At 45.5% G+C, this 288,358-nt stretch overlaps 2 protein-coding genes across 5 annotated transcripts; both read left to right on the plus strand.

The window, feature by feature from the left end:
- Window positions 1-27,676: 27,676 nt before the first annotated feature.
- FMRFa (FMRFamide related propeptide) lies at window positions 27,677-186,204 on the plus strand. Of its 4 annotated transcripts, none has more exons than XM_089562192.1 (5): window positions 27,677-28,338; window positions 175,160-175,254; window positions 176,755-177,013; window positions 180,906-181,124; window positions 181,988-186,204. In XM_089562192.1, the coding sequence occupies exons 2-5, from the start codon at window positions 175,185-175,187 to the stop codon at window positions 183,606-183,608; spliced, it is 2,169 nt and encodes a 722-aa protein (XP_089418318.1). In that variant the 5' UTR covers window positions 27,677-28,338; window positions 175,160-175,184; the 3' UTR covers window positions 183,609-186,204. The 4 variants fall into 4 exon arrangements, with proteins under 4 accessions (XP_089418318.1, XP_089418319.1, XP_089418316.1 ...); XM_089562190.1 differs by lacking the exon at window positions 27,677-28,338 and adding an exon at window positions 99,664-100,163; XM_089562191.1 differs by lacking the exon at window positions 27,677-28,338 and adding an exon at window positions 172,744-173,081.
- Window positions 186,205-257,601: 71,397 nt separating this feature from the next.
- Window positions 257,602-266,192, plus strand: LOC149328538 (uncharacterized). Its single transcript, XM_089560894.1, has 2 exons — window positions 257,602-257,952; window positions 264,425-266,192. Exons 1-2 carry the CDS (start codon window positions 257,602-257,604, stop codon window positions 264,731-264,733), a joined length of 660 nt encoding a protein of 219 aa, XP_089417020.1. The 3' UTR covers window positions 264,734-266,192.
- The last annotated feature ends 22,166 nt before the right edge of the window (window positions 266,193-288,358 follow it).

Here is a 288,358-nt window from a genome sequence, read left to right on the forward strand (position 1 = left end):
AGAGCTACCTTTCTAAACTCTTAAACCCTTCAGAGGGCCGTCATTTTTCCTGTAACAAGAATCAGTAATCGCTTCTCAAATTCTGAATTTAGTGAGCTGTATTAACATCGACATGTTTCAGCATGAATTTCAAGAACTATTGTTCGATATCAGTAAAGCAATGGGCACTCTTTCTATGAAACCCAAAATGAACTTCAGAAAGGATTTTTTTATATCAAGCTTCACATGAAAAAAAAAAGAGGTGTCAAGCAAATTTTAAGCACTCACTGTATTATTTGCTGTGCAGTTGGTCCGCTCTTTAAATAGAAACCCCCTGTTCCCTCACGTTTTCGCGAAAAAGAAAGTAAAACGCCTGAACAGGCTCAGCCGTGCAGCGAAACGTGACATGGATAGAAAGGGGTAAGACCATTTATTATCCTTAAATTATTAACACTTTACAAATGCCCATAGAAATCTAAGGCGAAGCAAAGATTGCAGTCAACTTCTAATGGTGAAACTGAGGAGCAACGGAGAGACTGAAACGTACTTCTGGTTATAGGTGACGGTAGCTTACTTTCTATTCGAAAGGTTCAAGCTATCAGCAACCGAAGTTCCCTGTGAAAGGCAGCGATCCGGTGCCGACGGGGCAAAGTCATTAATCACCTTTGGTTCCGCGTTCTCGAAAAGGTTGCCCGAAGTGGGCTCAGCATTCTTCAGGCGACGTCATTTCTTGTGGCATTGCGCTGAAACTCGGTATATTTTGGCTTGTATTTTTAAAATGCCCTGTTATTTGCCCTTGCTTTTGTATGCGAAGTAGAGCACTATTCGAGTCGTTAGTGGTTCCTACAAGAAAGCTATATTCTGGGTTCGCGTCATTCGCAACGAAAAAGAATTTTCTTGCTCCTGTTGTGTCCTTGATAATTTCTGCACTGAATTGAGTTAGAGAGCTTTAAGTGCCGAAGCAACATGGCAGCGGATTCTCACACGCAGTATTGGAGGCATGCGCAATACTTTACAACAGCTGTAGTTACATTAACGTGCGCGAAAACAGGACTAATGGGATTAGCGCGTAACAGTATTTCATCTAGTTTGAAGAGACGATAAATCATCTTGTGCACCCGCAGGGACAGCGATCATTACTTTGCATAATTGCGTGGAGACTTATCTGAATGAATGATGGAAAGCAGTTGAAATTTTCTTAGTGCCGTATTTTGCCGTTCTTGTTTTCTATAAGTCTCCACAAAAGAAAATCCATGTACCAGCTTCCGCATATGGTCACGCTTATTGCCCACCTTTCAAATATTTTCCGATTACTGAGCTCAACCACAGGCTCAAAGCCTGCCCCAGACCTCAGGCCAACCACTAAAGACGGACACAGACGCATTTTCAGAGCGCGTCAACAAAGTAACCTTAAGTGCGATTCTCAGAAAGAGAATACACATAATCTTTGAGCAATGACGTCATTCAGTTTTCGGTTACCAGACACATGTCGCCTCTGCACGCAGGATCAAAGACCATAAGTGAAGAATAACTTCTAACTTTTTAAATCGGCAAGAAAGGCAGATATAGAATAAACGTTTATTTTTCGGAAAAGTTTGTTGATGTTCTTTGCGTAGAACCCTAGGTTGGGGGCCCCACTGGCGGTCGCCACCTAGCGCCAGCGACATCAGCTTCCGTTGAGTTTCCAGAGAACTTCCAGTCCGCTCCGCCTCCCACCAAGCATGGGTGGGTTTGGAGATCTTGCGGTTCACATCTTTTGTTTATTTGGAAAAAAGAACGCATGTTGGAATTATTAGGCGCTGGACAGGGCATCGAGGTCTCTAGTAAAAGTGCATTGCAAGTGGGAAGCGATCACCGCTTCATCTTTCCTTCTATTCGGCGGCTTCGAATCTGCGCTCATGCTCATGGGCTCAAGGCGTGAACAATACAACATCAGTTTTTGAGTACACTGTTACGAAATTTCATTGTGACTCGACCGTTCTAACGCAGTTTCGTTCTGTTTTAGGCAGGTTTAGAGTAGGCTTGCCTGAGTGAATGTTTAATTGCTCTGCGAGCCCAGCATACACATGGAAACAAAGCAACACTTAGGACTCCATTATTTTTTTATACCTGCTAAGATGGCTCACGGGCTTTGTATCAGCGGGTGACCACGGAGTTCCGAGGTCGAATCCGTGCTTCGGCGGCCGCAAGTCGATGGCGGTGAAATGCACGTACCCCACGCCCAAATACATACGACAATGTTTTCCTGAATGTATTATAAAGCAGTCTTGTTTACGCATGAATTGATCTATACACTTTACTGGGTGCATACCTGACGCGTTATGTCACCTGAGGCATTAAACAAATATACCTTGGAAAGAAGCGTAGTTTACAGTGCTAATGCACGCTATGAAAGCGCACATACCAGTAATAAAATAGGTCATATATTCAAGACGTACTTGCGCACTCAGAAGCATGGACAGCCCTGGACGGTACCATCAATTCGTGCAACATAAAATCAGACGGCAAAAAGCAACCATGCACTCCCTGCGTCGCCCAGGATCCTACTTTATTAGTCTTTCACCACGCACTCCACCAACAGCTCAATTAATAATCAGAAACGCCAAGTTTACCGTCCACGGACGTCGGTTGCCTTGCCATCTACAGGGCTGGCGACGCGAGAAGCATGTAGCTTACACACGTCGGAAAATCTAACGCACCGTTAGAGCCCGCTTCCTCTACAGCGAAGTCCTATGAGGCATATCGTCGTCTCTGTCTACCTAAATACTTAAAGGTCTTCGTGCATATTATCTCGCATGACGGCTCTCAGTACGAGCCAGAATGTGAGCGTGCTGTCTTCGAGGACTCTGAATTTCTTATTGCTCTGACCGTTCCATAAAGCGATCGTTGCAAGAACCGTTGACTTGTGCCGGCTGCCTCGCTCACGCGTTCTTGGCCCGCACTGGACGATAGCAATGCCCCGGCTAATCGGACACCGCCGGCGAGCGCTTTCACGGCAAGGAATTCCTGCCACGAACGCCCGCTGTTTTGCTCGAGTGCGTAGCTATTTAGACTACCTTTGGCTTCATATTTAAAAAGCGAGCCTTGCGTAAAAACTAAGCGTAAAATATTGCAAGTTCGACAATATGACGAGCGGCCATATTGTTCAGGCTGAGAATACGGAAAAACCTGAAATGACTTATGTTTAAGGGGTTACAAGACTGAAACACACTAGTTTTGTTTGTTTGAGAGACTACATATTCATAATATATCTGCAGTAACCCAGTATCACCAGTAACAACCTGGAAACGACTGTAGACGAGCTCGTGCATACTTTCCACGAGGGAATGGGCATAAGCTGTGGCGGACAATGGAAGCAGATTTATGGCAGCTATAATCTTCTCCTGTTTCCTTAAGAGAGCTGAAATGATATCTACAGTGCCGCAAGGTATACTCGGCGCAAATCTGCATCGTCGAATTCATGAAACTGCATGTAACAAAAAAAAAACTATTCGGGAAAGAGTGTACCAAACAGTAGTTGAACACGGATGCTGACTACAATCTTTTGGCCTAACCACATTAGCTACGCTAAACAAAGTTCCTGCCTTGGTGTATGCATTCTTTTCGCTTTCTACGTCACCCCCGTCGTTGTCTATCGATTCCTCATTTTCATTTCAACAATATCTGTTTTAAAATGGTTTTCAACAATCACCCGCCATCTTCCTAGGCCTAGATTCGTCCGCTTGGAGATTTCCCCTAAGTTCTTGTTTCATATGAGCATATCAGTCATAGTAGTAAGGACAAGCCCACTTGAGCAAAAGGCAGAATCGGTGAAATTCAGAACCAGCGACTCAGCGGAAGTACAAAATGATGAAAGCTGCACTGCCATCACATCCGCCAAGCACTCGTACACCCAGGTTGCAACGCCTCTCTGCGACATCGTCACGCATGTATTCTTCCGCCGCATCTCGCCATACCAGTGTTGACGAAGGAAAAGAAAGAGCGCGTTTTCTCTTTTTTTTTTCCGGCGACAGAAATAGAGACAAGCGGTCTCACCACAGCGAAACCAAACTTATTGACAAACGGTGAACCTTAAGTACAAAGACGAAAAATTCGGTCAGCATTCGCCAACACCTGCGAGTGTGTTGATAGTGCTATTGGCCAGACATTTTAATGTGACCAGGAAGGGGCGCCGTATTTTGTGTCAGAAAAAATGTACAGTGTAATGACAGATATAAAATTAGCATACCGCAATGAGTTAAGTTCAGTTAATTTGCTTGAAGGTTGTTTTAAAGAAGCATTGAAAAATTGAAGGCAGGTACTTCAGTCTCCTTACGTGCGTTAATACGAAAGCATTTACAGTACCGCACGTGTCGGCTTCGAAGAACGAACTCACAGGGAGCGACGCAACTTCTTCTCCTGGCATGTTTTTTGTCTTTTTTTTGTACTTTGTGACGTCAACAACTCAATTACTTTTTGTTTAGACTTGTCCTTATCACGCGACTAGTTGGGTTCCATCACGTTACTGGTTGGTGACGTCTCTATCACCTTTACTTCCACTGACTATTGCTGTCAGAAACTATTACTTCCAGAAACTATTACGGTCTCTATTTGTATATTAATTACCTGTTATTTTAGTTCCTTCATTATTCCGGGTTGCATTTCATAAACTATTACCTGTTAATTATTTGATTTTCGTTACTTAACCTCCTTTTTATCGTCGTTATCACGTGTACACATCTTGTGATCATGCCATTCGTGAGTTAAGCAATGCGTTCACATTAATAAATGGTGGGTCTATGTACAAGCACAGCATAAATTGTGAGTAACCTGCGAAACAAATACAGAGTTAGAAATCGTAAAAACGAAAATATACCACTCGCAGCACCAATTTCGAGCGTGGCGAAGGCCTTTGCAGCCTATTGCGGTTCGGAAGAAGTAGGCGATGCAAATGACATAGAGGGCACGCGACAGCGGCACTTTAAAGGGTCAGTCTACTCACCGAGATGAGTGTATAAATAATGGCATATTCTGGTAGTTGGCACCCTATAACATCAATAACGAGGGAACTGCCCCTGGTTTAGGCAGGAATTTATATTTTATTTCGACGTTAAAAGTCGCGTAAAAATGCATGGTGGCGACCCCAAAGGTTCATTTTGTTCAAGAAGGTGGTAGTCTTTTTTTTTATAGAAGCAAAAGTGAATATACTACGTACCATTTCTATGCCCAATGTCGGAGAAACGCACGTTTTGTTCTAGTAAACTGTAGAAGGCGTACCGCTCGCTTTTTCTGTAAATCACATGAATATTTATAGTTACACGTACCCAAAACGCAGGCACATTCCCACTTTTAGTTCAGCGTATGCTAGCAGAGACGCAAAATAAACTCAGCCTATAGTGGCGCCATCTGGTCGTCAGGACGGGAACCATTGCTGTAAACAAACCGACTCTCCACTTAAGCCTAGGAGCGGCAGAATCGTCCCTCTAATTATTAAAATAAAGCAAATTTATCTCTTATATGTTTCCTTATAGGCGAGGTGAGACGAAGCGAAAGACAGGCGCCCCATTTATGGCCAGTGAACGCACTGAAAAAGGCAGCAACAACGAGAATTCAGTCCGAAGTGAGTTTTCTAGTTCACTATAGTCCGAAGCGAGAGGTCCGGCTTCGACGGGCGCCGCCATGTTTGTCGCCGCGCGGCGGAAATCCAGATGGTTGCCAGATGAGACTACCATCTCATACAGATGTGTTCCCACATTAATAAATTCTATTTTAAAATGTTCTACCGCACTCCCTGGCACCACAGCTGGCTAAACGGTAATTTGAGTAAAGAGCTATCGGTTGCCGCAAAGAAAATATGGTCGATAAATTCAGTAGACTGACCCTTTAAGCGGGTGGCTGATGCGGTGAGGTAAGTGTGCTTCTCTTGAGATGATGGCTTTTGATGGAGGGAAGAAGAGGAACTTGTAATTCAGTGGAAGGCTGGCAAAGCTGCGTCGACATGAAAGCGCTCATAAGCCAGATTCGATTCCAGAGATGAAAGCCTGAGCTCATAGGCGTTTGCAGAGTGGATTAAACAAGTAGCGCGATTTCGCAAGCATCCAAATGAGTAGATGAGATATACTTGACAGCAGCTAGAGGTGAGTTGACACTTACAAGAATGTACATAAAAAAATGGCAATACAGAGATAAGTTTGCACGTAGTAGGGCATTGCACAGATTAAGTCCCAGATTAGAGATTACGTTGCAGGGTCGTACGCGCAAATGCTCATGTGTAATAACTTCGCACCAAGTACTGCCGCTTGCACGAAATTACAGTTCCAGGTTGTTCAGAGAATATGCTTCCAGGAAACTGAGCTTTAGTTTTCTGGCACTTAAAAAGTTATACGTGAACCATACAGATCGTATCACAGAATTTTTTCCGAAAAAAAAAAAAACTGCTTTCAAGGCAGCAACTTGGTTTTATTTGTTCGCCGATATGGTGAAGCGCGATATATCACAAGCTGGTTGTTATTCCACCTCGCCCCAATATTTCTGTCTTTTTAGTTCTTCCTTGCTGCTTTCCAGTTCCCATACTGGTCGCTTGCGCAAAATGTCGCTCGCATCACGATTCTGCGGAGACGCCCACTCCTCAAACTAAAAATAAAACAAAATCGCCAGTAAGGAACCCCGGCACGACACTTGGGCGGAATACATCGCAAGCAGCTGTTCTCGATCGAGGCGAAACGCTAGAAAAAGAAATAATGCTTGTGCTTTGGTTTCTTTTTATTCAGTCTCAGTATCATGCCCGCCCATGCCAAAGCAATGTCCGACTTCGATCGGTGGGATATCCACCCAGAAATTTGCGTCACACGTCCCAGAGCATTATTCGTGACAGGGGCGTGCTCGAGTGTTCAAAGCAAAAGCTGGCTCGCTGCGCCGTGGCCTTTTGTGTAGTGCATAACTGGGCGCTGCTTCTAAATAATTCTGTGTGGTCATGGTGACCGTGCCGTTTGGCCACGGTCATTCCATCTCTAAAGGAAAAGAAGCGATCAGTTTCTTCCCACAAAACCTCTCCTCTATAGACTACACAACCAAGGAGCAAGGGTATTTCAGTAGGTAGAGCCTTTGTTAAATGTATACAGCCCCGGAAGTCTGCTTCTGAGCCCTGCGGCGCGGCTCCTGTTGCCTACTCAGGGCCCCTAATCTCACAAAAGCAGGAGGAACTCGAGTCCTCACCCTTCCAATGCTTATTGTCAAAAGAGCCCCGCTATAAGGCTTGGAATCAAACCCCTTGGGCTGTATATTTTTGGCAAAAACTGCAAATTTATCGGCAGAAGTATATGGGATGCGGATAAGGGCTTAAAGAAATGATTTCGTCACAATGTATTTCCATTTATCATGCATTGGTTACGGGCAGCGTAAGTACCCAACGTCTAAGACGAAAGTATTTTGAGGCTTTAACATTAGGAGGCGCCGATTTCAATTTCGACATGGATGTGTACCACAGCGTCGGTGACGACACAGCTGAATTTCGATTGTAGCAAAGAAATAGAGTGCAGGGTTACGGTGTAATACAAACTTACATGTTTTAGAGGAAAGCTGTATTTAACGCAGTGTACGGCACAAAAAATTACGTGTTGATCAGACATGTCATGCGACAATTGTGCGAAAGCTCTTGGAATCAGGATCTCTGATGGCTTGGATGCTTGCAATCTACTAAATGTTTATTGTGTTATGCAAGGCTTTACGCACGGCACAGAAATTTTTCTGGACGCTAAAGATAAGTGGGGCTGGCTCGAGGGTGGCGGTTGTTATACGTGGCAGGCCCCTAGCTAAGTTGGTTTTGGTGTGGAGGTGTCTGGAGGGAGGAAGGTGCTTCTTTAGGGCAGCTGACTGTGCCGCGCCTTCTGCGAATTATATTTCGCGGTTCCTTCTTTGCTCCGGCAATGGTGCAGGCCTGCGTGTGAAGGTGTGGATGAAGGTCTTGTGGAAGGTGTGGACAGGTGGGTGGGGGCTAGGAGTCGTTTTTGTAGGGTACAGTGCAGGGTAGGGTGAAACGATGGGTTGAAGTGGGTGGTGGGTGGGTTTGACTACTCTCTACCTTGAGTGCGGGGAGGGTCAGGCCAGAAACAGGAGAATTTGGGGGAGCGGGGCCGGGGGGGGGGGGGGGGGGGTGGAGGAGGGGAGGGGAGGATGGTAGAAGTGGAGAATGCACATTCCTCGCTTCGGGTGAAATCTTCACTCAAGTCCAATTGAAGTCAGGCAGTTGGAATCGCCACAGATTCGCACGGTTCAGAAATATTTTTGTGGCACCGCTGGGGTGAGGTGTGTCCGGCCACTCGCGGTGGTGTGCGTGGCGTTAATAATGCGCATTTTGCTACAAGGTCAGCTAACCACGGAAAACTGAATGAAACCGCAGCGCTATTTTCTCTTGTGACACCGTAACTTCCGCTCATGAGTCTGCAGCCGCACACATTTAATGGCGAATTCAATTTGGTTTTGCGATCTTTCATAAGCACATCTCGAACTGCATAATTCTTAATACAACTTTGAAGTAGGATATATTGAATAGTTTAGCTTGGCCAATGTTAAATAACGAAGTATAGCCCTTATTACGGTCGTTGTTGCCGAACGCGTAAAAGGTATATACGACATGTACGCATAAGAATGGACACAGAGCGCGGTGAACTATCATTTTATCGGCCAAAATACACATTTGTAAGTGTGCTTGTGTGTGTGCTTCGTATGTGAGGATCATTTGTACATGTGTGCAAAGGCGGTGGCGTTTGGAAGGCGTAATTATAGCACAGCAGTCATGCAGCCCCCTTTGTCTCATGAATAAGCTATATTCACGCCGATGAATTTTATATTCCAAAGTACCTGAAAGCACCATGTTCTCGTCGTACAACAATAAAAAAAAAATAAATCGTGCTACTAATCACGCAGACGACGAAGAATTCATCACTATAGCCAAACGGGCGGGTTAATGGTACATATTGAAGGCCAACAGCGCAACGACGCAGACAAAGTAGAAGAAAACACAGCACAAGCGCTGCTGAATTCATGACAAGTCGATAACACCTTGCGGTTCGGAAGTGGCGCGTCTGCCTAGTCCGCTACAGTAAAAATGATGGCATCGAGCCGGTGGCAGTAGTAAAATACGCCTGGACCTACATCTAATACAGGCGTATCTACCTAAAACAGTGAAGGCTGCTCCGTAATAAGTATTTGTCCGCAAGTTCATTTGAATCCAAGCGAAGGTGTTTTGATTGCTTTTGTTCTAGGGGTTTTACGTCTCAATGCGACTCAGGCTATGAGAGACGCCATAGTGAAGAGCTTCGAAAATTTCAACCACCTGGGGTTCTTTAACAAGCACTGACATTGCAGAATACACGGGCCTCTAGAATTTCACCTCGACCGAAATATAACCGCCGCGGCCGGGACCGAAGCCGCGTCTTTCGGGTCAGCAGCCGAGCACCATAACCACAGAGCCACCGCGGCGGCGTGGTTTGAAACCGTTATTGCGGAATATACGGGAGTTCTCTCTTGGAGGCTTTGCTAGACCAGTGTTTCTTTTCCTAGCTTCCTTTACGAAATTCTTAACACGATTAGCGTAGAACTAGTTCACGTTCTACTACTTCGCGTGGTCTGACCTGCTTGTAGTGAGTGCGCGAAAGTGCATTTTTGATACGTGGGGAATCTACATGCACTGTTGAAAGCAATGTGTACTTGAATAAAGAATGCCATTCATACAGAAAGTGTTAGGAAGCTGCGCCGCCGCTAAGCAAAGCACGGTACATTGCTGCTTCGCCCACTCGCTGCTGAGCTGCCCCAAGAGAGTAAAGAACGCGCACGTGAGGTGACTACTGAGCAAATCAAGTCGAAGCGCGGCGTTCGAGCAGTACGCGACAAAAAGCTTCAATAACCTAGCAAGCAGCAGGAAGGGTGATAGAGATCTGCGAGCCTCGGAGCCAGACACGCGCCTTCGTATTGTATTGTATTGGCTTGCGACTATGCGCGCTGCTCGGGTGACTCTGTTTCCGGAATCAGTGCACTTTCATATTTAATTTTATTTTTCTTTATTTCATAGGCACTAACTTTATAGGCACAACTTATGACTTTTCCTCTATTGCGGGTTACAAAAATAGATTAAAATCATAAAAAAGTGTGGTAATACTCGTGGTTAGTATGTCAAAATATTTCAGCAATCTGTCTGTTCGCCACCAACGAAACGGACGGCACTGAAAACTGCGGCGCTATTCCGACTTCACTAGCTGTATAGGAATTTCAACAGACTGCTGAAATCCTTAGCTGTGGCCTTCATAGTAGGCAGGCCGTATTCATAAAAGGCAAATATAATCATACACTTGATTTCAGTGCACTTTTCTGGTACCTAAGCGGCTGCCGCCGAGATGAATCGAGGCAATATTCGTATACGAAATGGAAATGAAAGCTTACCCCTATTTACTGACGCAAGGGAGTGTGGTAGAAAAGTTGAAACACGTAGAAAGAGGAATTATTTTTTTACTTCAGGAAATATGCTGGTTCTAGCGTTAGAATTGAAACATACTTGGCAGTGTTGACCTTCCCTCATCACGGAGAAATTACGCAAGCTTACCAACCAAGAACGTTGTCACAAAACGTGCACTTTATTCTTAATTGCCCTCTCAATTCGGTGAGGATACCTTCCATTTGATTATGTGTGTGTCACTGTCAATAAACGTTTTGTCTCACATTCTCCGTGTCGTTGTAAAAATGATTTTAAATAGGGATGCGGGAAAGGAACTCAAAATATGGCGAAAATATTCAACTTCATCCTTCGTAAACCTGCGGTCTTCTTCTTCCCCAGGATCAAATAATATAGCAAATTATTAAGCCTAAATTTATAAAATCGCGCTTTTTATTTCTATATTGGGCGAAAATTTAGAATGATTGGCACTTCTGGTGACCTCGGCGCCTCTTTGATTCTGCGCGTTTTGGAGGATTGAGCCCCGAGATATGAAGATCAGAAGTTCCACTAGTTGCAATGTTGCATTTCCTTGAACAAAAGCAAAAGTATGCGATCCAATTAACAGTGAAAATGCCGCAATAAACATTAGGGTTGAACGTCTAACATTCTCCGGCAAATATTTTGAAAAATTAGGAATTTGTAAGATACTATAATAGAAATATTGAACGAAATGGCCTATTCTTTTGATATGTAGCAAAATCTTTCGATCGAAGTGTTTCTATTGATCGCATCCAACAGTAAAGACTGGCATAGAAAACCAATGGGGGAAGGCTTTTGAAGATGCGGAAACGTTAAAAAATATACAAGACTGCCATCGGGTTATCCGGGAATGCACTGACTTTTATTGTGAAATCTGCCGTTATATGAAAAAATTACTTCCATGAAAGGTTGCCCGATCAAAAATACTTTTTGCCCAGAATTGTTGGGTATTTTTTCTCAGCTTGCACTTTTTTTCCTGCGATTGCTAATGCTCATCATATCGGCAATATTCTCTAATGACAGTAAAATCAGTGCTTGTTGCAGATTGATCTCAGACATTTAAAAATACAATAAAGCCGTTATTTTGCAATGTACACCTGTAAGAGTTAGGGAAACGTATATATCGAAAAGCGCACTTATGCTTACTATAAATATTTATTTGCATGAGTGCAGGAATCTCAAAAAATTATTAATATGACACAGAGCAGGCCTTTGTGAAGTGTCGGACACAAAAGTGCCGTGAACCTTATTTTTTATTCCATCACGCCCGGAGAATGACTTTATGAGAGTATTAATATTATTACTAAGCAACTGTAAAGCTACAATACATAAAATGTAGACCTCAGATTAGCATGAAAAGTTACATAGCTGTGCCAAATACAGTTAAATGTGATGCATAAATAACGAAAATAGTTTTGATTGCTTCGTTCCCCATTAAAATTAAATGACACGTCTGCAGACACCGCATGCAAGAGAAAAATCGCACTGTTCTTAGCTTCAGCCTCTTTCGTCTATATTAATTGCAGCATCATGCAGTCGCCATGAGTTCTTGAATATTGATATATTGGTTGTGTAAGAACATCGCTATTTCAGATGAGGGCTAAAAAAAGCATAAGCCCAATTCTACTCAGTATACTGATTATACTGCTCTGTTTACAGGCGTTGTAGCTGATTATGTTTCTTATTTTGCTCACTGACCGGTCTTTAATAAAAGCTAAGCACGCAGCTTACGCTCTGGCACGTGATGAAAACGGCTTACAAATTCGTTTTTCGAACCAACAAAATTCGATAGAAGCGCTATTAAGATTTTCTAGGTAGTTGGCAGGGTGTCGTTCACTATTTTACCTATGAACCTACACTCTCTGATCGCACTGGAATGCGAACACGCGTATGCTGCACGTTTTAGACTGTGCAGCCACACATTTCTTTGAAGTAGGTTTATAAAAATATGCTTAGCTGTACACTAGACACAAAAAATTGTATCACGCTTCGTATAAATGGACCGAAAGCGGAAAGAAAACACAATGTTTTTTGTTCTAAGGCGCTGCTCGCATTTGATTCCTATCTCATAGTACGCAGCTGAAATAGGACAATCGATTGCAATAAAATTGAGAGGTATATAATACTGAAAACGTGCACTAGTTATAATTTTTTTTGCGCCCATGTGAAAAACGATCAATAATAGAATTCACGAAGCGCTCTTAAAAAAACGGCAGTTCTTGGTCGCAGTACTGATCGAGATGAACACGGATTCACTCATCATGCACAAGCAGGTGTATCGAATTTTGATTAGGAGATACGAAGCTAGAAATCATTCGTCGTCTGACTTTCAGACAGTGCTAGATTTCCTTCGCACAAGGCCATTTTTAGTTATTTTTATGCGGCATCCCACGCCGTGGATTAGAAGCAAGCCATACAGGGCTTCTATTAAGTTGTGCCGCAAAGGAAGAGACGGACTACTAAACAGCGCCTAACACTTCCTACGACATGACGTCGCGTTGTTCGGGTCTTCATATTTCTTATTGGTCTAATCAAAGGATTGCAGTGTGACAGATACCAAATTTATAAGAGAGCACTCTGCTCAGACCCGCCGCGGTGGCTCAGTGATTAAGCTGCTCGTCTACCGATCCGGAGTACCCGGACTCGAACCCGACCGCGGCGGCCGCGTTTCGATGTAGGCGAAACGCAAGAGGCGCCCGTGTGCTGTGCGATGTCAGTGCACGTTAAAGATCCCCAGGTGGTCGAAATTATTCCGGAGACCTCCACTACGGCACCTCTTTCTCTCTTTCTTCTTACACTCCTACCTTCCTCCCTTCCCTTATGGCGTGGTTCAGGTGTCCGCCGAGATATGTGAGCCAGATACTGCGCCATTTCCTTTCCTTAAAAAGCAATTTACCCATTTATTCTGCTCAGCGCAGCATTCGCACAACAGTAATCTAATGATGGCTCCGGGATGCAAGGGTTCAGGCAAGCAAACCGAGGAAACACACCTGATAGCATCTGCGCGAAGCTACCTATAGAGAACAGTTTGTTAACACATTCCGTAATCTACTGTAGAAAGGAGTAACGTGTCGGCATGCTCGCACTCTGAGCTCGACTTTTCCTTAATGATAAAATACGCGTTCTGCAGTTCGTTTGTCATCATGAACACGGCAAGCTCTGCTTCACAAAACGCTACTCCAAGTCAACACGCGCAGAATCTAGAATGATTAGTGGGATCTCTCGGATGACTCGTCTTACACAAAAGCTGCCTGTTTGTCCCCTCCTTCGAAAATATAATATGTGAGGGAACTCCTAGGTATTCCTACTAAGAGAAGCCCAAATAACAGATTCTTAGAGCTCCTACACCCCAGTTACATTGTTAATATGCTGCCAACATATGTAAACACCACAATCTTCAAAAGCAGGAGAGCACGAGTGTTCTCAGTTATCCATGTGCCGGCAATGCCTACGTTATTTTTCAGGTAAAAAGAGTGCGAAACTGTAGTCGGATGCAACTTCAGCGCTGTGTATCGTCCTTTCTTGTCCTCTGGCCTTGTGCGGTTGCGCTGTTTCACAAGAATTCAGTCGGCAGGGAAGCTGCTCCTTCAGTAAGAACCACAACACATAATTCATTCACGACCAAACAGTAGTCCGCCGTCAAAACTCCTCTTTTAACTTAAACCAGAAGCTAAAGACAAGATAACATTAATAATGTCTGGAGTTTTGATGCCTGGCGTCTGTATTAAAGACAAGTATTAAAGAGTCTAACTTATTAACTTTTGTGATTGGCAAGCGGAGCAATACACGACGCCACGCACCACGCCTATCTTACGAACTGCTGTATTTTTTTTTTTTAAGCTGTATTGAACTTTAGCTTCAAAACGAAAACCTATCGCGCTTCCTGAGCACTAAACTCAAGCAGGCGATTACGTCAATAGTGGTGTCTCTCTTCCACTAAACTTTGCGACGTCGTAAAGCAGAACTTTCCGGAGCCGTCCAGGTAGGTACTTGACTCTGGGTCGCATACGTTCCGCGACCGTCATGTTCAAATCGGTTGCTAGGCCGCGTAGGCGACCACGACAGGTGAACAGAGTGACCCGAGGGAGTGAGTTCCTCGTGTCTGCCCTTTGGGACAGCGGTCTCAATTTGACTTTGTAAAGAGTCGTTACTGCAGGCATGTTTCGCTGTTGGAGCGGCTGCACATTAATCACGGCATCCGCCGAACCTACTAACTTCGAAGAAGCCATGCGGGCAGCCAGAAGGATCACTGCAGAGCACAGCACCGCCTCTACTTCTTCGTGGCTGTGCCATCGGCAGCTGACTGGACATTGGGCGTAATTATTCCGACAGTGCGCAGCTCACGTACCTTGGGGCAGAGTTCGGTGTTTTTTTTTCTCGCTGTCTCCAAGGGCGGAATAACATTGCGCATAGCAACGGGAAGAGTGTGTGAGTAAGAGGGAGGGGATAAAGAGCGCCGGAAGGAAGCTGGAAAGGAGGTTGATCGTCAGCAGATGTGCTTGGTTTTCGATACGTTGTTTTTTTTTTCGTTTTCCCCTTGGTTTTATATAGGGCTCTTGGGGCGAAGCCCGTCTGATATGATCATTTTTGTTTTCAAAGAACGAAGCAAGTCGGCTCATTGCATTTCATGCGGAAGCCCTTGCACTTCCGGTTAAGACGGTTAATGCAGGATTCCTTGAGAAATATATTGGGAGCTTCGGACATAGACTGCGCCATGGGCCATGCTACAGCTTCCTTTTCTTATTAGGGGAACTTCAATAACTCGGCTTGATGAATCTCTTATAAACTTATGGGTTTGGTAGTATTAACGATTCGAAGGCATTTCAAACTGTGAGATGGATCAGCAATTTTTTTCCTGAGTGGTTTCTAGTCTTCAGTGCAAATTTTGCTGTCCCGTGCTTGATGTTTTATTTTGATGAATTTCATTGAAGCCTCAATCTGGTTGCCTGCACTGGGAAGCCAAACATCCTGCAATAAAAATGACACAACAAAACCGGCGTGATTAGGATACTTCCCTGTAAATGTTATAGCAACCACAGAGGCGTACTTCGCCACGTGCGTTATCACTACACAGAGACGAGGTAACGCAACGCGCGCGCACACACACACACACTCACACACAAACGCGCGCGCGCACACACGCACAAACACACAAGCACGCACGCGCGTGCGCATGCACGGACATAAACACGTGCAAAAACACAATGATTCATTTTAAATTAATGCAGTTATTATTTCCGAAAGTTTTGCAGTTTCAACTTCAGACATTGAGTCCATGCGAACTTTAAAAGACGAACCAAGCAATACTTTGTATTCCTGAACATCGGAAATTCCCGCTGATCTTTCTTTCCCGCTGAAAAGTATTTTTAAGAGCTTAACAACTGCGATTCAGCGGCTTTCACTGTGCGTCTGTTGGGTTTCAGGTACAATAAACCTATAAGTTCCGAAGCCTGCCGTTTCATTAACTAAAATGACTATTTCATTTGTATTCATTAGTTTAAAGGTTTGTTTTCAACGGCACCTTCGAAATCTGTAGTTAGTGTAGAGTAAAAACAGTTCACAGGGGTTTTGAAGAGCCAGCTGCTTTGAAAAGTAGGTACCAAGAATTTTTAGCCTCCACCCAGATAATTTGAAAAACTAGATGCACGAAGATCACCCTAAATAGCTTTTGGGACTTCAGACCATGACAGTGCTGCCGCGGCGGCAGACCACTTTGTCTCGCATTTGACGAGACGCTTAGTTTTCATTTCGCACCTGTCTTTTTTTTTTTTTTAAGAGAGATGAGTAACACCTGCACTGATCGCTATGAAAGAATCAATTGTGTGCTGTGAAGGAAAGCACTCCCAGGAAATAATAGTATGCTTACTGGAACCACCCGAACATACTTCCGTTAATAACCTCGTCCGAGAAGCAAGCATGTTGTTATCGTTATTCTTCCCATGAAGTAAGACTGTGAAATAATTAATTAAATCACACGTGATCTGGCTTCAACCTCTAATCATGGTTTACCTTACTAAACTCTAGAGCTGAGAAGCGACAAAACAAGGAAAAATGTTTTATAGCGGGTGTACTTTTAAATTTTGGAAACGAAGTAGCCTCGACATAATGACCTTCAAGAGAACAAATACTGCAACATCGACCAAGCATCCGGGAATTAAAATATATTCGCATTTTAGTGTCTGCGAACAACTGCAAAATAATATAACAACTGACATTGATTCCCGCGGAGTTCAATAAAAAAAAACAGAAAACCCGCGACTCTCGTAGCCTTAGCGCTTTTTGTGTAGAAAGCATGCTGCCAGTAGGAAGGATTATTTTCTGTTGACATGTAGGGCCAAAGCGAAAAACAAGCACTGAGATTCCAAATAATACTGAAATTTTCGCTTACTTCAGCATCGAACTTAAATGGACAATGTTGCTATCACGTGGTTGGGTGGCTGTTGAGCACAAAACACGCACATAAAAGATATAAAGCTTTGCATTCAGACCTATAGCGGAATCCTTGACTGCATATTAATGATGAGTTATTTTTTAGACTGCTTTTTAACGACGGATATGGCACTCAGAACTATGCATCGTCGCGGAGCTCGAAGAGAGATAAAATTCATAGTGTAATTCCCGCTGGCATTCAATGTTTTGACAGAAGTAGGTTATAATACCTGCTATACACAGCTAGATACCCACTTCTAATCCTTGTCGTTGCACATACATGGCGAGGCAAACAAAAAATTTAGAGATTATGGAATATCGTGCAGTAGCACAGCAGTGTAAAAACGTCCTTTTGACATGATTATGCTTGTTGTGTCTCGTGATAAAATATAGACTTGGCTGTTCCCAAACAACGTTGATACCGAACTCCGTTGCGCACAGAGCACGAAAATCCAAACGCGTTTTCCACAAACTCTCGGCTAATGATTTTCCTCGCTGAGGCATTTCCAACGAGATGTTATTACGATTGTACGAGCGGCCATCGCATCCAATCGCAGCTGCCATTCTTCCTCGGTTTCTCGCTCACGTCTTCTCTGCACATACTACCTGTGTGCGTCAAATGCTTTCTCTCTCTATTAGCCACGACATCGGGCTTAGTTGATTCCTTATGATGCTGCCGTCTTGCTCTTTGTTGTTCTGGTCGTCCCACATAATGATACTCTTCGACTTTACACCCGGACGGCCGCGGTTAGCCTCCATGCTAACCGGAGCCTCCATGCTTCCGCGTCATGACGGAAGGTGTTCAAACACGCCTAGCTCGAATGCGGAGCGAGGCTAGACGCTTCCTCTGTTGCTACGGGATATTCCACGGGTTCCCTTCTACCCCAGGCGCGGCAGCTGCGGCGGAGCAGCCTGTGACGTCACCTGTGGGGCGACCGCTTTCTTTTTGGCTGAGCCGCCTGTGATCTCAAGTATGGGGCGCACCTGTCATTGGTTCCTCCGTGCCGCAGCTATGCTCGTCTTCCTCCTGTCTCCTGTGGGCGCCCGCAAAGGTCGGCTCCAGGCATCGAGTTTTTGTCAGAACATGCGTATTAGTGCTACTGCACCAAATATTTTAGATGCGAATTTTCAGCCACTGGGATAGTTTATTGATCGCTTGTCTGGGTACCAAATATTTCATTAACACGCTTACAAGGAACATCATCAAGACTTCCCTTTTCCGCTGTTCTTTCCCACAGTCGCCGCGCTCCGGATGGCCCTGCGGAAATTTACGGTGAAAGGAATCTCATCAAAATTCGGTCCCGTTCCTAATCATTATACTAAAACGCCTTCACATGCATTTGAAAAGCGTTATAAAATGAAATATTTCGGTCACATGGGAAGTTTACCTTTAATCCCGCATCTAACACAGATTTGCTTTTGAAATAGCAGATGGAGAAAAGTGTACTTTATTTCCCGCTTCCTGGCTGTAGCAATAAGAAACATTATTCTTCGACTTCATCTCTGCGACGCCACCAGTCCACAGGTGTTGCAGACAGAAACGTCAACGGCACGCAAACGCCCTTTCGCGGCAACAAACGGGGTGCTTTTCCTGCACTGCAGGTCATACATTTCATAACTGACCTCTGCGAACACATTACAGTGACGGCGCGTTCCAAAAATCGCCTGTTTACTGCGCATTTCGGGCGGGTTTAAATGACACTGAGGTGTTGGAAAAAACCTCCGTGCACTTCCACCTGTCGATAATGGCCCGTGCGGGCCGGGCGCTGTTATTTTTATTCCTTTTACTCGCCCATCCTAATTTTTGTCGATAAAGGCCGCGGGTTGCGAGTAGCCACACTCCCTTCATGCCTTTTTACTTGGCACGAACGTTCTGCGTATATATAGGGTTCTTTAGGTCGCCAGACCTGACCGCTTCATAGCGCTACATTCGTTGGGAAGCCGGTCTGAGGCCTAACGAGGGATCATCCCCCCCCCCCTCCCCCCCGTTCTTACACATTAATGCTTAAGTTACCTTGTAGAATGTTTTTACGGTATTGTTACTTGTTGTATAAGAGTGGAAGCGGTAGGGCAGCCCGCGTTAGGCTAGAATAGCCGTTTTTGTACATGGTAGAGAGGGGGTGCGGTAGATGGTCCTTGGCGATCACAAAATGAACAAGGGAGGGGAAAACCTCAGTTTGCTTGAGCCAACGTTTCGACAAGGGGAGTTGTCTTCGTCTGGGCAAAGCGTTCATCATTGGCAGGGATTAAATAGGGCCTTCACTCCGAGGAGGAAGGCCCCGGGTGGGGGAAGGAAAGTGGTGTGAGAGGGGATGCATGTCAGGAAGGGGAGGGAGGTGAATCTTGATTCTTTAAGCTGCTATAGTGGAAAAAGTTATATCCGGGGGGTGTCTAATGAACAAAGGCTTTGAAGGGGCTGCGACCGGGGGGAGGCGCTGGGTGGACCTGTAAAACTCAGATAAGATGATTAGTCAGCGTGGCACAGGGAAATAGGCTGGCACAGGAAGGATAAATAAAGGGGGGGCATTTCCAAGGAAGGACAAGGCAGGGGGGGTGGGGAAAGGCTCGAGTTCAGAGAAAGCCAAAAGGTGGGGGCGGAGGGGGTAACAGGAATGTAATTGTTTCCGAGAACTGATAGTAGTGGATTAGGAGAAAAGAAAAAAAAAAAGGGTGAACAAAGGAAGAGGGTGAGAAGGCCGGAAATGTGGTGGAAGATTGCAAAGAGCGATGATATACTTATGCGAGGTTCTAGGAAATGGTCTGACCACGTGCAAGACATTTGTTAATTTAAAATTATGCTAACCCCGGAAAGTACCTGAGAGACTGCAGGTTTCCTGTGGACATCTTAATCCCTGTTGGTAGCAGTGTTTTAAATTTGTGGATTAGGTATGTTTCTCTGTATTTTCTGTCCCTAGTCGATTTGAAGCCTGACTGAAGAATAAACAATTTGAGTTCGTCGAATTTGTGATGGCGTTGATTAAAATGGGTCGACGCTGCCTTCTGTTCATTCCGTGTTGTGTCAGCCCGGTGTCCGTTTAATCTGGCAGTCATTGTTTGCCCGGTTTCTCCGATATATTGTTTCTGGCAGAAGGAGCACTGGAGCATGTAGATAATATTGGACGATGTGCAGTCAAAACTGGTCGTTATATCGAAACTGAAATTGCTTGCCGTACTTTTAACCGTAGTGTCCCTATGTAAATGTTTGCATGTCTTGCATCTAGGTCGAGAGCATGAAGTTACTGTCGGTGGTGGTTTCTTACCGAGCCTAGCATGCACCAGAATGTCCTTCAGGTTTGTGTTGCGTCTGTATGTTACCCTTGGTGCGTCGGGAAATATTTTCTTGAGACGGTCGTTACCAGTTAAAATGGGGTGGTATTTCCGCAGAATATTGTTTGTGTTTGGAAGCGCGTTTGAGTATTTCGTTCTAAGTGCCGGAGGTCGTTCACTGTTAGCTTTTGTTCGTTTCTGAAGAACTACATCTCGTTTCAAAGTGGTTGCTCGTTGGAACGCATTATTAAGGGTTGTCTGTGGATGGTGTCTGGTGATTAGTGTATTTTTTAGCGAGTGGAGGTGTTTCAGGTAGTGGTCGTCGTCGCTACATATTCTTCTTAGTCTCGTTGCCTGTCCTACGAATACACCTTGTTTGCAGTGTCTTGGATGATGGCTAGTGAAATCTAAGTATTGCTGTCGGCCAGTAGGCTTCCTGTAAAGTGCGGTTTTGAGCTTGCTATTTTCTAAATGGACAGTGGTGGCAAAGAAATTGACTTGCGTTTTCGAGGAGTTGAAGGTGAATTTAATGCTGGAGTGTCATGAATTGAAATGTGTTGAAATGAAATGTGTTGAAATGAAATGTTTCTGTACATTTCAAATATGTTCATTCCCCAAGGGTACGTCTTGTATGAACAGTGTTGTATATATCTGTCTGTTTGCTCAAATAAACATATCTTTTTGTGGGATCATAAACCTTCGCGTCAGCGGTATAATGTACCACAACGCTTCTGATGCCTTCTGATCAGAACGCTCCAAATGACCAACGTTAATAATGCGAAAGTATTAAATGGCTCGTCGAGAAGAAAACCCGACATCGCTCAAAAAGTGCCGGCGTCAGAAAAATCTCTACTGGTAGGAACGGTGTGCATACCCCACAATTTTGGACACAAGCATTTTTGAACGGGAAACGGTTGTTGAACGCAATTTTTTCATATAATGGAAGGGTTTACTATAACAATCAATATATCTGCAGACCACCCGACGGCAGTCTTGCATTTTTGTTTCTATGAATATTTGTGGTATCGTCAAAAGCGTTGCCCATTGATTTTCTGTGGCAAACTTAACTGTTCGATGCGATCGATGGAAGCACTATAGAAGAAAGATTTTGTTACATATCAGACGAATGAACCATTACTTTCAATATTTCCACAAGAATAGCTTACAATTTTCTAATTTTCAAAATTTCTTGTCGATACCGTTGGAGATGACTTCATCAAAGGCGGGAAAAGGGGAAATGTTAGCCAAAAGATTTGTAAGAGAATTTGATTACAATTAAAAAACAACTTTTATGAATTCGAATAGAATTTGAGTAACATTGCATTGAATTTTGAAGAGAAATGGAATAAAATTGCAATGCTTTAGCATTGCACGCACATAAGTTACATGAGCGCCCGCCGGTAATTGTTGCGTAAGTATTCAGCAGCTTCGACGAAACTCCACATACACCACAGCGGTGACCTACTGGCTTGAGCATGCGACTTGCATGTGGGAGGTGCGTGGTCGATTGGCAGTGCCACCGGGTAACCACCGGTAATACAATAGGCACAAGCGTTCCTCAGGCTAGGTGTTCGGATTCCTTAGGGTGATTTTTGGGAACTCGGATTTGACGCCACTTCTAGATGGCGAAAAACATCTTGTGTCATGGCGCTCTTTAGCCCCAGATGCCCTTGCACCATAGAACTTCACAACCATCATCGAACCCCACATCTCGCAATCGTCCAAAGACCCAGGGCAGGTTAACTATGCTGGTATAGTGGTGGGATACGCTACCAATTCTTAAATAGCCAGCGCAAAAGAGTAGAGTTTTTTTCACGAATCAGAGAGAAAGACCTAGGACAAGCACTTGTCCTATGTGTTTTTCTATCCTTCGTCCACCACTCTCCCCCCCCCCCCTCCCCTCCCAAAAAAACTCAAAATGTCGTGCCAACCCCCAAAAAATTGGTATGTCATGGTACTGTAAAGGTCAGCGCTGAGACGGCGGCCAGTCCGCGGCGGCAAAACACAGTCCTTTGTCCGACAGGGTCAGAAGGCTCTAACTCGGAGCCATGGAAGTGCGGTTAGGCTGATGCCCTTATCCTTCTTCACAATGGCCCCGGGGAGAAAAGAATCCATCCTGGTGACTCATGGTGCCGGCAACACAACTGGGTCGCAGTACGGCTTGAGGCATTGGGCATGCACACTCTCAGCCATTTTGGCGGAGATCAGAAAACGGTGTCAGGGGCTCAGTAATGTAGTTGAGGGAGGGTGTGCGTCCCAGGACGTGGTAGGGGCTATGGTATTTCGAAAGAAGTTTCTTGGAGACGCCTGGCGCACTGGAGGCGATCCACAGACAGACGAGCAAACCGTGGGAAACACTTGTTAAGCTGACCTTCATCAAGGAGTATTTTGGCGCCCCTGAGTGTTTGTCATGAGCAACCGTGCAATGTTGTGGCAGTCGTCTGCGTGCTGGGAAGCTTCAGAAACCGTTGTTCACTCAAATGATACAAAACGGTAGAGGAGAACTGTGTCGATGGGAGCGGATGGATGCCTACCGTAAAGCAGAAAAAATTGGGAGAAACCGGTCGTAGAAGGGGTAGCAGCGCTGTAGGCATATGTAATATAGTGTAGAACGAGATCCCAGCTCGTGTGGTTGTTAGCAACGTACATGGCCAGCATGTCAGTCAGCCAGATTGCCATCGAACCGTTCGGTTAGGCCATTTGTTGGCGGGTACAAGCCCGCTTGTATACAAGCGGGTACAAGCGGGTACAAGGGTAACGGCTGTACAAGCCCGATGAAGCAGTCGGCGATTAGAGCCTTAACGATGTCAGACAAGAAGACGCCTCCTCTGTCACTATGGGTTCACGAGAAATACCGTGGCGAAGTATGAAGCGCTGCAAACTGAAGGACGCCACATCACGAGCGGTAGCAGCCGAGAGCGCGGCGGTTTCAGCATACCGGGTCAGGTGATCAATGGCAACAATGACCTAGCTGTTGCCACCAGCGGTGCGCGGCATAGGGCCGTATAAATCGATGCCAACACGGCCGAAGGGGCGAGGCGGAATAGGTAGTAGCTGCAACTCACCAGCAGCGTCATGAGATAGACCAGATGTAAAGGGGGCTTAGGTCAGCGCTAAGGCGCCGGCGAAACCACGACGGGGAAACAAAGTCTCTGGTCTAACAGGGTCGGCAGGCTCTCGATCTGAGTTGTTGTTGTTAGCCTTTGAAAAGATGGCACATAACCACACTCGGGGATCGGCCGAGAATCGGAAGGTAAAGGTTGCTATTGACCTGTGCATACTAAAGGCAAAAAAAAAGCACGTGGGAGAGCAACACCGGGGGAGTCTACTACAAGGAGGGCAGGGAATGAAAAGAGATAACAGTTTGGATTGAAGAAAGAGAGAGAAAGAAAAAAAGAAATAGGTGAATGATTCAAAATGTAATAAAGCATAGAAAAGAAAATGTTGGAACATTTAGCAAGGCAGTCAATGAGATTCCAGCAAGAAATTTTCAACAGCGGTACAAACAGACCTGTGACTGAACCCAAGTGTGGTGGCGCCAAATGATAGCAAGAATGGGCTGCTCAAACTAAGGCCAAGATAATGTAAGGGAAACTCTAGCAGTCTTCTCAAAGAGGTGAAACGATGAAAATGGAGCCAAAAGTGATTGATAGATTCAGGCTCACAGAAAAATGCACAGAGGGGAGATAGCGCCAAACCATAACTGTGCCGATAAAAATTGAGAGGAGCGATACGCCAGCACAACCTTGTCAGAGATCTTCTAGTGATGGCAGAGCGGCTAGGCTAATCGACTTCTTCTTTTACTTTGGAGTACCAATCTGTAACCATAGCATCCTTAACACGGCACGTTTAGCCCCGTTCTCACCTTGAGTCATCCATCTCACAGTGTTTGATCTGTTTATTTAAATCGACGAATCTTAATTCCTTTTATTTATTTACTTATTATTATTAATATTGCTGTTGTTTCATTATTACCTTTACGAGCATTTTATCACTTTATTGCATTTTTTACGTTTTGAGCACTTGTCAGTCGCTGCCTGTGTCTTGGCCAATGCCCTGCAGTGGGTACGTGCCATTACCTTTTTGAGGACAACAACAAAAACAACAGCTACTTGACACTATGCCACATGCCAGGGCTCCTCGGGAGGAACTACAACACATGCTAAATATCATGAGTTTCCAACCACTTAAAGAATTACTAAAAGCCACTGCCTTTCGGCCCGCGGCCTGAGAGAGTGTTATCGGAAATCCCTTGCTGTGTAAGAAAACAAAGTTAGTTCATTGCTTGGGGATTCAAAACTGCTGGCAGCCGCTACCCACACCGCATGCGTGATGCAGCAACACCACCTGTCCACATGCAAAGCAGTGACGTTAACCATGAGCTTTCATTAGCTTTAGTTTCAGTTTTAGCCACTTTCCATTTTAACTGCGAAGCCTTAAAGGACGACATCGATCACAGCAGTGACTCTGCGGGCAGGCGACACTAAGGACAGGCGGCAGTGTAGAGGCACGCCGTCATTTGATATGAGAGTTCGATTTAGATTTCAATACAAGCAAAAACATAGAAAAGACCGTTGCCTAGCCATCGCACTGCAAGAGAAATGAAAATATAAGAAAACTCAACGTAAGCTGCCGTGCGCAGGTTGTCGCTTGAAATCGACCGCCAGCAAAAGAGCATTACGGAAATAGACGGATGAACCTTACAAGCTGCTGATTCTGAAAGACCCCTCACGCACTGTCTACATGCGTCGGGCAACGAAGTGGTCTTGCGTGACCAGCAGTTGAGGAATGTAGAACTAGGCTATATAACCTGCCTAGCGTTAGGCCAAATCGAAGTGCGCGTCTCGAGACTTCAGACTTCTTTTTCAACATTTGCCAAAATAAAGGTCAATACCGTTACACAAAACCAAAAAGTAATCCACCTGAAGCGGGTTGCATTTCATCGCACAGTGAAACACACACACAGATGTAGCAAAAAAAAAACAATAAAAAGTAGAGTAAGTCTCGATAACCTTTCAGTAACATACAGCAGAACGTTGGGCCAGTTGGTGTAGCGACATATTCAAGAAAACTTTGCGTCGAATAACACAAGACGGGAGGGCAACACGCGCACACACACACAGAAGAGCAATCTTTTTCTTTTCTTTCCTTTTTTCTCTTTTCTTTTTCTTTCCTTTTTTGCTTCTTTTTTCTTTCTTCTCTTTTTTTTCTTTTTTTGCGCTCCTGTGTGAGTGCCTGTCTCCCTCTCCCGTGCTGTGTTATTCTGTGCAAAGTATTCTTGCTCTCAGAAACGTTCGTCTAAAACCTGGCCGGTGTGGTTTGAGCGGTGTGTTAAACAAAAAATTCACCCAATTTGGTTGTGTTTTGCACTGTATGTGTCGCGTTGCTTCTGCGTATTTTAACGAATACAGTTGTCTGAGAAGAAAAACATAAAACACCAAAAGATTGCTGAGTAGGAAGGTTTTTTAAATATGATGTTGAAGACTGTTCCGCAGAAATTGGGAACTAGTTATGAAATAAATGAGCCGCTGCGCATAATAAAGATCCCCCGGGCTTACAAAGTGCATTGCTCAAAGCGTAATACTTGAACATTATGTGCAGGCATTTACCCCTTCTGCCGTATTCATATCCTAAATCTGCACAACAATACGAACACAAGCCGTAACTAAAAAACATGTTATTTTTGGCGCCTTTTAGCCTTTAGTGGCCCAGTTATCCCTCAAAATCATTCTCGCCATCATGTTCCTTGTGCAGGAGCCTCGTAGAGGTGAATCCTGGGGCATGATATTATTATCTGAAACAGCACAGAGCTAATGAAATCATGTGTGTATTCAGTCTACCTCTACAGCACACTTCGCTTGCGCACAGAAAGTTACACGTATCCAATTTCAAAAGTGTCTTCTGTGAGATAAAATCGCATGGTCTTGCATTTATTCTTGATGGAGGAGACAGCTTTACGAAAAATTAGTACCAAAGTTTGGAGTGAGCTCTTTCCCAGAGCGACGTCAATTTTTGTGATGGCCTCGGTCTCCAACGACGTGCTCTACCACCCCCGGTGGTGCATTCATCCTTGAATACAGTCTCCGGACGCTGAGAACTGCTCTCCTGCCTCGTGAATTTCAGAACTAGGAACTTGCGCCATCTCACGTCTCGCTGTTTTCTCGCTACAACAAAACATGAGAAGGCTACGAGTTTTGTTGGCGCCACTCGGTCATCGATAGAATCGGCCGTTGGTGTCATCAAACAGCAGATCCATCATTGCTGGACGGCAAGTGGTTCGTTTTGAATATTATGAGCCGTCGATAAGCGATCACTGCAATGCACTAATAGCCGCTATGTTTAAGGTTCCCTCCGGGCACGTTTGGGTGCGTCTAGGAGCTAAATCTCCTTTAGGAGCAGCGAAAAACACTTTGTTTAGCATAATAGGTCCTTTCATTTCAAAAACAACTGGGAAATGCACGAGAAAAGAAACCCAACGCTGAATAACTTGCGCGATTTATTGTATTGCTACACTCTGACTAGTACTCTATAATAAATGTGTTTATGGCAACGAGGATTATTTAGTCAAATGGAACAAGCAATTATTGAGAAAGAAAACCTAAGGCCCAATAACTTATGTTGTTTATTGTTCTCCAACACGCTGAATAATTTTGTTTTTTTTTATGTAAATGACAAAAGGTATAGACATTTGTTTATTGATTTTAAATCTTCACAAGAAACGCTGGAAGCCATTAACTTGACGACCAGGTACCAATACACACAAACTATAATTAGCGGGAACATGTTTTAACATTACCATTTAGTATTAACCGGGTTTACGGAAGCATGTAAGCACGAGCGGGCTTTCAAGTGGACTCAGAAATTGAATATGTTTTTCTCCAACAGGTCCCCTTCATTATGTCGCGACAAAGTTTCGCTGAATTCTGGCGAGAAATTAAATTTACCTCAATATTTTCCATCCAAAGACAGCGTTCAAAACACCCACGGATACAAGCCGTTGAAAATGGAGGGCCCCTCAATCAGCTCTGCCCACGGCGAGGCTAACACTGAAAATCCAGCAAGATCAACACTGGGACTAGGAGACGCACTGACATAGTTGGGCTTTAGCCGCAACTTCATTTTACAGTATGAGGGAGGGAGCAATACGAGTAAGGAAAGCCCAAAAAGCTTCACATTCGTGCTCAATTACCATACCCAGCCGAGAGAACGACGCGCTGCGCAGCGAAAACAGGAACCAAAGCGACGCAGCCCACGCCGCCGCCGGAGCGGCCCAGGCCCGTTTTTACACAACGCCGGGTGTCCTTAAACAAAAGCCTGGACGTACACGGAAAGGAAGCAGCATGAAGCTGAGCGCGCCCGAACGAAAGACCAAGGGGTCCCGGTGCTCCCTATACGCGGCCTACGATTGGGCCGCGGCGGCCCATCGACCAATGGCCGCTTCCCCATTAGGGAAGCCAAAACTCTTCCGATTGGTCGGTCGGCGAGGGAGAGAAGGCGCCCGCCGGTACAAAAGGGAAACGGCGCGCAAAAGGCGCGCTCGCGAGAACGTGACGCTTTTCGGCTTCTGGGGCTGCTTTGGAAAACAAGTGGGACGCCACCGCCGCCACAATCCGCCGCCACAGCGCGGGTTCTTTTTCGCTCTTCCCTCTTTCTCCCGAAGTGCTCGCGCGCCAAGCTTCACAGCACGTTCTATAGTCTCAGTTGCCTTTTGTTTACGTTGTCTTTGCTGAGGACAGCATAGTGGGAAGAGCTGGTGCCTTTGTTTCTTTCTTCGATTCAAGGGACTCTCTGCCTGATCCTGCCGTTCTTTCGCTTCGAGACAAGAAGGAAAGGAACTATCTCCACTGAAACTACCCGGCTGTCTGGTCTCCGTAAAGGGGAAACGTTTGCTGCACTGCTTGCCCTGACCCGAGTTTCTACAGGTGGTTGCCGGCTTTAGTGGAGAACTGAGATAGCGGTCAGTTTGGGGAAAGGACTTTCATTTCCTGCTTGACAGGAAGGTTTGAACGAGAGAAAAGAAAGGTGCGTGAGCCTGAGTGAAGAGCACGGGTGCCGTCGTCATTGAAAAGAACGTGCCCACCTGTTGTACACTCGAAGCGAAGCGCCGCGGCTTCTGCGCCTGGCTCTGAGGAGGCCAAGACAAGAACGGTGCGTTTCGTCTATCTTGGGGACCGACAACGCTGGACACGCCTTCCTAGTCCAGAAAACTACGAAAGGTAGGTCGCAACGTGTCTTTGCTTCCCTTCGTTGTTGTGACATCTTTGTTTTCAGGTGGGCGTAGATGAAGACGAAGAGAGCGTACGTATGAGTGGATGGAGTAATGTGACGCGCGAAGTTAGTGGGAAGTTTAGGAAAGTTATCTTGTTCGGAAAACGGATGCGGGAAAACTACAGCATACTACTGAACTATATAGTTGAAACAGCAATCTAAGAGAGGTGTTATTCGCCATCGACGCATGCTATATCAGCAGTGGCAGAGTAGTATCTCGTTTCCTCATATGGGAAGAAAACTTCAGCTACGCATTCACTCAAAGGCTTCCGTGCCATCTCCGCTTTGAAGTTGCATGTCGTGTTGCAAAATGCTATGCTAAATATGCTATTTCGATCATATCTGCTGATTTAAGAAAGTGAAGCACTGCACTGCAGTTTGATTGAAGAACCAGTTTTTCGGCGTGCCATATCAAGTAGTGCTGTTAAGAGATAAGATTCATATTCTTTATAATCGCTCTTTATCTTTTTTCCCATTAAGCGAACAGGTCGATAGAAGTTGCGATTCAGTGTTCTCCTGCAGTTAAAGAAATTTCAGCACTATGAATAGAGTACTGCTCAAAAACAAAAAGTTGATCCTAGTAATTAACAGTATATGATCATGTTCCACCAAAGCAAAGGTTGCCGTGTGCCGTTGAAAGAATTCATGAAATACTATTGTTAAAAATTCTTCTCCATTTGCTCTGGGGTATTTCTGGAAAGATAGGACGAGTAAAGCAATGGTTGGGAATTAGGAACACCAGCTCCAGAGAAGCGACTCTGATAAGCCTCCGCATTACAAGCCTTTTCCTGGCCGAAACAGCACGTACGAGCTAACATTCGTACTCTTTAGTACTGCGAAAATACAAAAGGAAGAGTGCTCACAAGAATGAAACCGTAGGCATCTGCTTCATTCAGCCACTCATGCACGTTTTTCATCTCCGTGAAGAAACATTATAGGCTGGAAGTGTACCAAATATGCAATGGTATTTGCTGAAATGCATGCAGTCATTAAAACTGCATTACTCAGCAGACTAATGTTGAAGACAAGAACAGCAGGTATATTGAATAAAGAGTAACTAACCTAATCACTACCAGTAGGACGCATAATGTCCTCATTAGTAAAGACCAGTAACCCATACGCTGGTGCTGTCAAGTCTGACGCTTCCGATTAATGCACCGAAGTCTGGATGACCTACTTTTTAAGTGTTAGACTTTGTTTAGGGCCGGGTAACGAAAATGTGTCACTGCATATTTTCGTTGCCTGCTTCTCATATGCGCATAACTTATGAAGGGAATTTTATGCCTTCGGAAATGCGTCATGTAGCTGCTCTGGAAATACTGTTCACAACATGTGGTCACTGTTAAAACATTTAACCTGAGAACAAAATCTATACCTCGAAGCTCCGATTTCATTGCATTCTAGAAACCATGTTTTTTTGGGTAAACGTTTCGCTAACCTAGATGTTGTACATGGCAATGTTATCCTTGTGACGGCAGGCCCATCACATTAGAAGCGGTAGAAACGGCTATATGCTCTTTTTCATGAAGCTAAGTTTTATACAATCTGAGACCACTGTGCAGCGTGTATTGTTCAACATATTTTTGACAGCAGCGCGGAAGGCACAGCTGTCAGAGATGTACAAATATTTCTAAATTTGCTCCATGATAGTCCTACTGGCTAACTACCCGATATTGCGACAGCCGCACTGTATCAGCCACACATACCAAAATGATTTTGAAAGTACTAGTGTTATAAGTTATGTGAGCGACTTTTTCCTTTCCCATTTTCCTTCCAGTTGAGAAATTAGCCTACTTTAGTAATGACACTTTTAGAGTAGTTTATTCCTGATATGTCTCTCATAAGCCTATAACAAAGAAATGTAAGAAGTTCTGAGTATTTTATTACAAGCAATTACAAGGTTCTTATATTAATTATATTGTCCTAGCTGTGCAAGCACTGATATAACTTTTTAGGACCAGCGCCAACTGAAACGGCATACAAACACAGTATTCAAGCGCTCTAACCACTTCGAAGTTACGAAAAGCTGTTAAATAGTCTGCGAAAAGTTTAACGAACAGTGCTACAGCTCTTGCTTATCCATAAATCGTATTGAAGAGGAGCTTTGCTCCCATGTGCGGCCAAGAACTGCAGAGGCCGCATTTGTAAAGAATATTTCCCCTTCCTAAAAATGCTTCTTTGCATAAGGCCATCAGCAGCCTTTATTCCTGATCTGGTGAATGATACTTCATCCTTGGTAACAACTCTGAAGTCGTTGATTGAAGCTGCCAATGAAGGAAAGGAAGAACGATGGAATGGTGAAATGAATAGCCGCAAAATAGTGCCTAAATAGGGTCAAGGATGCATTCGTGTTGTCTAAGAAAATCTGAGACAGTAAGACAAACCATTTTTGTCAGGTTTATTAGCAGTGACATGTCACAGCTCACAAGTGACATTAGCTCGGTCATACCATGCGTCAATTAGATATTGATGCCACGTACACCCGCAGATGTCCACTACATAACAGTAGCTGAGCAGAGACAGGTGGTGGCTCCAGTCTTATCAGTTAAAGCAGCTCGACTAAATCAAGCCCCGCAATTAACCCTCGTTTCGACGCACGCTGCGAGTTTCTGTTCGGGCTGTGTTCTCGTTTCCACATTATTTAGTTACTGATGTTTCGAGCCAGCCTTATATTCTTCACTACTTCCCATTTTCTCCCTCCAAAAACATACCCGAAGTGGTATAAATTTATCGAAGTCCTTCAACTAGGGCTTCCACCCTAGTTCTTATGCAGCTCCAGGACTTTAAAACTCCACGAAATGCGGCTGTCGAAGTGGCCCTGGGCTTGAAGCCCAGCCGGAGGACGTGAGCAGTACCCATGAGCACGTGCACCAACTCAACCAATCAGAAGTGCACAGACATTTGCATCTCAGTAGTTATGATCAAGCTCACGTGAAATCCCGAAGAAAGTTGCAAAATGGAGGAGGCCAGTGGTAGCGTCTTGCACATCGCAAAAAAAATGAACGTTGTCCTGACGGAAATAATTCACATGCGCGAGGACTGGTTGAGACAGAGCACAAGAAAGAACAAAGGTATTTCGCGTCTCATTGTTCAGTGCTTTGGAAATGCTAATAATTACAATGCTGCAACACCATTGAAAGCCTCCAGTTGTGTTTTTACTGCTTTTCCAAAGCCTCCCTTGTCGTATCTGGCTTCTACTGTGTCTCACGTGTAATGCAGTGAGACAAAAGTTGTTTACATTTCGAGAGCAACATTCTTAGCGCATTGCTCTGAGGCCAATTAGTGGCTAATGGGTTAATGGTCAGTCGCTCGCGGGGAACCCTCCGCTGCCACTTTGCGCTCTAAACAGAGTACATGGGCTAATTAATAATCAACCCTTGAAGTGTTATCGACCTTAGGCTGTTTTTCGTTGGCACTTGCATCATCATATAAAATCATGGGCGTTCCAATAGCACTCGCTTTTGCTCTTCCTGAATAGTGAGCGCATCACTTCTCAGTGCTTCCGAACACACGTGAGATATCCGTTTCAAACGCGTTAGAAGCAAAACAGTCGCGGTAATCCGAAATATAGAAAACAGAAGCGGGGGACGAAGCCATCGTCGGGAGCTGAACGTAATAGGATTTGTGCTTCACCAAAGCAATCTGGAGTGTGTCTTGAAAATGAACCTCTTTTAATCGGCGATTAAACCTAAAGAGAATGAAGAGAACTCTTCGACAGCGGACCTTGCGAAACACCTTTAAACCTCTTTCTTTCCGCTTTAATTTTAGGAAGTTAGCCTCGCATTCAGGATGAAACTATAATCCACTTGAGCCGCTCACAGAAAGCCAGTCAGCGCTTTGTCGTCTTCTAGGCAGGTTGAACTCCAACAATTAATTGGGTGCTTCTGGCGACTACACTGCTTTTGCTTAGCAGGCAGTATTCCATTGATGTCTATCTGTGGAACTGTTCTGTCTTTTTTGGTGGCCGTATAATGGTTCGGCTGACGCCCTAAGCGTGCCGAGGGGATAGAGCGGACGCCGAAGTGGAGGGCCCCTAATTTACTAAGATGACTTGGTCGTCTTTAAACTGGGCTAACATCGCAAAACGCAGTGGAGTTCTGGCATATTGCCTTCAGCCAAATGCAGTCACCGGCTTGGAGATTCAAAAAAGATATACATTCAGTAGAGATGATACAAAGAAAAGCAATCCGGTTCATTTTCAACAGTTATCATAGGAATGCTTCACCGTCCGCCAACATGTCTGTAAATAATATTCCATCCTTGGAAAAAAGAAGAGCACTCGCTAGGTTAAAATTTCTTTTTTCACTTTATCACCAACAGTTTAATTTCTCTTCCAAGGACTACCTGCGCCCACGCTTAACCCGGCATACTAGGAACGTTCATGACCAAAGCCTTACGCCGTACTTTGCCCGTACAAACCTCTTTAAAAACTCTTTTTTTGTTCGCACTATCGCTCAGTGGAACAGCTTGCCAGCTCTCGTCTTTTCCGCCCGTAATGTTCATGATTTTGAAGAACGCTTGTCCCCTCTCATCTGAGTCCTGTTTGGAATCCTACGTCTGGTGTTTTATAATATTTCTTCCTGTTTTTTTTTCTTTTTGACAAGGTTGTTCATACAGCAACCTTTTACCTCTGACTGCCTTTATGTTGATCATACAGGTGTTTTGTAGTGTTTGTCTGGTGTTTTTTTTTTGAAGTTTGGTGTGATCTTTGGCTGTTGTTATATTGCCCACTCTGCTTGGCCCTCGGGCTGCAGTATTTTGTAAATAAATAAATAAATAAATAAAATTACGCGACCTTGGGCTGAGAAGGCAAAAGTTAAGCAGAAACACACCACTAATTTTTTCTTCGTTTGTCAAAGACAACTCATTTTCTTTCTTACATAATTGATCTGTTCATTCCAGAAAACAGCATACTCATTACCCTCGATGTCCTGATCTTTTACACCAACCTACCCCACTCGGATGGGGTCAGGTGAGTCGTTAACGCTTACAGAGATTTTCAAGTTGAAAGCCGAGTTGACGGCAGACCATTTAAACACTGCTGCATTTGGTGCTGGAAATGAATAACTTTGAATTTGATGGCGACCACTGTGTTCAAATTAGTGGCATATCAATGGGCACAAAGGCAGGTCCTAATTACGCCAATATATTTAGGGGCATTATCGAAACCGGATACCTGGAGTGCTGCCTCTTCAGATCCCTTTTAAGCATGAAATGCTTTTAGCCCCCGTTGTCGGCAGTGTGGTGACGTCACGCCGAGACCGAGATCCACTCATCCGGGCATTGAAATCCACTCATCCGGGCATTGAAATCCACTCATCCGGGCACTGAATTCCAGTCATCCGGGCACTGAATTCCAGTCATCCGGGCACTGAAATCCAATCATCCGGGCACTGAAATCCACTCATCCGGGCACTGAATTCCAGTCATCCGGGCTCTGAAACGAGAACATCCGGGCACCGTACGAGACTTGACGAGATTTCACGAGACTCTGTAAGCCCTCCTACGCGACCGGCATGCAAGCGCCGGTTTGTCTCGAAAGGAGTCACAAAAAATAACTGCTGCCAGTGCCTTCTCAATGTTTATCAAGATATCAGTCGCTGTGCGTTTGATAATGCACGAAATTATAATTGCCGATTTCTAATAACGCGTGCAAAAAGCACATAAATGCCACGTTACACTTCGTTGTCATACGTGATCCGGGGGAGAAGCGCTGCGTTCAAAGGGCAAGGCATCGCGCCGAACGGGTGGTGGCGTTCCTCCCTTCCTTTACGGTGCGGTTCGGGTGTCCACCGAGATGACATTAGGCCCGTAAACATTTCATGCTTACTCTACTCTCGTTTACGGGAGAGGCAGAGATTTTTTTATAGTAGGTTTTTAGATGACATATTTCTTATATGGTGACATGGTGAAGAAGAACTACTCAAATTCATCGCTAACTTTAATTATGCTCACAGGAGCATCTCTTTTCCTCACACCTACTCAACCTCTACGATCAGCTTTCTGGATGTAAAACTTCAGATCTCGCAAAACCAGCTTGTCACCTCCGTGTTTAGGAAGCCAGCGGACAGGCACCAATACTTGCATTTTGAAAGTAGCCCCGTAAAACACTGCAGGAAAGGAATACCATACAGCCAGGATCTAAGATTTGAACGCATCTGCTCCCGTGAAAAATAACAATAACTCATGCGGCGGATATTCTGCCGCATAGAGCGAGAACTGTCCAAGTATTCATTGTCCAAAAGTACTGAATTGTGAAAATTATATTTGTAAACTTCACTTTAGATATAAGCCATTCCATTGTTTTTCTAGTTAGTTTTAAGGCTTAATTAATGTGAGGCAGCGTCTTTCTGACTCCAAAAGGCTGCTGTACCTTTCTTTCCCTGCTTATTAGTGTAGGTGCAATAGGGTTGGTTTAGAACAATCTTTGAACTAATAATTTAAAGGACAGCTATTCCGGCTTCGAATTCTCCTCGCAGATGACGAGATTTAGCGTGTCGGTTAAGACGTAGACTTGGCAGTGGTATTTAAATTCAAATTCAAAATTTCAAATATTTATTCCAACATTACACCATACAGATATAATGTCGAGAATGGCAGGCAAAAAGCCTCCTGGAGGCTTGACCGGTCCTGCATCCTGGTGTACACTTGGCAGAGCGCGGTGGCAGTCAGCTCATCAGAACACAAGAAGTGAATAAAGAAAGCCCAAAACAAAACATAGAAACATTCACAAATATGTATGAAGGAGAGACAGAGGTATTAGAGAAATAATAAAGACAAAAATATATTACATGTTATGCAGTATAGGAACGCATGAAGGCTTTAAAGTTTGACGGGTTCATGCTTAGAATGTCGATACCCATTTCAATTAGGGAATTTAACAACCTTGGTAAATTATTCTCAAGCATCTGTTTGCTATAATTAGTTCTGTATCTCGAAACATTCCATATTTCTGTGCGGCGTGTAGTGTAGGCAGGTGGATTCTGATGCAGGCTCGCGATTTTCACTAACGTAAAATTATGTTTCCTGCTGCTATAGTAAAAATCCCGTAGAAGTCTGTATGTGTAAATGTCGTGAATCTTTCTTATGTTATAATTCTCGAAGAGTGGTTCAGTGTGTTCCGTAAAGGATACATTGGCAATAATACGTAGAGCCCTTTTCTGCATGATATATATTATTAAGATTTGATTGTGTCGTTGTACCCTATACTAAATGACCATAATTAATGTGCGAGGCAAACAAGGCATTATACAAAAGTATTTTAACAAAAGTAGGAAAAATGTGTCGATTGCGACTTAGCATACCAACCGTACTGCTTAGCTTCTTGAGGACTGAATCTGCATGCTCGTCCCATTGTAGGCTGCTGGAGAAGGTTACACCAAGAATTTTAATTGAGTTAACAACCTCAATTTGCATATCGTGGCTTCCTGCTCAATGCTTAGCGCAACTCTCGGCCTGACCACACCTTTCATTCGTACAGGAATATGTCAGGATGCTTTCATGCTATGACGGCTAAACTCCGTTGTTGTATAAACGCCAAGCTGCCCCTCGCTCTTCCCCCCCCCCCCCCCCCCCACCAAAAAAAAAAAATAATTGCCGTACTGTTCCCCGCTTCGTGCCGTTTTGCTTCCCAAAAAACATTGGGCACTGCTTAGCGAACCCTGCGCACAAGCATCAGGTATAAACCTATTGTTAAAATTCACTTGAACTTTCCAGCGCTTGTGCAGTGATGGCTAACCCTAAGAAAAAAAAAACCTCAAACGTAGATCTCAAACTAGACGAGCATTTGAATATGGACAAAACATTTTTACTTTTCTCACAACAAACACGCTTGAAATACCGAGAACTTTTATCTCCGAGCTGCTCCCTTAGACTGGGTGGAAAACGCTTAGAACCGTGCTTGCAGCTTTCTAACATTCAAACATGTCCAGTCTTTTGGAACGCCTAGCCTTAAGAAATCAGCCCTGACAGCTTGAAGGAATCGGTCTGCATATCATCCGCCTGTATCTCAAGAAATGCCCTTGTCCATGTGACGTCGCATTAGCATTTATATAGCACTGCATTCCCGCTCCCCAGTGCTTCACCTCGAACCATTTACGGCCGGTTGATTGCCACCCCAATTCAGTGCAAGGCGACTAAGTGTCGTAGTTCTCGGTTCACCGTGATTGGGCCACGTGTTCTGCTGAGTGCTACATCTGTTAAATAATGTAGTTAAAGGTGCCTTACAGTTATTGTGTACCCATGCGAAAAAGTGGGATGTTTCCTTTCTACCGCGAATAATTGGACTTTACGGGATGGGAAATGTTGTCGGAGGTGTCTAAGAGGGTTCTGAAGTGATGAGCTTACGCGATTTGTGAAAATGAGACGGACGCCAGTGGCTATAACTAGAACATTTCTGGTATATTAAGGAAGGCTTTTACGTGAAGTGGAAGTGCTGATGTGGATCAAGACGCCTTTCAGGGGGATCCACACGGGAAGACGCAACTTTATGTTCCACGGAGCAATTTGGGATGATAAGAATTCTTTTAACAACCTATCTTTCAAACCGCAACACTTATCTAAATTGCATTTATTTCGTATCCTGTGTGAATACAATTCGACTTAGTTTCGGAGATCGTGCACGTTGTTTTCACAAATTTCCTCTGCCACGGCAGGCACCATCTCAAATACGGGACTCAGCAGTTCTTACAACACAAGAGAGTTGATTCAGTTTGCTAAAACAGAAGAATACCGATGTTAGTGGCGCTTGAAATCGTGTTTAACAAAACAGCGTACATCGAGAAATGGGATTAAAATTCGGTCCTTAATTCGATATTGGTAAAGTTGTCTCCGCTGTGTTGCTTAATGAGTCGATAACTTTAGGTTGGCGTTTTAACATCGCTTTCGCAACTAAAAATTCTAACAAATAAACCCACATTGCTCTTTATTGGCGCATATTTCCAAAGGGCGGCCGTCAGTTTGCTGTGGTAGACTCATCTGTCTTGTAATAGTTAGGGACTGCGACGAACTGCTCAGCCTGGCGGTAAAGAGTAATATATCCCGAGTCGAACCGTGTACTGCAAATATTTAACTGGAATTGTTAGGCTGCTTTGTTATTCGGAGCCGTAGATCGAGAGTGAACTGTGTGTCACGGTTCCCAACTCCTCAAATCCTCCTTTCGCGAACACTGCTCCGTGCTTTTTGGCCTTTTTTTAACCAAAAATTTGAAACAGACGCCCTAGATTTTACTTTTTCTTGTAAAGCGTTATTTATATCACCACACTAAGTGCCATTACGGTGCATTGAAATTTTCTCCGCTAAAGCAATGAACAAGGCAGGCTGGTACTGGGTGAGGCAATAAAACTGCTATTAAATTTGCGGACAGTTTTCCTCACGAAATGTTCACGAGTCACGCTAGGGAACAGGTGGCGAAGGGTGGAGGGGGTGTCCGTCTCTCAGTGGACTGCACAACTATGCCGGAAGGGATCGGGTGAAAGGCAGAGTGCAAAAAAAAGGCTTAAAAAAAGAGCGGCGCAGCGCAAGGCTCCAGAATAAAATCGACAACATGCGTTTCTTTAGCATGGACTAGCATCGCCGTGCAAACATGGGTGTCGCAATTTTGCTTTAAGAAAGTACGACTGCCATTTCAGTGATTCTCTTTAGCCTCGGACTTAGTCCCGTTAAGCCTTGATAAATAAACCTTGATAAACCTTAAGCCTTGATGCGGTGAGTGATGACGGGTTAGTAGTTTAAATTTCAAGGTGCTATTCATAGATCCCATTTAATGAGAAGTTTCTGTCAGCTTTCTGTGCTCGCAGCTAAATACAGGAAGACAAGAGTGCATTTTATAAAGCATCCACTACTATATCGCCACGCCAACACCGAAAGGTAGGCCAAATGTCCACATCAACCAAGTTTCGGTTAACCAGAATGGCAGCTGCATAATTCAAGAACATTTCTGCGTAAATTTAGTAAAACTTCCTCAAAGGACTGGGCAACTGTATTAAATAAGTAAAGACACCTGATTGTATAGAAAAGTTGAAAAGGCAATGATAAAAAGGCAAAAACGAAACTCCCCATGGTAATAAGAAACTTGAAACCTGCACGAGAATACAACCGCGAATGGCTAGAGGCTAACTCGAGAGTTTCTGCAAATATGTGTTTTATGAGAGATTGAATTTCAACGGTCATACCTTGGCAACTTTTCGCGTTAAAAGCCTGCGCTCGGGGCGACTTTGGCTGTACAAAGATAATCTGGACATTGCTTCACTGTGCTAACAATAATCTGCCCCACGTCTAGAAATATTGTTTTATGTAAGAACAGTTTTTGTTAAAATGCTGGAAGTATTAAAAAAAATAGCACCCGCGTCTCTCGCGCACACGAGATACGTAGTGACAGGGAAGCACTTATGTAATTTCAGTGATTACGCTGAGGGAACGATAAATTACGATAAGATATCACCATGTCAACTACAAGGAAACTCTGCCTGGCATGTTGATTCAATTCGAGTAGAGCCAGGAGAGTTGCGCATTAGGGCTGTTCACAAGACAGGCACTTTTGAGCCTGTTTCTGCGCCCCCCGTGTTCATGTGGTTCAATAATACTGCGGATGCATTTGTATGCAAGTGCGAATTAGTTACATTATGTTTAAAAGGATTAGTAACTGAGGGTCCGTCGAACACAGGATTAAAATTATTTTCATATTTCCCGATGCTGAACACGTGTGAGCCTGCATATACAGCTTGTGCACACATGCGCACCCAGACACAGAATCAGTAAATTCTTTTTATCGTGACGGCATTAAGATTAAGCTTAACCAAGAGGCCTTCGGCAAATACGTTTTCTCCTTGTGTAGAGCCTGCCAAGCATTCAGCATTAATTTGACGGCCCTTATCTTCCTTCTTACAAAAGAATAGAAATCAACTCTCGCTTGTATTGTTTCGTTTCCTAGGACAAAAGATCTACTGCTGGATCTCAAAGAGCAATACTTGGCAACACCGCTTCTGACATTTTCGATGAGGTAAAAGATATCGCAGTCAACTGGAAAATTTTGCGTTCAAATTCGGCAGGTTTTCGCGTTTAATTAGATAAGTATGCCAGTAACAATAGGTTAAAAAGGAGATATGACGATGTCTGGCAATGCAAATGAACAGGGTGCGCACTAGTTTCATCAAGAAACCTCAAAATGTGTCGATATAACGGTTGTCCATTGTCAACTTATAATAGTCCCATTAGCGGTTAAACCGTAAGTGGCTGCATCATCGCGGAAGCTATCTCACACAGAAGGCGTGGCACATGGGCTGAACTTTTGCCGGACGTCTGGAGATGTGTACTCATACTGCTTGCTCTCTGAAACCGACATGCTTCATGGCGGCCACCCTTTGGTTTGTCAGTTTTCACAAAAATTTATAAGCACAACATGTATAAGTCCACGCTTCCAGGGGTCAAGTGAATGGAATGCAGTGCACGTTTGTAAAGAAATGAGCACTCTTTATAGTTACGCAAGTAAACTTGGAGCAGGCGAAGAAGTCCTCCTAGGAAATGCAGGCGCTTAAGTTGCTCCTTAAGAACAAGGTGCGCACGACATACAATGCATCCCTGCATTAAAATTATCTTCACGGAGATTTTCAGTTATAGACTACCAAATAGGTGCTCAACACGTTCCTCTCGGTTAGACTGCGTGATTTCGTAGTCAAAGTTGCACAATCAAGTTTTTTCCTGTTTCAAACGAAGTCTTGCGTCGGCAATAAAGAAAATATCCATAGATTGTAAAATAGGCGCTACGCAACAGGATTGAATTTTTCGACTCGAGTAAACTAGGAATCGATAATAACTTGGGACCCCATTCAACGCTCAGCGAAGCTCTAACTCAGAAAATTAGCTCTCGCAGGGGAGTCCTTCCCAAGAGAGATCGGCCTTCGTAAACAAGCTTAATTCTTCGAGCTAGCCACTTGCGCAAAATTTCGGCCCAAGACTCACGCAGCTCCGTGAGGACGAGCAATTGCCAACCAGACTCGAATTTCCTGCCAATGCCACAAATAGGTCCAGTTCGCAGGATAGGAGCCCTTCCCTCTCTCTCGCTTCCACCTCGGAAATGCAAGAGATAACAGAAAACAGTTCGCATACGGGAAACCAATGAGCTCAAAGTGCTTGCTTCGATGAACAACAGTCGGCTAGCACTGGGGCGGAAATCGAAAACGCGCGTAGCCGGGCAGGCCTCTCGTCCCCGGTAATGGGAGTTGCGTTCTATTTATGCGCACGCGCGGAAACATAGACCAAACGAGAGAGGTGCAAACGGTTGCTGTAATTGGAGCAAATTGCTCGGCGCGAGCACAGTGCACGGAGTGCGGTATATCGGCAGCGAGTCGCTGCGACACCCTTCTCTGCCCTTCCCTCCCCCCCCTCCCCCTCGTCCCTACCCCAGCTCCTTTCTTCGTACTGAGCGGTGGACTTCATTTCCCGCGGCCAGCCCTGAGCGAAATGCGGCACACCTCCTGTGCATACGTGTGCGCCGACTGACGACACAGACAACAAGCAACAAAGAACATTTCCTGCTGTAGCAGCAAGGGCAACATGCGAGAAAGAACTAGTCCTGCAGGTATAGCACAAACAACAAGCAACAAACCACGGGTCTTGGTGATGCAACGCAAAGCAATAAGCAAGAAAACACTCGTATAGGTCGTACAGCGCATATAAACGCAACAACGCAAACTGTCGGACGTCAAGGAGTGTTTTTGTTTCTTGATCTTGACTGCTCTTCTCCTCTTTTTTTTTTTGTTGTTCCCACGCCACATTTTCCTCCTGGACGGAAGGCAATCGATGGGCAGTTTCTGATTTATGCATAGAGCCATCTCGTCGACCTCTCTGTGTGGTGCGGGAACAGGGTACCGCGTGGTCCTGAGCTCACCCCTGAGGCCCCAAGTACGATGCGGTGTCTATCAATTTCTTGGCCAGCTGCATCATTTTTCTCGTTAGTGTAATGGCGGCTTCTGCTCCTTCCTGTGTTGTTATTCTTTTCCTACCAACAACTCACCGCATGGTAAACAGAAGGTGCAGTGAGGATGAAAATGAGGCCCGAGAACAAGACGCCGTCTACTGGCTAACGCTCCAAACGAAGCCTTTGTGCAATCCTGGGATGTCAATCGTGAGAACTCCATCTAAAGATGCTGCTCGGTCTTTTATTGTTTGACGTGGAAATTGGTACCACGTTACCTCAAGCCGGGGTCTTGGGAGCAGGTGAGAGGCATGGCTTCCGATACTCATCACCGCTGGGTATTGCGGTGCTTACTTGGTATCTAGGCGAACGCGGATAACGTCTTCCAGGAAGTGCTTCGGTACGAATTCGTGCCTGGAGCGACAGGTTGGCAAGGAATGCCTGCTAAGGGTAGCGGCTGTTCATTTTGCGACTTACGACCGCATATGTTGTAAGTAGCGCCGAAGGGTAGTGCGGCATTTTGGAAGCCTATCAATGCCACGACTGTCATCTACTCCTGTTGAAGAAATTGTGCTCGAAATTTCACGTAGCACCTTGAAAGGATACGTTCCATAACATTGGAGTGCGCATTTTGGAAAATAACGTAGAATGGAGCAGTAATAAAAAAAACACAAATGACGACACACGTTGCCTTTAAAAGTTAATTTTTTTGTGAACTGTGGCAAAAAGCAATAATTATAATTTATAACGGCAGTACGAGTGAAATCCGCAATTCCCACTTTTATAAAGAAATTACTTGGCGGACATGGTTGTCATTGTTAGCCAGTTTACATACGCTACTGGACGAAGACCTCGTTCACTGATGAGTAATTAGCACTGCGTTGCGTACAGGGCGGCCAATCCTAATGTATCGTAAATTTCTGTCATCCTATCTCTCCACCCGACTCTAAAGCGCCACTCCTAGGTTTTTATCTCGAAATTGTTAGTAAAGAATTCGAGTTGACCGCCTTTGTGTGCAATCCGGGCCCAGCTGTCATTATTTTATCACTGAATACTGTTATTCCTTCTTTACAATTGCCGCTTGAATGACTACAAGAAAATACGAGAAAGTTGGTTTCCTACAGTTTGAGGCCACTACGTGCATCCGTGTAGCGCAGGGAAACTGTCCTGTCAGCAGAATCTAGACTGAAATGACTTTCATACGAAGAAGACCTTTAGTTCGGAGCAATAGCGCAAACAGGACAAGGGACCAAGAACGAGTAGACACAAACAGCGCTACTCGTTCTTAGTCCCTTGTCCTGTTTGCGCTATTGCTCCGAAGTATGAACCGACAAGCCCGAATTTCAACGTTGTTAAGACCTTTAGGTACCACGAGCCCCATGGTCTTAAGGAAAAGAACCTTGGCATTAAATGTTCTATGATTTCAAAGATATTTTACAAAAAATATGAGAACAAGAAGCAGATAAATGATAGATAGATCGTTTTTTTTTTCCTTTTAGAAAAGGGCAGAGAAAATGTCCAAGATGTTAACGAGGGTAATAAGGACAGAAACATGACAGCTATCAAATAATTTAACGCTGGCTGTTAACTCGAATCACGTTCATGGAATCATGATTGACTCGCTAGTAAGGATGCCCATGATTGGGCAATATTCCTGAATACTGCTATCAACAGCCTAATGGAATAGCGTGCACGTCAAAGCAATACGAAATCTTCGTTTCAAGAGTCGTAATACCACTGGGAGAGATCAGTGTATTACAGCTGCTTTTTTCCTTGCGACTAGTTTACTCAGGTGTTAGCCTGGTATCTTCTCAATTACGGACCGCGTTCAATACACAAAGAAAGATGGGAAAAATACAGAAATGAGGATACAAGGCAGTTTCATTCCTTTTCTGATCGGTATTCGTCTCTTCAGCGCGCACTTATCTCAAAGATCATAAACCAAAGAACATGCGACGAAAGTGTAATACTTCAACATATATTCTCGGATTCACCTCTCTTTCCGCTCATAATATCTGACGAGTATTGGGCATCTTTTCTGGTGCAAGTCACAGCGCATGAATACGAACCACTATACAAGGCTTAATAGCAATCCGGGCAATCTGGACGACGTCGTGAATTGGAAAGGTCAGGACGCTGCGTTGATACGAGAAACCTGAAAGAAAGGAAAAAAAAAGTTTGCAGAGACACTTAAAGCTGTTACGTGTGAGAAGTCGTCGGTACGCCCGCTCACTTTGTGAACGCAGTAGCCGGCAGTAGCTCGCAGTAGCTGGCGAAGAAGCCGCCGCCAAGGCGCCGCCGCACCTCTTCTGATCTGCGTGCTGATTCACCTTACGGGTATGATGCGATATGCGATTGGTTAATGCCCATATATGCAGAATTGCTCCTTCCCTACACAGCATTGGTACATCCCAAGGAGTTCTCATATTAATCCTGGCTAAGTGGTTCAGCGATCAAGCGGTGCGCCACTGCAATGGCATGGAAGGTGCTGCCATCGGTGGAATTTGTGCGATCCAGGTTGCTCTTCCCAAGCAAACTCGCTCGTTCAATTAGTTATTTAACCCTAACCGGCCAGGTTGAATGAGGACGCCATCTTTTATGACTGCCATCGAGTACTAACACACACACAAAGAGACGCGTTTTCGGTCTACGTATCAAGTAAGGCTTAGTCCTTCAAAAAAAAAACCCATGAGTGATACTGAGAAATATTGCAGGAAAGGAACATGTGTGCAAACAGTGTAGAAATGCGAATTTTCATCACCAGCTATCTTAAGGCAAAACGTTTTCTTGCGGCGACAACTAATACGTGACAATGCTGATGCAATTTCAGATGAAAACCCCTTTTCGAAATGAATTAACTTCACCATTGACCGCTGAATGAGCGTAGCTTTGCTTCGAAACTGTTTTAACAAATCGCTTACGGCATCGTGCTTTGTAAGGCAGGACGTCTTCGCTTGGGCTGCAAACACTAGTTTCTTTTAGGCTAAGGATATGACGTGAACCATGCAAAGGCGTGGGCGAGTTTGAAACGTGAACTGGGATAGTTTCTAGACAATGCACTGAAACTACCACAGCCCCTGGCATTATTTCAATGAAAAGGCTGTCTGGAACTTGGGGAGGTCACAGAAAGGGTGCGAGCTCTGTTACCTAAGAAGTGAAGCATTCTTCCGTCGCACTGAAATCTGACACGCCTTAAGGGCGGAAAGGATACGACGAGCATTTAAAACGCCGCAGGCGCTATCAGGTATAGGCAGGCTCCTAATAACGCCCAACTTATGGGACAGGTTCGGACATAAACTCTTCTCTCCTGCGTTATTTGCTAACTTTATCCCTCACTCTACTTTTCACCGTTTTAGTTTCTTCTCTTCTTTCATTTCCCTAATCCAGAGGAGCCAAGAAGATCTGGTTATCCTCCCTGCCTCTTCTTCTTGTCTCTCTCTGTTCTATCAAAGACAGCCATGAACCTGTTTCCTTTTTTAGCCGCGTCACGCAATTCAGGTCTCACTACCGGATGCAAGGAACACAGGAAATCTTCGGGGCGAAGGAACGCAGTGAGGGCGTAGGCGTAAGTGTGTTGGACGACGTCGCTGCCCTTTCTTGCCGCTGCTTAGGCAACTGGTAAGTCGCAGCCACGGTTTAGTCGCATCCCGATTTACGATTATTGCGCCTAGCTTAGCAGCCTTGATCAGTACTTGCTGAGAAATGCTTTTTCTTAGTGGCAGGTGTCCACAATGGTCACTACAAGACGAAAGTAAGACAGAAAAAAAGCCCAAAGCCTCACTGGATGCAATAAGGAAACAGAAATAAAAGACAAAAAGATCGATGACACAACACGGCCTCCTCAGAGCATCAAAGCTGTACCTGCCTCCTCTCGGACCACAATGTTAACGAGACAACCCATACCAATACCAGTTGCCGTGGGCAGTTCGGCAAAATGTTGCGCAGTTTAGTTAGGCTGTCGGTTCGCAGCTGTGAAATGAAAGAGCCTGCGCCGTCTTATGCTAACCGAGACGTGGGTCTTCTCACATAATCCTCGCAATGCCCTTTCTACGTTTTCACGATAGTTTTTACCATCCGGTTCTGTAAGCCACACTGCAGTTGAGTGGTGGTTGTGCATTTGGCCAATATAAAAATCCTACCTCCGTAGACAGGATCGCAAAAGCAGCATTGGGCTGAGCACCAGTCAGTCGTAGCTACTGAACCCTCGAATCCGCCAGTGTTGTACGCCTGGTATGAACGAACGAGTTGCCGTGTAAAGCGAGGCACAGAATGGATGCCACTCTGGATGGATAAATATCAGTGGCTTATGCAATGGCGTTAAGTCACTTCTTTTACTCTGAGGCAAGCCTTGCATGTAAAGTAGATTGAAAAGAAATATTTGCTATTAACTTCTACTTGGGCGTAGCCATATCGTTACAAATGAAAGCGGTTTAGTTGTAAATTAGCTTCTCTTTGGGTGAGCTGTGAATTTTTTCAAGCACGTTGCTTTTCTATTCTTGGCTTTTCTCTTTTTACCAGTCCCATATGCGTATTGCAATAAAATTTCACTACGTTCACGAAGGCCTTTGTCTAACAACTTGCTTTGAAGCCAGCTTGAACATATACACAAAATGGCATTGAATGGCATTGAAGAAATATGGAACACTCCTGACGTTTCCCACTCTACCCCATAAGTGAAGGGAAATACAACATGAGCTGCTTTTCGTCGGCAAAGTGTAGGATCACATAGTGGGCAGTCATCTTGGGCACTGTGGCAGCCGATTTTAATTTGAACCAACCACGCTTTGTCTACTTTGACAGTGGGTTTTTTTGCGCCATGGCCGAAACAGAGTTTGTGAACGTGTTTTCAAAAGATTTGGCTGCTGCCTTGCGAAGGCTTCACGGAGGTTCAACTCGCGCGGTCAAGCATACAATTCATACGATGTGCGACCACTGGGCACTAATAACTCTGCTCAATTTACACAGTATTTTTTGTGGCACTTAATTGATCCCGAGACAACAAATTGTTAACCGCTGCCCAGCGGCGCTTTAACAGTAAACTTCAAGCCAGAATAATCCACTAAGCCAGATATAGTTGTCATGCTGCCAGGATGTTGCTCGAATGGCTCATCAGCAACGAAACCCGACGTCCACGAAAAGTGGTCCACAAAACGTCCAATGACACCCTCAGTGAAGAAAAATAATTTTTCTCTGAAGACGCGGAGATTTCAACCAGGGTCTTTACTTGCTACGAATGCGAAAGGAACCTTTGACCTAACGGCCTTTGCCATAAAGCTCGGTGACATTAGGCCATTACCATAAAATAATTGAATCTAAACGTCTTTGAACTACAGGCTTTTCACCTAAAGGCTTTTATAGTGAAGCCTTTCAACCAAAAGCCTTACAAAGACATTAGAAAGGAAGGAAAAGGTACCAATTAAAAATTAATGCTTCCTCCTTGAAAGCACGCATGTAGTCTTAAGTGCTCGCCTTAATTTTTTTCGCTGCACAGCACTCGACACCAGCTAGACACCACTGGAGCAACTAGTCGTCACCAATTTCGGGGTTCACACCAGTTCTGTCATCTTCCATCAGCCTAAATCTCTTGGTCTATCTCTCTCAACGTCCGGTACAAAGTAGAAGGCTAGGGAAGTCTCCATCAACAAATACTTATTTGGTCTCATGGCTTAAACGTATTATTTCCGTCTGTGTACTGTTTTGCCCAGGAATTGTCAATCTGCTGCGGATTCAGAGTTTTACAAGCCGCCCAGTTCTGCTCTGAGGCCCATGGCAGTAACCGTCACCTGCTTCGTGGTGAGGTTACTTCGTGAATCCAATATCTGTAGAAGCTTCTCGGACAGATTTTCCTGCGCATGCATCATACCAATACAAGTCGAGAAGCGTGTTCAAGTGTTCTCTCTCTTCTTGCTTGCTAGTCTTTACAACCCCTAACGAAACGAGCGCTCGTCCTTTCGCGACAGTGCTGGTCAGGTGGCTGGGAAGGTTTATTCTTGAAGTAGCAAATCTTGACCATTAAAACAGTGCTCGGAAGTTCTGACTAGCGCTTTCTTTGAATATGTGAACCGTGTGGAACTTAAAATCTTGTGAGAAGCGGGGACGAACAAGGGTTTACCATTCGCCTGCTCGGATGCGCCGACTACATTGTTCACCACTCTTCGTGCCCCGGCAGCTATACATGAGAGCTCAGGTGCGCATTTCCAGCACTTCTGAATCTAAACGCAGAGAGGCCTAGTAAACAAGTTCCCCCGTTTACTACGGCAGACAGCGCATCGCAACTTATGGAATCGATATCTCCTCCGACGCAACAAACGCCCCTTTGTGCACCTGGGTCGACCCGTAGAGTGTATGAAAGCATAGGAATAGGCAGACTACTGGATAGTTGAGTTTTACTTTTCGCTTGTTTAAGAGGTCGCGCACCGAATACAACTTCGGCCGCTTCGGCAACAAAGTTCAGCGAATAAGGCGATAGAAGGAAAAAAAAAAAACGTTTGCTTGGCGCTTAGAATGTTTGGAGCTCGCAGAGGAGTGTACGTTGGACTATTGGAAACACAGTACACAAATGTTTTGTAAATATAGACAAGGGTCGTTCTCGCAAGTTGTTTATGCAAGTATCACCTGCAATATGTTCACATAAATGGCATGAAAGGTCGCCACGATGCACAGCCAAGAAGATTCTTTGAAATTTTTATGCCCCGGGAGATGAAAAAAATAGATTTTTTTTGGGAAGTAGGGCAAAAAGTCAATTAGGTTGAACAGGTGCTGGGGTCAGATAAGCGTTGAATTCTTCGTATAACATAAGCATTGATACTAAAAGCAAAATTAATAGGGGCAAAATGCATCGACAGCTCATAGAGCTGTCACTCAACCAACACGGCGGGTTGGTTGAGTGATTATGGCGCTGGGCTGCTGATCCGAAAGACGCGGGTTCGATCCCAGCCGCGGCGGTCGCATTTCATTGCAGGCGTAATGCTAGAGATTTATCCACTGCGCGATGTTAGCGCACGTGAAAGACCCCAGAGTGTTGAAATTACGTGGAATCCTCCACTACGGCGTCCCTCATAGCCCGAGATGCTTTGGAAAGTTAAACCCAATAAGCCAGCAAAAGCATATCAACAAATGAAGAGTGCGCGCACGCGCAGTGCTACTTTCCCTATTTTGCAGTTGTTTAAGATCATGTATGGTTCTTTAGCTGGCAGAAATGCTTTGCTCCCTTAATCGTCTGTTGTTTGTCACATGGAATACAAAACGTCGCAATATGTGATAGCCGCTGTAGCGTGATTACAGACTTCGTAAATTCGTTCCACACAACACTCAAGTCATGAGATGAAAATTTCATTTCATAACAAATGTGTCGTATAAGCACTGCACTGGAAAAGCTACTGCAAAAGAGATAAAGAAGATTCGACAATTAGGTAGAAGTTTGCGGTGCTTCCTTCTTTTGTCACGGTGTTTCAACCATGTGCTCATTAAGCATATTAGCTGCAACATCGTCACGAAGCAAACAAAATATATTTTCCCTGACTTGATGAATAGAAGGAGTATCACCAAACATATGAGATGCTGAAATGCAGGTATGCAATCCTATTTTGGAGTTCAACTGTTTTACCAAAAACTCGTAGCTTTTGCAGCTGCGGAACATTGCTAGCAAATGTTCCATTAAAGAATGGTGTGGCTATCTAAACACCTTCGATTTCCTCGCGGAACCAATCACTCAGATGCAAATGCGTTCATGTAATGCGTCTGGTATGTGAGATGGAATTCTTCGGCTCTCGACGCGCAAAGCTCTGACAGATAGCCCACTGATGCTTCAAGCGTTTCCCCTTGAGTCTGATACTGGTCAAGCATCTATTATCTAGTAGGCAAACGTAATGCTGCATTTGATGCCTTGCACACTCCTAAAGCGTAAGCCGGGATAATGTAAGGAATATAATAGAGTCTTATTGCCTTTTTTCTTTAATCTCCAGTGTTCTTTGTCAATGCCTCTATTGAAAACCACTCTTCTGCAGCGTAGTTATCAGCCGTTGGATAAACACCGTAAAGAATGGGCAAATGGGTCGTGATATTAGCCCATATTGACCCCGGTGCCAAATGCTACATATCTAAACACACATAAGTCGAGAAACATTCCTCTCATTAAACCTGCTTTACAGCGCTCTTAGTTGCAACTCTGGTTCCTGGTTCTCTACAGCAGAAGCTGTCACTTGCTGTTGTACACTGGCCCGATGGTACATTATGTTGTGTTTAGTGACGCGCACAGGACGTCCAGACGCAAACATGATTCATGAAAAGTTGAGGAATTACAGAAATACACGAATTGGCCGAATAAAGCCTCGAGAAGCGTCTTAATAAATTCGATTTTCTGCTTTGCATTGGAAATGACCCCCCACCCCCAAAATAGGAAAGCGATCAGTCTCGGCTGGCCACAAACGTAAACACTTTCTCAAGTCTAAAATTAGTTTTTCTAAAGTCTCTTGGGGACTTGATGGGACTTCTTTGTTCTGAACACCCTGCTTCACAGACGTGCTTCTAGTGACTGAAACTGGAAAAGCAGTCTAATTCCTGGGAATGCATTAAACGAGTGGAGTGTCATTTAAGTCCTTTTTGCTGTTTGTTGCTTCGGTTTTTATGCGTCTCTTTGCCGCTTCAGTTTATCATTTAATTTTATTTTTAAAATAAGGAAACTTGAAATTAGACCTGGCAATGAGTACCTGGTCTAGACACTGCATCTATTTAGATAACAAACGTAAAGTCCACAGTGTGTGCAGTATAAAAGAAGACAGATGGCAATAAACAAACAGCAATACGCTATACTCGACTACAACTGAATAAAGAAGCGGTTTTTCACTGTCAAAGGACGCCCTTCCAGCCAATGGCTTCGGGCGATTATCACGTCCCTTCTAGCGAGAAAAGGCAGGGACTGGCAGATGAACGGGATGGCCCCATTCTCCATGGTCGGGGATAGTCCATTGCCTGCATTGTCAACCCGCTGCCTCTATTGCCACGCTAGCACGGTCATGAGAATCGACCGAGGCCATTGGCTTGAAGGGAGTCCTTTGACGGGGAAAAGCAGAAACGTTTTTGCCGACTATAGGCAATGAACACACACAAGCATAATAGCAGTACTCCTAAACGATCACTACGACTTCCCGATTTCCGAGTTTCCAGTCCAAAAAAAATTGCATTTAAAATCGAGAAGATTGTTTCGCATTTTATGCTCATTAGTACCCGGAACGTGTGGTCTTGTTCAGCTTAATACACTAGGACCTCTTCGTATGCCTGTCTGCACTAAGAATGCGCATCACCTACATGCGAGGCCCATCACTTTGTGAGAAAAAAACTGAGAAAAGCAATTCTTAAAAAATACTTTGCCCACACGGTCGCCTTCCAGCACACGAAAGTAGGCACGCACGACTTTCATTTCCTTAACCGCGAAACAGAGCACCTGCTTCGTTTTGTGAGACTGGGAATCTCCTCTTCAGGAGATTGAAAGAGACAGCAGAGAAGGAAGGCTGGCAGAGTGGAAGTGCTGGCTTCCCTCTGATAAATGCGTATATTTTCTTCTCTCACGAAACGCCTTTCTTTCACTGACTGCCTGTCTTTTCTCGTTGGGGGCTTTTATTGAATATTTCAACCGCCAATCAGGCCAGCAGTATTGACGAAGACCGTTCCACTCTCCGCTTTTCGCAACTCTTGCCCCAGCAACATGTTCCTTCTAATCTCAGTTGGAGACCGAGATTTATAAGAAGGAAAAGCTGTCCAGCAAGTTGGATTGACTTTTCCCGCATAACTTCAGCTCAAGGAAGTGTAATCGCTGTTTCTTTTCCTCGTCGTCATATCTAAAGCAGTCTGTCTAGTATATTTCTCATTTCTTGTGAACGTACTTTTTTCGCGCTCAAATTATATGAGAGAAGGCAAAAAAGGCAATGCAGCGAATGCGTTTTCATGAAGAAGACTGCGTGTGCTGTTGAACAAGACTGTGCCTTGTGTGACGATCAGCCCAACGGCACGAAAAATGTTTTTCGCTGTGGCCCATGTACTTCAGGAACCTGGAACTAAACCATGGTTCTTAACTTCTTCGCAATTTGTGCCATATCGCTTTTAATAACTACACTAAGACCAGTTATACAGCCAAAGGCAAATTTTTGTCACAGATATACATGCATATTGTTTACATTAGCAGATGGAAGCAATGGTTTTACTATTTAGTCTCTGGTGTATTACCTGCTCCTTTGGAAGAATAGCCAAACCTACCCACCCTAGTATTCCGCTGCAGTGTACATTTACGCCTTTTCGGTTATAATGAGGTGACTAAAGTTGCTTTTGGACATGTTAGGGGCAAAAGAACCACCTGCGCTGCCTGGACAGTTGATCTTGCTTCCCGGCAATGCAACGGGATAGTAAAATTAGGGAATAGATGTTTCTGTATGACAAGGAAGATACATTATCACTGACTCAGTGACACCCGTGTGTCGTTTAGTGCATGCGCCAAAATTGGGAGCAAGTTCGTGCCTGGGGTTAGTCGCAACGGAAGGCTAAGTGTCTACTCTACAAATTAAGTTAGTCTACTTTTCACAGCTCTTCAAAACAATGTATGTGCACAGGAACGTTGTTTTTGTGACCTGCCATTTTTGCATTATCTGTAGTTATCGCAGTCTATGAATTTATTCTGAGGAAATAGAAAAATGCGAAGCTTAAAAGACATTGAAAAAGCTTTAAGAAATTTATCAATGCAAGCGCTGCAACGGACTTCGCGTGCATCCCGTTTTGGGTTTTTGTTATTTTGGAAAACGCATCTCCTGAATAACGCGCCAAACTGATCAGCGTGTAATGTATTTTTAGTTTCGGATGAGTGCTTTCAAGGCGCTGCATAATCTGATACACAATATTAAGTTCCTGAACGACGGAAGACAAATGAAATAAGGCCTCGTATAGGCTTGCTTTTTGAATGCAGTTTTGGTCGTTAATATTCTTTGGAAGAGCTGTCTGAATTGTGGCCAACAATCGCTAATCCATTTACTTCTTTTTGGCACTCATTTACCCTTTGAGCAGCATGCAGAATAATTGGCCGCCAAAAGACAACAGCAGACTAAGCAAGCCACTACGCTAGACGTATAGATCATTCGTCGGGAACACTACAAACGTTTACTTTTTTGGAGTAACGTCACTGCTTTGCTGAACAATATTGCAAACAAATTTGTCTAGTCCTTGCACGATCCCAGGCCCGTGCAATCGGAAGGGGTTGCGTAATTTTGATAAGGTGTGTTGGCCGAAGCTTCCCGGTATTCCAGAGGCACCACTTCCAAGCGTGAATGCAGTTAAGCCGATGGAAGGTTTCGGTTGTCGACTTGCTGCGACGACAGTTACACGCAGGCTCACTGCACAGAATGCGAGGCGAGAGTCTAACACCTCGCGGTCTCGTCTTTCGACCGTCTTCTGGCCTGTATTACACAAGCCAGCTACACAGAAAAGCGATGAACCAATCAAGGTCGGTGAAGTATATACAGTATGGTCGTCAATAGAGTGTTATAGCATATCGCTGCTGTGTTTACGTACCCGTGTGTTACCGGACGCCGGGCTTTCCGGTTAGGGCTGCTCATGCTATAACAAGTTTAAGCAAGCCGTCTTTTCCTCAGTAAGTTACCGGAAGGCGAAAATGACTGGTGATGATGGCAGATGCACCGGCACTTAGCACAAACAAAAATACACACGTATTGCAAGCATTTCTTTGCAGTGAGATGGCACATGCACTTTAGTAACCTTTTTCTCTGCATATAAAGATGTCAACACTACATTTCAGCTAACAGCCAGCTCAGCGGCTTTTCAAATGCACTCGTGAGACTAGGCTTTGCGTCTACCCTGGCCAGTAGGCAATTTTACTACACAGAACGCAGTAAGTTTGCGTACGCCGAGCTCTCTTCATTGTGAACGCCGCAAAGAGAGCACCTACGACACCTTCAGTCTGCCGTGCAGCAGCGTCGGTTCTTTGGATTTTTGAAAGCATGGTTGGATGTAAACACAGTGGCGCCATCTAGTGGCTCTAGGTCAAAGTGCTCCAATTATGGGCTGGCCAATTTTTTTTCTGCATTTAGTGATTAGTATGATAAAGGAATTCCCAGCCTGTTTATGTTTTTTTTTTTTTATGGAAGAGAACTATAAAAATAGAGTGAGATATAAAGATGGCAAAAAGCTCGAGAAGTGCCGTGTTGTCTTTGCTATTTCGGCTATGTACTTCGGTAGTGCACTATACACACAGCATGTGGTTAGGCTTAACGGCTCAATATCGCAAAATTATTTCGAACACATGGCCTAGTTCTCACTTAAACCTAGGCGTATGAGTGCGAGTATGTGTAATAAAAGCAAATTCTTTCATTTAGAGCGGGAACTTGCTCTTTAATACAGCGGTGATGCTGTATTTGGTACGAAGCAGCCGTGCAGTGCGCCGTCATGTTTGTTGACGAGCAAAGGCTAACTCTCCGCAACGCTAAAAGAGATTCCGGAAACTGCTAGCAGCCCGGCAATGACAGCGCATGCTCAGATGTCGCTTACCGAGCCCGGTAAACGGTAACGTAAGCACGGTAACGACATGACATGACTCTCTAAAAACACAACACAGCTACCGGAATACCTGATGTCCGTCGTCAGCCGCGCTTCTGTTTTACGCAACTTCCTAAGTTTTCAAGTTCTGTTTCCCGTAAAAATGCCGGCTACTATCCCGTGAGGCTAACCTATCAGTCTAGCTTAACTCAGCATTCACCTCTAATGACGCTTTACACGGAACGAAATATCCAGTGAGGGAGTTTTCGTTCATAGCATCGTCGAACGTCACGGACTATTTGCTGGCGGGTCGAAAGCATGCTTTTTTAAAAATGTTTTTCAGTACAGCACTAGGTCACCTAGCTATGGATACATGATTTTGTGGCAACCTTGATAAAAAGGAGGGTGGAGGGGACAGTTCGTACGGCCCTCCACAAGTGAAGCAAAACGACGCTTCTAGCTCGGGGTAGTTACGAGGCCTGAAAGTAATGGGGTGGAAAAAAAGGAGGACCATATAAAGAAGTCGTTTTGTGTGCATTCATGAGTGAAATAGGGTCACCGCGAAAACCTGTTTCATAAATGGGCCAGTGCTTGTGAAAGAATATGGCCTGAAGCCGAGCTTATATTTTTGTTGAGCGTCGCTATTAATAAACTGAATATATTGGTTCGGTTAACTTCTGTTGCAGCGACTTATAAGCAGCCGAGTGACATAACATTCTGCTGGCGCCACGGCAAGTATTGTACAACTTCGGATTGCATGAATATATTTTCAGGGACGCGATCATTTCAAGAAATTACTTCGTATGATGCTAGATGCTCGTCGTGGGAGAAACAAGGCTGAGGGTAGCAGTCCACAGGGTAGCAGCCAAAGCAGCAGTCAGAAACACACCTATGGCACGAATGTGGCGTACGCAAAGAGCAGACCACTGCGGCCGTAAGAACACACAGGGTATTACAGCAGTAGGACAGCCAGAGATAGCAGCATCATGCGGTATTTCAGTTCCGCTATGTACATGACAAAGAGAATGGGGTAGAAGGCGCTCCAGTAATCGACCATCCAGCCAACCTGCAGCCATTCTTTTAGACTATTGTTAGGAAGCTATTATACGCATCAGGCTTAAAGATTATACTATCTGGAAAAAGATTTTATTAGAAGCTGACCTCTGCACTTTTCATTTCATGAATGGGTTCTTTTTTTTTGTCAGTTTGTTCTAATGTACGTCCTTGTATACTAAGAAAATGCGACAAAAAGGTGCTTTTGACACGCGCTTACGGCCCGATATGTTTCCTGGAACAAGAAAATACACGTGTTGAACACACTGCATTCAATACAACTAAACTCCATATGCATCCCGAGAATTTCACGGCAATTTTAGTATGAAAAATGCAAATAGCAGGAAATATTTCATACTAGCAATAGGAACAGTACATGACAAAACTGCTCGCCTACTGTGCATACCATAGTATTGTGTTTCTTCCTTCCATTAAAGGAACGAACTCAAGGAACCGTCCGCATGGTGCTCGTTTCCTCGACTGCGTAGATGTGAAAGGCGATTTGTGTTTTCCGCTTTTATTACTCAGCTGGATTTTCTTCCGTAAGTTTTCAATTACCCAACGTCTACATAAAGAGGATGGTCTTTTGGGAACCGTAAGACATTCGCTTAACATTCGGTTAAAGAAATTCTTTCAATAACTCCAAAACAATTTTCTTTTTGCCCCTAAAATGATGATGTCGGTGTGGCGAGGGCCGCCTCTCACGGACAAAATTGTCAGTATGTTTCTCTGTGAACCGACCTATTACCCCCAAAAAGCGTGGTCAGTATCAAAAGAGCGAACCACCTAGTCGTGTGCATTAGATTTCACGCGTAGAAAATCAGAGGTTGCACCCTCTATCTTAATAGCAGAACGATACTTCGACTCCTATTTCTAATAGTATTCCGCGAAAACGTTACACTGTACCCAAGAGTACATCTCCACCTCAATTCTTCCGGAAGTCCACGACCACGCGCGCTACTAATAATCACCGAGCTGTGAAGCTCTTTTGCAGAAAAAAAAAAATATGAAAATGTAGAGACGAATTTTAAACGAGTTTTTTGCGCCGGTGAAATAAATCCCGGAAGTTAAGCGCTTTCAACCCGTGACGCAGCGTCACACCCTCAAGCATAGAATTCTTTGAAGCTGTCTACATAAGCGCGCGCTAACCGTGTCCACAGACTCTTCTGGGACCTCGCTCTCCTCTCAACCATCTGTCTGGCGCCAAACTCCATTGTAAGCCCCACGCACAGGAGTCAGCTGTTTTCCGTGTTCCCTACTGCGGAGCTCTATTGTTTGTCCTGTCGTTTATCCCTGGCTTCGACGGCGGCTTGCCACAGGCCCCTAATGGCGTGCTCTGGGCCAACGAGATCCCTTCGAAAGCAGCCCAAAGCCATTATTCAAAAAGCCCTCTCTCTACCCCCTTTCCTTTCCATCGTTGCCCACTTGACCCACTCTTCCCTGTAAAAGTGCGGCTGCCAGTCGATGCGTGCCATCCATTTCTGCTTGCAGCTAAACGCTCCAGGCCTGGTGTATAGCCTTCGGGGTTTGACCTGTTATGGTTTCAAGCTCAGCTCAGCGAACTTGTGCGCGCATACACACAAGCACAAACAGGGCAACACGCTCAGCGTTCAGTGCAAGCCAAAATGCGGTAGGATTGCGGGGGTAATTTTTCATGCGCGAAACCCGATTCGAATTGGAATCGGATGGACCGAGCCACTGAGGCGTAACGGATTCGGAGAAGAGGAAGCGACATTTAGGCCTTTATTTGGGGGGGGGGGGGGGGGGGGGGGCAGGGGCAGGAGAGGAAGGGAGCAGACAGAAGTCGTTGTGGGCGTAACTGCTTCAAATACGCTAACAAAAGAAGAGCTATGCCGCTCAAAGTGTTCGAAACTGATCGTGTAGTGTGTGCGTCACCTAATGACCTCTGTTATGACGCATGATTTCTACTCATGCTTCATCGGCAGATTCGGTATTACAGAAATAGTTGTACCCTTCTCCGCCTTCGTTACCAGTTGCACCGAGTGCAGGGAAAAAGCAGTAACTTTTGCTCAATATGTGTATTATGTAAACGTAGACTATATTTTTCTGATGGCAGTGTTCACATTACTATTTTAACTTTAACATAAGAACTGTCGTATAGTGTAGCCTTGTTGCTGACACGCTTGAAATGATCAATATTGCGTAGTTGTAGCCCACTCATAACATTCCTCGCTTCTAAGCAATAACGGCTGCGCCATGTGGCACATCAGAGTTCAATGCCTTCATTCCCTTCTTTGGCGCTGCTACCCTTAACAATGCATTACCAAATCGCCCCTTTAGCAACTGTGCTGGCCTTCGAAGAAACTGTCGTAACCGAAAGGCCCGATGACTGTTGTCTCATCAAGTTTTCACAAGGTTGCGAGCACCTTTGATGACATAACCCATGAAAATGTGACCTCACTGCATGGCCTCTCGCACGGGCTCAACGAAGTATTCGGTAGAGTTATTAAGGGGCCATCAAACGCTGCGCACGTTTTCGCCGTAGCAATAGACCTAGCTCAAAGCCGCAACACTCCTGACGCTCCAGGCGTCGTGATGCGTTGGGAATTTATTGGCACCACATCTTGGTGGACGTCAACCTACGAAACGTATTGTGTGATTGAAACAGGGCTGTTATAATAGTCGCTGTGTCTATCTTCTTGACGCCTTTGCTAATCCAAGCCAAGTTAAGTCACTGTTCAGCTGATTAAATTTATACAGTATTATGCAATTCCGTGTCAAAATGCATCCGAGGCACTATTGTAGCAAAAATCCGCCATTAGAAATAGAGCGCAGGCTCCTAAAACTAATTAATTACAGTGGATCATATAAAAAAGCATGAACCTTCGAGAAGAATTAGTAGAGGCACAAAACGATTGCCAGATTATTTTTGTCGAGTATTGAAAGTATGATATGACCGAATAACACCATTTCACAGCGGTCGCAATTGAAGGCTTCACGTAGTTGTCACAGCAGGCAAATCTTTCAGTAATGATTGTTCGCCACCTCGCCGCAAATTAAGCTAGAGCACTGCTTTTCAGGCGTTAAATTATTTCTGCGGCAGGAATACTCGGGTGTGCCCTACTAGTACTATTGTACTTCATTTCTTAAGCGCCGATAAATTGATAACGAATTTAGGACCTATGTACCGACACCAGCATCAGCTCAGGTGAAAAAAAAGAACGCCGTTGCAAAATGCGTTCCGTCTCAACCTTCCAATCAGGGAGGAACCCTTTAAAAGCTTCGCCTTGAGGCCGTTGAACTTGGGAACGCCGTTGCGCATATTGACGGTCCCGTAATGAGGACACCGTCGGGGCCTGGAATGTAAGCGCCATTTAAGCGTCGTTAATTGCGTCTGAGCTGGAATACCCTGAAGGGGTGGAATAATTGACACCGGTGACAAATTTGTTTTTACTTTCTGTCTGAAGAGCCCTTACGCCACATGCGTTTCTGAATACCTAAATTAAAATAAAAAAAACGACAAACCTTCGCACCTTAAGTCTCGCGAAAACGTGACCAATAGAGCGGTGTTGTAAATGAACCCGTTGAACATGAAAGCATGCGGTCATACAGCACGCTGAGTTGAGCGCGACCGCAATGAACCGTGTAATCATTGAAGCTTAGGTCCTAGAGCAGTATCTCTTCTTCGGCGAGAATGCTGAAAGCCGCGCTTTTTGGCTCCCAAAAAGGCATGTGCTTTCAAGGAGACTGCGTATTTTGGCGCTAGAAGTTTCCAGCGCTATTTTTCTCGAATTACTGCATTCCCTTATAAAAATGGCCTATAGACAGTCTATAGATTTCTTATTGACTCTATTGACTTCCTATAGATATTGTTTTTGTCTATTCCTAGTCTATAGACTGTCTATAGATTTCTTATTGACTCTATTGACTTCCTATATATATTGTTTTTTGTCTATTCCTAGTCTATAGACTGTCTATAGATAAAATTCTACTAATAGTGTATGGCCATAAATAAACAGATTGTCTATGACTGTCTGTTGCATTTGTACTGCCTATAGCTTGTTCTCTAGCAGTTGTCTATAGACAGTCTATAGGATTTATTGACAGAAGTCTATAGACACTCTATAGGCTCTCTAAAACTTTTTTTTTAAGGGTTTACTCCTTGCGTTCCATTTTCTTGTGACGGCATGCTCCATGCGCCTTCACTAAACTTTCGTGCCTCAATGAGCGCTGGGGCAATCGGGGAGGAAATCAACACCTTTATTCACCATTACGCGAGCCCATCCTTCCTTTGGCACGCTTTGGTGAGCAGTAAAGAGCAACTATGTGCTTCTTTGTTTATTCGCTCAATTTTGGCGATTTTCCTAGGCAGATTTGGAGTATTCCCGGTTTCACTTCGAGCTGTTGAACGATTCGCAACTGCACTCCAGTCTGCTAGCCGCTCTGGTCACCATGGTTCACAGAGTGGCTTCCTCGGACATGCGGTGGGTATAAAATCGACTATCAGATCAACACCTATTCTCCCACAACTACGAGGTTTCTGTAACTTTTAATGATTTGTTTTTTAGTCGCATGGTTTAGCTTTGTGTAGACACTGGTAGGCAGTTACTGGTCTAACTTGTGATCTAGGCGATAGGACTTCAGGGTTAGGTTGACGTATTTTATTGAGTGAATGTTGAATACGTAGTTGGAAACCTCAACAACTTCTTCTTGCATTCTGGCACTGCCTCGATGATTGCAGTAACCTTTGCAGCAGACCGACCTGATGGTATTGAGGAAAACTAGGAGGCTAAAGCAAAAATTATATGAAAGCACTGTCGCGCTATACACACGCACATGTTGCTATTATGAGGTGTTCAGATTGTCATTAGTTGGTGGGAGCCACTGAAAATTAACGCGTTTTCGCTCAAGTCACGCACGTCGCGTCAAACAAAAGTACGCGTACGATAATGTCTTCTAGAAAAAACAGCACAGATACATATGGTAAACGTTTCTGAGCTTTTATCTACTATGCTTCTTTTATTTAAATGAGCGCTCGCTTCCTGCATGCTAATATTAGTCATTCAAGGCGGCATTTATGCCAGCGACAACTCGACACGGCAGTTTCGCTCAGCCATGTTTCTTTCAAATAACATATAAACGTTTATTTAAATGGATTTGCTTTTGAAAAGTAATACACACCGCACACTGAACTCAACATGTTTTCATGCAGCGCTCTTCCAGCGTCTTAAATTCCAGGCAAGTATTCCAAGCACTGCACTTTCTCACTATCTTGTTAAAACGCGGGACGTTTCAAGAATCAGCATTCAAAGGAACGGCTGTGGTTGGTCTTTCCTTTCTTCTTATACAGCAGGACGCAGAAGCGCGAGAGATTTGAGCACGGCAAAGATGACGCCCCATTTTTTGCTTAAACCCACTGCCCAGAAATAACGGGTTACAACCCCCGCGAACTGCTCGGAAGCGGCAAAGCAAAACAAGCCGCAGCGCGAAGCGCTTTGTAGACGCAAAGTAAATGTCAGGAACACGCAGATGGCCCAGCGTACTGAGGGAAAAAGATTCCTGCGGTGAATCTTTCGCTTTCACGTCCCTTTGTCTTCGCCCTTTCTTATTTCGAGTTGAGCGTGACGCCCACACTTTAAGCTGGAAGAACAGGCTTCTTCACTCATTCCAAAGCGGTACAGAACAGTGCGTTTTCGGCGTTTGTTTCCCACTGGGGGCTTCCTAGGCGTATAAACGCTGGCGTAATCATAGCCGAGTCTTCCGAGGCACGTACTGCAGATGCGGACGGCATCCGCTGTTGCAACGTCCAATGGGTAGGTTGGCATTCTTTATAAAAAGGGCGGCTTATGCTTTGGTTTTATCTCCGGAATTTGAACCGCTTTTTACCTACAGAGCAGCTTTCAAGAGGAGGACTGCCAAGGCTGGAACTGTTTAAAGGAATCTCTGCTCATAAGACGGAGATTGTTTGCGGTATTATCGGCTTAAGGAAGTCTGTTGCAATCTTCCCTCAAAGCATTCATCTGTCCATGCACTCTTTGCGGCAGTGCAGAGGCGTCAGAGACCGCTTAATAGGAATAGATATTCTCTGCGGTAGAACATTCTGAGTGTATAGCATTGTGCTAGAAACGAAGGGTAATAATTCCCCTTATTGCCTAAATTATAAAGAAATGATCACTTTCGGAATACGCTAGATAACGACCCATGGCATAAATCTATTGTTAAAATTGGGTTAGCGCCTCTAAAACTGGGGAAATCGGCACTACGCCATATAGAGCCCACTACCGTTTTCACCATTGAGGTGCAGCTAATCTGAGTTTATGAAAGACGATATCGAAGGTCTCGGGCTAACTAGAAGGACTGGAGACATAATAATGTTTTATTTTCTATTTCTAGTTTCTATTTTCGCTTAAATGTTCGTCAGGGAATGGGAGACAAGGTGTTGTCTTACGCTGGATGGAATTTAGCATTTTGTCGGTAAACAAATGGCTGCTGGGAACGTGTTTACACCAAATATTGTATCTAAGTTCTATGTAGTAAAAAGTACATAGCGTGGAAACGGTGCGCAATGAATTCGCGACAGTGGCCAGAAAATGGTTGTACTAACACGCTGCAGTTTTTAAAACTCCCTCCATGTTGTTAGTGTCTTTTCTAAGAAGTTTCAATTATCTCTGTGGCCTCAAGTGCATAAGAAACCAAACAAAGGGGTAAAAATTACTAGAGCTGATAAGGGATGCACGCTTTGTTGAATGATACTTCTACGAAATGCACTATCGCCTTAGAAGTCTGATGAGCACCCCATACAGCAAAAGCATATCAGAAAAGCGACGCTTGCGCCGAAGGCGGCTGTCGCCGAATGTAATAGCAATCCGCTGGGGACTGCTCCATACTTTTCCAACTTGGCGGCATTGTAATCTGATCTCGCGGCGCTTCGGTGTAGAGGAGAAAAGTGTTCTTACTGCTAACTCTGGGCAACTGTAACGCACGCCCTCTATCTTAATTTCAAGCAGAATGGGCACCCATGCGCAACTTGCAGGAATCTGCTCCAGCGCGCAGATATTACATTTCCACGTGAAAGAGTCCAGGAAGAATTCGCAATAGGGAAAAGAATCAGGCAGAATAGATGAAAAAATGCGCTTCGTGCTCGAACGCTTCAAGTTTAATACGCTATGCCATATCCAACATCCAACAGCCCCAAATAAAAAAAAACGATGCAATGCATTCAAAATAACATGTTCCGTGTGTATATTATGAAACACTTTTTTTGATGAAAATATGCTTGTTCTGCTAAGGTCATTCAAGCCTGCATCACCACCAAAGAAAAAATAGGATGATAAAACAAAAAAAAAATTCAGGCTGCTGTTTCCGCCTCTCTCATAATCGGTAGCAGGTAGCGCTTGGCGTGATCGCGGTAGGCGTCCATACAAAGGCGGAGAAAAGCTTTTGCTCGATCGATATCTGCGCTATTGAGTTTTTTCACTCGCCGGAGTAGAGCCCGCTCGCTCCGCAGTTGCGAATGTGCCGTCTTGCATGGCATATTCGGGTGGTATTTACTCACGCACGTTCATACAGCCCAGTCGCAAAAAACGATAGAACCCTTTAAAAAATGCGACAAAATGATCTGTAGTTTTGTCGTAGCGATGAGATTTTTCTAATGTTGTGTGGTAACTTTCTGTAGAAGAGCAACTTTTTTTCTGTAGCACTCTTCTGTAGATCGTAGTTCTGCATACTGTATTGTAGTAACTACCGAAAACTACGCGGTTGCTACAAAAACTTTTGTTGCTACGACAAGTTCTTTGTCAAAAACGTTACAGAAAGTCTGCTGTGACGACAGAAATTTTTCTGTTGTGTTTTTCGGCTGGGAAAAAGCGTAAGAAGGGCCACACTTTAAGATATATTGATTTAAATATTCAAATTTTCTGAAAAGTACTAAATGTTATCTCGATAACTAATGCCTCAAAACAGCCAGCTGCACATCAATAACAACTTTCATGCTCTAGACGATGCTGGCGGCTCTCTTCGCCATTTTAATCTAGCCAGTTTACCCTGCACGATGAAATAAAACATAGCTTATACGCTACAAAGGCGGCTACATGTAAACTTTCATTTCGTTACCATTACGTGTGAAACAATGAGGTCGCATTTAATATAATGCTGGCAACAAAAACATATCACGCAAAAATCGTCGTAAGGCTTCCCAGATTCAAGCATTTGCGGAAGGACGTCAAACTACGCAGGCGCGATGGGCAAAGTATTCTCTTATTCGGCGGCAAAATCCAAAGCAAACATGCGATGTGATCACTTCCGAGGATTTTTATATTTTATGTTCCCAGTCAAAGCACTGCATCTCTATTTCTTCCTTTTCTTTTTGGGTACACTCTGCCGCTACGATGACGGACCAACTTCCGGAAGAATCTGTGACCTTTAAATTAAGGGAGGGATCCATAACTGTACGCTGCATTCAACAAAGTGCCTAAGATGACGGAGCTCCCTTCTTTAAAGGATGTGGACTTTCTCATACTACAATACTGCGTTCAAAGTAGTGTATACGTTTCTGTCTTTAACGAGCAGAAGGGCTTTTGTTGGTCTTTTTTTTTCAGTGGTGTCTGCGCAGTGAAAGAATATAGGGAAGAGGAAGGGAATCAAGGAAGGCTTGGTCAAGTTCGCAAGTCTTCCCAAAAGAGAATGCGTACAATGGGCGCGGCGTAGGGAGCCGAGAGGAAATCCGGTTTTCTCCACGTCGGCAGCCCAGTATTGCCAACGCAAAAGGGAAGAGTAGAGAAATGAGGTGAAAACATTGTTTTGCTGAAAGGGAAGCGAGAAGGAAGAGTGGAGCTCCATTAGGCCGCTCCCCCGGAAGAAGCGTCACCCGATGCAGGTTACCGACCGCCGCCTGGTGTCGGCACAGTAAAGTTCGAGAGGTGTCAGTTGCGCGCAGCATGTTGTGGCTCTCGTGCGCTGGGAGCGATACAGCTGTTCCGCTAGGTCAACACATTACGAGCCTGTATCAACTCACCGCCACTGCTGGATATTGTTTTTCCCAACGACCCTTTGACTCACCCTTGTTCGGCGTGTGTAGGACGCGTATTTACCAAAGCGTACCAACTGACAAAGGCCGATCAGCGTTTCATTTCTAGTAATAAAAGTGAACCTAAATAAAAAGCAAGAGTAATTGGTGTTTAGCCGCCTGGAGTTTATTAATAATGGATCACAAAACTTTTCACTTCAAATATCCTGGGAATACTTTAAACAGTCCGCGAGAAATAATTTTTATTCATTCATTGGTCCCTTCTGAAGCATCTTTTGTTCTTTTGAAAGCCTTCGATTGCAGGAAGCTTTCTATTATGTGAAAAAGAAAAGACAATGCAATGTACTCAAAGCTTTCCATTTCGAGATAAATTTTATTGTGTGGCCTTTAAAACTATGCAAGCAACTTTCTCTATTTTCTCGGTTACAACTACGCTCTGGAGAACAAGCGCTCGCGGAGAAAACCCGAAAATAGTATACATGGACCGCGGCTCCTTTTCGTTGAACCGCTGACATCTCTCGAGGTAAAAGCTGGCTAGTTTTGAGTGAAATAAGGCTCTATCTAGTAAATCATTGACTAAACTTTCGGTCCCGAGCCTAATTAAGTTTTTGCTTCATAACAACTTGAGACCTTTACCTCATCTCATGCCAGTCGTTTCTGGCAGTGCAGTAGAAGTGGTACCTGGTGCAATTTTCGCTTCTATTGGAAGTCTGCGCTGCTTAGCGTCCTACTGCAAAGCAACATAGCCTTCTCGTAGATTCAATATTTTTGTCTTCGTCTATATCAAGTTGGTCCGCATGGGTCCATTTTAATTCGGCACTTAAGCAGCGACAATAGCAATCCTTTATCTCGCACGTCTGGCTGCCATTGACATTAAAATGACTATAAAGAATGTATTGACAACGTTTTACAACCTACTCTCCGCGTCAAATGAAACGCGAACGAGACATTTGAAACACCCGCTTCAAAATGAGATCACCTAAAGCAGAAAATGCTCGTTTCTAGCTCAAATTAATTTGACATCGAAGGGTCGCAGATTGTACTTTACCAGTGTTAATCATCCGTATGAGTGTTTTCGCTCCACGAGATGAAACGTGTGCGCTCTACTGTTGGCATTTCCATTTTCTTTTTCGCGTTTCATTTAACACTGATAGTACCCACATATGGAAACTAATATATGCTGGAAAAGCGCTCAACATCCTAGTAGTTTTATTAATAAATTCATTCAACGGCTGTAATAAAAGCAGTACTTTCTTGCCAGTAATTGAACGATAGCACGTCCTCCGAGCCCACGCGTGTCCTGCAAATATGTGCAGCAGAAAGCGGAAGAAAAGATGGAATGCAGAACGCACGAAACTGTAAATGTTAAATCTGAAGCAGGCCCCTGCGTGCTGGAGTGGACGTGTGGTTTTTCTTTTACCTGGAAGCGCTGGCAGCGTTGCACGTAATTTGGTGGAGTCGCTGCACACGTACCGACCTCGGGGAGAAATAGTAGGCAGGCGTGAGAGCTCCTCGTTGCCCTTTAACCTGCTTTTACTCCGAAGGAACGTTATGTGTGCTTTTCTGTCTTCACTCACGCTCGTTCCTCTCATGTGTGGACTACTTCGCGTTCCTGTTCTTTCTTATTGGCTGGCCTTTTATTCACAGCCTGTTTTCGACATCATCAGAGTCTTCACACGTATTCTTCTTACGGCTCTTGCTTTTGTTAGGCCCGCTTTGATCTTGCGTTCAGCGCGCTTGATTAGGTCTTTTGTTCGTTGTTTTTTCGAAATTCTCTTTAGATTTTTGTCATACAGAAAACACTTCTACTTCTGTCAGCGAATAAAATTCGCAAATATATTGCCACCCATTAAAATACTTCTACCTTGATATTAATCTCTATTTAGCCTGATATAGCAGAATCTCAATGAAACATTTTTCCATGCGTGGGGCGGGCGGTCAGTGCTTTACTTATCAGCTTCATTACCAATCCGTCCCATGCTGGTCGTGACAAGGATGCCATAGAAAGCGTCGTTGTTTTAGTGCCACCAGATCTTTACCTTTCTGGACATACGTTTGGGTAACATGGTGAGCGTGATTTTTTATCCGAAAATGCTCGTACGTGGAGTACCCTTGCTTACAGCCAAAGGTTTTCATAATATGGTCATACATAACTGCGCTTTTGAAATGACAGGTACAGCACAGGAACGTCACAAACACTTGTGCACGAGGTAACTCCTGAGTTGTTCCTGTTGTTTCAAAAGCCCAATAATGTATGACCATCTTAACAACCAACTAGCCCAATCTGAAACCCTCTTAATTCCTCACAAGCTCCGCCTGGACTTCCAGACACTCTCGAAGAGATCCAGCATCCGTTATGAGACTCTGGAGCAGAGGTAAATTGTGCGCCCTTTATCACTGCAAGCATCAGACATTCGTCGTAAATAATCTGAGAAGCGTGTTGCTCAGTCAGATGTTATCCGTATTTTTTTAGTTTACTATGCTAAAAACAACAGAATGCAAACAAGGAAAAACAAACCGCACGCCGCGCATTTAAACACAAGGAGGCACGGAGAAGCTGGTGAATCTTGCTGATGTCAAATTGTACTTATTGGCACACCTCACACACTCGTGTACAACAGCCAGGCGTGAGGTGAAAGCATACACGTTTTCTCTCCTCCCGCCCCCGCCTCGATGTTCAACGCCTGACACTACGGACTCCTTTAGAGCGGGTGGGCACTGCAGTATCCGCACTCTGGAACGAAAATCTTAGAGCCTTCTCCACATCGATCAACGCCCGGGAAAGTGAGGGAGCTCTCCAGTTCTTCAGGTCTCTATAGCTTTAAGAGGCAGTGCTTAGACTGCTTGATTAATGTACATGGGTTTTTTTACGCAACCTTTATTTCCTTTCTACTCTTTTGTTCATACTTTGTCATGGGTTATCTCCATCTGAAGTGTAAGATAGGACATCATACTTTAGTTCGGTTAAAGTTTCTGCGTCTTCTTCTTTGGCTTAGGGCTACCTATATCTACTTGCAATAAATAAAATTGCATGTACATGCAAGGACAGCCCAATAAATGCGCACATATGAGAGCAGGAACCTCTTGCTACGTACAACACCGTCGTGGCAGAAACTCGTTCCAGAAAGCGATCTTCCTGAAGTGACATGATTTCGACGGCCAACATTTCGGGCTTTAAGCGCCAATCCGCATGGTCGTGGAAGGCCTGTTTGGTAAAAGCTTATAACTTGGCCTGCTATTTTTTTTTTGCCGGGGCGGGGGGGGGGGGGAGGGGGGGGGGGTGTTGCAGTTATGGTATCTACAGCTCGCTTCATCACAGTTGCGACCATTGTCGTGATTCGATGCACCGGAATCCTATGGAACCCAGTAATTTCCGCTTACAATTCAATGAATCATACAAGTCATATGTGTAGGCGGGGCGCTCCCTGCCGCTATCATGCTGATACGAGGATCACAGGAGGGCTTGGTAGCTGCAGTAATTGAATCAAGGGACCCGAGTGTGCTCTATCGTGGGCAGATATTCATTTTCTTCAAAGCATGCGCTTGCTTACAAAACTGACCTTCTTCTTGCTTCTGGTTTCGTTTTAATCCTTTCACTTAAAAAAAAAGAAAAGACTGGGGCCTTCCGCACCGCAGTTTTCGGTATCAACTTTTTACCACTGCTTAGGGGCTGACTGGTCCTTTGCATTTTATTTTGCGCGGTTGTTATTTTACGCTAGCAAACTTGATACCTTAAAGGGCACTGTTAAAGAAGCGAAGTAATCTGCATAGCGCAGAGATTTAAACTTTTGAAAGCCTGCGTGTTGTTAGAAAGCATTAAAAACAGAAGCCACAGTTCTCTGTTTTCAGAACATAAGTAGGCGTGCTTCAAAGAGGTCCTTCAGTGTTATTTTTCCGCAGCCGTTTTAAGCTACATACGAATCGCTCATTCTCAGTTTTAATGGTTCATAACTTTTGAGAAATAAAAACCGAAGTCCAAAATGATATTTTCTGGCAGTCTTTGGCGTTCATTTGCTCAGTCCAAGTTCACAGGACCGAAGTTAGGCCGCGTTTACGAATTTTTATTTTCAAATACAGCCGCAACAGTATTTTTATTGAGGCGCGATTAAAAAATGCCTGTCTCTTTTGCGCGACTTAAGTGCACGTTAATGAACACCACGTTATAAATAGAATTGCGGGTGATTTTACTACGCGGCGGCCCTCTCAGCTAACGAGTAGCCATGTGACTTTGAGCACCAAATATGGAAATTCTACTTCAGCGCGCTAAATCGACAGAAGCTGAAAAGAAGTGAGCGAAAGTGCTTTTATTGAGAGATCCAGTGCCTTTAGAGTTGCAGCCTTTAGTGTCCACCGATTCGATGCATCACAAATTCGCTAATGCAGTGTCGGGGTATATTGAACGTTACTTAATGGCCAACCCCGGGGATTTTGTTCTTTTTATATTTTGAGTTCATAGTCAGATAACATTCCTTCAAAGCATTCCTTCGATCACATTCGCTCCGGTACAAAGAACTGTGTTTCGAAACCCCATGCAGAAATAATTAAAACAGCGCTCGGCTGCTGACCCTGAAGACGCGGGTTCGATCCTGGCTTGCGATGGAGGCGAAATTCTAGAGGCCCGTGTACTGTGCGATGTCAGTGCACGTTAAAGAACCCCAAGTGGTCGAAATTTCTGGACCTCTACACTACGGTGTCTCTCATAGCCTGAGTTGCTTTGGGACGGTAAACCCCAATAAACCAACCAAAGCATAATTAAAACAAGCGAAAACTGGGAAACCGAAATCGGAACTGGGTTTATACTGAAATAGTGACATCGCGATAGGGAGTCCAATAACATGACGGATACTGTAACAAATTATATCGTGTGTGCGTTAATTGGCCAAGCTACCTACTATAAGTGAGTCTTTGGTCATTATTTGTCTGTAATTTCCTAAGGGCAGCTCAGAATTTTGTCCTTCAACAAATTCAGAGCAAATATAGATGGCAATGCGCCCAGTAATCTCACACACGCAAGGTTGCCCCTGGAATTAATTCCCCTCGACTAAGGCTTACATGTTCGAATTTTAAGATTCGTTTGCGCAGCAACGATACGCCGCTACACTGTAAAATTTGGCACAAATGACCAGAAAACTGCAACGAACGTGCTGTGAAATCTTCAGTAAAATCAGAAGAAAAAGAAAAATCACCAGAGTTGCCTTTAAATATAAGGAACATACTATCACCAAGGTATGAGTACCTCATCTAATTTACCCCTTGCTGCGTACTCACTCTTTCCTACGTTATATTTAGAGTGTCACTACCAGTGTGAGCACGCTTAGATATGGAGATACTTAATGCCGGCCATCGCCTGGTTTCATACACAGGCGATGGCCGGCATTAAGTATTTTCCGGTGTGTTGGTAACAAAATAGAATTTGTAACATTGGTAAGTGTATTTTAAGAAGCAAGCTAAAAACAAAGTTGAATTGTAAGCGATCCCTCTTCCACGCCTAGAAGCCACCCTTTTTTCCAGCGTATCATATTAGAAAAAATAAAGTTGCTAATAAAGAAGCAGCACTGTTGCAGACAAGTGAGCTTTAATTTTGTTTTTTTTTTGGGTATCGAGCGCCGTCCTTTGTGCTCTGGTTTTTTGCGCGGTAGCTGAGAAGATGGGCGCCAAGAAGATTCGGGGCAAAGTAGCCGCGTTAAAAGCCCTTTTATGAACCTGAACTTCCGGCCGAGGGTGTTGTCAGTGAACCGTCAGTAGGCACAGATGAGTATCTGCCATCATAACAATGAATTTGCGCCGAAAGGGTGTATATTGTTTTGCTCAGATGTTTGCTTATAGGGTCCTTAGATATTTATCGTTTTTCTTTTAAACACTAAAAGCTTAATGTGGGACATTCTAGGGGTGAGTCGGCGTCGCTAGCGCTGCCATAGGATATCTTATCTGGAAACTGTTTCCTCCCTACTGCCCAGAAGTAATGTTATCAATGGGTGAGGAGAAATGAGTGCGAAGCGTGATGGGGTCTGGGGGCCATAAGGCGTCGCCTTTCAGTTGCCTTATGGGAGCTTCATTTACTCTATACCGGTGTGGGCATGAAAACGCCCTTTGGAACGAAAACGCCCTTTGGAGCGATAACTGCAGCGGCCCTATCTCCTGCAATATTCCCACGCACATGTCAACCGATGTGCCCACTTTCAAGTCCACGCGCGCGTTTAACGACTCCATAACCGTCATTCTCCGTAAGGGAGCAGGTATAAGAGATGTCTCATGTCCACACCAAAGCCACGGCGGCAGCAAAGCATGCATTCCTATTACTGAGACCCACTAGCCCATCTTTCTACTTGAACAAGGCGCAAGTATGCACATGAACAAGGCGCACGTATGCACATAGGCTACGTGGGGCCTTAGTGCAAGACTTAGGATTATCTCCATCAACCGGAGTTGTTAAAGATACATTTACTGCTGACTCCTTCATTGCAAAGTAAAACTATATTTTCTCGGTATTTCTCCTCTAGACAGCTCTCACTGGCAAAACTCAAACTGTTTTTTTTAGCTTTTTTTTGCGTTCTGCCAGCACTGAAGTATTCTAACACACGTATCGTAGTGCTTTCCGAAAGCGTTGCGCCAGTGACGCTCCTCTGTCGCCTGCCTGGTACCCAGCGTTCGGTGATGGCATAAAGGGAACGAGCAGCGACAAAAGAGGATGCCAATATTCTTAATTGCCGCGGTTTTCCGTCGCCGCTCTTGCCGCCGACACGTCGTGTCCGTTTGCGTTGCACCATTCCGATGGGTCGAACAAGACGTGCCAGGGAACCCCTTTTGCGGCCGGATTAGATCGATTATTAACGCCAGCCCGTGCTTCCCTGACTCTGCCTTTTTTCTGCTTTCCTAAGAAAGAATACGTGTTTTCCAGCAATGTCGATGCTGCAGCGTCAAGAAGCACAAGGCTTCGCGAAGAGTTTCGCTTGATATCATGGGACAGGCAAGTTTACACTCCGGGCGATAAATATTCAATTCGACGTGAACGTGTCCTCTCGAAGAAGCTTTATCACTTGTCTTGGTTGCCTGGCTCATGTTCTGCTGCTTTTATCTTTTTTACCGTCGTCATGGACACCAGCGGGACACTTTCCAGGTACCACACTAGACTTTATCGCCACCGACAAGCGTCATTCGTCATCGTTGCTGTAAAAGCACCTCTTGATATCGGGACCGAGCGGGCTGCGCCGTCTTGGCTGGGCTGCGCTTGTCTTTGTGTTTGTTGTGCTTTTCAAATTTTGCGAAGAATCTAAACTATAGAGAAAATATGGTAAGTTTTTCTTCATATCTGCCGTCTCCGGTTTTCCATCTATGTGTCAATATACTACCCTACGCCACCTATAGATGGTGTTGCTTGATAGTAGTGGTACACGTTTGTTCTGTCACCGTGCTGTGCGGAGTTAGTTTGGGAGAAGTGGTATAAAAAAAAGCAAAGAGCCAAAGAAGAATCAATGCTGATGATAGCAGGAAAAAACGCTGCGTTACAGTGGAAGTTCTTCAGGCTGCTCTCTTTCGCTTTCAAGTTTGTTTCAAGAGCGCCCTAGATAAGATATGGGGATGCATCACTTTCTTAAGTACAACCGTTTTTCAAACTCCCTGTCCACAGCAAAGTACCACTCTCCGACAGCCTCACTGCGCGGTCGCTTTCCAGAGACGTCGCTCCCTGCCCTTTCGCCGCGTTGCTTTTCACTATTTTGTTTATATTGATTGCTCGCCTGCCCATTTCTGGAAAGCTTTCGCATCTTTGTAAGATGTACACGCATAAGCATTATGTTAAACCGAGGAGACGAGGTGGCTTTGCGTGAAGGGGAACGCTAGGCACTCAATGGATATCTTCCGCCTTTCAAAGGCTGGGACAAAAATGGCTTAGACCTTCAAGACGGAGTATGTGGTGGGAAGAAAAATTGTGGCTCCAATAATATATGCGGAAGGCACAGATCGAAAATAAGACAGCAACCCAAGATCATGTGAATTAAATATCATAGCACACTTATGCCTAGGTATATAACCATTTATTTAGAACTCTCTATAGAACTCTTTATCTGAGAGTCGGAGATAATAAAGAGGTACGAAATTTACATTTATTTAGGATTTCCAGTGAGATTTTTAGAAGCCATAAATCGTTATCCCAGTACCAAATATACCACATGCGGCATGTAAAGTTGCCATTACGGCCGGATTCAAACAAGCCAGCAGAAAAAATTTACTGTAAAAGAGCTTTGCCACGTCTCAGGGAATGTCGCCTTTTTACAAAGTCGATGCTGTCGCGGGTTCAATTTGGGCCGCGTTTTTCTGAATGCATAAAACATGCATTCGCTACGTGGGATCATGCTAATCAAATGCAGGAACTGCAGCTGAGGTTCCAATTAATATGATGTTGCAATTAAGCCACTTCTCGGGGTCTTCGAAAAAAAAAATTATAAGAACGGTGTTCTTAAGGATCCCAAAATTTAATGCTAGAAAATACAAAGAAAGTACTGGAACGATATCTTCGCGCTAAAAAAAAAACAGCATCATGAATTGCTTGCCAGAAAGAGTGCTAGCTTCATTTCAGTTGCCACAAATTAAAGCACGAATGACGTGTGCAGGAGGGTGTCGCACACCTAGCTGTGCATGCCGCGAGTAGTTACCGACGATTGGCTGAGAATAAGCAAACTACGCACGCCGATTTTTGATGCCATCTTTTACAGTGCTTGAACTGGAGGCACTCTGTCGCGGCAACTTTTTTTTTCGCTGTGACCTGAACCGCACGAAATTCCATCCTGCTTTACACGCCGTGCCAAAAAGTTGCGTTAGAGCAGAATAGAGAATATTTGGCTCTCCAATAATATATAAGATTCCGAATTCATTCAAACTGGCAGACAGCCGTGTCCATTTGTGCCACTATATAGTGCTCTAATGATTAACTAAATCTACGGTTCGACTGACATTCCAAGCAACTTTTCTTAAAACCACTGCCCACAAGCTGCCCGCGCTAAGTGATCTGACGAATATACGGCATAGTTCTGCTAGTTCGAAAGTTTTCAGGGTTTTTACAGGACAAAAGTAATTCAGACACGAGCACAGGAAAGAAAATTTTGTTGATAAATGCGCGTTTTTCTTTCCCGTTAATTATGTCGGATTTGCACGAAACGCGTCACGCCTGTGCACACGAAGAATGGGCTCGATCTTATATACCTCTGAATTTTTATGTGTTCCATAAATATTAGTCCGTTTCAGTCGGCTAGCCGCCATCATATCTGCATTCTCAATACGATGTCCTGAACGGCGCTTTCACTGCGCAATCCCTCCCAGTAGGGAGCATGCGGCCACTGCAATGTAAATTTATTGCTTCCATTCGTTTCCTACAAGTGGTTTGTTCACGTGGAAGAAACGCATGGAACCACGAGATCAGAACAACAACCTCATCGCCATTACAATGGGTCCACGGACTTGCCATTCGTCAAGTCGAAGAGCCATCGTCTCGTGGTTACTAATGGTTTTTCGAGTCTGTTGCACCGCAGCATCGTACCCAGTTACCAGCAATTGAAACGGTATATGTTCGCGATTCGATTATGCTTCCAGCGGATCGACTCCACTAGGTCCACTTCAGCTGCCAGCACGGGCGAAGCCTCTTCGGTTCTTTTTCGCCCAGCTCCTCATGTCGCTGCTTCGTCGGTGCTCTCGCGATAAAATATTAATGCTGCGCCAGCGTCGCTGGATAGTGATGGAAGGCATGGCATCTCTTTTGATTACCGCGGTCATTTATTGGCCCGTTCGAGCTACACAGCTAAACTGACGTGGCTGTCATGTCCTATATCGTTCCATCTCCACTAGCGCTTCAATAATGGCATAACTTTCTGATCAAGTCCAGCTAAGTGGGGGCAATGTTAATGGAAACATACAGCGGTGCATCAGAGAAAGCGTTGGATATGGTGTGTGCGATCGAAACGGTATACGCTTCGGAGATAATGCCAGCTAAAGGAATATTGAAGTGGAGTAGACGTCAAGTGTAGTTACACTTGAAATTCAAATTACTTCTTCCGTTGGCAGCGAGCATTCTGAAGACAGCATGGATCCGATATCGCAAGAAAAAATTAAGCTCAAAATGCTAGAATGTCAGAAGCAGGAGAGTTTCATTTATATAGTGTCGCTTCGTGTTGCACGTGTACTAGATATGATAAATGCTATAGTTTATAATGTTCACTTCACATGGTTAGCGCTCGGATGGTTTTTCAGTTCTCCGAAACCGCCATCTTTCTCACTATAAAGTTACAGCTTGGTGGGGTAGAGAAATGTACTTCTCATCATTTTATCGCATCAGTACTACAGAAGGGAAGAAGTTTTGTGTGACAAGAACGTTTCTTTCTTCATCAATTGCTGTGTTAATCTTAGAAATTGATAACTTTTCTTTGTCAAGAGGTAATAACTGTCACAGGCACCAAGCATTACGATGCCAATTGTTAAACGGAAACAATAGAAGGTAAGAGTTGAGGCAGTGCGAATATGCAATTCCGCCTTTTGATGACCAATGCGATCGCTCCCAGCGGAGGTTGGTTAAAGTGCATCTATTCATTAACAATGCTTCAGGAGAGCACGGAAGCACAAGGAGCTATAGTAGATAGTTTTTCATCTCCTGACTGAATCTAAAGCAACAACGCCAAGCAGAGCAGACCAGCAGGTTGCCGTTGTGGTTTGGAACGTCATGTGCTATGTAGTTCTCCGCAGTAACCAAGAGGTTTATGGGAGAGCGAAATGTCTTTAAGCTCAGCACCACCCGTACCACCTTTACAGAGTGCAGGTGCAATAGATTTTTGTCCTGTTAGAGAACCTGGAGCCGTAAGAAAAGGTTACAGACGGGTTGCTATTCGCGCTCAATGAGGTCGTAAATAAACGCCCGCAGGACAGCAAATATAGACCGCATATTTTTCGTTCAAAGTGCTACTGTCACCCATGAATGGAATGGAAGGAAATAATAAATATTTAAATTAATCTTAGCGCTATTACTTGAAGGCGTTGGGTTCACGGGTTATTGGTATTCAATGTTTTTTTTTTTTTGTATAATAACACAAATTCATCAACAGGCAGCATCAATAATAATTACTGCGGTGCATGCAGCAGTTACATGTTTTCATTTTGACAGGCTTTTAAGAAGACATAATTGGACTCTGCTGATTATGCAGGAGTATCAAACAGAGAGAATTTATCCGTGTGTAAACAGTTGTTTGCTGCATAGATTCAATGACCCTGTCGCCGCTTTTGCTACAAAATGGCGTACCTACACTAAAACCTTGCGGTACTAAATAAACTGAAAAGTCTGTGCATTGATCTTTTCGACACACCTTTGGTATTCTAATGCTGAAGCGCGGCACGAAGTGCGCAAATATGATGCGCGGATAATCAAGCCGGTTTAAGTGGTTAATAATGCAGTTATTATTTGGACTCCAGACAAATTCCAAATTGAAATTATTTGCCTGTAACGAATCGAATTCAAAGATTTTTCGTTCGTTTTTTTTTACCGAGATTTTAAAAGTTAATTTCTCTGCCTAGCAGTGCTGCAAAAAAAATAAAAATGTATTTGTGGCTGTCACTAAGGTCTGCTAGAACTCCTTTCAAAATTTTCGCCATTTGGGTCTACTTTCATGAGAAAAGCAACATCTCTTCGAATCGTAATACGAAGAGTTGGAACGAAAACTTTTGATGTCGCGTACTTGCGTTGTTAGCTGTCTTCGAAGGTGAAGTGAGCAAAAGTAAGCAATAGCTGTATTACAGAAATTGCGACCCGATTTAGCCAGAGATAATGTGCAAGTTAGACATTGTTCTTGCATTTGGCCTCGCTTTTATTCATTGGCACCAGAAATTGCGCGTCTTTGTCATCGATGTTGTTGATAATTACTGACAAATCACATGTTTCTAATGAGGCCTGAGTCTCTCAGCGACCGAATCTATTTTCCTTACACATCTAAGTGGACGTACCACACGCGACCGACGCGGAAGTTAGTTGTTTTCCTTTGAAATTCTTTCACAGAGAGCATTATATCTCTAGCTTGGACGAAATTTTTGTTGTGCTTATGGAGCAATGCGTAGCTTGAGAAGACAAAACGGATGAAAAAAGAAGCCTATGTGGCGTCAGACTTCCTTATCCGGTCCACTTCCGCCTAAGGCGGATCTCTATTTTTTTATGTTGTGCTTGGCTGTTGCGGCTTTCAATTAAGAAAACGAGCCCAGAAGAATGTCTAGCCTAATTTTGTTTTCCTTAGCGCCCGCTTGGAAACACACGATTAGGGTTGCTCTGATCAAGATTGACTTGCGCAATACTGAGAGGCCACGGAAATTGACAACGCATGAAAGAAGCTGAGCAAGGGTATCCAAGACCCAAATCTCTCACGTTCATCAATGGGCGTGCTGTGCAAGGCAAGTGAAATGGATAAAAAAGAAGACCTGCATCAGTTTGCCCTTGGGCGAACATTTTCTATCCATGTCTGCAATGATTTCTCATCAGAGCATCAGACGAGAAGACAGGCCAAATCCGGGCCTTGACTTGCATGCGAACGATTGCAATCATTTCGCTACAGTAGCATAAAACCTATACAAATAGTAGTTGTCAACAATATACACTGGCTGAAGGGTGTTCGATTGCTCTAATGATCAGTCACAACGCTAGGCTCAATCAGTTTTTAATCAGTTGACTTGAATAAGCAAGAAAGAGGAAGAAAATTCTTGCTTTCGTACTTTTGTCTTGTGGCAATCTCTTTCTTTAGGTAAGGAGAGAAGCTGCAGCAGCGTAAAATTAACAAAGGACTACCTTCATGTCACCTAGGACTTCGTTAAGGCGGTCATAAACGTGGGAGGAGTTTCACTGTAGAATTAAGTTCTCGGGTAATAATAGTGCCATCAGTCATTTGCAATATACGCGACAGGCAATCTGCATTCAGAAGTTGAAACACTACCTTCCTGTAATAGCGAACTGAACCGGGAATACTTAAAAAGATGGAGGGCAGGGAGAGATAACACTCTCATATGACGCATTGGACCCGATTGTTCGAAGGACACTGCTGAAATTCGATGAAAAAAACAATACCCTGCTTTGAAACGCCCGTGACGTGGTAAATAATCAGAAGCAGGTTGCTTTGTTTGCGCAAAGATATTTTGTCCAGTCAGAGTTGCGTAAAGAAGGTGCACAATTGACGTCCAACACCACCAGGACCATTTCTGTTTTGCGGAGTTCTTGCGACTACTCACATTTTCTTTTAAACTCACAGAACTACTTTTAAAGTAATGTCAGGCGCACAGAAGCACATCTATAGGGAATGCACAGTGATCTTTGATGCGCAGTATTCAAGCCAAGTAAAGTGAAGAGAATGGGATACTACAGGCCTGAACCTTCCTTCCGCATTAATTTTTTGCAGTAACGCAATGCTGGTTATAGTTTACGTAAACTATCTCTTGCTTCCACTGATGATTTACTCAATATACGTGGTAGAGCTTCGAGGGCATGAGAGTAGAGTTAGTCTGTCACTCGTCTCCTAAGACGAGGTGGCGGTTCGCAAGCTAATAATAAAGTTTTACTAATAATGGTTTATTTAAATAATTAAACACAAAAATGATATTTCACGATATCTTGCCTTTCTAAGGCAGTGTTGTAGAATCGTAAAGGGCCATTTCGTACAAGGTGTGGTTAAATTTGCCTGTAGACTATCAACGAGCTCGCAACACGTGTGCTAACATACCAACTGAACATGTAACAAGTGAAGGCGGGCTAGTTGGTGGTTGACAATGGAGTGCATATTGCAACCGCGCTAAAACGACGCAGGACCTGTCCTGCGTCGTTTTAGCGCGGTTGCAATATGCACTCCAATACCAACTGAAAAGGCACAAACTTAAAAAAGAAAAAATGTGCTTCAGCGAAACGGGATTCGATCGTAAGAAAGCGAAAAGTCCAAACGCAGTTTCAAAACTTACGTAATACGAGAAGAACTCTGCGTTAAAGAATGCCTTTCTGGATTGAGGCTATCCTTGCGGGTCGAAAACACGCATACTCAGTTCTAAGTAAGGTTAAAAAATACGACTATTGATGTACCGCTAAAGATTTTTTTTTCAGCGAAACGCACTTTGTATGCACGAAAGAAGTAAAAATAAGAAATTGAGGTCACAAGATTGATGGAGGTTTGATGAGGGACAGCTCATCGTATTGCTGGTGCGGTTGAGCGGACATTCGATCGCCGGTGTTTCCGCTACACGAAGGCTACACGAGCGCTTTTATTTCATCGCAGCACTGCTTGATTTTTTTTGTCTTCAGTACGCCTATATTTCATTACTTAACCCAGGCTGTATATTAATGAGGCTTGCTAAAAGCGGGGCCCTATGCTTAATTAATAAGCCAATATTCTGTTCTGGCGGCTTTTTATGCCAAAAAAAAGCATTTTCTTTTTGTAATCACCTAAAACCTCAGTGGATGTAAATATAAAAAGTAAACGAGTGCAGCTTTTATTGTCCATACCTTAATATGAATATACAATTAGCAGGTTTCAATGGTCTTCGCAGCAGGTAACGAATCTAAGAGCAAATGGGTAAAATCGAACCAAGCGTTGCATGCAATTTGCATGCTCGTAAAGAAACCACAGATAGTGTGAGAAGCCGGTACCTGCATTAATTATTAGAAAAATGCATTACAAAGGCATAAGAGGTTCGGCGGTTTGTACAGCCATTTCCAAGCTTTACAGACAGCTTTTTCCAAGCCCATCTTAGAACTGCATAACATTGACTCCTTACTACCAACTGTTGTGCAGTGCTCTTCGTTATAAGATGCATTTCCCTGAAAGAAGGAACGAGACAGTTTGATCTTTTACTGGTGTACAACAACCGCAATTCCTCACACCTCTGCCTCTTTGACATACCAATCGCTGAGTGGGTTGAGGTGGCGCTTTTGGTATTGCTAATATACATTTCTTGATGTTTCCTATACTGTCAAGGTGCAGTCATGACGTTATAGCCACAGCAAGCATTCAGGCATGTACAGGTTGGAAGTATAAAAATACTTACCAAATAAGTCCCCCCGATTTCATATTTGGTTATTATTGTGAGGTAAGACACTTTCGTTAACTTTTTTTTCTATATGTGCAACGCTCCGTGACTAGGCTGCTTCGCAACTATCCAGTTGCGAAATATAAGATCTATAAAAGGACATTTTATGCTAGGCGCTGTGTAGAGCAATGGCTGCTGTGTATGCCGCAAAAAGTTAGTGAGACTGACGCCGCATAAAGCCGCTTTGATGTGATCCGTAACTAGTTGTGGACCTTCAGCCGACTAAATGAAGTGTAAGGAAAATTTATCTGGTTCGAAAACAGTCGCCACAAAACAAAAAAAAATCGCCTGCTAGTAGAAGGCGAAATTGTTTTTTTGGTGGAGAGAAATGGTCGTAAACTGGCCGTCAACATAGTGTATCATAAGTCTGCTTCATACCCTAATGGGTATTACGCTGGAGAATTTGTTAGTTGCCTCTGTACCGCTGCCTGTTCCGGAAAATGCTAGCGCAAGAGATTACGACTGCGTTCCTGTTGCAACGTAGGCTGCGTAGCAAAGTAATCTATGCAATGCTGAAACGGCTACCATGCGAAACAAGAATTCAGAAAATAATGTAGATCGATGCCAAACGAATTGGCTCACAATTTCTCAAACACGCTTGACGCGGAGATAAGCATTCACTGAATGCTTGAATTGGAAATTTTATCTGCTAAAACGTATAGGCATAAACGCGCAAAAACCATTCTTTTCTATTTTTCGTTATATATTAATCAAATCTTCCTGTGTTGCACAAAACCACAAACCGAAACCTTCCTCGTGTAAGTTGTTGCACGAAAGTAGTAAGGCAACTACCAGCTGGCAGCCAGGAATAAAGACCGTCGCGCATAGCGTAAGAACAATTTCTCTAAAGAAGCAGTGCATCGCCTAAAGCTTTGCAGCCTGGCAGGAAAAAATAAAAAGTTAAAGTACCTTGCTGGTCTCATTCATTTATTTTCTTAAGGACGCATGCAGTTTTTTAATGCCAAGAAACATTTTGTACGTGTAAGACAATGGCCACACTATTTGCAGAAAGATGCATCGACGCACTTGCCATCGGCAAACAAGGAATAACTGAAAAATGAGTCGTGAAAGATGAAAAGACCGGCAAGCAATGTTCCGTTCCGAACGAGCAGTGTTTAGGGGAGGGACAAATGAAAGTGGTTTATTAGTAAAGATGGTAAGCCCATTTTTCTCCACTTACACAATGAGCGGGAACCGCAAAAGGAAGAATGAGAAATAAAACTGCCCACCTTTTTCAAACATTAACCACTAGAGATACTCTTCGCGACTGCTTCTTGTAAGAATGGTATGTACATATGTTCGAAGGTGAAAGAGAAGAAAAACTCAGCGCAATCTTCTGTGAATATTTCATTACCAGCTACGAAATACCTGGGCTGTTCTGGTTTCCATTGCTGAAGGAAAAAGTTCAGTGTGTTTGAAAGCGCAAACACTTGTTTTCCTCATTACAAGCAATACCCACGTCCTGAGACAAAGTTTGTCCGCAAACTTTTTGGATGCTTCATATCAAAGGTAGTAACACAAAATTTCTAGGAAAACTACGTGCTATACTCTAATACTTGTTTGAGCCAGTGCCCAGATATTTGCACCATATTCTTTTTCTGCGCTCAAAGAATTACAACTGTCGAAGAACCGGAGAAAAAAATGCTGCTCTTTGGTTGAACTACCACTTGTTCTTCGTTTTAAACCCTGAGCAGAATAAGTTCCGGGTAATACCAGTCGCGTCGGAGTGTTTATAGTTTCTGTAAAAATTTTTGTGGGTAAAGAGAGAAAACGAATATGAGCATAAGACCTTAAAATTATGAAGAAGTACTTCATTTCAGCTGCTATGTACAGTGAATATGCCGCATTCTAAAGAACATTTCGCAAGAAATACTTGCACCACAATGAGTAAAAGTTTAGTTCTCTAACGCTCTGTGCCTCGACGCCATCCCCAGTTGAATACAGGTACTTTACTCATTCATTCCTAGCCCTTCTCTCTTGCAGATTACGCATTCACAGGTGAGCCAACCTTGACGTAATCAGTCAATTAGCAAATGACTAGATTGGTGAAACAGTTAAGAAGGCTAAAAACAACCTAAATCGCACATCTTGTGTATTCGAATAAACATTGCAACTTAAGCAATTCACTCAATTGTCTTCACGCATTCATCTGCATACCTTCGCTACTGCCGATGAAATTTATGCCTGTCTGTCCACACTTATTGTTTGCACTGTCTAACATGATTACAGCAAAATATGTTCTGATGTAGCAACAAATATTACTGCAGTATTTTGGGGCATGAACGTGTTCCCGCTGTGGTCGTGCAGTTACAGCTGTCTGTTGCGCAGAAGCCCGCAATATTGAAGAAATTATTGTCTTTAGAGCATGGCGAACGTAACATTTTTGTTTCAATTCGGACCTCACTCTGTCGTCATCTTGGACTCGATGAGACGCAGTTTCTTTTATTGTGTCCGCTTTTAGCAGGTTATGCCTTCCATGGATAGCCCAGTGTGGTCAGATAGTTGCGAAAATTCGAGCAGCGCCTCTAAACGCATTTTGCTTCTGATATCTTTCGCTATATCATTGTAGCTCTAATGTCGCTATCTGTCAAAAAGCAGAGGTCCTGTTTTTGAATATCTTAGTTTTCTTGGCTTACAAAAGCGACGGATGAATCTGGCTTCACATCCGCATGCACTGCAGCCTGTCTTGTTTCAAGCAAATGACTGCACCACTGCCACAGGAGCACGTGGAAAGGATACCTTATATGAAAAAAAAAAATGACTTTCCATCGAATATCAAAACTTAAGGAATGTACAAAATGCGAGCACCCCAACAGTCAATTACCGCATGGTTTTGCAATGGAATGTGAGAACCATGCGGTTTTTCGCTCGACTATTTTACTGCAGCGTATGGTGTGCGCGACATGATGGCGACCGCGGGGTCGCAGAATTCCTCCACTTTCTGGAAACAGTGATGGATGACCAGCCTGACATCACTATGTGCACAGAGGAAGAGCAATAGCCGTAGGAGCTGAAACAATGCAAAATATATAAAATTTCTTAAACCATTGCTTACGCCAACGTGCAGAATATACCTTGACAAATTTAGAGGTGCCATTCTTAGAACAGGACCAAGAAATTGCTGCTAATGTTATGTCAATGGACTGCCGTCGTGATGCCTGCGGGAGGAAACCTGCAGAATTCAGGGTGATGGAAAAGCTCATTTATATGAATTCAGAACGAAGTCAAGAGAGCGGACATCGTCCGCGATAGAAGACCACACTCGTTTTCTTTGGTCCACTACGAACAGTGCAGCTGTAAGAACCATTAGAGTATGACTTATACGAAATTCCCCAAAGAGTGCGTTACTTAAAACTTGTTGTGCCCCGCATCACAAGTTATCTCTGTTGAACGAGCAGAGAGCGCTGAGTTCCGGCTTTTATGATTGAAGAATCACTGACGAAAGCTTACGTTGCTAGCTCGGGCCGTACGTATATCGAGACAAATGGGAGGAATTCTCAATTGATAGAGCGATTGCTCCGGTGAAGCGGTGGTCCCGGGTTCGAACCCCGGACCAGGACGAATTTTTCTTTCACTGCGAAGTTTCTGAGAAAGCTGTATAGCTTTCCTTTGTAGCCTTATGGCGGCGCTTGGGTGGATGTCAATGAGTAATTACTCCCTTATTAAGAATTCTTCACTTTCGTATTTCGGCGGAAACTCTCGTGCCCCAGTTCACAAATTCTGAGCGCTGGAGTCAAAATTTTAGGGATTCTGCGCCCCCGTGGAGAGGTATGTAATTATCTCATATCTTTCTTTTTTACGTGAGATACGTGAACAGGCGCAAAAATAAACTTGCAATTTCAACAATGATTACAAAGCTAGGCCCGAAACCTTGTAGACATGCCTGTAGAGAGCAATAGAAAGAGCAAGAAAGAAATTGTTCATTCGCGGGCTAAATTCGGCGCTCCAGACATACATCTACTGTGCTCCTGCAATTGCAATAGAATTATTTAAGAACCAGTTCATAACATGCACCACATCTGTTAGTTGCCCCGGAAACTCCTTACCAATGGAAACAAAAGACCTTTTTTTTCTTCTATTGCTGTCTGACGCCAGCAAAAGAAGCAAACAAACTGCCTACCTGTACGCCATCAAACGGAACTCTAAAGGTCTATATCACGCTACACCACCACTCATCAGACCCTTTAGCGCCTGCGTTAGGTGGCGACGGCTCATTACACGTGCAACGATGTAACACACTGAAGCACTAGTTATGACCGTGGCTGACATCGACAATATTCTCCCGTTCGTGCAACAACGTTCACCCCCACGCACAGCATCCACCAATTTCCGTGCAGCGGGCTTCCGTAACCGACAGCACTCCCCGACACGTTCTCGCCAGACCTTAGGAGCAGCACTACACCGTTTTCGCCTTCTTCACAACATATGCTATAGAAAACAGCTCCAATACATATTATTTTACAAGCGCAATAATCTCTGCTGAATACAGTCGGCGCAAGGTTGGCCCCGACGGCAAATATACAAATCAGGTGCCTGATACACAGGGATAATTTTTATTCTTCAAGAAATGAAGCAGTTAAAATTGCACAAGGACAGTTGCGAACGGGCTCGACACGGCCACTGATGACCTACTGCCGTTGTCACAACAGCAGTGCCGGAACGCCAGACTTAGTACAATACTTCGCTACTGCAGTTGACAGCGCTGCAGCACTGCAAAAGTCCAATGACACTTTAGAACTACTCGATCTTGAGGGTTGACATTGCAAGCAACGCCATGTGGTTAGCGGCAGTTCAGCAGTGCCTGTGTCATGCTTCTTGCCTAGTTTTCACGTTCAATCCTGTGCGCGTGTTTCTGTGGCATTGCTGCACTGGAAATAAGGGGGGACGTCTGCAGGGCAGCGGTGCGCCAGGGTGCAAAGTGCGCCTAGTCGTCTGACTAGTCGATGTACAGAAGCTACGTTCCAGATCACTGCATGCAACTAGTCAGAGGTGCAACCATCGAACAAACGATGTTGCCCGCACCTTCGATGCTCGGGTGCCGTGCACAGTCTTCATTGCCGGCTGAGAGCAGTTTGCTCGAGGGTCGACAGAGTTTCGCGTGTATGCGAGGAGCGTCGCCATCACGATGCGCCAGGCGATTGGAATTAACGGCCTCTCTGCAAAGACCCGCAGGTGGTCTGAGGGCGTCTATCGACATTATTTCGCTAACTGGACATCGCCTCGTGTTCGCTCTTCACACCTTTTCCCGACCGCTTCTCCGTGCGTCTGAATAATGTGGCGCTCCATTATTTGCGTAAGGTTAACGGGGCGAGCTGTGGACCTACGCCTCCTATTAAAAGCGGAGAAGTTAGCGATATGAATGAGTGAAGGTGGGATGTCCCTAGATGGACAGTTGGGGCATTACCTTGGGCAAGGGTTTGCATATGAGCAAAAAATACAAAAGACGATAGATGTTAAAGATTCCGTTGACTAAGCGCTTCAAGGAACATTGCAGGCTGAGGTTCAGGGACAACATCTTACTGTATTATTTTATTTTCTTAAACCAATGTATCCTTCTATACCAACTTTGTGATGAGAAGTCTTTGCGTAATCTCATCCTCCTTGTACTCAATAGTGCTACTATTTCTTTAGAAATGAAATCGTTGCTTTAATAGCTCAACGTTTCGGAAACTACGACTCCTAAAATCTCGCCAGTCACCCGATGAACCAAAATTTTTGCTAATCGCTTGTCGAGAGGAAGTGCGATTCTGCAAGCGTCAACATAATCAGATCCCGTGTGACCAAAATCTTGGAGATTATAGCAGTGTAGAAAATCTTTTATTTCTTCTTAGCGATGTCACTGAACGCATAAGTGAGTTGAACAATGCAGAGGTCGCAAACTGGAATGTGTTTTGTGCACCTATGATGAAATGCCTTCATTATTTTCCACTGAGAAAGATCAAAAGAATTTTGGGGTTTTAGTTTCGACTGAAGAGTCGATCGTGCTGTACTTAGTTTTTCTTTGGCTTCATCGCGTCGCCTGATTTGCAGCCTAGCTCCTGCTTTGGCCGCCGGCTTCCCATCGTTATTAGTATTAGTGATTTTCTGGAAACAAAGCCAATTCTTCAACATCCTATTAGACGCGCCTAGTTATGGCTATATCGCGAACGTTTGCGCCGAGAAACACACCGAAGGTTTTTTGTCCGTTCGAGTCCAAGGCTTCACAGTACAGCGATGACCCTTAGTTTAGTGACTGCTCGCCCTTACTACCTGTACGCCAGGGTCTCATCCCGTCATACGCAGCCACAAATTCAAGAGAGCATTTACAGTCAGATATTTGAGCCTCTTGCATACACTCCATATTTTATCTCCGTCTCTGTACTCTTCTCCTTTTAATAACTACAACTGAGTGTACATTCGTTTTTTAGCCTATACCTTGACAAAAATGAAAAAATGTTTCCAAATTGAGAACGCTAATACTTGAAGCCCTAGGAGCCTCAAGTTTATTCACTTCGCGCTTTTTGTGCAGAAGATAACAGACGTTCTGTATCGCATACCCTGAAACGTATGCATCGACAATGGAAATGCGGGGACCTGCCCGAGGAACAAAAAAGGAAAAAAAAAGCAACGGAGGCTGTTGACCTGGTCGTAGTGACGAGTTTTCGTCCTACCCTTTTGTAACTCGGAAGATGATATGTGATACAGGTATGAGCACCTTCCCGTCAACCTCCTGCAGCCTGCCCCGTGTATTTTTTCTTCTCTTTTTTATCATTCCAGCAAGCACGGCATAAACCGAACAAGATAGCGCGTCCCGGATAGGTACACATGCCCAATATGCCGACGCACAAGGTCGGCGCCTGTCGAAACGACAAGCTACAAAAGCCTCTTCACTGCCTGACCCTGCTTGCATACCGAACTGAGTGCCGATAGTCGCATGTTCACTCAGATTGGACAAACTATTGCTGTGTCGTGAATTTCAGTTGCAGATATCGTGAGTGGATGTCGAGCTACAGCGCAAACCTGAACAGCGTTCTCTTGCGGCTCTTGAATCGATCTTCAGACTGCGAAAAACAGCGCCATGACGTGACGTCATGAGGGGCTTAGCTCGGAGTTACCGGTGCGACATGTGTCCATGTTTATCCAAGGCTTCGGTTTTTGGGACTAGAATGAAGGCTGCCTAGAGCACTTAAATGTGCGAAACATGTTTAGCTTTGGATTTCCTTAACTCCACGGTTAAAACAATAGTTCTCCGAGCACCTATTTACACAGCACTGAAGCGCCGCAGGTTTGATCACCTGCAACTTCCAGCAAAAGCCCAAGGCTATTTATTGCGCATAATAGCCTGACTGACCTGCTGCTGAATTCGATTTAGGTCTAATCGTTCTCCGTTGTTTTTCAAAAGCAATGGCATGTAGGAAATGGCCTGACAGAAAAGCCTCCTGGTGTCCTATGTTCACACGCTGTGAGCATATTTTGAATCAGCTCATAAAACGCAGTGCTGGGGGAGTTTCCGGCTAATTAAATTTATGAAATTAGTTAATTAGCAAATGCTCTACTTCTATCAGGAACTTTACACTGCTCTCTACGACGTGTTTCCGGCTCCCTCGCCACTCGTTTAGGTTTACAGAGCGTTTTTTCATTGAGGGAAACCCAGAAAACATCATGTAACTGTCATACAAAGCTCTCACTGAAAGCACAAAATTAATAGCGAACATCTTTGGATTATCCCTGTAGTAACTCGTCACGCTTTCAGTTTGTTCTTTTGCTCTCGTTCGAGAGCCGAATGGTGAAGCTAAAAGATATGAGTTCCGAAAATTACTTCTTACCCATATTGCAGAGTACGGCTCCTGTAATGCGTGAAAGCTGGGCTTTCCGGTTGCGGGGATGAAAATGGCGCTTCTGAAGAATTTATTTGTGAAAAGCAGGTCACTTAGCTACGAAACCTGGGTCTCTGGACGAAGCGAACGCGATGGCTCCCTTTCGTGGTATTACTTGTTCTTTCAAGCGATTTCATTTTATTTGTCAAAACTGCGCCACTTAGCCGCTTCAATCTGTATTGAACAATACCGTAATATAATACTAATACATATTTCTTTTTTCAGCTCCCAGGTTGCCTAAGTTGACAAGAGCTTCCGCGTAAGTGTGCCTTCCTGCGGGCATGGTTAAATTTCTCGTCCTGTATTTTTCTTTCTTTTTTTACTCGTCAGAATGATGAAATCCCTTTTTGGGTTACAACGAGCTAAGCTCTACCCAGTTCCCAGTTAGAAGAAGTGTTATTGAGATGCAAAAACGAAACCAACTTTTTACACGTTCCTCATTTACAACTATAGGGTGGGCGTTTACTTTTCGGGGTTTTTTGTAAATTTGGAGGACTTTTTGTGGTGTTTATTCTTGAGCGGAAGTTTCGTTTTCTTTCGAGAACATTATTTTGGTCGAGTGAACCTAGTTCAAGATTCTCGGACAAAAATTTTGAATATTAAAAATTGTACGGTACTCTCATAAAAATATTGATGGTAATGGTCCATTCGTCCTATGTGCAGAAAAATCTTTCTTTCACAGTGTTTCCATCGCTCGCATCAAGCAGTTAACACTGCCATAGAAAGCCGATGGAAAACGCTTTTGATGATAGCAAAAAGTAAATAGCACAATAATGGAAGCCTGCTGGAACTGTTGTGCAGGGATAAGCAATAAGGAGGAAAGTTACATGATGTGCATGTTGCTGACACCGATGAAAGTTCCCCTCATCGCCGCAGTAACCTGAACATTGTAGTTGAACACGGGAGTTGAACTTTGTAGTTGACATATCTGCTAAACCGACTAACTGCCCTAAGCGGATGATGGAAGCGAAGTAAGAGTGTTTGGCGAGCAAGCGGCGAGTAGATGGCACTTTCTGGTTTATGTACACGTGCAAGCTAAGGGCACAATACTTCGTAACCGCACAACTGAGCTTCTTGCAATCCCATCTTCAGAACTTTTAACTACGACTGAGTGTAACACGTACTGAAAAACCAGCCAGGTGTGCTAGGATACCAAGAATACTGACCTATTTCGGTTAAAACCGAGCATGAAAACTAGAATTATCCTTACCTTCATCGCTTTATTTCTGGTTTAACCGATAATCTCACCGCCATTCAAAAGTAAATTATCTTTAGGCTGCATGTAGAAAACTTTTCCAAGATTGTTTTCGTGCAGCTTGTTTTCGTGCAGGGTGTATCCGCTGATTGCGCTGTAGTTGCCGGAAATTTCTATGTAGCCCTTGCATAACAATTCTCCCTCTCGTTCTTCTGAATACTAACTTAGGCTACCATTATGAAACCATTGAGGTCCAAGGCTTATCCGTGGCATTTGAGACGAGAGACCATTTAAACTGTTGAAGTACTTTCCTAAAAGGCCGTCGCCAGAACTGAGCGTCCAAAATCGGAACGTTCTAGAAGTGAAGCAAATTGTTATCTCTGAAGAAGCAACATCCTCTACTCGTGCTGATGAAAATGTCCCAAAAATCGCCAAAAAAGCTTCGCCGATTTTTTTTGTCCAGGCATTGGATTTGGCGGAAGGCATAAAAGGCGGCGATTATTCCACTGGGAAGTGGCTGGCTAATCGTAGAAAGCCTAGACAAGTACGATGACAGGGGTACCTTGGCCCAAGCAGCTCAAGAAGGTACACTTTTTGCGAGAAGTCGATTACTTCTAGACGTTGGATTTTGGTTGGGCTCACTGATTGGAAGGTGAATTGAAGGCCTGCGGGCTCTTCTCTTATATTTCTGTGAAACGAAGTTGGGCAAGAGACGATGAATGCAGTCAGGTTTGTTGGTCTTTCCCGCTGCTGTCAACACACATGAACAACAGAGAGCTGTGACATGAACTAGCGTGGGCGGATTTCCTTGGCTTTTGTTTTCCTTTGAAGTGTTGCTATTTGCTAAAAAATCGCTAGCTGTAATCTCAGGGCTAGCCTTTTTAGTAGCATGGAGAAACCGCTAGCCTAACCAAGGCACTTGTCAAAGCAGAGCGGGCGATGCAGTGGACGGCCATTTGGCCAAAGATTGGAAAATATTTCTCATGATGTGGAATGAAAAAAATGGTAATACATTAATAACCTTCGCGCGATGTTGGTGCAGGGTTTTCGCACTCAAATCGTGCTTTTCTTCGTTCACGCCATTCTTGCGTTTGCATGTTTGTTGTCGCTACATAACCAGACTACCACCGTCATGAAGCCTCGAAAGAAAGTGATGGGATGGCTAGTGCGCTAGATTCTTACGGGCGTTCTGATTTCTGCTGATTTACGGTGCTGTGATTTTAACAGGCAAACCTCATAACATGTGCTTTGAGAGTTCCTTCCCATACACTTTTTTTTTGTTTCCGTTTTTTACGAACGGTAGACCGCACCTTTAACAGCAGAACCAGCGATTGGCATCGCTATCTGCAATAAGCCCTCACATCACTGACTGTCTCAGCAAATAACAGAAGGGGAAGTAAAAAGCGAGGAATGGCGGTTGCCGAATATGGCCCTAGAGGTCACTTTCAACTACATGATCATTCTTGCATCCCTTGAGGCAAATAGGGTGCGGCCGTTGACGGAAGGAAAGGGCACTGATGTGCATCTACGCGACAACGGAGGCGATCTAGGGCCTATCTGTTCTCTACCAGCGACGTACCGAACGTCCCGGACGGCGAGACGCGTACGTCGGCAGACGCTTCCATTCAGGAACTGCGCGCAACCGCGAGAGCACGCGCAAGGCGTCGAGTGTTTTCTCCTTTTCCCCATTCGCTCTCGGCGTGGTGGTTTTTCCGTGCCGCGCCTTCTACTCTTCTCTTGTTCCGTGGCGCTGATTCCGCTGCACGCTCGAGCAGCGGCCTTACACCCACCGCATTCAACTCGCGCCGCGCTGGCGGGAGGAAGCTTGAGAGCCATGTGCCAAGAATAACCACCCAAGAAAGCATAAGGCTCTTAAGCACACATCGTCGGCGAGTTTCACGACGCCAACGCACTCTTGCAACGCGTACGCTCGCTACATGGGGGTCATTCAAGCTGCCTAGGAAAACGAAGGCTGGCGAATATTATCTACAGGCACGTGGTTCATGCCGCCGCCGGGGAAAAACATAGCGGAGGCGTGTCTGTTTATCCGCGTACAAACAGCTCTGTTTTATACTGACTTCGTGTGGCAGGGGTTTTACGTGAGCGGTCGATATATTGGCTACATGGCTGTGTACAGTGTTAACGGATGGCGATCATTATGAGCTGAGGAGCACGTGTGGTGCCAGAGCACGTACTTGGTTGTTGAATAGTGTACGACAGCCCCATGAGCTGCACGTCGGCTCTCCGTCCTGCTACGGCATGCATGGAAGTGCCTAAGGAAATGCATGCTTTTCGGCAGGCTTTTCGTTGACCGCTTATATCTTTCCTTATTCCCTTTATTGATATACGGCTTTCAGTTAATGCTTGCTATTCCAATTGGCCTTTGTGACTAGGCGCATTCAAATTTTTTTTCTAGTGTACGTGTTTTACATCTTCCTCACACAGTGAACAAACTAACAGCGCGCTGCTTCTCCTTTGACGCGAAATAATTCTCCCTCAACGTATAAGAAAACCCAACTGAGTATTCATGATTTGGCTAAAACATCCGATTAATTCTTATTGGAAGTGGCGTTTGTTCCCAAGCGCATTGCTCTTTACACTGACCTCATATCCTCGGAGTTGCACAGGTGACACAACTCTAGCGAAAACAAAATCACGATGCAGTAGCTCAAACTTTAGTTGGACGTTTTTCAAAACATGCGAAGACAATTCTGCCCTGTCTAAGGAATGAATCTGAATTTTTTTTTTTTTTTTTGCGACGAGAATGGGGTAACTAAGTCCTTGCCTGCTGACAAGCAAATTTCTTCGCCAAGAACGAACGTCACTCCCCGTATTCGGTATTTTGTGAATGGCACCAGGGGTAAACGCATCAATTATTCAACTTTTGCAAATTAATAAATATTCGCCAAAACTGGAAAACGGTTGATAACGGCACTTGTACTTAGACGTAGGGAGGAAAACTTAGTCACAGTGCTCCTCGCAATGCCGCTTTTAGATAATATTTTCCGCTTTTGATGATGATGATATCCTCAGTCTTAATGTTTTTCTTGTACTTCTTTTCTCTGTTGTCTAAAACATAATTTTTCACTCAGTAGCCCCTTTTTCTTCTCACGAACTTCTGCAAAAATCGGCTGCTGAACATAAGTTTGTCTTCTGCACAAAAAATTCACAAAGATTAATTTATTTTTTGTCACAAACAGAAAATCAGAAACCTTTTCTTGAGACACACTGTATTAAAACATTAATATTGCTTTTCCAGCCGTTGGGTCCATCCTCAGTCCTTGTCATTAAAGAAGGAGTCTCGATTGTTTTCTAAAACCGCCTACAAGACAGCTACTGCTTTGAGGCAGGTTGCCGAACTGGCGCTGACAGCACGAGAAAAACTGATTGAAGACACGACGATTTTCAAATTACTACCCATAATGATTGTTTCAAGCAACCCACGTAGAAGAGTGGCCACGCTCTCTAAAGAATTCCTTCAGGCCAACTGAAGGCGGATTGTTTAGTCAAATATGAACTAGAAAGTTCGCAAAATTTAACGTTGGCGTTTTAAAGATGACGTCCACTCCGCTAGGCTAGAAGGCTTCGCCTACAAGCAGATGTCACTGAAGACGCATGGGGAAACTGAGATGTTGAAAAGACTACAAGTGTCTTTTTGATCACGGTAGTGTCTATGTATGCGCTTTTATTATCGCTTGTCTCATAGCCGCTTGATGCTTGTTCTTATCAGTAGATTGACACAATGACAGTTTGACCACCATCCTCCATGCATGCATGGAGGGCGAAGGCCTTTCCGAAGTCTCTCCAATTAACCCGGTTATTTGCCAGCTACGGCCACCGTACCCCCGCAAACTTCTTAATCTCCTCCACCCACCTAACTTTCTGCCGTCCCGTGCTACGCTTGCCTTCTCTTGGAATCCACTCCTTTACCCTTAAGGACCAGCGGTTATCTTGCCTTTGCATTACGTGACGTGCCCAAGCCCATTTCTTCCTATTGATTGTGACTAGGATGTCGTTAACACGCGTTTGTTCCCTCACCCATCTGTTCGCTTCCGGTCCCTTAACGTTACAACAATCAGATTTGTTTCGATAGCTCGCTGCGTTGTTCTTAAGTTAAGCTGAACCCTTTTCTTCAGCCTCCACGTTTGTGCCCAATAGGTGGGTACAGGTTAAGTACAGCTGTTGTAAACTTTCCTCTCTTAATGCAAATCACACTTTCTCATGCGCTGAAAATATATTCTCAAATTTCATATTACAGGCTCTTTTGTTCTAGGCATTTACTCGTAGTGTAGAGCGGCACATACCGTCATCCAAGGACCCACACGCGTTCCAATGACCTAAACCTGATTCCTTGAAAATTATCGCAGAGCACTTTTAGACAGCGCTGGTTCAGGCAAAGTTGGCCTGATATTGACTGTAGCACTCAGGCTCGAAGGTTCCTTTTTCGAGGACATTGCCTTTCGGTTAGTAACCATAAGTTCGGAAAAAATGAAAAAGGATTTTGTATTCCCGGCAATGAAACGTTTATATTTTACATGCTACACGTCGCTACCACTTCCCAAAGAGCAGCAGGGGCTCGAAGTGATATTGCATTAAGTTACCTGAAAGCCCTGACCAAAAATTCACAAGACTACTTTACGGCAGGCAGTTAATTTCCTCGGAATTCTAAACAGCCGGGAGGATGTCCTATATTTGCACCATGATTAGTCCACTCTAGTTTTTCTCTCTAAAAATTGTGAATAATTCATTTACTCATACTACGTGCACCGACAAAATGTCTTTCCCCACGTAACTTTACCTTCAAATTCTTAGATATACTTTCTCAGAACTTTCATGACGTTACTTACAGAGCTACAGTAGAATCCAACATAGGGTTGGGTGTTTTTTAGTAATCAATTACATAACGCAGTTTTATTTAACATATATCTTAGGAAGCTTTTCATTCAGGCACACAAGAAAGTCGGCTAACATGATTCATTGCAAGATAATTGTATTTAATCCTTCTGCTGTATCGTGACATTAGCGCATCAGATCCTTTATTGCGCAAAAAGCATAGTAAAAATGTAAACATTGCGGCCCTTGCGTTACTGTTGTCACAAACCTTGTGAGTACATCAAATGGCGACACTGATGAGTGGTTAATTCTGGGAACGAAAGCGAAATTGTTTCTTTCCGCATCGACGAAAAAATCGAACGCAGCGGAAGATGAAAGCTGCAAGGGATTATAAGCCTCAGTGCATAAAGTTCACTGACCCTCATAACTGAGGGATAGGTTCCGGCACAACAATGCCGCTGACCTCCCGGACAGGCACGCAGAATTTTGCGCATGGGAAATTTTTCCATGTTTTTAAAAACATTGAGGACGTGAAAGGCAAAAAAAAAACGTGCAAAATGAGGCACCATAACATAGGGGAAGCCGAGTTTAATATTCCTCCCGAGTCTAATATTCTAGCACTGGAGGTGTGAAGCTTGAGTTATAGTGGTTCGCCGCAGCCAATATAGCGACAGCATGAAGGAGCGGAACTGAAAAGCGTAGGCGTTTCGCGGCAGCGCATACCGTCGCTTCCCGCAGCCGTACACGTAACAGGTCCATTCCGATCTTCGGACCTCCCACGCCGGCGCGTGCCAGCAGGCCTCTTCGGGCAGACTCCGAATTGGATAGGCGCCGCTGATGTCGCAAACAAAGCGTCTTTTGCGCATGTTTGTGCTTGCTCCAATAGTTTTGTATGCGTTGGTACCTGGCCGATTCGTCGTGCAGCTGGAGCCATTGCGCTGAATGCAATATGCAGGTATTATCCGCAAGCTAAAAACGGTAGACATAGAAGATGGCAACGCTTCTTTGTTTCGCCTGGGCACGCATATTTGCAGATGTTTGCACTAAAAGGGCGTTTCGTAATCGAATCATTGTCGAGATTAACTCCCAATGCGGACAGAACATTTCATAGCAGACAGGTGCGCGAGGCGTCCGGACCGTTTTAGGTGATAATAGGTGTTACCTAAGCAGCACCCATATCCGGTAGCATTAAGCGTTCTGCCGTTCCACCTCATTTGTATTGAGCTCGTGTATTGCAGGAGAGCCAAATCACCACTTCATTGTAATCGGCGAACGTTCATTGGGGGAAATCTCATCTCATATAGGCGGAACAATGGCATCTATGATTAGACTTTTTTTTGTTATTAGAGGATACCGAGGTACCTTGCGACGCAATGCGTGGGTCAGTCTACATAATCGGGTGAGAGTGCGACCACTTGGCTCTCAACCGGCAGTGAAAAATGTATCTACTAGCAGTACCGACTGCCATCTCTCGGTGTCGCGAAGCGGCTTAAACTCAGCGCATTCCGACTTAACATTCTTACCACATCATCAAATAAGCAACCTGTGTTCACGCGAGTGGCACAAAAAGCTGTTTCGCGTCGCAAAAAAAAAAAAAACTTACACTTCTATATGTTTAGCGAATGTCTCTGGAGCAGCCTTCAGATTCGGTGTACTTTCGACAACATATTCGCAACCACCCAATTGTGATTCGTTCTATTCGAGCCGAAAATTACTTAGTATAAACTGTACAATAGTGCTTTGCGACCGTAAACGTTGCACATTCCGCACTCTTGAGCGTATCTCTGGCACTGCCTTCTGGTCTCAGTAAATTGTAGCTTTTTTCATCGTGAATACTCTCTCAATTCGCAACATTTAATTGAGCAGATTTTTGAGTCAGTTGGTCCAATGGACATGAAATTATTTCGCGAACGTGAAAGTAGCACTCATGCATAATCTCGCAAAAGTTCGTGAATATTTCTCAGAATCCCCGTAACATTTGCTTTAACCTAGATTTTCGGTAAACTAGGTTTGCTTTTACCAAGGCAAATTAAACTATTTCTGTGTGTTTTAAAGAGCACAAGCACGGCTCAGTGGTAAGGGTGGCTCAGGAAGACGGCTGCGTTTCTACGGAGACGAAACGCAAGGCGCCCGTGTACTGTGCGATGCCAGTGGAAGTGAAAGAAACGCAAGTGGTAAGAATTATTCCGGAGCTCTTCACTTCGGCGTCCCTTACATCAATCACGCTTTGAGACGTGAAGCCCCGTACATCATATCAAAAACAAGGAATAATTGGCCGAATATTCCAGAAGCGAAAAGTACACAATCATCTACGCTCCGCATACCAGCATATCTGGACACGCACGAAGCTTGCAAGCGTTTCGCTCCTATATCTATGAAGCAATCCACCGATAACGTTCCTCACACTTCTGGCAAGAGACCGCGTCAAGTGGATGTCTGAGCGCGTATCGACTTTTCTCGAAAATGTGCATTCGCACGCCTTCGAGTACGGCTGCCCTCTTTTATTTCATTCACGGAACCGCCAGTCAACAACCGATTGGAGGCACGAAACGAACTTGTTACGAACCGGAGAAGCTAGCGTGTTTGCCTTAAATCTTCAGAACGCTGTAGATTGTGCGGCTTGTACAAGGTATTTGCCGACGTGATAAGCCACTCTAGTGCAAGGCGACCGTGCCTCATTTTCTACGCTAATTTCCGTGGATAGCGCTATCTAACCGAATGCTGCCTGCAGCCATGAAACATATGTTACGATTCTTCCACGTTTCATCCCACGCTTCTTATCGAAGATGTCAGTGTACTTCGATGTTGAAATATGCTCATTGTTTTCGAAGCAGGCCCTATTATTAGGAGCACAACTTATGTCGATTAATGTCTCTTGTTTTTCGTGGTGACATTGTTATATTATCTCATATTTTAGGCGTGCAGGTGTGCAATATGGAAAAAAAAAAGAAATTGAAGACTTGTACGACTTCGGCATACACTGCGACCGTCTATGGCAACTAGCGAGGCCCCTTGCAGACCGAGTACTTAAGCTTTACAACACGCTCTTTAAAGGCGCGCGTGGCATTTAAATAATAAAAACAACAAAATTTGGGTCTTTCAAAAGTTTAAGTACCAATTCCTATCGCGTGTTTTCTATGATTCAAGGCGTATATTTTCAGAAACCTTCCACGAAGTGTTGCACAAGAATGTTTTATCAACCGCGGTCGTGCGTGCAGTATGTATTTTCAAATAATCGAAAGCGCGGCTTTTCAAAAGTTAAAGTGACAACTCTTATCATTCGCTTTCTACGCTTTCAAAGGGCATATTTTAAAAATCTTCCGGTAGTGCTAAAAAAATGCATTATCGATCCCGTCGGTGCACGCTTTATATCTTGAAGCGGTACAAACATTGATACGTTTTGAACCTAGGTATCTTTAAAGTGCCGTGACGGAGCGGCTCTGTTTAGGGCTCGGCAGAAATCTTGTTTCTTCGCCTTAAAATGTGACGCCTCCCTCACCTCGACCACACGTCCAGAAGGAATGGTACAAAAAGCAAAAAATTTCAAGTTATCGCCATGTAACTGCCACGCGCCAGCAACGGTCTCGTCCGTGGTTGGCCCGATAGAAAACTGCGAATTCTACGCGAGAGGCTATGAAGAGGCTTTGGATTAGTCTGCTCATGCCATCGGTTGGCTATGCTTGCTTGATCTCGTATGCGTAATATATTGAGATGCGAGCTTGTTATGGCTCATGAGTTTCTTCTGACAATTTTCTGTTATCGGCCTAGTCATGTCTACGGACATTGCATCGAGAATATGAGAAACAAAAAAATTATTTCCTGCGAAAAACAAAATAAAGGATGTCTAATGAGCAGCTCGTCTCTGAAAACGTAATAAACGCCGAAGCAGCCTTCGGCGGCATTTTCGTAACTGGGAAAGATTTTCAAAAGTTTTGGGGAAAAAATGAACACTAAAAAATGTTCTTCAGAGATAACAAAAAATTCCTGAAAGTCGCCATGACATTACTTTAGCGTGCTTGAAAATTTCTTTCAAATCGATAAGGAAATGTAAAAATGGCTTGCTAAAACACGTCCTCTTTTAAAATAGCTTGGCAAGCTTGTCGGCAGTGCTGTTGTAGTGATGTTTGTGGACTCAAGAAAGCTTCACATTGGTAGTGACGCTCTAAGAAGTTTGAAAAAGTCCCTCTGTATACTAAATAACTGTTAATTGCACATTGTGGGTGATGTTCTGCGGTTAGGTATTTGATTCGGTATACAAACACATGGTCGTCATAATAAAGGCCAACCGCAACGAGTGTTCTGTGCGAGACGGTTGTTACAATTACCAATGCGGTCATGTCATTCAGCCTGGTGCATATCTCCTCGTATCTCCTCAATTATGTCACCAGTTAAGGCTTCGGAATTCCTTTCTAAAATTCAGCTCTTTCTTTTATATTTTCACGAAAAGCTGAGTCTCATTAAGATTCATTACAGCGGTGCAAAAAAATTCTGGATCGAAGAACTTTGATGAAGGGTCGTGGTCGAGGAAAAAAAAAAGACTCCTGAAAAATGAATGCCACCCAAGCGGCACATCCCAGTACGGCACACATTCCAGATTTATTCGCTCTTTCTTCTGCTTTTCTTGTACCGGAAATAGTTGCGTTTATGACCGCAAGCCGTTCAGGAGAGTAAAGGTAAGCGCACAGAGGCTATGGGAAGAGCAAAGCCGGGTCTCTTTTACAGCCCTATAAACGTGAAAGCGTTGCTATCTTTTGCGTTTGTTTCGAGTAGCGCGTTGAAGCAGGGCTCCTCGCTGGAGAAATTGTTGGACGTTGGCGTGTGCTGCCCAGAGAGGCTTTAGAGATGAGGTCAGTGCTTAAAAGAAAAGTTGTTACACACCCGCGGGACATGACGTCACGCATGCCACTTTTTACCGGCAGGCTTAACAGGTCTGGAAAAGTAATGCTTGCCATAGGTTAGACATTCTAAAGATAAAGAAGGATTGCCTTGTACAAGAGGCGTCTTACTGGATATCCTTTAACTCTAACTTGGTGTTATCGTAGTGACAGCGCGTCTTCCATGTGATGTATTCTTTGTGCATGTCGCCCAGCTCACGGGGTGGCCACTAGGCCTTGTCCACGTTGGTCGTGGAGCAGTAGTTATCGCACTGACTGGAACTGCTGTCGTTCTCCATTCGTCGCTCTTAGGCAGGGAGGGAATTCTGGATGTTTTTTGCTGTTCTTATATAATTATTCAGAAACTGCGCTTAGCTAGACTCAAATGTTGTTCTTAACACGTCATGAATAATCTGGACCTAGCGAAAGCAATGAGTCAGTTCCACGCTTTTTACCACCATGGCTGTTTTTCCAACGTGATTTTCACTCATAACCCATTCACAACAAAAGCAAGTAGATGGACAAACAGAACGGGCTGAATTTAGCGGACTCTTCCGGAACACTGCTGCTATCTTTTATGAGAAATTTCTACGTGCGCCGGTGTTAATGTGCGCATTGAGTGCAGCCGTCCGTACACTTGTAGAGAGCGCTGGTGCGGCAGGTTCTGTTGCACAATTATGAAAATCTCCGCTGCCTGCACTTCCCGGTATTCTTTTCAAAAGCGTGAGCAAGCAAAACAAGTTCTATGGCAATGTGCATGCATGGCAAAGTCTTGTTTCGAGCCCTAGACAACTCGTAAATGGTGGATGTGTACTGCACGACACGCCGTTAGAGCGCTCTAGATAACTATGTCGACGACTGTACGTGGTTATTTTGATAATTTCGTTTGCCAGCTTTCCTGCGTCTATGAATGGGCCTGGGGTTTGAGTATACCGGTTTATGGGGCTTGAATAATTCGGTTTATGTTAACTCCCAGTTACCCACGGCGTACTAAATTTAGAAGAAAACGGATTTCTTCGGAACGCGGTGAGCCCTCTAAGACAATTACGCGAAGATCATGGCGTCAGACTTAGCAACTTACACAGCAAGAGCAACACGACCAAAGGGCAGGAAAAGACAAACATTAAGCCGCCATAATGGCTCTTCTTGGTACAAAAATAGCTCCCGACGGGGAACCACGAGCCTGTAGCATGTAAGCTCCAAGCCTGAAATCCCCCAGCAAACAATACGCCGATAAACTGGCAAAAAGAAGAACGCTATCAAAAATAAAGGTCCAGAAACAATGGGGAACATGAGGCGTCGAGAGCGAAGTTAGTACACGGGTTTTACCGCGGTCAGGCCCTAGCGCTTTTTACCACCCGACTCGTTGTTCCTATTTCTTTGGCCATGAAGAGAGCGGATCATTGCAGGCGGTTACCACTCCTTTTGTAAGGGTTGAGGGGAAACCAGAATGTTTGTCCACGTGGTCGACAGACCAGTTCTATCCTGGAACCCCTAGATCCTCGCAAGCCTAGTCTCGTTGTTTGTGCAGCTCCACGAGTAAAAACTCGCTTTGAGGCACCGCCTCCGAACTGCCTTCTCACAAGTGCCATATGTGACGTAACCGCAAGAAAAGACGACGTCATACCGACGGATCGACCATTCAGAATCCTCGACCGCCCCTTGCGGCGTTCTTTGTTCGGGATTGTTCATTTCGTGGCCGTACATATGTAGGACTAGGCATTACTGATGCATTTTCCCCCTTTCCCTCTCGCACCTCGCGATGGCGTTTGCGTGCGAAATCTGCGCATTATATCAGCCTGATTGCGCTCTCGGTGCGGTGCGTTGACTCCAGCGCCGGCGGACGTGACGTCACACCTCGTGTGACGTTGCCGCGGGAGTCGGAGCCAATTGGAAAGCGGGTTGGTAACGACTTTGGCTCACGTCGGCGGCGCCTCTTCTCACCGACTACGGCGGCTTGATTGAAGAGTTGCGCTTGCGTGCGGCAAGGCGGGCTAGCGGGCCAGGCCAGGCCAGCACAAAAGGCAGGAACCCGAGCGATACGCGGATCAGAAACTCCGGCGCTCGCGTTCAAGTCGGGACCTGTCAACGAGGCCGGCAAGCGAGCGCCCTTTTATCGCCCGTAAGCGGCTCCACAGACCACCGGGAAAGCCGGAGAAGCCCGCTTTAAGCGAAGAACGACAAGAACCAACGAATTTAACGAAACCGAATCTTGCGCACGCATCGAACCTCATCCCCACTGAAGTTTGCCCCCTTTTTTTGTGGCCCATCCGCGCGTTCAGTTCCTTATTTATAATTTCGCTGACGATCTTCGACGGCAGGAAATCGAAACGAAGAATCTCTGACGCTCTTTGTCAATCGTTGCGCTTGCTGGCGCCATCTTTCGCTGTCGTCTTCGTGGAGGAGACGGCCGTCGCTGATATACCCTCAAGTCCTCTGCAACCGGTGAGTAGTTGGTTTCATTTTTGTGCTCAGTTTTGCTGTTTTTGTGACGCTCTTTTGAAGGATATTTCCGGCTTACGATTACCTGGCGCCTTTGCATCTTGAATACGTGCCTCGAGGAAATAAGAATTGAGGAAATATGTGCTGACCCTGTGGCCTCGGGAATAATTACACCATGTGTTTGGTATTTCTTGCATATTGTGTGCGGAAAAGTTGCTTCATATGAAGAGGGTTAGTGGAGCGTTATAACCGAACATGTCTCATTATCTGCACCGAACATACAACGTCGGAACGCATAAAATACTCGCGTCTCTCATAGCCTGAGTCGCTTTGGGACGTTAAACCCCAATAAACGAAGCATATAAGATTCGAATTACTGGAATGATGATCAAGCGTGCAGCAGGAGAAAATGTGCCGTCAGCAAGAGTCTAGAGCTGCATCGAAGGCAGCTAGTATTCTTTGAATTTTTCCGATGTTAGATAGGTTAGTGTTTTTTAAAATTATTTAACGCGCTTGATGAGCGGAAGGACATGTATTTAATGATAGGAGGCAGTCAAGAATATCAAAATTTTGTTTTTAATATACGCTCCATAACACAGAAGCATGCCATTAAAAATGTTTGCTTTTTCACCAAACGAACATAGATTTGCTTTGGCCCACCACGCAAGGAAAAGATGACTCTCAACCACAATTGCCGCTTAAGAAATAGTAGGTTGACGTGAATTCGGCAATAATTTGTATGCAGTGAAACCTTCAGTTATCTGCTAACGCTTCCTAAATGCGCAAGCAAAATATTCGAAAGATCAGCATGAAATGTTAGTTAATTATTTCCTGCAATTATTAACCACACAGGCCTTTTCTAATCTTAATTCAGTGCCGGCGGCAGTGAAAGCTACCCTACTTAATGAACACCTTTTTTGTTTATTATCAGTTTAAACGCGCGATAAAGGAAAAAAATCTTCAGAAAGGCGATTAAATGCTGCCCTCTAAAGCTTGCTAACAGTATAGATCTTACTCCTGGGGTAGTAAATTTAACCTAAGCATATCTCTCAGAGACCCTCAGTACAGTGATAATGCTCGCATCCATATTTACTGCAGCGAGAAGAAATACATAACGGTACCTGCCACTGCAAGCACCGCGATATATCTTGTTTAGTGCAAACCAGGTATAAACCAAATTCAATTTTTCAAGCGTCCAAAAAGGGAGCAGTGCAAAAGAAAGTGTTCAATTAGGCCGTCGGAACCGCTGTCCCTATTTCTCGAAAACGCTGCAAGAGCGCGACTACAGGTCTCGGCGATCCATCAGAGCAAACGCAGGGAAAATCTCGACCGCGATGACAAAGTCACGGCGTTGGGATCAGGGTGACCTTATAACGTGGCCGACAGGGACCGTTTCAATCCACAAGTCTGCGAAATTAAGCGGCTAGACGGAGACACATGCCGTGGGAGAATGTCAAGAATAAAGAAACCGATGGCGGGGCGGGTGGGGGGGGGCAGAGGGGGGTAGAGAGAGTAGGGTGAGACAAGGACGTTCAGCGGTATCCACTTTCCCCTCTTGCGTCGCAGCCTCCTACACTCAGTTCCTCTCCTGTTGACAGAGCGGTCGGGAGTGCGTCGCTTAATTAACCCAGCGCGTTTGCTCGAGCCGACGAGAGCGACGTGCTCCCATAAATCACGAGCCGGTCTGCGCTGAGCGGCCGCGTTGCTATTTGCTTGAAGATAAGATTCGGCTGTAGTCCAGATCAGCTTCCAGGGCTGTAAATTAGCCGCTGCAGGGCGGAGTCCAACCTGGTCGCCACTGACACACGTGCGGCTTGGCGTTTGGAAACCAAGAAGAGCAACACGCAAACACCAGTAAGAACGGAAAACTGGCATTAAAAGCTCAATGCAATCCTGAGTTATCGCACTGCCGGTTTTCTTTGCATGGGAATGGAAAATCTTGAACCCGCATTCGATAATGTGAGGACGGTTGAGATGCAAGCGTTTTCTTTTTTTTTTTTTGTTACGCAGTGATGTTTCGTGCGTCCTTCTTCGACGCAAGCCATACGGTTTCAGGAGCCGATATTTTGGTTTGATTGCTTGTTTTTAAAGGCCAAAGCTGCTAGCCGCACTCTGGCTAGAGAAAAACTTTTGGCACCTTATCAACCAGGGCTTCACGTAGGGGCTGAAGGGAAGGGAATGAGAATAATAGGAAAGAAAGCAGATATATGAAGAATTATCACTCTTCCATGTCCGTCCTGCACACAAAATTAAGTACGAATGTAGGAAGGGCCCATAGGTACGCTGTCTGGTAGATGCTTTAGTGTCCAAAGATTTCATATGGATATTGCGCGTTGCTAGTGGCACTGCCATTTCTGGCTGTTAATTAGATGAGCAGCTAATAAATACAAATGTCCAAGGGAAGAAACTGATAACACAATAGTCTTGAAATGGAAAGTAAGATGCGCACGAAATACTCACTGGCAAAAGAAAATGAAGGCTAAGCAGACGTTAGAGCTATATGGGAGCCTAAATCTATGATTAAAACGGGAAGTTTTTTTGACAATTCGAAAGAGAGTGCTTTAATTTTCGAGGGTAGGACTTGGTGCTTGAGGACGAGATTTTATGGGCAAAATTTTGACATTATGAATTACCTTTGTTTTTGCTGCATGCAAGACAGGGTAAGGATAGAACATATTTTTATCCAGCGTAAGACTCTCCAGCCCTCAGTGCACGATGCGGCCGCAGGAATCCGCGAAGCATTAGGGTTTCGGAATAGTCAGGCGATGCTCCATTTTCAAAACGTAGAAACGAGTAAGAGACCACTAGAGAATTCGTGAAGGTTAAGGGAGTGGTTTTCTAATGGGAAGAAAATTGGCAGTCAGTCCGAAGATATTGAGCACGCTGGGAATTATGGCTAGGTGACACTAGTCACCAACCCTATACGAAAGGGAAGCTAATAATTATCTGTCTATCTATCTGCCGCCTGCACTTGGCAAACAGGCGGCATGTAGACGGTTTGTTCAGCAAGCAGCCTTTCAGCTTCGATAGACCACGTTACATCCTCCTCTTCACGCCCCACTTCTGACATACACCTGGGGGCAATATACAGAGATAACCCGACACAATCTGCTGTTGTCAGGAAAGCCGTGCGAAAACGTTTACAGCAGGGTGCTAAGCCAAACGCAGCATATGGCATCGCTGAGCGCAGACTGCCTAAATTGAGCTCCGTAGAGTGGGACGCAGGTAAAGCACAACTTCACCCTTGGATTCTGCTCTCAGGCTTTGCGTCACCTGCTTGTGCCTGAATTATGGCGCTAGAGAATCCACTGTGTCCTCATCCATTCATTAACAAAAGTTTTCAGGATTCAGTTTCTCCTATCCGTTGCAACCTAGTCATCTGCATGTGTTTCTGAGAGCCGATTCACCGCTAAAGAATTACAGTATAATTTTATCAATTACGAGGCATTAAAGATGTATGGGCCTTTAGCTGTAAAGAATGGCTGTTCGCTTAGCACAACCTATGAATATTTGAAATGGGATTGCAAGCTTTTGCCGATTTCTGCTTTCTCGCTTATAGCCTATATTCCCCACTTAATTCACTCCAAGATGTCCGCTTATTCTAAATGCCTACAACATCGACATGTCTTGCTGGCAAGCAATTCCTTTGAACGTTACTGCGTGACGCTTCAGACAGCAAGTCGAGAGGTGGCATAAGGTGAGAAGTATAGGATTGGAAATGTATTGAAAGAAAACGGCGCAATTGTAGGTTAATTTATAACACCATTCAATTAATGTAACAACGCCGAGAGTAGAGGAAACTGCCACCAGGCGGATTCAAAGGGGCTCTCGTATCTTCCATCCATCCACCACTGAAGGAATTTCCGCGGCTTTAAATATATGCAACATTTAAAAGAACTTATGCTCAAGTGCAATTGCACGCAGATTACGGATAATAAAGGTGCACCGCGAAACAATAGTTTTACACAGGACGAAAAACGTTGACAAGTTACCACACTAGCAGCACTGGTGGGAATCTAAAATACAAAGGCGAAAGATAAAAGAACGCTTCTTTTTGGCGGAGGGGAGGCATTTTTGTTGCTGCATTTCTCACTGAAACTGTTTGTACGAACAATACACACGGTAGATGAAAAGGGAAGCTCTACGCTGTTCGTTCCTGCTCGTTTCACACTCTTGCACTTTGGGAGGACATATTGTCCTTCCTGAGTACCGAGATATCGAGGGAGGGTAGCATTTCCCTCCGCGACCCGGAATAGCCACGACGAATCTGTCGCTGTAAAACAGGAACAAAATGATAGACAGTACCAAGGAATGCATCGATAAGAATAGGAGCCTAATATTGATGTTTGCACGCAGAAGTCAGTTGACCAAGTAAAACGTACCTAGAGTGCCCAGAGACTGCAGAGATTCTCCCACACATGAAAGCGAACAAAAACAGCTCGGCTGGAAACAAGCCAAGGCAAGGAACTAGATAGTGCAAGAGGATAATCGGGTATGTGTATAATACAGTTATAAGGATGACATTCTTACGAGCTTGTCATCGTACCAGTACTGATGAACTCTGGTCTAGGGCAAAGACTATATTCACAAATTTATTCTTCAGTTCAGTTCATCTTTCTTGGTACGTTACTTTATTGCTTAAATTGTTTGTCCGATGTTTACAATTATCAGAAATCATTGCGGCTCCCTGTTTTGGGAGTAATTTCATATGTAAATGAGTTTTCTTCGATGGACGTCTGCATTAATCTTTTTTGCTGGAGACCCAAGCATTGAAGCGGCTGCTACTTTCCAGTGATATATGCACAAACCTAAGGAATGACTATGTACGGGACAGGTCTGTGCGAGCCATCCGAAGTAAACGCGATCATGTGGGATTACCGCTAGTGGAGATGAAAGCGCTTTGAGTGGACCTGAATGAAATGGATTAGCAGGCACCCGGGACGTGGTGGATGGATTAGGAAATATATCCTCGGAGATTACTAAATAGCCTAAGCCCGGCTCTCCTTTTGTTTTCCTACAGGACCGAAACAGGATCACGGGCTTTTCCTTGATTAGGCTAGGTTTTTTTTTTTTAAGTTTGGTTTAGAATTTCACTTGGAGTGTTGCACCATGAACACTCGCAGCCATGGGCTTATTATACTATCCCACGTCTGTTCTCAAAGCTGCAGCGCCTTGATCAATTGTAATCCGCTCGGAGGGTGGAGGGGGGTCGTACGTGGCTACTTTATAAGAATGAGGTCACAATGGGGTTCTGGACCCGCATAGTGCTGAGGATTACTAAGGGGCTGCTGGTGGTAAATATTAAACAGCGCGCAAGTCCTCTAATCATGCTGTTTGTTTCCTTTATTATACCTCGCTTTTACTTCCAAGAGCGTGGAAGGTTTGCAAATGCCGCGGCTAACGAATTGGCCTTCTGACGATAATGATTTTATTCTGCTAGCGTTCTTTTTTACCCTTCGTCCTCTAATCTGCTCCTCCGCTACTGCCTTCTCATATACAATAGCGCCCCCTGCTGAACGTTGCCGCTTTAAATTCGAAGTACTGTTTGAAGTTTTCATCTGAAACAATAATAATCATTGCAGCTAGTATTATTAGAGCGAGGGCTTTATTTCTCGCAATATTTAAATCTCTTTCCATCATTTTGCTAGAAGCTGTGGGTGGTCAGATATTCATATTGTTGCGAAAGACTGATGTTCAGAGGGCTTTCTTTTGGCGAAATCGCCATGCGAGGATATATGCATATATATTCAAACAAAAATTTCAGGCAGACGGGTCACTGCCTGGGTTGAGGCAAGCAAAATGAATCTGAAGGCAAGGAAAAAGCGGTAAAGCATGTCGACATCAATTGCAAAAGGATACGTGGGCAGTATAAATGAGGTCTTTCTTAAAGCAGTTGCACATGACCACGAAATAAAAGCAAGATACGATGTAGCCTTTATTTAGCTGCAACGAATGCGGTTTCTGATTATTTCTTGCCGAAAGCTTTTATCGGCTAGTTTTTCTAGACCACCTATTCCTTTAGATTAATAGAGTATTGGGCTTGAAGTAATCTTGGCCGTGTAGTATTTCACGTATTATGATTAAAAAGTGCGTGGTAACAGTAAGCATTCATAGGCAATAAGCATAGTTTCGCCAAGGAAAATGTAAATCAGCTTTTGTCAGCGGACATGGACATGGACTGCAAAATAATAAATATCATACAATTTTGGGTACCGCAGGGCTTCATTTTATGACACCTGCTCCGCTTAAATGATGAAATACTTATGCTCTCCTCATGCCTGATATTACAGCCCTTAGGGCGTCAGCGCACCGTTAATTGAATCTGTAGTGAGACCAACCACGCCAGGCAGACAATGAAATGCAACTCTTCGAGGTAATTTCATTGAAGTTCCATGTGCTATGCTTCTACCGATTTAACAATAAAGACATGTTCAGAAAACAAGCCCTCGAAGTAGCAAATGTGGACACCTTCGTTTGAAGGCACAGATGTTTTGTATGCTTCAGGGCCAAAGTTAATTTCGGTAGTAATTTTCCCGTCTGCTGTTGGATTAGCCTCCCTCAGAGTTTGGCATGAATGTTTCGACCAATAAATTCCGGCCTAACCAAAAAGCATAGTGCACAAAACATTGAAATGATGTAATATGGATATTAAGTTAGGTCAACAAATTATATCACCAGAAAGGTTGTGACGTAAGAGACATTTTTTTCGAATACGGTGTAGCAAGTCTGAAAAGTGAGGTCGCTTCTGTTCGTCCTCCATGAAAGAGTTTCTAAATGATAGTCTACCATTAGAAAACTTTTAGCACTCCTAAAGGGACACCCATCCAAATATTGCGGTAGTTAAAACTTCACATCTCTTTCTGTAACTGGTATTGTTGACGTTGGTCTGGCAGCAAGAGACACATTTATTGCGGAATAAATTACATATAAATATGTTCCTGCCGGTACATTGAAACTCGTGGCGTCCATACCAGAAAAGACGAGTTGCCTCAGTTTTCAAGTGAATGGGGGTTTAGTGTAGCCCTTAGATCCGCCCTTTAAGTCGATGATGGCGCGTGCATTTTTCTTGTGAAATCGGCCGGTAATGGCAACAGCTGAATTCAATTTTCGGTATTTTGTAGCTTATAAAACTGCCGTTTTCGGTGAGACGGATCTCTTCGTGATTACAACGCGCTACTCAACCGACGAATGCGACTTTACTTTGTTCTCAGTCTTACTTTAAGAACATACCGTGTTTACTATTTTGATCCGCTATGTTTCGGAAACAAATGAACTTATCGTGGGAAATAAGGGTTGTTCCTTCAGCTATTATGTAACTTTTAACCCCCTTTTTTGCCGCCTACAAAGGCGCGGCCAGCAGAAAGCACGCGGAACACGTGGCGCATGAAACAGTCCGAGGCTTGCTTGTCCAATGTGACATGCGTTACGAGCCGAAAGAACGCGCGTAAACAAGTCGACGTGAGGGCGGAGCGGAACGACCTCGAGGTGGAAAGAACAAATCGAGTTATCCTAACCCAATCTACCGAATCTCCCCATCTCTTCACGGAGTTTTCCTGCCGCGTCTGCGGGCAGTTTGAGGCCCGCGTGCAACACGCAACGCGAGAAGTTTTGCTGCCCGACTCGAAAAGTTACACAATGGCGTGTCCAAGCGGAGAAGGCTTCTTCGGTCTGCGTGCGTGGTCTGTTTTATGCGTTGGCTTCTTACGTTTTGCTCTGGCGGAATTGTTCTCCTGTGGTGGCACTTGATACCAGGCAAGCCGTATAGCTCAATAGAAATTCCTGGAAGAAGGTTTAAATCGCCCGTAATTGCTGATCACAGAATACGCAGGATTTCATTCTGAGAACGGGACGCCCACTTCCTCATTAGTCAAATCTGCCTTTCGGGTCTGCGTTCTATGCGGCTGATGACTTAACGAAATATTTGATTCGTCAACAGATGTAAGATATGCAAGTGAAGTGGTATTCATGAATTGGATTTGCTCGTCAATATTGAAGAAATTGAAAAAATTTATCGATAACACACAAGCTTGAATTTTTAGTTTCTGTTCTAATCATACCTTGTTCTTCTTCGGTGTATGGTTGCGCACTAAGACGATTCGCGGGGAAACGCACAAACCTGTTAATAAACCATTGAAGTTTTATACACAACTAAGAACGATACGACCACATCTTCTTACAATTAATTAACGCCTTTCCTAAAACTCAAAAACACAGATGAAATTAGGCATGTATTCATGGACCTTTTGAGTAGCAGATTCTCAGGCTAAAAACCACTGCTCGAAGTCTTCACGGTTGACGTTGGTGCAGTTATTCCTTCGTAGTGAGTTGAAATTTTAGACGAGTTTGTCTCTCTATAGCTATTTGTTGATGTCAGATAACAGTAGAGTTCGGCGCTTCTCGATGTCACTGTGCGATTGTGTGCTTGTGGTCGTTTAGGAAAGAATAATCGGATCCTCTTTAATAAGTAGCATTTAAACTCAGGTAAAATTCCACAGAAAGCAATGAAACTGTTTAGGAGGTGTGGACGAAACGCTCCTTGTGATGTTCGAGATTTTCCAAACCTACATCATCCTTCATCCCGTCCTGCCTGTCTGCCGTCGCCGTGCCGGGACGACCAACTAGATTTTGTTAGGCCTGTCTCGTTATTTCTCTCAAGATCTGTGTGCTTACATTTTCTATATTATCGGCCTGGCGATTCACTATTGTTTAAAGCCGACTTACCGGGGCTTGAAGTCCTGCCTAAGACTCAAGCTCTGTCACTTAGGCTGAGCTCTCGACACATCACTAAATTATCAGCGAGGGATTTAGACAACCAAGTGTTAGTGTGGATTTCAGCTTATCGAGCTGTCTACTTCAACCCTTCTGATCCATACGAGAAGCATGGCTTTGCTGTCAGGGAGCTCTTTCTCCATTTATTCTTGTCTGTCCGACCCGGAACATACGCTTTGCATCAGTGGGCTTATTTTCATTTTTAAGCAAAAGCACAAATAACTGCCGGGCAAACCACGAAGGGTAGTGCAAACTTCACAGTCTTATACGAAGGTCGAATGCAATGGATTATACTAAGATTATACTGAGGAGAGGCTAAAATGGCGCATGAATGCACTTTAATAGGAGAAAGCGCATATTAAGGAGAAAAAAAAGGATATTCTGCTGATTCCAGCGTTCAAATCATAGTGCAAAATTTAGTACATTGGGAAGTGAATGCGAGTGCTAGAGAAGTGATCTGGCGACTGCGAAGAACTACAAAGACTAAGGGACTAGAAAGGGATTATTGCGAAATGCAATTAAAGAGTTTGCGTGCTGAAAAGAGAGAAAAAAAAACTTGTCTCTGTGTCTCGCGATCGCTTAGAGTTTTCTCTCTTGTCACAGAAAGAAAAATTTGAGTTAGTGAACATCGTCGTTTCTGGGGCACGTAGCGTTGTGACCAAGGACTCCAGCATCCACTTTATTTTTATTTTTTTATTTTGGTCTCTGTGGAATTGTTTCTTCGGAGGGATGCTATAGGAACCCTAGGGGACGGTAGAATGTTCGCTGCTCTCCAAAAGCCGACTGGCCAAAGCAGAGGCCGTCCGTGTGGCATACGTTGCGGCCGAAGCGACGCTTATCTCTAGCAGCCACACCAAGTTACGCTTCGTGACTCTCGACACGGCATGGGCCATCCGCAGTTACGTGCAGCACCGGCTAAAACTAAATGCTTGGAATTAAGCAGAAGTTCTCTTTGCCTCTCGTAATGTTTCTACTTTCGATGCGCCACGATATTTCGAAAACAGTTCCTTTTCAAATGCATTGTTTAGCACGCTACTAGTACAGATCAGATGGCAGCTGCCATATAGTGATAGGTTCTTTTCATACAGCCGTTATCTTACGTTTCCACCGAAATAAAGCATTCGATGGCCTGGTATCTACATATCTTCACCAGCTTACGCCCGTGGCTCGTCTGTCCTGCACGCAACCACAGGAAGAAACAGATCTTCTGGAAAGCATTGCATCGCAGCCAAGAAAAATAACGCCTTCAGTGTCACCTGACACCGAAAGCGAAAATATGAAAAGATGGACAAAAACGATTTCAGTTTACGGGACGTGGCCCTAGTACGAGAAATTTGCAGAGTTAATGTGCCAGAGGGTTCAGCAAGAAAGAACACGTAGAGAGGTTGTGGCTTAGGCTCAATTCAGATTTTATTTTCGCATGAAACATAAATATATGAAATCGCCCCAGGGGTGATTGCTCACGTCACTGACTGACATCTATTAGCTTATAATTCCGGTAGGCGTCTTGTGACCTTCTTGTGGAATGACGTCAATCATAAGGAGAAGACCGAAGATGTCTCGCGGCGTCAGCCTAAACTAGCTGACGCTGTAGAAATTGAGAAGAGGCAAAAAATAGTTTAGCGACTTCAGAAAAGTGATTTCACAACCCCGACGGCCTCCCTGTTTTGTTATCCTATGCAGCGTCACCCCGCACAATGAAGGTGGGCGTTGCAAAACTGTCACAGGAAAATTAAACAAAAAAATAAACAGATTGGGAGCTCTCAACACCGACACCTCGCTGCGTCAACAACAATATTGCGATATTCCCTGAAGCAGAAAGAGTAGTTCACTGGCTCTACTCCAGACCTCGTGACGTTAGCTTCCAAACTCTACGACACAGCGACTAGCTTTGCGACACAGGCCAACTTATGCCTACGCACTGAGAAAATCTCCGCCCAAGAAGCCACCGAGGCGTATGCAGTCAGTAATGGAAGTGGTAAGCCCACGCAGCGGAAGCTTTCCTCTCTGGTACCAATTTTCATAATGTGTACCCTCTCTGAACGAAATAGAGAAAGCATTTGTTGAAGACATTGCCCTTTCGACAAGGTCATATTCTCTCTTCATACTAGAAGGCGGAGATATTCCCTTTACAAAATGCATCAGCAAAGTACTTCATTAACTACGAAAGTCTTGTCTAGATAACAAGAGAAGGGAGACTTTGAAAATGGTTGAAATTCCTTTTATTCTTGTCTACTCTCGGAGCACACCGACGCCTAGAAGGCAGTGTAGAAAAAAAAACCTAGACGCCATTTGAGATTCTTCCGACCACATATGCTTTCATTCTGGCATGTACAAACATTATTGCCTTTTTGCTGATTCTCACACATGTTTCATCACGTTGACTAGCTAAAGAAAACGATACACATGGCGCAGGGGAGCAGAAAAAAATGTTTTTCTAAAAGCCAAGGGTTATCTTTAAAGGCAAATCACGAACCAAGCTTCCTACGCGTAAGAAAAACAAATCTTTCCTGGGCTTGTGCCCAAGTTTCAGGATTTGAGCCGCACAGAATACCAGCGCAAACAAATAAAACCCCACGGCCATGATTGAGTATCGATATTTTTTTATCCCCAAGGAAAAACAACGCATGTAAAGATGCATGCATCATCGGGTCTATTTATAGGAAAATCCTTTACGGTTTCCAAACAATACCAAAGAAATTCCCGTCCTTACATACAAACAAGGAAACGGATGCTTCAGTGAGCCGTCCTTTTTCCCTTCGGATGAGCAATGGGTCTTTACGCGCATCGACACATAGTGTTTCTTGTTTACGTTGTTCTATGTAATAGAAAGCGCACAACGGGCATTCAAGGAATGAAATAGAATATTATTATTTCAGCATGCGTGGGCAGTTTACTTAGTCATACGTCTTTTCAACCAAACGGTAGCTATTAGCCGAGCTTTTGAAATCCTGTGTCCTTTTGCGCATCATGCTACGCGTATTTTGGTTGGCTTCTCTGCTGCAAGGCGTAGCGCCGAATGGCCCACCACTAATCTTCATTGTCTCACTAAAGACCAGGAAGGAATTGTACGCATGCTAGCGCAGGCATTTTTTTTTGTTTATTTCCCACTGCACTATTTCGTCCCAATCTCCCTCCAATATTTGATCTTGGCTAGCGTACACAGGCCACAAATGGCCCACGTATAATTTCACCGGTCATTGATTTCCTCTGGAATTTTAATTCATAGAAATATGTAGTAATATCGTGGTCATGCAGTTCGTCTTCTTCTGATGAGCGTATACTGACTGTTAAATTTTTTTTTCAACTTTTCGCTCCAGAGAGTATAGTTATATTGTGCCGACAATATTCTGATGACTTTTTCGGGACTTTTTTCCTGTAGAGAAAACGAAAACATTGGAAACGCAGTAAAAAGGTTCGAATTAACTTCCAAGCACATAGTAGGAAGCATAACCAGGAAGTATTTGATGACTGTGCTTTGAAGAGACAACTGCCAGAACCGAATACAAAATCGGCACTTGGGCGACGTCCTCGCATATAACTCATATTTTTTAAATGTCCTGCAAACACGCCGAAGCTGCGCGTGTTGCAGTACTCCAGACTGTGATGACGTCATCCTATGCCGGCGAGGCCACCTAATTTTCTCTTCACCTGCGTCTCCAGGCTGTACAGAAATCTAAAGACATGAAGTGAGCTAGTATAGCCGCACTAAGCATTCCAACCGTTATACAGAGCTCCAGTCTGATAAAAAACACATTGTTTACTGAAAAGACATGATATCGGCAGTTCTTGCTCCCACAGGCAAACAGCAATACAAGCATAAACAGCAGAATGTAGCTCTCCAAGATTGAGCTGCGATGACTGAAAGAGTGGCAGGAAGTGCAGAGATCTTGAGTAAAGACAGACAAACCGCGTAAGAATGCTGGAAGATTGTGTTGCCCACAGGCCGCAGAGGTGAGATACCTCTTCTACTACCAAATGATTTTTCATGCACAACACACGAGCAGATCACAAGTAATATGGAAAAATTGTTAGGAATCAGTTCAGAAACTCCGCCCTACCAATTGCTGAACCCCTCCCGTTAATATAAAAAAAAATTGAAACGGCGCATTATCTCCCTAAACGGGATTCATAATCACTTCTCGAACTATGCGGTGAAAAAAACCTCTCATTGGGCCGAACGCGAACCTCGTCAGCCGAGCTCAACGATCCTTTTCCGTGCCCTTCAGTGAAAACAAGCGAACAGTCGCATGAGGACGATTCGTATGGGGTGCTTGTGGGACACCAGAGACGCGAGGAAGTAGAATGCCGGTTATTTGTTTCTCTTAGTTGTCTTTCGTGCCGTTAGGGGGAGTATGGCACCGCGCCGTTGTGGCGCCGGCAATCCACGCAATTGGATTGCGCCAAACGCTTACCGAAGGCAGGCGCGGATAAACGTACAAACAAACATACGCTCGCTTTGTGCCTGCTGTCAGTTAATCGTTCGCTCAGCCCCCGTTTTGCTGCTTCGAAAGCACTCCAAATGGGACTGGTAATGATACGTCGCTGCAAAGCAGATAAGGTGGCGGAGGCACTAGCCGCATTGGGAATTAACGAGCCCGGCGTCAACCCGCAAATGACTCTCAAATGACTTCTGTTATGCGACGCAATGCATTTTTCTTTTTTTGTAACTAAATCTTTGTGCTCACTACGATCTGTTTTTTTTTTATTCATGCTGATTATTTGACGCGCCAATAGCGCCTTTCCAGAAGTCGTGGCCGAATCGCGAAGATCAGGCTAAAATCACTTCCATTGTGTGAGAAATAGAAATTTCGCTCGTACCAGGTAGTTAGCCTCGAACGAATAGAAGAAAAAATATAAGAGTGCAGTTCGTGAACTCCGTCTACGTATGGACTTAAAGATAAGACCTACACAATGAGTCAAAACATTACCTCTTTCCCGGGGCAGAATTCAGGACTGGGGAAAGTTGGCGATACCGTTTGATTGACAGTCTGCTATGCCAAAAAAGCAGAAGGTCTATACAGGAGAGTATCAGTTAAGGAAAGAAGCTAAAGGCGCACAGGATCAAGAGTGATTCCGTAAACATCAGAATAAAAGGCATGATATCGGCAATTCTTGTTCACACACGAAAAAGCAAACCAAAAGTTAATAGTTGAATCAACATGAAGCAGCGGTGACTGAAAGAACAAAGAATAGGTTGGGGCAACCGAAAATGAAATAAAAACAATAAGCCCCTGCCTTCAACAGACTGAAAGAACAGCAGGAACAGTTCCTGGAAGCGCAAAGGTTAAGCTTAACGGCAGACAAACCGTGTTAGAATGTTGGAGGTTTATGCTGCCCACACGCCGCTTATCGCAGTGGTCGTTCGTGGCTACAAAGAAACGTTTTTACGAAAGCGACGATCTGCTATACAGAGCAACAAAGGTACAAAATGGACACGTATTTCATGCTGAGGACAATACAAGAGGGAGTGCTGTCACTTTGCGGATAGCTTTAGGGAAACTACTTTCAGGCCAAGCAACATAGCGCCTTGAGTTGCGCAAAAGTTTGTGCCCTGTGTAAGCGCACAAACCAGTGGACTTTAGTGAGGTGCTTTTTTTTACTTTTTTCGGGTTCGGGAAAACCTCCGCACAACAAAGAGAATCAAGGAGAGAAATAGCCATGGAAATTAGGTGTAAGTATAGGTTCCTAAGCGCATTTTTTCTTCGGGGTCGCCGCGTATTATGGGCCCATTTTGCGTTAATGTGCTCTCACTTAAAAAAAAACGCCCATTTCTGGCGGATCTCCTCCGTTCAGGGAAGCTTTCACTAAAACATTAAGCACCAACCAGCCCCGGGTTCACCTTTTTAAAAACAGTTTTGATCTATGAAAAAAAAAATAAGTTACAGAAATTGGGGAAATTGAACAGTTCTGTTGGAGAAACTTGGTGGCATTCTTCATTCTGCTCTGTAAAATGAGAGCAACAGACTTCAAAAGCTATGCTAATATTTCATGAGAATAGCTTTCGAGAAGAAACATAGTTGCGCATGCCTAAAACTCTTTGCACTTTTTTAATAACGCTCTAGATTGATTTCACTGCAGGAGCATCAGCTGCAATTAGCAAGAAGCAGCATTAAATGAGAGATAAGTCGGAGAGTATTCGGATATATTAATTCAGGGCGTTTCGATTTTCGGAGTAGGCCACTGAAAACCCAAACGCCTTAGTATTTGATCATTTGATTCCTTCTTCATTTTCCGGGCACTATTAGGATTTACAGCGAAGCTTGGGAAATATTCATAAAAACAAGATAGCTTGCGAATGCCTCAAAACGACCTCGATGAATATTGCGGAAAGTTATTCAAGTTTAATTCCCCTTTCTCGCAGCAGGGTAGTATTATGTGGAATGTGAGCATACTGAAGTCCATTAGCAAAATTGGTTCGAAAGTCATCTCCGATGAGTAAAACGCCGAAGGCGATGTGTTGCTCGTTCCGATGTTCCGAGATTTTGAGGAACCAAAGTAAAAAAAAAAATTTCTCGTTTTCACTCTTTTAAGAAGCCACTGTATCTTTGTATCTTATCCAGTGGCCTTTCTTGAGAAATTAACGACCATGCGCGCTACTAAACAGAAAGCGACATTTCAGTCACAGTGACGCAATTTATTAATTATCGTCTCGAAGGGCCATCGGGCTTTCCTATCCCCCATTAAATTTAACGACTCGCCATTAAAGACGGCCAAACAGTTCTCTCTGGTTGTTTGAAACCCAGGGCTGTCTTTCGTTGCTGGTACGACTGCCTCCACAACGGCTGCTACATTGCCCCTATAAGACTCTAGATATGAGAACATGACCATGATCAGCCAGTCTTTAGCAACAGGGTCCGTTCTCATCGACAGCAGAAAGAAAATGTTTGCCTCTTTTTTTCTTTCACGATCTCACCCTACTTTGTTTGCTACGCTTTCGAAGGTCGGTGCTTAAAAAGAAATGTGTAGTGCTCGGTCTCAAATACGTGGAATCTCAACTCGCAACTTTCTCAAATAAGAGCTGTTAGCGACCCGAAAGCTGATGCCTCACGAGGGTCAGCCTAGGTGGATGTCCTCTTTGTGCCGTTCGCGGCGGAAGAAAGAAAACAGTATTTTTTTTTTATTTTCTTGCGAATCGCTAGGATATAATGCTAAAGCAGCAACAAAAATAAAAATGACCGATTCTGCGAACTTTAATCCTCGCCACCTTTTCCAAAGCCCGAATCCGAGACACGCGCGGACAGCTTTATATTTCACTGCGTATAGTTCTTTTATTTTGCGCGGATGTATCCTAGCCTTGTTCACCCACGGTATTGTAAAGATGACGCGTCGTTAGCGGCCGCTTTAATGACTGCGCGGGGCTTGTCTGGCCCGGCAAACACGAGCGGGGCTTGCACGCTGAAACAAGCGTGGCCGCAAGCCCGGTTAGCAGGTCAAGTATTGTGCTTTTTAATATTGCCGCATGACGCAAGAAGCCACGCAATCAAGACAGGTCGTCTTACATGGGACTTATAAAACAAAGCGTTCTTGAAACAGTAGTCAAGGAGAGGCCTAAGGACCAGTTGTTTGCGTGTCAATGGCCGAATCCAGGTTTGCAGCGACTCTAAAAAATTCGCGCCGAAACAGACCCGCCGATAAACCGAAACTACTCCGGGTGGGTGCAGCCACCGACATGGACTGTTGCCGCAGCTGAGCAATGAAATAGTAGGGACCTTTTTATGCGATTGATCAAAAAGCTTCATAATTTATTTGCTCTTATCCAGAGGCACGGAAATCACAGTGGTCGCTTTAGCGTCACTTATCACGCTCTATGCTCCCCCCCCCCCGCCCCCCTCGCTAGAAGAAGCACTGTCAACCCGCATACCCGCATTAGATTGGCCGATCCACTTCATTTGAGTAGACGGCACTTTTCATCATGGTCATTTGGTAGAGTACGTTGCACAGTGGAATGCATGAATAGCGTATGAATAGAGCCCAGGTTTCTATGCTTAGCTTAATTTTTTGCCAAGAAGAGCAAGGATAAATTAGAAAAGGTCTAAATCATGAAAGAAAGGGTGGGTTTTAGTTTAAATGAAAGAGGGACAGATTTATCCCCTCCACCATGCAACACTATGGCCCAAGAGAAGGCTTTTGGCCGACCAAGAATAGTTTTTTACATCAACTGTTATCCAAGAGTCGGGTAACCTTCGGGGTTTTGGAGCTGTCAGACTCTCCCACGATCAAAACAGTCTTCACTGATTAGATTGTAATTTACCTTGTAATTTACTTTGTAATTTATTTTGTAATTTACTTTTTTATTTACCTTAATTAGTATCAGCGCCTGGCATACGCCTACAATGTGGATTACACGACAGCTGGGTGACTTCAATACATGTTGGTTTGCTAGAGGGCGTTTCTCGGATATCTGAACTCCTACGTTTACCACCTAGAAATCTCTAGAGGAGAACAGGGGGAACACCATAGTTTGACAGCTAGTTGTTCAGCTTCCTTCAACGCATCTGCACTGTAGTATTAACTATGGCCTATGAATCGCATGACAAGACGCGAGGCTTCTGACATTGTGCCTTCGATTGCGTTTATTCGGATAATCCACTAGTGCATAATATTTTTTCATTCCTGAAGAATCGGCTTCACTTGAGCCACAGAAACATGTGCCCTTCGCAATCTTTCTATTGGTGAAATACACTTTTGTCGATTTTGTTTTTGCTGAATTGAATGCGAAATTAGTCTCACATTTCGACAAGAGCCGCAGATATAACTGCCTTAAAATAGAATTCTAGGTGCTTTTAAACTATGCTGACTAGCATGCACATTACTTTAAATAACGTGTTCTCAAGTCCAGAAGTTGTGCCGACCGAGATCAAGTGTATAAATACGTTTTTCAACCAAGCCTAACAGATGCCGCTGTTAAAACAGGAGTAAAATGTCTGGAGGGAAATTTTCCTGTAGGTGCTTAATGAAATCTTAACAAACGTTGCCTCTGATCATCAGCGATGTAATATAATTTTAGAAAATAAATATTAAGACACTTGACTACCGATAGAGCTCATAAAAAGGAGTAAAAGTTTGAGCCCTGTCCTTTCTTCATCTGCGATAATGTTGACGGCGTGTCGTTGCTGCTTTCGGCTGAAAAATTCATAAGATCCACCCACAAAGGTTTCTGCGTCCAAAAAAGGCTTCAGGTACTCATGAATTATTCTTCACTGCCGCCGTACTACGCATCGCTTTGCGTTCGATTTCGCCTTTTTATGTAAAAATTCCAGAATCACTGAACCGCAGCTTTAAAAATACAAAGTTTTATTACGCGAAACACAAACAAGGACGACTTTCTAATTCGTGTCTTTACTGACACGACTCTGGAAAGCAACGTAGATAACCTAATTTTCGCTGAACAAAAAGCAAACAAAGACGACACTGATTAGGTTCTCCTCTCAGAAGGATGCACTCGGGTGGATGAAGCGTTCTGTTTCGTGCAATGTACTTCCCTTGAGACAGCTAAGAACGTCACCTTGATAATTAAAATACTGGTGGAAACAAAGAGAGCTTTAACAGAATTTAATGAATACAGTTCTTTAGCGTTCACTTGTGTCGCCAGAACGCTACATTAAACCAGAGAATGTCACGACAGCACGTCTAAACTTAGAAAACTATTGAACGGTAAAACTCACCCATAGTGTTACGGATTTCACCCTTCTGCGGTTCTTGAGAGCGTCGGGTATGTACGAAAGGCTGTGACTTTGCCGAAGCCTTTTAGCCCTCTGCTTTTTTTTATCTCCCTTTTAACCATTACTGAAATAAAGATTTAACTGCTCGAAAGGGTTAGGACAAAAGGGAGACACATTCACGACACTTAGAAGTGGTTCAGAAATGAACCAACTAGCCCGGCAAATCCTTTTGGAACTTTTTTAACCATTACCTTTGTAGCACCTCATTCCTTTCCCTCAGTGCAGGGTAGCAAACCGGTTTCATCTACCGGTTAACTTCCTCGCGTTTCCTCCCCCTCCTCCCCCACCAGAAAAGTAACATGGGCCGCGCAATGCTAAGGAAAGGTGTTTGTTTTCAAGAACTAATATTTATGGTGCTTTTTAAGGAATACTACTAAATGAAAAGCGCTGATAGAACTCGTTACGAACGCGCCATAACTACTCATTGTGAGCCGCGCATTGTCCCGAAGTTAACCCCTCTAGTGAGGCGTTTATCTGGCGAATTCTCGTAAAATCGCTTTGCAGAAACATTACTTAATTAGAGTTCCGGTATCTGTGCTCAGTGTATGGCATCTCTTCATGTTCTCAGTACGAAAATTTTTCTTGAATTGGTTGACCAGTCGGCTGGTTTCGATCAGATCAGTTGCTCAAGAATGAACGAAACTCCACTGAATCTTGGGTTGTACTCCATGTCAATACGATATAGAAAGAAACTTGGGCCTCTTCTCAATACAAGTACTCAATGTATAAAAACTAATAGTTTGTTCCTCGAATAAGGGGTTTAAAATTCTTCTTTGATTATTATGGCGGTTTCTATGCTTCGGTCGATAAGTACACTCAGGGGATCACAAACCGATAAAGTTGCATGCGTCGCGTTGCCGAAACCAGTCTCTAACTCTATTGAGCTTGCATCTAGAAGAGCAGATGAGGTAACCAACTAAAAGGAAATCTGCACTTAGCGCGCAATATTGGGAATACAAACCACATATGTTGCTCTAGAGATGCGTGCTGTGAATCATAGAGCGAGAGTGCGGCCCCTTTCTTTAAGGAGGGAATATTACTCTTTTCGAACCTTGTACTTGCATGAACAGAAAATATACATACTGGTATATATAAAAGTTTTTCGTCTCATCTTCACGCCAGTCACCCGTGTGGGTCAGAGAGAAATTCCTTTATTTTATTGATGAAACATTCTGTTTCATGAGTTCTCTCCTTATCTGCGCCTTCCTGTGATTGCTTTATTTGGCAGAATGTTCTAAGCATGCCGTCACCCTTTCCGAAGCGCCGCATTCCACAAAGACAAACATTCACCCACGCATTGGGCCGGAACGAATCCTTCTTATGATTGGAATTTCTTAGTATCTCAAGCAACTTGCGCCGCTTTTGCGAGAAGAATGCTTTCGAATAGTTTTGTATTTGCTACCGTTGCATTTGATCAGATCGATAGCATCCCTTTCACGCATGAAAGCAAACAGAGGGGCATATTGTGTATTCCTTATGTACCCCCACGCGACACTTTTCGAGAGTTTTGCAATATGTCCACGGACATGATACTAGACTTTCCAACATATGTAAACAAAGGTATGCGTGCGAAAAATGACACGCTGTTGTAAACATTTCTCCCCTCTCTATGCACCTACGGACCGTCAAGCTTGCCCTTTGTGGAACTCCGGAATCTCCAGTACCCTTTTTGTTTCTGAGCCACAATGATGGAAATATTTCAGCCGTGAATCCGAGTCGCTGTGAGTGTTGTTTACTGAGAGACACTCGCTGCTTGTATCAACCGCCTAGTGGTGGCTATTTTTGGCGCACGATTGTGAGACGGCATGTACAATGTGGTTTACATAATTAATAACAGAAAAGCACTAATACCTTATGCGCAGTTAACCAGAAAAACTTAGTTCACCTACCCTTGGCACGGCGGCAAGCACAAGCTCTGGCGTGATTTCGAGATTTTATTTGCAGATCATATATTTTAGTTGTTCAGCTTCTTTAGAGACGGTTGACATGGAAATGGATTTGCCAGGTGTCAGTATTAGCTGAGCGATCACCATGTACTGCGTACATGTCAGAATTGTTTCATGAATGCTGTCCACAGCCTTGCTCCGCCTGACTGCCGGAGTACCGCATGCTTGTTTGTCGGCTTCACCTTCACACAAATAGCATAGCTAGATATATATGTGCGCAATATTCTCATTATTTTCACGATTCGCACCACTTCAGTGACTTTCGCTAGTCGCTGTGACGTAGAATGAGTTGCAAAGAGAGCGGATAGACACAGTGGCAGTCCACGTATCTAACAGCGTCCTGTCTCTACAGAGCCACATAGCTTCACTTTTGTGTATTCTGAAGACGGCAGTCAGAGATTTTCCGCCGAAGACAACACTGAAATATCTAGTAGACAAGAACTACGATACTATAATTGCTTCTAGCCTTGAGTTCTTGGCAAAAGCACCATCACGGTCGCTTTATTACATAGATAGGACAGTCGGCGCACCCTAAGATTATAATAAATTATAATCCTAGGAAATGGCTTACACAGGCCCATATTCTGCCACTTGACGATAAAATTTTTCGTCTTGTGCTCAATCGGTCATTATTATAACATGGAGTACAAAGTGGATTTTAAAGCACATGAACATTTGTCGTCTGGAATATTCGTTCGCTTTTCATGAGCAACTTCCATGTTTCTGGAAGATAAGTCCGTTCTCTGTGAAGGAAAACAAAAGTATGGTGACGTAAAACTTAAATGGCAGCACGTGGAAGTCGTGAAGTCAAATGGATTTTGCTTGATAATGGCACAACGCGGGAAGTCAGATGACGCGGGTTATAAAATAGGATAAAAAGGAATGTAAGGAGGGGAGAAGACACTTCAAAAAATCATTTGCGCCGCTAAGGCATTCGGAAAGTTTCGCGCTCATTAAAAATGAGAGCACCTAAACTTTTCAATTTCCAATAATTGATCAGGTGAATTCTGCATTAAGGTTGGTAATCTCTCTTTAAGAATACGAACGCGACGTTATGAAACAAAACTGCAAAAGGACTGTCTACCTCTTCTTTGCTTATCGTGAAGTGTGGTAGCAAGAGAAAGAAACTACACTGGAGCAGGATGGTCTAGTTTCGAAAAACCAAGAGGCGTCCTGTTGAACCGACGAAGGTGAGCCATGGTTTCGGGAGAGGTACGAGAATGAAAACAAATGCTCCTTCTTGAACGCTCTGGATATTGCGGTGCATATCAGCAGTTTTCACTGTTGCGATGTTTCTTGCACATTCTCTTCATGATGACGCTCCACTGAGGAGTATTTGCAATAAATCACCCGTAGTTCTCCTCTGTGAAGCTATTTCACCTTTCAGAGCGTCGAGCGGTCACTGTGGGCTACTGCTTGCGATATTAGACATCTTTTTGCCTAAGCATTTCTTGCAAAACCAAGGCCTAGTGATGCCTTGTGCAGTACTGCCTTATATTAGAACAGTCTTCCAGTTTGAAAAGCAAATTTGTTTCTGCTTGGTCAGTGTACTTTCCTTATGCATAACAATTCGTGTCAACACCACAGTGCTTGAGTTCAAAACGCATTAACGACTGGCCTGATAACCAAATATGAAAAGGCTAGTCATTCTTCATGAGGAACGTTTAGGTTTATTGGTTTATTGGGGTTTAACGTCCCAAAGCGACTCAGGCTATGTGGGACGCTGTAGTAAAGGCCTCCGGAAATTTCGACCACCTGAGGTTCTTTAACGTGCACTGACATCGCACCGTCCACGGGCTTCTAGAATTTCGCCTCCGTCGAAAAAGAGCAGGAAATATTTCTTATGTCAAAGCAACATGTGGTAAATCAAAAGATCCATAAGAAATCAGCCACATGAAGATTATGGAAAGCTATATAATATTCCGCATAATATTTCCGCAGACAATGACGATAATGCAACTTCATTTCAAGGGAAGACTTAGACCGACATACTGCCCCTTTTTACAGTGAATCTTCTTCTGCTTCAGACCAGTTCCTCACCTTCTTAAAGTAGAAATAAAAGGTTTTTTACTATTGCAGTGGCGCGCGTTACAATAGCCCACAAGTGTCTTTTTTTGCCATTTCTACTCTGCATGCTTAAGAACTGCTGAATGCACTGATAAATATCAAACTGGCTAATATTGTCTAACAGACAGTGAGGATGCAAGGGTTCGGGTTTACGGATGCAAAAATAGCTGTAGCATTGTAAAAAAATAGATATTGGGCACATTTCATTATAAAAATGAGAAAATTGTAGAGCTGGGACATATATATGCTCAGCTTTCTTTAGATGTTTTATGGGAAGGGCTCAAATTGAAGCGACGCGCATGAATCTGCCTTCAAATTTTACGATCATTAAAAGTTTCTTTTCGTGGATTCCACCCCGCCTCCTTTAAATCACTATTACTGTCCTCTAAATCTCATTACCTAGGTACCAAGAAGAAAAATCATTTGCTTAAAATTCCCCTGCACCTATTTCTTTTCCTGAAGTTCGAACGGTAGCAAGCAAGCTGTTTTCTTTATTACGATGTTATCAAAGTTAAATCATACAGTATATGTATAGTAACTGCTTTCGTTTTCATTATTTCACCATAAACGCAGCCTAGATAGTTTTTGTCAAACTGTTTCCGGTCTGCGCGCGCCGCAGCGATGCAATATCCTTCTCGTTCCTCAGCTCAGCATCCCGAAAACCTTGTGTTCTCTCTAAACTCAACCCGCAAGTGCCTTCCCGTGAGACACACTTGTAGCAAAATATTAATAAATTGCAAAAAAAAACTTGGAAAGATGGTCTACAAGACGAGCAAACATAAGAAGTTTTTTTTTAACTTTTTGCTTTCTCTGTTGGATTCCTGGATGTACTGCACTCGACAAGCATACAGAGACGTTAGCGTTTGAATATTTTCCTCGCAAAAACTGTTTCGGTGGTAGCGGGGTTTTGATGCCTCGCAATCAAAACACTAAATGGCGCCGTGACACTTTCCCATGGGGTCAGTGAGGTTGCCGCAAATTAGATTTTTATTGCTTCTTTTCCCTAGAGGGAAATGTGAAGTTTCATTTACGAAGCGTCTACCTGAAGTGATATGCTTGATGCTTGAGATTGTTTTTCAGCTGGTCTCCCCCCTACTGCATGGATTTAAGCCTCGACTTTACTAGCCCTTAGCACGCCTCATGTCAGCCCTGTGCCAAGCAAACTCACGTTAAACTTTAATCTTTTGCGTCCTTGAGAATTTTTCCAGTGCCTTAGTGGAGCGACAAGTGCCAATCACTCGAGCAGGGAATCTGTCATCCCAGGTGTTGGCTTAAAGAAAAATTGAACTAATCTAGAAAAACGTTTGGGAAAAGAGTAGCCACTTTCATTTTTTCTAGAAATCACGCTAACGAACATATTGAACACGGATAAACGCCTAGCATAAATAGTGTAATTAAAAAGTTTTAATACAAGGAAGAATCTCAAATCAAAACAGTGGTCCTCTGAGCCCCAAAATGGGCCCAAATGGGCACCTTTCCCCGGAAGGTAGGAGAAAATAGACGGAAAAGAAAAGCAAAAGAAGAGAAATCACAACGAGCACAGCAACAGAAAGCCGTTGGCGCGTGAGCGGGGAGCTTTCGCAGAAATCACGTGAAACGTTTCTAAACTGTACACCATGCCCGATGACTTCGAAAACACCAGAAGGCAATGATTTCTACGAGCTTTCTTGGCGTGAACAATGACAGTGTCGTGTGCCTGAACACCGTAAAGCAAGCGCGTGAAGGTGAACGCGTTGAAAGTTTCAACAAACTCAAGCAGTACAGCGAAAACAAAAACGATTTCGAGTTTTGACATTATGATCGCAAGATTCTTCAGCAAGAATGGAGTGTTAATATGTCCCTCTAACGCAAAGTTCCACAAGTTCGCACGCGATGTTTCAGTCTTCTCTTTTAAAGCTTGTGTCATAAATAGCACCGGAAAGGTTTGCTTCTGAACACGCCAGCTTGACTAGATTTGCATCCTGGGGGACCATGATCTCTACAAGTTGGGAGGATCTCCCGTTTTTAACTCGCGCAAGCTCAGCACTGCCAAATACCTCAGATATTCTCGCTATACGGCTAAGAAACAAACCCCCTGTCCTTTGTGTTTTTCACAAAGCCTGCACGTTTTTTGGGCTTCAATAACGAATAAGATATACTGGAAAATTAGTTAAATTATGTGATTACCGCGGTGATCTTCCAACTATTTAACTGTGAACTGGAACATCAATGTTCAAACCGCGCAAAACGAAGGAAAACAGAGATCTTGTTGTAGCATAATTTGAATATTCCCTGAAACACCCGCAGACGTCAAGCAAGCGGAGAGCATGAGAGTGTTTATGTACAAAGACAACAAACCAAAAGTTGTGAAAAAAAAACAGCAAGAAGACAAACGAAGTACCAACTGCCCCGCATTTCAACCCTTCTGCATACTTTTACAGTTTGGTCCAGCAGTACGTAAAATGCAATCTTTTTTTTACTCCTACACTTGACCTGCATACGTAACCTTCAACAACATCAACCTTCAACGTGCAGGAAGAAGACTTCGTATCAATATTAACTATAGACGAAAACCGCTTTGCTAACGAATATACCTAAAGAGGAAACGGTCCTTAGTGCATTAGCCATCCTAGAGCTAGAGGTAAAACAGGTTTGAAGACAGTATTTAAACAGGGCAAAACAACCTCAGTCCAACCCAGGTAGTACAGTAAAGCTCTCTCATTTTTAATTGACCCAGTTTTCGCTACTAGAAGCATTGTTTGAAGTTTTTGTGTTGCGCTTAAAAGCATTTCACACTGCGACAAACACCGACATGAAATGCCGTTACAAACGTCATTCCCGAGCTGACACCAGCCCGAGCAACGCGTCCCACGCCCGCCTTTATTTGAAGCGTTCGCGTCCTCGCTTTCAACGAATGTCGGCTTCTTAATGTCGACACTATCTTTTACGCGGGATTTTTTTTATAACTGTAACTTTCAGCCTTTCATTTAGATTCCCTAGCAACTGAACCGGTGCAAAGAAGAATGTAACGCTCCAGTCTACACGAGCGTTCGCAAAGCTAGCGCTACAAATTCAACTGCGCGCAACAGATGGTGTGTCGGTTCGTGGAGAGATGCCAGCATGCTAAAGGCATCCAGAGGGCGCGGTGGTGGGCCACCTAATTTTTCTCTCAAATTTTCTCCAAACAGGTCACAATTAGTTAAAACAGCTTCAGCGGCGAGCAGCCCGGCACGCAAACTCTCCCTCTCATTTCCCAGTCTACTTGCCGACACCGATCCACAGAGCTCGGTCGCTTAGCTAAATCGCTTTGGCGGCACAAGCACACAAACATACGCCAGTTCTCGCGGACCGCCTTGCCTCAATGTCCGCATCAGGCCGGAGTATCGCGGGAAAGCGCTACCGACTCGTTTGTTAAGTGCCCGCTTGGCCGAGAGCGCTGGGTCGCGAATCCTGACGGGCTTTAATGACTGGAATGAAGCGAGGAAAAAAAAAAAATATGCGTGAAGAATTGTAGACAAAGTAGGCTGGCAACTCACTAAATAAAGCACCAGAGTCAGTCTCCAGCCCCATCTCTGGGCTAAACAACGAACGAAGCCCCGCCCCTTACTCTCAAACAAACCCTTCCCGAGCACTGCTGCTCTGCTGGCTGGGCGAATCGGCACAATGGGGCATTCGTCTCCACTCTTTATTATTAGCCTTTGAAAAAGCTCCGCTTGTACGTGGGCTGAGTTAACTTCGTTTAGAATTTCAGCGTAAGCGTTTTGACCCGGTGTGGTCGTTTATATTCTTTCCCGTTTTTTTTTTCGAGCGTTTAAAGCGCTCAGTGGGGACGCACTTTGTTTGCACTGCCTCGAAAGCAAGTGTGCTTGCAACAAAAATGCTTGCAGGTAGTTGGGACAGCGTACGTGTAGTAGCTCAGTGGAGCGTTCCTCTTTGGCCCTTATTTGCCAGTACCGTTTAAAGTGACAAAAAGGTCAGAACTACGAGGTGTTCTAGGACTAGCATAACAGTTTTGAAGAGCGATAATTGCGTACAAAAAAGGCAGGAAACACTATGAATGATGCCTTTTGTTATTACCAGTGGTTAAGGCGCACAAATTATGAGTCTGAGCAACGACAGGTATGGATAGGCACTGCTAGTTTGACATCTTTGGTAAAATAAAAAAAGACATCGAGAAAAAAAGAGGCCAGATACAGAAATGTTCATTAGAAGACACCTACCTGCGAACCTGAATAGGCCCAAGTTCTCATATATTTCCTCCTAACGGTGCCGCCATTTGCTGGTTCACGTTTCCCACAAAATCAGCGGCAGTTGTTTTGTGTTGTTTTGACTGAGGGTGGTGGTTGGAATAGCAGTAAGCTAGAGGCGTATGCATGTTTATTCGGGGGACTGCCGTGCCAATAAATCTTAGAATCTGTCCAGTATACTTCAAACAATCACTGGATTTCACCCGCTGCGAGCCACAGTAGCGATGTAATCCGGCGCGATCCAGCGAGTTTTAGAATTATAAATCTCTGGAGCCGTCGCCCGATCGAAACACTGCTCTCTGTTTTGGAACCGCGCAAATAAACCGACGAAAAGGCTCTTTATATGTTGCATAACATGTTGCAAAGCTTAAACGACCACTTGAGGCAGATTATACTTTCCGGTCCTCTTTATTCAATCACTTTTATTTCGCCGCACCGACCCGACCACTCATTCTCTGTTCATCATTACTTCAGGCTGAATGATGACGCCGGCAGTGGTCGTCATCACCAGATGTGATTACGAAACGCGCGGGCGTCCGGGACACAGCAGCTTTTTCTCCGCTCAACGCCACTCGTACAGAGACGGGCCGTCGTACCGCGGCACTAATGCTCGAATCACCACTCGCCCGAGAATAATAGCTAACCGACGACGACATCGTCGCAAACACAAAAGCTGCGACTAGGCCGAGCAGGCCAGATGCAGAGCCAGCGACATCGCCCAGCAATTTCCTCTGTTTGCGCTTGCTTCCTTTCCCACCTGAACTGACGCTGACCCGCATGGCTATGGCGCGTGTAACGGGCGCACAATCGGTGTGCGAAGAGGGCTAGCTATTACTTAGAGCGCCTCACCAGCATTTGTCTCCGACAGAGAACAAGCCGCCCGCAGTGGAATGCTCGGTGGGAAGAAGCTGGCGTGCCGCGATTACAGAGCCGCACAGCGGGGAGTTCCCTAGCGGAGGTGATGGCCCGACCCCCTCAAACAATGTGGACTCCTTCCTCAGGGGACTCCTTTGTTCACAAGCGCATACAGGCACTTAGCGAAACAGCGGTACCTATATTTGAAGAAGATATGACATCCATTCCACGCACCCCTCTCACTTCCCCATCTCCTCGGTCTCGGCGGCTGTTTGGTAAGAGCCCGAGCGCAAGAGCCTGGCCGCTTGTTACGTATGCAATCCGATGGTCACCAAGGAAAGAATAAGTAAGCAAAAAAAAAATAACGGCTGCTTCACAAGAACAAGCGCATTTTGCCGTAACCCAAAGGTACGACACGTTGCAAAAGAGAAAGGTCTAGACCCGGTAATAAATTATATTACGTCGCACTCCACATCTCTCTACCCCAGAGCATAGAGTGCAGGTAAGCGGCTGCAAACTTCTGCTCCGCTGTCAGCGGGGAGTCGCGTAACTGTAAACACCTCATTAGGCGAACGCGTTAACAGAGCTGCTGCACAACTCGTTGACCGTGCATGCGCAAGCATTGGTTGCGTTAGGGTTCGTCAGGATTAATCTGCCTTTATAACTGCAGAGTATTGTTTACTCTTCGGAGCAATATGCTTCTTCTACAGAGCTGCCGGTGTCCGTGCATACGCACGTGCGCTTACGTCGACCCACCTGGCCAGGCCATTCATGTCCATTAATGGATCCGTGATTAACGCCGGGGTTTTCGGACAGCTGTGAGACGGAACCTAATATGATGGGCACAGCGGAGGAAATAAATAAAGACAGCACTCAGAGGGCTTAGACAACAATCGCCAGGTGGTACTGACCCACCGATAATCCCATGGAAGTGTGGCTGTTGTTCCCCTGACGTGCTGAACAAAGGCTGGCGGCCAAAGCACGTTTTGGTCTTGTCTTACTCCTTTGTGTGCTCGGTGCCACAGCACGTTCCTTCACTGAATAGCTTTTTCTTCCGACGTCTTCGAGTAGTCTCGTAACCATCTCCTTTCGCCTCGCCTAGCCACGAGACAAGCAGCTTCCATAGAGTGTTCCCCTGCAATTAACTAGCGTAGTTCCATGAAAGGGAGCCCTCAACGAGGGGTACACGTGCCTTTTGTGCGGAAGACAAGCGTATAATCGCTCAGCTCGTTCGCTGTCTATCCAAAAGGCGATGTTAAGGCGCAGCCGGAAGCCGGCTCATGTTTGTAAACGTGCCTGTGAGGACAAAAACATGGTTCGGAACAGCACCGAGGCTTTTACACGTAGAAGGACGTTGGTTATCACTGCAATGTTACAGCCTTATCTCTTCACATAGATTCCTAAGAATTTTTTGCTCCTTAGATATTTGGAAATTAAGTGGAAATGCGCACGCACAGCTCGACAATGCGTCAGATTCGTACCGAATTCAGAGCAGTAATCAAAACTCTCTGGAGTTTTTTTTTTTTTTTACATCAGTTGTAGTCCCTCTGTAATAGATTATTTCTCCGTTCTGCATTCAAATCGCACTCAGTTTTTACAGTTCAAGGCTCAACGTCGTCTAAACTTTTTCGGTACATTTAAGTTCATCACTATCATAATCTGTATCACTACCCAAGTTAACTGCAGGAATTGAAGCAGTTTCACGTGAGTTCTACAAGGAGTGTTTTACTGTTTTATTGCTGTCGTTGAATTCAGAGCGGTCTGGCTAACTGATAGAGAAATAGTCATCGGTTTCATAGCTAAGTTTATTACTCAGGCGTATACAACCATCGTCATCACTATTACTGTCAATGGTCGAGAGAAGTCCACTTCACGAGAAACATCTCTCTAATTTGTTCCAAAATTGCAAATCCTTCGAGCCGCAATAATCCAGGCTTTATCTGGCTGAAGCAAATACATTTTCCTTTCCCTGCAATTATTTTCTCTCTCTAACAGGCGAACCGACTTTACATATCCGCGCGGACCGCTGTTATACTCTTGGAGCGTGCCTGTACGACTGCATTAGCTAAGAACTAAAAATGAGCTACTCGTATCGCTCGTGCATTTTATGTTTGCAATAGTTACATCCAAGTTTTCTGCGCAGAATTTAAAATCTTTAGCAATTTCAAGAGAACAAAACTTTGTGTCTTCTTAACCAGATTCTCCAAGAAAGGAAACATTAATATCGAAGTTGGCCCATCCCAAAATATATCAAACTACCCTGCAAATTTTGGTAGGCCCACTCTATAAATGTATTGAGATTAATTAGTGGAACATTAATGGGCGAATTAAAGTGTATTGGTTGGGATTAGTAGGTTAAATATTGTGGAATCGCTGGTGGATTAAGGTGCAAGAGTGCATCGGGCTAGTATAATCCCATATGATAATTCATTGGAGGGTACTCGGACATTAGAAACCTCAGATATTTATATTTAGGGTTGGTGATGACATCAGGACCCCTCGACCAATCAGATTATTTTCTTACGGTGAAGCCATGTGGTTTTTGCAAGACAACCAAAATACTATCGCATTAATATTTAAAATGCAATAACATTGACTGAATACTACTGCAAGGGCCGAGCCATCATTTCTGAATGGACTTGATTGTTCCAGCAACGCGTGAATATATCTTACGACGACAGAACAGGTCACTGTGTTTACGTCCTTGTCCGCCGTCCTGATTTCGTCCCAGATGTGATGTCAGCATGCGATGAGAACGCTCCAGCATGCCCTATGCAAACTACCCTTAAAAGAGCGGGGTTAATGGCCTGAAAGGACCGCCCCTCTTTCCCGGTAGCATTCCCTGAATAAAAGAGAAGAAGAAACGGTAGCATTTTAAGATGTAAAGGAACCTTTACTGCTCGTCTCCTTCGTCCTAAAGCAGGACTGCTGGACGCGTAGCGCGCGTGATGTCGGCCTGTTTTCCTGTTTTGTTTAATTTTGCTGGACGTGAAACGGCGCCTCTTAAAAATCCTTTACGACACTCCTTAGGCAGCGAACGCGCTGAACACGCTACGAAGGCTTGCGACGAATCTTAGGTTGCGAGAGAAAAACAGCCCTTCTAGACGAAACGGTTTGCTCAACTGAAGCACCGTCTGTTTATTCAGGGCTGCTTTAAGGTCCCGGGTCATTACAGGCATGGCGGCGTTACAGCAACGAGCAGCGCGCAAACCTCTGCCGCACCGCCTAGTTTGTGAGCTTCTCATGTTTAACGTTGCAGGCCATAGCTGCTTATTTCGTACTGAATGTAGGCGCCGCAGAAAATACGCATGCATCGTAATAAAATATTCGGCTTCGGTACCTGCCGTAAATCTAGCTCGCTTCTACGTCTTCACATGTGCTGATGTTGCTTTGCATGGAGTAGCCTATGCAAGGCGGTATACTTAAGCAACCAATGACATTTACGCACAGATTTGTCTTTTGTGCCAGATTTTTTTACCACATTTGAAAATCGAAGTTAGGGAGAAACAGGTTACGGCGAATTTGATATGGCTGAGTTGTGATCGCATCAGGGTTGTGCGCGGTGTCATCTGTATTACAGCGCCCCCTGACATTTCTGCCTCGAGTGGCACTGAAGTGAAAAGCGTGACACTGATTTGAGGATGATATTTAGTTGTAAATCAATTTTAAACCCATGAACAGTTCCCCATGACAGGTGCGTTCACTCTAGTATTCTTTCCCATCGCGGCTCCAACTCAGTAAGCGCGCATGTTGCCAGTGCGCGCACAGTGAACCTGTTCGTACCGACACATTTCCTGAAAAGGCAGCAACCCGGGGTCTTTTACTGCCAAATTTTACATGTGTGATTATTGCCGGTACGCTAAACACGACATTTATTACACAAGGTATTTCAGTCGAATGCACCCTTAGTTGGGGTGAAGAGAAAAAACAAATTTTGCAGCCTAACAAAAGTAATATATAGCAGTGGTGTGTAAAAATATGTAGCAATTTCTCCCTGTGTGTATCACGGCATTTCCTGATCAGGCACTGTTCATGTATGAGGAGGGAAGTTTAGAGAAATGATCTGATTTCATTTGCATGCATTGAGGTAGGTTACCCGAGTCTGTAAACTTCAGGTGAAGAAAACATCAGAGCGTCCGCAACAAGTTTTATTTTAACGCAGGCATTCAAAACAAGCACCGGCGATTTAATTGGAAGGCGGAAAAAACGTCAACCAAACGCTTTACTAACAATAAGCTGAGAACATAACATGATTCACCTTTTTTTTTTTATTTAGCATGAGCGGTTGCGTACGCGTCACTCTTTAGCAATGGCCCGGCTAAAAAGCCACTCTCTATGCAGGATTAGTAATGAGTCCTGGTTTTTCTAGCGATGTCCTTATGTTCGTATAGCAAGAACGGCGATTTCGTCTCACAAAAAAATTACTGGATAACGGATCATTTCCCCAACGTGTCATTAATTAAAACCTGCCGCACAAAAGATAAACAAGTTGTTATGCTTGACAAAGGTTTCGTCAGAAAAATGGTCTTGTTGCCACCAGATATCTTTCTTTCGTTTATAGGTAATCGTAATATAGACTCTAATGCATTTATATCATTCTTGAGTTGTCCTTAAAACGAAGCAAGCTAATAGAAACTATTCAAAACGTGCTTATATTCCAGAAAAGGTAATAATAAGTAGGAACACCCCAAACACCAACCTGCATTGAGAAGCTTATTACACTATTATAAAAGGTTTGTTCTGAGAATAGCCCCTTTAAATAGTTAGAGAATACATTTGGTCATTTTCAACCAGTACAGGACGCAGTGAATATATCTGAAATTAGTCGTTTTTCTCTGAATGTGAACCAGTAAATGAACACAAATTTTCCATCAAAAACGCAATAAGTTTATGATCAATTTGTTAGTGGTCTATCAGAGCTGCGCCAACATACACGGAACAACTTTTTACCTGCGCACAACAACGCTATTAACAGCTGCAGCTTAAAAAAGAACGATGTAAAGCCAATTAAGTTTCAATGACAACTTCTTGCAGTAGCGCTTCGAACAGTGCACGCAGGCAGCAGCGGTGGTAGAAATTATCATGGAGAAGTTTAGGTGTTCCTTCGTTATACTCATTCGTGCTCTGTCAAGCTTTTCTCTTCTTACTTCTTGAGTTTATTTACCCTGCCTCAATAAATAATAAAAAAGACTCCCCACGCACTCGACGAAATATTTTAAATAAATTTACACTCATTCATATTTTTCAAGCTCCGTTGCATGCTCGTTGGTTGAGGAATAGACCAAAGCCTCATCCATTTGGAGCACTTAGGCATTGAGCGTTAGGGGGCTTAGGACACTCTATGTAGGCAAATGTGCAAGAGAGTTTAATGAGCAAGTCATGGTTGAAAGATGTTCAGCCACAAGGGAAAACCTCTCACTGCAGTACTGCTTCAGTGGGAAAACGAAACATGTAACTCTGTTTCAACATAGGCGTGCTGCGCGTGACGTTTAGCTGTTTTTGAAAACGACTCTTATTCTGTCGAGGGCACGACAATTTATTGCAGCTTTTCACTTGATATGTTCTCGAAGAACCTATTGAGAGGGGGGGGGGGGGGGGGGGGGGGCTGGGTCGTCAGCCAGGCTCATACGGAACAATTTTGTACGGAAGCATTTATGAGCGGGAAAGAGTTTATGAGCGAAATCTTTTCATATAATGTAAGATTTCACTATAGCGATCAACCTATCCGCAGATCACTTGACGGCATTCAGTCTTGTATCTTTCTTGCTGTTACAGTTTTCGCTATCGTCAAGAGCGTTCCCCATTAGTTCTCTATGGCAGCCTTAACTTTTCGATGCGGTCGATGGAAGCCCTTTAGAAGAAAGATTTTGCTACGTATCACAGAAATGAACCATGACCTTCAATGTTATCATAAATGTGTCTTAAAATTTCCCAATTTACAAAATTTTTGCCATAGAATGTTGGACTGATATTGCGCCTTTTAAAATCTGCCGTCTATTTAGGGTGTTGAGTGGAGTATTAAAGCTCCCAATTAAAGTAAATATTGTAGCACTCCGCAGAATTCTCTGTACAATAAATTAGCGCATGAGAGGAAGTGTATGTTGGCGTTTTTAAGGTAACAAACGCCCAAAGTAAAATATCTAAAGCTGAAGCTAGTCCGAGCACCCTTGAAGTACACTGTTTCATTACAGAGAAAAAAAGAAGTGATATGACAAAAGAACACTCCTAAAAGCTAGTGTTCGCGCTTGTTTACAAGAGACATAGAAAAAACATTTCTTTTGCCCCGAGGCCTGAAACCTACTTTTACTGGAGCGCCTGTTTCGAAGTTTATGGGACCTTGGGGGTATCTTCATTTGGACGACAGCAAATACACAGGGGCTGAGCTTACGTTTTTATTCTGAGTTACTAGGTGGTAACCCTGTTTTCTTAGTGTAGACACAATAGCACCCAGCATCTGGAGGTGTGTACGCTCCGCTCCCCGAGAATACCAGCAATGTGCTCGCTCAATACCCCAATAGGTTATCAGAAAACAAATATTAAAGCGTTGAGTCGGTTCCAAGTGGAGAGTTTGTTGATTTGTACAAACACAAACACTTTGCTGCCGAGGTCAAATATGTTTCCAAAGATGGGGCACGTTCTCCCGAATATGCAGCCAGGAAGGACTGGAAATTGAAAGCCGGGTTTCAACCGGATGCCACACTCCGTAGACGCAAAAACATTGTTCGAATAAGCTCTTCCCTTGGGGAATTGAAATGTTCCTTTCCAAACCACAAATGAGAGAAAAAAAAGATGACCTTGTTTGTTTTTGTAGCCGGCTGAGAAGAAATTGTCTCCGACTTCTGCTTGAACGGGTGGATGAGGGCGGTCTTTTATGGGAGCAAGCCCTAGGGGAAAAAAATATACGGGATTCATGCGTCTTGCGACTTGCAGCCGGTGAAAACTTTGAATACGACGAGCACCCTTGGAACTTCTAAAGAGATTTGCTGCTCTTAAAAGGATTAGGGAAAAGACTATAAACTTAGCTTTGACTGCACAGCAGCCTACAGTATAAGTTCCACACAGGCCGTATTCAAAAAACGGCGTGGTGGCTGAAGTATGCGAATCGGTCGCTAAAATTCACTATCCTTCTTGTTGCCTTAGCCACAAACCTAGTTTAATTATTTTGAACCTAAAGCTACACGGACGTTGCAGTTGTACGTAATCCTGGCGACTTACCTGGCGTTGTCAAAGCAGTGCATATCTTGGTGCTCATTACGGAAATATTTTACGGAGAAAAACTTTCGTCGAGCTAACCGTTTTCTGAGCCTTCCGTTATGACAGAAGGTTTCAATGGCGTCGTCGAAACCGCCCTGACAAGCTGCCTATCATTGAGAAGAAAACGCACGGCGTAAGAAGTGATCTCGATGGATTGTCTTGTGTCTTTGTTTGAGCCTTAGAGTATGAAAAATTTGCTTCAGCCAAAGCGCCTTCGACACATGACTGCTTTGCTGTTCCCAGATGACAGGGTTCACGACAGGCATTAGCAGGAGTTTTAACTGTCAGCTGCAGCGTCACTGCCAAAGCGGCGTTGGTCGGGACGTTACACCTCAATGAGTGTCTTCATTTTCACTCAGTTATAAATTGACAACAAACTCCAATCACGCAAGAGAGGCAAAGGAGATGAGGATGATATGACGGGCCCTGGGCCGCTCCCGCCAGCTACGTCTTCTGTGTCTGTCTTCCTCGTTAGCGCAATATGATGTCAATTCATAACCATGAACTAATTTGACCAGAAAAAAAGTACTTCTGATGTACTACTCAATTGGATTGGGTGGTTACTACAACGCTATGCATGTACCCTGAGTCAAGAAGGATAATTCTTGAAATTGTTGATAATACTTACTACCTTAATCTCTCCCAGTTCACCAAAAGAGCAATTAATGACTTGCGGCAGATTTATCGGTTTAAGGACGTTCGTCCATTCGTGAGCCAACCTGTCGCTATAAACAGTCACGGAAGTGACCCATCACAAGTATACAGCCTCGTAAAGCCGAGTCCTTCATCGTGGGTAGGGCACTCACCATAATGAGGGTCGGAGGGCTCAAGAAAAAGTACACTTGCAGTAGTATTTCAGAGAAACACTGAAGCTGCATTCAGGGTCGCTACTGCGAACACCATTAAGTGGGCGATTACCACTGACGCCGTGTGGATATAAATATATGGAGCACTTTTGATGTCGTGAGGAGTGCAAGATGAACCCGTAACCTTACATAATATTTTTTCCATAGTATTAGGGCGCCTTTCTCGAATAATGAAACAAAAATAATGGACTCTGTAATGGTCCACTGAACTGCTTCCGTCACTAGGAAGCGAGCCTGCTGTGGTTGGCCTTGCCGATGACTCTGTCGGAGCACGTCTTATTGCTGCATGTACGTTTCTGGGGCCCTATTCGCTCGATTTCAGCCTGACAATGGTAATAGATGAGAATACAGGCTTCAGTAAGAAGACAGACGGCTTACCGTCTTACGCATGCCACCTAGAGGATAGAAGCATTCTGATTCGTGGGTGGCCGGCCTTTTCGGAGGGCTAAGGAGATGCCGCTGCTTTCCGGGATGCCGTTCCTCTGGGTTGGTGGAGTATAATATAGTAGAAATTCGATAAAATAAATGGCGCTCGAAAATATGAGCGCATTGCTGCAACTCCAAGTTTCCCCCTCCACCCGAACGTCCTGGCCAATGCGCACGCGCTGCACATTCCAGCTTTGAGGCATATTAGCGATACCTTTCAGCCCGGTGGATTCTTTCTGTATACCTAGCACTCATATGATAGACCTACGTGAAAGCCCCGAACTTTCACAATTAGAGGAATGTGTCAAGCTGCAAGAGGTGTAATCTCGCGTGGGTACTTACAAACAGTTCGGACGGGCGGACAGTTTCGGGGTTTGCGCATCGGCATTGCTGGCTTGGATGGTACATTGCTCAGCAATTGCAACATATCACGACAAGCAATGTAAGTGGCTTTGTGAAGGTTTTACTTGAAGCATTACAAGCAGAGAATTCACTCCATATCAACTGCTTTAAAAGGCTCAGCCTGAGGGGCAGATATGTTCTGGTATGTTTTTTTTTATATAAGGACCGGTTTCCTTCTGCTGCGGCTGACACTCTTCAGACGCACGTGCGGCACAGGCCATGGCTCATCCAGATGTCTCTCAGTGCGGGGATGCGCTGTGCGAGCTGCGCAATGGAATGGTGCATTGTAAATCTATTTTTGTGAAATCAAAAATTTAAACGCTGAATAAGTTGACCGCCATTACGCTAAATTAAAAAGCCCGCTTCCACACTGAGATCAACTCAGCGTTCCCTGGAATTAAAAACGCTCGAGAGAAAGTGAGATTAGTAATACTTGGAAGAGGAAATTGTTGGTGTAGTTTTCACGAACACTGACGTTCGAGTAATTCAAATGTGTGTCAGGCCCCACAGCCCGGAGGGTCTGCTTTCCCAGCCACGTGCGGGAACGTCGCCACAGGCGCCGAGCTTTTTCTCTCTGTAAACAAAAGACCTCTACAGGCGACACTATCGCGTCGCCGACATTTGCCGAGACCACGTTAGGCCTAACCGGAGCCGCCGTCAGCGCTGAGTGCAATCTCTGGTAGGACGCAACCGACTCTACCGCGGGCTGCCGTTTGCTCAGACTACACGGGATGGCCCTTGACGCGACAGGCGGACACCGCGCGCGAGAGTGAGCTCGAGTGGTAGACGTCAGAAGAGCAAGGTGAGTCACCGTGCACCGCGTAGGCACCTTATGTACACGAGCCTCAAGAGCTCGAGAATACGGACGTCGAGAGTCCGAGCCGGGTGCTGTCACTGATGTCGTCTCCACTTTACCTAGCTGCTCAAGAAAGAGTGAGGCCTGAGAGGAAACAAAAGATGAAATCGGTCGCGAAAAAGAAGACATGCGCCTTATGAGGCAAAGTCCCGCTACGCCGAATTGGCGCTGCTGTCGAACCAGCACCGGGGACAAAGTAAACTTCGACGCCGTCTAGCGAGTCCTTCCACTGCGGTGTTGGCGAACCGGATGCAAGTGCCTGCGTTCGCTCCCTGCCTGAGAGCGCTTCGGCCATGGTAAGTTATCCGGTGCGGAAAAGGGGCGCGAAGACAATATTTGCTCCGGTTTGCAGCGGATCTCGCTTCTCGTGCAGTCGGAATCTGGCCGGAGGCAGATGGCGAGAGTGAAAGTGATACGACTGCGAAGCACTCCTCGAAGCGCTACGCGTGAGAACGCGCCGGGAAACCCGGGAAAAGTCAATACAATACGGTAAACACGAGAAAGGGGGTTCTCAATCTGCCGATCGTATCGTGCAGTGTGTGCGATAGTGATGTTTGGAACGCATCATAGCCCTCCTCCGTGCATAGAAATGAGTCTAAAAGACTACCCCAAGCTTCTGAGCGCGTATGGGATCCGACAAAAAATGTGACGCTCGCGTCCACTGCTGTGAAGGCTATGTTTTTGTATCTTTCTCCCGGGTTAAGCAAAAACAACAAAAAAAAACATGAAGGTGAAAACAAATCCCGTGCGGGTGAATGAACCAAGTACTTTCCGCCCGGCTTTCTACATCAGTTTTCTCAATTTCTTACTCCTTTGCATTTTTGCTCTTTCACTTGTAGGAAAAGGAAGATGTTTTTTTCGGCGGTGCCTGAAAAGCTGAGGGCATGCTGCATACAATACAACACATTCTATGCAAACACAAGGGCGCCAGACTGAAATGCTTCATTTGGTTAAAACAGCAAGTTTTCACCCTTCACTTGCTTTTAAAGACAACTTTTGTTCAGACCTACCACCACAGCTTCGTTTGTTTTCTTGCGGCCTCCGACATTAAGTTTGGGCATCAAAGCTGCAGCACTAGGGCTTGCTGTGCGATCGGTATCCTAGACACCTCCCATGTCACGTTTTTTCCACTACTTTCGCGGTGACCTTCTAACTAAGTTGTGCTTTCAGACGTAATTCAGTCCTAACGGCCCGCTTGCTCTTAGGGGCAAATGAGCGCTGGAGAAAGTTTCCGAACAAGAAGAGTGCCTTGGGGTGAATGTTCATGAAGTTTGGATCTCAAAGCATGCCGCCGGCTGGAGATTGCGTGAAGGTCAGTGGGCGCTGATTTCCCAACGGGACTCTCAGGCGGCAACAAATCTATGATAGGCTAAAGCAGTAAAAGAAAACCCTGCGCATTATGCCTGGGTGTTTCAGCGAACATTTCTAAAAATTTTCAAGAATGGGCTCGTTGGGGTAAAAACATCACTTTTTTTTCATAGTATTACCCATGTTGGCGGAAACGAGAAAAGCGGCGAATCGTCTTAAATAGTAAGGTGATTAATTAATTTTTAACAATTAGCTTTTAAAAGAAGAGTTACACGACTAGTTGCAATTAGAGATTTGTAGCCGGTAGTTAGTAATAGCCATATCAGTTTTTAGAACTTCGAAAACGCGATTACCTTCGTCTCTGTAGCTCAACAACATCTGGCTGTGCCTAGCGAAAATACATGCGCTTTCGAAAGCACGCAGGCAAATCAAACCCTCCAGTGCACGTAACTAGTCGAAAAAGCCAACTTTTGTTCAACCAGCGCCAGGGGTAATCGCGTTCTAGAAATTCTAAAGCCTGATATGGCTATTACTAACCACTGGCTAGAAATCGCTAATTGCAACTAGGCGCCCAACTCTAGTAGTTAAAAACTACATTAGAAATTACTTAACCAGCTTATTACTTAAGGCGATTCACCGGTTTCCTAATGTCCGCCAACACTGGCATTACGTGCTGCGAAAACCATATTTTTAACCCAAAAAGCCTATATTTGAAAATTTTTTAAAGTGTTCGCTGAAACACCCGGTATATCCTTCGCAAACAAGCTGAAAAGGCGGAGCACACAAGAGGGCTGCAGAAAGGCCTACCTGTTTTAAAACGCAACTAACAAAAAGTACAGCGGACAGCTGCTTTCGTGCACTTCTAAACTAAACGCAGGAGGGGCGTAACCAGATACGTCATTCAAATAACAATCGAAGCCATAAATGTTGGAGATGAAGTAGCGCTGAGAAAGTGACATGGACAGCATAAACTTAAAATCGCATTCATCTTGTATCCAATGAAACATGTATTCCTTAAAGCACACAACATGCCTTCCATCCGCTAAAGGATGCTGCTTCGATAAAATGATCTAGGCTCCTTCTCCCCATGTCCTTTTGCTCTAAGTGTCATGCCAGGTCCCGAAATATCACAAGCGTTTCCGGTCGCAAGAACACCGATCAGAGCGTCTCGTTCCTCCTCGCAGTCTTTCCGATTCTTCAAGGAAACCTACTGCCATAGAGAACCTCCGGCACCCTTAATGAATGCAGCTTGTTAACTACCGTGTCTCATGGCTAAGACCGAAGTCATTATTCGCGTTATTACCCATGTTTCTTCCAGAAAACGCGGAGTAGCAGTAATGAAGGCTTATACGGACCGTTCCACACATGCACTGATGCCTTTCTTCTGGTCTTTCTGTACACCATAAAATTAGAACGCAGAAACGGAACGGAATTATTTCTTATCATTCGAGGACATCAGAAGACCAGTGATACGGATAAGCGGATCATTTGGATTGCAAATGCAGGCGACACCAATGATGAGAGCAAAATGCATTTAAATGGAGAACGTCGCTACCCGAGCCATTTCACAATAACCTAAACCTAGAATAGAAAGAAAGGCACAGTTGACTAATAGATGAGAAGGGTCTTAAGAGACGAAAATAACATTCTTGGCCGAATGTCCCGGAACCCAGCAGTTAGGCTTATCTGGATGCAAATGCTGAAGAGCACAGGATAGCTAAATATGGCTCGGGCTGTTTCGCTGAAATAATGTAATTAGGAGCTGAGAAATTCGATACTTGAAATGAAAATTCTATAGTAGTTTTGAAAGCTTGTGCCGGATGCATATTGGAATCGTACACTGCATCAGTTCTAAACATGGGGTTGGAAAGTAACGTGTCTTTTTATGAACCAACAGCTGGTGCAAGAAGGTGCTATCGAGCGACACACGTTGATAAACAGCGGCAATCTAACATCTAAATTCAAAATCTTAAGCGCGAGATTGCTACGCATACACTTACAAGACACGTATCGCTATTGCGGTTAAACCGTTGCAGCGGTTAAGCAAAAACTACAATCTGAAGAACTTGGACAGTGTTGTTTAGAACAAGAACACTTCCGCAGTGAAAATGCTTTCAACTTTGAACGCAATAATTCTCAGATATCCTGCAAAAACAAAGCTGAGAAAGTGAGTCTGTCTGCCTTGAGCCCTTTCACATAACTTGGCAGCCGTCTTTGCGCTGAATAGCTAACTCCGAATAACGCTCGTCGTTCAAACAAGCTGCGGGGAAGTGAAGGAGAGGAGCACATTGTCCACTCAACCTGAAAAGAAAAAAAACACAATAAGCAGGAAGCGCAGGTACAAAAGTAAACGACGGAACAACTTTCCTTTTTCTCAACGTAGACGTTTTTACGGCCATCGTGACCTCGTCTCGAGAGCATGTAAGCCATACGCTGGACGCTTCGGACGGTCGTGCCTATGTACACGGGACACATTCATTCGTGTCGTTTGGTGCAAGGCATAAATCTGGACGGCACGTGCAACGCCGCCAAGCAGGCAAGGGCCGGAGAGAGGCAGCAAAATGGCGCGCGGGGAATCATGCCGAATCCCGATTGGTCGTAAAACGGGCCATTCACGACGCTCCTTGCCTCTCCCGGTGTCCTCCTCACGACGTCACTATTTCGAGCCGTACCCTCACTCGTTCGGTTGTGTCGTGCGTCGGCGCGAGACGTCGCTCCTTTACGACCGCCCTAATTTACCAGCCGTCCAGGCGGGAATTCTATTCTAATTCTGCTTAAATCTGTGCAGTACTGTCCGACACTCTGAATAGAGTGGCACGCAGGTGGTTCGAGATTCACAAAGCATTTTCTCAGGTTATGGCTACACGTGATTGTTTCGCGCTCTTCTTGCCTTTTGTCTATACGCCGTGCATTGCCTCCTCTTCCTGGTAATTACTCATCAATGCTGCGCAATAAGAACCATCTGCAAGCGTTTGGAACCTGTCTCAATGCGTTAAGGTGTTCAAGTAGGCTTAGCAATGTGCCAATGTTCTCGTAGTAAAAGGCCTTGTGGAGTCTTCACACTCACGAATGCTGGCCATAAGTGCCTCCTGAGAGAACACGAAAGCTCCTAATATCCGAACAGAAAAAAATGAGAGAATCGTCGACATTACAAACGTAGGAGAAGTGCAGGTATCGAATTTACACTCGAATAATCAGCTCATCCTCATTGCGGTAATGTTTAAATTTACACACTTTTTTCTTCTCCTATATTAAGGTAATAGAATTCGACTGATTTCAAAGCGACTGCGTACGTTTCGTAAAAGAAAAACTAGAGGAAAACTGAGAAGTTCGCCAGAGCATGAAGATCATGTAGCTGGATTTTGCATGTCTTTGGATGTTTGTGCTAACTTCTGTAAGAGAATTTCGCGCTGGGAAAAATTAAGTGTCCATCGGTGCGACAGGAGCTTTGCGAGAAAGACTTGCGTGCTCCATTGGCTGACCGCGTTCCCGGAACACCAGACCCACAGCGCTGCACGTAATTTCTTAGAAGGCTAACGGCACCGTCCCCCTAGGTTGCTGCAGGTGGGCAATCGAGCAAAAGGGCCCAGCCACAAGCTACCTTGCTCAGACCGCTACGACCTTTGGCTTGTCCGTGTCGTGGTACGCTGGCTGCTACCCACCTGGTTGTGTGGTGTGACGCAGGTTGTGCAGAACGAACAGCCGTAACCTGTTGAGAAACTTCGCTTCCGCCATCGCACGAGGGCGTACAAAAGTGATGTTAAAGTACCTCTATAGTACGGGTCTCGTATACGAATCTGCGACGGGTTTAAATGTACGTCCGACGTTCCGGGACCCAATGTGCGGCCTCGTTAAAAACGGCCGTTATGTGGACTTTGGCGGACCTCCTACGACGGTATACATCGGCCATATCCGCCGGAATTGCAGTGGCTGGAAAACGGCTATGGCTCACAGAGAACTTAATGTGACCGAGAGAACAGCTTTTCGTTAACTCAAAAAATATCGCCTTTTAGAAGAGATATTGGTATACGATTAAACCGAATTTTGGATAACTATCCGGGGACGTTTGAATAAGTGCCTGAGGATTCAACAAAGAGTGGGGAATCAAGAAAAGCGAAGCAAGAGACGTCAACCGTAAAGAGTAACTCGGTCACTGTATGCGTAAACAGGACCTATAGGCCTTCAACTTATAAAGCTCAACTTCAGTGGTAATAGCATGCCGTTCACTTATGTGTCTGTGTTTGCTTACTTAGGATTTCCGCATGAGCGGTAGGAAAACGACGTACGGAGTAGTGCACACACAAAATATAGATAAATAAAAAAGAAAACTGGTCCTCCACCCCCATCTTCGTCAACTTATAATAAACAAATAATGTCAAGCAACACTCGGAGGCTCTTACGTAGTTGGGCTAGCTGATTGAATGCAGCGCGAGCATTGGTTATGTCTGCAACCAGCGAGCCGCAAGGTTATCTGGCGCGATGCAGTGGCAAATCGTTTTCTTTTTTTGCTGAAAATAGCTTCTCTAGAAAAGCACAACTGAGAAATCGAGATTCAGAACATCTATTTAGAAAGACGCACCTCATCAGACCCGTCTAGAGATCGTTGCTTCTGAAGGCAGTGGCGCAAAAAGAAATGGCCAACGTTTCTTTATGCTGTTTTGAACAAATTTCCTGAATAGTGACACAACGCCTCAATATTGATTGGTTCGAGGTGGCTATCCGTGACGTTGGTTACATTATAGGTTCCGATAGAGTAAGCTGTTGCTTGTTGGGGGGCTTGGTGATCCATAATAATAGAGGTGCGCGTAACAAGACAGGACAAAAGGAGCAACGCAGAACGACACGAGCGCTGTGAACTGCTTATTTCTTGCCATTGCCGCTTATAAAATCCATGGCAACCAGCGAAAGGCTCAGTTGTATTCCTTGTATCAGCTAACTTGGTCGCTCTTTCCCATTTCATGCTGTGGTTTCTGTATTTAGAAGCGGAAACGGCAATAAAGAAACAGTTGACAGTAAAATAGCCGTCGTGTCGTTCTGTGTTCCTCCTTTCGTCGTGTCTTGCTACGCGCTGCTCTATTATTATGAAAGAGACAGGCTCTCGCTTAGAGCACTCAAGAAAAAAAAATTGAAGACGTTTAATCTAGTGAGACAGTGATATAAGACAGCACAATGAGACAGCCTTTGAGATCCCTCCCGCGCAAGTTCTCCGTTTGTTTCATAGATGCATAGACCGCGGGGAAGCCTCATACCACTATGACGTAGTGGCGTAGCGCTAAAGCGATTCGCCACTCGATAGGCAGGTGGCTCTTTTTAACACAGCCACCGGTCGGGCTCCGGGGACATGGGTTGCTTTCACCGAGCTCCCGTACGCCTCCTGTTGGGAGGCTGTCTCTCGTGCAGCCAATAAGCAGCTGCTCAATGCCACGGTGGGTCATCTGCTTTTTCGTGACATGGAAGCGCAACAAGCGGCTTTTCTCGTGAACGCGACCTTTAATGCTACTGTATTAAACACTGCGAAGGAGTGATAGAGAAAAGACTTAATTCGGATCACATCACTTCGGCAATAAAAGGATATGCTACACGCTGATCTATACGAAATCCCCACAGAAATGCAGTCAAGACAGATTGCTCGCGTTTCAGATCGGCCATCTAGTGATCAAACTAATGAAGGGCAAGCAGGGTGTTCCAATAAGGAAAACAGGAAAAGGGAAGGAGAGCGTGAGGCCAGCTGTTCATACGATGATTAAGCCTGAGGACATCATCATCATAAGAATTGGCAATGATGGCCTTCGCTTGACACATCGTACACTCTTTCCCGGTTTATCTGTTTGCCATCCCGCCCCAACAGTCTGAAACAGAAGCTCGCTGTGACATTCTTTGCCGCGCGGCAGTTAGAAGGGCGACGAAGCAAGCGCAATTGCCGGGATGGTAGTTAGTTAACTACGCAAGCCGCTTACGGGAATTGGAGGTTTCCGTGCCGTATGGCAAGCAGCCGTGTCACACCTAGAGCTATGTGACGCAGTATATTTATCTCGAATTTTGTTTTCCTTCATCATGGCGTCTAGAGCAGAAAGTCAATTGATCAGCCTAAAGGAAAAAACAAGTGCTTTCGGAGGCGTATTCCTCGTTATCCTTTTGCGGGGCAAAAACCAAAGGGTGACATGAACTTTTTGGCTTTGCTGACTCCTTCTCCTCCATAAAGTGCCTACCTGTAAGGGACTGACAAAAAGAACGATATAAATGAAGAAGCCAAAAATCATTGATAATGCAGCTGCAACTGCGCACCAATGCAATGCATTGACCGTTATCTTGTTCTGGCGAGAATACCGTTTCCTATCGTTGTCAATGTTTTTGTCGGCGAGTACGCATTGTTATTCCTAGGAAACTACAAGGTAAGCACCGGCAGTTTTCGAAAAATGACATGCATCCTGAGCGCTTGAACGCAAATCGCATGACAGCTTGCTTGGTTTCTTAGCACAATTCAAATTCTCAACAGGAAACGGGGTGGGCGCTTATTCAAGCATGAGCGGATGCTCGGTATTTTACAGTAAAACCAAGTGAGTGCAGCAAGCAGCAGCTATTAGGAAGAAAGTTTCTAAGAGCTTGAGTTCTTTTTTATAAAACAATGATAATGGGACAGCGCGGAACTATTATGGACCCAGGAAAGTAGCTAATTGGGGATTAGTTTTAAAGAACAGTTATCAGGTGTACACAGAGGCGCACAGTCTTCTTTTTTCCTGCCTTGGATTGAAACGCGAGCAATCTGTCTTGACTGCATTTCTGTGGGGATTTCCTTCGTTACCTTAAACAACTGTGAAAATCGAACCAGCGTTGGATTTAAGATGCTGTTGATGACGTCGCATGCAAGTGTTGTTCTTTATTTTGTGTCAAGTTTACCTGCGCGTTTTTCAGTAACATCTATGTTTTTCATCCTTGTTTTAAAACAAAAGAATTTTTTTTGTTAGGTTTTGACTCCGACAGCACCTAGCAGGGAACGAAGATCAACATGTTGAGAATGAAGATTTGTTTTTTGTTACGGCTCTGGTAGAAAAAAACACAACGTTTAACAATGGAAAGTGTCGCCATTGTTATGTTTTAACCGGTAGACATCAAATTACGCTTACGCGAGCACTCCTTAGCGTTTGTACAATGTTCAGTGTAAACCCCCAAGGTGCATTCATGTTACCTCAATAGCGCAACACAAACGGGACGAAACGGCAACCGTAGACAGGCACTGGCACACATTACAGCGCACTGTACTATAAATCACATTGAGGGATGCTGGAAGTTCGGTGAGTTCGTATGCATCAATATTGCTTCAACACCTCAACACGGACGGGGCGAGACAGAACGCCTCTCTATTGCTTCCATTTCTTCCCGTCCTTGTTGCGTTGACCAGGTAATGCGAATACATACCAACTCGTCCAAATTTCAGCTTTTCCAAGGTTGTGTAGGTTTGTAATAATTAATTACTCATTAGCATCCAACCAAGAACAGCCATATGTATACAAAAAAAGTTATACTTAGCCAGTCTTTTTGCTCCGTTGGTAGAGGGACCACCCTGGGGCAGCGGCGGTTGTCCCGTGTTCGAACCCTGGACGACGACAATTTTTCTTCAATCACGAAACTTTTATGGAAGCTTTATGGCTTTCTTTTTAAGCCGTATGTCTCATTTTGATGGACTCAGATGAGTATTTACTCCTCTATTACTCATTAGCGTGGTAGGGTAGCTCAAAGTTTCCAGCGTGTGCCATGTTTTCGGAAATTCTCGTGTTCTTTCGAATAATTAGATATTTATTATGTGGCTCCTATGGCTTAACCTGCACTCGATCGGGCAAAAATAAGGAACACGCTGGGCAGTTTTTTGTGGCACCATCCCCAAACACACAACCCTCTCTCTATCTTACTCCTTCGTTCAAGGGAGGCGCATGGCAAATAGAAGTGGGCCTGAATCGATAGGGCACAGCGTTAAAATGAAAAAAACACCACTGTCACCCAAGTTGAGCTTTGATAAGATGGAGAGGATTAATGAACGAAATGTCGTCACCATGTGCCAATTTGCAAAGTATAATAACTGCATCGACACCAATTTTGGGGCCAGAACCCCGGAGCACTATATCACTGTACTGCTATTCACTTCGCAAAGTTGGCGCCCCGTCTTTGAGGGTAAGGACGTCACGAGCTTGAATTGACTGGCGGGAGATTTTTAATTGTTTTTTCACCGAAGAATGCTTCTTTTGCATCCGTACAAATTAAAGCTTACGTAGCCAGCAGGATACCGGGAATCAATTTCCACGCACGACAATAATTCTAAAGATTTGGCCTCAACGCCCTTTTAAAGCTTTTCAGTAAAAATAATTGTTTAATCACGAGCTTTTCGCTACGTGGTGCAGTTGTTTGACAATGAAATGATGTTTCCACGATTTAAGGGCCAAGTGTTATTTTGGATAGTTTCACAGCAATAGCTAATTGTACTTCAACGCTGGAGGCATATTACGAACGCTCTTTCCTTGAAATGAAAGACATGATCTAAGACCGCAAAAGCCTGTTCATTTCGCAAATATTTCGCACTCACTGCGATATATTTCGTAACTTTGGCATCTGAAAAACATCGACTGTCAGCGAGAAAGGCATAAATAACTGCTTGCGGTTTTCCGTTTTCTAACACAGTCGTTGAAACCTTTTTTTCGTTGTACTGCGCAAGTTGCAATCCACAAGACCTCGCAGACGTTAATAGTTGCGCATGTGGATGAGAGGACTCTTGGGAAGGGCCACTTTAGAATCAATACCTTTACAGTGGCTTTTCGAAAGACTTAAGTTCCCACTTAGTGACACACCAAGTACGACGTAAGAGTTAAATTCTGCGAAGCATTGAAGCCATACATGCTTTCCCGACTTAGTGAAAGCATCTGTTGCTCCATGGTACGTGCTAGCAAGGCAAACAACAAGCATCTTCCTGTGGAGTTTTTGTTTCTTTCTCGTGCATAAATGAGCTGACATTTTCGAAGGCATAAAGTGAAAAACATATGAGGTTAGGGCAGTGAGTTTTTTTCACTTCAATTCGGTTGAACAATTCTGCTCTGTCTTCTCCATCGGAAGGCCACCCGCCAAAGAGAATAGTTTTTTTTTGTGGATCTGTAGCTGAAACTGAAGAGATTTCATTTAAAGGTCAGTGTTGGCAAAGAGAAATGTTTTTCACAAGGCCGTTGGTGCTTATAGTGATTCGTCGCCAGGTTCTGGCTCGTCCATCAGTCTCCTGTGGCGACTCACTGCCTCCAGAAAAGTAGCTCCTGTTGAATCTTCTTGTTTTCCATGGCAGATACAGGGGTCACGTGGATTCTTCGGCTAGTAGTGCAGAGATTATCTCCTGGTAGGATCACTTTCAAGCGTGAAACCCTTGACGTGATAAGCCCTGCAAGATGCGGAGAAGGGGAGTGGAGAACAAAGCGTGATCTTAGCGGGTATCTCGTGATATACAAGCAGATAACTAAAAGATAAAATTATGGCCATAGAAAAGCCACTTCTTTACAGCTGAAGAAAACGGCAATGAGAGCAATGATGTGGAAAGCTTATTTGAAAGCTATGAAAAAAAAAAATAAACGTTAGCTTTTTGCAGTTTGCTTTATTAACTCATGATATGATTTAGAATGACGAAATTGCGCATTTGAAAAAGACCGCCATGCTTAAGGAAATTTTTGTCCACGCGAAACGGACTCAAAGACTCGTTATGGCGCCAACTCTGCCGCACAAAAACGGGTTATGAAGGCAAGAGCAACCTTTTACCTACAGCCGAACCACTGGTTAAATAACGTGTGGTCCTTGGGATTGTATCTCTAACTTTCTGTTCATCACATGCATTAGTCGCATATATGTACAGGAAGGGGCCATATAACGAGATTACTTAGAGAGCAGTGAGCTAGTGAATGCGCTGGACTAGCTATACAGGGTGTTTCACCTAAGACTTTCTACAATTTTTAAAAATAAGCTATTTGAATTAGATGCGCGCTTTTTCTGGCATAGCATTGTCAGTGGTGTAGTACATCATAATTCAACTAAGACGTGCTAACTAGCAGGCTTGTTAACCAATATTTAATAGTTAACTTTTAAACTATTACCGTTGGGCTCCTTAATTATTGAGAGGCATGTAGCCCACCGTAAGTAATGTCCATATCCGTTTTTAGAATTTCGAGAACGCGATTATCCTCGGCGCTGTGGCCCAACAAATTTTGGCTATTTCGACGAGTTAGGTTCACTGGAGAGGTTGCTTTGCCTGCAAGCTTCTCAAACCGCATGTATTTTGGCGCGATGTAGGCGAAATTTGTTGGGCCACAGCGCCGAGGATAATCGCGTTCTCGAAATTCTAAAAACGGATATGGACATTACTTACGGTGGGCTGCATGCCTCTCAATAATTAAGGAGCCCAACGGTAATAGTTTAAAAGTTAACTATTAAATATTGGTTAACAAGCCTGCTAGTTAGCACGTCTTAGTTGAATTATGATGTACTACACCACTGACAATGCTCTGCCAGAAAAAGCGCGCATCTAATTCAAATAGCTTATTTTTAAAAATTGCAGAAAGTCTTAGGTGAAACACCCTGTATTAAGGACACCCCAACTCTACACAAGGAGTGAAAACATATCCATAATATAAACCTGCAAGGTGGTAAGTTACTTTCCTCCTAAATTTCTTTAAGCTGGAACTCCATTTGAGTAAAGCATGTTCTGCGCGAAAGGAGAGGTTTGGTTGCTGCGAGAACAAAATTAACAAAAATCATCTGTAACTAAGAGTGACCCGAGTAACACTGGAAGCCTCTACCCAAGCTAGGGAGCTTTTGAGATCCAAGAAGGCAAGAGTACACAACAGTTTCATTCACTTAGCTACGCAGTGCCTCAATCTGAACCGGGAGCCGACACCTTCAGCACGCCGCGCGCACTCTTACGAGCACACTCATCTGTCCAGCCTTGGTTCTTTTCGACCATAAACGCTCAAAAGACTGCTTCGGTCATTGTTCTCAACTTCAAAGGCAACAAAGGCGCACTGTCACGGCTGCAACAAAGACGGGCCACTGGAAATAATTGACGCCCTTTAAATTCGCTCTCCTGAAAATAAGAATTCCCGAAATACGCCGCCGTCCCGCAGCGTCTGCCTGGCGGCGGCCACTGCCCTCTAAAGCTGCAAGTGAGCGCCAAATGGCAAAAAAGAACACACAAAATGTGGAGCGAATAACACAGCTTAAATACTCTCCTTGCTTTCGTGGGCTTCTAAAAGAATGCCTGCTCCAAGCCTTCTTTCTCTTTCTGATATACTTTCACTCATAACCCCTCCTGAGCACTCTTACCGCCTCCGTGATTTTGGAAGTTTCAGAAATTTAACTCGTTTAGTATCAGTACATGCTCTTCGTCATAAGTACCGGTGATATGACCTTTATGTGACCTTCTGAGGTACGAAGTGTTAAGGGACACTTTGCTGTTGAAACAACTTGGATGAAGAAAGTGTAGAAGTAAACCATTCTTACGAAATCGCCAGACCAAATACCAAAGGAAACCAAGTCGCGCCAAAAACAATAAATTTCGCATGAGAACTTGGCGAGCGTTTAGACTAGCGGGGATGTTATTTCGTAAGTGCGCTACTACTGGAAAATTAAAATTCATTTACCATTCGCGGCTCAGTTGTTACGATTAACGGCGGCTGTCGATATCCAGAACCACAAAACACCAAACCGCGAAAGCATAGGCGGTGTGAACAGAAGAGTACGTTCCGGTCAAGGGTGACTAAACCAAACATCGCCTCTGCTTCGCGCCTTTCGTATTGGAACCTGACACATCGGATTCTGACTGCGCGTTTAGATTTAATAAATGCAAACTAAATATTGATCGCCGTACAAACACGGACAGTGTAACGTGAACAAAATCAAGATCGTTTCTCAAGTGGCAGGGCGTTGAAAGTGTGCCGCTTAATTGCCCCTGGTTTGAAATGGAAGATGTGGGAAGGGGTAGGGGGGGGGGGGGGGGGGACACCTTCGCTTTTCCTGAACACGTCACTCGCGTGGGGGTGCCCGGGGTGGGGAGAGTAAGGGGGAAAGGGGAGTAAAGTTCGACGCGGCGACATCATTTATAATGAGAGCGAGGGGAAGACCTGGCAGAAGCATTTCGTTTCCCATTAAAACGAGGCTTCCTCTCTCATTACTCAGCCGTCAGCGCGGCGCAAAACGGGAGAGAATAAAGAAAACTAAAAGGCAAAGAGACAACAGGCTTTGAAAAAGTAAATTGCTGCAGCGTCGACGCAGCGCCTGTCGGGCTTTTTTCAATTAGGTCGCAAGCGCTTTGTTCCGAGACACGTCCTACGCAAACTGCTGTCAAAAACTTGGATCTTTTCAAACCAGCGCGTGTGCTGTTTATTCCGGCATATCGGACTCTCTCTATGACCACATTTATGTCACCGGTATTGTTTATATTGCCGCGGGACGCTGAGCTAAAACAAGTGTCGCCGGTTTAATCTGAATGTGTGGTTATGAAAGCTGGATTGCATGAAGTAAAAACTTTGCCGGAATCTCGCGAGAATAAAGTAATCAATTAAGAAATGCCTCCTTTCAGGGGATTAGGGAACTTTCAAGGTGCGCTGCCACCGCCCACAATCTCATTTTTTCGTGAATTGCACCGATGAGAATCATCTTCGAGCTTGTCGAGCGAAATCAGCTGCTATATGATATGCAGCCACCCGTGGACATATCTTTCGCGCGGAAATGACGGCGATTCTTGTCATCAGGTCCACCCCCCCCCCCCCCCCCCTTCGTAATCAGAATAAACGTGATCGGTTCCCGCTGCTGCGCCAGCATACCACAAGAAGTAAAGCTTTAAAATTGCTGCAGATATTATCAACGTTCACCACATTTTCTTGATTCTCAATGGCCGTTCGATACTATCACTTTTAGTGCTTGAACCAGTTTACCAGTTAGATGTTATAGCGAGCAGAAAAATGGTCTACACCAATCAAGATGTTTACGTAGCATCTCACCACACTGCCGTTTTCTTCATGACTAATTCCCACGATGTTCGCTGCTGACAGCCAAATGATGGCGCTAATTTTTGGTGGCTAGAAAAGCTGATCTGAAATTTCTTCCCGACACGGGAGTGTGCCAGCGTAGCTCCGAAGAGAGAACAAGCGAGGTGCTTAAGGAGAAAACAACCGAACCAAGAAGAGAGGGCCGTTGAGATTGACTCATGTCACCAGCGTCGGATAAAGGACTACGAAGGAATATCGCCCAAAGGAAGGCAATAATCGGCGCGTCGTGTTCGAGGCGTCAGCTTGGCGATCTTTCCCCAAAAAAACCCTCCCTCATGATTCGACTCCTAGTGCCATCTAGTTGTGTGCGGTGGCGTCAAAGTTGGAGCGACAGCGTATCGACCGGAGATGGATGTGGTGCAGGAATGGGGGAAGTCGTGTTTAAGAATAATGCCCTACTTTTTGAACAACTTCATCTGTAATGTTAGTACTGAAAAGCCCCCATTCAAGCTGCGATCATTGTTGCTGTTAGAATGCTGAATCGAAACTTGCACATAAACTGAACACAGCGTAAGAAAGCGCAGAATCATTTCGTATCACTCAGGCAGAAAGCCATAACTTCGGTATTGAAAAATAAGCCCATAATCAGCACTGCCAGGCTTGGTATTGTTTCTAAGGATCACCGCAATTTGGTGCAATGCTGTGATGGAAGTCGCCTGTGCTATGTTATACTCGAGAATTTGCTGGCGAAAAGCGAAAACTCTGCTGGGAATGCGACATAACGCACTTACTCTTCTATCTCTTCTTCCTTGTCAACAGCACTAAACATCTAGGGTAGCAGAAAATTTCAACACTTCGTAATGAAAATTCGGACGCTGCGTTTATTCCTCACGTGAATTTCGTGCAGTAACTGATAAACTATTGATTACCGTGACTGCACGCAACTGGAAAAACAGAATCAACTAATCGCACTGGTCGCACTTGGTTTTGTGCCATACCGAAAAGCATGAAAAGAGAGCAAGAAAAGAAATATAGATTGATGCCGTCGATACCGGGATTGTCGAAATTGAACTCTCAGCGGTCTCTGAGTGTCGAGATTCCAGTTTCGACTCCTGAGAAGGATGAGAGAAACATACAAAATTAATTCCCTTCTTCTGCGCTCTGAACTCTTCCATCCTGTCTGCGGGAATGAAGTCTCAAGAACAGCGCTGTTTTCTTAGCTTGCTTTTCCGGACTCCTCGCTTCCTTTCTATCAGGTCCTTCTCGTTTCATTTCAGCCACCCGTCTTCTGACTACTTAAAGAGAAGATGAGTAGCTTTGCTGACTGAGACTTCCGAGAAATGCTGCGCGTTTTTAATTTCTCCTTTCGCTGTGAAGCGACACCTTGAACTGTCGGATTATTTTTTCGCTTCAACCCTGCACTGTGCACAGCCGGCGCAGCCAGCAAGAAACAAAAACAGGGACTTCGGAACCCGGTGACACAAGACGTTTTATTGACGCGGCATCCCAGATAAAACTAGTGCCGGCCTGGGCTGTTCTGTGATCTTATATACGGTCGGCGGTAGCGTCTTCCTCTTTTTCCAGTTTGCTCTCCCTACGTGCGCTCAAAAGAAATAGCTTCATTTTGATCTGGAAGCTTTTTCCGTTTGTTGTCAGCGCTATATGACGAAGAGAAGTCTCCTGTTCTCAAGTGATGTTGAAATCATCCAGCTTGTTCTCATAGGCTCTTACAGATAATGAAATACTCAAGACGCTAATAGTTGACAAGAGCGACACTAGAACTGTGTACTGAAGCCGCTGAGCACCCGAAGAAGGTGTTTGCTTCTTGTTCAGTCTTATTTGGGGCTTCGCAGTTGGAGGAACTGTAAATGGTCCTGTATAGCCGCGTCAGTACTATCTTGTTCCGGACCACCTGACATCTGAGAAGGAAGATGTGTACGTGGATGTGTACCTTTAACGTGCACTGTTGGTATGCAGAGAATATATGAAATGAACAGTTCAGCGTTTAGATAACGCAAAAACAAACCGCTTCCATTGCGTTCAAAGTAGCATATATTATATATACCGGGTGTCGCAGCTAAATGTAACCAAACTTTTTAAAAAGGCGAAGTGTCCTAGTCCAGTGAAACCAACTCAGGGTTGTGCGTAGTCGCGTGGCCTAGTCTTGAGTATTTTTTCGCTCTTCAAAGTTAATTAATTAGTTAAGTTTAATTAGCTAACTTTTTAATTATTAACATGAGGAAGAAAGTGTCAATGCAAAAGTTTTAGACCACCTCGAAAAACCGCTGCGGTTTCCGTCAAGTTACGATTTACGTAGCTTCATTTATGGGCCTTAAAAGAAAGTTGTCACGTGACCAGCTGCTAGCTCACTTCTCTGTCCCAATGTGCACCCAAAGTCTCATCGAGGAGAGGACTTCAGAAAATATGGATTTTATTCTTTAAGGCGCGTCTTGGGACGTTGAAGTGGCACAGTTGTCATGTGAAAGCTTTTTCTTATTGTGCGAGTTATGGTTAAAGGCCGGTAACAAAACTACTTTACGTAAACATTACTTTGCTGCAAATGTCTCAGTAAGCTGTTTCTCAAAGCGATCTACAACTTTTCCATTGACACTTTGTTCCTCAAGTCAATAATTAAAAAGTTTGTTAGTTAAGCTTAACTTATTAGTCAGCCTTGAAGAACGAAAAAAATATGCACACTAGGTCACGCTACTCTAAACAACCCTCAATTGGTTTGAGACGGCTAGGACACACCGTGTTTTTTAAGAGCTTGGTTACATTTAGCTGGGACACCTGGTATATATATTACTAGTGTTGGCGGACGCCATAAAACCGGTGAATCATACTAAGTAGTAAGCTAAATTTGAATAATTAACTTTTTAACTATTACAGTCAGGCGCCTAGTTGCAATTAGAGATATGTAGCCGGTCGTTAGTAATAGGCATATAAGTTTTTAAAATTTCGAAAACGCGATTACCTTAACTGCTGTGGCTCCAGAAAATTTGGCTGCATCTTGCGAAAAATACATGCGCTTTCGAAAGCATGCAGGCCAAGCAACCGCTCCAGTGCACATAACTAGACCAAAAACCCAAGTTTTGTTGTGCCAAGGATAATCGCGTTTTCGAAATCGTAAAAACTGATAGGCTATTACTAACAACCGGCTGCAAATCTCTAATTGCAGCTAAGCGCTTAACTCTTATAGTTAAAAATAATTATTAAAAATTAGTTAACCATCTTACTACTTAATACGATTCACCGGTTTAATAGTGTCCACCAACACTGGTAATACAATGCCGCAAAGCCATATTTTTAACCCAAAAATTCTATTTGCGAAAATTTCTGAAGGTGTTCACTGAAACACCGGGTATATTGTAGTAGACACGTTTATGTATTTTAAAATTTTCTAAATAAGTACGCTACCTGCCCCGCTTTGTGCTCGTGGTTTGATGTGCTCTTAATGTTCGAACAGAGCCATTTTGAAAGACCCAGACGGACATTATTTAACCCAGTGCACACTTAGAACAAAAAGCAAATCCAGCTCTTTAAATTAAAGCTTCCAGATCCGGGCGTTGGCAAGTCTGACTCTGCATAAATCCTGCGCCGTTGGGAGCGCAAAGACAAAGCCTGTGTAAGTCCGTGCAAATTCCAGCTCCATTACAGAAATAGTGCCGCCAACTAATCCTCTTAAGCAGAAGGACATGGTGACCGCTGCTCAGTAATTGACACAGAACATTTGCGCAGTCAGCCCAGAGTAAGAGGCCTTCCGGATTGTTTGCACGGTCAGAGAATCCCTTAATGGAAAGGTTTTGTCTTCCTCATCTTAATGAAGCGCGTCGTGGAAACGTATCAAAGGCCTCAGCGACCAATTTCGCCCGATTTTGAAAACTCTTCATGGACATCAAAAATGATTCGTATGAGATGAAGAAGAAAGTGAAGTGGACATAGCTTTTACTGGTGCGGAATTAACGTCCTAGCTACACATTGAAAGACAAGACCCCTATGGACGTGCGCCCCTCTAAAGCTACGGCCTGGAGGTCGTTTCATCTGCTGCACACGCCGAAACATAAACGCACTCTCTCACACACACATTCGAGGTACTGCTTTGAATTCTCGCAGTTTTATCGGTGCGCATAGCCGTGTAGTTTGTTAAAGGAATGAAATAATATAGAAATGATCGGGGTTGAACACAACCTTAATAACTAAGAGCCAGTTGGACTAAAAAAACTGATGAGCGCTCCTGAGAGTTAGCAGCGATTTAGCTAGAATTAGTTCGTCGAGCTTATAATACAGTTAGCTAGCTTATATCAGTTCGGCCCTAATGGATATGCACTCAGACGGGAGCAATGAGGACATGGTCGGTCGTACTAATCCTAAAGAGGTGCATCAAGTATGATACACCGTTCTTCCTCCTTATTTAGTTGTCCACTGAAGCCGAATCCGGGAGCAATGCAACCTTTTAAAGTTTCATCACTGTGATGCCGCGAAAAGAAAATGCTTCAGTGTGATTGAAAAGAAACAGAGCATAGGTTTTGGTCTGAGTTCATTTGTTCCTAAAATCTGCACAAAACAATCTATCAAAAATTTGCCAACGTCTAGCATTATATTTTGCTTCGTGATTCACTATGACGTTGTACAAGGTATAATTTAGATCCGTCGCTTTACTGTCTGGGGCGCAATCAGCTGGCTTTATGCAGTGTACATTTATACACTCAAAAACTCAGTGATGTATACTGTGCTGCTACATAGGAAGAACAGTAATCAGTTTTTAAAAAATTAACTTAGACTACATCATGAAAATCTATCGTTGCCCTGCGCTTTTATTTAAAAGTCGCACCTACGCAGATAACTAGAATATTTAAAAAAGCATTGAAAGACGTCTTTCATATGATGCAATGTTACGCCCAGGGCTTAATGCGAAGCACAATCCAAGACAATGAGGATGACGCACTTTGTTCCTGTGTAGGCGTCTCAAAGTAAAGCTGCAACATTCAATTTCTGTTAACATTTTTGCTTGTACTAGCTTCAACAAACGGGTTCGGCGATTTTCATTGAGTACTGGATTTATGACTTCTGCTGTGCGAAATGTGTTAAAATGTTTACTTAGATGCTTTCTTCCTATGCGCTGAATTTTTGACCATGTTCATACTTTTGGAGAGACTTCGAAGTCCTTCCGTTTTTACATAGTTGTGTGTTTCGATAATAAATCTGTAAGTTATTTTCCATGCGTGTTTAGACCCTAAAAGCTACGCCCGAAACTTTGCACCATTCATGACGCCCTTGAAGCAGGTTCTTTTCTACATCAAAGTATTAATCGTCCTCTGCTGGACCACTGTATTTGAGGTGCTGCTATTCACGGCTCGGAGAGGGTGCCGCAACTACTCTTATGCGATGTCTCGGGCTATATAATTACGCAGGCGAAACCATGGTGCTTCAGAAAAGAGAAGCGTGATCAAACAAACATTTCAGAATCAAAATGCAACAAAGCAAAGCTGAGTGAGAGAAGATTATTCCAGAGGGGGGTCTCGCTGGGGCAGCTGAGAAAGGCCGTGCCTGCCTAGACTCCTTGAATTTGTGTTTTTGTTAGCAGCTCTGTTTAAGCAGCAGGTCTTAGCTCATAAAAAAAAAATCTTTAGGAACTCCTGCGTGGGTGCCGCATCCTCGTAAGCCTCTGAGGCTGCAAGGCTACATTCTACTGCTAATGTTAAGCGGCAGTTTATGTTAATTGTAGTTATTGCTATTACGAAATTTTCTGGAGCTAATTATAATCACCGTACTGGCACACACACTCGGACGCACACACACACAAGATGACTATAGAATATAAACTGTACTGAATATTGATTGATTCGTTTTAGTGCCATTATCATACGATTCATGGGAAATTTAAGGAAACCGCTGGTGAGGGGATCTTGATTGGTCTTCAGCCCAATGGAAACTGGAAGTTACTGGCGGAGTTACAGCAATGTTGAAAAATAATCGTAACGAGCCTAAGAAAGTTTCATATATTTCAACTGAACCCTACTTGAACCTCAAAGATTTCTGAGGAAGGTAGTTTAGTGCTTGGATTCCTGCACCAAAGGGAATAATACATATGGATGAAGAGCGCATGAAAAGAAAGTGTTGACTAACACCCCTTCGAGCGTACCGAACTCCATTGAGACCAAATTTTTGACACGCCAGGTCGCGAATAACTACAAATAATGATTCACAGACTGCGACAAATTACTAGCGCTAAAATACACACGAAGGACAGCGAGCAAAAAGGAGCAGGATAGGGGCTCCTTTTTGCTGTCCTGTTGCTGCTGTTGTGCTGTCCTTGCTGTCCTTTGTGTGTATTTTCGCGAAAGTAATTTGTCGCAGTCTGTGAATCAAAAGCACCAACTAGCCTGACTTTAATCTTTAATCCCAATAATAAAGTTGGCTTCGTCATATAATCTTTTATCTTCCTCTAAATAAAAAGTTAATTGTAGAGCGGTGTTAAAGTAAAAGTACCGTGTATTTGACAGTTAAGAATATACAAGCCTGCCTGCTGAATAACGGTTAGTGGCCCAGAATATGGCTTTTTTTTCTATTCCTTTATTACCCGAAGGATGAGTGTTGTGCAATGGTGCACTGAATTAGGAAAGGAATAATGTACGCGTGCTTGGCTAATCAAGGTATGAGGGAATGTTTGCGGCACCGAAAGAAAACGCGCAAAGCTGCGGTGAAGGCCAGCTCTGACACATACGCCTTCTTGCGCCGGTATAAAAACAAACCTGCTGTTCTCGCCCGCGCCGTAAACCGTCGTGGCAGCTAGCCGCCGTTCTCTTGAAGGGCGTGTGCGTCTACATGCATGCATATATATCAAACAGTGTAGTGGGCTGCACGAGGCGTTGACAGTTACTCCGGGCGGTGGGTGCTCGGGGCAGTTTTCAGTGAGCAGAGGAGAAGCTCGCGTTGCAAGAAGAAGGAGGTAGTTAGTGTCGAGAGTGAACCCGATGTAGGCGGCGGGGCATAAAGAGAAAGGGGGAAGAAATATCCAGCGCAGAGGAAGGAACCGCTCGGTCTATGATAACAGAGAGTTTTAGCATAGCGTTAGCGTGACAGCGCACATAAGGGAAATTATGTTAGCGTGCCGCAAGCAACTTCTCCTCATAGACAGTTTCAGTGTAGCGTTCTGGAAATCTTAAACGCGATCTGCTGGACGTGGAGGTGAAAGGTCCTGCTAAAATGGTTGCCAGCGCCGCTAACGTGCCAAAGCATAACATTTCGCAGCCTTTTAAGTAAATTATTAGAGCAGCGCTTATTTTCACCAGGAAATAACCAGAAATTGATATAAAGTGAAACAAAAAACGTACAAAAGTAGCGCCATCTAGTAAAGGCGGTGCTAACTATAAACCGTTCGGACAAGAATATTTTCCTTCACATGAAGTTTAATGTTCAAAAACTTTTGTAATTTCAGTATAAACTCTTGTGCTACATCATTTCTGTACGTAAAACACTGCGACAAAGCTCTAAATCTATTTCTGTTTCGTTCCGGACGTTTATGTTGCGTTTCGTGCGCATGCAAACGGTAGCAGCGCAGCTTGAGGTCCCATTAGGCTTAAGTGTTCCAGAATCAAGAGCGTATAGAAAAAACTGGGCTGTATTGAAGCTTAAAGTTTATCGTCGAAGCAAGGTAAATGATATCGAAAAGCAACAACACCAGTAGTTGCCGGCAAACGTGCCGACCGGAATCGCAAGGACTGCTGAATCGGCTGAAGCGGGCGGCTCTTTCGTGGAAGCGCGCCGCCATGTTTTCACGCACAGGGCGCAAAAGCCGCAACTGCGGCAACGCTAACTTGTGAAAAATGCGTGCGTCCGCTGACGCTATTCCCCGTTAGCGTTCTGCGCATTCGCACTCTGGACCGGCTATTTCGCTATGCACGCAATTGCGCAAAGCCCGCAATACTATAACTAGCTAACGCAGGTGCAGTGGTTGAGCGGGAAACAAGGGAATAATGTCGTGACTGATTTTGCAAGCGCCCGTGGTGAAGCCGCTACCACCAAAATGCCCGAGAAACTTTTGGAATTACCAGGTCAGCGAGGTGTCCCTTGTGTTATTTTTCGTCTCGTTTCTTAATTGAAGCAGTCGCGTCACTGCTCGTGTGTCCCCTCGTTGTCTTTTCTGTGGGCAGTACTGGATGCGGATGCGCCTAACGTAGGTTTAAGTTATGACCCCTTCAAGCTCTTCTAAACTTTCATCTCTCTTTCTCATTTTTTTTTTGCTGTCCTTGTAGCACTACATTCGGAACAGCAATCCCGTTTTCGGAATTTTAGCACGGCGAACGAAGAAAAATATATACAGCAGTAACAGAATGACAAAATTATGCATCATGTTGGAGCAAGGAACAATTAAAATGTACTCAGAGACAACTACAAGCGCGATAAAGTGTCGCTATAACAACGCTTGTGTCTCGAAGCTTCTAAGTATGTATCTACGCCTGTCAGTATGCCAGCCTGTCTGTCTGTCTGTTTGTCCGTCCGGCCGGTGACGTTTTGAAGTGTATGAAATATATGTGCAATGATTTAGTTATGCAATTACCTTTTTTTCGCACTTGTAGCCTCATGGGGTTTTACATTTTGTTGGAATTGCCCGTATATAAACCTTCTGCCTTAAGAATAATGTCCTCTTTCCATACACCCTACTTTCAAATAAGTCGCTTGTAAATCAAATCGATTCGAGCCTCATCTGCTCTAATGCGTGCTCAGGCGTGCAACCTCGACGCGACACCGGTATGCGAGGAGGAGCGCTCCTGACGCATGTTGGCGTCTCTATTTATTTTTATTTGCTCGTGATGGCGCTGTTTCATGTGCTTAAATCTCGGAAACTGACTGGAAAAAGCAGAGCGCTCGGGAAAGAGAAAATATGGGACAAGCGTTAACTCTCAGCTAAGTGCATTTCGGGATCACGTCTTAGCCGTGCACAGTTCATGTTGCCCAGACAGATGAAAACAAATGACGGTGTGGAGTTCAGGAAAGTAGCCAGTCTAAAATTATGGCTAACAGACGCCGCGTCGACGTACATAACAAGCCAAATTTAGGGTGACAAACATTTGATTAGTTTACGATGCTTCCTTCGAACAAGGTCTCTGTGTTAATCACGACATTACACGTGCTTCACAACTCAAGAACGTCATGTTCTCGACTCTTGCGCACTTCTTTTTTAAAGCTTGTGTGCAAGTACTGTGGGTGGATAGAGGCAGTAGACTGAGAAGAAAGACTTATTGACATAGTAGGTGTGAAATTCAGGACAACCAGTAGGTCTCGCAAACAGACAACTGCAGAATAACTTCTCTACAGTGTTCTATAAAATTCAATGGAGCGCACAGAGTACTTACACTGCATCGACTTCTTTTCCTATTAGGCTAGCTTAGTGATGATATAAGGGCCATAAATAGGAGATATATGAAACCAAGTAAGGTTGCAGAGAAATGGAAGAACACACAAAAAAAAATTATAGAACCGCAGTTTTACCGGGCTGTTGGTTTCATTGTTGGACTGGAACCTGAGAAACACTAATAATTTTAAGTACAGAAAGGTGTCCCATGGAAGGACGTGGTTGTATGCTAATTGTAGGCCACTTGGTAGAACGTAATGAGGAGCAAAACCATGGTGTTGTCGCCTGCCTCTATCCCGTCCTGTTTTGCAGTTTTGATCCACAAAGTGTCACATCTTTGGTCTCATTACTTTCTTTTATAGCAGTCACCATGCCACGACTGCCACTGACTGGCAGTTGTGGGCAGAATAATTTTATTGTAGCCTAAAAAAAATAAGGGCTACGAAGTTACGCTGCTCAAAATTAGCAGTCCTTCCACATTTGTTTCAAACCAAAAGTACCCTTAATGTTATGCATACGCATAAATTCACAGTTTCTTCAGAGAGCGCTGAGCATCTCGTCTAGTCTATCGATACAAAACATCTAATGGCAGCAAAGATAACGACCTCGAAGGCCTCGGGGCGAGCAGGGCAGAGGCCGCAGAGGGCGTATGCATATTTGTGGTGGTGGCTCCTCCAGCGCCAGCGAACGTTCGTTCGGGATTATCCCTTCACTCATCCCCCCCCCCCCCCCTCCATCACATCAACAAAGCCCGCCACTGTGTCAATGCTCTCCCCACTTTTTTCCTTTCTATATATTCCTCGCCTTTGACAGCGACACACGTGCTCATCGTTAGGGCGCCATTAACGAAACATGTCCCGCTGCATACGCGAACAGGGCGGTACGAAGCATTTTGGGCTAATGCCACGCATATGTAGGCAAATTCGGCTAGATGGGATAGGAAGGCCTGGGGACGCCGCTTCGACGGCAGGTTATGGTATGCAGAACGGCCCACGTTGCGACGAGAGGACACGGCTGCGACGATGGCCGGTGACAAGAGTGGGTCATGTGTCTGAAGCGAGGATACTCCGGAAGCCACGGCCTGCCCGTCCAAGTTGAAATCTTGTAGATGGAGGAAGACGTTGTCTATAAAGCTCGCCTAAATTAAGAGCCGGTGACAGGCTGCCGAGTACGTCAGCGCAGGTCCCAGTGGATCGTAGTTTATTAAAAGATAACTACGCGCAGCAGAGTTTCTCAAATTTTGCGCACCGGTTTGGAGGCTCCAGGAGAGCATACGCCAATTAGACAGAAGCTAAAAGATTGTTCTTCAAGTGCTGTATAGCCAACTCAAGTCCCGTCTACTCCAGTCCCGTTTTTGAGGGAAAGAGCAGGTTTTGAGAAGTAATGGCGTGATTTTTCCTCTACTCTCCTGCTCGATGTTTTTGTACTTCCCCGCGAAAAGTGGGTTGCAGTCGACTTGTGCGGCATTCATGTGAACGCGACTTCCGACCCGCATTATTTGAAACGACGTACTTTTGCGTAATGTGATGTGTGATGAGAAATTCGTTCCACAAGTTATATATCCGGCACGTTAGCAGGTAAATGTGCACGAAAGTGAAATAAGGCCCTCAGAACGAGGCAACCTTTTCGCGTCCAATTCGAGGCATGCCTCGATACATGGCTCCTTTTTGGAAGTGTTCCAGAGAATAACAATAAAGTATGACAGTCGACTGTATAAATTTCACCGGCAGTCACAGGTTTGTACGCGCACACTTTAGGTGCGGCACTGGTCGACTTACAGACGTATTCCGCACCCTTGCGACGGCCTGAATAAGATTCTACGAAATCTGCGGTACGGAAGAAACCTGGTTCGCTTAAAGTGTGGCTTACTTGCTAGGATTGCTTCCGGGTAAATGCCTGAAAACGCATCGTGCTCAAGCGATGGAGCAAACTGTACTTGTGATGTGCATATTTTTGCATGGATCGCTACTCAAGTAGAGTTTAGCGTAAATATTATGTGAATAAACACTCGCGGAAAGTTCCGGGGAGCTTAATGGGATGCCATTCGATGTTGCCAGTGTTTATCACGCTATCCGTCTTGTTTTTTGTTTTTCCTCGAGCGCTTAGTTTTCGTTCTGAGAAGGATATGTCACGGGACGTCTTCGTAGGAGTTGTGAAGAAAAGCAAGTGAGAGCACTGCCTGCGTTCGTCCATGGCATTTCTGGAGGTGTCTGCGTTCTGCAGGAAAATTAAGGGCATGGCTTACTGCCCTTTACAAAGAGTGGTAACTCAAAAAAGTGCGTGAAGCATTGATGCTTGCTCCAGAAAGAAGGGAATGAGACTCTGTAAGGATGGAAGGTGCATTTATTGCTTAGTGCTCCCTCAGATATCTAGGCGTTATGCAACAACCTTGAAAAGCATGTAGAAAAAATAAACTTGCGCGTTTCCCGAACATCAGAAACCTGCAAAGTGCCGAAGGAGCTAAACAAACAGATATCTCATTCGCGAGATTTCCCGGGAAGCGAGAATAAAAGAACGTAATGAGCAGTCGAGGTGAAAATTAAATCAAATATTAAATAGACATCTTATAAGAGCTGGAAGCTGACACAGAGCGCAATACCTTCTTTTTCTAGGAAAGGATATACAAGTTTCTGCTGCTAGAAGCGGAGCAATGTACGAGGAATGACATTGGCAAGTGCCGTTGATAGAATTCCATGCTCTGCACCAATCCGTGGATGTCTGAGTGAAGTTTTCGTAGCCCGAAATTAAACTCCGCTATTCATTAAGATACACTACCGCCAAAATTCGATGACAACAGCAGTACGTTGCGTAAAAAAATCTCCAGATCCCACTATAGCTACACCAGCTTATGCTTTATTAGTTTTCGTCATAACTCACTCAACTTTGCGCTGCATATTAGAAATCCGCTACAAATTGAACGAAAATATTTCGTCCCCAAGGCTTGCACTGTGGAGCGTGAACGTCGTTAAGTGTAACGTTTATCGCTTTAAATTAGCAGAACAAACGGGCATCGGCATTTCAGCGACACCAATTCGTTGCCCTGGCCTCCTTTGTCTCCTTTTTTTTTTATTCCCTGACATTCATGGCGGTGGTGAAACGGCTGAATGAAAGACTGAAATCCCCTTTTTTCACCCAGCTGCTCAGCAATGGCTCGTATTGTGTAATTAGTTTTTCTCGGGAAGGAATTCCCGCGTAGGCGTGAAAAGCTTAAGGGCTGTTGCGCGACGAGCAGAGGACATTGCTCGCGAAGGGATCGCTTTACTCCGCCTGGAAACCCTCTCTCTCTCACCTCGAGCTATTTCACTATGTTCCGCAAACGATGGCAATTTTAAGCCCGGGCCATGCTCGGATTCGAGGCCGTGTTGGCGGCTAACGAGATCAATGCACGGCAGGGCGAAAATGGGAGACACTTCGAGTCTTAGAAGCTCGAGTGCTCCTTCGCGGGCTTCTCGATGGCCCGCGTTGCGTATTCTAATATGGACGTAGCTTCAATTCTAAAGAAATAAAAACGGGGGCCGGAGAAGGGAGCGAATGAAGATGTGTGTTACCGTAATCAAGCAAATTTATCCTATCGATTACTTGAAGCCGCAGAAATGTGCAGAATAGTAATGAGAAGAAGGTAAATCAGTTTTCACCCTATCTCTTGATTTTTTTAGTCATCTGTAAAGTGTTGTGAACATCTAAATTGGTGCTAACATTGCAGGTTTCATCGCAGACCCATGTACAGATTTTAACTTAGTAACTTTGATTTTGCGCTTTGAATGAAGTCTTCTGCCGCTGTCATAGGCATATAGGTCCAGTTTTTTTTTTTTTTGCTGAAATGCCATCAGCAGTCCGACTTACTGAAAAGAGCACCGTTGGCGTATTTGTTTTCTGTAACATAGTGCTTCATACAGCTTTATTAGCCAACTTCAGTACGAATACGATGGGAAGAGCCTAGATAAGCACTGCTGCTGCTGCATGCTTCGATGGGAGAAGTGTGCGGCTCGTAAGAAATGCTGGTGCATGCTTCACTAGGAGAAGTATGCGGCTCGTAACAAAATCGATTTCTCTTTTTTAGAGCGAAAAGCTCTACTCCTCCCAACCTGAGCCTGAAGGTCAACTGGCTCTTAGATTTGACCTCTAATGGGAGGCGCTCCGCATGTGGCTATGACGTCATGCCATATGATTGGCGGACGCCACAGCTGCGCTCTTGGCAGTCGCATACGCCACAGCGCTGGCTGCTGCACTGCCGCTCCTTCTCGCCAGTTGTGGCATGTGATGTGTCACGTGATTTGCTCTTGCGCTTGGCAGTCACGTCCGCCGTTGCGCCGACCGCCGCTCCGGAAGCTGGCTCTTGCACTTGCTGCCCGTGATACATAACGTATCGAACCATGCTTAACAGAGCTTTCGTTCTGCACATCCTGGCTCAGCTGAGTTGAGCCGCCACCATTTTTCTTGCGGTGTATCTGCGTAGAAGAAATACTTCTGTACGCTCAGCCTCTTTACAGCTCTGCCGCCTCATTGATTACGACACAGGGTTGCTTTCCGGCCCTGTTGTCCGCCGTATTGAAGCGTGTGGATGCACCCGAACAAAAACTCTGGAATCTTGTCAGAGAGCGCTAAAGCAGAAAAGCGTGTTCAACTGCCCTGCCCTTGCAAATGTAGCGATGCAAAAAAAAGGGGCACAAAAATATTGCGCGACTTCCACGATGACGCGACTTTGGCCCACGCCTTTGCACCTAATAAAGCATCACAATGGAATACAGAATGCGAAAGCACTGGCGTCTGGCAGCTGCGCTGCGTTAGGACGCGTAGGAAGGGCTCAGAAGACGCGCACGCGCCACAGAGAGGCGGGAAGAAGAAGGCAGTGGCGCACGCAACGTCGCTACATCGGTCCGCTGAATTGTGTGCAGTGAGAGGAAATTGGCTGAACGATCCTCTAGTAACGATGTTGCCCAGTTGTACAGAAAGTCAAAAAAGAAAAGACGTCACTACTTCACGCGGTATTCAGCCCCTTCTTTCGGAGGTTAACATTCATTCTGTAGTCTCGAATACTTTTATTTGTGGATGTAAAAATTTCTAACACTTTGCATATTCTGCAAAGAGATTAGCACTAATATGAAGTGCTTTCAAATACTGATCACCTCCTGTTTCGTTCATGTTCTTCTAATAAACCTCCATTGTATACCCATATAGGCAGTATTTCAGTACTGTTCTTTTGCAATTCACTGCATTTTTTGAACTACTCGTACTTATTGCATTTGCCGTCATATAGACTTGTTCAAAATTCGTCGTTCCGTTATCTGGGGCGTTGTTTTTTCATCCGCTACATATATGTGTAGTTTCTATTCGCCGTAGACTTGGATTCGGCTTCGTTCTTTGCGGCATTGCTATACATTTATTTTTGTAGAGATGCCTTCAATGAGTAGCTGTAATACATTATTCAATAAAAAATCTTAAAAAGGGGTACAGGTCGCACTGGAGCAAAGAATTAATCAAAATTGCACATCAAGCGCAGGGCTGCAAGGATTGCTTTATTGGAGGCCTAGAAAACAATACTTAACACCGGGCTTTTTTTATAAATTGAATTCAAATCAACTCCATTTTTTATTTATCAGAATACTAACGCAGTTTGAATTCTATTCCTGTCGAAATGACAGCACAAATCAGCTCTACCATTACTCTTTCCATTACCATCTGTCTTTAGCCTGAGCATTAGCATCGAATCCTAAACGGTGGTAAGCATGACATCGCTCGACTAGAACAAAACGATGATAACTGTTCCGATACGCCGGTTGAAAGCAACACAAGACCATCGTGCTTGGCGGCAAAATGTTACAACCGGTAATAGAACGCTGTAGTTTCAGCAGGACAACTCCGTAGAATTACAATTAATCAGGAGAGAACTTCAATCCTTAATTATAAAATTGCATTCTTTCTTACGTCCAGGTTCAAAATAGTGTCTTCTCAATACCAGAGTGAAGCGGTCCGGTTATCGTCAGTGGAATAAAGTGCGCGCCCTATCGTCACCTTCACCATTACGCTTTCGCTGCATGTAACTGGCAAGGAAGGGCGTGGTCGGTGCCGTACCCGTCACAGCAGCGGTGGTGACCGCTAGGGAGCATTCTGAGACAGAGCAGGTCACGGCGGCAGAAGTGGGCGTGCGGTTATTGCATTAGTTTCGGCAGGGGAGGCCCCGAGGTTTGCACAGTCCGATGCGCACTTTCATTACGGAGCCGACTTCGAACTGGCGGCAACCGGGGAGTTTGGCGAGCTGGCTGAACGCCGGCTTCTGCTACGCGGGGCAAAGCAGCGTGTGTCCCGGGGCTTTCAGCGCGTGTCTGGGAGACGGCCGCTTTCCTCCAGTTTGTTCTGAGCTCTGTCATTGTTTTTCTTGCCGGATGACGCTGTGTGACCACCACTTCCACCGATTGGTCGCATGAAGTCACGTGGATTGTGACGTCATTCTGGCCGTCGCGATGTCGTGCTCTACCACACCCTTAGAAATACGCGACGAAGGTGCCAGACTTCCTCTCTGGAGCGCGCGGTCCGCATTCCTCAGGAGAAGGCAGGCTGGAGAAGTACCGAAGTGTTCAAAGCGGTTTCCGCGCACGTATAGCTGGCTGATCCTGCCAGTCCGTCTAAGTTGATATTTGATAAAATGCGGAACGCACACTGACGCTCGAAGAATATCAATTGAGGCTTCTGTTTCAGCGATTCCACCGCATAATTCGTTATATTGTGTAGACGGCGACAACATGCGGTTACGTGCGCAAAAAAAGACCAAAGGAACGTTTTTTTTCCTTGCTTCTTCACATTCGCTACTCGCGACTCTAGATGAACACCTAAAGTGGAGTAGGCAAACCTGAAACTATTGAATTCATTTAAGTCTCTCCTGACGTCCTTAGTGAACCAACGGTCTTTCTAAGGCGAATAGTAGAGCCTCAAAACCGCGGCGCTTCATTCGATATACGGAGAATATATTCGGCTTTCGGGATACATGACGCGAATCATGGAGCAGATCGCACGTAGAAGTTGCTTGTTTTTCTCTCATCTTCCTTTCAGATTCTTCCGACGCTTATCCATGCCTTGGTGCTAGGGCACCGTATATATTACTCTAGTTTCGGTTGATAAAGGAACGCCGTTAAAATTCAAAACTTATATCTGGGGAGATTTGAATTTTTATGCTATTGAGAAATGTAAACATTACCAACAGTTGTAGGCAGCTTGCATACTGCACAATTTCAAAACAAAGAGACTCTTCATTTAGTGCTGAACCAAGTTTCAGAACTGAATTGCAACGCGTCCGCCTAAAATATTTACTATGCGGTCATTCAAATGCAGGTCAGTTGGAGATATGACGTTGAATAATACGCAGGGTTCTAACCAGACCACGAGCCAGATATTCGTTTCTAAAGGTGTCGGTGTAGTCAGGAAGGCAATGCCGTGAGAGGCAAACTTGACGTTCCTCGCTTCATGTGAAAATGAAATTTTCATGTCTTTTATAATATTTCGCAGCACTACGAGGTTTATTGTAATACCAAGCAGAACGTCAAAACTACAAAACAACGTCCACTTCCATCAAGCACAACACCAACAAGAAATGACGCACAGAGAAAACTATGCAATGTACTACGCAAAGTAGTAGCGGGATTTCAAAAGCGTCTTCTAATTTTCTAACATCTAATATGCGTTTGCGGGGAATTAATTGAAATCTTGAGTACTGAGTATGCCTATATAAGTAGTATGCCTTGCCTATTGAGCAAGAGGTATGCCTTGAGTTTTGAGTATGCCTATATTGAACATGCTCCTATAAACGAAACGAAACAAGCATTTTGTGTATCAGTGGTGGTTCTATTACATAAATATGCGTGCAAATAGACAGGAAAGCTATAATGTCACTCTGATGTTGTGGTAAACACATTTTCGTTTATTCCAAGAAAGTTTTCACCAAGGTATCATTATTCAGCACAAAAGAAACCTGTCGCATTCGCCATGCATTCGCTTTCTAACGCAGTTTGGAACATCAACTGAACGCGTTTTCCATTCTGTATAACGGCTTGTTTGGGGTGCCTGCATTTGACGTTCAAGGCTTCTGAATTTCTTCATCAAGACATCAGTTTATTCTCTCTGTGTGATTTGCTCACAAGATAATGAATCCAAAGGCATGAGTTTATCTGCAGAAAAAAGGATAAACCTTATAGGTCACAATACTGTAAGACATTATGCGAGCAACTAATATTCATGAGTATAAAGAAGCTTCGATTCTACTTCATATAATTGTTGTCACTGGTTAGTATACTAAGTATTTCAGCGCGCATTTTCAAAAATTTCCAGAAGCAGGGTTTTTGGGGTAAAAACATGGCTTTTACGGCATAGGATTACCAGTGTTGGTGGACACCACACCAGTGAATCGTCTTAAGCAGTAAGTCTGATAACTATCTTTTTAACCATCACAGATAGGCAACTGGTTGCAATTAGCAATTTGTAGCTGGTTGTTACTAGTAGTCATATCATTTTTTCAGAATTTAAAAAACGTGGTAACCTTGGCACTCTGGCTCAACAATATTTGGCTTTTTCGACTAGTTACGTGCACTGGAGGTGTAGCTTTGCCCCCATGCTTTCAAAAGTGCATGTATTTTCGCACGATGCAGCCAGATATTGTCGAGCCATCGCGGCGAGATAATCGCGTTTTCTAAATTCTAAAAACTGACATGGCTATTAGCAACGATAGGCTACAAGTCTCTATTTTCAGCCACTTACCTATCTTTGATAGTTAAAAAGTTGGTTATCAGAAATTAGTTAACCAGCTTACTACTTAACACAATTCACCGGCTTTCCGGTGTCCGCCAAGACTGATAATACTACGCCGTAAAAGCCACATTTTTATCCCAAAGAGCCTATTTTTGAAAAGTTTTTCAAAGTCTTCCCAAAAACACCTGGCACAATGACAAAGCGATGGTCTCGTGCATGAAAGGCGCGCAGACGCCTCACTTAACACGCATCGAGGCGGAATGGAAAGAACAGTAGAATGTACAGAATTTTAGGAATCATCATAGCGGTGGGTGCATGACGGAGTTAGTTTGATGAGCTGAGTTAAAACCCGTTACTGGGTTCATGTAAACACCGCAGAATCGGGTTCGGGAGTCGCGGGAGCAAGTCCAGTCAACACCACTACAGGGGGTGCGTTGACTCACTGTACCCCAACGGCAGACAGCATCTAAACCGGATCGAGTCGATGAGTCGGTTTAGTGGGAGGGGAGATTATAATTGCGAACCTGTTTTTAGCTTGCGCCGTCGCCCCTCAGAGACAGCGGTGCCGCGCCGCCATCTTGGAGGCTGCCACTGCTCCCTCCCGCTGCTTTGTTCGAAGCTTGGTGTCGCTGCAGTTCCGGTCTCGACTCGCTAAAATCGAGTTGATGCAAACACGCAGTCGTCTAGAAGAGCTGACCTTACTGAATACGAACCCCTGACTCGACCGACCGCCGTGAGATTCATGTAAACGCTGCTCATGTCGGATCGACATTCATGGCTTCGGCATTTGTTGTTATGTGGTCAAACCGCATATACGGTATATGTAAAAAACACGCACTGGCAAAGCTTTTAAAAGTGCAACCAGCGCAGCGGCTTTAGAGCGGCGTAAGGAAGTTTAAGAGCCTCTTTTAGAGTCTAACCAGTGATAAAGTACTGCGAGCCTGGCGCTTTGAGCCTTCATATCTAACTGCTGCTGCAGGAAGGTGTGCAGTTCATGTCTCTATTTCCAGCGCGTTTGCCAGCAAAGCAAAAATGAGAGGAGTGATAAAAGTAGGTCCCGCGGCAAACCTTCTCGATGCATAGAGCACTGATAAAAAGCACACTTGTCGGCACGCGTGACAAGGCAGGACGAAAACACGCGCCCGATTCCCGTTATCATAATCGGTGTTCGATGAGCGCTGTTTCTGTTTAATTATCTATTGCCCCTTATCGCACTGCCAAGCCCCTAAAAGAGAGTCTCGTGATGCTGAGGGAGGATGTCAGACCCGTTCCTGGTATTTCTCCCGCGATGACATTTATCTTGCTACATAATACGTTGTCTGGTACCGATTTTTTTCTCCATAAGCCGCAGCTGCGTGAACTCCTTCAGGCCAACAGCGCTGTATTCTTACACGACATTCTTTTCTTTTGGCTTAGGATCCATGGACAGTCATATCAGGCGTTGTAGTATGGTGTTGCTCTCTTTAGGCTTACAGTGAGCATTACATCTGTATTTTACAAAACTTCACTGAAATTGAGTCCCCTGTAAAGTAGAATGCTAACCAGTGCGGTATTAGGCCTGCAGACTGTTTTGTGCAGTCTGTTTTTCTGAGTCGAAATTAAATTGTATTAATACGTGGAATAGAGGACGTGCCAGATAATTATTTTGTGCAAAGAACTAGCGCAGATTGGAACCACTTGCCTCATTCTTCGTGACTACTGTGATTTCCGCCTTTCTGTAATTTTTTTTCTCTATTACAATTCTTATTACACTGCATGGTCCTTCGTCGCTTTCTACTTATTTCTGTATTAACCTTGGGCTGGGAAAGTAAGTGAACTGAATAAAAAGAAAGTACAACGCTACACTTTAGTGAGGCATTTTTACGAGTTTAAAATCCAGATAGAGAAATACAATGTACGGCCGCGTAGTTTGCCAGCGTAATGTCTGTCAGTGCTCTATAAATAAAGTTGAAAGACTTCACTTAAGAAAAGTGACCTTTCCATTGCTGGTAGAAGTAGGAAATTGGAGATTAGTGTTGCACCGCGCAAACTTCTCACCGCAACACGAAAAGCCGAATCCGTATTGTTGGGTTTCGAAATGCGCTCGTCGTGTTGATTCACGGTAGTGAAATACCGTAAAGGGTGCGACGTAGCTAAGCCTACTTTTCAACAGTTGCAAAATAAGAACGGACGGTGTTTTACCCCTCGATTTCCTCAGCTGCATTGAAGCTGCGTGCTGGCATATCTTCATATAAGTTTTAGGTTTAAAACGTTTTCTCCCAGTAGAACTGGTAAGGGCAATCAGAACATAGTGAGTGACCAAACGCACCCACAGACCAGAATAAATTTCTTTTGCGCCTGTCGTCGTTTTGGCTTTTCCACTTCAACCATCGCTTTTTGTCATGACGGGTAAATTATGTACAAATTAGACAAATGTTGAGGGGAAACACCCAAGGTGGAGTAGATCTGTAATAACCAGTAAGGTGGTGTAATTTATAATATACGAATTGCCAAGAAATGAAATTTGCAGGCTAGAGAACTTCAAGCGACAGGAATAATGTCTGGAATCACAGAGATCGCCGACTTTTTTAGGGCAATAGCACGTCATAAAAATGTAAAATTCAGAACGCACGCTGAAAAAGCTTTCAGTGATTGTGTTCTTTACCCGTGTCTCGCAACGATCTCTGCTAGCCTTATGTGAGAGTGCGTGCGGTAGTTCCGCTTCACTCGGGGATGGCAACAGAAGCAGAAAGAAGGAACTCTAGGTTTGTTGGGAAACAGTCGATATCACACGCACCTGTAGAGTTTCCAGGGGCGGCGTCGGGCCCGCGCTGCTATCTTTTCACTGGCGCCCTTCGAATATCTTCCGAGAAGTGCCCTCGAGCCGTAACAGCTCGAGTGGCGTACGCTGAAAACATTGCGCCGAACGCGTGCGGTTTCCAGATTGAGGTCTCCGACCGTTTGTTGGTCCCGCGTATTCACCGCGAGCGTTGAACGAGCGAAAAATCAAAACACTGATCCGCTGGTGCAAGCGTTCAGTTCGTTCCTGGGGTGAGGAGTTCGTTCCTGGGGTCGTTCCTGGGGCGTCTTTAGACAACCTTGCCTCAGGCTGGAGCTTCAGAACAGGGGACCGGTTTCAAGCGAGAGGTAATCCTTTGTTTCACTCGGTGCGTTTCAAGCACGACCCTTTGGCTCTTTGAACGTGAAGCAGAGGTTAAGGTTCAATTTGTGTGTATGAACACACGCCGCCTTGCGGATGCATATAGTATCCTCCATGCTGGCCAAACATCAGGTGTATTGGTATCCATGTCTTTGCCCGTTGACATCTTCGAAACAGGGTACTGATTCAAAAGCTCATCGCCACGCTCCCTCAACCCGACGAGAATAATCTGTGAACATAACTTACAAGTTCTGGTGATTATCCTACTCTATTTAGTTTCTTCTAGTTGGAGGTTGTACTGGTAATGGCTTTGTACGCTCCATTGTGTAAGTTGAGCAAATTAAAAAACATGTGGTCAGATATTCTGTGATAACTAGCAGTGGTAATAATAGGTTTCTCTTGCTTTTCGCTGTTTTTACAAGGTATGTACCGTAGTGTCATGCGATGTGCATGTTTTACTGCATAATGAGCATTGCCTTTTCATATCGGTTCCTTGATATCAATACATACTTAGCAATCCATCTCTATTCTCTGAAGAGTAATCTCATCTTGTGCGCGTGTCTCTCAGTGGAAGCCATTTTGCGTCGGTAATCTAAATTCCACGAAAAATGAAGATAAAGCGATAGAACTTAATAACAAATAACCAAGAAGGCGAAGAGTCAGTAGGTCACTGTGTCGATCCCGCTTATACGATTCTTGCATCTCTTCATGTACATAACGTTGCTCGTAACGAGAACGCTGAATTGGATAGCGTATTGTCGGCAAGAGGCGAGATATCCACATACCCTCGCTGCTTTTGCGCAAGACTGGGAAGGTGCCTTGTGAGGCAGAGCAATGAGGTATTGACCTATGCTGCGTAATCGGCTACGTGCAAGAAACGCTGGCATGTGGCACATTTTGATTGCTTTTGCGTTTTTGGTGAGATAATTGCAGGATTTGCAATAAATTTTGTTGTTTATTTTTCGAATGTACTGTTAGTATATCTTTGTCGGAACGTGACCTTTTTCCCTGATTCCTTTTTGAGAACTGTACTTTGCGGACAGCCTTTCGCGTCTTCTAAGTGCAGTGCTACAGATTGTTCGCGAAAGATGGCGGACCAGCGCAGTTTTCATTCTGTGCGCGTAAGGGCATTCCGCAAGATCGCACGTGCGTTTCTAAGGTTCCAAGCCATGTCTACGCAGAGAGTGACCGATAGTCTGGACCGTACTACCTTAACCCGACGACTACCCAACGCCCGTGTCAACAAAAAGAAAGTGAACAAGGAAGGAACAATCTAAGCACGCTTAGCTGACATTTCGACCAAAGGACTTGTGAGACGATGGCCAGCCTCCTTTTTAAAACGTCGGCTTAGAAATCCCAGGATCTCTTCTGCCTTGTTAACTCTGTGTGTGAAAAATGTAGTCTTTCTGCCTCCTCTCTACCATTGCGCGTGCGTCGTTGAGGCAATAATTTAAGGAAGGTTTCTTTCGAAGATTTTTATTCTAAGTCACGAGGGCTCAAATTTTCAGGCTTCTTTTCAACAGTAGAGCTACCAGTAGAGTTAACACAGTACGTAAAGTAGTGTAGCGTTAACAGTAGAGTTACGTTTTACGATATCCCTAGCTGTTATGAATGTTCTCACTACAGACGGTTGCGAGTTTAGCAAGAGCACTTTCATAGATGGTAGAAGTCTTCCTAAGTCGGCTTACGAACGCTTTAAGTGATGGTGAGTTACGGATGCCTCTCAGGTTTTCACTGGTAATGGGACAAAAGCACGAGTTTTCTTAACGTTACATGATTAAGGATACATGTGATACCTCACATCTTCAGTGTGGTTGAACAACAGCCACGTGCACCTGATTTGAGACGCATGCAGCCCTGCACTCCTCTCAAATCTAATTACCCTCTCTGTAATTTTATGTACGATATGTTTGCGGTTCTCCTGAATTGATCCCGCAGTGCAGGCAATGTGTTGTGAATTTCGTACACATTGCTTCCCTTATTAAAATTGTTTCCAGGAGCACACACGTGGTGTTTCCGAGCATGAATGACTTTTTTTCTGATTTTTTTTATCTCCCTCTCTCAGGTACGTCCGCTGAGACCCTGGGAGCATGAAGATAGCCCTGCTGCTATGCATAGTGGGCTGCTACCGTGGCCCGTTTCTTCTCTGCGCCGCTGACGGTAAGTTTTTGATTCAGCACTCGATGAAACATCTGCGGGTGACGGAATCTTAAACAGCGAATAAGGCTGGAATAATTTTTAAAGCCTGTTTTCTTTCGTGCACATTATAATCATAAAAATAAATGATGCAGTAGGGGAGAAAGTGTGATAAAGGTAGCCGTAGGAATTCCAAAATGATAAATGTGTAGCAGCAAGACTGAATTATGTATTTTTACGGTAAATGTTTGAAAAGTTAATTTGGCGCTCTTCGAAAAAGCAAAGAGATGGTCCACATGGTGATTCAAAAGTACGATATTTCCATCAGAGGAAAGGTCGTAGACTGGAAAAGAAGCTGACGGTACAGTTGACGTCCTGTCCTTTTCTTATCTTCTCTTATTGTGTCCCTCCGTTCTTGTCGTTTGTGTAAAGTTTCAAAATTGTTTTTTGGGGAATTCTTACTCCATTTTCAATTTGAGTAGAAGCATCTTATACGAAATATTAACAAAAATCTTGTCTTCCGACCGAACTATCAATGGGCTAAAAAGCAAAATGAAATCCTATTAAAGGTTGCCTGCATTCAGTTACTTGCTGTTTCTAGAGATACTATAAGCCAGGCGTGTATTGCTTCTTAAAAGCGTGATATTTCTGAAAATGCTTCAGCGTTTCAATGACGTAGCTCACCTTTTCATGTCACCGTCTTCCGTTGTCCGATATGTTAACCTTTTTTGCCATTTCGTATTTCGCTTTCTGTGCTTTCCGTGCTAGGTTAACTCTTAGGGCACTTCTAGATGTGACACCTCTCAACAAAAAACACACTGTAGAACGGCCAAACGTCAAGAATTCGTAATCTTGTAACTTCTACTGTACTTCCGCTAGCGCTGGCGCCAAGATCTTTTCAGACGGCAAGCTAAACTCTTACCTACCTGTCCGTAGACTTTTGAAGTTCTTCTTAAAGGACCAAGAAATATGAATGTGAACTAGTTTTTAGGCCCCTTTACGAATCATTCCCGAATTGCAGCCTGCCGTAGCGTTTGCGGGCATCAAATAGATTCAAGGTGAAATTCAGACAGATGACTCCCACTCAGAGCATTGCTCAGTGGAAACATACGCATATCGTCACTATGCATAGAGCCCACGTAGTTATGGAGGAAATTGCAGCTCAGTCGTTTTCACCCTAAAATACTAGCCGAGGCTCCGGCAGGACATGTTCGGTCAGCTACCTCTGAGTTTTGTTGCTGTATTATTTGCCGTAGTACTTTGGGAAGGACTTTCTTTATTCTTGCTCCCTTTGTGTTACTTATTAGATCAATATGATAATACCTGAACATCAGAGAGTGTTTATGGATATGAGGTTTATCAGATGTATCCTCCTTATCCCGTGTGACGCAGGTGGATTTCTAATTGAGAACATGCAGGAGGTATCCTCCTGTCACTGTCACTCGCTCTGATCATGAGGCGGTGTGAAGTGAGAGCACCATTTACATCTTCATCATTGTCCTGACCTCCTGCTGTGTTTCGCAGATGCCAAACTGTTGATCCATCCGGAGACTTCGTCGTCGCCTCCTCACCACCTGCCTCGGTCCAGCAACGGAGAAGCCGCGTCGACGCCAGAGGATCAAGCGGGACCCTTGAACCGGGTGTCGCGGGCGGCGGGCAGCTTCGATGAAAGCGGCGATGCTGTCGACGAGTACGGTGCCGTCCGCGCTGCCCTGACCGGCCCCCGTCGACACCGGTTCTTGCACTTCGGACGCAAGCGGGCACTTTCCGCACCCTACTTCGGGTGAGGAGATGGTCGGGTTCGCTGTTGCCGGGTTTTGTAGCCGTGATAATATGATTGCGGCTGCAAGTCAATCAATCTGCCAAAGGTAGGCAGCCTACTATGTTGGGGGGACATTTAATGCATATCCCAAAGTAAGCTGATATAATGAAAACTGTTGAATAATTACGAGTACTCTTGAAAACGAATGTATAGCGTGAAGTAGAAAGTAGACGAAATTTAGTTGATGTATGGATGAAAATACTCACATACACACATGCAAACCCACATTGATGCCTCAGAAGAAAAGCAAAATCGACGCACGGTCTTGCAGGTAAAAGTGGAGCTCGGAAAACAAGACAAAGTATTCTAGTTTTGCCGTCTGCGGGGTCAAGCAGTAACAGACGCCTGCTTGAGTGGATTGATATATTTTCAGAAATACGCTACTTGGCAACCTATAGTATGTTTTCACATTCTTCATTTGGTCAGCTCTTGCAAGGTGATGGATATATAAAATAGCGGACAGAACTTTAGTAACGAACCACGGCAAAAAAATTTCCATTATTTTTGCGTATTGCAATAAAGATGGAATTTCTCTTGCTTCTTTTTGTTTTTCTTGAACGCGACTTACACAGAGATCACATAAATTGCAGCCAACATTTTATGCGCAGTTAAAGCAGTTTTAGGGCGGAGCACACAGCGGCAGTATTTGAGCGGCCCCACCGCACATATCCTTTTTTTCAACTTATCTTCATGTAACCAAGAACGTGATGAGGGGGCAGGTGGGAAAATGCCCCATGGTAAGGTTCAAGTGCTCGCTTCATTATGCACGTAATGGGAGCAGCTGCCATGGAACAGGTAGAACGCGAATGTGAACCCAAATTCTAGGATTCTAGGCCATGAAAGGGTACAACCTAACAGAAAGCGTTTAACAGCGTAACATGCATATAAAAGCAACGAGATCAATATTGCAGGATTATGTACGGAGCCGTACAAGGCGTGAAAGGTGCTCATAGAATGTGTTAACCGAGTAAACTTTGTTTAGCTATCTTCTTAAATTTAATTTCTCCTAAATATTAGAGCTCATTATGAGTCCGTAGTGAAGGAACTGCCTGACGTTCTATAAATTGTGTGTCGTAAAATAAAGTATGTACTCATTTGAATTACATTTGATTTTACCTTCCCGTTTCACCCCTTACCAATGCCTTCGCAGCACTTTGGTTCGAATAAGCTTTCAAGCTTTACATGTCACGCCTTCGAAGCTAGGCACATCTTTATCCCCATGTTAGAATTTTTTACAGATCTGAAAATTACTGCGGAATCCAAGTAATTTATATTATATAAATGGCTGTACTGTAACAACCCGCTAGCAAATGGAAGCGTGCAAAAGACAAACAATGAATTCGAAAGATGATGTCTAATTCAGACAAGATATACCCTGTGCCACCGTAACCCTGCAACGGGGCTTTATTCTCATCTGCTTAGTAGTACCCTGTACGGAACCCCTAAAGACGAAAGAATCTTCTAAGGCAAGGGAGAAGGGTCACCTTAATTATATGCATTTAGAGCTTAATGCGTTCCACAAGTGCCCCGCTACACGGATAAACAGTAACCTTTTTTCCTGGTTACTTTTTCAAAGAAGGTACAGGGTCGTCCACTCTAAGTACGAACACGGCGCAGCGTGGCCGCGCTCCGCGGGGCGCGAGCGCATCCGGCGCGGCCGCGCATCGAAGCTCTGCGGCGCAGGCGCACACGGGCCTGGAGGCGGTGCTTTGTGCCGTCTGCTACAGCGCGGGTGAGCACAGTGCTTGCTCTGCGGTGAAGCGCACCTAACTTTCTGCATGATTACAGCGCTCGCGTGCGCCGAGACAGCACTGCGGGAAAGAGCACCAACTACAGCGCGTTATGGCTGGTTGCGCGTACGACAACCCAGCGGCCTCTCGTCTCAGTGCCACGATCTCGTTGATATGCAGGTATTGCTGAAAACTTGTCATTTCAGGTTTGAATTGATTTGGTTTATGCGGTTTAACTTCCGAACGCGACGTAGACTACAATGGAGGTTATAGCCGAGGACCCCAGATTTTTGTCGACCATGTGGGGATTTTTAACGTGCGCAGATATCCCACAGTAAACGGATGCCTTGCGTTTCGCATCCGTTGGAACGGGGCGGCCGCAGTCAGGGTCAGACGAGCGACTTCCATTCCGAACACTTTGGCTTCTGTTAGATATATGTCTTACCCTTACTGCAGCGGCCCTGTTCCAATGGAGGCGAAACGCAAGGCATCCGTTTACTGTGGGATATCTGCGCACGTTAACAACCCCAATGGGGTCGACGATAATCGGGGGCCCTCTATGTCGCTTTCGGACGTTAAACCCCATAAGCCAAATCAATTCAAACCTGAAATGACAAGTTTACAGCAATACCTGCATATCACCGAGATCGTGGCACTGAGACGAGAGGCCGCTGGGTTGTCGTACGCGCAACCAGCCATAACGCGCTGTAGTTGGTGCGCTTTCCCGCAGTGCTGTCTCGGCGCACGCGAGCGCTGTAATCATTCAGAAAGTTAGGTGCGCTTCACCGCAAAGCAAGCACTGTGCTCACCCGCGCTGTAGCAGACGACACAAAGCACCGCCTCCAGGCCCGTGTGCGCCTGCGCCGCAGAGCTTCGATGCGCGGCCGCGCCGGATGCGCTCGCGCCCCGCGGAGCGCGGCCACGCTGCGCCGTGTTCGTACTTAGAGTGGACGACCCTGTACATTGCGCTTGAAGTATAGCAAACTTGTTCTGTGGGGCTATTGTATTACCACATAGCATTGCAGTCAATGTCATAGCACATGTCCTGAATTACTAGTGCCTAGAACTTCAAAGATTGAAACAAAATTAATGCCATCGAAAAACTGGTGATGATACATCTGTACTTCAGTGATCATCCATGCTTTAGGCAGAAATTGCCTGAATTAGACTCAAAACTGTTCATTACTTGCCCTCTTCGAATGCAGCAGTTTGGAATCTGCGTTAATCTGAAGAAATTGAGAAGAGTTTGGTTTTTAAATATTCTGGAACTCCCTGAAAATGATAATTCCGCCAAAATTTGTAATTAATTCTTTAAGAGGTCAAATTCTCCGAAGGGACCCTTTTATCCCCGCAAAAAAAAAGCTTTTAGATGCGCATTGATACTTCACTCAGCACTAAAAACGAGCTCTGCTATGACGCAGTTTTTGCGACACCAAAAAGAAAGTTTTTATTGTTAACCTTCCAGCAAAAATAGCATGAGTCGCCTTAAAGAATTTTAAATCTGACGGTGTGATAATATCTTTTAATAATATAGGCAAAATTAGAGTAGTCGTGAAGTCTTCTCTTCCATATCTGATCTGTCGCTTTTAATCTAAGACATTCTCTTCAGACATCTCATATACTTTAGCGGGAGAGTATAAAAAAATAGCTTCTCTACATTTCTCATCCGGGCTGGAACGTACTGACCTTAATTTAATAGATAATCTTATCTCTCATTATTTCGCTTGGCAGTTCATCTGAAATGCTCATTTTGCGTAACGAACCAGCGCAAAAAAAAATATTTACTCCTCGCAAACGGCCCGCCTCGGTAGCTCAGTGGTTACGGCACTCGGCTGCTGACCCGAAAGACGCGGGTTCGATCCCGGTCGCGGCGGCTGAATTTCTTGAAGGCGAAATTCTAGAGGCCCGTGTGCCGTGCGATGTCAGTGCACGTTAAAGAACCCCAGGTGGTCGAAATTTCCGGATCCCTCCACTACGGCGTCTCTCATAGCCTTGGTAGCTTTGGGACGTTAAACCCCAATAAACCAAACCAATCCTTCTCGCAACAATCAAAATAAAATGAAGCTGAGTACGAACTTGCCGTTCAACAGCGGTAAAAGTAACGAATAATTCAATTTCTACAGGTCCCGGGACCTGGTCGGTGACGGCGCTTCTGGCGAGGATGACCCCGAATGGAGCGGAGGCGAAGCCGAGGACGATGGCGACGGGGCTGCCGCGTCTCGTGAGAGCTCACAAGCGGCTGCCTTGCGCTGGGCGAAGAGGACCCTGCGACAGGGCCCTAACAGTATCCTCCATTTCGGCAAGAGGGAACCGGAGGGGGACGGCAGCGCTGAGCGATTGAGGTTAGCCGCCACCACTTATTTTTTCTCTCCTTTTCGAATCGTACTTCGCTAGTGAAGCCTGAGGAAGATTGCTATGTGCAGTTAGTGCTGCATATTGTAGGAATTAGTGTAGGAGCGCGATCAAATACCCGAGCATCAAGGAAGTCACACGCACGACACACAGACCGCCTACTGGCTGACATTCTGTCAACTATTGGCGCTATTCGGGTCGCATGTTTCTCTTAACTGGTGTGCCCGTCCCTTTTCTGCAACGCCGCACTTATTACACCAAGAAAACTAGCTCTTTTTAGATCGGCTGTCCCAGTGACAGAGCGCAATTGTACTACAGAATCTCTTTTGTTTTCTACATTTTGGAAGTATGAGCACTTCCAAATTATAAAAACGACCCGACGGCATAAAAGTTGTCACCAGACAACGCTGGCAAATTTCGGCTAAAAGTCAACACAACACACTGTCAGGCCAGAAACAGACACTGGCTGTTCTGGTACAACCTAAACGGTATGCCCTGCCTGCAGCCGGCTCTGATTGCCTAACTTACAAACACCTTATCTTATTTCCAGGTCATAAAAGGGAACGGATATGTCGTCTAGAAATTTCACTCTGACAAGCGATAGATCTTGTTGAATATCATGCCGTTTACTGAGCCAGTCATTCAGACGAAACTTAAATGCTGACCCGCCTATAAATGAGGTCCACTAATATTCAGTAACCTTGAAGAAGCATCAATTTCTCAACATCTGCTTTGAAAAGCAGAAGCCTGCTTTTGGGGTGACGAGACAAGTTTTCCGCAATTTAATATGCACACAAACTTGTTCTCACACGAACGTTCGTTTTCTGATCCTTTTCACCATCTATCATTTCAGGTACAGGAGGAGCGTCGCGGCCGAGGCAAATCAGGCGCCCAAATCCGACACCGAAGACTTTGAGCAGCACAACGAACGAGCCGAATCAACTGACGCAGAAAACGCTGGTGGAACGCCAAAGACGAAGCGCTCGCCCAACCGAATTATGCACTTCGGCAAACGCCTCCAGCAGTCAGCCACAGAAGGGGACGGCGTGAAGCGAGCCTCGCACAATAACATCATGCACTTTGGCAAGCGCACGAAGGAAGAAGACGTCGCAGATGCCTTGGAGCACATGTACGCCACAGTAGACGGTGCGATCAGCAAGAGAGCCGGGAACAGAATCATGCATTTTGGCAAACGGGATCCTGAGTACGGTGTTTCCAGCGGGCTGGAAGGTGAACCGGAGTTCGAGTTGGTCACCGCTGACAAAAGGGCTCCGAACAGGATTCTCCATTTTGGCAAGAGACCCAGCGATACTAGCCTGGAGGTCGAGGCTGATGACGAAGTGGAGGAGAAAGACAAGCGGGGTCCACTGGAACATCGCATTATGCACTTTGGCAAGAGAGAAAATGACGACCTTCCTGGAATCATGGCGACCAATATCGAGGAAGCATCGGCGACTGCTAAGAGGGCAGCTGCTGCCCGAAGCAAGTATGCCGGACGAACTGACCAGATTCAGTCCGTTACTGGAATAGGAAGGCAGCTGCAGAGACAGTTCCAGGAGTGGAAGAAGCGAAACCGCATTCTGCACTTTGGCAAGAGAGAACCTCAGCAGCTGCATGCGAGGTATTACCAGGCGAAACGTCTCGGAAACAGGATCATGCATTTTGGCAAGCGAGGTGGCTATACTTTTTACTCCAGCAACGCAGGATCAACCAGTGCTGCGAAGGACAAGAGGCTTAAGCATTCCATCATGCACTTTGGCAAGCGAGAGGACGACCTCGTCTCTTTGACAGGCGGAGACAAGCGAAACCGAATCATGCATTTCGGGAAACGGGTGGGGAGCGAACTGGACACTCCAACAGGTGACCTAGCGATGGACAAGCGTGCAGGAAACAGGATCCTTCACTTCGGTAAAAGGCTTGAAGGCGCGGACGTTGCCGCGTCTTCGCCTATCTGGCCATACGGAACTGACACCAATCCATCGTTGGAGACTGACGTCACCAAGAGAGCCCATCGAATCCTCCACTTCGGCAAACGTGAAGGCGGTGCCGCATACAGCGACAAGGGCATGGAGTCTGATCCCCTCGTCATGGGAGCAGATGCAGAAGATTCCGGAGTGGCCAAGGTGGCCGGTCTTGGACAGCCTGAGACGCAGAGCATGGTGAGGAAGAAGCGATCCACTTCGTCTCCAGGACCGAACGAAGACATCGACGATACTCTGGCAGAAATGATGAGCGAACTGATGGGTGAAGATGGCTACGCCGATCGTATCACTATGGGTCACTCGGGCCTGTCCGGACCGTTGCACCTACCTCACGCGTACGTGGCCGCGCAGGTGTACGGGAATGCCTTTCCGCGCATGCTCAGTCGACCCAGCCGGAGCGACAGGTTATTCCGCGCATTGTACAGCGGAGAACATGGCGCTGAGATGATGCCCAAGGGCACGTCTCGCAACGTGTTCCTGCACTTTGGCTGAGTTTGTTCCACACTTCACGATACTGAGCCGTGGCAAAAACCTCACTTTTCCTGGCATTCCTCCTGTTGCACTCTGCTCGGACACCCTTTTCTTTCTTGTCTGTATTGTCTTTCCGTTACCTCTCTGCGATCGCGGGAGTAGGAACAGATCTGGGAGGAGAGGAACCTGAGCGCTGCCTTAGTCTTTTCATTGGTCGTTTCGCTCGTTGTCTTTGCAGGCGCTCTCCTGTTTGTTTGTGAGCAGTGTTAGTTTCTGGTCAGTGTGTGTTGTGCTGGTCCCCTCTTGAATCACGAGGCACCCACTCACCCATGTCGGTTGTTTTCGTTCACTTCCTGCAGCATGGCGAACAGGGTTGACTACAGGCCCATATAGGGGCTGCTCGTTTTCCTGAACTTGCGGAATGCTTGAAATACACAGGCGTTATTTAATCTTGAATATTTCTGACTGCAAACGAATACCAGCGTGAGGCAGTCCTTGCGACGATTAATTGCGCACTGCAAGCGCACTCTGAAGACTTTCAAGTTTTTGTCACGTCTGGCAGATGTTCACATGCAAAAACAACTACACATCCCTTTGTTTCTGACAGGAGCTATGTCGTTACGTTTCCCAAATGATAGCTTGATAGCCGGTGATCTCGAAGGCAAACTGTGATACCACTTGCAGAGTCAATTCCTCGGAATTGCACGGCATAGCAGCAGAACTAAGCGACCTTTTCCAGTTGCTGCAGCTCTTTGAATTATTTTTTTTATTCCGATCGATTTCTTTGGAGACTTGATGCAACTATTCCGATGAATCGTTGAGGTGGTCTTGGTTTTGCACTCGCTGTCGCAAGTTACTCTGATGAAGATGGCACGATTTATGGATTATTAGAAGACTGGATGACTTCGTGTTCGCATGTTCTGTGTGTGAGGTGTGAATTGCTTTTGGTAAAATCAGTGCTGCGAGTGTTAGCCTTGCTTTCTTCCATCAAGTTCTGTTAGAATCTGTTATATTCTTCAGTTAAATTTAATTTTCATGCTTTTATTTAGGTTGTGACTATTTTTACTTACGCTTTCACTGCAAATGATTTAGTAAGAATGTAAGAGCTCGTCTCACAATTATGCTACCTCCTATAAGCAGAGAATATAAAAAGGCTTGTTGATCAGGTTCAAGGCTCCCTTATACCCGGTATCTACAATATTTCAGTCATTGTTTCTTCAAGGCAGTGTCATGTTGTTCTGTAGGCTTAACTGCACCTTCTGCTACTGAGTGGGAGTGATGATCAGAAATTGTGAGAGCAGCCAGTTTCCAAGTTACCGGATGACGAAAATACATCAGCTTGGCTCTTACGCACTGGTCTTTCTAATATTGGTTGTTCCATAATCGAAAACTCGTGACAGCGTAAGATAACTTTCGGTGCGTGGACGTATCACATCTTGTCTTCATTTAATGTCAGTTTCCACTCACTTTCTGTCACCTTCACTAAAAACACGCACATATTTGTGCACTGTTAGCGTCATTCTGGCAAGCGTGAAGTTTTCAACCATCCCGTAAATTTTCAAAGAGATGCGCTGTTCCATACCACCAAACCTCTATTTAGACTGAGTACAAGAAAAGTTTTCATTTCGATATAGGTATCTCTCGTGTATAATGCTGCGGGACGAAGAAATCCACCCTGTACCATGGACACTTATTCTCTCACGTAAAACAAGACCGTAACAAGCAAATTGGAAGAATGTATTCTAAACAGGTGGTGCTCAATACATACGTGGGAAAATACAATTCTCGAAAAAAGAAGTTGGCAATCAGGCCGGTGGTCGCTATTTGAAATATATCCTTACTCTTCAAAGGGGCCCCAAATCCCTTGTGAACAGAGGGAGTCGCGTCAGTCGGCGCTTTGTGATTTTCCAATTGTGGAACCCCTCAATTCCATATTTGTTTTTACTTCTGAGTATATTTATGAGAGAGCCGTTGACTGTTTCAGCTTTAGACAACTCCTCTGGACAATGTAGCGTGAAATACAACACGACTCTGGTATTAATTAATAGCACGCACCGCGCTACGTACTTTGTGTTGCAAGGAAAAACAAAGATGATGGCAGATGCAGAAGTCAGCATAACTCACTTGTAGGAAGAATCTTCGGTGGCGCGACTTTAGCTGGAAGAAATGTCAGTGCTCCAACGTAGTTAACTGCTTAGCCCTGAAAGCTATCTTTCATTTCCTAGATGTAGTTAGAAGTCGTGCTCTTGACTGTGTGCGGAATTGTTATTTCTCGTGCTAGCATGCGTTTTCATGCTTTCTTATTTAAAGAAACCCATCCTATTCATCCTTTTCTATTTATTGCATTTGCGCTCAGGTTCGTCTTTCTGAGTGTGGAGTCGCGCTTTATTTATTTTAATATTTATTTATTTAATATTTATTTCACCGGGTGTCTATTCCCGGCGTCACTTAGCTGTCCAAGGCAGCAAATTGTCCTGACGGCCCGCTCTACTTGGAAGAAAGCCGACGGACAGCTTCTATCCAGCGTGCGAAAAAGGAGACGTTGACAATCTCAACCAGGTGACCAAAGAAGACGCACGAATGAAAGAATAATAAAAAAGAATGTTTAGAAGTCGAACCGTTGTTGTCACTTTTGTACTGCTTCTTTATTAGCTTTCGTCCCAGAGCTGTAAATATGCTGAGCACTGTGAGAAGAAATACAGAGAAAGTGAAAATAAAGTTCTATTGGTAGTACAGATATAAAGAAACAAAACAGCGATTATAGAGCAAACTAACAGCAATTGATCATTATTCTACAGGGGACAAAGCACACGAAATCTAAAGTAAGCACTACACTTCAACTAAGTTGCAATATGCAGTGCATCGATAATGAATTATAAGAATGATACTGAAGACGAGACGCGATGTATGATTGCGAAATATTCAGGAAATATTGCAGTTCACAATACGGAACAAACTTTGCGGACGACAGCTTTAATGGACTGATTTAGAATTCCCGATTTAATCTACAACACCCGAACAGTTAATAGGGACCTCCAGGGTGGCGAGCCCCACCCAGATTGGCGGTAACAAGGGTGGACACCTATGTTGGGCACCTCACCCGCACTTGTAAATTATTAAAAAAAATAAGCCTACCTCACGAACACTCTCCGATATCAGTAAATAGTAGGCAGAGAATGAAATGATATATTACGTGGTATAATTAAGTAAACAATCTGAAACTTGCTAAGTCCATATGGGGACAATGGCAATCATGTAGACGCCAAGAACGTTCATTGATGCGATTCTAAGCCGCCTTCGCATCAATTTTTCCCATCTCACACAAAAAGTGATACTTTTGAAACATAGTAAAGTACTTGTTGCCGAAAAGGTATGCACAAAAGAGCTCGCAACGAATCACATCAGATTTCCCGGCTCGAACTTCAAGAAAAAAGGAAACAAAGGCATTCTTTCTACTGTTCAGATGACTGCATTCAATTCACGCGGGCTTGTCTCTTGGAGAAAATCTACTTGCAGACTCATCATAGTTTCCCACCACAAAAAGTAATTTTTTGAACGAAGAGAATGATTCTTTAATCTCTTCTGTTTTACCAAAGACGAAAACAGATAACTAGCATTTCTTTTAATACGTGATAGCTTTAAGCACATATGTGCCGTAAAACTTGATGAGCAACCATATTTACGTGCATTACTCTGGACTCCTTTGGTTTCGGCAGAAATTGACACCCTACTGCACATATGGCGAATAGTTCGAGAATTAACCACGAGCGCAACAGATGCTGAGGCTGAACCCAGTTTCTAGAGCAAAAATGTGTGAGATCTCTACAATTACCAGCATACTTTTGTTCCTATGTGCTTTCAGTAGGATCAAAATGGCTGTGTTTGTCTAGTTGCAACCACACCTGAAAGGTTATGCATATGGGCAGCGAAAACATAAATCTTCATCAGACCAGCACTTCGCCCCTTTGAGTCGTGTACTGAGTCGTGTGAGTCGTGTGAAAACCATAACGCGGGGGGGGGGGGGGGGGGGGGGGGGGGGGAGTTGAGGCACCTTGAGGAAATATTCTAAGGGCTATTAAAATACACAAATGAGAGCGAAATTGCGTAACCAGAAAGTTTGGACCCCAAAAGAAAACAAAGGTCGGGCGCACACTGCAGATTAGCAGTTTCAGGGCGCGTATTTTCGACAAGTGCAAGCCTGAATCTCGGAGCAAGCATCAGAGAGGTTCCAGGAAGAAAAAAATAAACTGATTTCAGCTCTGCTACATGAAGGACAAGAATGTACTTAAAGCAACATACCTTGACGACGTTCCCGACAGAAACCTGCGGAGATGAACTGCAAAGCTACAACCGAGAGCACCACACAGCCTTCTGCCCTGCGGCGGTTTCAGTGCGTGACGCCTTTCCGTTGTCGCTACAAAGTGTCACCAGAGCGGTAATAAAGAAAACGCTAAAGAAATAAAACAATGCGTTAATGAAGACGCGCACGCAGCTAGTGACCTTTCATGCCAGGATACTGCATTTGTATGACTGCTAATATATTTAGGTCTTTTCTTCAACTCTGATAAATGTCCAGCAACACAAACAAACCACTGCAACCCTACGACTGAACAGCGTTAACAGACGTGACGGAAGAGCGTACGGACACATGCGCTCTGTTCTCTGTGTTCTCACATATGTGTTCTCTCCCGTCCCATATGTTAGCGCTGCTCAGTCGTTTCCATTGACGTGCACCAACCAGCCTGAGTAAGCCCGATTCTATAACTGCAACCGTACTTTCTCTCCGCTGTGAAATGACGTAGCTCCAATTGATGCATGCGTAAAAGATAGAAAACTGAAGGAAAAAGGTGAGATTGAATAGTGAGTTTCAAAGAAGCCTTTTAGGAAACATTTAAATCTTTTGAAAAGACAGGAGCGAAAGCGAGTTAGAAATGGCAAACGAATCCAATGCCCGCCTGAACACACAAGCAGAGAAAATCGAAAAGAGTGGTCACAATGTTGCCGACTGGAAACGAACTGTGATTCCGCAGTTTGAGCTCATGCCGCCCACGCAGAACGTTTTGGCATTGATCGTGCATAAATGGTGCGCTAAAAATGTTACATTAGTAAAATACTAATCGCTCCTGGTGTGAACATTTGACGCAATTTGTTTGAAAGTCGCTACTACTTGTGCATTATTAAAGCCACAATCTCAGTAAAAAAAAAAAAGCTTTGCATGATGGTAATCGCAACACTAGCTCTTTTTTTCCTTCTTTCAACATTCAGAATGACAAGTGCCATAGCAAAAATACTCTCACAGATTGGCTTGTGGCACGAGCTGTTTTTTGTTTCTTTATTTTTTTCAACCCATTCCCTACCGAATCAACGTTAATATATCTTCAATGGCAACAGTTCCTTTTTACTACTGTTTCCACTTCCTGAATCTGCAGTCTTTAAATGTTTAAAACTTCTCTTACGTGGGCCTGAGGCATTCCGCCCACTTGGGGTCAACCTTAAGATGTGGTACTTGCTCGTGAAATTACGATGACTAATAGGGTACGTGCATTACCATCGAACGGGTTCGTATTTTGTCACCGGGGGCATACCGGAGAGTAAAAACGTTGAGAGAAACTTCAGAACGATAATTACATGGCTGGTGACAAATTCAACTGCATTATTTACAGGACAAGTGTCATCCCAAGCAAGGTTAATAGGGCCTGAAAATGAAAATAAATACAGATGTATGTATGAACACTGAGCCTTCAGGACAAGACAGCTCACAGGTTTAAAGAAGCTGTTCAAGAACCGGTAATTAAGTCACGAAAGCAGGACTGTATAGTGAGAGGCAAGTTACTTGGAAATAGGGTGGTCAGCGGGCACAGAGAAATCTCATCGAGGTGGCATTAACAACAGATGATGATTTATCGCTGAAACCATTGAGAGAAATAGATCATCAGTCATGACTCTCTTCTTGCACCAACGGGAAAGCCGTACGTGGACATAGAACATAAAAAAAATTGCAGAGGCTCAGCTCGGTGAAGCCCGGAAATTGCGAAAGCAATTTCAGCCGTTTCTTCAACCCTCCGTCGTTTCCTAGCTAGAGCGAATCGTTGCCGCTTTGCCTTGTGCATGTCGGACGACATGGCCTGGCTGAAACGCACAGCGCGGTTACGCCGCGACGACTACGACGAGCCGGGTCGGAGCCCGATATATCTCCGTCTGGCGTGACGTGATCATAGCGAGCGCCTCCTCGCGGCAACGGCGCGCAGCTGCTGCTCGGCGCACCATGGTTACGCTGGGACGACCGCGACGAGACGAGTTGGGGCTCTGTCTCTATCTGGCGTGACGTCACAGCCGAGGTCATGCTAAAGGTTAAACGTGGTTACACCGCCGGGACGACGCTGAAGGGCTCCAACTGCGTGCAGTGCTGCTTCCGCAATAAAAATGAGGGGTCCATTGATAAAATAGATTCAATTATGCGCTGCCGTACCGCAATAGTGCAGGACGTAGAGGCGTTAGGTGTGATGTATGAGAGTACACGACGACCCTGTCAACACTAAGTCGCGATAGGAAATCAACGAGAGGAAATGCTGTCACGAAACATCAAAAATCGAGTTAGCCGCAAGTAACAGGACGCGATGTGCAGTGGTTTACGATTTTGCATTTTGAGAGAGTGAAACAAGATGGGTGTGGTGTCCACGAGGGACAAGCTGTGATCACAGAGTTCACCATCGAAGTAAGCGGTATGGTAGCTGCTAGCCATACCCACAAATTCGACGAGGTAACAAAAAGTTATCAAAGAAGGCAGAAACAAACTTTCATGCGACACTAATATAATTCGCATGTAAGAGAGCTGCAAAAATATTCCACAGATTTGGAGGTAAGCGACATACCACAGTAGTCCATTAGGAAGATTTGCCACGAAGTAAAGTACGAAGGAAGCGCGACAGCATTAAAGTAAAAATTAGGCATTCGTTGGTAACGTATGCGTTTTGGAATTGGCATTGGCAGGTTGGCTAACGGAATCGTAGTTTGCAGTTTGTATAATAAATGTGTCTTAAGCAATCAATTTTGTGTTCTTCAGTGGAGTGCAAAAACACTGAATAATCACGGAGGAATTACAGTACTGTCGAAATTGATATTTTGAATAACAAAGGAAGCAGACTCAAGGAAAGCCCTATAGGCAAGGCACAGGACCTATCAGGATGAAGAGATGGTTTATGGTTTGTGGGGGTTTAACGTCCCAAAGCGACTCAGGCTATGTGGGACACTTTAGTGAAGGGCTCCGGACGAAAAGAAGATGAAGGGTACTCATATCTCATGTACGGTTACCAAATTATTCAGGTTTGAAAGGCTTCTACCATTCAGCCAATCTGCATCAACTCTCATGAGACCCATGGTAAAATGCTGACAAAATATTGGCATAAGAAGAAAATATGCCATGCTTGAGAAAGACAGAGCAGTTACCTTCCTTTCAGCTTCACAAAACACATGCACCGCGGTAATATCCAGCAGATTCTACCCTGAGTACATACAAAATGCGGAATGCTAACAAAATTTGTCTCAAAAGCTCTATGCAAACAGATTTACTAGCATAGTAGCCGTTGCTGAAGGCCTGTTTATTAGGTATGGGGTTGGAGCGGCAGTCATTGCTACCTGAGAAAAAAATGGGCTACTTCGTCCTTCTTCACGTTTTCTTTAACGCATTCCCTCTCGAATCAGCGTAAGCCCGGTTCTGTACTGCGTGACCGCGGCAGCTCAGCGATTGCGGTGCTCGCCTGCTGGTCCGAAAGACGCAGGTTCGATCCCGGCCGTAGCGGTCGCATTTAGAACGAGGTGAAATGCCAGAGGCCCGTGTGCTGTGCTAGTTATTGCACGTAAGAGACCCGATGTGACCGAAATTCATTCGGCGTCCTCCACTATGCGTCCCTCATAGCCAGACGCACTCTGGTACGTTAAAACCCATAGACCTTAACCCACAAAGCAGGTACTGCTCAAATTTCCAAGTTGTACAATTGCAGAGCCTGCGCTACTGCCGTCATCAGTTGTGGAGCATGATAACATATCAAGAAGGGGTAGATGCTTCTCAGGAATATACTGCAAAACGAAGTCATACTGAAACAGGCGCAAAATAAAACCCTGCTGTCGGACTCACATGCCACCGATTGCCATTTTTCTTTGAATAAGTGTGGCTTCTGAGAGTTCTATGGGGAGCTTTTGTCCTTAAATGAACTAAAAAAATCTTCCCATCCAAAGCACATTACAAGGGACCCCCTTTGCAATTAGAGCATATTTTTGTTCTTCTTGTTCCTCATTCAACAAAGTTATTGTTCCTACACTTCGTTAATCACCACTGTGCAGTAGGGGTCGACATTTAGTAGCTAGGTCGCTGTCCTCTCACAGGAACTTAAAATTGTTTAATTCATCGAGTGTCTTCGAAAGCTGAGGACCTCAGCTTTCGAAGCCTAATTTTTCGCTTGGTCTGCAACTCCTGACGCTTGCAGGAAAGGCACAAACGGTGTCTTGAGACACTTCCTGTATAAAGAGACCATCCCTGCCCGACGTGACGGTTCTGGGCTTCAGCCGTTCCATGCTTCGTACGCCGCTGTCAAAGGTCGACCGACGTAGCCACTTCTGACGCCAGGTATCCTAGCCGGCAAGGACGGTACCATAGCATTAGCCAGAACAAGACCTACGAAGGTTGTTTACAAAGTGTTGATTGTTCATGACGGCGAAATTAACCTCTGCAGTTTTCTTAAAATTAGGCAATCAGAGATAATGCAATCCACCTACGCACATAGGCTATGCGCCCGAGGCGACAAAAGATGAGCTGATAATTGTCAGCGTCAGGCATCCAATAAGCAAAAATGTATTCACAAACCTTTGAGTCATTCCGGCTATTATGAATGTTTATATTGAAAACATGCGCGGCCAACTTTCTAAAGTACTCAGTTTTGGAGGAATTCAACTAGCTTGTCGCAAGATATACCTCGCCAAAGTTTCCACTGATTTCGCCTAATCGGCATTTTTCATTTTCCTGTGCTGCCACCTCGCGTACAACGCTGAAAGCTCACTGGAAGGGTACTGCGCACCCAACCCGGCCGGACTGAGTGCCGCTGCGGAGCACGTTTTGTTGGAATCTGTCGATGACGGGGTGTCCTGAGCAGCACCTAGTATCTGGAGAATTTCTACGGCTGACTGATGGCTGGGTGCGAAGTCCAAGGCAGGCTGCTGTGCCCACGGAAGAGCAAATTCTTCAGTATCTCCAATCATCCGGCATGCGATAAGATCGCCAGCTAAGCGAGGGCCGTCGCTTCAAAGATGAAGGCAGCATTCGGAACGTAATGTTCAATGAAATATCCCCGATCATTTCCCATTTATTTTTGGTGGTAATGCTGTTTAGCTTTATCAAAACGTGCCGCAGCTTAGTAGCATGGAGGCCGATCTGCATGCAGTCGCGATATTGAATGTGCAAACTCGTATATGCTTGCTGGTGTGCAATTCCAGTTTGCAGTGTTTTAATGTAGGAACAGATGAAATGGCCACATTTTTGCCTCGATTGTCCTTTTTTTTTCTTCAGTTCCACCATCCGTCCGGCCGTAGGGATCCGTACGGATGAGCGTGCTGCAAAACTTTTGGAGATAACTTAGATATACCCGATTCACTTTTTGCACTACCGGGTTACAAACCTAAAGCCATTTTTGGTGATGAACTGGAAGCGTGTGAGGCTACCGCCGCAGTGCTCCTTTGCTTGTTTCTTGAAAAACAGTTGCCTGCGGTGAGCGCACGCCATGGTTTTATACGTGGATTTGAACGTCTGACATATGCGTATAGGCTGTGTGGAACGCTTCAGTGGAGGGCTGCGTATTAATATGTGCGACTTGGACTTATTTCATGTGCATTGACACACACAGCGCAGTAGTGCTTTTGTATTTCGCCTCCACTGAAATGCGGCTGTCGTGGTGTGCATCGAAACCGCGATCTTTAGATCAGCGACCGGAAGTCTGGGAGCCGCGGTGACATCCGAGGCCTTCCTGCCCACGAATAAAAAATTTCGTGATAGACTGCACACGCATTTAACCGCGGTAACTTGTCCGTACCTGTCACAAAGTTTTTCCCACTCAATTTTGATGTGCTAGACGGTGCCCAAGGGCGGCCACGATCGTCGAGCCGGCGAACTGCTTTTATCCACGCTTCGCGATAAAGGCGGTCCCGGGAAGCGTTCGGAGAGCGAAAAAATCCCGACTTTTCTTCCCTTTACATATTGGGCATTGCAGCCGTATGCAACACATGTCGTAGGCATCGCCAAATGCGTCGTGCTGAGTACCCGAAGGCTGCAGAATAGCACGCCGCCCGTAGGAAGCCGGTTTGTTTACAGTTCCAGTAATATTTCGCGACACCACCGCCAGGGGATGGGCGTATGCGCAGTCAAGTCGTGAAAAAGGCGGATTAGGCATGCAAGCCGATGTGAAGCAACCGTTGCTTCGGGCACAAGGTGTAAAATACATACACAGCATGCGAAACGCACTGCACGCAATGGGCCAGATAAAGTACCAGTCGCAGACTTCTGAACCAGTACTTTCATCGCCGCGCCTTCTATCCGCCGAGCTATGAACCTTAGCCAGCAGGAAAAAAAAAAAAACAGATATGCGAACTATCTCGTTGCCATAGAAACCAGACACTAGCACGTGGCGCTTGCTTTCTGGTGTTTGCTCTCCGGCCACCGTTCAGAGAAACCACGCCATACGCATGTGGCAAACGTTTTTGTTTCTTAACGCGGGGAGACAGAGCGCGCAGTGACGAAGGCAAAGTGCGGTGGCAAACGAAAGAGCCATCGACCAGATGAACAAAAACAAAAAAAGAACGAGAGGACGTCACGCTTGAGTTGCTGCTTTGTTATCAAGGGGCACCAGTTCCTACCCGCGCAAACGGGTTCAAATAACACGCGTAGGTGGGCAACAGCGAAGAGTCATCTCGTGGCGCCTAGTGGAACTGGAGGATTTTATCGACCCATGGCGCTGGCCATTGTGTTTCCGCCTATGCATCTTACATCATGGTAGGGCGTTTGCTTCCTTTTGACAGCCGAAAATAAAAGCCAAGCAGTTATCAGCTTCAACGGCTGCTCAACGCCGTTCGCAGAGGTGGCGTCGCGTCACGCCGAGAGGAGTTTCGCGCCGATCTTCGACGCTTTCCATGCGCGATTATGCGGATCAAGCTCAAAATTTCGAATCAAATATCTCGGACCACACACTTGCTAGGTGAATTCTACTGAATAAAATTGAGTGCGAATGGTTCTCCGCATAAGTTCCTAATATAAACTTGCCCGCTGAGGGCAGTCTCTAAAAAGTTCATAAATCGATTTTAGGCAATTAGGTGCCTGAAGATGGCAATTATCACATGACTTCGTGTCTTCATGGTCGCATTACTTAAGTGCAGAGGTGAATTTCAGGTACTCCTAGCCCCAAATTTTAAGAAATCTTCAGAGCTAGATTTTTAACACTCGGTATAGCTCACCTAAATGACCGGGGGGATCCGAAGACGCATATCACAGACACAGACAAGTTGTCATGCACGCTCCCGGTAAATACTGAAAAGTGCACAATTTCGTTGTAAAAATAAGGTCTTCCTGAAATGTGCAGGTTCTAATGACTCGCGGTACATAGCCTTCATATGTGGCCAAAAGCATGGGACTAAATTTAAACATCAGCCGCCGCGATGAGAATGCTTATCGTGGGCGCGGAGGAAGGTTAGGTAAATATATATAATTCATCAACTAGAAAAACAAAAAGTGGTCCTCTGAGGTGTAACGAAGACATTTCGGAAACAGAAGGTTTAAAACAGACAATTTCTCGACTGGTTAAAATTTAAGCTGCGCTAACTTTTAGGACAAATATTTTTTTCTTTCGTTAAAATTTAAACAGCGCTAACTTTTAGGACAAATATTTGTCCTAAAGGTTAGCGCTGTTTAAATTTTAAGGAAAGAAAATGCATAACCAACTAGCCCCGCAACGTGTTTTACTAAGGGAATTCTCGACTGGTATTCACAACATTCATTGAAGAGCCATCAATGGATTAAATTGGAGCGAATTACGTATAAGAGTTAAAGATAACATCTTATTAACTTCTACTGGCCTGTTGAGCGTTCTATTAAGGAACCATTACATGAGCTGTAGCTGATGCTTCAGGACTTCAGCAGGCGAAGTGCAATATTGGGCTTAGTAACGTGAAGAAAACTCAAGTAATGTCTCACTCAGAAGTACTTGTATTTGGGCGTGTTGGTTCATAACTTTTCAGGAGGACACAGGGACGCAATAAAAGACACGGACATAGAAGTAGACAGGGACGAGCGCTCGTCCCTGTCTACTTCTATGTCCGTGTCTTTTATTGCGCCCCTGTGTCCTCCTGAGAATGTCTCACTCTCAGGAATCTTTCAAGTAGTTTCAACGCGTAGTTTACGAGTACTGCAGTTAGCGAGTACTTCAGAATAGATAGTAAATTTCTACAAAAAGCAAAGGTCCATATAACGACCGCCTATAAGCACCATAGAAGACCAATTGCTAAGGAGAAAGAACGATTTCGAATGCATAAGACAGGCGCCCTAAACACGTGAGCGCGGGCTATAATTAGATCGCTTAGCCACATCCAATAGGTCGCGTATAATCCCCCCAAAATGTAAGAAAATTTGTAGCCTTCGAGCATGTACCTATGCCCTTTCGAGGCAGTGCAAGGTTCTAAATTATCGCGGTCATCGTAGCGAAATAAGAAATGAATATACTTTGTGTAACCGTACGATGGAAGATCAGCGGGGTATAAATGAGACAACAAAATGATTCATGATATGGTAACGGTATCGTAAAAGAGAAAAACTTTCTCTGGACATGTACAGTAGTGATGAAAGGACCGCTGGTTTCTCATAGTTCGGCCGCACAGTTGTTTATAACTTACCACTGTGGCACTAAATATACCAGGCGATGGTAAATAGTGATCGCAGTGTTTAGCTCAAGTGATCAGGGGGGATAAGTTGGCTAAATAATGGATGACGGGAGCGCCCTTTGCCACGTTGTGGAAATAGCCTTGCTTGTGGTGTTGGCGCTGGTGGGACTGGTGGTGGTTCAATGTCTGTACATGGAATCAAAAATAAAATTCTATTTTATTAGAAGAGTCGTAAATAGCACCTACTTATGCATGATAACACAAGCAGTGAATATGAAAACAAAAAAAAACGACGATGTTTCCTTGTCGTTTATCACACTCGTCTCCTCCACAACTACCAAACGGCTCGCGAAAAATGGGGGCAATTGATCAGAGGGCTTTTATAATCAATAGCCTTGAATGTTTGAGTGAGCATCCAAGCAGCCAAATATCTCCAATCAAATATAATTCTTTTCACAAAGTGGTGAAGAGTACTTTGCTTCCACACTTGTAGTTCATGAACGGCTAAAGACAGGCATTTCTTTTTTCGTAGGTATCTTGCTACTGACAGGAGAGTAGTGTCAGTGTTTTTCGGGTGTTGATTATTTGGGTACAATTTGCTGAAGGAATCTCGTTCCCATAAATCTAAAACTTTTGATGCACCAAGTAGCAGTATATGCAGGTCGTAGGAAGGTTTCTCTATTGATATTGATCAGTCGGTATTGAATCTTCTGTTTCCGGTTAATAGCACGCGCATACTCTACCTGCTATTCAGTTTAAGAGTAGCACCGGCATTCTACTGAGCAGTAGCAGGGCAGTTATCGTCATCATTTGTGGCAGGAAGGTGTGTAAAATACGCCATGACTATCCCAAGACTTGAAAAGCATTCCTTCGCGGTGCCTGAATGTTCCGACCGAGTAGTTAAGGTCTCTAGGCCGGTACTGATTCTGGAGCAAGCAGATTTCTGCGGACTCTATCATCATTGCACGCCCATCTTGAAATAAGGTCGTGAGCATCCATACTTGCTAAATGTTCGACGGCACATATAAAAGAAATTCTGCCGAAAATCATTTTGTTTCATTCCACAACACTTGAAGCCCACCCTCAATTTTTTGTATGCCATCATGGGACATTCTCAAGCGTACGCCGAACCGAAGCTATATACTACCAACGTTTTTTTATAGTTCTTCCAGGTGCTTGATTTGCATATATTCCAGAATCCTGCTGTTTCATTGAATATAGTTTTTACGATGAGTAGTGTATGCTTTTAATGGTTTCTTGACGGCATTTTCTATTGCGCCGACAGAAATGTTTTTGCCGGAGGGCCACAGATAACAATAAAACAGATACGTAGACTGATGCAGAGTGCATCGGCTGCGCAATTATTCATAAGAAAGCTGCCTTGTAAACCAAGTGTTTCATATTGAGAGCTCGTGACGTTTGTTTTATTGAGCTTTGGCAAGGAAGGTAAACAAGAAGACAACATCGATTTACGTCTGCGATAGGAAGCTAAAAACGGCTTAGAGACGATGTGATCCCGGCGGCTAACATTCCAGGTTTCTATCATTAAAACTTATAAGCTCTGAGGAATGATCCAACACATCCTCACTGCGCCATAGTTCTTCCACGTTCAAACGCGAACACTTCCAGCTTCGAAGACTGAAGTTCGTGATCTCCTGATTACCGGTGGCCTGAAAGCGCGAAGGAGCAGAATAGCCAGACTTCATTCTAGAAATTATGTTGCTTAAACATTCGCACTGCATTTCTCACCTATTTTGTTCGTTGAGGATGAGGCAGGGTGTTCGCGCAAAGCCCTTTGTGGCATTTTATGCTTGTGTTAATTACATGAGTAAGGCAATGGTGATTTTATAATAAAGGAGCAATAGCCGCTCGGCCTAACCACAATATAATCGTGGTGTCATCAAGTCCCTCTAAATTGGTACCACAATGAATACTAGGAACAAATAGAAGTTGGTCTGTATCATATGGGATACGGCGTTATAATAATAGTATACTGCTGTCACCAAAAGCACAGTATTTAAAACGTAGCAAACAAACAAAAAAGGAATAAGGTGTACCCATCGATGGCCCCTTTCGCAAGCAAAATGCGCGGGTCAACGCTGATTATCTGGCGCAGATCTCTAAGCCTAGGCTACAGCGCCATTGACTTCCTCGAGCATAAACGCATCTTACAACGCATCTTATACTGCCGGGGTGGGAGATTCACCCTTCGCCGCGCCATAAAAGAGGTCTACCTCGAGCTCCGTCTAGACAAACGCCTTTATCCTCCCTCTCATCCATCACTCACGGTGCCGGAGGCTCGCCTTCTTCAGCACCATCCAAATGAATGCAGTTGTCACCCCGTCTCGCCTCTTTCTCTATCGCATCGATCGGACCCTTCCTGTCCCAACTGCCCCTGTATCTATGCGGACCTGGCCCATTGCCTCTTCTATTGCCCGGCTGCTCAGCAGTCGGGCTCCCACCCCCCACCCTCTCTCTCCATCACCACCTGGCTCGACAGGCTTGGCGCTGAAGGGGAGGAAGAACAGCGACTTCTGGTCGCCCAAGCGGTCGACATGCTCGGCCTGTAAATTATGGCCGAATAAAGGACTTGTACTGCTACTACTATACTCCCGGAAAAATGCAAACACGGCCACAGGAAACAAGACAATAAATTTTTGCCAGAGGTTCTGTTGTGTCGGTTGGTTTGTTCTATCTAACGGCATGAATGTTCGAGGAAAAAAAAAATTCGTGATACACAGAAAGACCAAACGACAGAACCCGCTCCACCTGTCCTCCTGTATTTCTTTGTCTTTGTTCGCTCGCGCAACTCTTTTGCTCTTACTTTTTTCAAAACAATAATTGAATCAAGTCGTCTTTAGCGTTCCTTTAAAAATTCAAGGGCCAGGATTGCTTGCTTTATCTCGGTTAATCTCCTCACATTTTCCGGCTAGTTTTGAATTTTGAGTGTTCAGTGAACTTTAGAGTTCGCGAAAGATTCATGCGTTTTGTGGTCCTGGCGAAAGTTTCACTAGTGCTTTGATATAAATATTCAGAGGTGATTTATTGTAAGGGTTCAGGTCGCCTTTACTTAAAACTAGTTGCAGGTTTACATGCACTTGCGTCACAAGATCATTGTATGCTCACGTTTACAAATATTTACCTTCTGGAACACAGCGCTAATAAAGCACGCTCCACGACACATCCAAGACGAAGTACCTCACAGCACGGTCATCAGCAACTTCAAGAAAGCAGTTTGGACTACCCGATATTTTTGTTTTCTACACCCATTATTTCCACTCAGCTACTGCAGCAGACGTTCCACCACAGACACTCAGCCTGACAGATTATTAGTCGTCACAAATAGCCTCTTACTACTTGACATAAGAATGGGGACGTCAAGCACGTGAAAAATTACAGACCGATCATGTTACTGCCCAACGTATTTTCTATGGTAATCCCTCATAAATTCAGAAACGAATTGTACTTCAATGAACTATATGATAAGTCAGGCTTTCAGAAATTCTACTCGAAAATTTATCATATTCACAGTATGTGTCAAGTAATAGAGAAATGAACAAAATATAACCGACGGCTGCATAGGCGTCTCAGCTAAATGTGCATATTAAGGTTTAAAAAAAAAAAAAACAATGTACAAGCTCGGTAAAACAACTGAGGTCCCTTGAGAGTCGTCGTGCCTACTGCAGTATTTTTGTTCTCCAAACTTTATTAATTTGTATAGACTAATAAGCTAAACGTTTATTATGGGCCTCGTGAAAAACGGCTGACTGAAACGATTGCACCAGGCTACCGTTTACGCTCAGTAGTTTTCTTACCTGCGTTAAGCCATAGCTAGCACAATAAAAAAAATTGCGGGGACACGTTGGCAACTAAAGTGTTGAGAAGCGAAAGCCGAGGACACTATGCCGTGACAATTTCCGGTACATGTGTAGTCACACCGTTCACGTGGCTATATCGATACCCAAATTATACATATTTCGGGGATCTTAAGTGTTAATTACGCTTAATTACACATTTTTCTATCTAATCTCACACAAATCCGTCATTTTCCGACCATTCTGCGACAATTTTCACTATGCCGTGACGACTTCTGATGCAAGTGACGTCACACCGTCCGCGGGCTATAGTCCGCGCTATTGCGACGCAATTGCGACATTTTCCCTATAATTCATTAACTCATTAACCTACAGTCATCAAACCTGGCTTCTAGGTTTATGCTTTCGTTCTCTATCTGAACCAACCATTGGTTTTCTTTTATCTTTTTTAGTTCTCGAGTTAAACGCGTGTGACATGCTTTTTTTAGCGGATGACAGTATGAGCCATTTAAAGGTTTTCGCCTGAAAAAAAAAAAGAAGCTTGGAACTCCCAACGGTACCAATGATAATACGCGAGTGCTCCGCCGGATCACGAGCGCAGCTCGTAGCTCGGGCGGAGATCGCTCTCTTCCGCTCCGCAAAAGGAATGCGTGCGCTCCCACGGGATCGCTCAGTGCAATAAAAGCTCTAAGTTCAGGCAGCAAGGCGGCACACGTCGCAGAGGGGCCTCTCATTTCACCATTGATTCAATCCTTGCCGCCATTCTGTCTCAAGTTCAAAGCCAACGCAAGGCGCTCAAAGCTTTCGCTTTGTAAGCACATGCCCACACGACTAATTTCAGAGATAAAACGTCCTTAGTTATCATATTGCGTCCGTATTTAGAGAGGTGCTAAGACTAGCGAGTATGCGTCTTCTGACGTAAGAGAAGCGCGGGATATTCAGGACGGTTACAGACTTTCGTCTAAAAACCGCTCCCAAAAATTGACATTTTGTTAACAGTTTTTTTATTTATGCCGTAATATTTAATTACGCGGACGCGAAGAAAATCGAAAAATAATTACATTTTGGAGAGTTATCTTTGCGCCTTTCGGCTGAGATGGCGTTGCACGTGGCTAAAAATTAAAAAAAATGGCCAAAAAGTTTTTGTAAATTGCTTGGATCACCGCGTAGTGGCGTTGCGACGACAGGAAGGAAGCAGCCGCAGCCGGTCGTGACGGTAAGCGGACGCTGGGAAACGAAAACGTCACGGGTGGTTGCGGTCAAATCTGCCGATTTCGGCGAAGCAAACACCGCTGCTCCACGAAGCGATTCGTGTTCGACGCCTAATTTCGTTTGCCACAGGAACAACCAACTCGCTATCCCTACTACCATTGGAATACGACTGCCTCAAACAGAACAGAAAAAATCGATCCGTATTTGCTCTTGGAACAGAAAATCAGTAAAGAAAATCCGCTTTTTTCTTAGAGCAATCTTTCCGATGATGATTTGCGCGCCCACTTGCGCACAGATGGGCGCCAGCAGCTGGTTACGTGATAGCTTGCTTCAAAGGATAATATATACAGCGCGGCTTGCTACTTTTAGAGATGGTCTACAACTTCTGCACTGATGTTTTTGTTCCTCAAGGCAATATTTAAAAGTTGGCACTGGTGTTTACAAATAAACAACTTTTCATAATGAAAAAATAGTCCAGATTAGGTCAGACAACCCTGAACAACTGGCAGTTGGTGCCACTGGAATAGGGCGTCTCTTGAAAATCTTGAATACATGTACCTGGGACACCTAGCCATTATAGATTACGTGAACGCATTTTATTCAGTCGAAACAGGAGCAGTAATGCAGGTGTTAAGCAATCAAGGCGTGGAAGAGCCATGTGTAGAAGGACTGGACGATATCAGAGCGGCTGGATAGCCACCATAGTCCGACATAAAAAGAGAGATAAAATTCCAAATCCCAATAAGGAAATTTTTAGGCAAGGATACACAATCTCTCTAGTGCCATTCACTACGTCTTTGGAGCATGTGTTCAGAGACATGGATTAAAACACCAGGAGATAAAGTTAATGGACAATACTTTGGTAATCTGCAAATCACTGTTGGTATTGCATTACTAAGTAACCAAAGCAACGAATTTCAAAGCATGATTAATGTCTTAGGCAGAGACATATGGTTGGTGTAAAAATTATAAGCAGAAATCTAAAGTAGTGTTCAATTGGCTCGGATGGAATGAGCAGTTTACGATAAGTAGTAAAGCGCTGGAAATAGTACGGGAATTGGTCTCCTCAGGACAGGTAGACACTGCATATTCCGGCTTCGAAACTGAAGAAAATTGAAGAATGAGTATGCGCTGGAGCGCGTTTGGCAGGCTCTTTCAAATCATGAATGAAAGTTTACCGCATCTTAAAGACAAAAGTATATAACAGCTGTACCTTGCCGGTACTCACCTACGCGCCAGAAAAAGGAAGTCTTAGGAAAAGGGTTCAACTTAAACGTGCGACCAGGCAGCGAGCTATGGAACGGAAAATGATAGCTGTAACATTAAGAGTCAGAAAGAGAGAAGGGTTGGTGAGGGCACCAATGCGAATTAATGACACCCTAGACGAAATAAAAAATAGGAAATAGGCATGGACAGGGCATGTAATGCGAAGGCTGGATAGTCGATGGATTAAGGTTAACTAGCTGGATTCGAAGAGAAGTCAAGAGTAGAAAGGGGCGGCAAAAACTTAGGTGGCCAGCTAAGGTAAGGAAGTTTAGAGGGATAAGGGGGCCGTAGCAGGCACAGGACAGGGTAAATTGCAATGGACGCAGTCAGGCTGTTGATGATGGTGATGGCGGGTACTGGCGGCCAACATAAGGTGCTATTTGCTAAATGTCATGGAAAGCTGGGCATAGTCGCACCCCACCAACCAGAACATCTAACCGGTATAAACTTCCTCACTAGACAAATTGGTTTGGTGTAGTTTATTCGGGTTTAACATCTAAAGGGACTCAGGCTATGCGGGACGCTGTAGTGAAGGGCTCCGGAAATTTCGACCACCTGGGGTTCTTTAACGTGCGCTGACGTCGCACAGTATACGGGCCTCTAGAATTTTGCCTCCATTGAAATTAGACAGCCACGGCAGGGATCGAACCGCGTGTTTCAGGTCAGCAGCCGAGTGCTGTAACCACTGAGGCACCGCGGCGGGTACTAGAGAAATTTAACACTAGATTTCGAGTACAAAATTTGCAGCGCGAACAGAAATTGTAAGTTTAAGTCACTATCCGTGCTCTCCTGGAAGAAAGGCGGTAAAAAGGTAAAACTTCTTACCGGGCAGGAGGTCTTGCGTCCTCTTTTCACGCGGCCTCAATATTCTGATGCTTAAAGTAAAAAAAAAAATGCACAATTTCAGCACTAATTTGAACAGAAATATTAAGACCCGCCAGGGTGGCTCAGTGCTTATTGTGATCGGCTGCTGAACCGAAAGACGCTAAAGCGTCATCAAAACAGATAAGCAGGGCTTGACCACTTGACAGAGTGGAGGCTTGGCGCTATCTGGCCAAAGGCTTGCTTCTACAGCGTGACTGAATATTGCGACAAAGTGACTGCACATTGCCCTAGAGCATTTTTTTTTGGCGCTTCGATGCACAGCCGTGAGCCCTACGTCTCCCATAGCATACGTAAACACGCGCAAACATCAAAGCCGCCTCCTGTACCTTAAATTGTATCTTCATTACGACTGGAGCTTGAAAAGAGGACACTCGCATGGCAGCGCTGAGGGGAAGGAGAGTGTGTAGGTAAGCAGGGAAAGATAACATTTCATACAATGTACAGAGGGCAAAACGCTTTTCTGTGACACGTTCTAGGCGTGTTTAGGGCTGAACGCGCGATATCTAGCAAAAGCTTCAGGTTAAAAATGGTCTGGATGTAAGCATATATAGTTAAACTCATAGGATTTCATCGTCGCTTTTTGCGTTCCTGGTGGCAGCAGCTTCAGGAGCTGTGGATCACACAGTTCGGTAGTTCTTGACATGTGTTTTGCCCTCTGTACATTCCATATGAAATGAAAAAAGAAAAGGATAATAGAATAGCGAATAATGGGCGTTTTTCTAAATATACGTTAATCATCCTTCTAGTCCACTTTGCTTTTCTTCGTCGAATCATTATTCTTTTCCGACTTTTTACTTCTGAAAAATCACTCATAAGTCTAAGTACTTTCTTACTAAATTGAACTGCACCACATTATACGTTTTATCTTTAGTTAATGGAATCTAGGCCAGTCTTGGTGACTAGGAATCACATGCTCACCTTGGGAGACGAGAAAGTAACCGTATTAGGGTATGAAGGAGAAAAATTGAGAAGTAATAACGAATTAAATTATGAAAACTAGCATCATCCTGTGAAGCGGATGTGCACTGTCAAAAACATGCAGTACAAACTTCAATTTTGAAGCTAATAAAGAGATGTTGCTAACAAGCCTTCGCCCTCGGTACAGTTATTACTAAAGAAGGGTTCTTTTATAACAGCCGCTATGAACATTGAGGAAGAGCTGGACACTTCTATTCAACCGTGGCAGAAAGCTACCGACGATAACGCTGTCGACAGAAACGAATAAACCTGCTTCTTTGTAGGCTATGAAACAAGAAAAAAGAACTGAAGGAAGTTCAAAATGAGCACGGCGTAGCGTTTTTGCCATTTCTGCCGTCTCCTTATCAAGGGAACGGTTTTTATATAGGAAGGAAATAGGAAGTGCTCCCCGGAAGTTATTTCAGGGTTTGGTTGTTTGGCAGCACACCAAGAAGGTTTTACGTTCAGGCTTTTCAAACAGCCTCAAATTGTTTGACTTGCTTCATGCTTCATTGATAGCCTCTTTCTGTGCCCCGCCTTCAATAGCCTCGCTTCCAAGCAGACGACAGCACAGCTGCCGCGAAGAAAGGAATTCAGCGACACGCCCTCAAGGCACTTCATAATAGCTGTTATAAATCGCTAAATGGAACCGTTGTCGTGAACCCCATCGTAACGAGCTGCGGCAGGCATTGTTGTCCAGAACAAACACAGCTCTGAAATGACAATAAAAGCTGACTTGTCGTGAACTTCGTTTCATAATATTTATAAAGCTTAATAATTTGTTCTAGTTTTCAGTCCATCTGGATTTTCTATGTGATATTCTTGTTCAACTAGAGATATTTTAACGACTCTGAGGGTCTCACAGTGCCTGGTAGAAAAAAAAACTTTGAATGCCTTATTGGTTTTGCTGCGCTTCTGTCTGAGTTTTATTGGGTGTCAGTTTTTTTTTTTTCATTAATAATCCAGCCAATGATAGGCAACGCAAAGACCATCGGGTGTCGCTGTAAACCTTCAGGAAGAAAACAAATAGAGGTAATGCACGTATGAGCCCAAGATTGCAGCGCCAGTTCATGCAGTGCTTTCTGAGTCAGTGGATTGGTTTGGTTTAATTGGTTTTAACATCCCGAAGCGACGCAGGCTATGAGGGACTTGGTATTGGATGGCTTCAGATTATTTCAGCCATATGTGGGTCTTAACGCGCACTGACCTCGCATAGCACACGGGAACCTAGCACTTCGACTCTATGGAAATGCGATCGCAGTGGCCAGGATCGAACCAGCGTATTCTGTGTCCGCAGCCGAGCACCGCCACTGAGCAACATTCACGGCCTGATTATGTGGAATGCTTTATTAAACCACGTTTTTCAGGTTGTGTAGCACGCCTTCCAGATTTTCACCTTGAAGTAATATTCTTGTTCATTGAGCTTCTTGCCGAATAAATGTAAAAAAAATCACTTAATCCAGTGTACATTATCACTTCACACCCATTAACTAGAGACAAAAGAATGAAATGTGGCTTTATTTGCTGTGCAAACAGAGCTGGTGGAAGTTTGTAGTGTGGTTCCGGTCTACACCGAGGTAGGTGAGACATATACTGCACCATTTCCTTTCCCAAAACACAATTTTCAAAAACCAATTTTTTGGGTAGTGTATTTAAGAACTCCTCTTCGTCCTCATCATCAGTCTGAACGCCCACTGTACGGCAAAGGCCTCTCTCATGTCTCTCCAATTAACTCTATCTTTTCCAGCTCCAGCCCTCATATCCCCGCAAGAATTCCGCCAAAGCTAAATTGCATCCGGCTGTCTTGCTACAGAACAAAGTATTATATTCTTTTCAAGCCACGCCTTGCTTTCTATCTTGATGTCAGGGTTTTTTTTTTGCATCTGGAAACCTACCATGGCTCAACAATAATTCTTACAAAATTGCAAGCGAGCTCCTGCTACATTAAAAGAAACCCCTTTCATTACCAGTTTGAGCACAACCTTAAAACTTGGCTGCTCCCCTTCAGGTCGTAAAAAAAAAAGATATATATCACCGAACATGAGCGCATTTAAAAAGGCAGCATTATGCACCTCCTGAAAATACAACGTGAAGAAAAGTTCCTTTGGGAGCCCGCCGCGGTTACTCAGTGATTACGGCGCTGGACAGCTGACCTGAAAGACGCGGTTTCGATCCCGACCATGGCGGCCCAATATCGATGGAGGCGAAATTCTAGAGGCCCGTGTATTGTGCGATGTCACTGCACGTTAAAGAACCTCAGGTGGTCGCGATTCTGGAGCGCTTCACTACGGCGTTTCTCATAGCCTGAGTCGCTTTCCAAACCAAACCAAACCAGTTCCTTTAGCATATGGCCATCATCTGAGAATCTGGAATAGCCCCCTTTGCAAACACAGCCGGAAACACTTACGCCTAAGGCAATTTTAAACTAATTTTACTGAGTCGACCTTTTAAGAAACCGTAGATACTAACGGGACGAAGCTTTGTGATGTTAGTTTTTGATCAATAGCAACCGGCACACGGCTTCATCACTTTCTGACGCGAGAAGCAACCATACTTATCAGGAATGATGTAGCATCTCCCAGTGGCTTTAACGCTTTTCAAGACTATAGTTAGATGACTGCAGCGCCTTACGTCAGAAGTTCATCACTTTTGAATGCAGCGCTGGCGATAGCGGTGATAGGTCTTTTGTTCGCCCACCACCGAGACCGTTTTTTCCTGTTGCGCCCCCGACATGCTCAGTTCTTTGTGAGCACAAGCCAGCGCAATAAAAAATTATCTTCAATGACACTTCTGTATGCCCCTATGTAGCCCTTTGTCTCCACAACCTGTCAATATTTGCCTAATAGTACATACACGTGATCTAAATTACAACGGCGTGAAATCCTACAAATAGAACAGCCGAATTCCTATATTTCTGAATTTGTTTCATAAAACCACCCCTATTTAAGATATCTTGCGGTAAGAGATTGTTTTCACATAGCCATCCTCTTAGCACTGGCATAGAGCTCTCGATCGTCTGGCACAAGGGGCCTCAAGTTCTTCTGACTTACCTTGGGGTAGTGTGGCCAGAAAGTCAATTGTGGTGGGTGTTTTTATACAAAAGGTACAAATAGTCTTACTAAAAAGGTAGCCACTTAAAATCCAGTGCTAAGCATAACTTGCTTGCCTGCTACGCAGGTGCGAATCAAATCACCATGAGAAAGCCTCTAAATTCGGACCCGTAATGTTTTTATTTGCTGCTGCCGACATACGTGAATATCTGAGGCGCCGCGGTTGCTGATTGGTTACGGCGCTCGTCTGCTGACCCGAAAGACGCGGGTGGGACTACAGCCGCGGCGCTCAAATTTCGATGGGGGCGAAATCCTACAGGCCTGGGTACTGTGTGATGTCAGTGCACGTTAAAGAACCCAGGAGGCCGAAATTTCCGGAGTCCTTTACTACGGCGTCCCTCATAGGCTGAGTCGCTTTGGAACGTTAAGCCTCTCAAAACGAAACCAAACGCGATTATATGAGTTTGCGGTGCAGCCAAAAGGTTCAGTACGGAATAGCCTACGCTTCATGCGGAATCCTGGCGGCACGACGAAAAAAAAATGGCTGCGATGAAGCCAGTTCCGTTGGAAAGTTTCGCTGTCGTTGGCCTGCACGCCAAAGCGGAGAATGCAGCGATCAACGGAAGCCAATTTTACATTTATTTCGGTCAGGGGCTGCCCGCTGAGGCAAATTACAGGAGGCTTTAGTACCCAAGAAAACGCTTTATTTCTTTAAGAAAGAGTTTTGTTTGGGTTAGTAAATATGGGCGTCCAACTTCTAATCTGGAATAGCAATGTACCGTATACATTGGCTAATTAAACAGTTAATTAGGATATCCTTGTCCCTTATCAGCCAAAATTTGCACGACGACGAGTTACAATGGTCAGGAAGACCTGGTCACAAACTGAGAAATGTCGCGACAAAATCCGCATTTTTCACTAAATTACGGTAGCTGAAAAAAGACGCCCGGTATATGCAATGTGAAGTAATGAGCAATAAAATAGCAGTAGAAATACAGTTAGCCAGGAGACGGTCTTTCAGTGCGCTAGAAACAGGACCCTCCAAAACCGACTCCCCTACAGTTTGCCCATCTCCACCGGTTATCTATGTGTGCCACCTCGGTCACAAGACGTCATCACAACTTGTCACCGAATACTGCGCAAACTGCGCACTGTGGCTGGTGGCAGTTCATTTCATGATAGACAATGAAAAGGTGCCTCGTAAGAGCAACCTGGGCCCCAGAATCCCTACCAGTGTCAGCACCTGTCACCGCATGGTAGTGAGTGGCTTTACCGCTGCACCATGCGCAAGAAGTGGTATGAAGACTCCCACCAATCTATGAATAATATATAGAGAATTATCAATTACGCATGCATCAGGATTAGCCCGTAAACTCCTACTTTCCATATCCTTAAGGCTGAGCTTGTGTGCCAGTCCAGTTTTATGTGTTGGCACTAAGCCCTCCTGTACCGATTTCACCGACCTTTGTGTGAACCCTGCTTCACCTCGAATATTGAGCGTCGAACCATGCCTGCAAATTAAGTGCTAGCGCAACTAATTTGCATGTGGCCTACCCACGCTAAAGACTGGGCCATTTTTTTTTCAATGTACACTGCGAAAGGCATTATGGTGTGACATTAAACGTTTAACATTAATACATAATTGCAGCTAAGCGCTCGTTTCGTTCAGAATACTTTTACTGACTTTTGGCTTCTGAAGATTAATTCGTTCTAGAGATAAAGAACATCTTTTTACATGTTCTCTTTATATTCTCGGTACCGCCAAATTTGATGGCCTATCACTGTTCAGTGTGAAATTCAGAACTGGATCATGCGAAAGTTCCTGCCGCATGATACAGCTGACACACAGATCGGGAGGAACAAGGGAGAGTTATCAGTAACGTTTGCGAGGACCGTAAAGAGCCTTCGTACGGAGATAAATTCCAGGCAATGTTGTGCGATCGACTTCTGCGTGGCACGAGAGTGCATTCCGGCGACCCTGAGGTGCTCACGCAGCTGGAGGATCCCGGTAACGATTTCATCGCCTGAAAAATCCCCATATATTTCAACAAGAATAAACGTCAGCACCTGAGGTGTTTCCATGGACACAAACGTCACTGAAACCTGCTCAATGATGCAGAAAGCTGGTGTTACCTTTTTCATTGCCTTTTAGCGGATGGCCGGGTTTTTTTGTGGAGACGATCGATCAGTTCAAACATTGCAATCCAGATTCTCAGAACTATGCTGCTATTTGCGGATGTTTACTAGAATGAAGGCTTGGCTACAAGCCTGCTGACTGTTTAACTGTGCGCTGCGCTGCTTCTTTCGGGAAACTGTGGAATGGGCCGTGTTTTTCTGGAGCTGCTCACTTCCTCTCCTCACTAGGGTAACTATGACGTCATCTGGGACGAGTATCCGTCATGTACTAATGTCACCGAGTCACCTTGAAACACACCTGTCACCTTTGGGTGGTTCGATAATGCGGGTGCTCAAGTGTATTCAGGTGGTGTCGCTTTTTCCTCCATTCCTTGCGGCTATTTAGGCTTCATGCAAAGCGAGGTCTGGCCAGCACCATTTGACCGGCTCCGAACGTGCTGGTTTAAAAGCTTCGAACTATTGCGCAATACTTCACCGCGATCAGCGTAAATATAGTGCCTTCCAACTTTCGAATGGTGTCTTCAAGTATCTCTATTCCTGCATCTGTGCATGTGTCCTATTTCAAATGATCAGCTGGACTCTCCGCATACTCCTCGTGTGCATCACCGTGCATGGGGTTTTGTGCATCGTAGTAGTGTTGCACACACATGACGCAAGACAACAGTCACCGAAACCAAGGAGCATAGGGGATGTCGCTTTGTTTTATTTAATTTTAACGCGATAACATTCAATGGCGCGTTCAACATAAAATCCAGTGCCAATGTTGTTGGCGTCGGCGTCGCGAGCGAAAAGCACGAGCAGGACTCTGGCAGGTGGTTCCCAATGAGCAACATAGGAGGCAGGTGGGCGACATTGGTCACGTGGCCTTAGGCCTCATCACAATCCGCTCACCGTGGCAGGTGGCAGTTTAACTGAAGATTGGTGGCTCGGGAAGAACAACCTGGGCGACACAAGGCCGACCGCCTGGAGCACCTGCCATCGCAGGGCAGTGGCGCACCGCTTAACCGCTGCACCACTGCGCCAGGAGTGGAATGTAGACGCCCAGGGATCTACGAATGTAAAATAGAGAATGCCCTTGTGTGAACTCATTACGGTTGTTTTTTTTTATTTTTGATGTGTATCAGTGGTAGATGTTGCTTGTACGTTCGCGCCCATATCCATTCTCCTATACATGGCGGTTGTTCTTGTTATCCAACCTGCGAACTGGTAAATGGGCTGACTTGCGAGCACCCTTCATGTTGTTGCTCCTATCCTTCTTCGTACGTGCACATTACCTCATTAACCTCTTCGGCATCGACAGTGCTCAGTGGTAACGGTGCCCTTGAATATTTTTGAATTGCCCCAACCATGGACTGACAAGTCACCTCTCAAACTTTTTCATTCTTCTTTTTGAGCTTCACTGCTTGGCTACCTCTAAATTTTTATCGTATGCAAAACAGTTATAGCATTAATCTATGCCTTATCAGTGACAGCCGTGCCGCCTACTTCCCGAAAAAAAAAAACGCTTTAAGAAACCGGGTGATCTAACACGCCCAAGCACCGATATGACTTCTACGTGATCTATTATACTGCATGCTTCGCAAAAGTGCTAAAGCGATTTCACGTGCTAAAGCGGAATCACTTGGCAGCAGCAAGGGCAGCCTGACGAGACCATCTAAATCTTGTCCGCTATCATTGCTAAGGCGATTTCACGTGCTAAAGCGGAATCACTTGGCAGCAGCAAGGGCAGCCTGACGAGACCATCTAAATCTTGTCCCCTTTTATTGCAGGTTAGAACGTTTTCCATACAGTGAATTTCCTTTCTGCCCAAACTTCTGCCAACGCCGTTGTTTGTGTGCACTGTTTTGTCGCATTTGAGATGGGTGAATCTACTGAACTTAGGAAGGAAATGCGCGAATTTCAAGCAAAACTTGAACGGGATCTAAGAAAAGAGCTAAGGGAAGTAAAAGCAAGTCTCGAATTTTTCAATAAAGAATTCGAGGACAGCAAGCAAGAACGTGATGAGCTCGCAAAAGTAAACAAAGAGCTCCAAGCGGCTAATAAAAAGCTATTAGAAGAATGCGAAGCGCTCAAAACGCAAGTTTTACAGCTCGAGGATCGAGTGACTTTCTCGGAGCAGTATTCAAGGAATCGGAACCTTGAGATTAAAGGGATACCTTTCTCTGAAGATGAAAACCTTCCTGATGCTCTTGATAAAATAGGGGAGGTTTTAAAGGAGCCTATTTCGAAATGCGACATTGAAATTTGTCATCGAGTCCCTGCAAAAAACCCCCACACTGTACTGAATATTGTTGTGCAGTTCAAAAGCCGTCCCAAGCGAGACGCTGTGCTCCAAAAAGCACGTATAATGCGCTTGTCAACTGAGGATCTGGGTTTTTCACCGAGCTCGCTTCTTTTCATCAACGAGCATCTTTGTCCAGCACTAAAGCGAGTACTTGCCATGGCGATTGAACAAAAGAAAGCAAAAGGGTGGAAATTTGTCTGGACAAGCAATGGTAGGGTTCTTGCCAGGAAGGAAGAGTCGTCATCGATTCTGTACCTTCGCAATGCTCAGGACGTGAAAAAAATGGTTTAAGCGTCTTCACTTGTTTACATTTGGCATCTCGCCTGTAAAATGGCTGAGTCTCCGTTCGACATAAACACCACGTTTAATACATCGAGAAAAATTGGCTTGAGTTCCTTTCATCTGAACATTAGATCAGCAAGGCATAAAGAAGATGAGCTTACTATCCTTCTAAATGAATTTGTTTTTGACTTCGATGTAATAATGTTGACAGAAACGTGGTATTCAACGGATACAGAGGTTTACAGGCGTGATGGATATAATAGTTTCTTCCTAAACAGACCTAATAAACAAGGTGGGGGGATTGAAATCCTCAGCAAAAACAATCTAGAATGTGAAATCATTCCTGAACTGTCTCTGTTGACGGAGGATTTTGAATGCCTATGCTTGAAATCGAGAAACTATATCTACTGCGTGATCTACCGATCACCAAACGGTAAATTCAATAATTTCATTTCCCACATTGAATTGCTATTCAACTACGTGAATGTAAATAATTTGGAATTATTTCTTGCGGGTGATTTCAACATTGATGTGCTAAAATCTTGCTCTGCTCAGGAGACCTTTCTTTTGACAGTAGAAGCAAATGGTCATGCTATCTTTACTAAAACTGCAACACGTGTTACAATGCACACAGAAACTTTGATAGACCTTTTTATCACCAACATTGATGCAAAAAATGTAATATCAGGAGTTATATGTAACGACATGAGCGACCACTTTCCCATATACCTTTTTGTTGAATGTGAAGATAAAAGAATGCATGCCCAAACTTCGATGACAGTAATTGTCCAGAACATCACCCCTGTAACCTTGGAATCTTTCTACTCGAGTCTTGTGAATGAAAACTGGGATGGTGTATTCCACTGTGACACGGCAGAAGAGGCGTATGAAACATTCATATGCATTTTTAAGCGAATTTACTGTGAACAATTTAGAGAAATTATTTTAAAGCCACATCATAACAACCGAAAGCCCTGGATCAGCCGTGAACGTTTAAGACGAATAAAAAAGAAGGCTAGATTATATAAAAAGTTTGTCAAAACGAGGTCACTTCTAGATTTAAAAATATTTAAGCAATATAGAAATAAGCTGCATTCCTTCCTGAGAAATGAAAAGCGGCGTTTCCTGCAGCATGAGTTCCAACAGGAATCCTGTAAAGATAGTGCAGACGTATGGAAAAAACTAAACAAGTTGCTAAACAGAACCCAATCGTCGCCAGTTATCAAAGATCTCGTTTTTCAGGGCCGCCGAATACACGGTACAGAACTTGCCGAAGAATTTAACAAATTTTTTAAAGATGTTGTCAGCAGTTCTCAAAACCCTCAATCTCTGAGCAGCAGAATTCCTAGGAATAGCCGCAGCATTTATTTTGATCCGACAGATGAACGCGAGGTATGTAATATATTCAACTCGTTGAAAAATAGCAAATCACGCGATATTGATGGCATACAAATTATTCCAGTTAAATATGTGCTGAACGTAATCGCCCCCCTACTGACTTATATATATAATCTGGCGTTATCAACAGGTTGCTTTCCCAAATTAATGCAGATCTCCAGAGTAATTGTACATTTCAAGAGTGGCGATAAAAACGATATGTCCAACTATCGACCGATTTCTATTCTGCCGATTTTTTCTAAGGGCCTAGAAAGAGTAATTCATAAAAGACTCATGAACTTCTGCAATAAACTTTACCTCATTAATCCGTCACAGCATGGTTTCCGCCCAAACAGGTCCACTGAAACAGCCTTACTAATGCAAAAAGAGATAATCCTCGAGGCACTTGAAATAGGGAGATGTGCATAGGTGTTTTTGTGGATTTCTCGAAGGCTTTTGATCGCCTAAACCATCAAATACTACTCAACAAGCTAGAAACGTATGGAATCCGTGGCACTGCAGCTTGTCTACTAAAGTCCTACCTACAGCACCGACACCAATGTGTAACAATAGATCAGCATGTTTCAACTCTTCAACCTATAACCACTGGAGTTCCACAAGGAAGTATTTTAGGATCGCTACTGTTTATTGCATACTAAACGACATAAAAAATATCAGTAACCTTCCAAAATATCTTCTGTATTCAGACGATACCAGTCTCTTATTTAGGGGCAATAACATTCCATTGCTCATTTCAAACACAAACAGTGTGTTAGAAAAGTTGAAATCGTGGAGCGCAGCAAATTCCTTGATAATAAATAGTAAAAAAACAAAAGCGGTACTTTTTCATTACCGGCAGAGTGTCGTTACATCAGATCTTAGGCTAAAAATAGACAACTCTATTATAGAGGTGGTAGAAACAGTAAAAACGCTAGGAATTTTCTTTAACAAGAACATGAGCTGGGACCCTCACATTAGCTTCACTTTAACCAATTTATCAAAGTGCGTCGGAATGCTCGCGAAATTTCGCTCCTATCTACCCGTATCGATTAAATTAATAATATACAACACATTATTGATGTCGTATGTTAACTACTGTTTCCTTGTCTGGGGCTCTACTACTCAAACTAACCTGCACAAGATGTACATGCTGCAAAAGAAAGCAGTACGTCATCTAGCAAATGTTGACTACCTCGCACATACCGAAGAACTGTTTAAGAGATTCAAAATCATACCCGCTCATAAGCTATACGAATTTTTCTTAGCCATAAGCTATAAAAAATCCATTTCTCACTGTGACAACTTCTTGACAGCATTGTCATCCCTCGAAACAAACTCAACGCCATACTCGTTTCGAAAACACGAACGTTGGACCATTCCCTTTTGCCGTACAGAACACGGTCGACAGACGATGCGTCGTGCAGTTAGGTGTCTTTTGGGTGTCTTTTGCTACAGGAATGACTTCGGCGGACGTGGTTGCTGGCTCGCTCCTATTCTTTTAATATTTTCTTTGTAATCTACACCTGTATATAAGCCCATTCTGTTCATTCGCTGCACTGATTGGCCCAGTTGCAAGTAATCATATTCTTCGGTTTTGGCCGCCGCCGTGGCTCAGTCGCTATGGCGCTCTTCTAGTGACCCGAAAGACGTGGGTTCGATCCAGGATGCGTCGGTCGAATTTCGATGGAGACGAAATTCTAGAGGCCCGTGTACTGCGCAATGTCAGCGCGCGTTAATTAAGGAACCCCAGGTGGTAGAAATTTCCGGAGCTTTTCACTACGGCGCCTCTCATAGCCTGAGTCGCTTTGGGATGTTAAAGCCTTATAAACTATACCAAACCATTTTCTCTCGTTCCTTGTGGTGCAGACGGACGGACGGACGGACAAATATCTGCCACATAGACAAGCGAAAATTTTCCCTCTAAAGGCCGTCCTGCATTAAAAAAAAAGAAATGACATTCTCTTTCCTCGATTAGCGCCAAGCTCTATTAGGACCCCTTTCCAAGGTGAACCTCAAACTGAAGCCAAAATCTGCTCGGCGTGCAAAAGCTAGCTAGCTTCCCTTCTACCAGTACCTCTGCTCTCACCGTTCTTCCTATACGAAAATTTTCTATGCATTGAGCTGAAAGTTAGCGATAGTAGTGCATGCTATGCACCTATATTTTCCGACATAATTAAAGGCAGGCAGCGGTTCCCGCGTTGTGCCTTTTACTAACAAGCGGCACACACTAAATAACCATCCGCGTAAACATTTGCAATTTCATAGCCACAAATATGAAGGCTTAGTAGAAATAAATTTTAACGTGCATGTGCGAGTGCATTATTAAAAGAATATGCGCCGTGTATGTTCTCTTCTTCCTGTGTCCTTTGTCCGTAGCGTGGTTTTTTTAAACTATAAGAAACTAACTCGCGAATCTGTAGTCAAATAATACACCAGGACGAATAATTTAGGTGACAACAAAAGTAAGTACACAAATTAAGCATATACAAATGTGAACACAGCTATCAAAGATATTTAATACAAATATCCCTGCAACAAACGAGCCAGTTTACATAAGATTAGCGTATATTCAACGGGCATCAGAAGATGCGCGTCGCCAAGGAGCTCATAAGCTTCCCTAGATGCAAATAAAAAGCAGTTGTGCGAATAAAAACAGCCTGCGCTCCTTAGAAGCCCAGCGCGTCGCATATTCCGCTATACTAGACGGAGACCGAAGTCTGGTGAGTTCTGAACCGTGACCGCTTACACCTTAAAGCCGACGGAGCCCCTAAAAGTTCGCTAACTTGGGTGACCGGCTGCCGGCTTCGGTGGAAGGGGGCCGGTTGTGCCTCCCACCACAAACCCTTTATCCCTCCTCCTTCGAGCGTAGTTTTTGCTTCGGAGGTCCTTTCACGATTTGGAACGTTCATTAGCTCTCGGCGACCGTCCGGCGATTCTCCTTTGCTGTTTTCTGCTTCTTGTCTTCTCTGAAGCGTCCAGGTCCCTCTGGGAGCTTCTCTCGGTGTGCAGTGTCGTCGCGCTTTTTAGTTGTTTCCAGTTGTTCTCCATTCGCACTTACTTGTTTTTTTTTGTTCTGTATTTGTAACGCGATCCTCTGCGACAGGTGCACCGAAAGGAATGCGCACGCGTGGTTCTTCGACCCCCGTAATAGGCCATGGACAGCGGCAGGACTAATCGCGCCAAATTAGGGATTTCCAAGCTGAACAGAATTTAACACAAACTGTGATTTCAAAACATTACGCATAAAAATATGCCAAGCCATAAAAATATACCAAGGTGGCGGAGGAAGGCGCCAGAAGTCATCAGCTGCGAGTGCAGGCTGTGGAAGCAGTGTATATCATTCATTCCCGGTCACACCGCCGGGTGTGAACAACCGTTCATCATGCTGCTTTTCGGTTTGTTACATACTAGTTTTATTTGAATATAACTTACGTAGTGTGAGTTAAGTTGTAGGCTAGCTTGCGGCAGAGATTCGAACCTACGACATATTGGCATTCAGTTTAATGCGTTGCCAGACGTTACCCTTTTCCTTAACGCCGGTTGAGGTGTCTATCGAGATATAAGACACATACTGTACTTTCCTTAAAAATACTTTCCTTAAAAATAGTGACGACGATTACGTTACTTCCTAATGCGAAATTTTATGGCGGAAGCCTTTAATGTCTCATCGTTGTAAGCAGCAGTTGTCGACAGAAAATGTCACGCTTTTCAATTGGTGGAAACGGTCGTGAAGTCCCAGTGCGCGAATTTCAAACGGGGCCAGTTGCACTTTGGCTAGTAACTATACAACCAATTGAAGGGATCGTATAGTGATGCTCCAAGTAAGTGGGACTGAGCTTAGTTAATTGCTTAATTACCCAATTAGCCTAATTAGCTTTACTAGTCAGGCCATATAAATAAATAAAAGCGATTACGAAATTGGTCGAGCTCAGGAATCGAACCCCGGTCTTCGGCGTGAGAGACGAGCACGCTATCCACTCCGCCATGGATTGGAATGTACAAAGGTGCGTCTAGTGAATACGGTGTCTTCACTCACTCTCATCCTCCTCCATTCCCTTCCGGCGAGGTTTAGGTGTCCACTGACAAATGAGAGACAGATACATTTCCTTTCCTCAAAAACCAATTTACCGACGAGCGAGGCGTAGAACCGAATGGGCGATGGCGTTCTATGGGCTCCTTGGCAGCGTTGCAAGACGCTGTCGCGTTCCACTCTTAGGGGCGAAGCTTAAAATCTTAACCACACATCAGTGACCACACTTTAGGTCAAAAAAGTGGCCCCCCGAATTTTGACGGGTGTCCACCGAGATATGTGAGACAGTTACTGCGTAATTTCCTTTCCTCAAATACAATTTTCATTTTCTTCATTACGGCTCCTCTTTATCTTCTTTCACTCCCACCTCCCTTCCTCTACGGTGCGGTTTAGGTGTCCACCGAGATGACAGAGAATTACTGCGCCATTTCCTTTCCTCAAAAAGCGTTGCGTTCAAAGGGCAAGGCATCGCGCCGAACGGGTGGTGGCGTTCCGTGGACTCCCTGGCAGCGCTACAACGCGCTGTCGCGTTCCACTCCTAAAGGCGAAGCTTGAGCTTAAGCTTAATTAGCAGTTAATTAGTATTCAGGCATTAATCAGTAATTAACAATTAATTAGTAATTTGCCATCACTTAGTAATTAGTACTCAAATATATGTGACGCCACCAGTGCCACAGAAACAGCGAAGGTGGTGCGGAAAACGCTTCCGCCTCTACCCACTTTAGACAGCCAAAGTGCCCCCTGAATTTTTAGCGCAGCACATCAGCTGTTCCAGCTTTTTGATAGACTGAGGCAAACAATTCGGGCAAGACATGTGTGTACAGTTACATACAAGTTATTTTTCACACATATTCCTTGCTCAAGAAACACTGCTATCAGTTCACGATTGTCATGAAGAAATATGAAATATATGCTCGACTTGCTGCACCTATGCAAGAGGTCTATGCAACTATTTCGCGAGGTTGTCAAAGCCGTGGGAGGCGTTACGAGCGAGAGGGTGGTGGTGGTGGTGAAAACATTTATTTCGAATGAACTGGAGGTATGTTTGGATCAGCCCGTAAGGGACCGATCCTTACAAACACTAGGTGGAGGTCCCTAGTATGGGACCCCAGTGGCGGTTGCCGCCGCCCGGGCGCGCCCGACTAAGGCTTGTTGGGCCTGTAAGTCGTGGCAGCCGAGCAGGGTCGCCTCCCAGTCCTCCCGGGTTGGGTTGGGGATGGGGGGAATAGCGGGGTTGGAGGGGCAGGCCCACACCATGTGATAGGTGTCAGAAGACACTGCACTACAGTGTGGGCAGCTGCCGCTTAAGGAGGGGTCAAAATGTTTTAGCGCTGCCGGGCACAGCAAAGTATTGGTGAGAAGGCGGAGAAGAACGGGATGTTCTCTCACATGAGTGGTAAGGAATTCCTGTTTGTTTGCCTTTATCATGAAAGTCCCTACCCACCCTGCCACCCTGCCAGGCGGCAGTAATTCGTTGATCGCGAGAGTTTGCTCACGGTTGTCAGCGCTGACGCATGCAGCCCACATCTCTCTCTCATCACCCCACGTAACTATAAGCGCGATTCAGGCGTCCACTGTCTCAAGGAGCGAGTTATGCTCATTTCCTTTCCTTAAAATGATCGGAGTGTAAAACGTTGTCAACGCCAACGCCAATGAACACTACGAACGCCGACGGCCTTTGTCTTCAGAGCCGCGTTTCTGACACAAAGCTGTCAATGCCAACGCATGCAGCGAACATCTGTCACTACCGCCCCGTAGCTTAATTAAAGCCCGATTGAGGTATCCACTGTTCCAAGAGGGCATTTATGCGCCTTCTCTCTTGTTCTGGTGCCCAGGTGGTGGAAATTATTCCGGAGACCTCCACTACAGCACCCCTTTCTCTCTTTCTTCGTTCACTTCCACCTTCCTCCCTTCCCTTACGGCGCGGTTCAGATGTCAGTCTAGATATGTGAGACAGATGCTGCGCCATGTCCTTTCCTCAAACACCAATTTATCAATTTTTACCAGGCGTTCGACCGCTCCAGTCAGCTCACGCCACAGGCCACCGTTCGGATTGGCTCGAGCCGACGCTAGTGAGGAGGAGGAGGAAGGGTATGCGCCGGAGAGCCAGGACGACTCGTTGCAAGCCGTGCCATGGTGGCGAGTTCGGGCTTGCTTTGCACAACGGCGGGCGCACGGCTCTGGTCTCGAGACAGGCCAGCGAAATGCGGGTTCAGGCACAACAGCAGTGATTTGTGTGATAGTTGTTTACAATATGTACAAGTGAAATGTTGGTGAGTGTGTTTATCAAACGGGGAAATAAACGTACAAATTCGGAATCCCATTGGTGTACCTGCCTTTAATGTCATTCATATCAATTCTAGTAAACCAAACAGCTAACGCTCGTTATTTAAACGTCTTCCAGACGGTGGCGGCCTTTTTTGCGTTTCACCTCCATCGAAACGCGGCCACCCTCGTAGGGTTCGATCCCGTGCACTCCGGCTCACTACACGGACGCCTTAACCACTGAGCTACAACGGCGGGTTTTTTTATTCCGAAAGCAATAGTGCTAGCACTTTTCTGCCGTCGGTGGAGGTCGTTCCTTCGCTCCGGCGCAGCTGCGGCGCACGACCACGTGACAGCGTGACGTCACGACCAGGGGAGAGCAGGGGCCCCAACTCGTCTCTTCGGCCGTAGTCGTTCCTTTGCTCGGCGCGGCGGCTACCACGTGACGGCCTCCTCGGCCCGCTGCGTGTGCGCGCTCGCTGCGAGGGGATTAATTAATTAATGGAACTAATCCGAGGAATTAATTCAATGGATTTAATTAGTTCAATTGGTTATTTTCATTAATTTAATTAGTTCAGTTAATTTTACTTCATGCCGAAGAAGAATCTGTGAGTAGTGCGGAACGATATAATCACAACAGAAGAAAACGCCTTGCGGAAGAAACGCCGGAGCAGAAAGAAGAGCGGCTTGCTAAAAGAAGAGTGCAGTATACAGCCAAGAAGAAAGAGCAGAGCATTGTGGTGATTCGAGACGGTGACATCGTGGCTCAGTGACGTGAAGAACAAGGGATAAGAGTTGGCGAGTTCGAGTCTGCTGCGCGTCAATTCGAGAAACGAAACTACCAGCAGAACAAAGCGCAGCCAGGTGTTATTGCTTTCGCAATCAGCCAGGTTTAACCAAGCTCAGCCTTCAGCCAATTTTTTTAGATTTCATTTCCATTTTGCCGATGGTGTCCCGTTTTCCAGCTTAACCGGTCATGCGGTTAGAAGGAATTAGGAGACCCATGCGGGCACGAGCACCGATGGTTAATAATGCACGCAACGAAGCTGCTCACGCGTGTGCGAGCGAGGAGGAAGACATCCGCTCCGACCCAGACGTTTTAGCTCATTAAGCTTAATCGGATCAGGAACAGGAAGCTGAAGCTCGCAAAGCGGGCCGACGCCTACTTCGCGAATGCACCACGCTCAACTACTAGCTGGGCTTCCTTGAGGTGCGGAAGTCCTCACGCACAAGGCTCGCTCCGCAGTGACCTACCCTGCCAAAATTCTTGCTGATTAAAGAAACCGCATTGCCAAGAAAGGGCAGCTGCCTGGTGCGCATGATGACCGACCGTTGTTGCGACTCAGGTAGCATGGTCTGGCCGGAGAGGGGATGATGAAGGTCGGAGAGGAGGAGGAGGATAAACTTTATTTTCGTCGACAGATGTATCTGACGGTGTGGGGTTATAGCCCCATCAAGTGGCCATGAGCCCGTGGCATTCGGCGACTTCTAGGGCTCTTGTCACAACCCGGATCTGTGTGTCCGAGTCGGAGCTGAGCAATGCGGCCTCCCACTGGTCTGGATTCGAGAGCTGCAAGCCTCTAGGGGGGTAGTCCCGAGGGCAAGCCCAGAGTATGTGGGATAGAGTGGCATGTTGGCCACACGTTTGACAGGAAGGGGAGTAGACCCCAGGGTATATGCGGGCATATATCGCGGGGTTGGGGAAGGTGTTCGTTTGGAGTTGCCTCCACGCAACTTCTTGGGGTTTGGTGAGAGAACTACGTGCGGGGGGATATAGAAGTCTACCTAAGCGGTAGTGCATGGTTATGTCATGAAATGTGACCATACGATCTCTCGCCGTCCGCAGGACGGGCGACACCACAACCCGGTCGACGAATCCTCGGGCATAATTGTGGGCCGCCTCGTTGCTTGGATGCAACGAGTGCGCAGGGACCCAGATCAATTGGATCGGGCGGAGTTGAAGTTTGGTGGAGTGGAGGAGAGAGAGGGTGACAGGGGAGACCCGGCCTTTGGCGAAACTACGAATCGCCGATTTAGAGTCGCTGAAGATGGTTTCTGCAGAGGTGGAGACCATCGCCAAGGCTATGGCCGCCTCCTCGGCCTCTTCAGGCGATCTGACGGGAATGGAGCACGCAACTAGCGGCCGTCCACAGTAGTTTACAACCGCGAGCGAAAAAGCTTCGCGGTCGGGGTATTCAGCGGCGTCGACATAGACTGCTGTCTGATCTGTTAAATATTTTTTGTGCAGAGACTTAGCCCTGTGCTTGCGGCGAGCGACATGATACTCTGGGTGCATATTTTTAGGAAGAGGGGTAACGATAAGGTTACTGTGGATATGGTGTGGAAGCTGGACCCTGTCGGGTGCGGTTGTTTCGAAGCGTATTCCAAGCTTGTCGAGTATGTGACGTCCCGTGGAGGTGTGAGTGAGACGCTCGTACTGAGAAGTGAGATGAGCTTCCGAGAGCTCCGTCACAGTGTTGTAGACCCCTAATGCCAGTAGTTTATACGTGGGGGTCCGGTGGGGGAGATGAAGAGCCGCCTTGTAAGCCTGTCGAATAAGGCAGTCAACGCGGTCCTGTTCCTGGCAGCTAAGGTAGAGGTAAGGGAGGGTATATGTGATGCGACTGATAACAAACGCCTGACCAAGACGTCGGAGGTCAGCCTCTCGCATGCCTCTATGTTTATTAGCAATGCAACGAATTAGACGAATGGTCGGCGATACAGAGACTGTAAGTTTAGCTAGAGTGTCGGTGTTTTTCCGATTGCTCTGGATGAGGAGCCCCAATACCCTAATGGTGGATACTTCGCGTATGGGCTGACCACTAGCAGTAATGCAGATGGGAGGATGGCCGTGGAGGCCGCGTTGACCTCGGATGAGCAGCAGCTCGGATTTCTGAGGGGAGCACGAGAGGTCGGCTGCGGCTACATGGCGCTCAATGACATCGACCGCTTGTTGAAGTGCGGATTCGACCTCAGCATCGTTGCCTGTTGAAACCCAGAGGGTAATGTCGTCTGCGTATAAGGTATGGGATAGCCGGGGGATAGCGCCTAATTTAGAAGGTAGCGTGAGCAAGGCGACATTGAAAAGAAATGGGGAGAGAACGGATCCCTGGGGGGTGCCATTGCTACCGAGGTTTATAGGGTCTGAGAGGAGAGAGCCAAAGCTAAGTTCAGCTGTACGACCAGAGAGGAAAGTACGTATATACTCGTAGGTACGGTGACCAGGATTTAATAGGGAGAGGTTAGTGAGAATAGCTCGGTGCGAGACGCTGTCAAATGCTTTAGTTAAATCAAGCCCTAGAATAGCCTTTGTGCCCGCTCTGGTAGAGGGGCACAGTATCTCTCGTGAGAGCTGGAGCATAATGTCTTGCGTAGAGAGATTTGAGCGGAAGCCAAACATGGTGCGAGGTAGGAGATGGTTACCTTCAACGTAATTATTGAGACGGTTGAGAATGACGTGCTCCATCAGTTTCCCAGCACAGGAAGTGAGGGAGATGGGGCGGAGGTTTTCGAGAGTTAGTTGTTTACCTGGCTTCGGTATGAAAGTCACGCGTGCATGTTTCCATGCTGCGGGGATTTTACCCTCTCTCCAGCAATCATTCATAAAGGCAGTGAGGGCCTCAATGGACGGGTCATCTAAATTACGGAGAGTTTTGTTGGAAATGCCGTTCGGTCCCGGGGCAAAGTTAGGACGGAGCTCAGTGAGAGCGAATGTTACCTCAGCTTCCGAAATCTCCTGATCGAGGGCAGGGTTGGCACCGCCCATGTAGGGGGGGAGAGGGTCCGGGGAAGTAGTATTGAGATAGCGTACACGAAGTTTAATCGAGAAGATCCTGGTCTGAGCCGGGGTGTTGATGGACTATGCGGGAAATGGTGTCTCGTTTGGATGTTTTGCAACCGTCTGGGTCTAAAAGGTAACGGAGAAGGTGCCAGGTGCGAGTTAGCCCGAGCTGTCCACGCATGTTGTCACAAACTTGACCCCATTGCTGGGTAGTCAGTGCGATAGTGTGCGCCTCAATCTGTGTCTATCTGAGCTACTCTACGCCAAAGCGTTCTCTTGTGGCGCTGTTTTTTCCAACGGTTTTGAAGGCTTTCGCGGGCCTGCCATAGGTGGAGGAGACGGCTGTCTGTATTGGGTAGATCAGCCGTGATAGGTGATTCTTGAGTAGTAGCAGAGACATCTGCCTGCAGTTTGGAAATCCACTCGTCCAGGTTATTAATCCGGGTAGGGGCGTTCTGAGCACGTCGGGAACGAAACTTGTCCCAATCCGTGATTAGGGTCGGGCGACCTCTCCGGCGGAACGGGGACATGCTGAGGGTTGTCGCGAGGAGATAGTGGAGAAGGTCGGAGACGAGGATACGAGAAAGACAAGAACTTTATACAAGTAAATTACATTATGTACTATCGGGGACAAAAGTGGTATACTCCAGGCGGCGGGAGCCGGAGCAACGGAAAACTTCGTCCCAACGCCATGTACAGATGGCATCTGGGATCGAGACAGCCAATGCACGGCCTTTATTATGAGCAGGCATGTCGCTTGCCACGTTTCAATGTTTCGTGCTTTCGCTCACCAATGTGCCGCAGTTTTCCGTTGCTCCGGCTCCCGCCACGTGGAGTGTACCACTTTTGTCCCCGATAGTACGTACAGCAACTGAGAGAGTGTCGCAGTACAAGAGTATCGAGGACAGGAAGCCAATCGGCTGTATTCGGGGCTGAGTTTTATATGGTTTTCTTTCCCTGAAATCCTGAGATGGGTGCCGGGCTGCAGAGGAAGGCGTGTCCTGAAAAGTACACTATGGCACCCATCACACACTCTCTCCTTAGGGAACACGCCCCCGTCACGTGTTGAGATTGAGAGAAAGATGCCATATACGTCGCGTAGACGCCGGTTTGTCTGCGAGCACGTTTCCATGCTTTTCATGTGGTCGCACGTGCTCCTCATCAATGCAGGGCCCAGGCTACGCATAAGGCCACATGGGGTAGAGAAAAAGCTCGCCGTCAACTTTTTGGAAGACGGATGTCGCTGTCAAACTTGATGACTATGTAGCGCCCGGCGACGCTGTAAAGCGCAGGCGCTGAGATCGGCGTTCCCGCGAGAGAAGAAAATAACGAACGAAAGCGCGTGCTCGGAGCGCACGCCCGGCACACGCAGTTCGGAACTAGAAGCTTGCCACGCTGGTCGTCTCTCTCTGGTGCTCCGCTGCGACCCCGCAAAATCCTTAACAGTGGTGACCCGGCGAACCGTGCCTTCTACCCCAGCGGCGTCCTAGCATGGCGTACTGGCAGCACCCAAGTTTCGACCCGCCGCTCCCAGCTTTCCGGCCTGCAGGCGTCGGCGGGTGGTTCGCCCAACTGGAGGCTGTGATGTACCTGAACGGCATCACCATCCAGCCGTTTAAACACGCAGTCCTTTGCGACATCCTCCCGCCCGACCTCCTGCGTCGGCTCGCCTACTCTGCCTTCGGCTGCGGCCATACGATGAGCTGCGTGCGGCCGTCTTGGCTGACTTTGGCGCCTACTATGTTCCGCCGCCGCTCTACGACACAGCGGACCCGTTTTCGCCGCCGCCAGCCTCTGGCTCTGCACCGGCCTCGCTCGCGTCCACGCAGCCTTCATCAGAACCTGGCCCACCCCAGCAGCCCCTCGCCGCCTCGCCGCCACTCCTGCACAGCGTTTCCAGCTCGGCTGTCTCTCTCGACGCCACACCAGGTGGGATCCGCACGAGCTCCGCCTCGCGTCCTGCTCCCACTACTTTCCTACCCGCGTCTCTGGCCCTGCCTCCTTGCGCTTCAGTGGCGTTGTCGCCAGAGCCTCCTGGCAGCCGTGCCGAGGCTTCCGGCATCTCCATCTACCTTGTCACTACCGCCATCAGCTCTGCAGGCATCTGCTGTGAGGTTGAAGCCGTCGCCCGCTGATGCTAAAGAGCCTTCGACAACGACCAAGCCTGCTTGTCACACTCCCAGCCCCTCAGAAGGTCCGCAGGACACAAATCGTCATCAGGAGCAGGATGAGAAGGCCAACCCCATGACAGCAGTAACAAGCATGGCGGTTGCCACCAGCCCCACTTTGCCTAAAAAGGTTCCTGACCCGGTGTTAGCGCTTGCTCACACGCCCGACCATGCCCACACGCGCATCATCACTGGCCAGTCGCTCCGGACTGCCACTCCCGCTTTACCCAAGCACCTGGCATTGAACCGAGCAACTTCCTCCGTCATCACCACAGCTGTCACCGTTGTCTCGTCGGTCACACCTGTGCCAACCCTAGTGGCCGGCCCGCACTGCTCGCGCCCTACATCAGGGGCACCTGAGCCATGTAAGCCAACCATTTCCACCTATTTGGACGACTTGAAGCTGGCGCTACAGCAGCGACACGACACCGCGATTAAGACCACAGCTGTCCACGGAGCCGTTTCGGCCGCTCCTCTGCTTGTGACCGCGTACACGGCGCGTCAGATCCCCATGGCCATCAGCCGCAAGGCTCCAACACCGATGACACTTGCGCCAGCGGGCAGCTCTACAGTCGGTGACGGCCCGACCATGGCCTCCCCTGCCTCCATGTCCGTTGTCAGCTCGGCACCCTGCATCATTCGCCCGTTGCGCAGCAGCCAGGCTCGTCCACCTGAGCCCGCGCCCTCCACCCGACGGCTCTTCCCGGTCCCTGACATGAAGTTACTGGACACTCATTCTCTCCTCTCTTCAACCGAGTCCACATTTCGACGTTCCGTCTAGGCGGGGGGCCCTGTAGCGCCCGGCGACGCTATAAAGCGCAGGCGCTGAGATCGGCGTTCCCGCGAGAGAAGAAAATAAAGAACGAAAGCGCGTGCTCGGAGCGCACGCCCGGCACACGCAGTTCGGAACTAGAAGCCTGCCACGCTGGTCGTCTCTCTCTGGTGCTCCGCTGCGACCCCGCAAATCCCCAACAACTGCACCCAGCTGACCCCTGACTACCCTGTAGATGACGGTGCACTGCAGAGCTGGGCTGGCTACTTTCGGGGAGGATTACTGTAGCTGATTCTGTGGCTAATCTGGCGTTGCCCCCGCGTCGCCTTTAGTGACTCATAGGCAGTCCACCGCAGCCGTGCCGGTTTTCCCACATGACGAAGGCGAAACGTAATATCGTGTATCACCTTTTATGAGAGTGTACCAGACAACGACGAATCCGCGCCTCGCACATTACAGCAGGTACCCGCTGCCTACAGATTTGAAATATGCCCCGGAACTCTCGGGACGGACGCCGGCGTCGAGGAGAGTGCACGCGTCCTATGTGCGCTCCGCAAATTTTCGATGTTTTCGTCGGTTTTGTCGTTTGTGCTCGCAAACTACTGACCTATTTCAACGCCGGAAGTCTTCGCGACCACCGGGATACCACTTTTTCGGCAAATGAAGCACTCTTTTGCAATTTCTACAGACTTTTGGACACGCCACCCGGCCAGGCTGCTAAGCCTAACCTGGTGAGCGGCTCTTCGAGCCGCCCGCCGAGCGGGCGCACAGGCTGGCTTGTCGCGGTGTAACTCAGCTGCGCCATGTCTCGCATGGAAGTAACTGTGGAAGGAGAGAGTATCCAGCCTGAAGAGCTCCACTCTCAAGTAGGTTGGTTCAAGGTTAATTATTTCAAAGTCAAGACTCTCTCGCAGACAGGGGAGGGAGAGCAAGCTGGCTACCCGACCTGAGATGGGAGGCAAGACAAAGCTTCAGCGCAAATAATGGCGATAAAGAGAGAGAGAAGGAAGCTGGCGAGGCAATCTGTTGGCACGCAGCAGACGCGCCTCTCCCCCGAGCTTCATAAAATAGTGCTCAGACCGAAAGGGGGTCTCAAACTGATCATGGAACGCACTGACGCAACAGTGGCGGACGCAGTGAAGATAGCGGCAGGTTTTAAACCGGCGGAAGTTAAGGAAGATGTCGTACTCGTCAACCACAAGCAAAACTCGATTCTCATAGGCACTGACAGCCAGGAGAGGATGCAAAAGTACCTGAAAATCGGCTCCATTCCAACGCCAGAGGGACGCGTTGAAGCGTTCGAATACCTGGCTACTCCGGACGGCTGTGGGAAAGGAGTTATACATGGAATTCCGGTCTCGCACACCGTGGAATTCATTCAAGATATGTTGAAGTGCTCGCGTAACCCGGAGGTGATGGGTGTCAGGCGACTTGGCCGTGAGTCTCGCACCGTGTTGTTACTCTTTGAAGATGAGACAGTGCCGCACTGGATTTATTATGGAGGCATGCCGCTACGCTGCCATCTCTACAAGAAAAAATATGAGGTCTGTGTGACATGTGGCCAACTCGGACAACAAGCCGACGTATGTCCGAATCCAGACAACATTAAGTGTCGAGGATGTGGTATGAGCAACCCCCCTCGGGAACATACTTGTGACCCAAAGTGTGCCCTATGTGAGAAAGGGCACATACTCGGAGACAAGAAGTGCCGGGAACTGTACAGAACCCCGCACATAATTAAGAAGCGACAGTGGAAAGAACGAACGCAAGACAGTGAGTGCAAGGCAACAACAGACGGCGAAAACAACGCATCTGGACGACAGAGCAGACCAAGAACCAGGGCAGAAGGGGGATTTCACATGCGACAGGACTCCTTCCCGCGCCTGGAGTCGGAGACAGGCACTGGTGGTCACGGCCAGGCCACGGGACGCTCCAACTCCCGAGGTCGCTCGGGTTCCCGGGACCGCCTCAGCTGCAAGGGCCCTTCCAGCTCCCAGGGTCGTTCCAGCTCCCGGGGTCGTTCCGGATCCCGGGGTCGTACCAGCTCCCGGGGCCATTCCAGCTCTCGCAAGCGCTCCGCTTCCAGGGGGACAACACTGGCAACAAATGGAACATCGGAGCCCGGCCCAAAATCGAGGGACGCTCTGAGTGTCAGCAGCAAGGGTCAACGGCGCCCACGGACAAGACCAACGTGCCGGATGACCACAAGAGGGAGAGCTTTGTAGATAAGGTCTCCCATACTCATCCACCCGTTGGGTCTGAGAGAGAGAGAGAAAAAAAAACTTTATTGTACAAGGAATTCGGGGCACGCCCCAGGGTCCCCGCACGACCCCACTGCACTCAAGTGTTTTTGTTCCTAAGGTCCATAACACTGGCAGCCCGGCCTTTTGCGATGGTCTGCACGGCTGTGTCCTCCGAGCGCAGCAGGGTCTCCCAGTCCTCCCAGGTCTTGAGGTTCTCTAGGTCCCGCGGGGGAGGGTCCGCCGGGCAGAGGGAAAGGATGTGGAGGGAAGAGGCGAAGGGGTCTGGGCATAGGGCGCATGCTCGAGTGGGGAAGGAGGGATGATAGTGGGCTAGGGTAAGGGGGGAGGGAAGAGAGTGTGTCTGTAGTCTGCGCCAGAGCGTTGCGTGTTTGTTATCTAGGGAGGGGTGGGGCGGGGGGTAGAGCTGGCGTGAGGCTCTGTAGGCCTGCGTCAGCTCACTGCATGAGTGCATGCGCTCCTTCGTGAATCCCAGATCCGAGGGCACCTGAGCCCGGTTTAAAGAACCTCGGGCTAAAAGGTTGGCGGCCTCGTTTCCTGGATTCCCGTAGTGCGCGGGCAACCATATCAGCTCCACTTGGCGGGGCGGGGGTGCATCGGGCGAGTCTAGTATGCCAAAAGCAGGGACATGGACTCGGCCTCGAGCAAAATTTAGAATCGCAGTTTTAGAATCACTTAAAATGTACCGGGCTTCCGTGCGGGTGATAACAAGTGCAATGGCGGCTTCCTCTGCAGCTTCTGGGGAGGTGTCTGGGGGGAGAGGTAGTGTGAGAAGGGCGGATAAAGAGGAGTCCACCACAGCTGCTGTCGCTTCATCACCCGTGCAGGCAGCGTCCATCCATACGGCGTCCGGCTCGGGGCCGTACGCTCGATGGAGTGCCTTCGCACGGGCTCTGCGGCGCTGCTCATGGTGGGACGGGTGCATATTCCTCGGGAGCAGCCTGATGAGGAGCTCCTGGTGAAGGGGTCGTGGGATGGCGAGGAGGGTTGGGTCGTTGGCCGGTATTCTGATTCCGAGGGAGTCCAGGATATACCGACCTCTGGAGGTTTGTGTGAGCCTGATGTATTGGGCCTGTCGGTGGGCCTCCACCAGTTCCGCGATCGTGTTGTGGAGGCCCAGGCCTAGTAATCTGTCTGTGGGTGTGTTGAGGGGAAGATGAAGTGCTACCTTGAATGTCTTGCGAAACAAAGCATCCAAATCATTTATGTCATGTCTGGATAGTTGTAAGTATGGGGTAGTGTATAGCACATGACTGAGGACAAAGGAATGAATGAGGCGACATAGGTCGCGCTCCTTCATGCCTCTGTGATGTCCCGAAACCCTTCGGATGAGGTGCGATATCGCGCCTACAACCTGCTTGAGTTTCTTGAGGGTGGTGTTGTTGTTTTTGCCATCGTTCTGGATGTGCAGGCCCAATACCCGGAGGGTGCCAACCTCAGGTGCCGGGTCACTATTGTCACGTTGTAGTGACGGCAGTGCAGCGGTCAGGAATACACCAACAACACTTGGAAACGAAGCTCTTTATTTGGGCTGACTTGCGCCCTCAAAAGGACTGAATCACTCGGCGGCGGCGTAAGCAACAAACGTGCTCGTCAATCGTCGAACTATGAATGTCCTCCGCTCGCGGCATCGCTCAATTTAAAGCCGGCAAGGAAACTTCCAGATAGCAGGACAAGATCATCTACAGGAATCTGGAAAAACCTAGATGCAGCCTTTCATGGCTGCGATCAATCGAGATTAGACTGGTCGCTTCTCGCGTCACGAACAAAAATGATAACAGCCCTTTCCTGCAGCCTTGAGCGTGAACGAACAAAGACTACAATGATACGTGGCATTACCCCCCTTCCAAAGAAGCATCGTCTCGATGCTTTAAAATGAAAATAAACACGGAGAATGAAAACTTCGAGTCCTTTAGCGTTCATAATATGGCTTCAGGCGTACGACATGTACGACTTCCGGGCGTGGGTGGCGTGGCTGAGATGCTGTCATGCCGTCGGGGATGACTTCATAGTCGAGGTCACCGATGCGGCGGAGAACCCTGTACGGGCCAAAGTAGCGTCGCAGCAACTTTTCGCTCAATCCACGGCGGCGAACTGGCGTCCATATCCAAACCCGATCACCTGGCTTGTAATGCGTGTCTCGTCGGCGCAGATTGTAGCGTCGGGCGTCGGTGTGCTGCTGGTCTTGAATGCGAAGCCGCGCAAGTCTTCGGGCTTCCTCGGCGCGATGAAGGTAGGCAGCGACGTCGAGGTTGTCTTCGTCGGAAACGTGCGGGAGCATTGCGTCGAGTATTGTCGTGGGCTTCCTGCCGTATACCAGCTGGAATGGAGTAAACCTGGTTGTCTCCTGGGCGGCAGTATTATAGGCGAAGATCACGTAGGGCAGAATAGAGTCCCACGTCTTGTGTTCGGCGTCGATGTACATGGAGAGCATGTCTGCGATGGTCTTGTTCAGACGCTCTGTCAGTCCGTTGGTTTGCGGATGATAGGCAGTTGTCCTCCGATGGCTTGTCTGGCTGTACTTTAAAATGGCTTGCGTCAGCTCCGCTGTAAATGCCGTCCCTCTTTCTGTGATGAGCACTTCAGGGGCGCCGTGTCGCAGGAGAATTTGTTCGACAAAAAATTTTGCGACTTCCGTTGCGGTACCATTAGGCAACGCTTTTGCTTCGGCGTATCGGGTCATGTAGTCGGTGGCCACGATGATCCATTTGTTACCTGATGATGAAGTCGGAAAGGGGCCGAGGAGGTCCATTCCTATTTGCTGAAAGGGCTTAGTTGGAGGTGGTATGGGGTTCAGAAGTCCGGCTGGTCTAATCGGAGGCGTTTTGCGTCGCTGACACTCACGGCAGGTTTTCACATAATGGCAAACGTCGGTAGCTAGCCGCGGCCAATAGTACTTCTCCTGGATGCGGTGCAACGTGCGAGCAATCCCGAGATGCCCCGCAGTCGGCTCATCATGACATGCCTGCATAATTTCTTGCCTAAGATTCTTGGGCACGACAACAAGATGTACTGTCCTGTTGGACGCGAAGTTCTTCTTCAGGAGGACATTATTGTGAACGACGAAGCACGACAGTTGGCGCTTGAACCCTGGGGGAGGCGATGCGGTCTTGCCTTTCAGGTAATCAACTAGGCTTTGCAATTCAGGATCCGAGCGCTGCTGCTCCGCGAAACTGCTGGCGCTTACCGGTCCTAAGAAAGCGTCGTCGTCTTCTTCTTCGCTTGCTGCGTCGACGGGGGCTCGCGACAAGCAGTCTGCGTCGGAATGCTTGCGGCCAGATTTGTAGACTACAGTTATGTCGAATTCTTGAAGACGCAGGCTCCAACGGGCAAGGCGGCCGGAGGGATCTTTCAAATTGGCTAGCCAGCACAGAGCATGGTGATCGCTCACAACCTTGAATGGTCGTCCGTACAGGTAGGGGCGAAATTTCGACGTGGCCCAAATAATGGCGAGACATTCTTTCTCGGTCGTCGAATAGTTGGCTTCGGCTTTCGACAGTGAACGGCTAGCGTGCGCAATAACTTTTTCCTCTCCGCCATTTTTCTTAACGAGCACCGCTCCTAAGCCCACACTGCTTGCATCGGTATGGATTTCGGTTTCGGCGTTTTCATCAAAGTGCCCGAGCACAGGAGGGGACTGTAATTGGCGCTTTAGCTCTTTGAAAGCCTCCTCTTGCGGCGTTTCCCATTTAAAAGGCACGTCCGCCTTGGTAAGTTGGGTCAAAGGCTCAGCGATGCGCGAAAAGTTCTTGACGAATCGCCGGTAATAAGCGCACAATCCAAGAAATCTTCGTATAGCTTTCTTGTCATTAGGCTGTGGAAACTGTGCGATCGCAGCCGTCTTCTGAGGGTCTGGGCGAACTCCATCCTTGCTTACGACGTGACCAAACAACAGCAGCTCCTCGTAGGCGAAGTGGCACTTCTCTGGTTTCAGTATTAGGCCCGAAGACTTGATTGTTTCCAGCACTGTCCGAAGCCTTCTGAGGTGGTCTTCAAAGCTTGTGGAGAAGACAACAACGTCATCTAAGTAGACTAGACAAATTTGCCACTTCAAGCCTGCGAGCACTGTATCCATTACTCGCTGGAACGTCGCTGGAGCAGAGCAGAGTCCGAATGGCATCACCTTGAACTCGAAGAGTCCGTCTGGCGTGATGAACGCAGTCGTCTCGCGATCTCTTTCGTCGACTTCAATTTGCAAGTAGCCGCTCTTCAGGTCCATCGATGAGAAGTACTTAGCGTTGCATAGCCGATCCAGTGTGTCGTCGATGCGGGGGAGGGGGTAGACATCCTTCTTCGTAATGCTGTTCAGGCGGCGGTAATCGACGCAGAAGTGAAGAGTGCCGTCTTTCTTTTTCACTAGGACAACTGGTGCTGCCCAGGGACTCCTTGATGGCTGGATGACGTCGTCACGTAGCATTTCCTCTACTTGCTTGCGGATAGCTTGGCGTTCTATCGGCGATACGCGGTAGGGGCTCTGCCGCAGTGGTCGGGCGTGTTCGTCTGTGACAATGCGGTGCTTGGCAAGCCGGGTTCGTCGCACATTCGATGCTGTTGAGAAGCAATCGCTGTACCTTTGAAGAAGACTGCGTATTTGGTCTTGTCTGCTCCGGGGTAATGCCGGGTTGATGTTGAACGTGGGTTGACGGCCTTGGTCTGATGGTTCTGCGGGTTGGTCGGGTAGGGCAAATACGTCTCTGATGTCTGCCAGCTCGTCGAGGAAAGCGATCGTCGTGCCTTTGTTTAGATGCCGGTATTCTTCGGTGAAGTTGGTTATCAACACCTGACCTTGGCCATTTAGGATTTGGGCGACTCCCCTTACGACAGCCAGTCCTAGATCCAGGAGTAGCTGGGTGTTCCCCTCGATGACGCCTTCGGCAGTTTCGACGTCTCCAGTACCTACGCAGGCGAGGACACTCGATCGGGGCGGCACGCTCAATGCTTCGTCGAGGACGTTTAAGGCAACGTGATGAGTTGCGTTCGACGCAGCAGGTATGGCATTCTCCGTGGAAAGCCTGATCGACTTAGATCGAAGGTCGATGATCGCCCGATGTTCATTCAGGAAGTCCATTCCCAAAATCACGTCTCGCGAGCATTGCTGTAGGACCAGGAAGGTTGTAGCATAGGTTCTCCCATTTACAGTAACTCTCGCGGTGCAGCGTCCTGACGGCGTAATCAGGTTACCACCTGCGGTGCGGATCAACGGGCCATCCCAAATCGTTGCCACTTTCTTGAGTCGAACAGCGAATGGCCCGCTCATGACTGAGTAGTCAGCTCCCGTGTCGACCAAGGCAGTAACCGCGTGACCGTCGACAGTAACTTCAAGGTCACTTGTTCGCGTTTTCGTGCTACACGTGGTCTTCGGTGTACGATCTCGGCTTCGTCGGGTAGTGAGGCTGCGGTGGGCGTACTGCGACGTTACTTCTATGGGCAGCGGTAAAGGCGTCAAGTCTGGTCGCGTCGTCGTCGTCGTCGGAGTTGTCATCGAAGTTGTCGTCGAAGTTGTCGTCGAAGTTGTCGTCGGAGGTGTCGTCGGAGGTGTCGTCGGAGGTGTGGTCGGAGGTGTCGTCGGAGGTGTCGTCGGAGTTGTCGTCGGGGTGGTCGTCGGGGTTATCGTCGGTGGAGGATCTTTGTCCTTGCGCTTAGAAGCAACCTAACCTCCAGAGGCTGCTTTATTCAGTTTAACCTTCGGGGGCTGGGGGAGCGTCCACGCATAGCGTAGCCTCGGCTCGGAGATACGAAGCGCGGAGACGAAGGCGACGGGGAACGTGATAGGTGGCTGGGTGGTGAGCATTCTTCCCGACGCAAAAATTCCTCAATTTCGGCTGGTCGCTGGCCGGATCGGGGTCGTGGAGCGTCGTAAGAGAACCCTCGGATGCCCAGTCTTCTGTATGGGCAGTGCCGGAGGACGTGACCGGCTTCGCCACAGTGGAAGCATAGTGGACGGCGCTGGTCGGGAGTTCTCCACTCGTCGCATTTCCTCGGCTGCGCGCGTCGCTCGTAGGACGGGCGGGTTGGGGTGAGTGGGCGGCGGTCCAACGCAGCTGGCTGAGGGCGATAGGGGCTTGGGTCCCGTCGTCGAGGGGCAGGACGGCGCACAGCTGCGGCGTAAGTCATGGCTGGGGGCTTCAGAGGCTGCGTGGGTGTCGGCGTCACACCCAAGGCCTGTTGAACCTCGTCCCGGATGACGTCAGTGAGCGATGAAATTTGCGGCTGCGTTCCCGTTGGCAGCAATCGTCGGAGCTCCTCTCGCACAACTTGACGTATAACATCCCGCAGGTCATTGCTGTTAGCGGTGTCCAGGCAGCTTGCCGTGAAAATGCGCTGCTGGCGGTCATACTGGCGGGCTCGGGCATCCAGAGTTTTTTCCATCGTGGATGCCTCTTCTACAAATTCTGCGACAGTTTTCGGTGGGTTTCGGACGAGGCCGGCAAAGAGTTGCTCTTTAACTCCTCGAATGAGCAACCTTACTTTTTCTTCTTCCTTCATGTTTGCGTCGGCACGCCGGAAGAGACGCTTCATTTCCTCAGTGTACACAGCAACGGTCTCGTTTGAGTGTTGTATGCGAGACTGTAGCAGCTGCTGGGCTCTCTCCTTTCGCACAACGTTCGTGAAGGTCTTTAGAAGCTGCTCCTTGAAGGTTTCCCAGTTCGTGAGGTTAGCTTCCTCATTCTCAAACCAGACTTTTTCTGGTCCCTCCAAGGCAAAGAAGCCGTACCTAAGTTTCGTAGCATCATCCCAGTTATTGAAGGCAGCCACACGGTCGAACTGTTCCAGCCATTCTTCGGGGTCGGCGCCAGGCGAAGCGTCGAAGGTTGGTGGCACCCGGGGCTGGTGAAGAATGATTGGAGCCGTCGGCTGGGGCAAGCTCATGGTGGACGTTCCTGCTGGCTTTCGTTTCCGGGTAGGGTCAGGCAGAATCCCGAACTCAGGTGCGTCTCCTAGCAGACGTCGGCTTGTGCGGTGGACTGGACTCAGGTCCTGCGGTGAATGACTCGAAGGGCTGGCGTCGCGACTTGCTGGGGGTGTCCGGTACATGGAAGGCTACCCCGCACCTCCACCAGATGTCACGTTGTAGTGACGGCAGTCCAGCGGTCAGGAATACACAAACAAGACTTGGAAACGAAGCTCTTTATTTGGGCTGACTTGCGCCCTCAAAAGAACTGAATCACTCGGCGGCGGCGTAAGCAACAAACGTGCTCGTCAATCGTCGAACTATGAATGTCCTCCGCTCGCGCCATCGCTCAATTTAAAGCCGGCAAGGAAACTTCCAGATAGCAGGAGAAGATCATCTACAGTAATCTGGAAAAACCTAGATGCAGCCTTTCATGGCTGCGATCAATCGAGATTAGACTGGTCGCTTCTCGCGTCACGAACAAAAATGATAAAAGCCCTTTCCTGCAGCCTTGAGCGTGAACGAACAAACACTACAATGATACGTGGCACTATTCAGTTCAATGACAATGGGGGAGCGAGGACAGCGGTGGTTCTTAGGACGGATGACGAGCAGTTCGGACTTCTCTGGGGAGCAAGACAGTCCGATGGTCCGTGCATAATTTTGGATGAGTGTGGCTGCTTCCTGTAAGGTGTTCTCTATGCCGCCGTCACTGCCGTGGGTGGTCCACAGGGTGATATCGTCGGCATAAAGAGTGTGCTTCAGGTGGGGAATAGTTGCAAATTTTCGGGCGAGGGGGATGAGGGTAATGTTAAAGAGAAAGGGGGAAAGGACGGACCCTTGAGGGTGCCAATACTCTGAAGCGTGTAGGAGGGGGAAGACAAAGGGCCGAAGTGTATTTCAGCTGTGCGGTCAGTGATGAATGCTTGAATGCAGGCATACGTGCGCACACCCACATTTAATGGGGATAGGGCAGTCATGATCGCCTGATGTTCAATGCGATCAAAAGCTTTGGAATGATCCAAAGCTAAGACTGCCTTGGTGTGACCTGGAAGAAGCGGGTCAAAAAGTTCGTGTGTGAGTTGCAGCATGGCGTCCTGTGCGGATAGATGGGGGCGGAATCCCACCATGCTATGCGGGTAAATATTGTTGTCCGCCATGTGACTTGTGTGTCTCGCTAACACAACATGCTCGAGGAGCTTCCCGAGGCATGAGGTTAGCGAAATAGGGCGAAGGTTTTGGATGGTAAGTGGTTTGTTGTGTTTGGGTATGAATATTACCTTCGCGTGGCCCCACGACTGCGGGAGGCTACCCTCCCTCCAGCACTGGTTGAAGTATTTCGTAATCTGGGTGATTGATCGGTCGTCCAGATTACTGAGCATGGAATTTGTGATTTGGTCTGCACCAGGTGCGGAGTTGGCGTGGAGAATCAGGAGGGCCGCTCTGACTTCCGTCTCCGTGATGTCGGTGTCGAGTGTGGGATTTGCTTGTCCTGTGTAGTGGGGTAAAGGTGTGGGGCGCCTGGAGAGGTGTACATGGCTTGAAGTGTGTCTAGGAGGGTGTCGGGATCGTCAATGTGTCCGTGTGTGAGGCGTGTCACGTGGTGTTTTGTCGCTGATTTGGTGTGTGTGGGGTCAATGAGGTATCGGAGGAGTTGCCATGCGCGTTTGCCGGACAGGTTTCCTGCGATTCCGTCACATATCTGTCCCCAGTTGGACCGGCAGAGCTCCTCAGAGTGTTGTTGAATTTGTGTCTGCAGAGCGGCCAGCCGCTTTTTAAGTCCCCTGTTAAGTTTGTTGCCTTTCCAGCGTTCCAGGAGGCTGTGATAAGCCTCCCAGAGGTGGGCTAGGCGTGTGTCGAGTGTAGGGGTTTCGGTTGTAGTTTCAATGTGTCGCGTGTTGTGGTGAACGTCATGCGTGAGTGATTGCACCCATGCGTCGATGTCCGCGATGGGAGTGTCTGGGAGGGCGGTGCGTACAGCGCGAAAGGCATCCCAGTTAATGAGTTTGTGTGTTGTATTTGCGTGACGGGGTGGTTTGTATGGGACAGTGATTTGTATAATGTAGTGATCACTGCCCAGTGTATGTTGTGTTCTGTTCCAGGTAACGCCGTGGATGCAGCGGCTCAGCGTCAGGTCCGGACTGGTGTCCATGCTGACACTGTTGCCGATCCGCGTAGGCGTCTGAAACGTGTTGTGCACAGTGAGTTGGAGGTTCTGCAGGAGCAGCCAAAGCCTGCGACCTCGATGTGTCGTGGTTGTGTATCCCCAGTCAGTATGCTGACTGTTGAAGTCCCCGCCGATGAGCAGGGGATGTTTCCCTGCTAGATGATGTAGGTCTCGCAGAAGTGATTCTAGCGAGGCCATCGGCTGGGAGGGGGGGTGGTATATGTTTGCTATAAATATAGAAGGAAGTGAATGTGTGTGATGTATAAGTTCAGTGATCACGCAGGGCGTCTCAGATGTGATGTGATGAGTTTTGTAGGTGAGGCTGCGGTGGACGAGTGTGGACGCCCTGGGTGTGTTAGTGGTATCTGAATGTGTAGATGTGTAGCTGGGGAGGGTTGCCCGGTGTGCAGTCTCCTGTAGAAGTAGCATGTGGGGCATGGGTGTGATGGTGGGAAGAAGAAGCTGCAGAGGCGCGCGCTTTGCCCGGAAGCCGCGGCAGTTCCAGGTCTGAGGACATCTTACATCTTAAACTCATGGTGGAAAAATTAACCGGGGCGGTTACGGCCCTTCAAAATGAAAACGCGGAACTTAGGAAGCAGCTGCAGCTTAAGATCCAGATAGATAAGAAACGACAGGAAGCCGAAAAACCTCCAAATAATACCCAGGAGAGTACGATGGTGGTGGAGAAATCGCTGCCATCACCCAACAAGAGAAAATCGTTAGAGGGCGCACAACCCGAACTTACGCTGGAGGAAGTGTGCCATAAACTGGAGACCAACATTCAGACCCAGATTCAGGCCCTGGATACCAAAATGCAAGCGCAATTTCAGGCATTAGAAACTAACATGCAAAACCAACTTCAGTCGATTCTCTCCGCAATACAGGGACTCACAGACGTAACACAAGGACACAGGAATGAACTCTTAGCCATCAATATATGGCAGCAAACTGTGGAACATACCATTCAGCAAATTCAACATGGCCATATACACAAAGAATAACAACTACTTGCTGTGGCAATGGAACTGCCCGGGGTATCGGCGGAAAAGGCCGATCCTCCAGCAGCTCCTTGCGTCTCTGAAGGTCCACCCAGAGGTTATCGCCCTCCAGGAGACTGGAGGCGCGTCAAAATTAATTGGTTATCAAGCTTTTAACGCCGCAGGCGACAAACCTAATGTTACCACATTCGTTAGAAGGAACATTACGGCCATTGAACATGACACGGGCATTCGCCACATAGAGCACGTCCTCGTCGAACTTATTCCGGCCAAAAAGACTCAACGCAGTCTTTTCATTCTGAATATTTATAGCACTCCAAGTCAAAAGAAAGTTAAATTCGACTCCCTCTTCAGGAAAGTGATGCGTATAGGCAACAAGCACTTACTGGTTATTCTAGGTGACTTCAATGCCCACCACCATGCGTGGGGCTACCCGCGGCCCTGTACGAAGGGGAGAGAGCTATGGCTAGACATACAGCAAATGGGCTTCACCCTGCTCACGGATCCTCTCACCCCCACAAGAATGGGTAACAGCGTGTGCGCTGACACGTCCCCAGACCTCACCCTGGTGAAGAATGCGGGTACAACTAATTGGTCCAACTCCTTGCTTAACCTAGGCAGTGACCATTACATACTTGTCACGGAAACTGACGTTGGCCCTGCCAAGCGCCAAACGCGCTCCCCGCATATTATCGAATGGGACGCTTTCCGCGACGCTCGTAACCAGGACGGGAGAAAAGCAGAAATCACAAACATAGAACAATGGGCGGAGGAACTCCGCAGGGATGCTAAGAATGCGACTAAAACGCTCGACGACAACGCGGAACTTGAAGTACTAGACAGCCGCCTTCTTCATATGTGGGAGGCCAAAGCTAGTATGGAAAAGCGATTAAAGAGACAAAAGTGGAATCGCAATCTCAGAAGACGCCTAGCGCGCCACAACAAAGAGATTGAGGCATATGCACTTAGACTCTGCGATCAGAACTGGGAAACAATGTGCGACCAGCTTGAGGGCAATATCGGCCTCGCCAAAACATGGAACCTCCTTCGGCACCTCCTCGATCCAGAAGGTAGTAAATTAACACAGCGACAAAATTTACAGAAATTAGGTTATAAATTTGAAGGTTCGGAGCAGGAACTCCTCGATGCAATTCGTTGTCGATATATAGGCTCCGCCACCAAAACTTCCTTACCGCTCTATGAGGGTAAATCCAACAGCGAACTAGACGCCCCTATTCATGATTTCGAGGTTCGAGCAGAAATACTAAAACTGAAAACCAAATCAGCCCCCGGACCCGATGGTGTAACCAACAAAATGCTTAGAAACCTAGATGACAAATCTATAACAGCGCTGACCAATTTCATGCAAGAATGCTGGGAGAAGGGTGAGATTCCCAAACAATGGAAAACCGCTAAGGTAATTTTCATACCTAAGCCAGGGAAACCGCTCAATCTAGAAAATCTAAGGCCTATATCCCTCACATCTTGCGTTGGAAAACTGATGGAACATGTCATACAAACGCGACTAAAGAATTTCATCGAAGACAACGACTTATACCCCCATACGATGATGGGTTTTAGATCGCATTTGTCCACGCAAGATGTCATGATACAGCTCAAACATGACATATTAGACACTAAGTCGCTGGATGCGAAAGTGATAGTGGGACTTGATCTCACTAAAGCTTTCGATAATGTAAAACACGAGGCGATACTAGAAAACCTGGCTATTTTAAATGTCGGGGAGCGCACATACAACTACATTGCCAATTTCCTTTCGGGCAGGATAGCGCGCATCCACTTTGGTGAAAGTCAGTCTCAAGACATACACTTGTGCAGCATAGGCACCCCTCAGGGTTCGGTACTTTCCCCTCTGCTCTTCAACGTGGCCATGATACGGCTCCCGAAGAGACTGGAGGGGATAGATGGCTTGAATTTCTGCATGTATGAGGACGATATCACCATGTGGATGACCCGTGGACACGACGCGCAAATCGAAAGTACGCTACAGAAGGCCATAAATGAGGTCGAAAACTATGTCAGCCGTAGGGGCTTGCAATGCTCGCCGCAGAAGTCTGAACTTCTTTTTTATCGACCTCTGCATCAAAGACAAACTAGAACCATCCCTAACATCAAATTGCAAACTCAAGGGGCGGAGATTCCTCATGTTGAAAAAATCAGAATTTTAGGAATGATTATACAAAGCAACGGTTATAATGGTGATGCAACAACTAAGATGGAAAACTGCGCGCAACAAACTATGCGGCTCATACAGCGGATTGCCAACAGAAGACACGGCATGAAAGAGCAGAATCTCCTACGGCTGGTACAGGCGTTCGTAGTAAGCCGTATCTCGTATGCTGCCCCCTTCCTTGACCTTAAAGTTTCAGAAAAGGAAAAGATAAATGGAACTACCAGGCTATGCACGAAACAAGCTCTAGGATTGCCCATCCGTACATCCACTCACCGGCTCCTAGAGCTAGGAATGCATAATACCCTGGAAGAAATTACGGAAGCAGTGAGAACGTCCCAAATCGAACGCTGAGCCGGGACCACAACCGGCAGGGCCATTCTAGAAAAACTCAATCTGAGCCGAGATAACAGAACAACCGCCAAAGTTGACATGCTCGGAAAAATTCGAGACAATATAATTGTACCCCCATTACCCAGGAATATGCATCCTATTCATCATTCAGTGCGCCGGGCCAAGCGGGCAGAGGCGCTAGAGAAACGTTTCCGCTCCTACAAAGACGGGGACGTGGTCTACGTGGATGCCGTTGAGTATGGTAAGAACACGATGACCGTCGCGGTCGTCAATAATAAACAACTCCCCAAAATAATTGCCTCCATACCCTCGGGTAACCCAGAGACTGCAGAGGAAGCTGCCATAGCACTGGCTTGTGTAGCCACAAAAGCGAGATACATCATCAGTGACTCCAAAGTTGCCATACTAAATTTCAGCAGGGGGCGGGTATCCCCTCTAACGAATACAATTCTAAGCCGTCATGTAATAGACAGGAAAATTACACTAGCCTGGACACCAGCACATGAATGCCTGCCTGGTAATGAGACGGCCCACGAGTTCGCCCGAGGCTTTTCTTTCCGGGCGGACCCGAGCGAGGTGGTCTTTACAGACAGGGATCGCATGGTGACCTACAGAGAAATTACACAACACTATCGTTTGCAACGAGCTAGACTTCTGCCAGCGGATAGCTCCTTGTCCAGATACCAAGCCATCAACTGGCGCCGGTTACAAACTTACACCTTTCCAAACCCGGCCCTCTGGAGTCTTATGTACCAAGGCCAATTTTCAGAAAAATGCGCAAACTGCGAACTTAGGGCCACATTGGACCACATACTATGGGAATGTCCTCATGCCCCCCGGGAGGGACGAGGTATAAACGCAAAAGATCAGTGGGAGACCTTACTACCGAGCTCCGACCCGGCGACTCAGTTACATCTCGTCCGACTGGCCGAAGCCGCCGCCGAGAGTCAAGACCTTTCGGCCGTCCTCTACGCGGGTAGCCCTCTGGCTACCCTCTTTCTGTTGGACAATAAATGTTTTCCTATCCTATCCTATCCTATCCGGAACTCTGTTGCCCACCAAGGCACGCTCCTATCCTTGTGGGCCTTTCTGCTCATTACCGGCGTCAACCACCGATAGTGACCTCCCTACCAACTTCCTCTCCCAATAAACATGTGGGCCACTCAGCCATCCAACTTAAAATAAAGGGTTTCAATCAATCAATTAGCGCACGCGTCGGTAAAAGCAAACACACATAACCAAAAGTCTAGGAGAGGTTTAGCGCTTGCTTAACCTAGTGACACGAGCGAAAGCTCTGTCAAGCATAGTTACGCATGGTTTGGCTCTGGAGTAGTTCCGGCGCTCAACTCGTTCACGGCGAGACTGACGGACCGAGTGCCAGCGAAGCATCTGTTACATCCCTCGCTGGTCCCGCGGTACAGCCGCGGTGAGGTTCCGGGCGACCGCAGCTGCAGCGCCTCTCCAGAGCTAGTCACGTGGTATGACGTCACTTTCCACACCTCCACTCCGCCAACTCAAGGTCGAACGCGCACCACATTTGACCTTGGAAGTTCTAGTGCGAAGACCAGAGCTCTAAAAAGCCATGACACACGAAGCGAAGAAGTGCACACTCTACAAGCCTGTGCGAGTGCCACCTCAGCCACGTAAGAGGGAGGCCACAAATGCCAGGCCGAACTTGAAAGAGAATGCATCACAAACATAGATAGTTTGTGCTTTCCAAAAGTAACTGATAATTTTATTTTGTAGGTTTGACGTCTCCAAGCGACACAGAGGCTACTTGGTACGCCGTTGGAGAGGCGAAAACCAGCCATGTGATGTTGCCTCAGCGCTGATTCAGTCCTGACTACAGAGCTTGGTCTGTAGTGCCGCTGTGGTTGTGCCGATCGATCTCTCCCACTTCCGCATCACATCTCTGGCGTCGTCAGCGCTCGTCGTTTCAATTCCGGTGTATCGCATTTGCATTTTTCTTTGGCCCAATTAACTTTTTTTCTCTTCTGATCACGCATTACATGTCTTGCTTTCCTTCTTTTAAGGCGAAAGCCTTTAATGGCTCATACTGTAGTGACCAAGACGTGTTAGCAAATTTGTCCACGTTTAACGTTGGTCGAAATAGTCATGACGTCACTGCGCGCGAATTTTTACGGGTGTCCACCGAAATATTTGAGACAGTTACTGCGCATTCTTCTTTCCTCAAATACAATTTTCGACTGGTGTCTACCGATATATGTCACAGTTACTGCGTGATTTCCTTTCGTCAAATATAATTTTCATTTTCTTCATTACGGCCCCTCTTTCTCTTTCTTATTTCACTCCACTCCCTTTCCTGTACTGTGCTTTTCAGGTGTCCACCGAGATGACAGAGAATTACAGCACCATTTCCTTTCCTCAAAAAGCGTTGCGTTCAAAGGGCAAATACATCGCACCGAACGGGTGGTGGCGTTCCGTGGACTCCCTGGCAGCGCTACAACACGCTGTCGCGTTCCACTCCTAAAGGCAAAGATTAAGCGTCATTATTTGGCAGTTAATCAATGCACCAACAGAATGCGAAGTGAACAATCGCGCAGCAGAATGCAGCGCTCAGGCTTTCGCCTTTCACCACTTTAGCCGCTAAAGTTCTTCGTAATTTTTTCTTTTACCCCAAAGTTTGTTGCACTTTGTCGACTCTTGCCAGAGGGTTATCTATTAACATCCACTGAGCGGCTAATCGCATAGATTAGAGGAAGTGCCGTTTAGAATATCTCATCCCATGCCCGCAACTAACGCATCGAAAATTCAAGCGTATTTTGCAGGGTGGTATGCGGAGCAACAATCTTTGCATTCAACAGGCCCACCTAAAAAAGTAAAATGGTCGCTGCAGTCAGAACACTGCAAATTGGGGAATGTTGTCGCAACATTGATACTTTGAGGGCGAGTGCACAGGAATAAGATATAGCCCGGGGTCACAGATATAAGGTTCTGGGCTACACTGGCCTCCGACGTCTGTGATGCTCGTTCTTCGTTAACGCAGCCATCAAGATCCCTGCCGCATTATGCAAATAAAGCATAACGCATAACCACCTTTCCTTTCTGAAATAAACCATTCTTTGAAGTTAGCGCCGTGTGTTGTCTGTCTTTCTGTGTCCGTGTCTCTTTGCGCTACGTTTTTACCTTTCAAATAACGCATAAAAAGTGCGTTATACGCGTCGTTACTTTTTTTTCATTGAAATTTAAGATAGCTCCTTTTTCACCGACCCAAACGTTTAACAGGGAATTCACAGGGAATACTGAATCAGTGGTTTTTCTAGTTTTCTAACTTAAAAGCAACACATTAGGTAAGAAACAAGCTTGACGCACACGAAATTTGCATAGTAGGCGTGTGCTAAACACGTCTCTAACTCTCCCGGTATTCCGGATTACCAACGTGCGTGATATGACCCACGTTGCGTTGGACGCCACGAAGAAGCCTTCGTAATACCCCATTAATTCTACCTAATCTTTCCTTCCGTGACAGGCTACCCTCAGGTGTTCACGAAAAAGGCATGAAAAGAATATATTACCTCTGTGCCTAACCTGGTTCTTAAGCTAATCGGCGGGGACAAGTTGACCTCAGGGACGGAAGCGAGTCAGATAATTTGTCGCGTTGCGTGCGACGCGCTCGTAAGGAAGTCTTAAAATGCAGTTCGCTCTAGACTAAAAGAGCGCACTAGCGCGATAAGTGAAATATTGAGATGTCACTTGCTTAGCTGCGTTTTCAACTGCACAGAACGCAATTCTGTAAAGTTTAAGCAACGTCCTGAGTGCCTCCACGTGGCCTTAAATACCGTTTCTCGGGATTCGAAGCTTATTAGGGCCCATCCTACAGAATGTTTCCATATGACAAGTTCCATAATTCTGTGCGTTTCCATAACAAAATTTCTGGAGTCAGTATGCAGCATATGGACTCGGCATTGGGTTTATGGAAGAACGTGTGGAATCTTACAAACTCTACATAACGTCCTGTTCACTGTATGGAAATCTAATAGAAATTATTTTCTATATTTATGCACTCCGTACAAACAAGATATGAATTTCTGTATACAGGATGTCCAGGCTAACTTTAGCTCTGGGTTAAAGAATAAGATATTTGAGGTAGGCCGAGGAAACCACTTACATAGAGCTACCAGTAAAACGGCGAGTTTAGCGAGTTGGTACATCTTGAGAAAAAAACAGCGCAGGAACAGGGACCCAAGAAAAGAAGACGATGGGACAGGCGCTGACTACAACTGAAGATTTATTGCACGGAACACACACACGCACACGCACACACACACACACGCACACGCACGCACACACACACACACACACACACACACACACACACACGCACACACGCACACGCACACACGCACACACGCACGCACGCACGCACACACACACACACACACACACACACGCACACACACACACACACACACACAGTAGTAGTAAAAGACTTTTATTCGACCAAAATTTATAGGACGAGCATTTCGACCGCCTGGGCGACCAGAAGCCGCTGTTCTTCTTCCCCTTCAGCGCCAAGCCAGTCGAGCCAGGTGGTGATGGAGAGAGAGGATGGGGGGAACGAACCCGACTGCTGAGCAGCCGGGCAATAGAAGAGGCAATGGGCCAGGTCCGCATAGATACAGGGGCAGTTGGGACAGGAAGGGTCCGATCGATAGCGATAGAGGAAGAGGCGGGACGGGGTGATAACTGCATTCATCTGAATGTGCCGAAGAAGGCGAGACTCTGGCACCGTGAGTGATGGATGAGGGGGAGGGTAAAGGCGTTTGTCGAGGCGGAGCTCAAGGTAGACCTCTTTTATGGTGCGGCGAAGGGTGAGTCTCCCACCGTCCTCCGAGGGCTTGGGCCAGGGGATCAACGGTGCCCGGAAAAGTGTGTCGCGGGCGAGCTGATGGGCCAGCTCATTGCCGTCAATCCGTGAATGCCCAGGGACCCAGCGGAGGAAAACGATGGAAGGCTGCAGTGCGGAGACCGCTCGTTCGACCTCCTGTTGGAGAGAAGGGATCAGGGTGCGTTTCTGTATGTTGTGTATAGCGGCTTGTGAGTCTGAATAGACTGTGTACTCTTGGAGGGAGGGAAGGAGGGCAAATGACTGGAGGGCATGCGCAATGGCGAGAACCTCGAGGGACAATGCGTCTGGAGGGTGTAGATACGGCCCGCTGGTGTGGGTTTCAGGAGCAGGGAGGTGTGGATGGTACAGGGCGTAGCCGCAGGAACCTCGAGGAGCCACGAAAGAGGCATCCGTGTAAGCTACACCCTGGGACACACACACACACACACACACACACACACACACACACACACACACACACACACACACAAAAGCTACCAGCTGGTAGCGAGAGCTATCAGCCGGCTGGCGTGTCTAGGCAATTTTATTGTATTGCTATTAATCAAGAAGTAATTAAGATAATTTTTCTAAACGTATAAATATTGACTTTAGACGGCAGATGTGAATAGCAAAGTTGGAGAGCACCTTCATAAACTCCTATTTTCTTTATTGGCGATAAAGAAAGCCTCACGTGTATCTTTTTTTCTGAGCTCCAAAGAAAGACCGCGAAATACAAAAAATCACGTAACCAGCGCATTCGCGCCCCACGATAGTGCTGCTGTCAATCGCGGATTGAGTGAACGAAATCAGCTGCTGGCAAGGCGTGATGACCCCATTGCTCCCGCAGGCCGATATGTCGACGGTGGTTTCGACGCCCGCGCGCGCTAGTCTGCAAGCGTGACGGCGCAAGTTGCGCCGCAACCACCGTCGACATGTTGGCCTGCGGGAGCAATGGGGTCATCACGCCTTGCCAGCAGCTGATTTCGTTCACTCAATCCGCGATTGACAGCAGCACTATCGTGGGACGCGAATGCGCTGGTCAGGTGATTTTTTTTTTGTATTTCGGGGACTTTCTTTGGTGCTCGGAAAAACGATACACGTGAGGCTTTCATTATTGCAAAATAAAAAGAATCGGGGTTTCTGAAGGTGTTCTCTAACTTTGCTATTGACATTTGATGTCTAAAGTCAATATTTACGTTTTTAGAAAAATTGTCTGAATTGCTAACTAATTAATTGCCAAACAAAAAAATTGCCTATGAGGCGCAAGCTGGTTGGTAGGTGTATGTAAGTGGTTTCGCTTGTCTACCTCAAATATTTTACTTTTTAACCCTTGGCTAAATTTAGCCTGGACACCATGTATATTTCCATATCTTATTGACTGCATACTCGCACAATCCCGTACGAGTGGCTCATATGGAACGTTTCAGTAGGTATTGCGGTTGCCATTTGGTGCGGACCTGTTACTGCGCCATGTGGAGCACTGCCGGATTCCAGCGCTGGCAAAACGGCAGCATCCGAGGGAAGTCAAAAGCAATTCATCTAGATTCACTATTTCTCTACTTAATTCCTTATTCCAGACGGTGAGCACGCGCGCTTCGTTCGCTCAGGACACGCTGGGCAGCGCTACAATACGATAAGAGCGCAATCGCTTGGTAACCTACATATTTCGCGGGCTTTATTTAAATATTGAAAAAAGGCACCACGTAGGAGATAGGTTCCTAGGTTCCTACAAAAACAGGATCGATTGTTTCTCGACCCTCTAAACAACTCAACGAAGAGCACGTTACTCTGAAACAAATATTAAAATTTTGCATAATTAATTTCAGCTAAAAAACCCAGTGAAGCCGAATACAAGAAATGCTGATAGAAGCGCCACCCAACGTTCAACAATATGCCTCTGCTTTCATCCAGCTCCGGTGCGCCAGGTTTTTTTTTTTCATTCCTTGGTGCAAATTACGTGAAACACTTTGCATACTAATCCCCGAAAACACTTTTTGGCTAAAGAAAAAGTTGTCTAGCGCACTTGATCTTGGCTTCCCTTAGCAAAAACTAATACGTTTGGAATATACGGAGGGCTATTTAAAATGTATTTTAAACATATTTTGTATTCATGAATGCACTAAAAATATGTAGGAAATACGTTTCTGAAATTTCATGCTTGGTATTCGAAATATATTTTTAAAATGTGCCAAAAATACCTCACTTAAAGCATACTTCGAGCACTTTTCAAATACATGAAAAAATATGCATGCAGTTTTAGCATCTTGTCAGTGTATTAAAAGTGTATTTTCGGAAATATGAAATTAATTAATCGAAAGTATACTTCAATTCTAGAAAACGGGCAGCCCTTGTAAACGTATATGTATGCAGTTTTAGCATCTTGTCAATGTATTAGTAGTGAACTTTCGTAAGTATGAAATTAATTCATCCGAAATATATTTAAATCCTAACAAACGGGCAGTCCTTTTAAACGTCTTTGCACACTTCTAGCTGCCATGAACAGTCGAGTGCTCGAAATCGCGTTTCGGGAAATGGCATTTGCGTGTCGTCAATGTATTTGAAGTGTACTTCCGTAAATACGCAATTAATTCGTCCAAAGAACACTGAAATTCTAGCAAATTGGCAGTCCGCATTAGCATGTTTGCAGCCCACTACAAGCTGTCGTTGAACAATCTAATGCTCAAAATCGAGTTTCGGGACATCGCATTTTGGTGCTGGCCATCTATTTAAAGTGTACTTTCGTAAATACTTAATTAATCCGTCTGAAGTATATTTAAATTCTAACAAATGGGTTGTCCGCGTAAACATATTTGCATTACACTTCAAGATACCGTGGAACAATCTAGGGCTCGAAATGACGTTTCAGCGAAGAGTGAAAACTTTCCCTTTCTCGTCATCCTTTCGTTTATGGTAACTTCTAGCAGGAAGGTGATCACCACTTATACCCCTGCTACACGGGCGCTTCGAATGCCTTCCAGCCGAATGTCATCTAACGATACTACACGTGTTCTGTCTAAGGGAGTGCTTGAAGATAATATTACGCCAATGAATATTAACCGCGTCAGCATGAAATTTCCCCGGGAGTGCGCCGATGAGGACGACTGCACTCATACTGTTGTTTACATCGCTTGTTTACATAACATAAAACGCAATCTGCGCTTTGGTTCTATTAAACAATCTGTTTTCTTTTTTACTGGTTGTACTCGTGATTGTTTACGCAGTGCGACAATGTGTGGGAAGCGATGATGCTATCGCACGCCTGAGAAAGCCGGGTTGTTGGCATCGCGCAGGACTGGCGCTTCTCGCTTCTTGTCCCGGCTTTCTCCGACGTGACCAGTACTTTTTTTTAAACTACTTTATCCAGAAGTATGTCTGGCGACTGTTCGCTTTAACTGAAACGGCCTAACTTGTTATCCACAAGCTAGCGACGGCGACGACTGCTGCTGGCCGTAAAGCACGGCTCGGCAGTCTGGGTCACACCGGCGATTCCCGTTCATCGTACGCGTGCCCTGCGATGTAAGCAATAGTTGATTTCAGGTCACTGTTGCCAAAACTACACCTGGTGACCATTTGCATTCGCTAAAGCTTGTGATTCGCTCTTCACAACCACCGAAATAGCAGATACAACCCTGCGAACTCGCTGGGCCTAGTCGTCGCGGAAGGGAACAGAGCCGTCGTCGATTGAAACTGATTTGGCAAGCGCTTATCGCTGGTGAGTGTTCAAGTATGCACACGTGAAATATAGCCGTTCGTTTCGCTCATTTAGAAGCGCGAGCATATACACACCGCCGCCTCATCACCGTGCTCTCGCTCAGCCGCCGACAAGGCTGACCGTCCGCCGACCGGATTCGTCGGTGTCGTTGGCCTGAAAAACGTGTCCCTCTAGAATCATATTATAGTAAACTAGATATTTCACTATAATTACATGCTGTTGTTCAGCGTGATATATACTGTCGTTGTCGGACTAGTGTGACCGCCGTCGTCGTCGACGTCGCTGTACACTGAAAACGAGCTGAGGCTTTCGAATGCGTTTCGAAAGTGTCGTGCAGCACCGCGGCAGTCCGTCGAGTCCGAATGTCATTCTTATTATCGAATGTCATTCCACTCAATGTCATTCGAACATTTCCGTGTGAGAACGTGATAGCATTATACCAGCAAAAGCACCTTGGGTACTTCTGGGCCTGAATAAGCCAGCGGAAAGGACCCCGTGTGGCAGGGCAGACCGGCTCCCTTACACGCCCATGTATCTGTTGGTTGACAGTTCGACTCCTGACCTGTGCCTGACGCAAGTTTCAACTAGCAATTCCGTTCTCAATTAATCCCAGATTCGAACGCGACCAGTAGGGTACTTCTGCGATAATTTGGCAGCCCACAGTATTTGCGCAAAAAAAGGCATCACCGTGCAAAATAGTGCGTCGCTTTCGCTGGGTATATATACGGCAAGCCAAATATAGCGCTTGTCGTAGGATTTGTTGTTTGCTGTCTTGGTATGCTGTGTGTAGGTATCTGCCGTTCCCATTCAATCACGTGACCTTATAATCTCAGACTCTTGTTGATTAATGATAAATACCCGAGTACGATTTGTTCTCCAGTTGAAGAATTAACCCGTGTCATTCCATGGAGCCGCCCAGTAGACTTTTTTCAAGCCCGAGTAAACACATTTTTAATGTATTAAATGTGTATTTTTAGTGTATTTCTAATGTATATTTTTATTATATTTTTAATGCATTATAAATATGCTAAGCTGGCAAAAATGTACTTTTCACGTATTTTTAAGAACGTTTAAAATATTATTCCTAGTATACTTAGAAAGCATTCGTATTACAGTTTAAGCATAGGGACAAAAAAATGCGAAATAAATATGAAATTAATACAATACGTTTGAAATGCATTTTTAGCACATCCTCTTTTTCGCTAAGGGTTAGTTTGGCACCACGGGCGGCCCAGGACCGCAACGGAAATGAAATGGCGACCCGGTGACGGCAGTCTCTCCCCTCTACCCCCCCCCCCCCTCCCCCCTCTTGTTGAACCTTGCGAATGCAGAGCACCGGTACATTTCACTGGCACACGCTGCATCGCGGCTTTCCTATTTGCACGGTGCCGCCAGGGATCGAGGCGAAGCGTGCTGTATTGCCTTCTCTGTACTGGGGCTGCTCGGCAGCTACAGTACTGACGAGTGTCAACAGCAGGAAATAGAGCAATTGTGGGCCACGATGCAAAGAACTCGTAATTCTCATAACACTCGCACTCACGGAACAGACCAGGTTATGTTTTCTATGAAGTCAGGGAGGTCGGCGTCATGGCCTACAACACACCTGGCCTACAACACACTGATCAAATCTAGATTGCAGTACGCATGCGTGGTTTGGGACCCTTTTACTAAAAAAGACATTGGCAAACTTGAATGGATTCAAAGATCAGCACTTCGCTTCATATATAACCGGTACCGTCGACATGACTCCCCATCTGAATTACTGACAATCAACAACATCAAACCCTTAGAGTACTGGAAAAAACTAGCAAGAATTAAATTCCTCTTTAAACTCTACCATTCTCAGTTCCGTCTTGACCCTTCATTGTATATGAAACCTTCAACGACTAGAGTGACAAGGTCTTGCCATCCGCATAAATTACCTCCTTTGTTTGCCCACACCAATAACTTCAAATATTCTTTCTTTCCTCGAACTATAGCAGAATGGAACAACCTACCCCCTCATGTGTTTGTGTCCGAAAATGTGCTTTCCGCCATTGAACAAGTACTTGACCGTTAACCATTGTCTGTTGTTTGGTACGACTTGTTTTATTTCCATTCTCCGTATTTACTACATCGCTTCTACTGAATTCTGCTGTTGGCGTCGTCTTCTGCTGGTCGTCGGAGTTCTCCGTATATTTATCCCACTCCTTCTTGAGTTTTAACGGCCTGCAGTATTGTATAAATAAATAAATAAATAAATAAAATTGAGGGGCTGTTATGACTCCGGTCACTGCACCGCTCCCCTATCTTCAAGCCGTGACTGAAACGCGTCAACCATACGCTCCTAACAAGTGTCCTACAAGCCATCCAGATTTTTTTTTTGCTCTTCCGCCATCCGTTGCACAGCCCCCAACCACTTTTTTTTAAGTCCGGCAGGCAGCCTAAGCTTTGGGCCTGCCTGTACAAATAGTTTTCAAAAAGTTAAGAACTTCGTAAACGGGCAGACTGCTCCCGTTTAAGCTGCACGACCCTCTGTGGAATCAAAGAAGGAAGTGTCTCATGCTATTCCAATACAAACACCCGCGGTGAACACAGTGTCGAAACTGCAAAACAGTAATAGTAATGCTGCGCTCGAAATTCGTAAACCACACTACCAGCGCGCCAAGACTCTCCCGTACAGTCTTTGTCAAAAGTTTAGAGCGCAGAGGGTTTGCTTCTAAGCTTTATATTGGGACTCCAGGAGCATTCGTGGAAGTCCTACCTATTGCAGGTGGCAGTACTAGAAATGTTCTCACGTTCAGGAAATTCGGAGCGCTAGAGATTCATTAAGAACGACACAGTGTGGCTCAAAAGAAAACACCCTGGGCTCCAAACTTTTGACAAAAGGTGTACCTTTACTCTGTCAAGCCTGTCCTGCCATTTTTTTATATTGCAGTGCTATGGTCATGCAGACTTTTTGGCGATACTGGCGGCCGAGGATCCGTCATGTTGCGTCCCAAGAACTGTTTTAGTTGCCGGATCACTTTTAGGCCATCTTTTCCAAATTCTTTTTTGCAGTTAGCAAAAAACAGGTGTGTCATATTGGCGTGGTTTAGAGAGAATTTAAATTATTTCGAAACCGCGTCTTTGATTTGATGCCTCAGAGACACAGAGACTGCCTTCCCCTGACGAGGTTGCACATAAAAGTAAAAACTACTGCTGAACATTATTCTTTATATTTTGAAATTCCATCACATAAAATAAGCATCTTTTATAACTTTTCCTCATCTTTGCCCTGCATTTGACCGTAGGTTCCTAGGTTGGAGACAGTTTCTTTTTTCGGGGGGGAGGGGGGGGGGGGAAGCGGGGTGTTGCGGGGGAGCTGTGGAGAAACTTGATTCCGCCTAATGGAAAACCCTGCGCACGCCTATGCTCACAGGGTCAAAATATTTAATATTTATTTAACGCTTTTCTAGAGTGTCTCAATCATTTTTTTCAACGCCACTAGCGCGAAATTTATATCACTGTACCCTGTTAATACCTCGGAGAATGAGCGCTTATGTTGCATCCTAGAAACTTTTCCTGTGACCTTACTATTTCTGCTTTTTCAGGTGCCAGAATAGTTCGGTTAATTGGTACTATGAACAATGATGTCTGTATAAAACGAGTTTCGAAATAAAAGCAGAAGGTTGGTTTGGTTTATTTCGTTTAACGTCCCAAAGCGACTCAGGCTACGAGGGACACCGTAGTGGAGGGCTCCGGAAATTTCTACTACCTGGGGTTCTTTCACGTGCGCTTTCACGTGGGGTTTTTTAACGTTTTCTTTAACACGGTACACGGGCCTCTAGAATTTCGCCTCCACCGAAATTCTACCGCCAAAAGCAGAATAAGCCCCTCCGAGAAACTCAAAAGGGACGTTTACACTTCATTTGACCCACTGCGTTTATTAATAGCATTGATGAAGTGCTCTCATTTCCAACTGTATTCACTTCTGTATACCTCCACGCCGGGGAAAGTACCAGATCAAATTTTTAGCCTACATATGCCGCCCTGCATTTATTTCTAAATAAGCCTGTCGCCCTTCTGCTCTGTGTTAAGTCTCGACCACAGCATAGGGTCATTATAAGGGCGTCTAAGAATCCTATAAACTCTGAGTATAGGCACTCCTGACAGCAACGAGAGACGACAGCAATGTTTCTTCCTCATGCGATGGTGGCGGAGAAATCAAGAGGAAGAAATTGGCTTGGGCAGGGCATTTAATATGAAGACAAGGTAACCGCTGGTACTTAAAGGTAACGGAGTGGATACCAAGAGAAGGCAAGCGCGGCAGGGGACGGCAGAAAGTGAGATGGGTGGATGAGATCAAGAACTTTGCAGGGACACTGTGGCTGCAGCTGGCAAAGGACAGGGTTCATTGGAGAGACATGGGAGAAAAAATGGAGTTCCACAGCGCTAAAAAAGACGAGCACACAGAAGGCAAAGACAGGACGTGCGCTAAAGGCGACTGGTTTTATTTCTTCAAAATAAGAACGAGAACAATCTGCGCATGCACCAAAATAGGCGATGTAACCTCAAACACCTTCACACAGCCGGCAAGCTTATGAACCACACTTTAGAACACCCCTATCTAATCAAACTTTGCACACGACTGTCGCCACTAAAAAGAGTCAACGAGGTGCCACAAGATGGCTGTGGGCGGGTAGATGGAAATTCGGATTGTTTTTTATAGATACGGAAGAGGCCTTTACCCTGGAGTGGGCTTAGTCAGGCTGACGATGATGATGATTGTGAACCTTTCTCAGTGACTGCATTCGCAGTTGCAGTAAGATCTGCGAATGCGGACACATTCATTATGTTCATATACTAGTGTGAATGTGAACACACAAAAATACGCATAAACCAACCACCCTTTTAGCACAATATTAAAAACTCAACACTTGAAAGGGCGGAGTGTCTGAATGTCACCAAAATCAAGCTATCCGGACGCGCTCACAGCAAGAGGATACGGAAAATCAATTGAGTGCTATGGGTGAAGTAACAATTGCTGGCTGTGAAGGTAAGAGAGACCAAAAGAAAATTTTGAAGTATTGACGAGACTAACTCCACGCATTTGAGATTACACTGCCTCTGTGGAATGGCTGGTAAACTCACTGAAAATGCGCGCGCAAATAAGTGTCCTTTTTTCTTGCACGGTCCGTCAAAAGTAGGGGATTTTAAAATGGGTGTGTTGCGTCGTGTGTGTAATGCCACTTCCATGCTACAAAAAGCGCACTGGCCAAACCGGTCACATCGAATGTTAGACCAAAAGAGCATGAAAAAGAAAGGTCAGATTCAACGCATTCACCCGTGGCGTATCTCTGTGATTACTGCGATAGTAAAGGTCGGTGCAAGGGGCTCTTCGAGGAAATATCACCTCTGCATTCGTCGCAATAATCGTACGTGCGAGATAAGGAATGCATTCTTCATTCATAAAAAGAACGTGCGCGCCTTTAAGCCCTTAATCACACTCTGTGAAACGCTGACACTTTACAAGAAAGCGCGTACTGTTTATTCTTTCGCCACCTTAAGCAGCGTTCCTTGTGTTTTCCGTTGTTACTATTCGTTTTGTCTTTTTATTTTTGCCTTCTGGCTGCGTGTGTCGCTCCATTAATGAGAATGCTAATAACTTATGATGATGAATTTTTATAGCACGAGGGCATCTACGCCCAAAGAGCGCCATCGCACAAGGGTCTTTCGGTCAACGACCCATTTCCCATGCATTTTACCCTAAAGAATGTTAGCACTAGGCAGGGACAAGCTTGTACCCATTGCATCACCGGTAGGTACCTGAAGGCAATGGGGATCGAACACAACACCTCCCGCGTGCGAGGCGGATGCTTAAATGACTAGGGCACCGCTCCGGTACGGCACCTACAATAACACTAATAATTAAGGCCTTGCATATGAAGTGTTCGGAGCAACTCATGACCTGCACAGGCGAATCTTCAAAAAACATTCCGTAACAGAAAGAGCTGGTGTTTGGGGAATCAGCGTAGAATAGACGTAGGACCGTCAAAATTGTCGCTCTACAGCTGGTCCTTAAAACTGTCTTGAAAATAGAATCACGTGCAAGATCATCTGCGATGCGTGCGCCTTCATGTCCAGTCTCAGGTTCTCGACAGGTTCTTCTGTGTCATAAATAAACAAACTCATCCAGTAATTGATGTTACGCAAATGTAGTTTAAAGTCCCAAAGATTTAAATAAGAAGGTTTCGCTTTATGAACAATTTTTTTTCCCCGTAACCCAATGTTTTCAGCTGGCATCGATATTTATTCTGAAATTAGAACATTAGGCAAAAAATGACCGGCATTTTAGCAAAGTAAAATTGAAGACCTCTACAGTACACTGCATGCAACCGTTTCTTGCGGCCGCCGCGGTGGCTCAGCGGTTATGGTGCTCGGCTGTTGACCCAAAAGACGCGGGTTCGATCCCGGCCGCGGCGGCTAGAATTTCTTTGGAGGAGAAATTCTAGAGGCCCGTGTACTGTGCGATGTCAGTGCACGTTAAAGAACCCCAGGTGGTCGAAATTTCCGCAGCCCTCCACTACGGCGTCTCTCATAGCCTTAGTCGCTTTGGGACGTTAAACCCCATAAACTAACTAACTAGTTTCTTGCGCATAAATGATAAAATAAGGTTGCCTTTTTATGCTCTTCCTGACACGTGCGATCCAGTTCCACAACCAAACTGACTTCTGATGACCGTGTTCACGTAATACGTAATCGTTATGCGGAAGGAATCCCGGTGTTCCGCGAAGGTGATCAAAATGCAAACCAGTTTCGTGACTACTTAGAAAGCACGGCGGGTTTATGGAAAAGTGGTTACGGTGACAGCGTCCCGGTGCCAGTTAAGAAACACCATCGGCGACTATCCCTGGCGAGGTCCCAAACGCGTCTGTGGTGCAAGCTCGTCAGGCCTTTAAAAGCGGAGCGAATTGCGTAAAACTGTACTTTCCTTTCAGGCTATCAGCTTGCTAGAGTGTTCGCCCTTGCTGCAGAGAGAAGTCGATATGTGTTAAAAAATGTGAACAGCCTCGGAGCCGATCTTCCACTATCATTTCGTTTCCCCCGCCGAAGATCTTTTCTGATTAACAGCGTTGTTTTCACAAGGGTCCTTGGGCTCGCATATTTCGATTCTCTTGTCTTGTCTCAATCGCAAAACGTCAACATATTCTTTCTTTTTTTCCACTGCAAGTTTCCGTCGTTGAAAGCTGTTGTTCTCTTATCTTAAGCTTGGCCCAACTGCGTTCGTTACTGCTGAAACGCCGTTTCGTTCTTCGCTGCGCTGCAGCGGCAGCAGCCCTCACCGGCTTGCGACCGAAAATATCGAAAATCGTGCCAACCGAAAATTACCGAATTGCCTTCAGAGCACGTTGTGGTTCTGGCGTTTGGATAAGAAGGATGCAGCAGTGCCTTCCGATGGCCAATCCCGAAGTGGAGTACGACTGTGACGTGTTCTTGCACATCCGCCCTTTGTCCGGTTCGTCGAGCAGTGGTTCTACGGGACCGCTCTTACCTTCACCTGCTGCCCCGTCATCTCCTCTGTCGAAGGTGCTGCACAAAGCGGAAATGCTGGACTTTCCTTTCGCGAAGCACTGGCAAGCTGTGTTTGTCTTCAAGGGTAGCGCCCAAGCAGACAGTGCCGCCGACGACGCGGTCGTCATGCTCGAAGCTGGCAAATCCAGCGGCTACCTGGAGGGGCAGGGATTCGTGACGACGAGGGAAGTACTAGAAATGGAGAGGCCACGAAAGGTGGGTGCACACATTAACGTTCTGGGCTCAGTTAACGGCGGGAGAAAACATATCTGTTCTTGTTAACACCTTCAAAGACGTTCAGCATTCAGCGGAATTTACCGTGCCTTAAAAAACTACTCCGCGCAAACTTGACTGCAATAAGTGTTGATACGGCCTTTTTTATACAGGATTGCATTGATGAATTACATAACTTTGACTTGTAATGTTCGACAGAAAAGGGGCTTGCAGCGACTGCTGCATTTCCATATGGCTTGTCGAGCTTCGAGAGGCTTCCTTTTTGAGAGGAATACCCTGGCCATTTTAACCACATAATACAGTTCTTTTGATCCGCGAAAGGATTTTCGGTGCACAATTTTTTTTTCTTAATCTTACTATCGGTGAGATTGTTTTCTTTTATTTATTTAGGCCTGCTTCGCTTCGGTCCTCTAGGTGCCTTTATATATCGTCTTGTTTCTTTTTTTTTAACTGCATTTTGCTCTCGAAGCTGATAATGGTAGGAACACATGCAAAGTTCAAGCGTTTCGTCACGTAACAGATGTAAACGATCAAGAAAAGTACTTACTCGAGCAATGTGCATTGTGCCAATCGAACCTCACGTGGGCCTCGCCGAACCGACATTTTCTTTTCGCACATTAGCGAAAAGAGCATGGGGCGGGACGGAATGCCAATATTTAGCAGTAGGGTGGAGCGTTTAAGGGAGACGGGGAAAGCTTTGTTAAGGGTTTGAAGTTTATGCCTCGCGTTAGATTCTTTGGCGCTATCAGGTAAATGGCAGCAGCTCATGCTACCGACAGAACTTTAGACCAGGAGCATTCGTCTTGCTGCCGCCCCAACAGCACAGTGTCCGAGCTGGACGACTGGCTGATGCTAACGGCTGCTCTGTTTCTGTGCTGTTGGTGCGTGTGTGTTAATGCATGCAATGACATTTACCATTCCCGAAATGGTATCCCGCGTGGAAAATGTATCTTTCCAATTGATTACGTGTCCTTACGTCTGGATCACGACAAAAAGTGCGCGAGTACAAGCGCAAAACTCAACCTTTCATTTCTTTTTTCACCAAAAAAACCCGACAATGGAACCACTTTTCCTCACATGTCGTTGCCTGCAGAACTAGTGACGCTTTTTACTCTTCAATAAACGGTTTGGCGGCTCTGAAATGACCGGCTTATCCTGCGTGTTTTTTTTTTTTTTGTCGCTTCGATTCACTGCTGACAAGGTTTGTTGGTTGCGAATAGATGTATAATCATTTTCCTATTCCTTATCAACACTCGTACACATGTGAGTTCTCACCTAGTACTGGTTTTTTTTTTCATATGGGTTTTCGTATCACTGCTGCCTTCGTATCACTGCAAGCATGTTTTAATATCACATTTAGAAAAGCTGAGATCTGGGCGAGTTGGTATGCATTCATACTGGTGAACAGCGCAAAAAGGCGGGACAACGACAAGACAAGATATTTTAATATCACGCCAGATTAAATTTGATGACAGTCCCGTCCCACTTATTATGTAATCGCATGCGTGTGTTCTATTTGCGTGTTAGAAATGATGCCATCGCAGTGTAATGACGAAAAGTTGTACGTGTTTCTCTTTCACTAACCTCAAAACCATTCTCTCTCAAGATTTCTTTTTGTTTTCTCTTTTGCGTGCATGTGACCACGTTTTGTATTTTGTATTGTGCTCTATACTTTTGTATGTGTCACCCCTCCTCCCCCACTGTAATGCCGAATTGGGTTCTAGGTATCAGAGAAGTAAATAAATAATAAGCCCAAAGCGTTCAACATATTCAGGTTGCCGTAACTACGCCTGTGAGAGAATAGCTACGGCTAGCGTTCACCGGGGGTTTAACCTAAGAAGTTCAGCTATTTTAAAAATAGGTGTTTTGAGTTAGAGAAGCACTTTTTGGCATAGAACTGTCAGCAGTGTCGCCCATCAGAATACCGCTAAGGCGTGCTAACAATTAGGCTGGTTAGCGAATATTATGTAGATAAATTTTTAAATATTACTGCTAGTCTATGTAGTCAGAGATGTCTTGTGCGCCGTACATAATATCCATAAAACTGTAAAACTTTTCCTGTGTAATTCAAGAAATATTATAAACAATGAGTGAAGCCAGCGTATTTTCTTTCGATGTATTTTTGTGTGTTTGTATATTGTCACGTTGTAGTGACGGCAGTCGAACGGTCAGGAAGACACCAGAAATACTTGCAAACGAAGCTCTTTATTTGGGCTGACTTGCGCCCGCAAAAGACCTGACTCACTCGGTGGCGGCGTAAGCAACAAGCGTGCTCGTCAATCGTCGAACTACGAAAATGTCCGCCGCTCGCGGCATCCCTCAATTTAAAGCCGGCAAGGAAACTTCCAGATAACAGGTCAAGATCATCTACGGTAATCTGGAAAAACCTAGATGCAGCCTTTCATGGCTGCGAACAATCGAGATTAGTCTGGTCGCTTCTCGCGCCACGAACAAAAGTGATAACGACCCTTTCCTGCTGCCTTGAGCGTGAACGAACACACACTGCAATGATACGTGGCAATATGTTTGTAAGAGAGGCTTGGTGCTCTGAATATTATTTCTCTATTTACCCATTTTTGTCTTTCTAATCTCATGAGCTTTTATATGTATGTAATTAATTTTTGTTATGCCTGCAATTTTCTACTTTGAAACTAAATTGCATGGATCCCAACTAACATTTAGCTAGGGATCCAGATGTTTTCACAAGCATGCCTTGTATGAATGTTGAGAAATAAAATTGAATCAATCAATAAATCAATCATATCAGCTTTCAATATTTCGAAAACGCAGTTAGCCTTGGCGCTAGCCCAAAATATTTTCCCTATTTCGTCGAGTTACGGCCACTGAATGGGTTTCTTTTCCTAATGGACTCTAGAAAGCGCATGTACTTCGGCGTTAAGTAAAGAAAATTTTCTACGCCACAGCACTGAAGGTAACCGAGTATTCGAAATTCCAAAAGCTGATATGGATTGCACATATCGTGCGAGTATTAGTAATAGTTGAAAAGTTTGCTCAGTATTGGTTAAGCAGCCTCCAGGTTAGCATGTCTTAGCTGTATTATGATAGACTACAGCTCAGACAACGAAGCACCAAAAAAAAGCGCTATTCTAACTGTAAAAAGGTATTTTTAAAAGGTGCGAACACCTTAGATGAACCACTCAGTGTAATTCTTGTCAGGAGCCTGCCAAGATTCGTTGTTTCCAAAAGATGAGACCCTCCACCAGATGTGGGCATTTATTTACGGCGTTAATTACAGTTGGTCATACGGGGGAGACCAAGCAACCAGAATATGAAACAGCCGCTGCAGTGGCTCATTGGATATGGCGCTTGGCTGCTGACCCGAAAGGCGCGGGTTCGGTCCCGGCCGCGGCGGTCGAACTTCGATGGAGGAAAAATTCTAGAGGCCCGTGTACTGTACGAAGTCAGTGGACGTCAAGGAAACCCAGGTGGTCGAAATTTTCGGAGCCCTGCACTAATGCGTGCCTCATAGCCTGAGTCGCTTTGAGGCGTTATACCCCCATGAACTGAACCAAACAATATGCTATGTATCAAGAACTAAATAATTGCAGGATCAGGCCACAGCCTCCATGAAGTGAGGCATCTCTCTGTTCTGCCCTCAAAGCACGTGAGTAAACCTGATGGCAGGCCCTTCATTGCCACACCACAAAATATATTTCATTCAGTCAATTTCGAAATACGAAAGATAGGCACTCAGGGCTCCCATGCATTCATCCTCGTCACCCGTACGGATGTGTTCTGAGGAGCCAAACGGACACTCTGAACATTTGGCAACTTTTTTCTCAAAGAAATCGAGAGGTGCTGAGTGCCTCAACAGCGTTTCGAGCGTATAAAGTCTAGACAGGGTCTCTACAACTGAAGCTCCGCGATTTGTAGCATAAAAAACATTGGTGTGATGTAATTTCGACGCCGGGATGTTGTGGAGCTTAATCTGGATGAGCGCACGCCGACCTCAAGACAACCGGTTTGTAGGAGTCTTTCCCTGCCGAATCTCCAAGCGAAACCACTTTCATTGGATTCCTGGCGGCCAGCTGCGAGTGACCGGTCTCGCTGGAAAAATATCTCACGGTTTCCGTACCGATAGTGCTTGCCGCCTGGTTTTCTGGCTGATTTTAAGCCATGGCAGTGGATTTGGCTCTGCCTTGACGGCGATTGGATCGATGTAAACGTACCATTTAACGGATGCTTACAAGCTTACAAATTCCCCAGTGTTTATAACAATTGCTTACGCAGGCAGCTTTGAAAGGACTTGTTCTATATGTATATAGTCGGCGTATAGCGGGCGGGACCGAAATCTTCTGCCGTACCATTACTAACTTCTAATTTCTACCTTAGATGCCGCAGCCTGCCTGTGCCAGTCGCATTTTATGCGAAGCATACTACTTTAGCTACCACTTCAGCCCTTCACCATGGTTATGCGCCTCCAAATCACGTGATACATGACGTCACACCACGTGACACGATGACGTCACGACAGTAGAGAAACGGGGGCCCACCTCGCGCCGTCGCTGTGGTTGTGCGCCTCCAAATGACGTGATACATGACGTCACACCACGTGACACGATGACGTCACGGCAGTGGAGAAACGGGGGCCCACCTCGCGCCGTCGCTGTAGTTGTGCGCCTCCAAATCACGTGATGCATGACGTCACACCACGTGACACGATGACGTCACGGCAGTGGAGAAACGGGGGCCCACCTCGCGCCGTCGCTGTGGTTGTGCGCCTCCAAATCACGTGACACGATGATGCCGCACCACGTGACATGATGACGTCACGGCAGTGGAGAAACGGGGACCCACCTCGCGCCGTCGCTGTGGTTGTGCGCCTTCAAAACGTGACACGATGATGCCGCACCACGTGACACGATGACGTCACGGCAGTGGAGAAACGGGGGCCCACCTCGCGCCGTCGCTGTGGTTATGCGCCTCCAAATCACGTGATACATGACGTCACACCACGTGACACGATGACGTCACGACAGTAGAGAAACGGGGGCCCACCTCGCGCCGTCGCTGTGGTTGTGCCCCTCCAAATCACGTGATACATGACGTCACACCACGTGACACGATGACGTCACGGCAGTGGAGAAACGGGGGCCCACCTCGCGCCGTCGCTGTGGTTGTGCCCCTCCAAATCACGTGATACATGACGTCACACCACGTGACACGATGACGTCACGGCAGTGGAGAAACGGGGGCCCACCTCGCGCCGTCGCTGTGGTTGTGCGCCTCCAAATCACGTGACACGATGATGCCGCACCACGTGACATGATGACGTCACGGCAGTGGAGAAACGGGGGCCCACCTCGCGCCGTCGCTGTGGTTGTCCGCCTCCAAATCACGTGACACGATGATGCGACACCACGTGACACGATGACGTCACGACAGTGGAGAAACGGGGGCCCACCTCGCGCCGTCGCTGTAGTGCGCCTCCAAATCACGTGATACATGACGTAACACCACGTGACACGATGACGTCACGACTGTGGAGAAACGGGGGCCCACCTCGCGCCGTCGCTGTGGTTGTGCGCCTCCAAATTACGCGACACGATGATGCTTCGCATTCTCCAGGCTTAACCAAGTTAAGCCTCAGCCATTTTTTTTAATACTGATGTAGAACAACAAATTGTCATTGTTCCACTTCCGTCTGCCAAAAACACCCGCACCCCCTTTCGACTTTAGTTCTCAGCCGAACAAGAGCTTGTAATATTTCTCCTAATGGGCGTTGCCTCCAGGCCCACTCTGCAGAAATAACCTGTGCTCTCCTGGCGGGGCTTATACACTGATAATCATTTTGTCTAAACCCTATCCTTAGGACAGTTACTGAGGTCGTGCTTCTCATAACCGGTCCTTCCCACAAACTGTGTGTGATTCACTTCTCTGTGGCATCTACGTGAGCGGTCTGCTATTATACGATTACCTCCTGATTATACATGTATAACCTTTCGTTTCCTTGCTTTTGCAGTTGCAAAGTGAATTACATCTCTTTTTTTCATGTAGGGGACAGCTTATTTACTAAAAACCTTATTTTTACCGAAAACATTAAATGAGTGGAATAAGTTGCCCCAAGAAGTCGCGTCCAAAACGGTGAACGAAGACCTTGCCTCATTGCTCTAATATTTATTCTTTTGTTTGATGTTTTGAAATTATGCAGCATTTGTATTCTCTACATTGCGTTCTTGTATCTGCGACTATATTAAATTGGTTATGCATGAATTATCCCCCCCCCCCCTGTAATGCCAATTGGCGCTCTGTGTGAAGTTACAAATAATTAAATAAATAAAAGTGTTCTTTATTAGGGCACAAGGTGTCTTCTCAGCTATATGTTGGTCTTGTACTGTGACCACCCAGCAACAACCGCCTACTCTGTGCTCTACTGACGACATACGTTATAGCAGTAGCCATCCTTCCATCCTCTTTTTCATTTACTGTGCAGGTCTTCCTCCGGAGTGGTCGCTTCTCTCTGAAGACATTGACAAAAGCTCTGAGTGCAATGAATGGGTCCCGGTCTGTGTACTGCCTCGTCTGGAACAACTGCCAAGAGTGGATCGTCGGGCTGATGCATCGCCTGAACGTTGCTATGAGCTACACCCGCTTTAGCTCTGTGGTGAACTCGGTGTTGACTCTGGCTAGTGTGGGCTTCTTTGCCTACATCGTGTATATCTGTTACACCACTCCGTGGTCGGAACTATGGACAGAAGGTGTCGAAAAAACAACACTCCACCCGGGATCACCGTCAACTTGATACGCGATCACATTTTGCCCCAGGCCTACGCTTGAGGATAGAAGGAGCGCAAGAGAGAGCAGGTGAAAGTGGTGATCGGCGAGTGCTCTGAACTGTTATTGGGGAGCCTAGCTTGCATCAACGGATTTTAGGAACAAGGGTGCGTTACCACATTAACACTGCGCCTCAACCGCTGTATTTTCAAGATGTCATTCGGTGTGTTGACGTCACTAGCCTACTGTTGCAACATAAGGAATACTACTGCCGCTTCTATGACAAGGCGTGGGGAGTGTTTCATCGCTGCTGCTTAGTCGATCCGCGGAGTGCCCAAAGCTTGGCAGCTCTTTTTGTTTTTTAGCGACACCTCCATGTTTTATACCCTTGTGGTTTTATAGTGTCTGGTTTCCCACGATGTGTTGTACAGCTTGCGGCTTTGCCCTCCACAATAGCACCCTCTCGAACCGTTCACATGTAGAGATAGCTTTTTGGGGGGTGGCAAAAATGTTCACGGCTTCTCATTCAGAGCACGTTTTCTGCCTTTATTTTCAGAAATTCCTGCTGTTTTGTTTTTACTGATTACCAGCCGAAGTTTCATAAACCCAAAATATTTGGGGACAGTGAACGCCCTAGTCAAATGTTGATGGCAATCAGGTATCATGGTACAAAACAAAAGCAACTTCCTGCAAATCTCGACTTCGTTTGTGCGGTTTTTGTCAATAGTCCTGAAACGAAAGGTTACGAGAACAACCTGGAACGAGCGCCCTCTACAAGCAGTCTTAAAAAAGGCGGTATGAAAGGTTAGTTATCTATATTATCCATTGTGATGAGCGGAATCTCCGAATCTGAAGCAGATTTCGGGTAAGGGAGAAAAAGGGAAGTAAATGTATGGCTCTGCTTTATTGGGTGGTAATGAACAATTACGCTCTCATTAGTCGCCAACATGGTACTTTGCAAGCGACAGCGAACGATACAGCTGTATGCGAAGAAACATGTCTCTGGCAAACAGTTTAAAGCTAGAACTTCCAGTCGACTGCTCATCAAGCTAACATAGGAAGTGAAATTTAGCTTCATGAATAATTGGTCCCCGAAATTTTAAGGAAATAGTATAGCCCATTATCAATACGGATGCAAAGGAAAAGGAAATGGTGCTAATGTTTCAAGTTCTGTTAATGGTCACAAATCTGAGTTTCAGCTGCGAAAAGGTAGGCAGCACTTCTAATAATAATTGTGTGTTTTGTTTTTGTTTCTGTGATACCGGGCACAGAAGACAGTTTTTTCAAACCTGTGTGCACAATAGTTTTTGTTGACAGAATAATCTCCGCTTTCCTACACAAACTTTCATTATTTGGGAGGAGTATTTCAATATTTTAGGTATCTGTAAGCACTATGACTAGACTACACCAGAAGAAAAATTCCTCCTTTCCTGATAATTAACTGTGCAATTTCTGTAGGGCCTCTGATATCCACATCGTGACCTTGCACAGCTCCTATGGGCTCAGTTATACTTGCTTTGACTCAGTATTGTGAGTATAGATCTGTTTGTAAACCACTGAGATTATTTAAACATTTCTTGCAAGTGAAAAGCACAAACCAACAAAACGAAAACACTCTCTTACCGAAGCGAAACAGTGCTGACGTAAAATGCTGGGACAACCATTGTAGAAGCAGTTGTATATGATAATTCTGCATGTGAGCGTGTTCTATGCTGCTTCATCCAGGTTTGGACATGCTGTTTCATGCTATTTGAACCACATTACAATCACGAGTAACCGAAACAAACTGAGAGGTTATGCACGCATAAGCGGCATTATGTGCTGTTTGGCGCCTCGAATTGGCGCATTGGCTAGAGCAGAGTCCTTAAGAAAGTTTCGGAATAACATTAAACACCTGGGATTCTTCAACGATCGCTGGCAAAGCACAGCACGAGACCGTTTTGCAGGTGCCTTATACAACTAGGTAACACTGTGGTATCTCCCAAGGTGGTCAAAACGATCGGTGTTTCCAGGGTCTCTGGTTGCTCAACCCAGAAGGAACGTGTACGACGTGTGTTAAGACAGAGAAAAACAGTGCGAAAAACACGGACAAAAAGAGTAGACGACTCGAGCGCTGACTAACAACTGGAAGTTTATTCGAAAGCACTTAGAAATATAAAGGATGAAGGCGCGATAAAACCCTTGGTCCAAAACCAAAAGAAGAAAACTAAACACAACAGTCACCGCCAGCCCCTGCTATAAAGGCGCAAAGCACTTGTCCAGATATGCTACCTCTTTCACCCGTATAGCAATAGACGGTTTAGACACGCGCGTGTTTTGAGCCTTGGCGATACTGTATGCCTCATAAATTTCCCTGCACAACACGTTGTCATGCTTGTACACTATCGTAGTGTTGTCAAGATCCGGCGAGCACATGCAGGTCTCGAGTTCCTTGCACCCACGGCAGTGCAATACAAGGTTCGAAGAAACCGGTTTCCTACAGTCCAGTGAGTTCTTGTGCTCCTGCAGCCGCACGTTAATGCATATGCCCGTCTGGCCATAATAAAACTTCCCGCAGGCCAAAGGCACCTTGTACACAACCCCCTTTTTGCAGGCGGTGAACTCGCTGGCATGACTGACAGTGCACTTCCGCAGGTCCTGTCCAGGCCACGGTTTGTCTTGCCTGTTTCGAACTGCCGCGCACACACTCCCGACCTTGTGATCAGCTGAAAACACCAGCTGCACGTCATGCTTAGCTGCGATCTTCCGCAGTGTTTAGTTTTCTTCTTTTGGTTTTTGACGAACGATTTTATCGCACCTTCATCCTTTATATTTCTATATATTTTCGAATAAACTTCCAGTTTTTAGTCAGCACTCGTGTCGTCTACTCTTTCTGTACGTGTTTCTCGTGCTAAAAATTTTGCAAGATGTATGTCAACAAACTCGCCCAATAGGCAGTAGTAGAAAAACAGTGTCTCGCACCTGCTCGGGCTTCCAAGCCAGCAGCATGCAAAAGGGGAAAGGAATGCAGCCTGACAAAGGAGCGTAAATATTTCGGCAAACTGGTAAGCCACATACAGCGCAGCGGAGAACGACACATAGAGGAACACGACACAAATAAGGGCCAACCTTATGCTTTATACACGACTGCCAAGCAGCCGAACGTACATATACCAGAAGGAACGAACAAATCACACTGCTTACAAAACAAATAAAACGCTTTCAAGCGATCCACGGCTAAGATTAATTCATGAATCCTACAGCGAGTAAGCACAGGCATGGATACGGAAGCGCAGTTCACAATCAACTCATGTGGAGGTGCGGCCCACTACTCGGGGGGATCTAATCATTATGGCTGAGCAGGTCTGCCAAGTGAAGAAAAATTGGACGATCACATGACCAGATGTGGAAGCGCAAAAACACAAAGACCTGCCCTCTGCTGTGTCCTTCTTTGTTTACGCTTCCGCACCTTGTCATTACCTACCAACAAGCGCAAATTGCTGCTCTTCTGAACGAGGACGACACTAAATGCAGGTGGCAGAAATTTACGTTACCACCTATCAGGGGCATGTCTTCAGTGTAAAGAAAAATGGAGATACTAAAACGTCTTAGAACAAAAATGTCTAAAAGAAGAAATAGTAAAGATAAAAAGAAGAAATGTAGAAAACGCTAGCGTTAACACGAATTATAAGCGATTGGACAGAAAAGCACACAACAAACAAGACGAGAATAGAAAAACTGCAACCGCTAATAAGGAAATCATGAATCAACTAAAGGAACGAACGTTGCACGTAGAGAGGCACAAAAACACTTTAATCTTAAAACAAAAGCAGAAAGAAAGCGGAAACACAGCAATCTAGAAACAACTCAGAAGAACCGAGCAGAAAGCTGTGCTAGTGGAAGGCGTGCCCTATGTCCTCTTTTTCTTTGTCCTTGCAAAATTTGGGCCTATAGGCTTCATCATGAACAGCTGAAAAGACTCATAAACGCGTCCTACTTACGCCTGCTACTTAGACAGCCCGCTGCCCTAGCCAGGAAGTCTAATTCTATTTTTTGTTAGGTAGACCGTTACTGCACTGACGCATTTATGGCTGCTTGCGCAATTTCTCTGCTTCAAGTATTTTGCATGCGAGCTGCTGTCTGTTCTTCTCTATGAGAATATTTCTCGACTAACGCATAGCATTTTCAGGATCAGTAGCGCTGAACAAGGTGGCCTTGATATCCTAGCTACATGGTTTTGCGATGTTCTTTAAAACGCTCGTTTATGCACGTGGTGGTGTGGCCGGTGTGCAGTAATAACAGGTGCACGACCTTCAAAAGAAGCAAACTTGTTCCTGAGATTTGTCGGCCACGCCAATTGAGCTCTCTTAACCGGGAAAATGTCCTTGCTTACGATACACAAATGTTGCTATGGTTTTTCATAGCTAATCTATGGGCTCATTTTCTTGTAGTAGAATGGAAAGTTGGGCGAGTTGGTATACGTTCATTTTGGGTGGAAAAACAGCGCGAAAGGGACGGAAGACAAAGATGAAGGAAACCACACGGACGAACGCTGACTCACAACTATTTTTTATTTTTGACTCACAACTATTTTTTATTTTGATTTGGAAATATCTGTTTTTTCTGAATAAAAAATAGTTGTGAGTCAGCGCTCGTCCGTGTGGTTTCCATCATCTTTGTCTTCCGTCCCTTTCGCGCTGTTTTTCCACCCAAAATGATCATTTTCTTGTCTTCTTTTAGGATATTTATTTTATTAAGGGGCTGAAGTTCATCCCCTTTGATGCTTGATGATTTATTGTTAGTCTTGTTAGTTCTAGTCTCCTTGGTTTTCTACTTTGTGATAACACGTTTTGGCGGGCTAGTTGGTTAAGCATCTTGAATAAACAGCGCAAACGAGGACAAGCACAAGAGACAAGCAAACGCGCTGTCGACATTTGCGCTGTTTATTCAAGATGCTTGTACTTCGATATATTTTTACCTCCTTGGTTGGTTATGTATTTTTTGTTCAATCACTAATATCGGAGGTCGCTACCAGCCTTTTATGACAACGCCAGAAGCTTTTTTTATATGAGGCCTTGACACCTGGGACACGCTAGTGAAGTGTGTAAAATATAACCAATTCACTTTATTTTCCCCGGGCAAAGAATGCACCCAGAAGAGTTGAAATGGCTGAAAGCTGTAAAAAAACATTTTGACTGGCCAAAAAACCTGTAATCGCAGTAAACGATGGGACGTACATAAACTGAATGAAGGCGAATAGCACAACAATATTTACAACGAACATTGTCAAATTCTTAAAATATTTCATGACTTTGTTCAACACGTAAGTAAATTATTCAAAATACACAAACCTAAGCAAATGGAAACCGATTCTATCGCGAAATAGCGAGTGAAAAGAGAAATGATGAAAATAAACGACATGCCTATGTGGAAACAACGTAGGCGCATACAGCATAGTTACTTCTTGGTCGATTCATATTTTTTGCTCTGCATTTTATGCCGTCTTAGCCGAGCTGTTCATCGCATGTTGACCTTGCCGCCATCGTGACAACAAAATATTTTTTTTATTTAAGTGGAAGGGCAGCCCTTCCCATACGGTGATAGGGAACTAAGATTTTTCATCCTTATCTAGGCTTCTGTGTGGAGCCATGATTTGCTCTTTATCGCGCCTGGCTTTCACGCGTAATTTTTTCTTTTTACGGTTTTGTATTTTGTAGGGGATTCCTTATGTTATGTATTCATTTCCTAGGCAGTCTTGTATTAAAGTTAGAACTACCACTTTGGTTTTTTTTTTCTTCGTATCTTTTCCCGCTGCGCCAGTTGTTGCTCAAAAGTAGTATTTTTCATCTCCTTCAACAGTGTGAGTTGGGAGGTTGGGTGCTAGAAAAAACCAGGAGCACCGCGGCTTGAATGGCAGCTGCGGAGAAAGCTGTTTTCTTGAACAGCTCTGTACACACAAGACAGCGAGCTTTGGTGGAAAAATTGTTATGAGTCGGCCATGGAGGCCCGTTCAGGACACCGGGACAGGTGATACTGGGATTGCGCGGAGAGCGTGCGGGTGTTTTTTTTACCTGAAATTTTCCCTCTCCTAAGTGAAGATGTTGGCAGGGTAGGCAGTCTCCGGTCGCTGGCTTCTGCTTAATGGTATACTCAAGAGGAATTTTAAATCATCTTTTCACCGCCGGAACTCGATCTCCACTCTAAGATATTCTTAGAAACTTTGAAGTGTTGTCATCTGCGGCCGGTTTTCCTATTTAGTCGAATGGAACGACCTAGTTCCTATGGTTCTCACCATCTCTTTTTTTTTTTTTTTTTGAAATCACCTTCTCAAATTGGGCGAGTCAGCCAACGCGTGGAGCTTTTTTCAGCCAGCCGCGTGGCGGCTTTTATTTTTTTAGGTTTCAATGAAAAAGTAGTTGCAGTAGCAGACTACATAGCCGCGAATTAAGCCCACGGAAACAAAACAACGCGTGGACATTTTCTTTCGCCGATCGCGACGTATCACTTCGCCGATGACAGAGCGACAAGCAGCCACGCGGCTCGCTGAAAGGCACTCCACGTGTTGGCTGACTCCTCCTCTTTTCGGAAGTGAGTTCAGAGAAACAAGCCGAGAGCCAGGATGTTTAATTCGATTTAATAAGGAAATCGGCCTCACAGGGCAATAATTCGAGGTTCGAGGTTTCTAAGAATGCTCGGAACGTGCACGTCGAGTTCCTGCCGTAAAATGACGAGTTCCGAATCCTCTTTCGAGTACCTTCCCATCAATTCCCTCGCTTAGCCACGCTCCTGCATTGCTGTCCCGTAAATTTACGCGTTTCGTTTTTCTTTTCTTCTCTAACTGGATTTTCCTTGACTTATTTCGAGTCTATTCGTTCCCACCACGTTTCCGTTTCGTATGTTAACGCGATAGCGATAAAAAGCCCCCTTTGGGCAGGAAACCTGGTGTCGGCGTTTCCGACTTCGGCATCGGCGTTCAAAGTGAAAAATCCCGAGCATTACTCTCGCAAATGGTTCCCAGAGAGTAATCTAGGAGGAAGATGGACCACCTAGGTAGCGTGACTTTGCAGCTTCATCACAACCTGGCCACCGGATGGTGAAGAAACCGCCCACCATGGCAGGTGGTAGTTGAATTAATGATTGGTAGCTCGGGTAGGGCGACAAGGGACAGACTGTTTAGCCGCTGGCACATCGCTTAAGCGCTGCATCTTTGCGCCAGGACGAGTATAAGGCTTCCCAGAGGTATATGAATGTAAAGTTGATGATTACCTTCTGCATATAAGGGAATTAACCCTATACGTTATCGCACCATACCCTTAACGCGGAGCTTAAGTGCCCCTCCATTTCTTTTTATTTACTTTCAGTCGATATTACTGTTTAGACTGTTCTCTTGAAGGATATCGGTAACTGGCTTAGAATAATAAGCTTAGGATGACTTCCCGATCTTCAGTCTGGGGACATTAAACCATGTGTTAATGCCTATACGGCGCCTTCACACTGGAATTTCCTACTTTAAAACAAAGATTTCTTAGCGACTCTGCTCGAAGGGTTCAGAAAAGCTTTTCCGATTGCGGGGAGCAAGACAATGCAGTTACGGGAACGGTGGAGGAAGCGGGAAGATTTTTAAGTTGCTTTGTGTTGTTCATCTCATAGGCGTTACTGACATTTTAAAATTTGCTAGCCCTCGAAAAATAACTAAGATCTCTTGGAAGATGAGAAGCACATAACAGTGGAACAATTTATGTTCCCGTGATTTTAATGCAGTGCTGAAAAGTACAGCATGTCCTAGACGCGAATATGAACTACTCTTTTTAGAGGGCACTTTGCCCGCAAGGCGAGTGGTGCTGCCACCATGATTGTCGCTACTGTGCAAAGAAACCACTATCGGGGCGTGTGAGCGGTGAGAATCTTGCTGTGTTGATACCACGAACGCTGACAAGCAGTGTTTACACAAGAGCTAAAAAAATCAGACTGCGGTCGTCCGTTGAGTCGAGAGCCCTTCGTCACGGACAAACACTGCAGTCTTTGGTAGGGAAGCGGTGGGTGGGTCGAGTCGACTAGACTCCAAAAGTTATGTTGGCTAGCTGGACCCCGTCAACAATTTTGTCTTAACGCTCTTCTGTTCTGAGAATCAGTGTATCGGCACGAGAAAACACGAGCAAAAGTAGGTTCAATGCTTTTCTTTGCGCCCCCGAGTGTGTAGTGTCTGTCTGTGCCTGTAACTAGATAATGTAAGCGGGCACTGTTTGAATTATGCTGATCATGCTCATTCGAACAGCTGACCTGACCCACGCATGTCGGGTTATAAACACTTGTTGACAATAATTTTCAGTACCTCCACAATTTGCCTGAGAATGTGTTACGAGTAGTCAGTCCTTGGGGCACTAAAGTTCGCCAACGCCTTCAGTCCCTGAAACAGGACTCATTAGACACTTAGAGATTAACAGCAAAGCAATGATCAGCGAGTCTGAGACTCCGCAAAGATAACTTGAACCTCACGAGTACTAAGGGGTCCAGTTCCTTTTAACTTACCCATTTTTCCCTGAGACTGCATGATGTCTTCTCGACCAGCACAGTTTTAAAATTGAAATTTCCTGCAAGCTCTGGCGTGTTAAACTTTCATTTTGAAGTGCTTTTAAGTTGATGTGTATAACAGAAAGAAATTATATACCAGTTGGCCCCATGATATTACCTAAATAATACTTTCAGTTACGTCTGGGTAAAAAGGAAAAGTAATATTTAACCTCTTAGTGCAGGCTTTTTGACGCACTGTGCATCAGAAAACCTAGGACTGTGCATACAACCTTTTAAGCCATTTCATTCCTCCATGTGACCTGGACTAGTTAACAATCAATCAATGCTTGACAAGTTCAACTTGATAAGGTTTCCTTATGAAGATTCTGTTAGATTCACAGACGCATGAGCAGCTAAGGCCTAAGTGGCCCGTATGCTAGATGAAATTTAGTTGACGCAAATTTATTGCAAACATACCAAAAGTTTAACATCAATGTGTTTCGAAATCATTTTGTAAAATTACGGTAATAGAAAAAATACGGGAAGCTGTAGAGGACCACTCTAAGGTATGTGCATGCTCCTAACATGACCAGTATGTTACTAAGAATGTGACGTCATGCCAGATGGCGCGGTGAGCGCGCGGCGTCCGCGAGCTAATGTGGTTGCAAGGCAATGGCTCAAGGCCGGTTTCTGTGCCTCCTAGGAGCACCATAACAGCGAAAATCGCAAGTTCATGGACAATGCAGCTTTCGCTAGAAAAATATGAAAAACAGACCACTCAATTGGTGACTAACTATTGCTTTGGCGTTTCATTCTTTGCCGCGTAAACAGTGCGACGTATGAGCTTAGCTTCTCTAATGCTGGCAGTGGTGAATTTTAGCTTTTTTTTAAAAATAACCATGCAAATAAATTACGTATATCCAAGTAACTAGCATGATTCTTGAGCATCTACAGCTAGGGAGCCAGCTTCGTTTTAATTATAAAACGAAGATGTACTTCCCTCTTTCCTTTTTCTTTCACACTGTAGAAAAACAAAGGCTTAAGGTTTCGTCAAACACCAGCTTTCACTGAGAAGAGAGAATTTCGGAAAAGATGGACAGAAAACAAATTTTCAACACTTACCTTTTAATCGCGGGACTATATCTACGGTTATTTACCTTATATTACCAGAGCAAGGTGATACCTTCTTAGCATGGGATTTTCCGTGAGTAGACTGTCGGTGCCGTGGAATAAGGCTTAGAAGAAGACCTCATGGGGCCCACTATTTCTTAGGGGAACATGGTCTTGTGTTAACTTATGGACCGAAGAGTAAAAATTGGCGTGTGCTTAAGGTGCTCGACATAAGATGAAAAAGACATAAAACATCCCGCAAGACATGAATTGAAAAAAAATCTAGAAAAGTTGCCTAAATACGTACGTCATGGAATGCATGGCATGCATTATGCGGGGCCAGAAGGGGAAGACTGTACTGGGCACTCCTCTGGGCAGCCTTCGTAGTGAACTCCTCAGCTGCTGAGTCGCGCCTCTAAGTGGCGACAAATCTTTTGTTTAGCGGCTTCCGTGTTCTGAAGACTTTTTTTTTTTTTGCAGGAAACGGTACATTTATTAAAAGCGGGCAGAACAACAGCAAAGGTTCATTGTTTTCGGAAACTTCACGAAAGAGGTACACCTGTTAGATTTGCACACGTTTGCGGCGGCATCTATGATCCAATGGCGGATTTAAGAACCTTGCTCAGTGTCTCACCAAGCGATGGCAGCACAGAGGTCGTCATATAGAATTGAACGGTCTTTTCAGGTTGAATTTTGATTTAGAGGCCAGACGAAATTTTATTAGAACGTTGTGCCATCTGTTGACAGGCAAGAAAAACAAAACGGTAGTAGACAAAGCAGCTTGCAGATGGCATTCCCGCGGGACATCAGCGCACGTGTCAATCTTGTTTGCAACGAGGGACAGGACGTCGTCGTCACTGGCGTTTGCTGTCCTGTAGGGTTTTTTGAAGGATATAATATGAAGTAGTACCAAGTTGACCCTCTTAAAATAGCTATAGGCACTCTTAGCTTGGTATTCTTCATCAAAGTTGTACGTAACGCGTTACAAGTAACTGATTACTTGTAATCTTTTGCCTTGTAGTTATGTAGTCACTCGATTACTTTTCCCCGGTAATTCAATTAGTTTTATCTGTAACTGATTGGTGGTAATCAATTATCAATTACTTTTCTCCAAATTAAGCTGTAACGATGCAGCTTTACGAACTCAAGCTTGACGGCAAGCACTGATACTAGGGAGGATGTTTCCTTCGTGAGCAAGAGACAACAGACCTGCTGCGGAGAAGCACGCCCATGTTTTTGTCCGGCTCACAACCGGGTCACTGCGTTCTTATGCGGCAGTTCCCGTTCCGAGGTATATCACGTGACCACTCTGTAATGACCCCCCCCCCCCCCTCTACCTCTCAGATGGCGCCGCAACTTACCTTCCACTGCACCCACCTTCGCGGGCATAGCGCGGAGCAACAACAAGGCGCGGCGCTTTGGACTCTGACACTAGCACCGAAGCTTTGCGCAATTACGAGTTCATACGTAATAATACCACGCTTCTCTCCAGCGCACACTGTGGTAGTGTGTTCAGTGTAGCTGCTGATTTCTTCACGAGGAAACGTTAGGAAATTGCCGACAATTTCTAACAACAATTCCCCTTCAAAACAACAATGTGTAGAAAAGTACCAAACCAACAGCAGTAACTTTTTGCAGGCTATGTAATGTTTTGTTATAGCATTTTAACTTGTTAGAAAAATAATTCAAAAGTAATCGATTACTGTTCTGTAATTAATCAGTTTCCAGGATATGTAACTGAATGACCACTGTAATGAGTTACATTTTACACAGTAATTGTAATCGTTATCGGTTACTTATTTCCAGTAACTTCTGAAAAACTGCTCCTTAATCATGCAGAAACGAGCTTAAATTCACTAAAGGCAGGTCATAAATCGTGAAGAGGAGTTCGGGATGACCCCTGCTGCTCCATCACGGTACTTCCCACAATTCTTAACAAAAACCCTGGCCCACTCTGCCCTCTTCCTGTCTCCTAACGTAATACCTAAAATTTTAATTCCCATAGCTGGTAATGCAGTCCTTATATTAAGCTGAACCCTGTTTGTTTGCATCCACGTTTCTGCCCCATAGGTGAGTACCGGTAAGTTACAGCTGTTGTATATTTTTTTCTTGGGGCATGTCGGGAAACCGTCATTCATGATCTGAGAGAACCTGCCATATGCGCTCCACCCCATCCTTATTCTTCTAGTTATTTCCCTCTCATGATCTGAATCAGTGGTCGCTACGTGCCTTAAGTAGGAGTGTTTCCTTAAGACTTTTTGCACCTCGCTACCAAATGTAAGCTGCTTTTCCCTTGCGAGAAAGTTGACATAGCTTTGCTTTTCCGCATGTTTATTTTTAGACCCGCGATTCTGCTCTGCCTGTCCAACTGATTGATCATGCTTTCCAGGTGATCTCCTGAGCGACATAGCTAAGCAATGTCATCAGCGAATCGCAGATTCCCTTGGTAATCTCTATTAACTCTTACCCCAACTCTTCCCAATACTGGCCTCGGAAGAGGTCCTGTAAAGAGCGGGTGAATAGCATTGGCGAGATCACGTCTTCCTGCCTAGCACCCTTTCTTATTTAGAATTTTGTTGTTGACTTTATGGAGGACTACGGTAATTCTGCAGTCGTTATAAACATCTTCCAGGTTTTTTTTTTTACATTAGACTATTCTACACCCTGGTTCCGCAATGCCTGCATGACTGCTGGAGTTTCCACGGAGTCAAATGCTTTGCCGTAATTAATGCAAGATATATATAGGGGTCGGTTATATTCGGCGCATTTCTCCATCACCTGATTGATAGTGTGAATATGGTCTATTGTCGAGTATCCATTACGAAAGCTGGCCTGATCATATGATTGATTAAAGTGTAAGGTTGTACCGGCAGTCCTAGCGATTACCTTAGTAAATACCTTGTAGGAAACGGATAGTAAGATGATTGGTCTGTAACATTTCAAGCCCTTGACGTCTCCTTTCTCATAAAGTTAAGTAATATTAGCGTTCTTCCAAGCATCTGGCACTCTCGAGGTCATAAGGCGTATACAGGGTGGCTAGTTTTTATACCACAATCTCCCCTCCGTCCTTCAAGAGATCTGCCGTTACCTGATCTTCACCAGCTGCTTTGCCCCGTTCCATTGCTGCTAAGGAAAACTTCCCTAAGGAAAACACTAAGGAAAACTTCCCGCCCTGCTATTGCTGGAGCTATTCCTAAAAAACACATCAACGTTTTCATTGTTCTGGATTTTGTATGAAATGCTTGTCGGAGTAATAGCAAAAAGAATTGCGTTTACGCATCTGTTTCAGCTGCTGTAAGGAAAATTACGCATGCCCAGTCTGCAGCCTTAAAAGTAAGGGAAAAAAGGCGTGCACAATTTAGAAAGTCATCGAATAGACAAAAGTAAAGACCCTGAAATAGAGTCAGAGATTTGTCTTGACGCCCTCGGTGGCAACAGCTATTGCGTATTTGACCTTCATTCATTATTACAGCGCAAAGACGGCACAGAACAAGGAGGGGACACAACAGCGCTGACTGTCAACTAAGTTTTATTCGAGACCAGTAGGGTTTTTATACCACCTGGCGATCAGAACAGGAAAACAAACATACAAGAATAGCTGTAGGCACGCGCAAGGGTACAGTAACGGCGGTTATCCGGCACGTGTCAGATTTCACAATCTAGATACTTCATCTCTTTCTGGGACAATGCCACTGATGGTGCGCTTATGCACTCGTCCTGCAGTCTTATAATCATAGCAGCTTCTATTATTTCTCTTGTTAATGTGTCTCGGTGTTTCCCTATGACACTGCATTGCCTGTACATCGGTTTACATTTATCGTCGCTGTCATCTTCTGCGCTGCAGTCCCTGCAATGTTTGGCTACGTGGCCTGTGGTAGCCACACGTGCGACATTGTCACTGTGCTCTTTTAGCCTTTTGTTGAGACAGCGGCCAGTCTGCCCGATGTATTTTTTCCCACAGGACATGGGCAGTGAATACACCACACCTTCTTTACATGGGACAAAATGATCCCCGTGTTTAACTTTTACACCTGCGCGTTTCGTTAGTCGTGCAGTTAACTTTTTTGCACAAGCTGGAAAGCTTTTCCGGCGCTGAAAATACTAAGTCAACGCCTGCCCTACTTCCAATTTTTCGGAGGTTGTGCGACACCTGATGGAGATAAGGCAAAACAACAACCTTTCATTTTCCCTTTGCCTAACCGGTTCGCTAGTGTGGCGAGGTCTCAGGTTTTTTAGCTGCTTTTCTGCCACTGATACTAGTACATCGGACGGATAACCAGCCATCGTAAGGCGATCAACTTGTTTCGCAAAGCTTAGTTCCATACTATGCTGGCAACACTTCTTTAAAACATTATTAAAAACAGAATGAATAATGGCCCTTTTTACAAGTTTCGAATGAGCTTATGCATATGGCAGGATGGGTTTTTTTGCTCGAGGCTCGTACGACCAACACACATGGGACGGGGTGAAATGAAGGGCGAGATCTAAGAACCTGATAGAATCATTAACTGGGGTTTCATGTGTTAAAACCAGTGGTTTAAGACACTCTGTGAACACTGAATGAATCTTTAACAACTGCTGCTCAAAACTGAGGTTGTCATTCTGTACTAACACAAAGTAATCGTCAACATCAACATGTGAATGTAGGTAACCAACTCGCCCAAAATGTTGTATTATGGTGTTTGACCTCAAAATGCTTCAAAACTTCACCAGCGCTGCGACGAGGAACAAAGAGAAGGAAGGACAATGACAAGCGCTTGCCCTTGTCCTTTCTTCTCTGTCTTTGATCCTTGTCGCAGCGCTGGTGAAGTTGTGAAGATGTACCAACTAGCTCAAACCACGATTTTGCCTCAAAATGCTTGAAAGCAGGCCTATGCGATTATTCGATATATTCAAATAGCGAATCTAACAACTTCCTCCCTGTCCGATTCGGTGACCAAATGGAATACATCGCATTCGTGATGAGGCGGATACGGTCTCCAATTTGTTGAACATTTTCCGAATAATAAGCATGGACTTCTGATCCAGCAATCGGTAGTTTTCTTCGACAGCTGTTTAAACAAGAGGGCCCACTCCGCGACGCCGCACAGCAAGCTGCCGCGGTTCAGATAACGATTCAGAAAGCGGCTGCCAAATGCGTGGATTATGTGGAGTAAATGTCACTGAGTGTGCATGCGCGTACAGATGCGCAGAAATGAGCCAATCATTAACAAATATTTCTTAAATATTCTCGCTTTCGCACCTTGCCGCATACTCCAGTGCCGGGATTCCGCGCGAAGCCTAAAGCTGGAACCTCATGGCGCGATTTCGGGCGCGATTGCCGCGCGGATGGTCGGACGCGAGCATCATTCTGACGCGTGCCCAGCATAATCCATCACGAAATCGCGCCGCCGCGTGGTCCTACGCGAAGTAGAAAAAAAACGCCACACGCGGCGCGTCCCCTGACGTCACGGCCCCGGCTTCCACTAATCAGCGTGCAGTCACGTGTCATTTTGGTTTTTTGGTTTGCCAACAGATCGCTCTGATCTCCGCGCATCTCGGCGGAACCTTTTTGGCGAAACTTTTTTACAGTTTCTTCGGCAGAGCTGGCTTTACTCGTGCGTGCGTCCAAGGAGTCACGTGCATTCATGCATCGTGTTCGTTCGCGTGTAGTGCTCGGCCAAAATGGTCAGACATCCTTTAACGAGGCCATAATCACCGAAGTGGAAAAGCGTTGCGTCTAGCGGGACGTACGCGACCGAAACTATAAAAACAACATAAAACGTGACCTCTTGAAAAACCATAGCAGATGCCCTCAACGCAGACTTTGGAAGAAATGTCGCTGTATAATTGCATGAAGATTGTCTTTATTGTAGTGCCCTGTAATTTAAAGGGCATATCATATATGCGGTAACAGAGATAATTCATCGCGTTGGGAGTTATGTGGTCTGGCAACCCGGAAAACGCGGCACCATTTTTCTCGTGCGGGTGCCCACGCGTCGGCGTCAACGCGGCCGTTCGCCGCGCGTCGCGTTTTTCGCGAGCGAAAAACGCTCCATGCGGTTCCGGCTTAATGCAGCGGTCTTAACATGACCGGTAAAGTGCTGTCATTGTATGGCCGGAAACAGCAGCGAAGTCGGTATGCCCAGCCAGCCAGAGACCGCGGTGCGTCTCCCTTTCCACATTCTCGTCTATTGTCTAGAATTGGCGGTAAACCGAGAGCAAAAAAAAAAAATAGTACGGAACTTGAGACTGCAGGTATTTACTTGCTTCATATGTGAAAGCATTTTTTTTCTTATTTCACTTCCTGGTAACTTTTTATTTACTTCTCCAGCAAAAGTTCAGGCCAAGCGTTCGCGCTGCGAGCGAGCTTACATCTCTGGATCGTCGTCGTCTTTCACCCACACCGTTCACCACTGTGAGCGAGCGCGGCTGCAACACTTTTTTTTTTTATTCGTGAAGTCTGCCTTGAGGCATAAGTTGAGAAAAGGGGGAGTGGAATGTAGGTTACAGAAAGTTAAAAGAAGGAGTGTAGACCACAATTACCTCCCGGCGAAAAAGGAGCCATCCTGCCGATTTACGAACCACGCACGATAGGCGGATCGTAGTACGGCTTGAGGCGGTCGGCGTGCGCTGTTTCCCGGCCGCGACGCTGCCCCTCTTGAGGCGGCGAAAGCGGTTCAATAATACATGTATAGTTCACTGGAGAGGTCCGGCAGATAATATGGTACCGGCAGTGTTACTTGAAAATGAGTTTTGCTGAGAGAATGGGGCCAGTTGAGGGAACCCAGAGCCACACGCGTTAGTACGGGCTGTAGGACGGAAGAGAGAGAGAGAAATAACTTTTGGTTTTGGTTTTATTGGGGTTTAATGTCATGAAGCAACCCAGGCTATGTGGGACGCCGTAGTGAAGGGCTCCGGAAATTTCGACCAACTGTGGTTCTTCGCCGTGCACTGACATCACTCAGTACACGGGCCTCTAGAATTTCGCCTTCATCGAAATTCAGCCGCCGCGGCCGGGATCGAACCCGCGTATTTCGGGTCAGCAGCCGAGCGCCGTAGCCACTGAGCCACCGCGGCGGGGTAGAAATAACTTTATTGTCCATGGTATTTGGGACACGTAGGTCCCTGGGTCCCCGCACGACCCAACTGCGCTAAACGTTAATAATTTCATGAAGTTCCATGACGTGGGCGGCCCGCTCAGTGGCGATGTTCTAGATTTGAAGGCCCAGGATCCGAGTGAGCCAACTATGTCGCACGCATATGTCGGAACGGAGGCGCCGAGGAATGACAAGGAGCTATTGGCGCCCGTCCGGAAGATAGTTGCGGCAGAAAAGAAGGCCATCTCGTATTGCGAACTGGCTGTGTTGACGGCGGAGAGTCCGGGTCACCGTACGCCGAGATGGTATAGACAGGAAAGCGAGGAGGGAAGCGATTCAGGTGCCCTGATGTTGTTCAGATGACATGTCGGCAATATGATAGGAGAGGCATCAGTGGTGGCGAGAGTTGCGCAGTCGAAGTGAAGAGCGCTACACTACACATGTTTAAAAAAAAGCAGGTTTGTTGCGTCTGGGTTGCGTGCTCGCTCCGCAGTCTAAAAGTCCACAGTGAAATTCCACCAACCTTCGGAAGAAATTTTATTTATCTTTGATAGTACGGTTTCGTTGCCGATGAGCTATGTAATGCTTGCGGATTAACAAGTAAATTTACTTGTTGTTAACAACCGAGCCGGTAAGGCTGGATGATGCTTTCGTGAGCGTACAGCTGCTCCAGTCTGTAATCTTTCATTTTCCTTTCTCGGTGCGGCGCTTGAGTTGGAAGGAAAAACGCCGAGGCTTTTTTTAATTGTCTATATCTAAGGTGCTAAATATTCTAGATCAACTATTTTCGCGCAAGGATGATAGGCGATCCACAGTCGACCAGTATTTACTTTTTTTAATGCAAAATCATTTCTTAGCTCATCAGTGGCGTTCGTGCGACGAGACAGATCCATATACTATCTAATACTAGCCACATAACAATATACACATTGGATAAACTGGCTAAACTCTCTTTTCTAGGGAAAAAAGCTCAAATCAGAAAACAACAAAAACAATAAAGGGAAGCAAACAAAAACAAGAAGAAAAAATAATTCCGAAAAGGAAAATAGCAAGCAGAAAAATGCTTTTAAAAATTTAAATGAAAGTTAAACAAAAGAAAAAAAACAAAACGACCAAAAATAGAATAAATGGAGGGAGAAAGAGAGGACAGGGTAGGGTTTTCGTATTTCCGCTCTTATGCGGACTTAATTGCAATCCTGTAAATTTTTGATCTCGGTGGGAACCATTCCAGTACTTTCTCTTCGTGTGCACATTCAGAGCCTCCGCAAAGTTCAGATTGTGCAGCGGAGTTGTGGAAATATGGGGGACAGCCTTCCGCGAAGCACTTCCACTCCGCGGACGCAGCGTTCCCGCTTGCTAACCACGAATGGGTTAGTGCTAAAGGAAACAAAGGGAGGAACAACAAAGCGTGGACACTCTTATGCTATTTATTACATTTGCATATAACACACAGAGCGGGCTGGCTAGCTACAAAACATCCACAAAACATTCCTCTGAAATAGAAGGCTACGTAAGAAGGGCTTCCGAGTTACCGGCTGGGGCAGGGGGGCGACTAAGGTGGTATCGGCGGCTAACGTTTGTGCGCGCTGATATGCTCGGGGATCGGGACCGTGGGTTTCACCGCATGAAGATGAAGGGGCAGACTATGAAGGGAAGCCTTCGGGAGGAATAGCAAGATTTATTTTACATATTTACAAAATAGCAAGGAGACCAAAAGTCAGAAAAGGGATGCTCTGACACACCACAGATTGCGGCTTAAATAACGTTGAGGTTCCGCAAGCACCTAGCCAGGGAATCCGGCCGCTGGTTGAGCGTCCAATGGCACTTTAGCTTCTTCTTAGGCTCCGCCCTACCCACGTGACCACGGACACCGCACAGACACACACACTGGCAAAGAGGAATTTGGCGTCCCTCAGTCGCGAACTGTTTGGTTTGATGCGGGCCGACCGGGCCCAAAGGTCGTTAGCTGCTGTGTGACGATCCTGATCGTGGGAGACGCGAGTGCTGACTGCTCACTGGGTGGAAGGGACAAATCAGCCGTGACCACCCCCGCTTTGTCGGCTGCTCAGGGCGCACGCGAGCAATGGGTCGGCGCCGCCGTCGCCGCCACTGGGTCTCTTCCCTCGGTCCACGGGCAGTCCGGGAGAAACACCCCACTCAGCCTCCCCGGCGAAGGGTATTACACGCCTTTGTTCACGGCGACGCCGTCGCCAGTAGCCGCCCCCACGCCGGCATTTCTTGTGCTTCCCCCGAACAGCAGCGCTTTCGGTCGCGGTAGCTTGATGTGGCGCCTGCCTGGCTAGCCTGTTTCCGCTGTCTGGGACCCCGACCACAACAGCGCCGACACTGGCGGCCCGGTTATCCCGCGCGCGCCGCATTCTTGGCGCAAAGCCATCCCCGTGCATTTGCCTGTGGAGTTGAGGTCAGCGCGTGATTGCTGCGCTCGCTTCGCTACCTGGAACCAGAAGTCCAGCGGCAAAGCCCGACAGAGCTCCGTGGGCCTGCCGCGGAAAGTGACGGGAGCGTGTGCGTGCAACCGCTTGTGACGCTAGCCGAAGAGACTCTCACCGGCTCCACGGACCTCCTCGTAGCCTTCGAGGTGGCGCTCCCGCCGCTTCTTCCGCATCCCCCATTAGGGAGACTTCCCTCTTCGCCCAGCCGGTGCTGTCCTGACGCACGATGATGGTGATGGTTGGCCGCGTCGAAAACGAAGGGGGGAAACGGGTTTTCCACACGCTCTCTATTACTATGGGCGACGGGAAGGTTTCAGCCAGGTTCAGCAAACCCTGCCTTCATTGTCGAGATTGGAAGGCATGGCTCAAAACTGTCGTCCCTCTACCCAACTTAGATGTGGCGCTATCGTCGTCACCGTCGGCGTCAACACGAAAAGGTAATTTCCCGGCACGATGGCTTCCCAATTACGTGATAGCCATAAAGCCAATACACGGATTCAGTGTGGTGCGTTATGTGCGTAGCCAAGATCATTGTTGTTGTATCTTTCGACAGGTACACCTTCAACTCTATAAGTGTATAGCGCGATCGCTAGCACTTCTATGATTCTGAAGTATATTCCTTTGTACGAATATTCGATCAAGTAAAGAATCATCATACGAATATTCGATTACTGGTTTGGTTTGGTTTGGTTTTATGGGGTTTAACGTCCCAAAGCGACTAAGGCTATGAGAGACGTCGTAGTGAAGGGCTTCGGAAATTTCGACCACCTGGGGTTCTTTAACGTGCACTGACATCGCACAGTACACGGGCCTCTAGAATTTCTGCTCCAAAGAAATTCTAGCCGCCGCGGCCGGGATCGAACCCGCGTCTTTTGGGTCAGCAGCCGAGCACCATAGCCACTGAGCCACCGCGGCGGCTCGATTATTCGATTACTGTTCGACTCGATTATCTCACTATTCGAATTGAACTACTTAGTCTATTCCTATTCGATTCGGTACCGAAGGTAGACAATTCGTATTTGATTCGGCTTCGTAAAAGTACCAATCGCACACCTGCACCTTACAGTGTAGGTGAAATTATTCCAATTAGGCAGCTCTGCTGAAGACAAAAAAAGAGACATATCTGCGGCCCAATTTTAAATAAGAAAAATATAGTCTGCGACCTCGAGAGCATATTTTAGGTAGGAATCTGTATTACTCGGCTACAATAGCGGCAGAAAATAAAATTAACACTGAATGATTGAACCCTTTATACCAACAGGAGAACTCTAAATCAATTCGAATTAAATAAGTCTTGTGCTCACTTATCAGCTGTTAGTCGGATTACAGAAAACGCTCCTGAAAGGCATTCCCCATTTCCTGGATGAAGAGCGCTTCGCCGTAATAAATGTGGGAACAGCGTCAGTGTTGGACCATAGTGGATTTTATTCAATGCGGAATTTTCGCATGCCAAAGCATGAGTGTAGGCATGAGTAAAGCCCCTAAGTGAAGCAAAAGTAACGGAAAGCTTTGAACTTTCCATTTATTCTCGCGCGCGTCGGCGGTGGCAACTACACCACTGTTCCTTCGCCAGACGTCTCCTTGGAGTAGAGTGAATGTGACACATGGCTCCGAAGCGGCCCAGTGATTCCGTGCCAAGCGGTTCGGGGAAGCGGCAGTGGGTTGACCACAAGGCTTTCGCCAAGCACACTTAAGAATTTCCAAAGTGTCTTCAGTATTTTTTTAAGGAACGGAAATGCGCAGTATCTGTCTCCCACAGCCGCGAAACCAAGAGAGCGGGGGCTTGGAATGCAGTGAGCAAAATTTGTAAATTGGTTTTTGTGGAAAGCAAATGCGCACTATCTGTATCACACATCTCGGTGGACACCTGAATCAGTGGGAAGGCGCATAACTGCCCTCTTAGAACAGTGGACACCTCAATCATGCTTTAAGCTAAGTGGCGGTAGTGACCGATGTTCGCTGCATACCTTGGCAGTGACAACGTTGTGTCATAAACGCTGCTACCAGGCAAGATGGCAGGGTGGGTGGGGACTTTCATGTAGACATAAAGACAAGCGAAAATTTCTTGCCACTTATGCGAGAGAACATTCCGTTCCGCTCGCTCGTAACGGCTGCCACAGCTGTGACAACCTCGCGAAATACTTGCGCAGACCTCGTCTTTGAGAACCAGGCATTGGTGCAGCATGTCGAGCATAAATCCATCTATTTCTCAGTCAACAAAGCTTCCTTCATGACAATCAAGACCTGTTTTTTGGAGTGTTTCTTGAATAAGGAATATGTATGAAAATTAACAAGTTTTCTGTAATTGTACATACATCTTGCTCGAATTCTTTGCTTGAATCTATCGAAAAGCTGAAACAGCTGATGAGCTGCGCTCAAATTTCGCACTAGGAAGTAACGTAATCGTCCGCAATTTTTTTTTTGTTTTGCAGTAGTTGATGTTTTTCTTCGCGCTGCTCCGAGCGAAAGTGATTAATTAACTGCGGCAGTCCAGGCTCCTGCGTGCTACGCATCACAATTACACGAGGGAAGAAACGTCCTCTTATGAGCCATTATTGCATATGCTGACCCAAGATGACAATCACTTAAACAATCATCATTCTTGTGTGTCATGCAGCGCTGTAGCTGCAAGCGAACCAGCGGTTAAAAGCCTTTTTTGATTGCTGTTACTCAACCCAAACAATTTACCCTACATCAAAATCCTGCTGGTCACAACCGTGTTACAGTGCGCAACTAGGGCATCGTATTCACCTAGGTATTTACAAACAAACAGTAAGGGACTACCATCAGTCGGTTCATTTTGACGTTAGCCTGCGAGATTTCCGAGGTACATAGCAACTCTGAAATAATCGCTAGGCTTTCCCGCACTAAAAAAAATAAAATTTAGATGAGCAGGCGCCTACGACAGCCGATTGCACGAGCAAACGCGCTTTTGAGAGAAGAATATATTATGGCAGCATTACACGCCATCTGTTCATATAAAGATTAGGCCGCCCGTCTAGTCGTAGTCATACGTCGTACTATTTCCTCTTGGAAAATATCAATTTTGAATAAGATTTGGCAAAAGACGCAGGTCGAACACGACACTCCGAGCGTGTTCACTGCTGTGCCGCGAGATCGCTCGCCCATGCCATTTCCACCGTGCGCACAGCAGTCAGATCGATCGCAGTACAAAAATGTCGATAAAGGAGTGCAAAATGGGTCAGGACAGTTGTTTGGGTAACCATACTTTTTTTTTATATCTCCCATGTCATGTTCTTATTGCGCCTGAATCGAAGGAAGAAAATGCAAATAGTTGATTCGGGCGTGCGGTCCACTGCACGCAATCAAATTGATCGCAGTACAAAACGTTTCTATAAAAGATTGCAACGTTGCTCGGGGCAGTTAATTCATTCGGAGATCATGGAATCTCCTATTCCATGATCCCATTTCCGACGAAGCCAAGGCAGAAAACGCACGCGCGGCCTACTGCGCGCCAAAGGACTAGCGTTGGGAGTGTCTGCTAGCTTCCCCCTGCCTAGGTGCCGCCACCATCGGCGCCCGGGGAGAGCTGAGAGGAAGAGCGCCGGCGGAGGAGGAGAGAGGAGATATCGTTACTTTTAGTTTATTGAGGGGTTTTAGGCATCAGCATTATACCGCGCCACCTACCGAGTCATAGAGGAACTTACTTAAAACTTTTGCTCGCGTTGCAGACAGATGGCGCAACAGCACCATGATGATACTAGGCTTACGAGCGGAAGTCTGCTCAGGAAGCGATCATAACGTGCTTAGCCCAGAGATGAATCGCATAGTGAAAAGTGTAATTGCGACAAATTTACATCGAAAGGGCAAACCAAACGACAAATCACAAGCGCAAATAGACTGAAGGTGTCAGATAAGAAGTAGAAAATCGAAGTTGTTAATCTTTGGGGCAGGTAATGAAAAAAAATGGCCTGGCTTAGCTTATGGTTATGCCTAGGATGCGAAGCATAGTCGTGGCTCTTTGTAACTTGCGCTTTGCGGTCTGGCGAGCCGCCCTCTCCCTGGCCAACATCTCGCTGCTCAACTGACTGTTGTTGTTGTTGTGACTGAGAGAAGGATGAAAAGGAAATTGCACGGGCCTGCCACTGGCTCTAGCCAAGCCACCACCGCTGCCAACGTGCAGATAGAGGAGAGGTAAGAGATCAGAGGAAAGAGAAAAAGGCAAGAAAAGACGCGCGTCGCAGCAACAACACCGTCCGCCGCAGCGGACGCTGCTGAAAAAATCAGATAAGCGGCCGAAGCCGCGCTCGCCGAAGCGAGATCAGATACTCTGACTCAACGAGTGCGTCGCCTTTTATACAATTGCGTGACGTCAGCGCCCCTAGCGGAAGGAGCGGGAGTTAGGCCGCTGGTAGAGGCTGCGCGTCCGCAAGCGAGCGCACGAGTTGAGCCCCAGCTTTCACAGCTGTTGTGACGTCATATCACGTGGTGCGCCGATGTAGGTCAAGTGGTAGCTACGCGGCCGCGCGCGGCGCAGCAAGGAAGAGCTCGGTTGTGCGG

The sequence above is a fragment of the Amblyomma mixtum genome, chromosome 9 (genome assembly GCF_055824585.1).
Source record: "Amblyomma mixtum isolate Tamu chromosome 9, ASM5582458v1, whole genome shotgun sequence".
NCBI classification, from domain to species: Eukaryota; Metazoa; Arthropoda; class Arachnida; order Ixodida; family Ixodidae; genus Amblyomma; species Amblyomma mixtum.

What these genes read in the sequence shown, in the direction of transcription:
- LOC149328538 (XM_089560894.1), top strand. Translation starts at nt 257,602, where the DNA reads ATGCAGCAGTGCCTTCCGATGGCCAATCCCGAAGTGGAGTACGACTGT. An exon ending in AAATGGAGAGGCCACGAAAG is followed by an intron (nt 257,953 to 264,424) that starts GTGGGTGCACAC and finishes TTTACTGTGCAG; the next exon opens with GTCTTCCTCCGGAGTGGTCG.
- FMRFa (XM_089562192.1), top strand. Translation starts at nt 175,185, where the DNA reads ATGAAGATAGCCCTGCTGCTATGCATAGTGGGCTGCTACCGTGGCCCG. An exon ending in TCTTCTCTGCGCCGCTGACG is followed by an intron (nt 175,255 to 176,754) that starts GTAAGTTTTTGA and finishes TGTGTTTCGCAG; the next exon opens with ATGCCAAACTGTTGATCCAT. An exon ending in GGCAGCGCTGAGCGATTGAG is followed by an intron (nt 181,125 to 181,987) that starts GTTAGCCGCCAC and finishes CTATCATTTCAG; the next exon opens with GTACAGGAGGAGCGTCGCGG.